The sequence below is a fragment of the Triturus cristatus genome, chromosome 8 (genome assembly GCF_964204655.1).
Source record: "Triturus cristatus chromosome 8, aTriCri1.1, whole genome shotgun sequence".
Lineage (NCBI taxonomy): Eukaryota > Metazoa > Chordata > Amphibia > Caudata > Salamandridae > Triturus > Triturus cristatus.
In genome coordinates, this window is record NC_140591.1 from 445308186 (window position 1) to 445596543 (window position 288358).

Genomic DNA, 288358 nt, shown 5'->3' on the forward strand with positions numbered 1-288358 from the left:
ATCATAGTCCCGATATTTAAAAAGGGCGACCGGGACAGCACCTCATGCTATAGGCCCATCTCCCTCCTGGATTCCGTGGTGAAGGTGGTGGGCCGCATGATTCTCGATAGATTGGCATCTTCGGCAGATGAAAGTAACTTCTTCTCTGAGATGCAATATTGGTTTCACCCCGGTCGTTCCACTGTGGAGCAGTGTCTTAATTTATATCTTGTCTTGAACAAGTATACGGTGGCTCACGCCTGCCCTATTTACCTAGCCTTCATGGACCTGTCCTCAGCTTTTGACTGTGTGAACAGGTCCAAGCTATGGCAGCTGATTGCATATGTTGGCATTGATAATAACATCATATGGCTTTTGAGGGATCTCCATCCAGACTCTAGGGCAGTAGTACGCTATTCAAATGACTTGAAAGTGTCCCGCTAATTCAATATAAAGAGGGGGGTGCGCCAGGGGTGCAGCCTCGCACCCTTCCTTTTTAACTTATCTATTAATTCCTTAGAGAAGGTTCTTTTAGACACTAAAGCAGACACTCCCCAGGTAGGCAAGCGCAGTTTACCGGTCCTATTATATGCGAACGACGCAGTCCTCCTTGCGAGGACTACAAGAGGCTTACAACTTCTCAACTCTTTTGCCTCTTTTATGGAGGAGCTGGATTTATCAGGGAATCATATTAAGCAGACACTCCCCAGGTAGGCAAGCGCAGTTTACCGGTCCTATTATATGCGAACGACGCAGTCCTCCTTGCGAGGACTACAAGAGGCTTACAACTTCTCAACTCTTTTGCCTCTTTTATGGAGGAGCTGGATTTATCAGGGAATCATATTAAGTCATACATCATGCAAGTGGACCCCGGTAAGGCGAAGGCAAAGCAGCCCATTTTTAAATTGGGATGCTCATCAATACCTAAAAACAATGTTTTCTCCTACTTGTGAGTAGTATTTGACGACTACCTGAGCTGGTGCCCCCTGATTAACCGCAAGAAAGGGGACTTAGTGAAAGCATCAGCAGCCGTTTTTAACTTTGCCAACAGAGTGGGAGGGAAGTCAATAGGGGCCCTCATGAAGATTTACCAAGCAAAATGTATCTCTAAGGTTAGGTAAGGGAGTGCGATATGGGGATATATTGAACTTGGGGCAGTGCAGAGCACCGAGAACCAATTTTTGCGAAAAGTTCTCTCTGTTCTGCAATGTACTCCATCTTATGTTGTTCACGAGGAATTGGGGATGTCTTTCCTCGCTGACGATTTAACTTTTGTCTTTGTGGTCCAAAATTTGGTCGAAGCAGGAGAATACTTAGCAAATACATCATACGGGATTGTTTTACAATTGATTACGCCTCACGTATCCGATGGCTCCAGCACATAAGAGTTGGCCTCGCCAGGCTAGGAAGAGCTGCTCTTTACACGAACCCAGTGGGTATTTGTAAAAGGGACCTTGTTTGGGCCAAGGAGGGTTTTTTTAGAAACTGTCACCGTGATAGAGAGGATAAAGAGCTACGACCGTCACCGTGATAGAGAGGATAAAGAGCTACGACCGGTATATATTGACGAGGTTCCGGCTCGACCTCTTCCACTACTTATTGGCATACCCCCAAGGCTCCCACAGAGCTCATTGCCTCATGCCCTGTGGCTGCAACGGTGAGTCTCCTCAGGACATGATGCACTTTTTAATGTTTTGTACTTTTTATGCTGTACCCAGAAAGTTATTTATTATCCCCATTTTAAAAAAAAAGGGTTTTAGGAGGGTGAGACCAGCTTTTATCTTTTTACAACTTCTTTCCAGCTATACTGTTTTGTACACTCTTAGTTTTTTACGGGAAGCCATTAGACTCGGAAAAACCTGCAACTAATATTTGTATTGCATATCATGTATTTTATACTGTGTTTTGAATATTCGGATTTTAGTATATTTGTGATTTCATAACTTGTATGATGGTACCTTGTAGGCTGTTTTGACTTTTATGGTTTTATAACGTTTCTTGATAATGAAGTTATTAAAATTGTTGAAAACCTTGTTTAGAAAAGATGAGCCTATACCCATTAGAGAGGGAATCCCCGCAGATCCTGGGGGTATGCCTGTTTCTTTTAAGTCATTAGAAAGAGGTTATCATACGTGTACATGGTTGGAAAATTGAGTGAAGTATGCAGAGAGTGATGGGATTATGGCATTTCCAGAGTATTGTACTTTCAACACCAGGATTTTAGAGAATTTGAGATATCAGATGAATGAGCTGAAACCAAGCCAGAGACCTATGCAGTACGAAGAGCTTGAAGAGTGTGAACATGAGGCATACAAAAGAGGTAAGGATATAACTGAGAATAGATATAGAAACACTGTGAGTAGATACTCAGAGGCAAAATGGGATGCAAAGATGAAAAAATGGAGGAGAGATGTGGTGGCAATGGGCGAAGATATGTATCCAGTTGCAAAAACTAGAACACCATCTGATGAAGTGATAAAAAAGTATAATCAGGTCATAATGTGTTCGTAGGGGAAGAGTTTGCCAAAAGAGGCAGATTGGGTTAAAATAAACAGAACTACACAAGAAACAAAAGAGACAGTGCATGCTTACTACAAAAGGCTTCTTCAAGTGTTTAAACAGTATAGTGGCATTGAGAATATCACTGACAAGGATATGGGTCATTTTGTATATAGGTTTGTGTTTGGGGTGAGACCAGAAATAAGCATGATGATTCAACAACATTTAATCTGTTGGCAAAACAAGTCGATTCATGAGATATTGCGTTACACGAAATATTGTAGTGATGATATTGAAACGAGACATAAAAAGTTGAAAGAGAAACTAAGGTGGGCTCAGATGAAGCAGCACAGAAAGATGGATTTGTTGATTTTTCTCAATCAGGTTTTCAGGGCAAAGATCAGGTTGTTCAAGATACTCAGAATGCTACTGCTACAAAAAGTGGTCGAAAAGGTAGAAATAATTAAGAGGATATGAAGAAGAAATATCTGTGTCATGCTTGTGGTAAATTTGGACATTGGAGACGCGAGTGTAGGAGTTTGTTGATAAATACAGGTGGTGGTACAGGTGTTAATGATATGAATCAGTTAAATCAGATGAAAAACCCAAATGTAAAACTACCAGATGAGAGAGGACAAGATTCGCAAATACCTCAAGCTCCTATGCCAAATCAGAATATGAATGGTCAAATACAGTGCGAATATGGGTTTTTACACGGATGAATCAGCAAAACAAAATGTGCAAGTGGCTTCTCAATATTGGTTACAGTCCCAGGGGAGTGATTCAGAGACATCACAATGACGGTGCCTGACGGGAAGGAGGAGTGGGTGCTTGGTGCATCCCCAGAGGTAGATTAGTGTGGTCATTTTGTGGATGGAGAAGTAGAAGGTAATGTGATTACATTCCTTGTAGACACTGGCACTACCCGTTCCACTGTGAGAACTGTGGAAATTCCTAACCTACCCATCTCGGGAGATAATATCTAAGTTGTAGGCGTTTTAAATCAATTGATTAAAACTCCAGTAACAAAACCAATGAAAGTGCAAATTTGAGATTTCAGAGATTTGCATCATTTTGTGGTGTGTGATACAAGTCCAGTTAACCTTTTGAGTAGAGACTTGTTGTGCAAGATGAATTGTATCATTTACTGTAAACCAGATGGAATAGAATTCCATACAAAGGACGAGGACATTTTATTCAAAATAGCAAGGCAAGGGACAGAGGTAAATGATTTGTATCCTTTATTTGCAGTGAAGGATTTGCCTGTTAAATTGAGAAAAACTGTGTTGACTGATGTGTGGGATTTTTCAGGGAAAGACGTTGGCTAGATGGATCCTATTCAAATTTCAGTAGAAGGTACAGAATTTCCAAAACCCCTACGCTACAAAATAAGTCCTGAAACAATTGCAGGAGTAACACCTGTGATTGAAATGATGATTGAACAAGGTATTTTAAAGAAATACTAAGTAGAAACCAAGTGGGAAATATAGAATTGCCCAAGATTTAAGGTAAATAAATTAAATAGTAGTACCCTTTTGTCCAATAGTGCCAAACCTGCAGTAATTCTTTATCAAATTCCATGCGATGCATGTGAATGGAGATGAAGAACACTCTTTTGAGTGGATATTGGTAGTGCACCTGAAGTCTATGACTATTGTCCTAGTTTTCTCACTTTTGAATAAGGGGGGTGGGCTGTGCCTCCTCTTTGGGTGCACAACGAATTGTATATTGTTGTTACAATTGATGATTTGGTTGTTTCATTTGTTTCTTTGAGTGCAAACCAGCTGTTACTGTATTTTGTTACTTCACATTTTTCAGCCAGACACAGTTAACATTGCACCACACAATGTCTTTTGAGGAAATGTTACATTTGACAGATAATAAGGCTTCCACCAAGGTGTACACTTCCTCGGAAGCACAAGACATCTATGGTCTTATCCGTGAGGTACGGACATTTGACATTGCCCATGGGCCAGTCACAAAACAACTGCGACAGCTTGAATACCTCAGGCGAAGGGAGATCATTCAAAGGTTGCATGCCACCACATTGATTCATTATCACAAAGCCAGTAGGATGCACAGGGGACTTTGTCTAGCCATTAAACATATGATGTTCAAAATGAACAAAAGATTTATTGACAATTGGTATGCTATATTAAATAAGTGCTCCCTCAATTTGATACTACTCATCGTTGAAGAGCTGTCTTCGGTACTCGTGGGTCTAGAACAGGAGATTCAAGAACTTCAAGAAACTCTCATTCAGTGCATGGAAATAGACAACTGGAAGTATACCTTGAAGGAGATTAATACCAAATTGAACACACAAGCAAAGGAAATTCATGAACGGAAAGTGCGCAAATTTAGGAGGGACACCATCAATTATAAACTTGATGAAGTATACACCTGGGCGGAAGTGTACGGGCAGAAACGCAGCTTCAAAAAACCCAGAACAACATCCTCGGAAGAGATTCTAGTATCTATTAGTGACACTCAACTCACCCGGGAACCTGTTCCCTCCACTTCTGCTTCTCCAACAAGTGATGTGGCATCATGCATCACCTCTACTCCCAAGGTTTCTTTTTTAGACACCAGCCCTGCTGCCAACAACCCACCAATAGGTCCAACAATGGGACAGACAGACGGAGCAAAACCCGTAGAGGCCACGGATTTAGAAAAACCAGTCAGGACAGACAGGAAACAAAAGAAACAGCCGTAATTAACATCTCCTCTTCTTAACTAACTCAAGCTCAGGTGACTGTGTTGGATAAGGGAATCTCGTTTGTGCCAACTTTTCACACTAAACCTTTTGAGACCGAAATTGCTCTCCATAAATTTACTAGAAAACTGCATTTAGGTTACTTTTTTTCCAATCTTGAAAGCAGTTATGGAGAACAGGAAGTTCCGAATTATCGAGAATTTAATCCAAAAAGCACTTCCATTTCACCTGTATCCCACAAGGTCATTGATTCATTCGAGACCCTTGTCAAAAAGGATATATTGAAACTTCCTACACCTTCTGTCAAGCACCAAAACATGTCCAAAACTGACAAACTGGCCCTCAAATTGCATAAGAGGAATAAATCATTGACTTTTTCTCCAGCAGACAAAGGAGGAGCTCTGGTTGGTATGGATCGTTGCTTTTATGAAACTAAGGTGGAAACCATGCTTCTTGATGAATCTACTTATTTACCTTTGCAACAAGACCCTACAGAGGAGTTTCAAAGTATTCTTATGAAGATTTTGACACAAGCAAAAGAGATGGCTTGGATCACTGATAAAATATTGGAATTTCTATATACTCGACATCCACGACGTCCTTCAATTTACATGATTCCTAAAATACACAAGTGCTTGAGAGACCCGCCACTGAGGTCCATTGTATCAGGTTGTGGATCATTACGGATCATTACATGAACCTTTGGGACACTACTTAGATACATTTCTACAAACTATTGTACAAGCTGGCACAACCTATTTACAGGATACCACTCATCTTTCACAGCTTTAAAAGGAGGTTGTACTACCCGAAATGACAGAGGTTTTGTTATGTACAGTAGACGTAACAGCCCTATATGTGTCAATTCCACACTCAGAGGGAATTGAAGCGGTTGAGTGGGTACTCCTGCAACAAGATGAATTGCAAGCTAACAAAGTGCTTTTATTGGAGCTGTTGCAATTTTCGTTGTATCACAGTTACTTCAAATGGAAACACGGATATTTCCTTCAGACTAATGGGACCTCAATGGGTTTTTCTGGAGCGCCCAGCTACGCTGACATCTTCATGATGAAGTTCGAACTAGAGTACATTTTATCGGACATGAAGTGGACCGATCATCTGATCCTTTACAGAAGATATATGGTTGGCATACTTATTGTATGGCAGGTACAGAGAGTGATCTTGAAGAGAATTTGAAGCTATTGACACCAGGCATCCAAGGATACAGTTCACCTATAACATGGACCGCGAGCGCATTTCTTATTTGGATGTTAATATTGATGTCGAAGGAATTAAGATCAAGGCATCATTGTTTAAGAATCAGACTGACCGTAATAACTCATTGTTATACTCCAGCTTTCACCCTCCATACCTTAAACAGCATCTTCCTTACTCACAGTTTCTCCGGGTTAAACGAATCACTTCGGACATGACAAAATGTTATATTACCATGAGTGAATCAAGACAGGAATTCCTGGATTGAGTTTAACCTCTTGGAGTAATCGATGAAGCCGCAAGACGTGTCCAAGGCTTACAAAGAGAGTCTTTGTTGAAGAAACAGAACAAGGAGTCATCCCGCATAGACATTTTTGTGTCTACCTACTCCACTTCATCACCAGCCATCAAACGTGTGATCTTGAAACAATGGGAATTACTACAATCTGAACAAGATTTCCATGATATCTTTTCGGATCCCCCAATTTTTGCCTATAAGAGGTCACATAACTTGAGAGAACTTCTTTCAGACCATAAATCTGACACGCCAGTGGTACACAAGGGCATGCGTAAATGTTTTAATTATTCCCATGACTACAATGTGTTGGTTGGAGATTGTATATCTCATCCTTGGTCCGGCAAGAATATCAGATTGAATTTGACGGCAGATTGCAATAGTAATTTTGTCATTTATGCGATTCGATGCCTTTGTGGCATGTATTATGTGGGCAAAACTGAGAGAAATCTACGTACATGCATCACTGAGCACAAAAGTTGCATCAGAACTAAAACCACCGGCTCAACACTTGCGGTTCACTGGCATGAACACCACCACACTATAGCTCAACTTAGGTTCACCATTTTAGAAGTGGTGATGATACAGGTTGACAGGGATATGTTTAAACATTTGTCTCAACGTGAAACATACTGGATACGATTTGTGGACACCTTTAGACCAAAAGGTCTGAATGATAAACGTGAATTCTCCTTTTTTCTTTAAAAAAAATTATTTGTGATATTATGCTGTTAACTCTAGCCAATAACTTGTTTTCATTTATTGCAAATACAACATTTTGTGTCATTTGGTCCTAATTTTTGCTAACCACAGTATGTTTCATCCTGTATGAGAGCTACCATTTGTTCTCATGATCATGTTGTTTTCCTAACTTTAAGATTTTCGGTATTCACAGAAGGCATTTAGGAGTCCTAAAGTTAGGAGTCCTAACTTTATTACTCCTAAACTGAGAAAAATCCTAACTTTAAGACTTTCGGTATTCACAGAAGGCATTCAGGAGTCCTAAAGTTAGGACTCCTAACTTCTGTGAATACCGAAATGAGTAAGTGCCTTCTGTGAATACCAAAATGAGTAAGTGCCTTCTGTGAATACCAAAATGGTAGTACGTTTAGGATTTTGTCTTAAGTTTGTTCTGTGAATCGAGCCCTATGTATTTCTTATCATTGTCATAAATTCGTTTTTAGAATGTTTCTAAGGATTCCCAATCCATCCTAAAAAATGCCTTCCACGTATCAAGCAAGAGAAGGATAATTTTGTATCTTCTTTACTTAAAATTGCATATTATTCATTGCTTGCATATTTTATATACACATGTTGAATGCGTCAAATGTAGTTTTGAGAGCCATATAGTTTCGAAACATGCTGTAAAAGGTTTTGTAAATAATGTAACATCTATGTTCAAAATTCCTAAGGGTGGGTATGATTGACACTGTGAAAAATTGGGTTCCTGGTTGAAGAGGGGGTGACACCTGTGCAAGCAATCGCCAAAATCCCTGTCATGGTGAACCACATAAGTCACGTAATTAACTTGTGAGTGACCCGCTGGTAGCTTGGCACAAAAGCATTCAGGCTTAATTTAAAGGCGATGTTTAAAGTATTTATGTAGCACACAAACAGTAATGAAGTGTATGCACAAAACAAATAAAAGCCAATACCAATTTAGAAAAATGGAGTTAATTTTAATGAATTATTTGACACCGAAATGACAAAAGCACAATCAACAAAATCTGAGTTATGAATTTTTAAAGTTTTTAGTAAAAACTAGTGCCTAAAAGATCAAAGAGCCTACTGCGGACATCTAGTCGAGCAAGACCGGGTCAAAGTCGAAAAATATGGGAGGCTAAAATGGACCACAGGTCGGATACAAGAATGGGATTGGGCCCGGGTGGCGTTTGTCTTCAGATTTACAAGGAATTTTGAAGAAAAAGTTCTGAGAAGGAAAAGTTCAGCGGGGCAAGGCTGTAGGCGGTGTCTGAGGAGGAGGAGTCGTTGTCAGGGAGCCGCTGGATGAAGTCAGGGTGAAGATTTCTACGTCCGGACTTAGTCACTTTTTTGGAAGTCAAAAATATGCAGCCGATGAGAGTTTCAGCCAGACGAATACTTCTTTGAAGACGTACCACTGAACAGGATTTGCTTCTGCAGATAAGAACATGAAGTCAGGCTAACCCCAATGCACCTTGGGCGGATAGATGAGTTGGCTGGTCCTGGTCTTCTCTCAGCTCACACAGAAGTTTTTAGGCAAAAAAGTCCAGAGTTTGGGGTTTTGGCTATATGGGAACCTTAATCACCACCAAAAAGGGTCCAAAACTGGACGGGCACCGCTTGGGCCATAGGACTCACTCTGACTGGGTCCAGGTGCAGGTCTAAAATGGTGGAAGCCTGTTATGTCCCTGTGGCTCTGACCATGAGGACAGCAAAGTAGTAGGGGTGGGCGGAATTTGCGTGATCGCGTTACGCAAATCTCCGCGAAACGGTAAAAAATCTCCGCGAACATGCAGAAATTCCGCGAACACGCGGAATTGCTTGTTCGCGAAATTCTTTTTTCCTGTTCACAGTTGCTGTTTGCGTGCTCGGGGAGAAATATCTCGCGAACACGCATTTCGAGAACGCGAACAAGAAAAAATTTCGTGAAGTCGCGGAAAGCAGATTTTTGGGCAATTTCGCGTTCTCCGCGGAACGCGAAATTACCGAAATTCCGCAAATTCCGCGAGCGGAGCGGAATTTACCGCCCAGGCCTACAAAGTAGCCCTTGGAGTCACTCTGGCAGTCCTGGGATCAAATGATGAAGCATGGCTCAAGCAGCAACACAGCGCTTTGAGGGTTAAAGGCAGGCACCAGGTAGCAAAGCAGTCCTTTCAGGGGCAGCAAAGCAGTATTGTGGAGTGCACAGCAGGCAACAGCAGCAGGCAGTCCTCTGAGAGTACTTCTGCAGGTCCATTAAGTGAAGTGAAGAGTGTTTAGTGAGTAGTAGTAGAAGTTTATTGTATTAATCAAAAGATTACAATAAAAGATATAAAACATCACAATCAGCACAAGTATCAGGTGATCAGGAATAGGTTCTAGAATCATAATATTTTTAATTAATGTATAAAAACTATTTGTTTAAATCTAAGCACAGATGAGTTCAGATCACAGTATAAAAGCAGTTCACTTAAGTCACAAAGTTAATGCTCTACAAGCCTGGTTTAAGAATTTCATTCGCATTATGACTGCACTATGGTCCCTGACACTATCACTCTATCTAACAGCCTCCGCAGTAGATCTTATTTTAGCTTTAAAAAATCGATTGCAAATACTTATTCTTAAATACAAGAGTTTGGGCAAATGTATACATTGTATAGAAACATGATTTAAAATCAATGTGTAAAAGTAATTTGATTAAATCTAGATACAAATTAGTTCAAATCAGAGTATAAAAGCAATTTGCTTAAATCCAGTGGCCGATGGTATTTAACTGCGGTGGGGGCGGGTCACGGGGAGGGAGTGAAAATAAAAATACATTTACCTGTCTGCCACTGCTGCTGCCGCCGCCTTCTCCTCTCAGTCATCTTCTTCACCCGCTTCCTGGGCAGGAAGCACCCAACTCCCAGCCTCCTGATAGCCAATCACAAAGCTGCAATACAGAGTTGTTATTGGTCTGAGCACCGTGGATCCGCACTCAGCTAGAGAATGCAAGGCTGGGCATGTCCTCCATGCAGGCTGTGATGCAGCCCACATGGAGAACATTCAAAGTGCGCATGACGGTTTGTCTGGCCCGGGAGGGCTGGCCAAAGCGTCATGAGCACTAGGAGTGAGCAAACCACTCCTCCCCTGCCCTGCTCTGTGAGCAGAGCAGCCCCGCCCCGCACCAGCTGAGCAAGGACGTAAATAATAATATGATAATAGCAATGATTTATTATCATTTTATTTTTACCTTTTTGACCTTCTCAGTGGGGTGAAGCTCCTCGGCCTGAGCGGAGGAGCCGACACTGCTTAAATCACGAAGTTAATGCTTTATAAGCCTGGTTTATGAATTTCATTAGCATTAATATTGCGCTATTGTCTCTGACTCTAACACACTATCCAACAGCCTCCACAGTTGATCTTAATTATGCCTTATTTAAAAACGGTTCTTAGATACAAGAGTTTGGGGCAAATACATAAAACGTGCAGAAGGGATTCTGTTGTGAGCCCACAGAGTCAACAAACAGTTTCCACTTTAAATGCTGGGATTCATTTCCCCTCAAATTCATAAATCGGGATACAAAATAGTCTCAACCTTAGAAATTTCATTTTAACATAGCGTGGCAGATTTGACCCTAGATACACTTGGCTCTGCAAGGTAAAAGTGTAAAAGACTAAGGGCCACATGCATCAAAGTCAGGATTTGCGAATCCTAAATAGCGAATTTCAAGAAATTGCTATTTAGGATTTGCAAATCCCTATGCATGTAGGAATCGCAAAAAATCACGATTCTCCAAATTCCTTAATTGCGGCTCGCAAATTACGAATCGCAATTAAGGATTTCCTTCCCATTCATTCCTATGGGCCTATAGGCCCTTAGGATGGAATGGGAATTGCATGCGCAATTTGCGAATACCAAATAGGTACTTGCAAATTGCGCATGCAATTTTAAGGGTGCAAGGGTACCAAAAGGACACCCTGTTGCACCCCTGAAATACAATTTGGAATTGCATCATGCATTGCATTTAGGGAATCGCAATTTGCGAGTCCCTAAATGCATTCGCAATTTAAGTAATCTCACATTTTGCGATTACTTAAATTGCAAATTCGCATTTGGGTTGATGCATCCCTAATGCAAAACTACTGGTTGCAAGGGGGCAGATTCTGCGAATCTGCCCGTTTGCGATCGGTATTTTCGTTGATGCATGTGCCCTAAATCCATGTGATTGTATTGTTTAACCTGTGCCAAGTCAGAATCCCTCCGTCTAAGAGGAAAAGTCCCAGAGAGTAGATTTTTCTGGGCTGGTCGATTTGAATTTGCCAGTGACTCTATGTCGGGTAACAATGGTTATGTTCGGTCACACACCATGGAGAGTAGAGTTAGATGGTGCTTATTTTAACATATCCTTACACAGAAGCGACTCCTGTCAAGACTAATTAGTGAGCAAGCCATGCAATGTGATTGTAAAAATCATTAAAGCATCTGGTTTAAAAGACAGCAGCTACATCTAATTGACACTGGGCGGCTAATAAACTAATCTTTGGCTCTGGCACCTTTGCCATGAAACAGGCGGCCCTAAGCAGTACCTTAGCTGTTCTAGGTTCCATGTCTGCCTCCCCTCTCCAGATAAATGTGAGGTGGCGGAGCCTTTGGATGGGAGAATGGGTCTTCTCCTCTCTTCTTAAACGCTGTTGCAAGCATGGTAGCCGGGCGGCTGGAACAACCAGAACAACACATATAGAAGCTAAAAATGGCAGGTAATAAAGGCGGTGTTAATCCCACCTAATCGAAGCTGCCCTGTTCACTGTGGCAGCTGCAGCTGACAAAGAAGCCAGAATTGGCGTTTTCCCCCACTAAATAAGCATCTGGGCTGGAGCACACACTCAGAGCCTCTCATGGCCTCTGTAACAAAATCTGAATGAAAGAAATGCTTCTTTTTTTTAATCCCCTAAATTTGGACTTCAGGTACAGTTACATTTGGCTTAACACTTCCCTACCACGATTTTACACAGGATGCTTGTAGTATGCTGCCCATAAACCAAGGCAACCTGGACCATTAGTAAATGAGCAACTGGCATGGACAGGCAAAGGTCGACCTGGAAGTGGGGGCGCGTTGGACGGGTGCTGCTTCCTGTGTCGCTCTCACGCTGCAGTTTCAATTACTTTACCACGGAGGTGATACCCACAAGCTTAGGTTTTTTTTTCCAAAAATCATGATTTTCGTTTTTGAAAGATTAGCAATTAATCCGTTCCCCAAGTTAAATTTATTCAAGTGATTTAATAGATGTTGTAAGCGTTTTGGCGTTTGGGACAGTATCACCATATCATCGGCGCAGGCCAGATATGGTCTTCTTGCACCTCCCGACTTAAGTGGAATGCCCACATTGAATCCAGTGACTCAGATAAATCAGCGAGATACATGGAAAATAATAAGGGGGCCAGAATACACCCCTATTTGAGGCCATTCCCAGTGCGAAATTTAGCGGTCATGGCATTGTCTGTGGGTAACATGTACCTGCAGCCATGTGTCAGTGTGTAATTTGACAAGGAAATGCAATAAACAAGGATCGATTTTCCACTTCTTTAGCTCAGCCCATAGCTTTTGCTGTCTCACTTTGTCGAATGCAGTGGAATAGTCCACAAAGCAGGCATACACTGTGGTTTTCTTTGTTAATGTTTGTTTTTTGCAAGCAGAGTCAGGGCCATAATGTTGTCGATAGTTGATCAATCAGAGCGGAATCCAGTTTGTGTTGATGGTATTAAAAGTTGTTCTTCTGCCTGGTTCTTCAGTCTGTCCCTTCAAAGTCTTGGGCTATTAGTCTGTAGCTAGCCGGATCTTGCTTTGGGCCCCTCTCGTAAATAGGATGAGCTACTGCACCTTTCCATGAGGATGAAACTTACCCAGACTTGTTTACGTAAAAGAATAGCTGTTCTAGATGTGTACTCAAGAAGGGGACATCTAATGTACCCAGGTCTATGGGTATGCCGTTTAGACCAGCGCTTTAGAAGAACGATATTCGAATGAGCCCTTAATAGCCGATTTATATAGGGACTTTATCTGTGTTTCACACTAGTCATTTGATTTAAACAGGTCGTCTGGCCAATGACACGATCCAGAGCCTTCACCAACCAAAGTATAAAAGGCTGTTTCATTTCATGGTGAGATGGCGTACAGCAATTTAGCCCAGGTGTTTTCTTGTCTGTCCTGCTTTATGTGTATATTTTTCTTCTTAAATGGGATCTTCATAATTCTTGCATCATAATCCTTAGAAGGAGCAGTTTTAGGGTGTGTCGTAGTGTCTTACTGTAGACCCTTTTTGCCTCGCTTAGCGGATGATTGTACGAGTGAGGATAATGTCTCCGTACAGTTGGTAACTTGTCAACAGGACAGACTGTAAGGAGTCTAAAGAATATTGCCAGGTATTAATCCAGTCATCGCTAATCCCGGGATTGGAATATTTCTTTTTAAAAGATGGGCGTAATGGCTGCAGCGCTACCCACAAGTTAGAAGCTTTATTAGCAATCAATGTTGCATGAGTGGGACTTGAATTTGCTAATCCTGATATATCAGAGTGCTTAGCTTCTCATGATTTAGCTATGCTTGCTACACCATTCATGATGAGTTTGAGCAGCTCTGAGTCATTAGTTTGACTTGCAGGTAACACTGCATTAGTGTGTATGGGTATCTGATTACTTTTGGGACATGTGGAATGCATCCTTCACTGCAAGGCTTCGCTGTATGATGGTCGTGTTATTGTAATTGAAGTCCTGGAGGTAGACGGCAATGCTATCGTATTCAGTGCAGGGGTAATAGTTAGTGGGTTCTCATCTGCCCTGGGTGTCGTTATTGCCATGTGGGAAGTAGTAGTGAGCCCCCTTACTGCTATTGTAGCATTTTTAGCTTGCACATCAAATTGCAGATGGTCTACTTGAGGCTTGTTTGTCATGATGGCTATTTCAGAAGCCTCTGCAGTTATGGTAATTTGGGGCGCACTTGATTATAGGTGGCAATTTTCGTTAATGGCTTGTTAAATATGGGAACGTTTTCCCTTGGCTCCTGTGTGATTTGACCTGGGTTTGCTTGATCGGGACCTAAATTCCTCATGAGTTTTTTAAATTTCTTGAGGCTTCTCTTGCTTAAGTAAGGCGCAAAGCCATCCTGGAGTTCTTCCTGCATTGACGACGCAGCAGATTTTACCAGTCTAGGGGTATTGTGGGAATAATACTATTGCCCGAATGTTTGTCAAACTCAGACCCCCGTAGTAGCGTTGTTGGGCTCGAGTAATTTCTTCCAACCAAGACACCAATTCCATCAGTTATAGATGGTGATAGCTGATTCTTTGTGTGGTCTTCTATAAGGTTTTTTACCTTTACTGGTAGAGGTTGTAGAGGGTCTACAATATAGTCCAGCCACTTGAGATTGTTTGAGGCAGTTGTCAATTCACTTAGGTTCTGTTTGATCAAGGAGAGTACTTTAGAATTCTCTTTCATCAGCACCAGTTCCCCAGTGATCTGTTTAAGAAGTGTCACCTGCTCAGATAGTAGTGAGGATTGATTGGTTAAAATATCTGACATTTTTGACGATGTCTTACTGATTGCTCCAGTTGCGGTCAACACTGAAAAAGTTGAGGGTGTCTTTCTCTCCTGAGATTTTAAGATAATGATTTCCCCCTTTTATAAGTTAGTTGTTTTGGCCTAACCCTAGATCTGGATTATTGGGTTTTAGAGGCTGTCCATGTGAGATGATATAGTCCGAATTGCCTAAAAGTTGCAACTCTTGCAACTCATTGAGTGGTGTTGAGTTTTTAAAAGAGTCGACTTGATCAAACTCAAGATCGGTATCCATGTCTGTTTCCCCTTTGGCACTTGATTCCTTGCAGCCATAGATCGAAATAATTTCCAAGTTGAGTTCCGTATCAGCATTGTTAAATAATTCTGCAGTTTGTTGATTTACTGCAAAGGGGATCTCCAAGGGCAGAGTGGTAATATCAGAAGCCATAGTAGCAGAGGGGTGCCGGTTTCCTGAATTTCCCACGGTCGGGACAGTGCAGAGAGGTAGATAGAGGAAGGCAATGCTCTGCAGGAACATGCTGTGGCACACCCACTTGCCTGCACACCTCAAAGCACTCCACTCTCTTGTTCTCCAACTCGATTCTGCTCAACGCCACCTCAGTCATGTGTGCAGTCAGAAGTATGGATAGATAACTGAAGAGTGGGTCTGAGGGGCCCATTTTTATATACTGTGCCTTCTTTGATGTAGGAGAAGTAGGAGAAGTTCCTAGAGGTTTCTCTTTGAAGTGGTTGGCATTTCCTGACTCCCCTGTCCTGGTTCAGAGCTGGCTGCAGAGACAATGCAGTGTTGACAAACCCTTTGTGTGAAGGCAGAGCACAGTCTACTCAGCTGCAGGTGGGGTTTTGCCTAGCTCCACCCCCACCCTGCCAGTAAATGGCCCATTCAGACACACCTAATCCCTTCAATGTGTGCCTGTCTGGGAGAAATTCACAAAGTCCTAAATGTCAACTATACTCCATCATGTGATCCAGGGGAGGTTGAAGGCACTAAATGGAAATGGGCAGGAAAATGCCAACTTTCTAAAAGTTGTATTTTCAGAATTGTAAATTTAAAATCCAACTTTTCCTTTAAAGAGGATTTTGCATTACAATTTCATAGATGCCAAACAAGAAATGCTTTTCTGTCCTAATCAAAAGTTATCACTTTTGAAATGTAATAAGACAATCCAATGTTCTTCTAATGTTGCAGGTGGGGCTGTGCCCAGCTCTACTCACATCCTGCCAGCTGTGGCCCATTCAGGCACACCTAATCCCCCAACTCTGTGACTGTCTGGAAGGAATTCACCAAGTCCGAACTGCCAACTACATTCCATCATGTGACCCAGTGAAGGCTGCATGCCCTAAATGGAGAAGGGCAGCAAAATGCCAGCTTTCTAAAAGTTGCATTTTCAACACTGTGATTTAAAATCAGACTTTTCCATAAAAAAGAATTTTAAATTACAATTTCATAGATGCCAAATTTGAAAAGCTTACCTGTCCCCAACGAAAAGTTAGCATTTATTAAATGTAATAAGGCAATCCAATGTTATGCTATAAGACAGGTAGGCCTCACAGTAGTGAAGAACAGATTTAGGAGTTTTTCACTACCAGGACATGTAAAACTAAAAGTACATGTCAACATTTTAATTACAATGCACCCTGCCCTATGGGCTACCTAAAACCTACCTTAGTGATGACTGATATGTAATATAAGGGGAGTGTAAGGCTTGGAAAGTTTAAAACTGCATTCAGGCTGAAATAGCAGACCTGGGACATGTTTGAAGGGGCTACTTAAGAGGGCGGTGCAATCAGTGCTGCAGGCCCGCTAGTAGCATTGAATTTACAAGCCCTGGGTATATGGTATACCACTCTATAAGGGACTTATTAGTAAATTAAATATACCAATCAGGTTTAAGCCAATGTTAAGTGAGTGAGCGCAAGCACTTTTGCCCTGGCTAGCACTGGCAATTGCACAGATCCCTAAGGCCAACCAAAACTAATTTTAGGAAAAAAAGGAGTCAAAACAGGAAAGGTTTGGGGGTGACCCTGCAGAAAGGGCCAAGTCTAATACACACCATGTAAGTCTTTGGGTCTATTCAGTATTGGTATTGCTTCACTTTCTATCATTCTCTTTGTGACCTTGCCAGGATTCAGAAAAAAAATTAAATAGTTGGGTAGCTGTCTAAAAGTAAAGTATAAAGCCATATCGATCCGGAGCCTTAATATTTGGGACTTTTATGATCACATTTAAAACTTCTGTGAGGTCATGGGATCTTCTACGGCTACTATGTTATTGGAAGTGTACCTGAGAAGCTAATACAGATACATCTTCAGTTTAAGTTGTTTAGTGGTGATTTTCTGAGGTATATAGAGAGATATAAAGGTCATGAAACTGGTACTCTGTTTCTGGGGATAAAGTTGTCAATGTTCTGCCTATCATATAAATGCAACACTATTACGGTTCTATGATAATTTGAGTTTATAAGGAAATGATCTGTTAGTTTTCTTACCGCTCTCATAATAAAACTTTTTAGACTTCAACATTTTCTTGCATTTTCACCTAAAAGGATTTGTTCTAATTTCAACCCACATTTTGTAATTTACTGTATATCCTACTATAATAAGTTTGCTCGTGTTCAGCTTTGAGATAAGTTACTTGCTTTTCTAATTCAGTTTTTCAGGCTTTATTTAGTTGAAAAAGGTAGTGGTATAAAGTATCAACTCATCATATTTTGTGTTTCCCACCTGCTTGACCAATTAATTTCTTCAGCTTATTTTTCTCAAAAATGATTTTAAAGATCCTTCTTGATTGCTTGTATCACAAATGGGTCCCAAAACTCTATCTCTTTCATATGCCAAAATTTCTCTTGCTCTAATTCGTAGGTAATTATCCAAGGTGCATAATCCAATATTATTTGCTTGCATATGAAACAGGTTAGCATTACATTACATGCTTATTGTTGTACACACAAATCTGTTCTGGAGTAAATCCGAAGGGCTTTAGATTAAATATATAATCCATCTCTCCCTGCTGGTGAAGCCTCCAATTTTCAACTAAGTGTAAATCTGGCATCCCATTTATAAATGAGGGGGGTGTAGATCTGATCCTGCCGCTCAGGCCCGTTTGGTCCACAGCCGATCAAATGCCCCATAACATGCACTACTCTTAATGACATTCATAACTCACTGACAGATCAAGCAACACTACAGTGCCAGAAGGCACATTCTTCAAAGTTACACCAGATACATTAACATCAGATGTGATGTGCAGCTCAAGGTTCCAGAGTCATGGCTACTGAAACACAAGGAGATTATGGACGGAGCGCTGAAACTTTCCAGACACTCACCCTCAGTCACAGATCTGGTTTGAATCCATCATCAATCTTTAGCTCACTTCACCACCTCAGTTCAGACCCGTCCATTATCTCCTTGTGTTTCGTTGTTCGCCCTACGTTGACAGGGTATGCCCAGATGTGGGTCCCTTGCTCACTTTGCCACTGGATTCAAGCTAGCCTGGCTGATGAGAGCTGTAAGCCCGAAACCAGTCCCAGGATGCTTGTTTCTGGTCCAAGGAAGACATGGCTTGGCAGTTAGGGCTGGACTGTTCCCATGAGGCACAGGGTCAAGACTGATTTGCATATAGCTGGGTCTGAACTGGGGTGGCGAAGTGATCTAAAGAACGATGATAGATTCACCCAGATCTGTGACTGGGGGTGAGTGTCTGGAAAGTTTCAGCGCTCCGACCATCATCTCCTTGTGTTTGCTTTGTTTGCCCTTAGTTGGCAGGGTATGCCCAGACGTGGGTCCCTTGCTCACTTTGCCACTGGATTCAAGCTAGCCTGGCTGATGAAAGTTGTAAGCCCAAAACCAGTCCCAGGATGCTTGTTTCCGGTCCAGGGAAGACATGGCTTGGCAGGTCGGGCTGGACTGCTCCCATGAGGCACAGGGTCAAGACTGATTTGCATACCGCTGTGTCTGAACTGGGGTGGCGAAGTTAGCTAAAGAAGATTGATGGATTCAACCCAGATCTGTGACTGGGGGTGAGTGTCTAAAAAGTTTCAGCGTGCAGTCCATCATCTCCTTGTGTTTGCTAAGTAGTATTGAGTAGGCAGGGCTACTCTAACTGTAGTGTGTTTGTGTGTCTGTGTGTATGTGTGTGTGTTTCTGTGTGTGTGTGTGTGTGTGTATACATATTGTTTTGGGAGAGAAAACCCCTCAAACCCCTTTTATGGGGAGTTACCCCCAAACCTCCCTTTTTTATAATGCTTTTTGAGGGGGTTGATCCCAGCAAGCCCCTCTTTTTTAAACCCCCTTCCCTCCCTTTCCTTCTACTCACCCCTGAATCATAACACACCTTTTCTCCTTTACCTCTACCCACCCCTTAACCTTAACCCCTTCCATGCCCATGACGGAACGGTTCCGTCATGAGCATCGGTTGCGCTGTGCTCATGACGGAACCGTTCCGTCACGGCCCCGCCCGCGCTCGAACCCTTCAGCACCGCGGGGGAATTCCCGCCACGCTGAAGGGGTTAAATTCACCCTTCATCCCCGTCTACCACTACACACACCTTAACCATAAAATAGCCCTTACCCCTTTAGCTCCAACCCTAAACCCTAAAAGAACGCTTATCTACAGAGTACATTTTGAAGAGTAAAGGTATGTGGACAAAAGGTATGAAGGGTAAAAAAATATGCAAAGTAAAGGCTTCAGAGTAAAGACTATGCAAGCTAAGAACTGAGAAGTAAAGGTTATATACCTCCTCAGGTTCTGAAATATGGTGGCCCAACAGTGAGCATCAATTGGGGGGAAAAATAGCACTGAGTATAGTTTAGAAGTAACATTCTCCAAGGATATCACAGCCCTCTTAAAGTTTGTAAGACATCTTTTGGATCTTGGCCAGATACTTTATTATTTTTTATAATTTTTTTTAAGCAATTGCATTTGTATTTTTTGGAACAATGAAATGAAGTACTACTTTTCATACAAGTACTTTGTCAAAGGAAGTACAATAGGCGATGTGTCTGGTTGGTAGCCTCCCATCACCAGTCATATATATGACAACAATGCCCTTTGCAAAATCAATGAAAGACCACTAGGACAATGTCGTGTTGGGGCACAGGTCTGGAGGTGGTACAGTAGCCACCAGTAGAGTGTTTGTCATCAATCGGCATTTGAAAATGTCCTCATGGGCCCTATGATCCGTTCAGACCAGTTTCATTCATATTTCCTCTACTTGCAGCCACTCCTTAGGATCTTTGTACCATAGCCGTAATGAGGGACCGTGGGGTGAAGTCCAGTGGATCATAATCCAATGCTTGCCAGTACTATCCCCAGTGATGAGAACCTATATTGCATTTTAATCTTTCGTGGTATAGGTTGCAAGCCCAATATGCAGTGTTGCAATGAGTTTTCCTTTCTTAGCGTCGGTATTCTGCCCAGGGTCTCAAGCACCAAATTCCAGTATTTATTCATCACTGCATGTCGAGATCGTGTGCAGAAAATCTTCCATAGCGTGAGTGCATCATAGACAGTCAGTCCCCTCTGTGTGTAGGATAAATGCTTCTTAGAACATGCACGATGTAAGAGTTTAAATTGCAAGAGGCGAATTCAACGTTACTACCTTATGACATCCTATCATTAGGTCCTAGTCTTGACCAACAAGCAGGCCTCTGACGTTGCGTTCTCATTTGGTATGTTAGTTAGGGAGGTCACTTTCCTGTCATTCAGTAATGTTCTATATAATATAGAGACATGTTTCCACCCCGCTGCAATTCTATCATAGCAAAAGGTGCATCTGATTCGGGGGGAGTTACCCGAATCTGGACCAGAATCCCTGTATCACTGCAGATATTTTAGAAAATGTCAGCAAATTACCAGGGCCCACCTGAAACCTGTCTCGAGCCTCCTTAAAAGTGATGAGGTGGTCATTCTCGCACAGATCTCCCAATGTGCCACACCCTCCATCAACCCATTCTGCTGTCTCTGCAGTTCTTGCCAGGGTGCACAATTTTGGAAGAGTCCATATCTCCTGATCAGGACAGAAGGGAATGCCTCTGTTTGCATATTTACAGTACCACTCCCAGACCCGGGTACATCAACCGTATCAGGTGCGGGATCATCTGAGAGTCCTGTTGTGTGGTCAAGTATGCTGCAGGAAGGGCCCCTGGTGGGTAACACCCAGCCAGGAGTGCCCTCTCACTATTGAGGGAATCCATCCATCACAGTGGGAGGAGTTGGGAGACTATGTAATCAACTTCAAAATCTGGAAGTGACAATCTACCCTCCTCATGTGGGAGTTTAAGTGCATTAAGCTTGATCCTGGGGTGTCCGCCATCCCATAGCAATTTTGTGTGCATCATGTCCATTCTCTGAAATATGGAATGAGTTAGGAGGCACATTGTGCCCTGGAAGCCATAGAAACACCTCAGGAGTATAATAATTTTACCCGGTGCAACTCTGCCATAAGGGACAATGGTAGTCTTTGCCAAAAGGCCAGTGAATGCTCTATGTCCACTACTATACCCTCTATAATTAGTTGTATATTCTCCTGTATGGTGTAGGAGAAGTGTATACACAGTTTTCTAAGGAATGTGGGTTGCCATACTATTCCCAACTCTCAAAGACATTCCGTCACTACATGGGCTATGGCACCCACACAAATCAGCTTCAATTTGATCTGGCTAGTCGTTAACCATGATACTTGTCTGAAGTCCTCAAGGACAGGCAGATGGGGGGATCAATTCCACCGGGTCAGACATATACACCAGGAAATCATCAGCGTACATTGAAATTACATGTGCTGTGTGACGTATCCGGATACCCCTATCCACCATCTGTTTGCGTACTGTATTCACAAATAGCTCAATAGCCAAAGCAAACAAAAGGGATGAAAGGTGACACACTTGGTGTGTGCCTCACTAAAACACCCCACTTGGATGACACCAGTTTGCCCGTTCGGATCCTGGTCTCTGGACAGGTGTATACCAGGAGTATGCAGGGGCAAAATTCACCTCCTGCAGAAGCTCCAACATATATTTCCACCCAACAGTGTCAAAGGCTTTTACAATGTCTAGGGATAGGCCACCAACAGTTGTCCACCCTCAGATGCAAGCATTGTCCCATGTGGGCCAGGCTTCGCACATTTTCTACCATTTTAACGAGGTTCCTTTCACATTTACTTGTGCCCTCAATTGCTCCAAAAAGTGTTTGCGAATTTGTGATGCAATCATTTGTTTTAATTTTCCGATATTTTCTGATATTTTAATGTTGAAACACTGATGTTGAGCTGTGTATTTGTAGTTTACTCTTGCCTCCAATGTAGAACATGAGATTGACGAAGTTAGTCCGATATCCAGGTTTGTGTTCAACTAACTCATTATTTGTAGCGTTTCTGTTTTATATTTTAGGAAGCCCATTAAAGATCACCTGCATACCAAAGCAGATAATGTGTATTTCTTCATTGCAGCAGAGTTGAAGTTGTAATGGTGACATGGATAATGAAAAAATAATTGAGTATAGGAAAATCCTTCTCTGGTGCTTCCTCTGATGGCTATCTGCACTGTCTTTTGCTGATTCAGTATCTACATTGTCCTCAAAGTTTTATCATGGTTGGTACCCCTGGCACTGGGATTAAGAATCTTTGCTTGATGAGTACTGGCAGGTTCACGACCCAACAAGGAGTAAGATTTGTAGGGGCTTATTTACAAGCCCCTTGCGCTGCTAGTGCATCACTTTTTGTGAGGCATAGGCGGCTCATTTTTCTGCCCCATATTTACAAGGACAGGAAAAGCCACCCTGCGTGGCTTTTCCTGTCCTTGTAAATACAGTCCCTTTACACGCAGCACTTTGCGTGAAAGGGGCATTCCATAGGTGTTGCTGTGGGTGTTCCAGCAACACCCATGGAACCTGACACATTTCCAGATTTACAAGAAATCGTAAATCTGTAAATGTGTCTGAATGCGCTATGCTTCCCCTGTGGAGGCATAGGGAGGCGCAACGAGGAGAAATGCATTAATTTCTCATCATTCATTTCCTCCTTCTATGCGTGCTGCATTCTGCAGCACATATAGAACGAGGAAATCACCTCTTATGATTGTTGATGTGCAGAAAGGTGTCCCTTCCTGCACATAAACAATAATTTAAAAAAATGATGTTTTGTAACTTCTATGTGCTAATGCAGCACACATAGAAGCTGATAAAAGCCATTTCAGATTGTTTATGTGCAGGAAGGAACACCTTCCTGCTCATAAACATTCATCCCCATGATGCAGGCATCCTTGCACCATGGTGTAAGGGTGCCTGCCTCGGCGCATGGCAGCTAATTGTAAACCAGCACAGGGGAAAGCACAGGGATGCAACATATTATTGTAAATATGTTGCATCCCTCTGCTTGCAGTGCCGCATTGTGGCACTTTCTTGTAAATAAGTCCCCAAATGGGGCTAGAGGAGTCGAACTCATTCATCCTGCCAGTAGGCATTGAGCTCAGGTCCTTAATCCCAGTGCTAAGATTATCAACCAGGATGGATCCTTTCTAACTACAGGGACCATTGATTGTAATACTTTAATTATTTATTATATAAGTGTGTAGAGTGGCTAGCAATGTGTGGTCCTGACAAAAGCCTCGGCCACCCAATATAGGAAGAATAGTGGCTGAAACGTTCACCTATAACACAGATTGATACAACAGTCATATTAGGGTTGAAGACGTTTCTCCTTGACTTTTAATCCTATCCCTCGGGGACATCAATAGATATAAGCATTTCCAACAAGTGGTAGATTTAATTTTTATTCACTTGCTTATTTTTGCACTATGCCCTTCACCCGCACCACTGAACGTATAGGGTTACCATTCTAAAGAGCTCCGCTCCTGCAGGAAGTTGTAGCGCACACCATATTAAACAATATATGGTGTTAGGAGGAACCTTATAATGAACCGTGGGTAAGGGTTCTCGCCCTTACAATAATGATATAATTATGTATCAGCTAGGTCTTTCTTAAGACCACAAACATTTTTGGGTGTATGTTGCAAATGTGCAATGTGTACATTTATGCACGTGTAACTGATTACGAATGCGTGTATTCCTTAAAAATGTGCATTTCTACATTGACTAAGGAGTAAACACGATTTTGCTAAACCTGCTGCTTTCTGTCCAAATAATCCTCTAGGTACGCAGATAGCTTTGTGAATCTGGCATTAAATGTCTACAAACAGGAATTTCCTCAAGGAAATGTTAAAATCTGTTCTTGAAGAAATGTAGATGACTCTAGTAAAAGCATTGAACGTTTTTTATTTAACATATAATTTTGCAATTCCAACAGTACGTTCAGTTGTAACATGAATAGTGGAAATAAATAAATTAAATGTTCTATTTATTATGCATTACTTGAGCACATGCATAGAAAACGACAGATGAAAGTGAAATCACAAGAAACATATTGCATTATATGTAATTCTGCTTGCAAAATATTGAAAATGTCACAATATGTATGCATGCCTCATACAAGGGGAGAGATTTTTAGATAATCTGTCTTGGCTATTCTTGCCCTATTTATCATTTCTTCAAGATGGTGCAATTGCTGCAGGCAAACACAAACCTTGCATCTGTGTCACAGGGGGAAATCCTATCATGGCAGCACACTGTGACTGACTGAAGGGGGGAAATGAATCATGGTGATAGATGACGCTGACCCAATTACAAACATTTATCACAAACAGGATTGTCATGCATTGACATTTATCTTAAGCAGGATTGTCACATATAGTATAAGGGGCATTGAAAATGAATAATCCGTGTTTATACTAAATTGCATATCGAAATATGTAGCTCAGATTGTGCAGCAATACACAGAGATTTCATCTTTCCTGCAATGACCAATAGCATGGAAACATTTCCATGTTGATATAAATATATACTCTCAGCTGATTACTTTTTCTTTTCAGAAAGAGATGTCAGGAGAAGAAAAAGCCAGATCCCATTTACCTTGTTTAAAGTGTCTGTATATTTATGCTCAGTGACCTGCCTTTCACCCTGGCTTCTGGTTCTAGAAGCAGGCATTTGTGGCATCAGAAGACACTCAAGTTGGTTGTGGCTAATAGAGGAAAAATTCTGATTTAATAAACAATTTGTGTATGGGAATACATATATTCAACTAAATGCAGCAGGTAAATAAAAGGATGGAAACGTTGTAAATTTTGAGTTACTGCTTTAGCTGGGTTATGTCCAATGGGGAGACACACAGGCATATTTACACTGTGTGCTAATTCTCAAATGTATATGCTCCATTACCTTGTTGAGTATTTGGTGTACTACAGGAAAGATGGATATTTTTGTAAGCTAGATAACCCAGTTATCCATAAATCTAGTAGATTGAAATATTTGTGCAAATGCTGTCTTCAGCTTCCAGATTAATGAACATCCGACTGAATATAGGGGAGTTGTAGTATCTCTCGGTATGATATCTTAGAGCATTGCTGGACTCACACAAAGGCCTAATGATTTGGATTGGCCATAATACTATTATACTGAAGACATCTGGACTTATGTAGAGTTTGACAGACAAGAGTCTCCTTCATAATATTTTAGAAAGCCTGCATGTGTTCTTTGTTGTGTCCATGCCTTTATGCTTGTAGTTGTGGTTTGACCATGTTGCTGGCGAACATTTTGTGTAGCCAGCCAGTGTGCTTTTGACATAGGCATGCATGTGTTCTTCATAGTCCATGCCTTCTTGCTTGTTATTCCGACGACCTTTTGGTGCAACCAGACAGTGTATTAAATCCCTATTGATAGAAGAGGGCTATGCCTTTTTATTTCTTGTTCGTTTTTCCTCCAGATATCAGTTTAATGTGCTTAAGGATCATTGTGGTCTCTTTGCATATGAACAGTGTTTATGTAATATTATATGCATTTAAAACATTTTTCCCCTGTACCCTCCTTGCCTCCCAATGGATTTCTCAAAGTCCCTAGTACATTAGCATTCACTTTTTTTTTACATTTTCCCTTCACCCCCTGCCTGCCATAGGCGTCTGGTGCAGCCGCACACCAGCATTTATTTTGTATGAGGATTATGTAATTGATTTCCCCCTGCACCTCCTGCCTGCCATAGCCACCGGGTGCACACCAGAATTCATTTTTTAAGGACTGTCATTACTAATTTTCCCCTGGACCCCATGCCTGCCATAGGAGCACACCAGCATTCATTTTATAATGATTATTCAATTTTCCCCTGCATCCCTGCCTGCCATAGGTGAACACCAGTATTCCTTTTTTAAGGACTAATCCATTTCTCTCTGTACCCCCTTGCCTGCCACAGGTATCTCCCCCTTAGATGTAGATAAAGCAAACAGTTACATCTGTGTGTGGTTATCCTGATTGAAATATTATGTTATGGTGTGGTTTGAAATGGATACACTATTGTTGTTAATTATTTGGGATAACCTCACTAAATTACATTGTCTGTACTATGGTCAATTAAAACTGCAAAAATGCCACATTTTACAAAGGTCCTTATTACGACTTCACCGTAGTCGTAGTGGCGGTCCATGGACCATCAGAATGGCGGTTCACCAGCCATATTTCGACTATGGGGGTCGGACAGCCACAGAACCACTGCTAGCCCCAGGGATACATGATCCCGGGTGGTCTTGCAGCAGTGTGAGGCTGGTAATAGGCTGGCACCGCCAAGCATATTACTAGTTTGTTAATCGCAACAGTTTTCATGGCGGTGCAACGGCCATGAAAAGTGTGGCGTTGAGGAAATAAAGGGGGGGCCTACAGGGCCCCCTGTTGCCTCCTCACCAGGAGAAGCATTCAGGGGGGCACATAGTGTTCCCCTGTCTGCATGCACCCCCAGTTCCTGCAGTGCATGGTACCCCTTCAATAGAGATAATACCAGATGTATTGAAACAAATATAGAATGAGTCTGGAGAAGAACCTGCCCCGGATTTAGGCAAAAACGTAATAGGCAATTTTGCTCAAGTTTCTGCAATTATGTTAAGCAACTTTAAAGGGGAGGCAGCCGCAATGGCTATACGCCATCGCCTAAGGGAACTCTCTCCTACACAACAGGAGAGGGAGTTACCTTAAATTATCGCAGAAAAATACGCTTCCTTGGGAAAGGATATTCTGGGAGCCAAACATGGAAACCCAGTTGTTAAGGGTAATTCTGAAAAGGATAACTCTTAGCAAGCCCCTGATTCTTCTAAAAAGCAATGGGATAATAAACAAAAACATAATAAACAAAATAAACAACAATCATGGAGTGGGTCTCCTCAACAGGAGCACACTGAAAAGAGATATAATCTCAGAAACCGTGATAACATTAGAAAGCCTGATAGATATCAGGATAATGAGACACGTTCCTCTCGTTCCTTTCAGGATCAATCTGAGAAAAGCTTGGAGAGAGGAGGACGGTCAGATCAAAGATCAGAAGCGCGAACAAACCTGAAAAGGGAGATACATCGCACTTCAGACAACATCATCAAACAAGAAGATAAAAAGAAATCTATGAAACCTCAATTTAAAAATAGATAAGTAGCAGGAATTAAGTTAAGATATGCCCTGGCTACTGAGGACTCTGCTTCTGAACAGGAAATGGTCAGTGATGATGCCGGACAGCACAGCAGAAGTCACAATAGCATGCCAGAATATGATGGACTTTCTGGAAGTAGTAGCACTGAGTGAGTACATCACAGTGGAAACACCTGATACGAGAGTGAGTGTCCCACATCATTTACACAGAATAATGCTTCAGGATATACAAAGAGAAGTGAAGGGTCTCTTTTGGGAGGACCTGACACATGGTTCTGACGTTCTTTTAACTGAAAAAGATTGGCCACCTGAATTCGTAATAGATTGTCCAATGGGGAAAAGAAGAATTTTTACCTGCTTTCTCCGACCTCTTAGCAGAATCATTTAAAAATGTATATGAACTGGGGTGGAGCTTGCCTGACTCTAAAATGGCCATGTTAGAGTAAAGCTCCCATAGTCCAATTTTTATATCCTCCATAATCCTGCAGTACCAGCCATCAAATATTAAGCGCTTACCTTCCATGAGGGTGCAGAAGCGTTCCTGGCTGTGGTACTCCTGTTTCCTCGACTCCTGAGTCCCTGCGGACAGCGATATCACCCCCTGGTTGACTGCTGAGGTGGGGCCTGCGCCACGCTGCTGTGAGTGGAGCGACCGGGTGAGGATCAGCCCCGGGTCTGCTGATTGTCAGGGGTATAGTCTGCATGGCCTGGTGCGGAGGGGCGAGTACATTGATACGCCTGGCCTCATAGCTGTCTATTGAGCCGGCAGAGTCCGTTTCCCCTGAGTGACGCGTATGACAGAGCAGCAACCGGGTTGGCGTTACGGCTGCGGTAGTAATTAAAGACTCTTATGACTCCCCCCCTTCCTGATGTGGGTGCGGACTGCACCTTCCCCACGCTGAGATACTGAATAATCGGCGGGCCTGCTGTGGATGCCCCAGGGAGCCTCACGCACTGGGGAGCGCGGCTGCTGCGAGCGGTGGTGGGCGTGGCATCTGTGGTGGCGAGCTCTATCTGTGGGTATCTTTCTCCCCACGGTGCTGCGGCCTTCTCAATGGTAGCAGCTGACTGGCTCTGTGAGGCGATGGGGGAGAACTATACGAGGAGAGTGCCTCACTGCAGCCCAGTTAGCCTGCTCTGAATTGATATGGTAGGGATCAGCCCATGGATGAAATGGTGACACAGTAGTGGGAGAAGGTAGCAGGCTTAGACTTAGATAGAGAGAGCCCCTTGCTAAATACAAAAATGTGACTGCACGGCTCTGCCCAGTTGTGAAGGCGGGCTATAGATACAGCACTTTGGGTGACCGATCGTGTGTGCCTCGGCTTCTGGAGGTGGGGAGGCAGGACAGAGTACCTGTGCAATGGGGAGAACAGACAAATCTCAATCTAAACTGCAGTTTGAGCCTCGAAAGACGGCCAGGCAGCAGGACATGGACAAAGCTGCGCCTGAATCTGGCTCTGAGGCTGGAGAGACGTCAGAGGATCAAGATTTAACACAAATCCTAGCGGCAATGCAACAAAGTCTGACCAAAATAGATGGTAAGATAGACGCTCTATCTTTCCTTATGGACAGGATGTCGGAACGCTTAGACAAGCACACTGAGTGGTTAGATTTGGTGGAAAAGCAAATGTTGGACACCGAAGATGCCTTAAACACTAGCTCCCAGGCATACAATAAAATGGATAACCTGCTGCATGTGGTACAGGCCAAAGCAGAAGATTTGGAAGTAAGATCTCCGGCTGGTGGGCATTGTGGAAACTACCAACATTCCAAACACCAATTGCTGGTGACACTTCTGGGATACATTCTTGAGTGCGTTCATTGTTGAACGCGCCCATCACACTCGTGTGCCCAGACCGTTAGCGGGAGCACCCCCTAGGACTTTAATTGCCAAGTTGCTCAACTATAGAGATCGGCACACTGCTCTGTGAAAGGCCAGAGAGCTACGTACACTTTAATTGCCAAGTTGCTCAACTATAGAGATCGGGACACTGCTCTGTGAAAGGCCAGAGAACTACGTACACTGCGACTTGAGGGCATAGACATTTCTTTGTTTCCTGAATTCACACAACAGGTGCAGGATGCAAGACGTCTATTTCTCCCGGTTAAGCGGCAGCTTCGCGACCTAAACCTAGAATACCATATGATGTATCCTGCAAAACTGCGTATACAGGCAAGAGGTGAGTCGTTTATTTTCTCTGACCCGAAGCAGGCACTACAGTTTATAAAGAGGCGTGAGAGCGGAGAGCGTTGCAGGGATCCCGCCAGTTCACCAGCTGCCTTGAGAGAGGAGGAGCGAGATCTTGACGAACAGTGATCCTGGATAGTTACTAATTGGCACTCATTGAATAGAACTTTCAACAGCACGATTCACTCTGGGGGTTGCTACCCGAATGTTTGTTGTGCAAGCAACTGTGCCTGAGAGTGCAATACGGTTTTGAAAACTAGATTTAAAGAAGACTTAATGGTTTGATTAGATCTCGCATGTCAATCATTATCACTGTCTGAGCCCTGCTCACAGTTATGTATACCCTTAGGGAGTCTAGCTTGCCATAATTAGCCTAGCATCGACGGGCGGAGGACAACTGATGTGCCCAACCATGTAGTCCGATTAACAAACTGTACTGCTCATCTCACAGGTAGGTAGGTAGTTTAGAAGTACTATGGTGTATGCTTAACGCTGGTAACATCTGCCCCTGCGTGTTACTCACTGTTTATTGATGATTCTGTTTAGTGTAGGGGAGGGTATGCTTTGAAATTTCTCCTTTTGTTGGGAGGTGGGCAACTTATCGACTATGATGGTTGGGGATTGCATAGCATGGGTGGGGGAATGGCTTGATATTTACGTACAGATACAATGAGACTAGTTTTGGTACCACTGGGCCGGCTGGCAGTACCAGGAATGAGGAAGCTGAATGTATTACTGTGATGACTAGTCCTAATTCGAATGATGTAACACTTCAACTGTCAAACAGAATCAGATTTTTTACTTGGAATGTGGAGATTGAATGATTTTAGGAAGTTACGCAAAGTGATAGCATATCTTAAACGTCACCAAGTAGACGTTGCACTAATCCAAGAAACGCATTTAACTCCTAACAGTAATATGCTCACACGCAGACGATTGCAGGGCAGCTTCCATGCGGGAGGGTTCACCTCACACACCAGGCGAGTCCTTACGTGGGTGAATTTGCTCTACAAACTCTGGAGATAGACTCTAATGGTAAATTTGTCATCACCAGATGCTATAAAGAAGGATTGAATGTCAAATTTGTCAATGTTTATTGCCCTAACTACGATGACCTGCTCTTTTATCAAACAATGGTCTCACGTGTCCTTAGAGGGCCAGACCTCCAGGTGGTGTGGTGACTTTAATTGTGTTCTCGATCGTGCCGGTATCGCTCTAGAGGCCTTCTTTGTCAGCCTTTGGCTGCTGCCAGGATGATAATCAACATCATACTTCAGTTTAGCTCGCTAGGCATGGGACACTGGTGAAACCCTGAATTCACGGGTTTCTCTCATTATTCCGCTGCACATGATATTCATACTAGAATAGACCTTTGGCTTGTTTCTAAGTCACTTTGCTCCAATGTTACTACCTGTAATCCACTTCCCCACCTGTATTCGGACCACTGACCTATACTCTTAGATATCAAACTTCCTCCCAAAGGTAGTGTACCCTTCACTTGGAGGTTCCCCCATACTCTCTGCGTGACCCGGAGTTTAAGGCGGACTTAGCTTCATCGACCAAAGAGTTTTTTGAGAATAACATGGGCTCTGTCTCCAACTTTTCTACAGTCTGAGAAACGTGTGAGGTATTTATTAGAGGGGTGGCAATAGCTAAGCATGCTGGATTTCTTTGCTTGCTTAGATCTAGACTTACTGCTTTGGATAAGAACCCGGCTGCTTCAGTGCATGTCCAACAGCTAAAGGGAGAGCCACAAACACTTGAGGATCTTACAATTATGCTAGAAGAATACCAGGAAGTTGCTGACAGTGAGGTGAAACATCTGGGCAAATATGCCATAGCTAGATTGTATGGCAAGGGAGAATGTCCTGGTGTAGTATTGGCCTCCATGCAGTGATGTAAAAGGGAGTCCAGCACAATAGTCGAGATTTTAGGGGAAGATGGTTGTCAGATACATGAGACAGTGTGCACTGCGGAGAGGTTTAGCAGGTAGTATACCGAATTGTATAGCTACAGATCGGCTCCGAGCGAGGAGAGTATGAGAGACTACTTGGAGCATATAAAAATGCCATGGCTCACTAATTCCCATAGAGAACAGCTCATGTCACCTCTGGACTCTGGCGAGATTTGCCGTGTACTGCAGTCTATGAGAGATGGTAGTGCTCCGGGCTCAGATGGCATGAGTGTGGCTTTTTATAAGGTATTTGCAGACATATTAATACTACACTTAGTCACCATCTATGAAGAGATGGTGGAGGATGAGAAGATGCCACCGACCATGAGAGAAGCCCTGATAATTACTATCCTTAAACCTGGGAAATGACCGAATAAATGCTCCTCCTATAGGCCCTTATCGCTCCTGAATGTGGACACTAAATTTTTTGCTAATCTTTTGGCTAATGGCCTTTCCCCGCTGATACCGTTCCTGGTCAGCCCTGAGCAGGCTAGCTTTGTGCCAGGGCGATGCTTCACATATACTCTCAGAACGGTATTCTTACCTATTCACAACATTATCACTGAGATCAAAGCCGCTGCAGTGTGTTTAGACGAGGAAAAGGCATTTGACTCTGTGGAGTGGGTGTTTTTTAACGGTTTGGGGTGAGAGACATTTTCCTGCATCTAGTGGCGGTCTTGTATAATGCTTCTGTAGCTAGGGTACAAATTGGAAATGAGGTCTCCCCTCTCATTGCTATATCTAGGAGTACTAGACAGGGATGCCCGCTATCACCCCTACTCTATGCCCTTGTTGCTAAGCCACTGACCTGCATCTTAAGGGAATATCATGGGTATAGGGGGTTGCAATTTCCCAGACATTGGCTCATTATCTCCGCTTATGCGGATGATATGCTCTTATATATCAGAGAACCTGGAAGAAATCTTACACCGGTGCTTAAGGAGGTCGTGAACTTTGGGGACATATCAGGCATGAAGGTCAACTTGTCTAAGTCAATTATCTTCCCGCTTACTCCTGCTATGACTCCGGTGGAGCTTGACTTCCCTTTACAATGGACTATGGATCCTGTGCGATATTTGGGTATACAGGTGCACACTGACCTTGACATGGTATTTGAGGGCAATTTCCAAACTGAAGGAGGATGTTGCGCGGTGGATTCGCCTGCCTATCTCATTGTTCGGGCGTATCTCTCCAATGAAAATGGTTGTCCTTCCTAGATTCTTATTTCTGTTCCAGAATGTCCCGATGCTCCTCCCAAGACGGTCACTTGCGATCCTTCATTCCTTACTTATAAGACTTGCTTGGGCAGGTACACAGTCATGGGTTACGTAGGATACCCATACTTTGCCCTACTTGATGGGTGGTCTTAACGCCCCTGTGTTGAATCTGTACTATAGAGCAGCACAATGCTCGCATGGTCGCTATTGGATTCACGGTCCGCAGAACTTGCCACACGTTCATATTGAGAAAGTTGCCGCCAACCCCTTCAGTCTCCCCCAGATGTTGTTCCGCTCACCCAACAGAAAGTCAGTTGTGCTGCTTGGCATAACCTTTTAAACAGACAGGAGGTTGCCTTGTAGTACTCCCCTATGATACCGATTGGCTGGTGCCACTGGTTTGTGGCGAGACATGAAAGCCCCTGGTCTGAAACAATTAGTCATCACGCAGACAGGAGATATTTTTCAATGTGGGGATGCATGCAGGTGGGAGGATGTGGTACCGGAGAGTGGGGCTCCCACTCTGTTAGTGCAGTATCAGTTCCATAGAGATAGGCATGCACTGCGGGATCTCCTCAGTGAGGATATGTAGTAACCTATGAAGATTCCATTGCTCACCTACATACTGTGCTCCACTACTCCTGCTAATATGGTTAGTGTTGTTTATAACCAAACACAAGATGCTAGGAGACCAACGCAGATTAAGTCCAGGCAGGATTGGCAGAGTGATTTGGAAAGAATTATTGATGTCAGAACCTGGCGATATTGCTGCAAACTGACTAAGCATATCTCACTTAATGTCAAACACTGTCTATTCCACTCAAATATCTCAATAGAGTTTACTATATTCCTGAGAGGCTGAGACGCTATGGATTGAGTGATTCTGCTGCATGCCTTCATTGTGGGGAGGGAGAGGCGGAGTTTCTGCATGTGGCCTGGCTCTGTCTTGGGATTGCTGCCTTTTGGGATAAGGTTTTCCATATGATAAATAAATTCACAGGCTTCTCACTGACACCAGACCCATAACTTGCCTTCTTGGGATATAGCAGGCACATATAGAAAGAGGGCAGACACCTGGTGGACATGGGCCTGCTTCTTGCTAAGCATAGGATTGCCATGCGCTGGGCCCCTGGACCTATTCTGACCACAGATGAGTGGGAGAAAGAAATGCTTTATTGTAAAACGGAGTCGGACACTTACAGTGAACTCCTTCCCCCACAGAGTAGACCCAAAGGTTTTTAGGGACTATACCAACAATATCTGGTGGGGAAGGAAACTGGTTAGACAGAAGGTAGCTAGGTAGGTTAAGAAATGTAAGATAGCAGGCCTTACGGTGATCGTACTGATAATCCTATGAAATATTGGGGTTGAATCCAAAAGCTCATCATTATTGTATATATCTGTAATATATATTATGTTTATCTAGTATTGTCCTTATCCTCTGCAACTATTATTTGCTCTGTTTGGCATATACAAATGTTCTCTATGAAACCGCCACTGACTTGCTCTGCCACTGACCAAAGTGTCTTCTACTATATTGGGTGACTGTTATGCCTATAAAAGCTTTAAATAAAATAATAATAAAAAAATGTATGTATACGGACAGGAGTGAGCTTCTCCTTTAGCGCCTGCTCTAGACCGCAATCATGTTGGGTGGGATGATGATTCTCATCATCACAAGATCCCATTAAAAAAGATCCCTCCACTGCAGAGAAAAAAAACCAATTAAATATGAAGCAAAGAAACAAGTCAGAGAGATCTTAGATCAACTTGAGTGCCAGGGTGTAATAGAGACTTGCACCTTATCTATAAATAATCCTTTGTTTACCATAATGAAATCTGGCAATTCATATAGTTTAGTCTTCTGTTACAGTTATTTGAATGCATCCACACGCACATTTGCAGTACAGAAAGCACATAGGGGCATATTCTCAAGGATCTATCGCTGAGTTATCGGCACTTTAGCGCAGCCAAAGTCGCGTTCAATCTATCGCCCCATTCCAAAGCCGGTGCAAACAGCCGACATCACCAGTATTCCGGCGATAGCATCCTCAAAAAACATCGCCACGGATGACCCCGGCAACTATCGCTAATGAGATGCAGAGTAGGCATTCCCGAGCAAAAAGCCACGACATTCTCAACGACCACACAGATCGGCGATAAGATCACAAAACATGTGATAAGGCACGTTAGCAGCTGGAAATTAACACCTGCTCTGACCTGGTGCAAAGTCGGTCGACAACCGGCACCAGAAAATTGAGCCCAGCACAGAGCCACACCTGAAGAACAACAGATGCCATGGAGCTACTCATCATGCACCTCGGAGCCCCAACAGGGCCACAGCACCCACCGCCACCACCCCCAGGACCGCCACCCCCGGACCCTCACCGCCCCCGGACCACCACAGAGGCAGCGCAGACAATGCGCGGACCTTCAGGAAATGCACCAGCCTCACTGACTTAACACCAGAGCATGTCATTGCTCACTACAGACTCAAAATGACAACCATCCTCCACATCCTGAACATCATTACCCACAGGCTGACGGCACCAACACAGCGGACAACCAACATCCCTCCGCAGACAAAGCTGCTGGCTGTGCTGCACCTGTTGGCCTCTGGGACATTCCAACCAACAACCAGCAAAGTCAGGGGAGACTCACAGCCAGCCCGATCCAAGTTCCTCAAACCTGTCCTGGATGCCATCCTCAGCTTGGTACCCCAGTACCTATACTTCCCCACACTGCGCAGGAACATCTGGAGACCAAGCAAGGTTTCTACTCCATATCTGCATTCCTGTACGTGTTGAGGGCAATTGACTGCACACATGTCCTACTTGTGCCCCCTGCCGACACTGCACACAATTACCGCAACAGAAAGCACACGCATTCCATCAATGTGCAGGCAATAGTGGACCACCTGGGACTCTTTACCAATGTCGTCGCCAACTACCCAGGTAGTGTGCATGACTCATACATCTTCTGACAGTTCATCATCAACCGGCACTTCCAGGATGGGACCTACGGAAAAGCAGTGCTCGTTGGTAAGTATCAAATGAACACACCACACACCTCCAATCCACAATTATGCAACTCACACCTCTGGCAATACACACATTACAAACCCACATACAACATGCCAAGCATCATGCCCACCCCCAGACAAAACAGCACAACTTACTGTGGCAACCTGGCCTAGCCATGTACATGAGCCATCAACGGCATGGCACCTTAGCCACACTATAGCAGAATGTGGGGAGAGGTGGGAACCAGGCATTTGCGAAGGAAGCAAGTGACCCATGAATGAGAATGCACACAATGCCAAGTGTGGCGTGGATGTGCTGGACAGACTGCAGTATGCAGACCACAGACATATCCATGTCGACAGATACTGCTGGTGTTTGGAGTGCAGTGGACAGTGGATGCAACCGTTTCACCCCAGCCACTGGGGAAGCTCACGGAAATGTAGCGGAAATGTAGCTTGGTACGTCCCCCCTGTAAGCGTGTGCAGAGTGGGCTGGCCCGGCATACGCTCTGGGCGTGGTTCTTTTCCGGAATGCCCAACATGTCTGCCAGGGCAGCGCCTCTCACTCCTCCATGAGGCCGACTCCGTGTGTGGCCGTGCTTGCGATCCTGGGCGCCTGCCGCAGCCCGGGCCGCTGCTCCTAGGACCAGTCTCCTCTGCCCCTACGCATTCCAGGCCTCACTGCTCACCTGCCGACACCAGCGTGTCTCCAAGAGTGCCCACCATATGCCGGTTCAAGCTCCAAGCCCAAAGCCCGTGACCTTGGCAGCCTCCTCAGACCATCACTGCCTCCACGAGCAAGGCCCACAGTACTCCTTTTTCGTTGACGTACTCCACCGGCATACACAGCTGATAAGTAGGTCACACATTTGGAACTGAGTCTTGTTCACACAATGGCAGAGTACATATTTAAGGCATCGTTTAAATCCCTATACTCCTTTCGATGTGGTGCCACCAACTCTGTGCATAGCATTCCGACAACACTTTTCTGTGAGCCTGTGAGGACTTCTGCCTTAGGCCTGCACACCAGTCCAGCAGACCTCAGGCAAATACGATCCAGTCCGTCCCAGGCAGGGCATGGCATCGTTGCAGGGTGCACACCCGCTCAGCTCTGGTGCCCCCACCTACGTCAACCAGGAATCTTCTCCACTTGCCATTCCAATGCCATCTGTTAGAGATCCAGGAGGAGCTGGCTGCACAGCGGTTGCCCCACGCTGACCGCTGCCTCCGGCATACACTGTGGTCGAGTAGGACACACAATTGGAACTGAGTCTTGATTTGTTCAATGCAGAGTTAATATCATTGTACAGGCCTCTTCGCAGACTGCATCCCCTCACAGCTCTGGTGCCTCTGACTCGACAGGAGTCATGGGCACTCTCCCGTTGAACTTTGTTGGCATCTGAGTCTATAGCCCTGGGGGTTGTCTTCAGCATGTACCTGATACTGGCATGGTGGGAAAAAGGAGACTGTATCATTCGACTCCTCCATATTGCCTGTTTCTGCTTGCTTCTGCCATCTGCATCATGCCCTGGATGGACACCTTCCACTGTCCCCCGTAACACTCTGCGACATTCTCCTTGGACATCAATGAGGACCCACTTAGCACTCGTGGCCCTATCTCAGTGCACCACAAGTCACCGTCCCTTGCGAGTGTACCTGTGCTGGCTGCAGGGCATCTGGGACCACTAACTCTGTGCAGCTCACGTCATGGACCCTTGCTGTTTGTACTTTGAACCTCTGATTTTCTGATCACTGTTGTAGTTGTTGCAGCACCAACCAACCCCTGAGGGGTTGCTTACACTACCCAACACCCATCCAGCACAGGTGTCACTGGACGTGTAACCCTGGCAATAAAAGTGGCCGTGCGCACGTGCCCGTTGCTAGTTCCACAAATTCTCTCAGTGTGTCCGTGTGGTGATTATGTATGCATGAGGGCCCCCGGCCATACCACATCACATTGTCCTGTGTACAGCATGCTCAACCATGTCACCTTAGGCAGTGGGGTAGACCTGGGACATGTAGCTGTGCTGGACCCCCCCCCTGTGAGCGTAAGAGAGTGGACCCTTCATATGGCAATACGGCGTAAGGGTGTGGTCATTCGACACGTCGCTCTGGGTGTGGTTGAGTTTAGGCCTTGACAAGGGGTAACTGATGCATGTGTCTCTGGTGTAGTGTCTACGCCAGCTGTCACACAATGTGCAATGTTGCCATTTAGCATGCCCATGGATTGCGGCCTCGGCCGAGGGGTACATGAGGGTGAGCAAGCCCGTCCAGGGTCCGGGATCATACATGCCAACTTCTGTGTGTGTCGCTATTTCCTCAGCATAAGCCAAAGGTCTACCCTCAACCGCAGTGCGAGTTCAGCCAGGCATGAACTCTACATCTGTGTCCGCCCTGTCCTTACCATAGGCCTACACACACGTGGCCGCTCACCTTCAGCACACAACATCACTGTGTCGTTGTCAGGCTTGCGGACATGCGCAGACGGGCATGACAATGGTGTGCTGTAGGGGTGCAAGTGATGCAACCCCGCTGCGCACACTAGTGAATAGGCTCGGGGGAGGGAGGAGCAGCAGTGAGGCTACGTAATACACATTGATGCCGCTCATTTGCAACAAGCAGTACATGTCATACAGGAATCACAAGGTCACGCATATCACACACCAATGAACCAGTGCGCCTGCCAACACATCATGCAGAACCAACAATTGACTCATGTCTCTCTGCACTGTCACAGGTGACCAAGGATATGCACACTGCACTTGGATGATAACGCCCCTCCTAGCCCGGAACACACAGGCCCAGAGGCAGTACAATGTAGCCCACAAACGCACCAGGGGCATCCTGGAAAGCACATTTGGCATATTGAAGTCACGTTTCAGGTGCCTGGACGTCACAGGTGGAAGGCTTCTGTACAGCCCTGACATTGTGTGCAAGATGATCATTGCATGTTGTGTGTTGCACAACCTATGTGTATGCAGCAAGGCACTATGGATACCAGTTCCAGAGGCACCGGATGATGATGATGTAGATGAGGCAGGTGGACCACACCCCTCTGCAGCAGGAATAGCCCGCAGGAACACCATCATTGTAAATTTCTTCTGATGAACACGTCACATTGTGGCAGTCCTTGGCAATCATGGGACAGCACAGGATAACCACAGGCACAGCATGTGCAAATAAATGCATTCCATGTTCGGGCACATCACTCAGACAGGTGTGAGTGCCACATGTGTTGATGACGATATTATGATGTTTTCATGGATGGTGGGTGTGTCACCTCTGTGTAGAGAGGCTGTTTGGGGTGTCACGTATTTGAAATGCCAGTTCTGTGTGTCACAGTTAGTAGGGTATCCCACTCTTCGACGTTTCACGTGTGTCCAGGATCATTCCATTTTGGCTGCCATTTGTGACCTACAGTGGACAACAGGGTTCCTTTTTGTGGTGAGTTATGTACTACCATGATGCAGGAATGCCTCCTGTGACTCAAGTCCCACGACATGGGCAACATGTATGTATGCAGGAGTCACTGCCCCTACATTCGTCCACACTGTCATTATTGATTGATCATGGCAATGACATGTCTGTGTGCAGGGGGGGTTGCTTGTCCTTCTGCAATGTGAAGGGGAGATGTGGTTTCACTGTGTGTTCCATGCATGTGTCTGCATTGGTGCAGTCCACATGCAGACTGCATGTCAATGTACATTGTGACTGTGAGGAGATGCCTATGTGATGCGGGACAATGTTCATTTGTTCTATGTCACAGATGTGGGGTTGTGCTCGTACATTGTCATCTCACCCTTTTTGTATTCTGCCTTTATGGTGCCTTTTCCCGCATGACGCGTGGGAATAGTGCGGGTTATCGCTGAGCCAGGGCTGATTTTTGTATCGCGATTGGCCTCATTGCAGCTTTTTTCACGGTTGTGTTTCGCATTTTTGCAGCGTCGCGTTGGTTTTAACGCGGTCATTTGACGTGTTGTGGTGGGTCTATCGCATGGCGCAGCCATGTTGAGAATACCACGTTAACACAGTGTTATTTTTCTGCGATAGACTGCAATATGAAGAGTTACGTTAAGCTACGTTTGCGGTAGTTATCACACGTTCTTGAGAATATCCTCCATAGTGCCTTACTGATGAATAGCTTTGTGCGGAAGAAATACAAAACAACACTAGACATCTCAAATGTTTTTTTTCTGCCAGAATATAGCACTTGGAAGGAGATATTTGACTGATTTTTCAGCACTAGATTCTCAGCGTCAATTTTGTCGTTTGAACAAGGGTATAAGAATAGCCCTGGGCTGTTTTCAGCTACAGTAACAGAGTTACTTCAAATTATTGATGAGGAGGCAGTGTACTATGTAGATGATATTGATCTAACAGACAATTAATTAATGGAACATTGGCTAGAGTAAACAACATAATAGTGGGGTTTGCTTACCTGGACCACAAATTCAATTTGAAAAAATCTAAAATAGCCCACTTCAGTGTGCTGTTTCTAGGATACGAGCTATCAAGTGAAGCCAACATTTTGACAGAACTTGCATTTTGAATTACGCAGAAAGGGTAAAACCAGTGTATGACTTAATTAGGCCTGATTTTTCAGTGCAACACTGGACACAGGAACATACTGATATTTTACGTTCCGTACAAGGTGACATGCTAGCTTCAAGGCATTTATGGGCACGCGTCAACACAACTAACCTGGTGATCCACGTAGTCGCTTGCCTTACTGGGCATACCAACATCACTTTCAATGAAGGTGATACCGTACCTATAGCATACAAATCACATCTATACACTGAAATGTGTTTTGCATCCAGTGAGAAAATACTTACAGCCGTACAGACTGCTGTAATGAGAGAGAGAGCCCTGGCTCAGGGAAACCGCATAATTGTCATTAGGAGCTCGTTATAGGGCACGTTTCCGGAATTTCAGGAACTCCGTGTTTACAGTTATTATACAGTTGGAGCCGCGATGCAATATACGTGGTTTTATTCATAGTCAGCACTCTTTGGATTTACGCTATGAAGACCAGATAGTTCTGCCAATGATACTCGCCCGATTCTGAGCTGTGTGTTTTTTTTGTTATCGACAAACTGAATGGTTAAGCATGTCAGACCTTTGGAGGTTTTGGGCAGTGTTACAGATTTTGGCCATATTGAACTGCATTTGATCGTCATATTTTGGTGCGGACACTTTTTTCCAATTCTGAAGTGACTTGGGTCCTCGTACTTTAAAGCAGCTTAGGCCTGATTTCAGATTCTGTCTGATTGCAGACTTGGGTTCCAGCTCTGACATTTGTTTCTGTAACGTCTTCCCAATTTGGATGGATCTAAGTGCCGTTCACAGGATCAATTGGGAGCACGTCACTTTTCTACGAAGAACGGAGATCGGCGTGTGTGTTTTTTATGACCAAAGAGTTATCGCACATTCGGCAGACCTTTTGTGTGTTTGGTACATCACCTTATGATACTGGTTTCGCCTTGTGGAAGTTCCCTATGTGGGAGCAAAACGCATTGGCTGTATTGTCTAAAATCAATGTGTTTTTAGAAAAAAATATTTTTCAAATAAAGAAGTTACTTTCCCACCTACACTGGCCTGTTGGACTTTGTGACCTGCGCACCCCCACTTGTTACAATTGTCTTTTGATCTGGAGGACAGTGACACCACTCAACGGCTGGCATAGGGGTTGGTTGCACAGCGCCTCCACATATAGGAACTGGTACGGCATAGGAGGTCTGCCGTTGCTGTCTTTTTGGTCTTTACAACTAACCTGGTGATCCGCGTAGTCGCTGGCCTTACTGGGCATACCAACATCACTTTCAATGAAGGTGATACCGTGCCTATAGCATACAAATTACATCTATACACTGAAATGTGTTTTGCATCCAGTGAGAAAATACTTACAGCCGTACAGACTGCTGTAATGAGAGAGAGAGCCCTGGCTCAGGGAAACCACATAATTGTCATCAGCCCTGTACCGACCTTAGAGACGGTTACTAAAGCGAGCATTTCGAATACCAAGGCTCTACATCCAAGATGGATCCAATGGGCTAACTCTCTCACTGCAACAGATGTAGATTACAGATTTGACGCAACATTGCAAACACAAGCATTCCTGCAGAACGAACAAGAATATCCTCTGCTGAATTAAATTATGCCTCTAGATCGATATGAATATATCATTTATACCGATGGATCTGTTCAACCTGCCGTGGGATCGAAACCACAATATTCCATGGCATGGGCATTGGTAAAAGGGCGCATGCGAGACAAAAAGTTTCTTCCCGGAATAACACACACACACAGTCCCTAGGCGACTGCACAGCGTAGTTGGCAAAACTAAAAGGCCTGATACTGGCACTACAAAAATACGGATCGCGAATTCCCCATACTTATAGTGTGTGATTCATTTGACTGTGTCCAGTCTTATAATGCATATCTTCACTATTGGGGCCAAAATGGGTTTTGAGATTCGAAGGGTTGTGCAATCAAGCACAAGATGCTTTAGGAGCAAGTGGCAAAGCTGAAATACGGCCTACCACGAGCTCCTGCGCCAGGATACCCGTGGGGTGATAGTGCGCTCTATAATTTTTTTACATTACATTACATTACATACATTGAGTCATCAGCGTGTTGCCATTCATGTTGAAGGCAATTGTTATGTTATGTTAATATGTTTTGTATAGCGCACAGCTGCGCCAGCAAAGAGGCGTCACAGCGCTGAAGCAGAAAGATAAAGGCTGGAAGTCAGAGAAAGCATTAGATTATGGGGAATAGATGGGTTTTAATTGCTCTGCGAAAGACCAAGTAATTTTCCATGGCACGAATGGAGTATGGGAGAGCATTCCAAGGTTTGGCAGCCAAAAGACGGAAAGAGCGTCCGCCCGACCGTACCTTCCACGTACGAGGCACAATAGCCAGGTGTTGTCCAGTAGAGCGAAGCTGGCGCGTAGGGTGGTAAGGTGACAACAGATTGGTCAGGATGGCAGGAGAGGAGAGTGTCAGGATTTTAAACGTAGTCCAGAGGACCTTAAATTCCACTCGGTTGACGATAGGAAGCCAGTGCAACCGACGGATACCCATAGAGGTGGGACTGGTTCTGGGGAGGCCCAACAGGGTTCTAGCCGCCGCGTTTTGGACTCGCTGTAGTCTCATGGTTTCGATCTTATTCACCCCTAGGTACAGTGAATTGGCATAGTCCAGTCTAGATAGAATGGAGGCATGGATGATCATTGGCCTGACTGGTGGGTCAAAGAACCCAAGCAACGGTTTAACCCCCTAAATATGCCAAAGCAGGTCCCCGCAACTTTTTTGGTTTAGAGCTGAAAACTGAGACCTGAATCTACCCAGACTCCAAGATCTTTCACCACATGCTTAGGAGTAGGTGCGCATCCCAGTATGGCTGGACACCACCAGTTCCCCCATAGCTCATGATGGTTACCCACCAGCAGAACCTCTGACTTGCTGGAGTTCAATTGGAGACAATTATCAGTCATCCACTCGGCAACAGCCGTGAGATCTTCCCGAAACTTAGATGCTGCATTCCCAGTGTAGTCGGAGAGGGCTACCACTAGCTGTGTATCATCAGCATATGATATGATGGTAAGCCCTCTGCTCCTTGACAAGGCTGCCAGGGGTTGAACGTAGATATTGAAAAGCAGATGGCTCAAAACGGAGCCTTGCGGGACCCCTTGCTTATTGGCATGGTACGTAGAGGCGAAAGGGGGGGCTATAACCTGGAAGGTCCTGTTTGAGAGAAAGGACGCACACCAGGTCAAAGCTGGGCCCACAACACCTGCTTCTTTTAACCTGCGTAACAAGATCTGATGAGAGACTGTGCCGAATGCTGCGCTGAGGTCTAACAGAATCAGCGCCGATGTATGTCCCGCATCCAAAGCGAGCCTAAGATGTTTTGTGACAGCCAGGAGAGCAGAGATGTCCAAACAGTTTTCTTCCAGAAATCTGGCAATAATGGAATGGACATAGGCCTCAGTGATCTTAGCAATCCATGGGAGGAGAGAGATCGGGCAATAGTTTTCCAGTTTGGCTGCGTCCAGGGTAGACTTCTTAAGCAAAGGAATCACCTTTGCTTGCTTCCAAGAATTGGGGACTGTCACACTGGAAAGAGAGTTGTTAATCACCTGCCTTAGAGGTGACAATAGCAAAGGTAACGATCTCATAAACTGGTCAGGTTTGAGAGGATCGGAAGGGGAGCCTGATTTGATCTTGGAACACACTAGCCGTCGCTCCTCCAAGGAAACCTGTGGGAATGAATCTAAAGTATGAGCAGGGGGCGGACCCAAAACAGGGTCTGAGCTCATAGCAGTGTGAGTGAAGGATAGATAAATGTTCTCCACTTTTTCGACAAAGAAAGTAGCCAGAGCCTCACACTGCTCATTAGAGGAAATATGAGGCACAGCCGGGACCCCGTGCTGCTTTAGACTTTTCAATATGGAAAAGATAGTTTTAGAGGGGTTGCCACTACTCCCAATTTCCCCAGAAAAATAAGCTGCACACGCAGTGTGAATGGCCCTATGGTAGCTTTTCAGTGCTACTTGATAACACTTTTTCTGTGGAGGGTCATATTCCCGTCTCCAAGACCATTCCAGCCTTTTACAGGTTTTACGCAAAATGACCAGTTCATCATTATACCATGGGTTGGATTTGGAAGTACGACTAACTGACCACTTTGCCAGGATAAGAGCAACAAGAGAGCTACAGATCCAATCTGAAAGTGCTTTATCAGCAGCGTTAGGGTCATCAGGCAAGCTGATAGCAAACCTGGAGAGACGGTCATGGAAGTGGACGAGGGCAAGTTTATGCCAGGGGCATTTGAAAGCAACATTCTGACACTGCTTCCTGAGAGAGACATAGTAATCAGATAGTGATCTGACCAGCAGACAGGAGTAGTAGTGTGAACTAACAGAGAGGGGAGGTTTGAGAACACCGGGTCCAGCAGATGTCCTGCAGAGTGAATGGGGCCCTGGACCAACTGCATCAGCTGACAGGCACCCAGGTCAGCCGGGAATTTGCCAAGCTCCATTTCCTGGGGATTTTCTAAGTACAGGTTCAGGTCTCCGATGACACTGAAATTGGCTGCCCTTGGGGCCAAAATATTGACAGTGTCCACAAGCAACGACCTGAACTCTTTGGAGGGGCCGGGTGGCCGATAAATAAGTAAACCCGACATAGTGTAGCAGGCGTTCAGAGCAAGCCCGAAATGTGCGCACTCACCGCCAGCAATAGTCTCTTTAACAAAAGAGCAGGTGCAGCAAGATTTAAAAATCATAGCTATGCCTCCATCTCTAGACTCTCTATTGAGGTTAGCAATGTTAAAACCCTGAGGGAGGGCCAATCTGAGCACAGACTCAGAATCAGCAGATAGCCAGGTCTCAGTTAGAAAAAGGACACCTGGGGATTCCTCAGTTAGAGGCTCGTAGATATCAGCGTGGGGTTTCACTAACGATCGACAGTTAAGGCTGAGCAGTTTGATGACATTTTTGGGGCCTTGGGTAGGTGAAGGTAGTAGGGGGGAGCAATGACCAAGTGTTAAAACCACAATACAGGCAACAAAAATGGCCCTCTGGGAGAAAGGATAAGGGATGGTTACAGCTACTGACAACTTTCCTGATGTCCATAAGATAGGTTGAGGAATAGGTGAGCCTGTTTTTTGTGAAACCGGCAGAGTGCCTGGTGCCTGGCGACATCCTGGCGCAGACGGGCTTGCCTTCGGCGCGCCCGCTGCACGGTCGTGATCTCCTCATCTGAAATAGAGGAGATCGCAAGCTAGTCCCGCCCTCCTGGAGCCCGACCGGAAGTGTGCCTCAATTGGTGTAAGCGCCGCAAGGAGGAGGAAAGAGCCTGCCCTCCACACAAACGGCAAAGCCGATGTGGACCGGGGCAAGGCTCTCAGGAAAGGAGGTAAAAGAACTAGCACTGGGGGTCACACCAAATATTAAAAGTTATTTAAAATGCTAAAAACACACGTCATCAACACACTGAAAAGCACCCCAAAGAGCAATATTTAAAAAGATCAAAGGCTAAAGTGCTGCGTGCAGAGGAGATACGCACAGCCTCTTCTGTATCCAATGGTGGATTAAGCCACCAAGGCAACAGTGCAAACTGCTGCCGCTGCAGCAGTCACTCGCTCTAGCACGAAAATAGACGGAACAACTATGATAGCTGTCAATGCCAGGCCCGACAGCTCAGCACAACCAAAAGGCTTTCCACTCAAGTACTACTACAAGTTAGATGCACAAAATATTCCATATGCTCAAAATCCAGGTGTGGGGGATTGAGTAATACCAAACACTGATCGCAGATTGGGACTGATACTAGTAACACATGAGGGTCTGGGTTCTGCACATGCAGGGATTCCTGCTACAGCTTCATTACTAAAGCAGCGCTACTGGTGGCCAGGTCTCAGTAAACAGACCAAGGTCTTTGTCCTTAAATGCAACATCTGCCAGCAGATGAAAGGATCCACCATAGCACGTCCACCGCAAACACCTTTATTGATCTCAGGCAAAACTCTCGCTTGTGTCTATTTGGATCACTGTGGCCCCTTACACTCAGATGGAGATTACAAGTACATCTTGGTGGAAGTTGAGTCATGCTCCATATTCCTATGGGTCTGGCCCCAGTGCTCGGCTGACGCCCAAACTTTTATAAAGGATTTGGGAGTCTTTATCGGGTCATACGCAATTGGCACATTACATTCTGATAAGGGCCCGGCGTTTAGCTCTCAGCTTACAAAGAAGCCATGGAAAGTTTGGGTGTGGCCTTGCAGCACTCCTCTCCCTACCTTCCTGAGGGTAATTCGGTCATTGAGAGGAAGAACCGGGACTTAAAGCAATCCTTAACAGCTAGGGTATTTGGCTCGGGTGGCAGTTGGGTCAATCACCTATACGGGGTCCAGAGGGCACTTATCAACATGCCAAGAAAATCCCAAGGGAGTCGTACACCCTATGAGATGCTATTTGGGGAGAGAATGTGGGTCTCAGACATTGATAGTGTCAGTGCAGCTGAAACTCCATTTGACATCAATGATCGTTTGGCCTGGGCGGAGTTCGCTGATTTTCGCTACGCCGGACTCCATGAAGTGCAAAAAAAAACCTCCAGAGCACTACGCAGAGCTCCACAAGCAGCAGAGTGTGTTAGATAAATGCAGTTCGCTGTGATTTCCAGTGCCAGGTGCTTGCCCGCGCTGTACAATCATCGCAAATGGCACCATGCACAGCGCAATCAGGTGCTGCTTACTTTCTGCCACTAGAGTAGATATGAACTCGAGCGGCAGCTTTCTCAACGCGAACAGCCGGTTTCTTAATGCGAGAGGTCGTGAGCATACGCGACCGCTTGCAATGGAAATCTGACCGCCCGTGTTGAGAAATCTCACCGGGAGGTTGATTTTCCACGCTCTGGCTCGCCAACTTGATGTTGAGGATCGTGAACGAGGAAAAATCTCACCGGGAGGTGGATTTTCCTCGCCCGCGCTCTCCAACTTGACGTTGATGAATGAGAGCAAGGAAAAAAACTCAGAGTTCGGGGAGTTTTTCAGAACTCTGCGAGCTCCGCGTAACGTGGAGTGAGGAAAACTCTGCAAACTCCGTGAGCGGAGCAGAGTTTACTGCCTAGACTTAATGTTTTACAGGACCTAAAAGAATACACAGCTTTAGAAAGCAATGTCCAAGTGAAATGTACCACCTCTGGAGAAGTGAAAGCAGTATCGGCAACACCTGCCTGGGTCCCGAAGATTGGTGACCTGTTCAGAGAAAAAATACAGGACAAGAAAGAATTTGGGCAATCTTACAGAACGCCTGTACCTGTCCTGGCAGTTGAGGGTGCCAGAATTGTACTTCTTCCACTTCTTGCTGGTTGCCGAGACAAAAGGTTTATCTCCATTGATCTGGTCAAACCATACTATGCAGGCTGATACTCAACAGTAGGCCACATGGGCTCCTGGGTAGCCGACGATCTCCTCTTGCTACCATACAGGAGGTTCAGATGGAAACTTTAATAATGACTGAAGACTCCACTTTCCAAAGATAGGCTGTCAACAACTACAATGATACAGTCATCTAGTATAGAAATTGCAATTAAAAAAAAGACGACGTCTATGAGAACATGCCACATCCCGAGTCAACTCCCAGTTCTAAAAAACCTGCTGAGCTGCCAAAAATAGACTGGACAGCGTCTGGCTACATTATGATGAATTTTTATCCTATCCCAGTGAACCTGAATCGTCAACACTGCCACTCCCTTTCAAGCTACAAGTTTATTTCCTCTATCTTTGGCTCAAAAAGACATACCTTGTTGCCCCCTGGATACATCTCGGGGTTACGATTGGATCACTTTTCCTGATAATATTGGTGGGGGATTATATTGGTGGGGGATTTTAACGTACATAGTGAGTCCGAGACATGTACAGAGGCAAAAACTCTCCTAATGGATCTAGACTCTCTGGGACTTAAAAAGATTAACCATGGGCCCACTCATGAGGCAGGTCACACTTTGGACTTAGTTCTGTCGAACTCATCCTCCATTAAATGCATGACACCTACACAGGTAGAGTGGACAGATCATTTTATTTTAAAATGTCATACTGCTTCCATGTATAAGCCACGAACACAGATCGCCTTGGCTAGTAAGAGGAGACCTTGGCATAAACTCACCATGGAAGCCTTTAGAGAGAAGTATAAAACATCCCTGTCTGAGAATTCCACAGAGGACGTAGTAACTGCCCTTGACAGATTTGAGGAGACGGTCAGAGTAGTAATCAATGCCATTATCCCGCAGAAAGTATAAAAACCGCGCCTGGCAAATAAGCAAGAAGTCTGGTTCTCTGAGGATTTAAGATCTTTGAAACAAAAAACCAGAAAACTGGAAAAGTTATGGAGGCAGTCCCAAAGACTTGATGTTAAAGAACAGCATAGAACTTCTCTCAAGATATATCACAAGGCCATTAGAACGGCCCGTAAAAATCATATTGGAGCACAACTAACAGCAGCTGGGAAAGACTCTAGAGTTTTGTATAATATTTTACAAACGTTTACCAAGCCAGTGGCCTGTGAGACTGCAGAGGTTACATCCCAGGATCTCTGTGATGAGATCTCTCTATTTTTCATGAAGAAGATAGATGGGATCTATGACAGGATTATGGTTTCAAATACAATTGCTGCAGGAGGAAACAATATCTCTCAGAATATTATACGACAAGTACAACCTACTCAGTGCCTTACAAGTTTTCCCCCTATTTCCTTAAAAGAGGTAGTCTCATTGATTACTCAAATTAAGAGTGGCAGCCCCTTAGACTCCATTCCTGCACGTATTATGCCTATGCTGGCAGATGTTTTAGGACCGGAAATTCAGAATCTGGTCAACATTTCCCTTAGTACAGGGAAGGTTCCCTTAGATTGGAAAAGGGCTTTGGTAAGACCACTGAGGAAAAACACTGCAATCCCCTGGACGGAACTGTCTAATCTAAGACCTATTTCGCTTCTCCCCTTTTTGGGTAAAATAATAGAGAAATTTGTAAATCGACACCTGTCAAATTATATCGAAATAACAGGTGGGCTAGACTCCTCCCAGTCAGGTTTTAGGCCAAGACACAGTACTGAGACCACCTTGTTGTCAGTCGCGGACGATCTACACATGTTCCAGGATAAAGGCTACTCTGTTATCCTGGTTCTGTTGGATCTGTCCGCGGCGTTTGACACAGTGTCACATAACATCATGGCCACCAGGCTAGTCAACATCGGCTTGGAAGACAAGGCTTTAGCCTGGTTATGGAGTTTCCTAACAGACCGCACCCAAAGGGTCACTTTGGGGATATATCGGTCAGAGGAGAGGGAGATCTCTAAGGGGGTACCACAGGGCTCCTGTCTGAGCCCTACTCTTTTTAACATCTACGTGGCCCCCCTAGCTGACATCATGAGATCCCATGGTTTCATCCCAGTGTCATACGTGGATGACACCCAACTCCTCTTTCCTTTTAAAACCCTTACTGCCGAGGTTAGGAATGACTTTGCCCAGGGGATGAAAGCAGTGGCTCACTGGATGGCATCTAACTTCCTGCAATGCAATGTTGCAAAGACGGAAGTGATGCTGTTCGGGGAGGCCAAACTCCTGTGGACTCCTGACTGGTGGCCTCAAGACCTTGGCCCAGTCCCTGAGCCTAGGCAGGTAGTGAAAAATCTAGGGGTCCGACTGGACCAGGAGCTTTCCCTAAAACATCACGGCAACCAAGTGGTGGGCTCTTGTTTCCACATTATTGGTTTGCTGCGGAAAGTGTTCCATTTGCTGCCAGATTCTACCAGAAAAACTTTGATACAGGCTTTAGTACTAAGTAGGTTAGACTATTGTAATGGACTATTGTTGGCAGCAAATGAAGGAGTAACTTCTAGACTCCAGGTAGTCCAGAACACCGCTGCTCGCCTTGTCCTAAATCGGCCCCCTCGTACTCCCTCCAAACCTCTACTTAACAAGCTTCATTGGCTATCTATCAAACAGAGTGTGAAGTTTAAAATCTGCTGTGTCATACATAAATGCTTGCATGGGAGAAGCCCTGTATATCTGTCCAACAAATGTTGCCCCTATGTACCCATGCGCTCTCTGAGATCCAGTGAGCAGGCTCTGTTATGTGTACCCAGAGTAAAAAAAGCAAGACAGGGAGACAGAGCCCTATCAGTTGCTGGTCCAACTCTATGGAATAGCCTCCCAATATCTTTGAGGCTCTGTGATGATCCCCTCCCTTTCAGGAAACAATTAAAAACTTTCCTATTTCAAAACTAATATGATATACTGCTTGGACTTTCTTTTCCTTTTGCATTATGGTCGTCCTAAGGCGCGGAGATACTCCTTTGGGAGTCGATTCCAGCACGGTACAAACCCATAAATAAATAAAATAAATAAATAAATAAATAAATAAATCTCCCAGAATGCTCTGCAGTCCAACATTTGAACTTGGCTCTAAAACCACAATACCTCATTGCAACTGTGAACTAAGGTACCTGTCCCTGATGAGCATTACTGCAGTTCCAGATGGAATAGTATGGGATAGGGTATCGTATGATGTATATGGTCCTACTGAACTTTTGCTAATTCTATATTTGTTTAAGATTTTTTTAATGACATGATCACCTCTAGTACATTATCTGATGATTGAAACATTGAAACTGTGCATAATTTGCTTTCAGATCTAGAACAAATAGTAGCTTTTTCTAATGATGAATTTTATGATGGCACAAACAATTTTGAAGACAGGTTCTGTTATCAACATCATGGTCACCATTTTTTACACAAAGCTAGTATCCCACGTGCTGTTTACAACTACACCCAATGGGAACATTGCCCAAACTCGCCGAAAGGTAGTTCTAAAACATTTGCACAGAGGTGTGCATATTTTTCTGGTCTTGACTCAGACTCAGACTCCCATTACTATAGGCTTACCCCACACCTGCAAAAAAGAATATGCTCACAAACACCAAGCTTATTTACTCTGCTTCCTTTATTTCCCAGCTGTCTATACAGGGTTTTGACTTTTGGAAAGACACAATAGACACAAGATCAGTCTGGTGAACAAAAGATTGGCAGGTTCAGGGAAAAGAGGCATCCTTTAGAGCACGCCTCATTCCACATAAAATGATTTTCCTAAATAAAACAGTTCAACAAACTTTCTGTCTTGGTTTAGCTAGGGCAAAAGATTTGAACACATCTCTCATTCCCACATTTACAGCTTTGAACGTTGGCAACAATAGACAAAGTATAGTGGGGATACATTAGATGCCATACTCCGCAATGGATCATAAAATATATCAGACCACTATCATCAGGGTTGGTTGGTTTGGCCTCTAGACAGAGACAAATGTCAGTTTAGAGTCCAGGGTAACACTGAAGGATTTAAGATCAATATGCCCTACCTACACTATGTTCAAACAGAACACGCAGGGGTGGTAACGTCATGTAGTGTTAGGAAGTTATTCCTAGATTTCCCAGGGGAAAGAACACTTGTCCCTTCTGCCTGATGACCTAGATCTCGGGCATTTTACTAGGTCCCAGAAACCCGCTTAAAAGCACTTCTTGTATGGAATATACAACGAGCTATGAAAGATTTCTCAGCAGGAAGCTGCAGAGAGATTGCGTGAGATCGACAGGGTAAATATAGAAAAGGCTTTGGCTGTGGTTGACAATGGTATGACCACTTTATCATGCAGAATGTATTCACTGGGCAGTAATGTGTCTTCTGTAATTTACATAATACAGCACTACATGTCTATTTTACAACATGGGTAGTCACAATTACATTCTATCATAATGCTGAACTGGATGTTGCAAATGCCACCCACTGGCCACATGCAGTGGCGTTACATCATCACTACCAGTCTGTTTTCTGAATCTGATGTGACGGAATGACAGTTAACTATAGCATGCAGAGATGCGAAATACACCATGCTGCACATTGAAAAATTAGACCAATTACCTTTTACCAAGGCAGAGACACCATCCACCCACTGAAATATCCATGGTTTTATCACCTTACCGGTCACGACTTTCCAATTCCAATATTGTCTCCATTGCCAACATGTAGGCCGATACGAAGCGCTAGGGGAAGGTTATGTGCACGAGTATTGGCAATTGGCTTTCAGGTTTAAGTGCAGGAAAGGGGACACAGACGTTTTTCTTAGTGGTTCTGACTTCGAGGATGCCCTAAGCTGTTCCTTAGTTTACAAGGGCATTTTTCTTCCTGGGGCATGTACTGCTTCTACTGTGTACTTGTCTGTTATGAGAAGGGTTCTCCAGTTGCCATGATACGTCTGGTTTTCAAATCGCTCTCGAATGGGAGCTACTTGATGCTGAGTGATCAAGGTTGATGTGGAATAGAACCGGGTATCGCTCATCTGGTGATGGTTAATTCCTTAGTCACTTGTTGTACACAAGTACTCTTTCCAACTGCCAGCAAAATTAGGGAGGCATACGCTTTGATTCCCTTAGCAGATTGAAAGCAATGCTTTTCCAACAATATGTGGCCTTAACTTCAGCCAGAGAGACTTTTGTTCTCCAGGTTGCAAGGTCCTCATCAGAGATACAGATACTACTTCACACTAACTTCCTGCTGCATTTTGGGGAGCTAGTCCATCGTATATTTAACATGTCATCGTCATCATCATAAGACTTTATTTTGATCGTGGAGAGCTTAAAAAGTACATAGCACCTCATGAAAATAGTACAGTAAAAGACATAAGAATCATAAAATACAATATATACAATAAGAGTAGTTCATACAATGTATTTGGCGTGCTTAATCCAAAGAGCATACCAATATTTGGCCAGGGAAAAAACAATTAAGCTGCTTGTATCAGTGGACAACATTCTTAACATCACCAAATAGTGACCAGGACCAACCAGTCTGCACAGTGGAATAATCCACTTGGCACTCAGATTTTGATAATGGGAACAAAAAAAAGGGCAAGTGGACTATAGATTCTGCACTTAATTTGCAAGATGGGCAGAGGTTATCTGAGGAAACATTACAACTCCATTTACTGCAAAACAGTTTGGTTGCCAGAGTCTTACATTGAAATTGTACAAATAGTTTGTGAGCCAGTGTAGGCATGATTTCATCAATACCAGAACATGAGTAATTTATAATCAAACTTGTTCTCTGGGCAAAGTCCAGGTATAAAGGAGTCAAAGGGGTACTGGGGGGTAAGTTTAAAAGAGATCGTAAAAAGCTATTTTCTACAGCAATGAGACAGCGTGTGTCCCCACAATCCCATAATTCAGCCCACTATAGATCTCCCCCCAGAGTTCTGATATTTTAAATCTCAAGTGCGGGAGACACTTTTCATGACACTATTTGTTTCTGAATTTCAGAAATATGGGCAGTCTGCTGGATTAGCATTAGCTTTACTTCGTCAATATGGGGTGCCCAGTTTAGGCTAGGTGTGAGGCAGATACCCAGGTAGTCAAAAGCTGATACTTGCACCAAGGGAGCGCTTCCTACAAACAGAACTTTTTAATTAGGTTTTGCGTTTCGTTTGGTAGAAACCATATGTTTGGTTTTGGCCTCATTTAACACCAAACCCCACTCATTACAGAATCTTAAAAAAATCATTTAACAATAATTGGAGGCCTTTTGGGGATTTGGAAATAAATAAAGTATCATCTGCAAAAAGGAGCGCTGGAACTCTTTTCTCTGCTATTTTGGGGGCATCACACCTGTCTCTATCAAGAAAATCAACCACCCCATTAATAAAAAGTGAGAAAAGGGTCGGCGCAAGAAAACACCCTTGCCTCACTCTGCGTTTAATTGGGAATTTCTTCGTTATTTGCCTGTTCGTACCACATCTCACTTGGGCTGCATTTGATGTATGAAATCTACTTAGGATATCCAGGAGGTTGTGTGGTAAGCCCATTTCTTTCCACACTCTCCAAAGAGTTGCTCGGGGAACTAGGTCGAAAGCTGCCGTAGGTCAACAAAGGCCACATATAATTTCCCACCTTTAATAATCACTTCCTTCCAATGTATACAAAGGAAGTGAAAAGCCTGGACCACCGTGCTAATATTAGCACAGAACCCAGCTTGGAAATCGCTTCAGAAACTGGACTCTGTGATCCAATTCTAGATTTTCGCTAGGACATGCTTGCAAAAAACATTCTGGGGAGAGTCAATGAGAGTTTTGGGTTTATAGCTAGCAGGGTCGGCTCTATCGCCCTTCTTGTTAATTGGCACCATTTTGGCTAGTTTCCACGATGGTGGGATATCCATGCCCAATGTAATGGCATTTGTTAACATGTTGATGTACAAGCCCCAGACAGTAGGGTCCACCCTGTACAGATTGTTTGGAATTTTATCAGGGCAGGGACACATGAGTGAATTGCGGCTAATGTTTCTTCCAGAAAGAAGACTAGAGCATCATCCACTCCTGATGGGCCTAGCCAGTCCCTTTCTGTAAGATCTTCTGACTCTAAATTGTCCACTGCATAGAGACATTCAAAATGGGACACCCACTCGTCAGGCTGTACAGTGAACTCCAATACAGTACTTGTACCATTGAGCCATTGGGATGCCTTTTTCCAAAAGGTCTTGGCATCTCTATCTGTTAGTGCCTTGTGCAATGAGGACCATAGGGAGTCTTCCCAATTTCTCTTGGCTAGCTATATAGCTTGTCTATATCTGGCTCTGCAAGCAACTATCTCAGGGCACATATTAGATTTTACAGCCCATAGCAGGTCCCCCTTGGATTTCCTGCTTTCCCGGTTATACCACGTCGCATGTGGGTCACTTTTTGGCTGATGCTTTTTTTAATCCAAATTATTGTCTGTGCACGATTTGCCCACAAATCTCTAATCTCGCTGTACAGAAGTCCGTGGCAAGTGCCCAGTTACCTCGAGACTACGTCATTTGGTTTTTTGGCCAGCTCTTCCACCACCAAACAAACCTTGCCTTTAGCTGTTTCCAGGGCCCTAGGATTGGCCTCTACCCAGTTCCATCTGATTGTCTTCTAGTTGTTAGAGAGGGATAGGTAACCCAGATTTGCCCTACACTTGACACCAGGTTCATGATCTCCCTGAATTTTGAGTGAAAGAATAAGGGCATTGTGGTCACTGTCCATTGTTTTAGCTACCAACATATCATGGACATTTCTGACATGAGAGGAATAGTGCATTTTTAAAAATGTATCAGCTATGGACTGGTTGGCACCTTTCAGACAGTCTTCGGAGTTATTCTGTCATAAATACACTCCCTGCTGGGAAGCGTTTTTGGAGGGCTCCTGCTTGTCCTGCTACTTTTGGTGAGAATCCTGATTTTATTTTTACTGATCGGCAATGGACGACCCAGTTCCATTCGGATTGGAGACAGCACTACTCGTGATACGATGCCATGAGCACATGGTTCACACGTTTGGCATACTTTGAGAACTGGTTCTTGTCCTTCCAACCTGTTTGGCTTAACTGCATACAACCTGTGTTCTACTGCTTGCTTTGCGGCCACATATGCGTATTAGATATATGCCTAGGATCACAACTGGTTATGTCATAGGACACTGATACTGGACCCGTTAATGGCCCATGGGTATTATTGTCCCCCCTTCTTCCGTTGCAGATGAATGCATTTCTTGAGCCACCCTGGGGCGCTTCGGCTCCTAGTGACTTGGACAACGACTCCACAATACTCATACAGGATGCAGTCTCTCCCTCAGTGGGTGCATTGGGAATTGATGGAATCACCTTTGCGCCAGTAATCTGCTTTGAGGTGTGCCTCTGGAATTGTCATCTGCGGTTATGGACAACAACATTGTTGTGTCTGCCCCCCGGAACACATGAAATATTTGGCCTTTTCCATGAAGGAACAATTTGGCTTGTTTTATAAACTAAATTTGACCAAATCATTTTTGTTTTATTTTTCTTCTCTAGGGACCATGGCTTTTGGAGTGCTTAGGATTTCAAACAGTATAATGACTCTAAGACTTTTTAGAATATTTTAAAGGGGAAGCTTGCTTTTAGACTATGTTAAGAGTAGTTTCTACCTTTTTATTCCATTTTAGACTGGCTTTTTAGATGGCTCCTTCCCTCTCTCCCATCAGGTAATAGGGTTGGATAGTCCCTAGGGGGGATTCTTGGCTCTACACTTCACACACTCTAGGTACTCTTAGACTAGAGCTTAGATCGTAGGAGTATGTTAGATTACCATATTTGCATAGATGCCTTCTTATATTCATTGGTTCCGCATCATGGTAGAAATGTATCTATTGTTCACTCCTTTGGTGCTTGTAATCTCTTTTATTTGCTTCTGTCTCCTAATCATTGCAGCACACGTATTTTATGTAAGAATAACGTTGTTTCCATAAATATTATTGAAAAAGTCCTACTGCGTATTCTCTGTATATTTCTCTGAGAACAAATGAGCACGATACTGAGCAAAAGGTTCTGTACTGTTTCTACGATTCCTGAGAAATCAGGGGTGTCATGTTCAGTGGTTGCCAGAAACTGTTCACTCCTGTTGCAGGGATTCTGCTTATGCACAGAACTATGCGCAGGAGACCAGGACCTCAGAGAATTGTGGTGTACCAGAAACTCCCCTCAGAACCAAGAACCCCTTATCCGAATAGCTTAGTATCCCATTTGTTAGCCTAGATCTCGCTAGGCGGTCCCAATGTATAGACAAACCAGAACAAGCAACTTAGATATTTCTCAGGAGTGGTGGCAATCCGAAATACCTGTTCGTATCTATTTGTCAGTCCACAACAGAATAATACAGACACGGTAAAGTTAAAAGAGTTTATTTTATAAACCTCGCGTCCTAAGATGCAGTACTTTGGCTAACACTAGCAGACAAATGATACAGATCAGAACCATAAGCATTGTTACAATACCATACAAAATGAAAGGAGCAATCATACTAATAATGACAGTGGTATACAGCCACACTCCTTTCTCTAGAATCTAATACAATATTATTAGACTAATAGAAGGTCTCTTAGGCTAACAGGGGGGACCCCATACCGTATAGATCAGCCTAGTAGAATCACATCAAAGGATCAGCTAGCTCTCTCATGCATCAGCTCTTCTGTTCGAATGAATGTAAAACCAAACTGTTCTGCAATATTAAAGGCACTTGTCCTTCAGATATTGGCAGCTGCATGTATGATATGTCTAAAAAGTGGTACGATCAATCTAATCACAACACTCTGTACCTTCTAGTGACCCAGACTCGTTCTTTACATGATGTACAGACCAAGGGCACATTTCACTGTTAAGAGTGTGAAACAACAGTTTGTTATCCTGTAAGGCAAAGTCGAGTCAGCATTTCTAAAATGAATAACACATAACAACAGTGTTGTGTGCAGCGCAGCAGAAACGACAAGCTGGCTTGCTAACAATTAGCTCGGTTATGCTAACTTAGTGTTGTAAATAGGGCGTGGCTTAATCCATCGTACACCCCCCCATGATCGGAGCACTAACCAATAGGGGTACACTTATCAAGAACGCAGAGTTCAAGTGATATAGAACGGAACCAAGGGCATGAACAATAAGTCCAGTGTAAAGTCCGAGAATGAACAAAAGAAAAAAATCTTTAAAAAAGAAAAAACGATGTTAAAATATTCAGTAAAAACTTTTGATGAAAAATTAACAGCCCTGGATGCACCCTGGCTTGACAATGTCATTCAGTCAATCCATAAAGGTATATGCACCGTAAGTTGCAACAGCTTCCAAGAAGAAATCATTTGAGCGTTCCGCAAAAGTATCTGCCATCCAATTCAGCAAGGGAAAAGAACACACGTGTTCATCAATTATTGGAGCATCCAGCACCACAATAGGACAACTGTCAGCATCCTCGATATAACTCCTTTCAAGGAATTCAATAGCGGCCTCTCCGATATCCCAGTTACCAAGGACTCCTTGTGTAGCACCCAAAGCCATAAACCCAACACCAGAACAATCAAAATCATGAGCCACTAAGGGACACATTAGTTCATCAAAATCCGGGTCAGGTGACGCCAAGTTTGACAGGCACAAGTCCAGAGCCCACTGGAACGGACAGTCTAGGCAATGAAAGACAGGTTGCACACAAGTAAAAAAGGGAAACCGGAAGGACAATCCATACTTGACGCTTAAGATCGCCAGAGGTAAAGTGCCGTAGTATTCAAGCATCCGGCAACGAAGATGGAGCAGGCGGAGCATGCTGTCTTGCAACTCCTGGTGTGCAGCCATAACGAAGTGCGCAGATCAACAAGAGGATCCCAGCCACCAGAGCGAGGAGCAAGGGAAACCCTCCGAAGACACTCGAAAAAATAGAATGTAAAAATGCGGGGATCACACCAAAAACCGCTTGGAAAGATGTCACGAGGCCCGAGCCCACAATTTAAAAAAAATGAACAAGGCCACTCGTAGACGAAGCATTAAAGATAGTTTGAATCAAAGTTCCAAAATGGAGGGGGAGGTCAGTATTTAAAAGAGCTTGTACCTCAGTGCGTGTGTTCGCCACATTAAGAAGAAATGTTTCACGGGACGAAGTCAACGCAACTTCCTTCTTAGACAAAAGAGCCCTTATTCTGCTCATCCTATTGAACTCTGCGTTCAAGGTTGGAATCGCCGGCCACATAGATATATCGAGTCTGCCTTGCGGGGGTGGGAAAATTACGTTATTACAGCAAACCACTTTTTGCGAAACAGTGACTATGTAAGGAATACCCACTAGCATCCCACAGCAAGCTTCACTATTTAAAAGCAAATAACTACCGTTGGCAAGCAGCTTAAAAGAAGACGTTATAACTGGCATTGGAATCCCTTTTAGGACACAAGCCAAATTAGGAGCATGTATATTGCAAGCGCCATGTAATTGTATATGTCTACAAACCACAGAGTGATCAGGAGCGGAAGTGCATTCTTCACCTTTTAAGTAAACCTCCTTGCCATCCCTTACGCATCTGTAAGTGAACGGAAGTGACCAAACTTCGTGCAGGAATGCATCACCAAGTTGTTCATATCTGCGAATGGCATAATGCTTCATGCACAAACTAAATTTAAACAGACTAAAAGGTAACGTGACCAATCCGTGTATAAGCCACACGGCTGAATTTAACTCAGCAACAGAGAAAGGTAAAGGTTCTAATTTTTCAATGTGCAGCAATGCGTAAGTTGCGTCTTTCATGGACATGAACTGCTGTTTTGCTGTCAAATTAAAAGGAAGGAACAACGATGAAATATTCATGTAATCCCAAGGGACTTTCCCTGCCTTTAACGTTTGCAATGTCCATGCAAACTGCATAATTGAACGCAACTGATTTTGGCCATGATACAACACAGATACATCATCTTGCACAATGTCTACGACAGAAGAAACAATATTATCTAATGTATAAATTCTAGAAGACAAAGTATTAATACTATTATCTATCACAGCCAATACTTTTTCCATATTTGCCTGGTCAATAGCACGTAATCTAGAAGCAGCTTCAATTTGCGACAATTTTCAAATTTCATTGTAAATAGCATAAACCCATCTTTTGGACCTGCCACTTGCAGGACCCTTAATAAAATCATTCAAATCTATTTTGTCATTTAATCGTGATAAATGAAGCTTAACTGAAGCTAACGTGGAATGTTGCAGCCACGACTGACATAACTTACCTACAGAGTAGGTAGTCACTGTGTGTGAAGATGTAAAACGAGGGTCAACCCTAAGTTGTGTATACCCTGGAGCCAAATCCAGAAACCGACGTTGACAGGAATCTGAGCTTGTTTGCCAAACCAACCAACCTTCAGGATTCAATTTTGAAATATTGAAGGTGCCGTTGGAAACAAGGGACTGCAACATAGTAAGGGACAGATCTGAGTGATTCTCCCAACCAGGATAAGCACCCAGATCCGGGATCGAGGGGGAAATTAATTTTTTAGATATAGCCAATCCAAAACAGGTGGTCTGGAAAATAGACGAATTCAAAAATAAAATATGGTTTGGGATAAGACAGGCACGATGCAAAGCTTCTGTTCCTTATACCTGCCACGGTTTAGTTCCCCACACCGATTTGAGATCGATAGAAGCTTTCCATAGGTCGTAACCTCCAATAGCCAATTCATCCATAAAGGATTTGGATTATAATAATTTGGTGTGTGTCAATCTAACCTTAGAAGCGGGCTCTACCGCCACCTTAAGGAAGCAGGGTTCGACACACTAAAATCCAAAAAGTATGTGAATTTTTTCAATAAAGTGGTAGAGCTGCCAATCATAGGGACAGGACAATGTTCCCATTGAGTGAAATTAACAAAATTTCGAAAAGTATTTGCTCTGTGTAGGAAATGTGTGCCATAATGTTGAAAACAAAATTGTTAATCGTAGTTTGCAGTATTTAAATAAAGATCTTCAGCATCAAATGCAGCATAATATTTTAAATCAGAAAACAGTGCTTCTATTGCTTGTACATCCCAATCATCTGATCAGATGTTTTGTTTAACTACATCACCCATAGAAACACGAAAAACAGTTGGCACATTAATAACTTCGGTGGGACCATGAATTTGAAAGTTCACTGCATCCCAAGCAATCCCATCACGTACAGGCCAGGCGGTGATGTTCACAAAAGTCTGGTCTCTTTTCATGATGTGTGATGAGGAATGGGGGGCCAAAGTTCCATCAATTAATCGAATTGTAGAACGTTCATTCAGGTAGTGTCCATTGATAAGTCTAAAAAACACTACCACAAAGCCAATTGCCATGAATAAAAAAATACAAATCAGCACCAGCCAGATGTAAGTCCAAGGTGCAACCAAAAAATGTCTCTTGAACCAGGCAAAAAATATAGAAATTTTGGAAGGGGCAGTGGAAGTCAATGATTCAGTTTCAAAGGAAGAATGGGACTGGGTAAGTGTTGTTGTATGTAATAGGGGCAAAGGGACTTCTGCAGGATAAGCATACTCAGGATCATCAAGCAAACCACCAGCAGTAGGTGGCACAGGCGGATCAGTAACTGTGAGCATCTCAATGGAAACCTCAGGCACGATGATAGCGGGTGGCACCACAACAGAGTTTCTCAGCATCGAAGGGCAGGAAACCGAAGGTGTCATACTATGGAGAATCGGCCAACCTGTGTAGCTTGACATTCTCAATTGAAATGTACCTGTTATCCTTGCGACCAGAAATGGGGGTAAAACAACTGGTCGTGTACCCAGTACTCCAAGCACCGGGACTGGTGCACGATAAGAGGGGCCAAACTCCTTCTTGTTCTCCACCTTCTCACGGACCAGGTCACCAACTCGAGGCAGCCAGCCGACTACCGGAATCTGGAGCGCTTCTTCGGATGTAGAGGGCACGTGTTCCTTTGCTAGAGTGTCTCTGGCTTCTTGTAGATTCTGCAATACAGCACAGTGGTCATCTAGGTCAAAAGGCGCGGCAGCCGCCGCCATGTCTAGACCATCAAGGTCTGGAACAAACATTCTCACTCCAAAGAGCATCATGTACGGGGTCCTCCCACCCAGAGACCTAGGGAGGTTATTAAGTGCACGTTGGACGTCATACAAGTGGGCAAGCCAGTTCTGGCCTGTACCTAATACCTTGGCTGTCAACGATTGCTTTAGGTCACGGTTCATTCGTTCCACAACACTATTGCCCTCAGGCCGGTATGGAGACGAAAATTTGACTTGGACCCCCAAACTTCTCATTGCTTCTTTGTACGCCTTAGAGGCGAACGCCGGGCCCTGATCAGAGTGAAGGGTACTACATGCAAAACTCCCTATAAAGACACGCAATACTTTGATGACAGTCCTGGCATCAGCACTCCTTTGTGGCCACACCCACAGAAAACGTGTGCACGAATCCACTGCAACCAAGATGTACTTGTACGCAGTATCAGAGGTAAAAGGACCGCAGTGATCTAAAAAACACACGCAAGTGGTTGATTAGATATATGCAGCTGCGTCGGAGGTGGACGCGCAACAGAAGAAGGTTTAATCTGTTGGCAAATGTCACAACGAAGTACATAAGCCCGCGCTTGTTTATACAAACCGTACCACTAGTAACGTTGCTGCAAAAGAGACACAGTCGCCGACACTCCAGCATGCGCAGACGCAACACCTTCGTGGGCTGCCGTTATCAAAGCTGGTCTGCAGTCCGCGTTGGGAATCAATCTATCACCAACGTCGTTAAACCTCACCAACGGGACGTTATCAGGACTTAAGTGATAATGGTATCGAGAAGGGAAACCTCTAGGGAAGTTCGTCCCAGTCTCAGAAGCAGCAATAGCTGCCAAGATGTCAGCATCAATCTTAGATTTTGATCTTGTAACTGCTGCTACTAAATATGTCGCCACTGCGGTTTTTGCTGCCTCATCAGCCAAACTGTTACCGACAGCATGGACACCAACTCGTTGGTGACCAAGAGTGTGAATTACATTCACAAGTGGCAGACTCCCTTTAAGTTCTGCCTTCCGAGCCCAAAGCGTTTTATGCTTCACTGTGCCACCTTTGGAATCACGAAAACCATTCACAATCCAAAAAAGCAAATTGTCGTTTTAAGATTGAACACAATAGTAAGAATCACTCACTATAAGAGTAGTGACCCAGTGATCAGCAAACTCGAGTGCAAGCACTAGAGCATGAAGCTCCGCCAACTGCGCGGTACAATCACCCAATGACTGCGTATGCACTGCATCAGATTGGAACTCTCCATTTACGAAAGTACCGACTACAATTGCGCAAGCCGCTGAATAAGCGTGCTTTGATCCAGTTGCGGGTTGCGCCGACCCGTCGTGTATATGACACAATGGTATTCCTCGATGGGGCGCAGTGACAGAGGAGCAGGATGAACGAATTCATACTCCAAACTCTCCTGAGTCTGCAACGCTGCGTCAAAGATGTATTCGACGTTAGGCGAAGCTAAGGAGGTCGCCCATTGTATCCACCTTGGATGCAAAGCCTTAGAATTCGGTACACTAGCTTTAGTGACTGCTTCGAGAGCAGGAAACGGTGTTACCACTAGCATGCGCTTTCCTTGTGATAGCGCTCGTTCTTTCAGGATCGCCATCTGAACTGCTGTCAAGACTTTTTCAACAGTGGAAAATCGCAGCTCAGCCGAAGTGTACAGATGAGACTTGTAAGCAATGGGGACTGTGTCGCCCTCATTGAACTTTAAGTACGTGAAACCCTCCGCGCCTGGAACAATTCTAATGACCAGGTTGGTGTGGTTATCACGAGTTTTTAAATATTTAGCAGTAAGAAGATCAGTCTGCAAAGAATACAATGCAGATGAATGCTCAGGCAGCCAGCCAGATTTGGTAAAAGTTGGTTGTACCAAGGCGTAAAGCGTCTTGATACGCTGGGCATAATCAGGAATGTAGGAACGACCGAAATTCAGAAAGCCCAGCAATGATTGTAGTTTTTTCAGTGTCGTAGGGATACGAAGGCGTGCGCATTTCTCAAGGAAGTGCGGTGCCAAGCCTCGACCCTCATTATTGAGTTCGTACCCCAAGAATAACACAGTGAACTCAGCAATGTGGGACTTCTTAAAGTTAAACTTCTAACCGAAGTCTGCAAACATAGTCACTATGTTATCCACACGAGCAAGGTGTGGAAGCAACTCGTCGTCAGTCAGATAGATGTCATCAACATACGAGTATGCCTCCGGGTCTACCATCTCCAAGAGAAAGACCACGCGAGCGGAAAAAACTCCAGGGCTGTTTTTATAGCCCATCGGGAGCTTCTTGAACAATTTTTGTTTTCCACCCGATGTAAATGCCGTCCACTCATAACTATGAGGGGCCAGGTTATGGCAATAAAAGCCATTTGACAAGTCGAGCGTAGTTTTGAAACGTTTTCTCACAAGACTATCGACGAGAGCCGAACTATGAGTATTTTGTACCGCACACGTCCGGCAGTGCGAGTTTAAGTGCCGGTAATCCAAAACTAGGCGGTACGACCCGTCAGGCTTCGTCACACTGAATAAAGGATTATTCATGGGTGACACACATGTCTCAATCACTCCTTGATATTCCAATTGTTCAAGTATGGACGCGACGTGAGATCTTGCCTCGCGACGCATGGGGTATTGGGGTTGAGGCTGGGGATCGGACCGCAATGGAATCTCATGATTGGGAGAACATTTATCCCAGCCAACCTGATTACGATACAACGCAGGTGCAAGCACCTGTGCCCACTCCCCGGCTAACCTATTAGACTCATCCGTGGGCACTGCGTGCCCAAAGGAAGGAAGAATGACTTCCTCTCCCCTTGGAGCGATGCCGGCCGGAGGCCAATCTTTCTCCGCCAAAAGAATATCATAGGTGGTCGTAAGATTGTCCCAAAAACCCACTTTAATTTTGCGTTGTATGTCACCCTCAATATTAAGGACTATGTCAAATAATCGTTCTGGGGGAGCTACTCGAGTATCAGCAATTTCAACTGTCACATAAATGTCAGTTGCTGTCGCCTCCAGAAATGGACGCAATGCTTGCCGCACTACTGTAACTTCCGCCGCGCTGTCTAGCAGCGTTAGTGCCCATGTCAGGTTCCGAAGCTGTGTCCGTACCATCTGAGGCATACCTCGCTGAGATAGCAGCAACTTTCTTTTTCTGAAACGGTGGACGTTGTCTGGCAGTGTCTTCCTGCTTGCCTTTACCGTCAGTCTGGCGGGGCTGGTCTCGACCTTAAGTTCCCCGTCCTCTCCCACGCTCTCCACCACCAGTATGAGAAGTTGATGAGTCCTGTGAAGAACGAGGAGAGCGTTGTTCAGAAACCTATCAGGTGACTTAATATGAGTACGATCGCACAAATCATAAGTGCGTTCACTATACGACTGTACGGGTGAGGCAGAACGAGAAACCTGTTTCTGTTGCTGTTTTTCTTGTTTTTTGGCTCGCCAACTTTGTTTCGGAAAGTTGGGCTTTTCGTCCTTCGTAGACAAACTCACCTTAGTTTGCTGTACTACATCAGGAATTTTGATGGTGGGTTTCACGCCTAAGGCACTACGTCCAACCATCCTATAGGCTTTTGCAATAATTTTTGCGAACTCCCTGGGTCTGTCGGCTGCATCCACAAGTTCCAGCAAATTACCAACTTGGAACTGCATGGCATCTCCTTTGAGGTTGCCCATTACCATGGAACAAACCACATCGAAACTGTCGACAAGCCTCATTCCTAACTCAATAGCTGCCTCCGCACCATGATTGTCTTGGACTTTCTTGATGACGGAGGGTAGTACAGACATGAACGGAGTGCCGTAGCACTTCGAATAGGTCGCAGCAAAGACTTTGCCCCAATTGTCACAATCAATAATATCAGGGACCAGGTCCTTTGGCAAAGTAATGGTGAGTATCCTGTGTTTATCCACAGGAGTAGTGTTTGGAAACACGGCTTCCAATTGATCAAATTTTTCTGCAAGCCAGTAAGGAAATTCATCCTTACTTAGGGGGTGCTTGCCGACAACCGCATTAACCATAACAGGGCTTATCACCACCGCGTGATGATGGTCAGCCCCGTGCCCAGCAACCGCAGGTGCTCCCACCTGTACTGTGTGTGACACATACTGCACTAAAGCCTTATGGACCGTAATCAGGGCTGTGTGTAGCGTTCGTAATTCACCCACTCCCACCGTTAGGTAGCGGGGGTGTGGTGTATATCCGGCCAGTACCGGCCAAGTGGCCCCTGCAATGGACAACGGGCCCATTGCAGGGTATTTCTAGCGTCCTATATGGGGCATAAACCGCAGGCACAGGCGTGGCTGTATATTCGTGGAACAATTTATCGTTCGCATCCACCTCCTCAAAGGTCACCCAAGAGTAAAACAACTCATAAGGGTAGGTGGCATTAGCACTTACCACAAAGACCACGGCCATCCCGTCATCAGGTACCCCATAAGCCCTCAAATGAGTGCGCAGAGGAACCCTACTATGAGCGGGAATATTGACCGCCATAAGGACACACTAAAGAGCAACAACGATATTTAAAGTAGCACTTGGGCTCAAAAGTTTGTAACCTTTTTAATTATCAAGCATGAAAGAACCTTTAGTCAAAACCCTAGGTAGGCTAAACCGTCACTCCCGTTCTCCGGAAACGAGAGTGAGGGTGGTTGTGGACTAACACAAGTACTACTAAGGCGTCTCAGATCATAAGACCAAACGTTAGGTGCACCATGTTGCAGGGATTCTGCTTATGCACAGAACTATGCGCAGGAGACCAGGACCTCAGAGAATTGTGGTGTACCAGAAACTCCCCTCAGAACCAAGAACCCCTTATCCGACTAGCTTAGTATCCCATTCGTTAGCCTAGATCTAGCTAGGCGGTCCCAAGCGACTTAGATATTTCTCAGGAGTGGTGGGAATCCGAAATACCTTTTCGTATATATTTGTCAGTCCACAACAGAATAATACAGACACGGTAAAGTTAAAAGAGTTTATTTTATAAACCTCGCATCCTAAGATGCAGTACTTTGGCTAACACTAGCAGACAAATGATACAGATCAGAACTATAAGCATTGTTACAATACCATACAAAATGAAAGGAGCAATCATACTAATAATGACAGTGGTATACAGCCACACTCCTTTCTCTAGAATCTAATACATTATTATTAGACTAATAGAAGGTCTTTTGGGCTAACAGGGGGGACCCCATACCGTATAGATCAGCTTAGTAGAATCACATCAAAGGATCAGCTAGCTCTCTCATGCATCAGCTCTTCTGTTCGAATGAATGTAAAACCAAACTGTTCTGCAATATTAAAGGCACTTGTCCTTCAGATATTGGCAGCTGCATGTATGATATGTCTAAAAAGTGGTACGATCAATCTAATCACAACACTCTGTACCTTCTAGTGACCCAGACTCGTTCTTTACATGATGTACAGACCAAGGGCACATTTCACTGTTAAGAATGTGAAATAACAGTTTGTTATCCTGTAAGGCAAAGTCGAGTCAGCATTTCTAAAATGAATAACACATAACAACAGTGTCGTGTGCAGCGCAGCATAAACGACAAGCTGGCTTGCTAACAATTAGCTCGGTTATGCTAACTTAGTGTTGGAAATAGGGCGTGGCTTAATCCATCCTACACTACTTGGTAACTTAAGGGGGCTTGCAGTGGCTAGCCGGTCTCTAGGCCAACATATTCTGCAGGGGTGTCCGGAACCAGTCTAGACACCAAGCCTTTACTTTATGTTATCCAAACAATGCGCAGATCCTATGGATTAGTAGGAACTACACGACAACCCAGAATAGGATGCAGGCACAAAATAGCTAGGGCAGGAACCTGACAATTTTCTAAAAGTACCATTTTCAAAATTGTGTTTTTAAATCTAACTTTTCCATTAAAGAGGATATTAAATTGCATTTTCTCATGCACCAAACAGAATTTTCCTACCTCCTCCCAATCAAAGGTTAGCACTTATTAAATGTAATAGGGCAACTGTAGGAAATTGGGTTACTGGATGAGTGGGTGAAACCCTACTCAAGCAACAACAACAATGTCTGTCAAGGTGAAACTCAAGTAAAACCCTAATTAACCTGTGCTGAACCCTCTGGTAGATTGGCACAAAGCAGTAAGGCTGAACTCAGAGGTAATGTGTAAAGTAATTATGCAGGATATCAAACAGTAATAACGTGAAAACAATATACAAGAAAAATCCAACAACAATTTGGGAAAATAGAGTAATATTTAATAAATTATTTGAAACCAAAATGACAAAACTCTAATTAGTAGAACCAGAGATATGCCATTTTACAGAAATATAAGTGAAAACTGACTTTAGAAGCACAATTCGCCAACTGTGGTTATCTGCTTGTGCCAGACCAGGACAAACTCACAAATTTAGGCCACCCATGATGGAGTGCAGGCCGGGCACAAGGGCCAAGTTAGATCAGCTGAACAAAGTACCTTAAATCCTAGTTTGTGGAGCATTGCGAGATCCTGCACAGAGGATGTGTCGTGCAGCAGCGGTTCCGAGGATGCTATGGTGCTACGATGTGGAGTTCTGCATGGTCGTTGAGGATGCCGCCAATGAGGGGTTTGTGATGTGTAAACCTGCATAGAGGATAGGTTGCTGCAGTGGTTTTGAGGAAACTTAGTGATGCTGTGTGAGTCCCTGCATCAGGGATGTGTAATGCTGCAGCAGTTGTGATGCAGCTGCTAGGTGGTGCGTCATGCTGTGTCAGTTCAGCTCAAAGGACCACAGCTGGGGTGGAAGTGCATTCAGACCCTGTAGAACTTGGCCCTTTGTGGCTAAAGTTCCCTAAACCTTTTTTCTGACATGGTGTTGCCAACGTATATGCTTTGTGCCCTTTGCCACTGCTGATCAATGTCAAAGTGCAAGTGCTCCCTGTATTAAAGTAAAATGGTAATTGGTTTTCCATAATTGGTATGTTTGCCTTACTAGTAAAGTCCCTAGTAAAGTGCACTATGTGTGCCAGGGCTGGAAATGCAAATTCTACTAGTGGGCCTGCAGCACTACTTGTACCACCCACACCAGTAGCCTTAAAGAGGGAACTCAGGCCTGCCATTGCAGTGCCTGCGCGCAGTTTGTTAAACTGCGATGTTGTTCTGACAAGTGCACCCACTTGCCAGACTTTACCCTTCCCTCTCTATGCACATCAGACACCCCTATGGTAGGTCCAGGGTACCCCCTGGGCAGGGTGCAGTGCATGTGAAAGGTAGGATATGTACTAAGGTGTGTATCATGTCCTGACAGTGAAATAATCTCCATTTCGTTTTTCACTGTTGAAAGGCCATCTTGCCCATAGGACTGAATGGGGAGGCTGTGTAATATGTTTTCCAGCCTATCTTCCTAAAGGCGTAAGATGGAGAGGTGAAGTTTAGTATGCCTGACCTCACAATGTAATAACACATCTTTCTATGAAGGTGGTTTTTGCCTTGTGTGTTTATAAGCCACTCTTTTAGAAGTGGCTGGGTTTTTGTGCTCCAACATTTCTGTGTGTCTCTGCCTGGTTGTGGATTGACTGTCTGGATTTCAAAGCGATAAAATCTGGGGAATGTCTTGACCCAGGGGAGGATGTGAGACAGCACCAGGCTGACCTGCATCTGGAGTGTAGGGGGATGAGTAGCCCCTAGTGGTGAAGAGGCCTGGGTGGCTGCCATAACACAATTGTCTCATCTCCTGCTGAGTGATTGAGAATCCAGACCCCCACTGATCAAAGGAAGAAGGGGTCACTGCAAGGGAGGCACCCAGAACTGGTTTGAACAGGGGTCAGTGCCCCCCTGAACACAAAGACGTCAAAGCTATTGAGGGGTATAACTATGAGAGCTGAAGCCCCTGAACTTTGGAGTGATGGCTTGATCAAGCGTGAACAAGACTCAAGCTATTTCGTGGTCAAGAGGAACCTTTGCCAAGGAACAAACAACTGAAGAGACTGAAGGAAAGCACTGACCCTTGCTGTGTGTTCTGAGGCTGGCCTGCAGTTTGCTGTTTTAACCAAGGAAAGGCTAAAGGGACTTTGCTGTTTGCTGTGTCCCCCTGCTTGAAAGGACTTTGCTGTGCTGTGTCCTGAAGTAACTTATTCCAAAGGGCCTGAGGTGAGCTGACTCCCTGTTGTGGAAACTCCGGAACACAAAAGTTTCCAGGAGAGTCTCAGCGACGCTGTGTGCGTGTGCTTTTTGCAGCCTGAGACCCTTGTAAGGAGTGCCCTGTGATCGTGGGCACCTGCAGTCCAAGCGAGGCTCGGCGACGCTGTGTGCGTGTGCTTTTTGCAGCCTGAACTCTTTGTGAGGATCGTCCTGTTATTGTGAGCACCAGAATCCAAGTGAGTCTCAGTGACGTTGTGTGCGTGTGCTTTGTGCAGCCTGAGACCTTCGTGAGGAATGCGTTGTTAACGTGCGCACCCGGAATCCAAGTGAGTCTCAGTGACGCTGTGTGTGTGTGCTTGGTGCAGCCTGAGACCTTCATGAGGATTGTCTTGTTATCGTGCAGCCGGAGTCCAAGTGAGTCTCAGCGACGCTTTGTGCGTGTGCTTAATGCAGCCTGAGACCTTCCTGAGGATAGCCTTGTTATCGTGTACCCGGAGTTAAAGTGAGTCTCAGCGACGCTGTGTGCGTGCTCTTCGTGCAGCCTGAGACCTTCGTAAGGAGTGCCCGGCTTTCGTGCACCCGAAGCTCAAGGGAGTTTCAGGGATGCTGTGTGCGTGTGCCCTGTGGCAGCCTGAGATCTTTGTAGCAGTAGTGGCCTGGCCTGGCATCGCCGGAGGAGCTGATCCACTGGCCTGAGCACGCCGTTGCCAATTCACAAAGATTGCATCGGAGGCCCAAGTCGCTGGAAGAGGAGAGTGAGGTCGCACCCCCCTGGTGACGTGTGTTGATGCCAGGGACGGGGTGCGGGCTCGGAGGGAGACACTCTTGGCCTCTCTCTCATTCAAGCAGCGCGAGCCTCTGCTTTGGCTCGTATCGTGGCCCGTACTGGCCAAGGGAGTGGCAGTACCGGGGCCGGAGTGTGGAGCTGCACTTTTTGTTATACTATACCCGTGCTGGGGGCAACTGTTGACAGAGGCTAACTGCGAGTCAGCACGAGTGGCGGAGAGACCACCTAAGGCACCGTGATCGGTGCTGGAGTGTATTACGCATTACTTTATTTCTGCATAACAAACTACCTGATTAGTGTATTACGCATTGCATTATTCCTGCATAACAAACTATCTGATTAGCGTATTACGCATTGCATTTGTTCTGCATAACGAACAACCGGATTAGTGTATTACACATTGCATTATTTCTGCATAACAAAGTACCTGGTTGTTGCGTTACGCATTGCATTATTTCTACATTGCAAAGTGCCTGATTGTTGCGTTGCGCATTGCACTCTTTTTACATTGCACAGTGCTTGATTGTTGCGTCAAGCATTGCATTACTTTACCATTGCAAAGTGCCTGATTCTAGCATTACGAACTGCGTAACATTGTATTAGGACTACAGTCGAATGTTTAGAAATGCTCATTAATATCACCGGAACTTACAAGGGCTGGCTGGCCTAACAACCAACCAGGAGGATTATTACACGTACTCATATGTTGGATTTATATTGTGTAGTCTTATAGTATATCTTTTTATATAAAATATATACCCGTTTTTATATAGCTCGTGTGGAGTCCATTTGTGGTGTCATCATTGGGTTGCTGTGAGCGTGGTTGCAAATACTTTATACATTTGCCTTGAAGATAAGCCTGGTTGCTCGTGCCAATCTACCAAGGGGGTGAGCGGGGGCTATCTCAGAAGGTGTCCTTCCTTTCCCTGAAGTGTAAACTTGGGTCCCTATTTAGTATAAGGTACCTACCTCAGCCAACCAGGGATCCCGGGCCTAACATTTGGTGATCAGCGGTTGGGATTTGAATGTGTATTTGCAAACTCACTCATAGTGATTGGTGTACATCACAAGTGTAGCGCAGACCACGACGCAACTGCAAATTGTGTTCTTGATTTGTTGGTTCTATTTTTGAGCGACCTTTAAGCCACACATCATGTCTCAGAGGAGTCAAGTAGCCAGTGAGGCTGCAGAATTAGAGTTCGACATTGAGGCATTGCTTACCTACAAAGTTGATCAATTGAGGCAATTCTGCAGAGCTTTGGGATGCCCTATGAAAAGTAGCACCAAGAAGGAGGAGCTGCAAATGGCCTTGAGGGCCTGGTGGGAAGCCAAAGGGGCTAAGGAGGTGGGTGATGCTGAGATGGATGAAGATGACCCAGGGAATGGATTTGGTCCACAGGATTTGCCAGTGGAGGGACCAGCCTCAGGCTGGTAGTAGCCATTCAGGGAGGAGTTTTCACCAGAGGAGTTGGAGGTAAACCAAAGGGTCAGAGAGCATGAGCTAGAGGTTTTAAAACTTAAAACTCAAGCAGAAGAGAAGAAGCTCCTCATTGAAAGTGAAAAGCAAACAGAGGAGAGCAGGAACGTTCTCGCCTTGAAAGAGAAAAAAATTCTCTTAGCTCATGAGTTGAACATGAGGGAACTGGAAATGAAGGTTAAACAGGCTGAGTCCAGTTTGAATGGTGGCAGTGTACAGCCAGTGCCAAGTGTGGATGAGTACAAGCGTGCACTGGATGACTGGGTGTTGGTGAGCATGGCAAATGATTTGAAGGAGTTGCTCAACTTTACCCCTAGGGAGCCTAGGCTCAGGAATTGTTTTCTAGAATTGCGCCAACCCGTGTTAGGGTACAAGCTCTTTGATTCCCAGGAGCTGGCACAAGAGCCGGACCCCTGGTCATGGGTCCAAGGGCCCAAAAATGCCCTAGAGAGGGAAGAGAGGTGAAGTAGAACCGTTAGGTCCCAGAGTAGTGGGGGGGGCATGCAGGCTAGCGCCCTGTCTCAAGGGAGAGGTAGGGAGTGTGAGCAGCGTCCCCAAGGGTTCACCACCCCACCTCAGAGGCTGGAGGGTTCCTTAGAGGAGCACCAGGGTGGAGGCCTAGCGCCTACTTGCCAGCTGTGCGAGGAAAAACACCTAGCATATGGAGGGCATGGGGAGTCTGTCACCAGAGCTCCTGCGGTCCTGAAGTTTGTGGGTGCTATTCCTAAATGGCAGGCACAGAAATCTAAATGGAAGGTTAAGAGAGGGAGGTGTCCCCCAGTGGGAAAACCCGTGGGACTGTGTCCAGCCAGTAGGGCTAGGTCCCCAGGTGTGACCAGGGTAAACCCACTTCTAACCTGGAGGACAGGATAACTGGCAACAGTATCCTGACTGATGGCTCTTCCAGGGATACCACTCTAGGTGGGGGTTGGCAAGGGCACAGCACCCCTAGAGAGGCCCCAACTGCCTGGAAGTACCCATGGAGCAGCATAGTTAGCCCAGGGAGTAGTGACCAAAAGAATCCCCTGGGGTCAGGAAGGCACAGAACAGGAGGGTGTTCCTGCTGTAGCGGGCCTGCGTCCGTGTTCTATCGCCCCAAGCAGGGAAGTCCATCAAGGTAGTTGATGGGTCTACCCTGTCTTTTGGCTGGGAGGGGGTTGTGTAGGACTTGGCCCTTTTTGGCTAAAGTTCCCTAATCTTTTTTGCTTCCCACGTAGACCTTTTTTCTGACATGGCGTTGCCAACTTAGATGCTTTGTGCCCTTTGCCACTGCTGATCAGTGTCAAAGTGCAAGTGCTCCCTGTATAAAGTATAATGGTAATTGGTTATCCATGATTGGTATGTTTGCCTTACTAGCGAAGTCCCTAGTAAAGTGCACTATGTGTGCCAGGGCTGGTAATGCAAATACTACTAGTGGGCCTGCAGCACTACTTGTGCCACCCACACCAGTAGCCTTAAAGATGGAACTCAGGCCTGCCACTGCAGTGCCTGCGCGCAGTTTGTTAAACTGCCATGTTGTTCTGACAAGTGCACCCACTTTCCATACCTTACCCTTCCCTCTCTATGCACATCAGACACCCCTATGGTAGGTCAAGGGTACCCCCTGGGCAGGGCGCAGTGCATGAGAAAGGTAGGACATGTACTAAGGTGTGTACCATGTATTGACAGTGAAATAATCTCCAATTCATTTTTCACTGTTGAAAGACCATCTCGCCCATAGGACAGAATGGTGAGGCTGTGTAATATGTTTTCTAGCCTATCTTCCCAAAGGCTTAAGATGGAGAGGTGAAGTTTAGTATGCATGAACTCACAATGTAATAACACATATTTCTATGAAGGTGGTTTTTGCCTTATGTGGTTATAAGCCACTCTTTTGGAAGTGGCTGGATTTTTGTACTCTAACATTTCTGTGTGTCTCTGCCTGGTTGTGGTTTGACTGTCTGGATTTGGAAGCGATAGGATCTGGGGAATGTCTTGACCCAGGGGACGAGGTGAGACAGCAACAGGCTGACCTACATCTGGAGTGTAGGGGGAGGAGTAGCACCTAGAGGTGAAGAGGCCTGTGTTGCTGTCATAAAACAATTGTCCCATCTCCTGCTGAGTGATTAAGAATCCAGACCCCCACTAATCAAAGGAAGAAGGTGTCACTGGCAGGGAGGCACCCAGAACTGGTTTGAACATGGGTCAGTGCCCCCTTGAACACAAATACTTCAAAGCCATTGAGGGGTATAACTATGAGAGCTCAAGCCCCTGAACTTTGGAGAGATGGCTTGATTGAGAGTGAACAAGACTCAAGCTAATTCGTGGTCAAGAGGAACTTTTGCCAAGGAAGAAACAACTGAAGAGACTGAAGGAAAGGACTGACCCTAGCTGTGTGTTCTGGGGCTGACCTGCAGTTTGCTGGTTTAACCAAGGAAAGGCTAAAGGGACTTTGCTGTGTGCTGTATCCCCCTGCTTGAAAGGACTTTGCTGTGCTGTGTCCTGAAGTAACTTATCCACAAGGGCCCGAGGTGAGCTGGCTCCCTTTTGCGGAAACTCAGAACACAAAAGTTTCCAGAAGAGTCTCAGAGACGCTGTGTGCGTGTGCTATTTGCAGCCTGAACCCTTTGTGAGGATCATCCTGTTATCGTGTGCACCGGAATCCAAGTGAGTCTCAGCGACGCTGTGTGCGTGTGCTTTGTGCAGCCTGAGACCTTTGTGAGGATTGCCTTGTTAACGTGCACACCCAGAATCCAAGTGAGTCTCAGCGACGCTGTTGCGTGTGCTTGGTGCAGCCTGAGTCCTACGTGAGGATTGCCTTGTTATCGTGCACCCGGAGTCCAAGTGAGACTCAGCGACGCTGTTTGCATGTGCTTTGTGCAGTATCGGGGCCGGAGTGTGGAGCTGCATTTTTTGTTATACCATACCCGTGTTATGGGCAACTCTTGACAGAGGCTAACTGCGAGTCAGCACGAGTGGCGGAGAGACCGCCTAAGGCACCATGATCGGTGCTGGAGTGTACTACGCATTACCTAATTTCTGTATAACGAACTACCTGGTTAGTGTATTACGCATTGCGTTATTCCTGCAAAACAAACTACCTGATTAGCGTATTACGGATTGCATTGTTTCTGCATAACGAACTACCTAATTACTGTATTATGCATTGCATTATTTCTGCATAACGAAGTACCTGGGTGGTGCGTTACGCATTGCATTATTTCTACATTGCAAAGTGCCTGATTGTTGCGTTACGCATTGCAATCTTTTTACATTGCACAGTGCTTGATTGTTGCGTTACACATTGCATTACTTTACCATTGCAAAGTGCCTGATTCTAGCATTTATGAACTGCATAACATTGTATTAGGACTACAGTGGAATGTTTAGAAGTGCTCATTAATATCACCAGAACTTACAAGGGCTGGCTGGCCTAAGAACCAGCCAGGAGGAATATTAAACATACTGATATGTTGGATTTATATCGTGTGTTCTTATCGTATATCTTTTTATATAAAATATATACTCATTTTTATTAAACTTGTGTGGAGTCCATTTATGGTGTCATCATTGGGTTTCTGTGTGCGTGGTTGCAAATACTTTACACATTTGCCTTGAAGATAAGCCTGGCTGCTCGTGCCAAGCTACCAAGGGGGTGAGTGGGGGCTTTCTCGGAAGGTGTCCTTCCTTTCTCTGATGTGGAAACGCGGGTCCCTATTTGACCTAAGGTACCTACCTCAGCCAACCAGGGATACCGGGTCTAACAGGCCCTCTTCCATGGGTCAGGACTGGGTTGACCCACTTTTGGGGGATAGGACTCACAGCAGACAGAGTGCAGGTGCTGGGTTCAAGGTGGTTGGAGCCTTTCTGGCCCTGAGACTCTGCTCAGGAGGCCAGAGAACTAGTCCTTGGAGTCACTCTGGTGGTCCTGTGTTCAAGATGCAGGCTCAATCCTTCTCGCTCTAGCAGAAGGGCAGCAGGGCAGCAGAATAGCAGTCCTTGCACAGTACTGCAGTCCATTTGAGTGTTTCACAGGTCTAAAGGTTTAATAAAGAGTTGGGTCTGAGGGTCCAATATTTATGCCTGGTGCCCACTGAAGAAGTTTCTAAAGGCTTCCACCCCCAGCGGTGCTTGGAATTTCTTGCCTCCCTGCCCTGGCCCCAGCTTGTCTGAGGTCACAAAACATTAATGTCAAACCCTTTGTCAGTGTGCTTAGGATGAGCCTTCAGGATGTGTAAGTGTGTAAGGTGACAGCTCCATCCCTCATCAAGTCAGAGATGGCCCATCCTGCCACCAGGATAGGTTTGGGAAGTTTAGAACAAAGCCTGAATTTACAATAGTTAACATACAAACACACAGCTGCAAAAGGCAGTGCTCTACAGCCTACCTTTCCTTTATAGACCTCGCTTGCGCATCCAATGGTTCTGGGCCCTTTTGGAATCTATGGGTTTGGAAGGGGATTTGGTGACCTTCCCATGTGCCTTTCATTTTTGTCTTGAGTGACCTTCTGGGGAGGCCCTAGGATATGGAATGACTATCTTTTAGCTCCAATCCTCCTTTTGGTGTACATCAGAAGTCTACAAGGTGATTTCATTAAGAATGGGAGGGATATGACAGTCATTGACAGTAGGCCAGGACCTGTTTTTTTGTAGCTAGGACACCGAATGATCCGAAAAATATATTCAACACCTTTGTAGAATTTTTGGAGAAATTAAACTTAGAAACCAACCTCTCCAAAGCATTCATTAAGGCTTGCAGGCCCAAAAAAACCTTAAATACACTGTTTTACCATCTAGGGCACGGGTACTCATAGTACGGCCCATGGGCCGCAAGCGTCCCGGCAAGCCTTCCTTGGCGGCCTGTGGACCTTGCAAACATCATACGTGTGTTTTTTGTTTTTTTACAGAGTGTCCGCAAACACCGCCAGTTGCAGCAGCGCGGACTCCGAGAGACTCTGCTCTATGGGGGCCAGGCGATTCCAGCGATAGTCAGAGTGAAGATGCAGGGGCGCTAAGAAGAGGTGAAATACAACAAAGCCTCATTAACAAGTAAATGGTCTTTTAAAGACCTGTGAAGTACTTGGGTGTGGCTGTGTGTGTTCCCGGGAAGCTGTCTCAGCCCGGGCTGCCACACACGTGGGTTGAGGTGACAGAGGGTGACAGAGGACAGCAGGGTGTGAGAGCCGGGTGAGGTGACGGAGGGCAGCAGGGAGTGAGAGCCGGGTGAGGTGACGGAGGACAGCAGGGAGTGAGACTCAGGTGAGATGGCAGAGGGCAGCAGGGAGTGAGAGCCGAGTGAGGTGACAGAGGGCAGCAGGGACTGAGAGCCGGGTGAAGTGACAGAGGGAGCCGGAGGGAGAGAAAGAGGGAGACAGGGAGAGGGAGACAGAGGTCAACAGACAGAGGGAGACAGATAGAGGGAGGGAGACAGATAGAGGGAGACAGAAGGAGACAGACAGAGGGAGGAGGGCAACAAACAGAGGGAGGGAGACGGATAGAGGGAGGCAGAGGGAGGGAGACAGACATAGGGAGACAGACAGAGGGAGACAGAGAGAGGGAGACAGAGAGAGGGAGACAGAGAGAGAGAGAGAGAGAGAGGGAGACAGAGGGAGGGATACAGAGGGTGACAGATAGTGGGAGACGACCAATGGAGGGAGACAGACAGAGGGAGACAGAGGGAGAGACAGAGGGAGGAGGGCGAAAGACAGAGGGAGACAGATGCAGGGAGACAGATAGAGGGAGACAGGGAGGGAGACAGAGAGAGAGGGAGGGAGACAGAGAGAGGGAGACAGAGAGAGAGGGAGGAAGACAGAGAGAGAGAGAGAGATGTGTGTATGCCGGGTCTGGTGGCTCAGTGGACGAAGGTGTCAGCTGCAGGGGCATGTGTTCAACCTCATGGTCACAGGTTTTTTTTGTTGCTCTAGCCCCGCACCGCTCCCCACTGACCCCGCCCCCACCGGTGCGGCCCTCGGCCACAAACCACACTGTAAATTTGGCCCTCGAGAGAAAGTTTGTGAGTACCATGATCTATAGCAACCCCATAGGAAAAGTTCATTATTTCTCCTACCAGGAGCTCACTTTTGACTTATTGGGTTCATGGGCGCTGTTCTTCCAGGCTAAAAGTCACCATTTTACTCAATTTGTTGGGTTCCTTTTTAATCTGGCTTCGAGTGTAGGTTAACTTAGAATCCAACCTCCCCAAAGCATTCATTAAGGCTTGCAGGCCCCAAAAAACCTTAAATCCACTGTTTTACCATCTAGGGCACGAGTACTCATAGTACGGCCCACGGGCCGCCAGCGGCCTGGCAAGCCTTCCTTGGTGGCCCGCGAACCTTGCAGACATCGTACCGGTGTTTTTTTGTTTTTTTAAAGAGTGTCAGCAAACACCGCCGGTTGCAGCAGCGCGGACTCCGAGAGATTCTTCTCCATGAGGGCCGGGCGATTCCAGCGATAGTCAGATTGGAGATGCAGGGGCGCTAAGAAGAGGTGAAATACCACAAAGCCTCATTAACAAGTAAATAGTCTTTTAAAGACCTGTGAAGTACTCGGTGCGGCTGTGTGTGTACCCGGGAAGCTGCCTCAGCCCGGGCTGCCACACACGCGGGGTGAGGTGACAGAGGGTGACAGAGGACAGCAGGGTGTGAGAGCCGGGTGAGGTGACGGAGGGCAGCAGGGAGTGAGATCTGGGTGAGATGGCAGAGGGTAACAGAGGGCAGCAGGGAGTGAGAGCCAGGTGAGGTGGCAGAGGGCAGCAGGGAGTGAGAGCCGGGTGAGGTGACAGAGGGCAACAGGGACTGAGAGCCGGGTGAGGTGACAGAGGGCAGCAGGGACTGAGAGCCGGGTGAAGTGACAGAGGGAGACAGAGGGAGAGAGAGAGGGAGACAGAGGGAGGGAGACAGAGAGAGGGAGACAGAGAGAAGGAGACAGGGGGTGACAGACACAGAGGGAGATGGAGAGAGGGAGGGAGACAGACAGAGGGAGACAGAGGAAGACTGACAGAGGGAGGAGGGCGACAGAGAGAGGGAGGGAGATAGAGGGAGACAGAGGGAGTGAGACAGACAGAGGGAGACAGACAAAGAAAGACAGAGGGAGACAAAGAGAGGGAGAGAGAGGGATACAGAGGGAGGGAGACAGTGGGAGGGAGACAGAGATAGGGAGACAGAAAGATGAAGACAGAGAGAGGGAGACAGAGGGTGAAAGACAGAGGGAGACAGGAAGAGGGAGGAGGACGACAGACAGAGGGAGACAGATAGAGGGAGGGAGAGGGAGGGAGACAGAGGGAGAGAGGGGGAAGGAGACAGAGAGAGGGAGACAGAGAGAGGGAAACAGAGAGAAAGGGAGGGAGACAGAGAGAGAGAGAGGGAGGGAGACAGAGAGAGAGATAGAGAGAGAGAGAGAGAGAGAGAGAGAGAGAGAGAGAGAGAGAGAGAGAGAGAGAGGGAGGGAGACTGACAGAGTAAGTGAGACTGACGAAGACAGAGAGAGAGAGAGAGGGAGAGAGGGAGGGAGAGAGAGAGAGACAGAGAGAGATACAGAGAGAGAGAGAGAGAGAGAGAGATGTGTGTATGCCGGGTCTGGTGGCTCAGTGGATGAAGGCGTCCGCTGCAGGGGCGTGTGTTCAACCTCATGGTCAAAGTTATTTTTTTGCTCTAGCCCCACCCCTCCCCCACTGACCCCCCCACCGGTGCAGCCCTCGGCCACAAATCACACTGTAAATTTGGCCCCCGAGAGAAAGTTTCTGAGTACCCATGATCTAGGGCAACCCCATAGGAAAAGGTCATTATTTCTCCTACCAGGAGCTCACTTTTGACTCACTGGGTTCATGGGTGTTGTTCTTCCAGGCTAGAAGGCACCATTTTACTCAATTTGTTGGGTTCCTTTTTAATCTGGTTCCGAGTGTAGGTTAAGAAGCCAATAGTTCCAGTTTTGGAAATTTACAAAAGGAAATGTATCCCCATATTGACTTACAGGGCTGGTAAATGGGTGTTTCCAGGACACAATTAGCTCATAGATAGAGAAAAATAGGGTATGCAGTTACCTTCTGGGTATTATGAAAATTAAAGTTGTGCTGTTCCTGAAAGATCAAAAATTCAGCAATGTACAAAGGACAGTAGGCTACAGAGTCAAAGAGATGGGAATCCATTTCTTTGGAATGTAATGCCCTCACACACCCAGTTGGGTGTCATGCTTCATCATCGTGCTGCTCCTCGTCTGGCCGGCGCTGCAATGCCTGATGGACTCCCGATGAGGGACACTTTGACGGAGACCTTTTTCCAAATAGCCGTTTGGAGCCGTGGGGGTGAGAGATTTAGTGAGTGCAGATGAATAAGTGGTGTGTGATGTTTATGTGAGTTAAAACAGGGTTGGGAGTACCAGCAAAAATAAATTTAACCCCTTCGCCGCGGCAGGAATTCCGCCGCGGCGCTGGGGGGGGGTTTGGGGGCACAGCGGCGGCGCCGTGCTCATAACGGAACCACTCCGTCATGAGTCACGGGCAAGCTGTGCTCATGACGGAGTGGTTCCGTCATGACTCCGCCCACGGCGCTAATCGCCCGCACAGGCGGGGAATTAGCGCCGCGTGGGCGGAGCAGCCGCCAACGACCGCAGCATGACGGAACCACTCCGTCATGAGCACACGGCGCCCGTGGCTCATGACGGAGTGGTTCCGTCATGAGCACGGAACGGGTTCATTGTGGGGTCTCCTACCTTGTTTAAAATAAAGAGGAAAGGCGCAATGCTAAGTTAATGTCTTAGGTGTGGCGCTCTTCCATGTGGTTGGTCAACATGTTTCTTCGCAATTCTACAAATCTAGAGGCGATTCGTCAGGACCTAAAGTTAAAAAACTATCTACACTAAGGTGGAATGGAAAACAATAATGAATTAATGTTTAGGATTTAAGCCACCATGACTTACTCTGTCTAATGGCTGGTAGTACTGGTTCTACCTATTATGGAGAGAAACTCACATATTAATATATGATGTCAAACAAATATCACAAGTATGCAACACTGCTGTCCTATTCCCTGTGTGTCTAAATCACAGCTCACAGTGGTGAGGTTTTACAGGCATATAAACACCAGGTGCCTTCTGGGTATTCCCATGGGCAGCCCATATTTTACAGCTCACCAAGAATTGGGGCTGAATTATGTAGAGGACCAAATAAAACTCACTCCATTTCTACTGTGGTCCTCTATTTGGATTAATGACCATGCGTCACTAAACAGAAGTATATTTGAAGATTTCTTATACATAGATTAGAGAGCTCACAGTTCTTCGCTCCGATATAATGTGACTACTACACTTGGGGCCCTATTACAAGTACGGAAGTCCATAGAACCACAGTACTCATGGTGGTGGTCCAACCACCGCCATACTGCGGGCCCACCCACAGTATTATGAGTGTGGTGATCGGGCCACCACTGGACCGATGCTTCCGCTGGGGATCCAGGATCCCACTGTGGTCGCCCAGTGATTAGGAGCAACAGTGCCCCTGCGACCCCGCTGAACGCATTATGAGCTGGATTTCCACCACTCCTTTCATGGCGGTGAGCCTGCCAATGAAAACGGTGGTAGAGAGGCAACTAAGGGGGCCCCCTGCCACTGCAGGTCCTGGGGGTGCACATGTGCCCCCTGGATTTGCACTCTCAGTTCCTGAACGGTGTGGCATGCATTCCACACCATGCAAGAGCATGCAGTCAATGAACCTAACAGATCACCGCATCAGACCGATTCTGCACCACTGATCTGCCATGGATTACAAGCGTAATCTGGCGGGAGGGTGCACCACAGCCTTGGCAGTCCTCCAGCGGATTGCATGGTGGCAGCACCCCTGGAGTACCGCCGAAGCTGCAAGAAGGCTCTACAACTGGGTAGATCATCTATCTTTTCTAAGCCAATAGAATTGAGGAAAGCAAATAGAGTTTGACTCACAAAAAGCAATCTGGATGGGAGATGTAATGATACTGAAAGGGCTGAGTTGTTAAAACTCTCAAATTGAGACTATATCACACCTCCCCTGTGTTGCAGCCATAACTTGAGCTGGTGCCACACCTGTGGGAATGGGTACTTCTGTCCAGATTTAGAGTGGTGTCAATTAGCATCTTTGCTTTCCATTGGGAAAGTGCAATACAACAGGAATTTGAACCTGTTCCTGTGAAGAATGCTCACCTCAGATACTGTAACCCTTTATATTTTCTGTCAGTATTGTCACTAGTTTTCACTTCATTTCTTAATTCCAGTACAGAGGAAATTAAAATTCAAGATGTTTAAACCTACATCACTCTTCATCCAAATGCTTACGTAGCCTGATGTATGCCTGAGAGTAAGATCCTTTTTAAAGTAAGCTGTTAGATACAGGTAAAATCTACTTTTTCGATAATAGCAGGGGTATGGTTTTACTAATTCTTTGGAAGTAGAACATGATGCTTTAACAATATTCTATGGTTCTTCTGACACTTCTTTTGTTTTAATTCTCTTTTTCAAACGAATTTAAATGTTTGTAATACTTTAGTAAAACATTATCCCTGCATCTTGTTTATACATATTATACATTAATTTTATGTTGATTGTTGTGTGCTTTATGAATATTTATAAATGAACTTATAAAGAACTTTTGAGTTCAAGAATTAGTTTTAGTAATGATTGATACAGCACTGTAAACAGTAGTTTCCCAAAACCAAGTGTGTCACCCTTTCCAAAATCTATTTAGCTAATGTACAAAATGTCCTTACCTGTGCCTAATTGACTCCCACACTTGAACGTGGATCACATTACCAAATGCACAATGCGAAACACTGTAGGGCACATTTACTAAATTTCATGCAGCACAGGGTAGCAAGCATAGTTGCTGCGCTGCATTACGTGAAAGAGAGAGGGCAAAACTGATCCATATTTACAAAGATATAGAGCATTTCTGCTCTCTCCTTGCGCTGGCATACTGTGTGCGGCCTAAAGTCAATGCAGGCACCATTGCACCACAGTGAAAGGAAGCCTGCATTACAGGCAGAATTGTTTTTGGGAAGGAAGGGACACCTTCCTGCACAAAAACAATCCTTAGAGACATTTTCCTCTTGCCACGCGTGCTACAGATTGCAGCACACGTGGAAAGAGGAAACAATGAGGAGAAATAACCAAATTTCTATTCGTTAAGCCTCACGTGAGAAGGAGTAGCATTTTGACCCATTCCCAGGTTTACAAGTGATTGTAAATCTGTGAATTTGCCAAAATCCATAGGTGGATGCATGGGAATCCCCATGCTCTAACCATGGAATGCCTCCCAAGTTTAAATGTGATGTAATGCAGGACAAGCAGCTGCCTTATGTTACATTTCCTTACAAAATCATTCAAGGCTATGCAAATCATGCCTTGAGTAGCTTTGTAAATACTACTGGTGTTTGTGTTGTCCTTGTGTAGCCTTGCCTGACACAAGGACTAAGCAAAGGCTTCATAAATATGAGCCCCAGTGTCTGACAGTTATTTAGTTCCTCCAGATCCTCAAATTCGAGCAACTGATAGTTGATCCCAATTTCTAATATTTGTCCATTGTTATGTGACACAGTGAGCTATGTCTTGTCTGATGCCTGTTGTTTAGTGCATAATGCACAATTCTTTGAATGTATTGGAACTAATTACAGGGGTAGCTTTGTTTCTTTGGGTGCCTTGATTGTTTTAAGTATGGCTAGAGATCTTCTTAAATGGCACAGACAAGCTATAAATGAAAGACTGGAAGTCCACTTAGTGGAATTCCCTGTGTATAGGAACATTCATTGTCTCTCCCTTTATAGTGTATAACTGAAAAAATGCATACCTGAAGCAATGCCCCAATATAAGTGGCGTTCAGAGGAGGTACAGGAGATGATTGTGTGACCCTGCTGGCAGATGATGGTGCTTGACCACGGAAAACAGCAGCTAAACTAGACACTGCTGCAGACAGTGCGCGAAAGCCATCTGGCACCATCCCAGAATGCAAATTGTGGACCCTCATGTGATGCTCTAGAACATAATTTTGGGTGCTCTGAGTCTCAGACAGGGCCATTTTCATATCTTTCTGGGCCCTTAGAAGTTCACTATTCTGTCCTCGCAGTTCACCTGCTGTTGCACCCATCAGGTTTGGGCCCCAGGTGGTTACATTGGTGGCCACACTCTGAGCCTCCCATCCCACAGCAACCATGCCACAGCCCTTTCAAATCTAGGCTGTGACCATAAAAATATAGCAGTCAGGACAGCGGTTGCATCACTTGTTGGAGGTGTGAAGACATTGGGAACATGTGAGGGCACTGATGTATGTAATGGGGAGAAGACTATGCTTGAATTAGTTGGTATGGTATCCTTAGGGAGAGGTAGATGAGTAGTGTGTTGGCCACACATACCTGAAGAACCAGGCTGCTCTTTAAGATGTTGCTCATTGGCAGTAATTCTGCTCCCACCAAAGGCTTCTGATCTTCTTTCCTCAGGCAGAGGGGCTAACGTAGTTGATGACTGAGATCTTGCTGCTTGACCTTGGAAACCAGAACAATAACATTATTTACACAATGAGGCTTGATTTAGAGTTGGGTATATACTGATGAGTCTATCACAAACGTGATATATATCCTGTTCCCCTTAGTACAAGAGAAGAAGGTACTATGTTACTTGTAAAAAGAGGCAGACGAGGTATCTGTCACGTTTGTGACAGAGTAATCTGTACACCAAACTGTAAACCTGGCCCTTGGCCTTTATTCATGTTTATATAGTTAAACTGCTCTACAGGGTATTTTTAACCACTATTGATCCAATTGAGGGTCTTTACAGATTTTATCCTTCATATTATTTCATAAACCTTTGAAAAATATTGATACTGGGTGAAGTGAGGATAGTTGTGGTTTCACAGTTAGAGCTGTGTTAGTGTGTGTGAGCTGTGAAACCTAGGATTGGCTGACTCTCCTGTCCAAAGGTCCATTGTACAATGCCTTACCAACAGTCTGTGAAGTTGAGTCCCGAAAAAGGTTTTATGTTAATATTAGAAAGTTAGAATTATCCTAGCCTTATTATAGATTTTTGTTTGAAGACATACACCATAATATGACTGAAACACTCTAGACGCAATCTATTTAAAATGCATTCACAATAGGGTTTTGGAATTCAAGGACAAATAGTAGTGTTGTATTATAAAGATTAAAATCATGATTTTAAAATAATACAGCGGAGGCAAGATGCAGTTGGATTCAAAGACATTTCACTCCACCAATCCCTTTTTGTAGAGTTGTTTCTATTACTGGTTACACAGTAGTTTTGCAGCACAACTCCTATTGTGTGAAAAATGTGCATAATTTGCATTCATGTAGTAGTGGGGATTTGCAGTTAAAATCTGTGTAGTTACATGAAATATGAATCTGCCATTTACTGTTATATTTTGGCACTTAATGCATCCTAACATCAATTTTCGGCATGAGAGCACATTCAAATAAAAGTACAGCAAACAACAACTACTTGCATTCTGTCGCCCACGTACGTTCATGGTAAATGCTTACTGCGAATTGCTTATTAGTAGTTAATTTTGTGCCGTAAATAGTGCAGAATTGGGCAAAATGGCATCATTTTGAGAATTTCTTGTAGCAAGGGTGATGCAAAATTACGCGAATTACTTCTGCATAATTTAAATTCACCTAGGGATTATTTTATAACATATTATTTATAATATTATTTTTCAAAAGGATTGTGAGACTTGAGCGAGATAGCTGAAACACTTTGGTCAGCAGACACAGGCCACTTTGCATTGCTTTTGAGAGATTTATAAATTCAACACTCTAGTTCATATTCTATGTAGATGAGGTCACGTATGCATATTTGTTATTTTCATCAAAATAAGTAGTCCCTGAAATTTCGAAGGAATGAGTGAATCTTAATAAATATATGCTTGATCTATACCAGTGCCGGCTGCCTTTAATAAAAAATGGTGGGGGGCAAGACACTACTCACCTTCAACTCAGAGCTGGAGCACGACCACTGCAGTACTGCTCCCTTCCACGAGTAGAAAAAGGACTTCTGTGAAGTTCCAGGGAAATGAAGACAGGATGCTGTGAGTTTCTCGATAGGTTTATTGTTTAACAGGAGCTGCAGCCATAAGCTACATACACAAGCCTGGGCCAACCGTCCTCTGCTGGAATCTGGACCACGCATACCGTGATCCAAATTCCAACAAGAACGGCAGGACACCACACATTCCCCTTCGTTAACAACAATCCGAAAATAAATAAAAAGAAATTACACCATACAAATGTAACAATATTCATCAACAAATTAACACAACTTTGCTGAGTACGAAAGTACTTAAAAATGTACCGATCCATGTAGTAATCATTGCACCATGTCGGTCTCTGGCTTTTTCTCACTACACTGTGCCTTTGCACATTTCTTGCAGGAAACTGTGACGAACTGCGCCAATTTCTTTTTATCACGACTGAACATGGAATCTGGACAGCAATTGTCCGGGGACAACCACCGAGGTACTTTCACACCCATGAACAGACTCCAGACATTACCATCCGTGAGCTCCACTACCTGTTTGCCAATTCTGACCACTTTCATAGGAGCTGAAAACTTTGACTCTCCAGATCTCACCAATTTCCCTTTCCTCACACGCACCCAATCATTAACTTTCACAGGAAAGAATGGAGACTTGGACTCACTCCGATAATCACTAACATAGGATTTATCTCCCACATCAGGTTCGTTCTTTTCCTCTCCCTTAGCAGCTAAATCTCTCATCCATGCTCAACTCATATTGCACACACTCTTCCTACCCCATATTTTTTAAAATTAGGAGAGATCACCATCATTTCTGGGGGTGTTTCTATCACACCAAAGTAACTCCTTAATGGCTTGTTGACAATTATTACCATTACTAATCGCTAGTTGTAAACCATCTTTTAACACTCAAATCCACCTTTCCACAATACCATTGCTCTGGGGGTAATAGACTGAAGAGCGTTTATGTGCAAGGCCATGACATCCTAGATAATCCTTCATCTCAACAGAAGTCAACTGCACACCATTGTCAGTAAGTATTCATTCAGGAAAACCTTCCCTTTCAAAAACTTCTTTTAAAAATTGAATGACAACTTTTGGAGTGATTTGAGAAACTAACTTCACATCAGGCTACTGTGATAACTGATCAATGAGAACAATAGCATACAAGGGATTGTGTCCGAAACACATGGGACCCGCAATACCGAGAGACACACACTCTCAGACATGAGATGGTCTTGAAACAGGCAGACGTTCATAAGAAATAGTTTTCTGCGATTTGTCACTGACACAACACTCGACACAATCTCTCACCTTGCGCTCAATACACCTATCCATAGCAGGCCACCAGAATTCACTCCTGATTTTTCTCTTAATAGCGGTCATGCCAGGATAGCCTTCATGACCCATTTCCAACGCAGTTTGTACCAAATCAATCGGCACAACGAGTTGCAGACCCCTCATTAAAATACCATCCTTAAGGGACAACTCGGGAGCTACTTGAAAAAATGGTTGTAGATCCTGTGAAACACTAGATTTTCTGGGCTATGAAGATTTGACAAACTCCACCACCTCTTTGAGGTTAATATCGTTATCACAAGCTAACCTCCAATGGTCCTCCTTGATACACCCTTTAGATACTTCACAGATGGAAAAAAATCTTTCTGGATCAACATCTTCCTCAATCACCTTGTCATCACTCACAGGTAATCTTGATAAACAGCCGGCAAGAATGTTCTTTACACCCGGAATGTATTCAACTTTAAAGTGAAAATCCTGTAACTTGTATTGCCATCTGGCAATCCTGGGAGTTGCTTTACCACAACCCTTTATTGTAAATAAGTCCAGTAAAGGACGGTGATCTGTCCTTACTTTAAAAACAGTTCCGAAAATATTCAATGCCCCACCAACATGCAAGAGTTTCTTTTTCCAAGGTAGAATATTTGTATTCGGCATCTCTTAGCGGCCTTGATGCAAAAGCAACTGTGACTAAGTGCCCTTTTTGGTTCTGCATCAAGACAGCACCAGTACCAACGTTGCTGGCATTGGAAATGATTACCGAATTACAGGCGGTGTTGAAAGTGGCTAATGCAGGGGCAGATGATATACATATTTTTTCATCCACCAAAAACGACTGATTTTTCTTCATCAAGTTCCACATGTGAACAGTTTTGTCAGGAATAAATTTAGAGTAGTACTCCTCTGGACCTAAAAAAGATCTAAGTTAGTCTTTGTTTTGAGGCTCAGGGGCATTCTCAATGGCCTTGATCAAATTTTGTTTTCGTGAGATACCTTTTTTACTAATGGAGTGACCTAAATAGTCCACCGATGAAATACCAAACTTACATTTTTCTTTGGTTAAAGTCAAACCATTATTTTGAAGTGTACATAGAACTTTCTGCAAGGTTTCATGTTCTTAACAATTAGACCCAAAGACAAGAATATCATCCTGAATGTACAATACATTCTTTACATCTTTAAATAATTTGTGCATAATTCTCTGAAAAACAGAAGATGCAGAAATTAAAACAAAAGGAATCCTTTTGGATCTGAAAGCACCTTCCGATGTAATGAAAGTAAATTGTTTGCTATCTTCATGCAAAGCAATTTGATGATATGCATTTGACAGGTCTAAGGTCGAAAATATTGAAGCACCATTAAGTTTGGCAAACATCTCTCCAATATTTGGCAATGGATGTCTGTCCATCCACACATTATCATTTAGATCTCTTAAATCAAACCATAATCTGGCTTGACCGTTGAGCTTATGTGCGACAACAACAGGCGTTAACCATTCGGAGGACTCAATCTCCTCAATAACATCAAGTTGACACAACCTCTCTAGTTCTTTTTTAACAGCATCCCTAAGAAGTAAAGGAACATTCCTGACTTTGTGTACCTTGGGTATGGTATTGCTTTTTAGGATAATCTTTTGTACAAGATTTTTTAGCAAACCCAATTTCGGAGAAAACACACTGGGACATTTATTTTCTCATTCAGTTGCGGGATCATCACCTACTTGAAAAATGAGATCTGAGTAGCCTACAACTTGATCAGGATGGTTTGGATCAAGAGTGATCATTACATCCCTTTGCTGAGGCCACCCCAAAAGACAAGAACCATCTTTTGCAACATACACTTTTGCCGAAATGGACTTGCCTTTAAAACTAAGATTAGTGGTAAAGAAGCCTAAAACATCAATGGGTTTCCTTCCATATCCCACAAGTTTGATGTCCGGAGGAGATAAGTGTACGTTTGGAAATTCTTTTAACCACTCATCACCTATGAGTGTGTACCTGGCGCCAGAATCCGCCATTACCTTAACTTCTTTATCACCAATTAATATTGTACAAAAAGGAGCATCTTTCCCTTTACCATTGACTTTACATATGGTTAATGCAAATTCTTCCTCATCAAGATCATTATTAACCTCCTTAATTTGACCAGAGCTTTGTTTTCTGGCATCGTAAGTTTTGTTCCTGAATCTTTTTTTGTTCCTGCACATTCTGGCATATTGTTCCTTTGCTTTACAGTATCTACACACTTGAACAATTGCAGGACATCTTTTGTCATTGTCTATATTACCAGGAATGCCACAGATAGTTCTTTCATGCCTAATTTCATGTGTTCAAAACGATGAGCAATGTCAATTGCTTTGATGAGTGTCAAATCCTCAGCGGAAAACAATTTTTCCTGTAACTTGGCATCAGCTACCTTATGTACCATTTGATCACGTACCATTTGATCATGAAATGCAGAATAATTACACTTGGCAGCTAGTCTTCTCAAATCATTGACAAAAACTTCAATGGATTCAAATTTTATTTACTAATTGCCCTCTGCTTAAACATTTGTGACGTGCAACCATTTCATTGACTTTTTTTACATACAGTTTGTCCAATTGTTTGATGACATTGTCAAATACATCAATGTCATCATCATCACTTGAAATATTAGTAGAAATGGATGGTAAATGACTTAAAATGCGTCTGCCTTCAGCTCCTAAGCAATGCTTCAAAATAGTAAATTTCCGCTTGTCCGTGTAATCATCGCCGTCTATACCTTCCTTCCATTGTTTCCATTCTAAAATAGGATCTCCTAGTGTGGCAAGGAATGGAGGCGGAGCACCTATACCTTCCATATTAAAATTTGAAATAAAGCATTTAAGAGAAACAGCGTAATATAACATCAATAACAACATTGCATAAATAGATGTGTATCCACAGAAATAACACAAAATAACTGTTGTTAATTAATGAAAAGTTTGCACATTCAAATAATGTCTGGAATGTGTTACAATAAATTAGTGTGCAAATCACTGAAGAAAAGCAAAGTGTGTTGCTTGCACAAGGAGGAAAAGTGTGCGAATCACTGATGTGACTTCCCAAATTTTAATGCAGATGTGCAGTTCACCGAGAAGAAATACCAAAATGAAATATCAAACTAGCATGTTAGAAGAGCTGATGGTGTGCAGATCACCGAGAAAATGACCCAAGAAACAATATGTGATGCGTGTTCACATTAAATAATGGAAATACGTTTTATATTCTAAGAATTTTGCGTATGAAGGAGCACCAAAAATGGTTGAGATCATGCACGTTCACTTTGATTAATAGGAATGCGTCCCAGTCTCCTGGATGACAAACTGTTTTCCCATAGGCAACTGAAATCATCTCACATCCTTCATCAAGTTGGCAGCTGCACAATCCTGTGCAAGACTTTTGGACTGGCCCAATATTTTAAGCATGAGTTTAGAGACAATTAAAGACATCCCACTATATAAACTTGTTTTCAATCCTCAAATTGTCTCCATTTGATCTAATATCGTCACCGCTGATCATGAGTAACCTAATGTAAACACCTTTTGATATCTGTTACTATGTAACAGTGGTTTGTGTAAGCCTTCCGCAAGAAGAACCCGTAAATGTTTGAAATTTTCAGCTTATGTTAATAAATAAACATTGTGCGCATGCGTCATGTACCAGCTGAGAGCCACTGAGAGTTCCTTAGTCAGCGCTCTAGATACGAACATAGTGCACACGCACGCACAAGGCAGAGAATGATGTCAGCGGAGCGCTCGAGCCACTCCATCTTCAGGAAGAGACACAACCTCGAGAAAATCCCTAAAAATAGCAGAAAGTCTCACCACAATCTTACGAAAAGTGGGGTTTTTACCACGGAGGTCAGGATTTCGTGAGGAATGCTCCAGAAACACACTTTGAAGCACATCTCTTCACACAGACATCGGACGCTTGATCTGCCTACCGCAGGGCTCCAGGCTTGTCAGTTTGTTTCCCGATCGTCGCCAATGTGAAGTTTCAGGGAAAAAAAGATGGGATGCCGTGAGTTTCTCAATAGGTTTATTGTTTAACCGGAGCTGCAGCCATAAGCTACATACACAAGCCTGGGCCAACCGTCCTCTGCTGGAATCCGGACCACGCGTACCATGTTCCAGATTCCAACAAGAATGGCAGGACACTACAACTTCCTTCCTGCTTGTGGAATGGAACTCCAAACAATCCTGGAGCTGCTTTCATGCTGTCAAAGCAGCTTCAGGATTGATGGGAGCAGGCTCCCCCAGCACTGATTTTTAGGCTGAGGGCCTGTGCCAGCAATCTCTAAGCTGTTTCACTGCCTTTGGATTACTGGGTCTCCTTCATGTACACTGTAGACCAGTGCTGTAATCCTGCATTTGCAGGATTCAGCCCAACCCCCACCCTTGCGCTGTACACAGCACGAACCACTGCGGTGGCAAATATATAAAATGGCATTGAAATCCCATGTTATTTATTTGTGTTTGCCTGCAGCGATGCTCCTCCACTCCTGAGGAGGCCACTCCTGATCTATATGCTAAAAAAATTATAATAATTATTTCCCACTAGGCAGTTACATGCAATTTTCAAAACCAGAACTTGCAAATTTCTAGAATTGCCACATATGTTCAAACTTCTACTGCTAAAAATTACTTGTTTTATGTTGTATGAGATTAAGAAAGATAGTATATGGTATGCGAGTTATGAGATCATAGTGCGTAGAGCTTATATTTTTATGAGTAAATTGTTAGACGTTGGTGTTACATAGGAAGAGTGTGCTTTATGCTCAAAATGTGATGTTACACTCGTGAAATGGTAGATTATGATGAGGTAGAGGATGTAGTGAGCTGTGACAGACATCATTTGGCATACTTGTGTGAGCAGGTTGTCTTTAGTGGAGAGATTTGAGTTATGGAATGGGGTGCCAGAGTACGGAGAGAGTGAATTTGTTAGTGAAAGTGAGCTAGTGCTTATACTTACCAGTCTCTAGCTCACCAGAAATTCCCTTGATGCCTTGAGAATGGACTGTAGACAACACCTTCTCCTCCCAGGGCATGAGGTTAAGGGGCCTGGGAGAACCACCACCAGCTGTTAGTGGCTTATGGTGGGCCCTGGAAGTGAGGGTATAGACTCTTCCCTACAGGTTATTCGGCTGCATGTGAATCGCCTCCTGTGAGCGTATGGTGCTGGTGTTAGCATTCGTCTTATTCACTATTCTGGTCCACAATTCCCTATGATGGCTAATGGTTGTTGTTTGGACCAGAGTTCCAAGCAACTGTTACTCAACGGTACTGACGATGAACAACTCTAAATATGGCAGACATATGTCAAACACACCAATGGTTACAGAGTTGTGTCTGTCAATGGTGGACAGGGGACCGATGAAGGAGTACTGAAGATCAGCCAATGGACGGTCTTCCATTACGACAGATTTTAGTATGTCAGGCCAAACCTCAAATATGTCTGACTTAAATTAATCAGCCTGATGAATGGATCAGTCCCCCTGTGACTGAGGTACGATGGTCCATCAGCCAAACTCTGAGGGCCTGATAAGGAGTTTGGCGATGCAGGAGCAGGGCAGCATTCCACTGCCCATCTCCCGCACTGCCAAACTCGACCACCGGCCACCCGCCAGATTACGAGTTTCCTCGTTGTCTGGCAGGTGGTCCACTGGCATTCCAACTGCAGTGCCTTTGAAAAAGGCACTGTAATGGGAACCAAAAGCATGTTCCTGCACAGTACTGACGGTTAAGTTGATGCCATGCAGGAACTGGGCATGCATGCAGGCAGGGAGGCACACCATGTGCCGCCCTGCATGCATCACCATGCGCTGAGGCATCATGTGTCCCCGTAAGGCCCCCTTATTTTCGCCACCGCCAGCAGTTTCATGGCGTGAACACCGCCATTAGACCATTGGCAGTGAAGAAACTCGTAAATAGGCTTGGCAAGTTCGGAGCGACCCTGTCAAGCTTATTGTGTCCTCACACCACCGCGCCATCGCCAGACATGGATCCCTGGTGGCGGTGCCATAGAGGTCCGACCGCCATAGTTGTAATACGGCGGTTGGACCACTGGTGCAGGGGTCTCTGACCACAACTGCACCTCTACCACGGGTTCGGCGGTCGGAACTCGTAATCAAGACCTAAATCAGGCCCTGAATCATTTGTAAAGACTAAACTAATTTGATTACTGTGACAAAAACTGAAAATCAATTATGACAGATTGTCCCGAAAACCAAAAGTGTTGCTGCAGACTGCCCGTTGTAGCTCCACAAGCACCTGAGCCATGTCAGAGTTGCATCATAACCAAACAAGATACATTTGAGTACAATGAATTTCAAAATGGGAGTTATTTACTTAGTAAATGGGTATTTGATAAATGCACTTTGGTTGGACAATCCTGCACTACAGTGATTCCTAGCAAACACAAAACACAGAAGACCATAGAATAGCCCTCTCAGTTAATCTCCTGCTTCTGCCATCTATGTGTAATATGCAGGTCATGGGTTTTAGCTCCATCGTGATCAAATTAGCCCCTTATTCTCTATAGGTCATGTAACTGCATAGCTTTTAATGAAATGGCAAGGAACGCCTCAGCTGGCAGAGGGTGCATTATAAATGGACACTCTTTATGCATTGTAGCCCACTGACAAGAGCAATATTTCTTGCTAAATGCCCAAACCCGAGTTGTAGACTGGAGCTGTAGGCGAGGGTATATAACTGTTGAGGGACTTTAACTGTTATAGGCTAAAGCAGAAGAGTTATCAGACTATTAGAACAGTGCATTTCATGCCCTAGGGGTAGAATTTTATAAATTAAAAAGGTTAAAACTGAAAGACAAACATTGAAATGTTGGAGGAGTAGATCTGCACTGGCCATGAGCCCTCTATTGTCTTCAATGGAGTTTTCAACATTCCAGTGTTCCAATATAGCCTTATAGCCTGCTCCCGAGGGCTATTCCAGTTGTTAAAGGCCTTGAACCTATAACGAGGGAGAGGGCCTTTAACCCCTTCGCTGCGGCGCGAATTCCGCCGCGGCGCTGGGGGGGTGCGGGGTGAGCGCGGCGCCGCCATGCTCGTGACGGAACCACGCCGTCATGAGTCACGGGCGAGCTGTGCTCATGACGGCGTGGTTCCGTCACGACTCCGCCCACTCTCTATTTCGCCCGCACAGGCGGGGAATAAGTGCCGCGTTGGAGGAGCGGCCGCAGCATGACGGAACCACGCCGTCATGAGCACACGCTGCCCGTGGCTCATGACGGCGCGGATCCGTCATGAGCACGCAAGGGGTTAACAACCGATTTAGCACAACGCAGAACGGCTATAAGTGTATCAGAACATTCCACCCACTAAGAGTAGAAAGTTCTAAATTAAAAAATTTGAAACAGAAAGACAAACATTGGAATGTTGGAGTAGAAGGCTTGTACCAGCTATTATAAACTCTGAGATTTTATTAAAACTTCCATGGATCTCTCAAAATTCCAATGTAACAGAAAGCAGAGCTTTAGCCAGACCAGCAAGACTTCTACTTCTGTCACACATTATGTACTTTATTGATACGTTTCACTATGTTCGAAATGATGTCACTTATCAGAGTTTGCATTATTTAAAACAATAATAGGTTTTATACATCTGCGTTTGCAGCATCTCCTTATCTTATGAATGCCAGACCCAGGAGCAAATGTCTTTAAAAACCATCCAAGAAAGTTTTACACTGCTTTTTTCGTCAAAATGTACATACTTATCTTTAAGCAATTTTTGCTGATTAGAGTCTTTGAAGTCCATAGCACAGTTATTCTTTCAATTTCCACTAAAATGTAATGGTACGATTGTCCTCTTTGATCATTTGTGAGAAAATATTGTCAGTTAATTGGTTTTTGATTTTCAAAGTTGTTGCAAGCTTTCCCAGATATGGCTTCCCTGCAAATCTCAAAAACCGCAGTAGAAAGTGTCACGTTCCTCGCCGACTTCAACAAGTGTTACTTTATCTAAATGCAGCATACTTCATGGAGAAAATTGCCATTACCGAAGACTGAGTATGTTGACATACATCAAAACCATGTAAATGTTAATAGGTGAAAAAGGTTACTGTGAGAAATTTCCTGCAGCCAGTAGTATCTTTAAAGTGAGAGCTGCCTTCAAAATCAGCACCCGCATATTAAACATTGCAAACGAATATGGTGTTGTTTGATAAAGAGTAAGATCAAAAGAAAAGGCAGGCTGTGGAGAAGGTGAATGAAGAGAGGAGTAAGCCAATATACACTACACATACACACTGAGGGCCTCATTTATGAAAAGTGACGCATCGCTGCATGAAAACAGCGATGCGTCACTTTTCATTTCGCCCTCCTTGCGACATGCGTCATATTTACAGCATGACGCATCATGTCGCAAGGAGTTACAGATACGTCAGTATTTCTGACGTATCTGTTGGCGCAAAAATGATGCATTGCTAGAGTGTGTCACAAAAGTGATGCAACTTCAGCAATGGGTCATTTTACATGGGCATGTCCCATTTCAAATGTGCCTGCGTCAGTCTTGCGCCTGCTGTGAGGCAGGTGTAAGATATTGACGCATTTGCGTCCTAGAAGTGGCGCAGTGCAATTTCATAGATTTCACTGCATCACTTCTACGAGGCTTACTTGCGTCGGAACGCCCACCCTGCATACATTATACCTCGTGCAGGTATAATGTGGCGCAGGGGTTTACAACGTGACGCATCTACCTAGATGCGTCACTTTGTAAATATGATGCAACTTGGTGAATTTTGAACGCCGCTGGTGCATCACAAAAAGTGACGCACCAGCAGCGCAAAAGTGACGCAAGCGCATATAAATAAGCCCCTGAATGTCCCATGGAGGATTAACTATAAGGGAGCGCTAGTGACCTATACGTTGCATAGATGCCATATTTACACTGTTCACAATATTAAAGTGCATTTAAATAATGAAAAGGTTGCAGATTTCTTTTACTGTTGGTGTCACTTCAGATCATTAGGGATGCTGTCTCCAGGCCTGAAAGTTTGACCTACAAATTATGACTTTAGTGTTTTTTAGTCTAATTAACTCAATGGAAGAAAAAACAGACTACAATACCCAGAATGCATGACGCTTTTTCACGAAACTTCTGGACTGTAAGTGGAAGCAGTGTCTGTAATGACCTTGAGGAAGCTGTCCCCCGATTAATAACTTGTTGATCTCAGGATGCACCAACAGTGGTGGACTGGGAGCTAATATTAGCTTGGAATGAAAACTGTTCATACCAGCGCCTAGTTTACCGACTGAGTGTAGTGAGTGAGTCTGAGCACATCCAGCAGGACTAGGAGCAGTGGCGAGTCGCATAGGGTGTGCTGCGGGGTGGTGGGGCGGGGGAGGGGCAGAGTAGGGGGTAGTAAACTCGTACATACGACGGAACAGAGGAACGTAATAATTACTTTCTTCCATTCCGTCGTATGTCCGAGTTTACTACCGCCCCACCCTGCCCCTCCCCCGCTTCACCTCCCTGCAGCATGCCCTATGTGAGCCGCCACTGACTAGGAGACATATTATATAAGCATCTGCACGAAAAATGGGTGCTTTCCCACTGGGCTATTTTCAGACTGGATAGCTGAGTATTCCTCCTTCCATCCAAATCTGCTCCTTAGCCTACTGGGGTTTTTCCTAGGCCTCGAAGAAATTTTTATTACTCCAGAGTAATGGGACTAACTTCAGTAATTATGCATATGCATTACTCTTGTGTTGGGATATTACTGAAATTATGCAACTATGCCAGCTTGAGTAATTAAACTTAATATAGGGCATACATTCTACCACAGGAGCACAGGAACAAGAAACTAAGATAGCGAGAGGCTGCTGGCTACTACTTTTCTTAACCTGTAGCATTTAGTGCTATTTTCTTTGCGCAAAATGCATCTTCTGGCCATTTTGGGTGAAAGGGAGTATTTTGCACTAAGAAAATAGGGCTAAATGCTGGATTATGCTTCTCACGTAATTACGCATAACTATGAGTATTTTTGTTGTGATTACGCTAGAGAGAATTACGTAAATTACCCCGCTCCCCTAGTTTTCCCCTGTGTTCCATATGGAATGGAATGAACCTAAAGGGTTGTAAAGGGATAGTTCATACTTGGAAACACTGACTAAAAGAAAGAAAGAAACTCATGGGAGAGAAAAGAGCTAGTTTTTAAAATGCTTGAGGAACAGGGGGAAAGACTCCAGAACAGTAATTTGAGCAGGCATAGTATTCCAGAAATTAGCTGAGAGGGAGCAGGCCCTCCATCTGGTTTTACAAAACCTGGGAACAATGACCCTCCTACTAAAGGATGATCTGAGAAGTCTGTTAGGAGTATACCACTGGAAGGATGCTCTAAAATGCACTGGACCTTGGTGATGGAGAGCAAGAAAGACCATGCAAAGGGCTTTGTAAACTACTCACTTTCTAACTGGCAACCAATGAAGGGAGCGATTGCCATCCCTCACCGAAACATGTTTAGGCATTTTTAAAATGAGGTGGGCTGTCGCATTCTGAATCACCTGAAGCTTATTCAGGGCGAAGTTGTTGATATTAAGATATATAGAGCATTACAGTAGTCTAAGCGGGATGTCATCAGGACAAGGACTACTGATACTCGAAGTTCTGGAGGGATTAAAAAAGGTTTTCTTCAAAGTCCAGGGGATAAAAAAAAAAGTGCTGGTGGTACAACTGACCTGTGAGTCAAAATTGAGCAAGCTGTCAAAGATGACCCCCAGGCTTTTCATGAATCAACTGTGGTGTGTAAACGCTCACAGGTCTCCTCCACCATAGCTTGGACCAGACCGAGTGCTGAGCCCTGAATACAAGGACTTCAGTTTTCTCAGCATTCAGTTTTAGACAGTTATTTTTCATCCAGAGGCTGTTGTCGTTCATACACTGTTTGAATTTATCTGCTACCAGCGGCACATTGTCTCAGATAGAGACAATATTTGTGTGTCTTCCCCATAGGGTAGTACTTGGATACCGAATGAACACACCAGCTCAGTAAGGGGGGATACATACAGATTAAAAAGAGTGGGGCTGAGGGAAGACCCCTGCGGCACCCCACAGGGGAACCTAAAGGCCTTTGCTCTGAAATCTCCACAACTTACTTTTTGGACCCTATCTATCAGGAATAAGCGAAGGAGGTCCAAGGCAGTGACCCTCGACAGGGCTTAAAAAATCCACTCGCCCACTCACATTTGCTAACCAGATTTAATTAGGGTGAGCTACTTTTAGGTCCTACTCACCCTTTCTGGCTGAGTAGGAAAATAAACTGACTTTTGACCTCTGTCTGTGAAAGCAGAGGAAATGTGACAAGATAGCAAGATTTAAAGGCATCTTTATTGCTCACAAAGTAAATGAGCAATAAAAATGCCTTTAAATCTTGTTAACTTGTCACATTTTCTCAGCTTTCAAAGACAGAGGTCAAGTGCATTTCAGTTAGGTCGAGTAGATTTTGTAAGTTACTAGACCTGCAGGTCTAGAAAAAAATGTATGATTTTTCGAGCACTGCTCACCCTAACTTGCTGGAGGCATTGGACTAGGCAAACGGGTGATATAGTGTTGAATGCCACTGACAAATCAAGCATCATCAGATGGCAGCACCACCCTGGTTGACCTGGCCCTGGATGGAATCGGCTGTGGTAGCAAACGCATTTTCCATACTGTGTCCACTCTTAAAATCATTCCGGAAGGGATCCAGGAGCTCATGAGTGTTGATAAATTTAACCAGCTCTTGGATGATGTACTTTTCTAGCATTTTTGCCTGGGTAGGCAACAACTAAATGGAAAAAAGTTTTTTTAGGTACTTTGGGTCCCCATTAGGTTTCTTCTTCAGGGTAATGACAATGGCTTCCTTCCGTAGACTGGTATACACTCCTGTTTTCAGTTGCATGGTTGAAGACTTTTTGCAGTAATGTCGTAATACGATCTGGAGCAAGTTGTAAAATTCTGGGGGGACAAGGATCAGCGGAAGATTCCGTTTTTATGTTCATGACATAGTCTTTGACTTGCAAAGCAGAGATATGGGGAAACACAGAGAGTGCAGTGGGATGAGTAGTGTCAGACAAGGCTTCTGAAGGGACACACCCTGCTTCATGAGCATTGAATTCTGACTATATCTGAGGGATTTTATCACTAAAATATAAGACTACTTTATCACAAAAACTTTGCAAATTCTCTAGAAGTTGATGGAAAGGAGGGTTGGAGAGTTCCTGCACCACCTTCAAGAGTTCATTCAAGGAATTACTAGCTGATCTGATTTTTATTAGCATAGAAAGAGGATTTTGCTGCACCAATAAAGCACTTATAAATGAGAAATAGCTCTTTACACTTCTATTCATGGTCAGGGGCCAAATTAGACCTCCATATGTGTGTGTGCCTACGAAATTTCTGTTTAAGGTCTTTAAGTTCATTTGAAAACCATGGGGCAGATGCTTTAGCCCTAGTGCAAATCTTTGTTTTCAACGGATCCACTTTGTCTACCGCTAACTTGACCTAGCCGACAAAAACTTCCGCAGTATGATGCTGTGGGTGGTAATTCCCCCCAATTTTTTTTTTTTTTTTTTTTGAAATTTTTATTTCGAAACCGTTAGCACACAATAAAATACAAACAAGGGCCTACAATCACCAGGGCCGGCCGCTATAGAGCCCGAGGGCCCGCAATGTAACGCCACACAGTCCGTCGAACCATAGGCAAGGCGCCCGGCAGTTCGTAAGCACATATAACAGGCCGTGGCCGCAGGCCAGGAGCAATTGAAAACAACAGTTTAATTTTGTATTAAATATAAAACACACTCAAGGCAATGAGAGTCCGAAGTAGCAGCGTGCTCTTCCCGGGACGGGGAATAACATATAGTGTCCAAAGCAGTTCCTGTCCGGAAGCTGTAGAGGGGGGCAATGGGAAAACAAAGCATGAAGCACACCTCAAGCCCTCCCGCGGAACGCGCGGCTAGGGGGTCAGAGCAATATCGACCTCTAATGGCAGAGGCGGGGTGCAGATACGTCCCCGATATAGATTCCACGGACCCCATACCCTAGTCCATTTCCCTGGCTTACCTCTCGCCACATATGCCGTCTTTTCCCTAAACATACACCAGTCCATATTTTCCTTCCATACGTCAATCGTGGGCGGCCTCGGGGAGCCCCATAGCTGTGCAATGTTACGCTTCGCCACCATGTACCCCAAGGTCACCCACTGCGTCTGTGCCGCATTACAATCATTCGGTTCCCAGACATTCAACAAACACCTCCTAGCCTCTGGCAACAGGGCCACATGCGTGACCCCCTCCATTACGGTGTGGATACCGTTCCAGAATCGCACAACCTCCGAACATTCCCACAAGATATGAAGAAACGTGCCCGGCAGGCCACATCCACGCTTACACAATCCATCCATCGAATAACCCATACGCAGCAAACCGGGCCCTGTGACATACACTCTATGGAGGATCTTCAGCTGTACAAACCGTAGGCGGGCCGGGATCGCCACCTCTTTCGGGGAGGCCACCGCCGATACCCAGTCCTCATCATCCAATTCCAAGCCATCGCCCGTCCACGCCTCCCTCAAACGGAGCAGCAAGTCCGCACGATCGTTAACGAGTTTCTTATAAATCAGGGAAATAGTGCTGTCGGGCACATAGCCATCCAACACTCTATCCTCCAGTGGGGAATACTCGGGGATAGCAGTAGCATCCGGAAAGACCGAACAAAGTGCATGGTAGACTTGAGCATACCGGAAGTACTCTCTATCGTTTAATTTATATTCAATTTTAAGCATTTCGAATGTTTTGAAAGCTCCCTTCGCCCACAGATCACCCACCTTACATATACCAATCATATCCCATTTCTCAAAGCCTTTCGATCTCCACAAACAGCCCAACCGCCCAGAAGCATACAACGGCGTCGCCCGAGTCAAGCGATCCCTCCACCCCATCGCAGCATTCGCCGCGTGCCACACGTGCACCGCCACCCGCGTGGGTCCCGTCAACCGCATGTCCTGGGTCACCGAGTACAGCGCCCGATTATAGTCTCCACCCGGAAGCAGGAGTTTATCCATCTCAAAGGCCGGATTTAAGGCAGGACCATATATCCCGTGGTTCACCGCCGCCAACTGAGACGCCCAATAGTATCGTTTAATATCGGGGAGGGCGACCCCCCCATCATACCAAGGGAGCGTCAACTTAGCGAGAGCAATCCGCGGCCGCCCGTCCCAAAACAGTTGGCGCTGAAGACCCTCCACCTCCCGGAAATAACGGGCCGGCACGACATCAAGAGTATTTTGCAAGGCATACAAGAAACGAGGCAGCGACATCATTTTAAACAATGCCGCCCGTCCGAGCGGCGAGAGCGGAAGTCGTCGCCATCTCGCTACGTCGGCCTTCAATCGCTGGAGGGGAGGTAGAAGGTTTCGCTCATAGAGAACCGCGGGGTCCAGTGAGATAAAGATTCCCAAATATTAGAACCCCAGGGTAACAATCTGAGCTGGGCAACCCCGCGGCAGCAGGGGGGCATCCTCCGAGAGGACGTAGACGCACGACTTGGCCCAGTTGATGACCAGGCCAGAGTTGCGGCCAAAAGAATTCAGCACGTCCACCAATACAATTAGCGACTGCCGGGGAGACGTGAGATACAGAAGGATTTCATCCGCGTAAAGGGAGACACGGTCTTCGAATTCCGGCGTCCATCTAATGCCTCGCAACGACGGCTCCCAACGCAACCAGGCGGCAAGAGGCTCCAAAGAAAGTGCAAAGAGAAGGGGTGATAGCGGACACCCCTGCCGCGTACCTCTCCCCAGTGCGAAGGGAGCCGACACCCTACCATTCACTACCACCTGAGCCAGTGGGTCAGCGTATAGTAATTTTACCCAACCAATAAACTCCGGGCCGAACCCAAATTTCGCCAACACGGCCCAAATATATGGCCACTCCAAAGTGTCGAATGCCATAGTAGCATCCAAAGATGCCAAGATGGCCGGCTCACGTATGAATTCCGCTCTAGCAAGCACGCCGTGTAACCGCCTGTTAGAAAAGGTAGACGGACCGGGAGGGCCGGCCGGGGTCAGGGGGAGAGGTCTCCGGGGAGAGCCGTCTCCAGCGATCGTACAGACAAGTAACTTCCCCCCCCCACAGACAGAGATCACACACGGATAAGGTTCAGTGTTCTTTATAGGTACTTAGTTATGATACGGTAGAATGGTACAAGGAGGTCTGGATGCAGGGGTCCCCTCGATTAGAGTCTCGTAAGGTAGGGAAGGGGGTAGCGGGTCAGTCTATTTACCAATCAGGTAGTTCGGATGAGATGATGACGAGCTCACAATCCTCGAGCTTGGTGTTTAGGCAGTACGGTCCGCGGCAGCGCCAGCAGGTCCCGGTAAGGATGGTTGATACAACGGGCCGCGGCAGCGCCAGCAGGTCCCCGGAAGATGTACGGTCCGCGGCAGCGCCAGCAGGTCCCGGTGAGGATGGTCGTTACAACGGGCCGCGGCAGCGCCAGCAGGTCCCAGGAAGATGACGGTCCGCGGCAGCGCCAGCAGGTCCCGGTGAGGATGGTCGTTACAACGGGCCGCGGCAGCGCCAGCAGGTCCCAGGAAGATGAAGGTTGCAGAAGGCCGCGGCAGCGCCAGCAGGCAGGACGATGGTTCACAAGAGCGGGCTACGGCAGCGCCAGTAGACCGTCAGGGTTGAGTTCACTCGGTGTCTCTCGACTCCAGGATACAACTGCCTTCCTGCTCCGGAGCTGCCTTAGTTATAGGGCTGGTGCCCTTTGATGTCCGGACCCTCGCACTTGGAGGTCGGAGGGTCCGGGATGAAGGTGTCCAGACACCCAGCAGGGGGTGGAGCCAGCGCCTGGGGGCTGCTGGAGGCGATCGGCACCTGGCGGGGGAAGAGCTCTTGACGCTTCGTTCTCCCATTGACCTGCCAAGTGGTCCGCTCACCTCCTGGGTGGATGGTGGTGCCGGGATGTCGGGCCGGCCAGGCCCGGGGTTAGGGTCGAGGTGAGGCCACGCGGCCGCGTGGTGCAGGGCCCAAGATGGCGGCTTGACCCGGCCGGGGAAGCCGGTGGGGCTGGGCCCCGTGATGAGTAGGGGTCCGAGGGCAGAGGGTCCGTCGGGAGACGGAGTACAGGGGCTTGTCACGGGGGTATGCCTGGTGGGCCGGAGCTCGGGCCCTGTCGTGCGGGGGGGGGAGCAAGCCCTCTGTGTGGCCTGTCCAACATGCGTCCCCCCCAGCTGAAGGCGGGGAGAGTCACCCATCTCCTTGGGGACTCTCTTCGTCGAGGCGGAAAAAGCGGGACAGGCCATCCGCGTTGGCGTGGTCTTGGCCTGGCCGGTGCTCCACAGTGAAGTCCATTCCCTGCAGGGAAATGGACCAGCGCAAGAGTTTTGGGTTCTCCCCCCGCATCTGCATCAGCCATTGCAGGGGTCGATGGTCGGTTTGTACCCGGAAGTGGGTACCGAAGAGATAGGGTCGGAGCTTTTTGAGGGCCCACACTACTGCAAATGCCTCCCTCTCGATTGTGCTCCAACGCTGTTCTCGGGCCAGGAGACGTCGACTGATGAAGGCCACCGGCTGGTCATGACCTTCGGAGTTCAGCTGAGAGAGGACGGCCCCGATGCCGTGGTCGGAGGCGTCGGTCTGCACCACAAATTCCCGACTGTAATCGGGGGCCTGGAGCACCGGGGCGGTGCACAGGGCGGCCTTCAGCTCCTCGAAGGCCGCTTGACAATCAGGAGTCCAGTGGACCCGCTTCGGTTGATTCTTGGATGTGAGTCCCGTGAGGGGCCCCACGATGCTGCCGTAGTCCTTTACGAACCGCCGGTAGTATCCGGTGAGCCCCAAGAAGGCTCGGACCTCGGTCTGGGTGACGGGGGGCTGCCAGGACTGGATGGCAGCAATCTTAAGTTGTAGTGGGGCCACCAGCCCGCTTCCCACTTGGTGCCCAAGGTAGGTCACAGACCCTTGGCCAATTTGGCACTTGCCGGCTTTAATGGTGAGGCCGGCCCGCTGGAGGGCTTGGAGGACCTCTTGGAGGTGACGGAGGTGGTCGGACCAGTGGCGGCTGTATACAGCGATATCGTCCAGGTAGGCAGCGCTGAATTCTTCGAGCCCTGCCAAGACCTGGTTCACAAGACGTTGGAATGTGGCGGGGGCATTCTTCATGCCAAAGGGCATGACCTTAAATTGATAGTGGCCATCGGGGGTGGAGAAGGCTGACCGTTCCTGAGCCCTGGGTGTGAGGCCGATCTGCCAGTAGCCCGCCGTTAGGTCGAAGATACTAAGGTAGCGGGCGGCCCCCAGCCGGTCGATCAGCTCGTCTGCTCGGGGGATGGGATGAGCGTCGGTCCGGGTGACAGCGTTCAAGCCCCGGTAGTCGACGCAGAATCTCAGTTCAGGGGCGGTGCCGGGGGCAGCGGCCTTGGGAACTACTACAACCGGACTGGCCCAGGGACTGTCCGAGGGCTCGATGACCCCGATCGTGAGCATCTTGGCCACTTCCTCCTGTATGCAGGCCCGTACCCGATCTGGTACGCGGTAGGCCCGGTGCCGGACCGGGGGACTGTCCCCGGTGTCTACGTCGTGCAAACACCAAGGGGTGACCCCGGGGGTGAGGGAGAACAGGGCAGCGAACTGCAGCAGGAGGTCCCGGCAGTCCTGGCGTTGCTCCGAAGTGAGGGCGTCGGAGAGCCGGACCCCATCCACGGAGCCGTCCTTCTCCTGAGTCTTCAAGAGATCCGGGAGGGGCTCGGAGTCTTCTTCTGTACCACTGTCGGTCGCCATCAGGAGGCTTAGTTCGGAGCGCACAAAGTGTGGTTTGAGCCGGTTGGTGTGGAGGACCCGCAGGGGGTTCCGGGTGGACCCCATGTCGATGAGGTAAGTGACGGGGCTTTTACGCTCGACCACTTTGAAGGGCCCCGTCCACTTGTCTTGCAGGGCACATGGTTCGGTGGGGGACATCACCCATACTTGCTGCCCAGGCTCGAATTCAACGGAGGAGGCATTGTGATCATACCACCTCTTCATGTCCTCCTGACTGGCCTCGAGGTTCGCCTTGGCCATCTCCCTGAAGCGCCGGGTCTGGTTTCGTAGGGCCAGGATGTATTTGAAGACGTCGGGAGGGGTCGTTAAGGGGGCCATCTGCCAACCTTCCTTGACTAGGCTGAGGGGCCCTCGCACAGGGTGCCCGTACAGGAGTTCGAAAGGGCTAAAGCCGAGGGACTTCTGGGGGACTTCTCGGTAGGCGAAGAGGAGGCACGGGAGCAGCACATCCCACTGGCGACGGAGAGGCTCTTCCAATCCCCCAATCATCCCCTTGAGAGTGCGGTTAAAACGCTCCACTAGTCCGTTCCCTTGGGGGTGATAGGGGGTCGTGAATCTGTAGGTGACCCCGCATTGTTGCCAGAGGGACTTCATGTATTTAGATATGAAATTCGTACCTCGGTCGCTGACGACTTCTCGGGGGAAGCCTACCCTGGAGAAGATCCCCATCAGGGCCCGGCCAACCACCGGAGCTGTCACTGTCCGTAGGGGCACCGCCTCGGGGTAGCGGGTGGCATGGTCCACTAGTACCAAGATGAACCTGTGTCCTTGTGCCGTGCGGGGGTCCAGAGGCCCCACAATGTCTATCCCCACCCTCTCGAACGGGGTGGTGACCACAGGGAAGGGTTGCAGAGGGGCCTTCAGCTTCCGGCCACTCTTTCCGCTGGCTTGGCACGTGGGGCAAGATCGGCAGTGGTTCAGGACGTCATTCCTCATTTTTGGCCAGAAAAAGTGGGTCACCAGGCGACTGTATGTTTTGTCCTGGCCCAGGTGTCCAGCCAGGGGGACATCGTGGGCCAGGTTGAGCAGAAAGTCTCGGAAGCGGAGCGGTACCACCAGAACTCGACCGGCCCCCAGCTCGGCGATTCTTTGCTCGCTGTAGAGCAGGTCGTTGTCCCAGTAGACCCAGTGGGTTCCGGGGGTGTCCCCTGCGTTTTGGGTATCGGCTTGTTGGCGGAGTCCCTCGAGGGAGGGACAGGTCTTTTGTTCCTGGCGGAACTGTTCTTGGGTGGGCCCCCCCTCTTGACGCCACTGAGCCAGATCCGGAAGGTCCTGGTGTTGTGCGTCTGCTTCGATAGTCGGGTCCGGGAGATCGGGCTCGCCGTTGCCCTCGACGGGGGCAACCGGGGGCGGAGGTGCTGGCCATTCGGTTTCTTCTGATCGGGGGGTGGCCCGGGCGGCCATGGATCGGGTGGTTATGCAGGCCCAGTCCGGGAGGCCCAGCATCCCCAAGTGCTCTCTTCTCTCGACGGTGGCCCACGGGGAACTCTCGAGGTCATTCCCCAGGAGGCAGTCCACGGGGGCATCGTCCCGGACCGTCACCTTCAGTAGGCCGGAGACCCCTCCCCATTCAAACGGGACGCAGGCCATCTTACACATACTCTCAGAGTTATCTGCCGAGCGGACGGGGCAGAGAATGTTCGGCAGGATCTGCTCGGGCTTCACCAGATGACAGCGGACGGCCGTCACGCTGGCGCCGGTGTCACGCAAGGCCTCGGCTCTCTGTCCATTAATGGTCACCCACTGACCGTATTTTCTGGTGTTGGCGGGTAGGGGAGCCCGCGGAACCATGTCTCTTCCCCCTAGGCATGCCAGGACCATGGCGGCCGGTTCCCACCCTTGCTGGGCCGGCTCGTACTCTTCGGGTCCCTCCGATGATTGCTCTTCCCCTAGGGCAGCGGCCGCTACCTGGCGGGGCTTGGGTGTTTGATTTAGCGGGCAGTTCGGGTCATTGGCGTAGTGGCCTAGTCGCTGGCACCGGTGGCACGTGACGTTGGCTCGGTACCCAGGCCGCAACGGGGGGTTGCCCCGGCCGGCCGGAGGCGGGGTGCTGGCCACGGGTGTTGTTGGTAAGGCGTCTCTCCCTCGCCCCTGGCCCCCTCCTCCTCCCCGAGGACGGTGCTGGCCTTGGTTGCCTCTGTTCTGGTCGTGGGGCCCTCTCCGGCCCACTCGGGTGCTTTCCCACCGGTCAGCTTCGGCGGCGAGCTGCCGGGGGTCGGTCAGCTTACTGTCGAGTAGGTGCTGCCGGAGCTCGACGAAACAGTTGTTTGACAGGTGCTCCCACACCATAAGGTTGAAGAGTTGTTCGTAAGTGGCGACCTGACTTCCCTTGATCCACCCTTCGAATGCCCGGCTGAAATAGTTCACGTATTCTACCCAAGTTGTACCTGTGATCCTGGTGCAATCTCTGAACCTCTGGCGGTACATCTCGGGCGTGAGGCCGTAGCGGGTGAGGAGGGCAGCCTTCATGTGGTCGTAGGACGACATCTGGTGATCGGGGAGCTGCAGTAGGGCATCGCGACCCTCGTTGATAAACCTCCCCCAAAGTCCGGCTCCCCAATCACTCCGGTCGATTCGGTGGGAGGTCATTGCGATCTCATAGGCTTTAAACCACTGTTGTATGTCGTCTTCTCGGACATATTCGCGGACAACATCCTTGGGGATGTGAACTTTTTTCTCACTTGGCCCCGGGGTGTGTGGTCGCTCAGGCACCCCCAGTTCCTTATTCTGTTTGCGCAGTTCTATTTCCGCTAGTCGGCGCTCGTGCTCGAGCGTTATTTTTTTCTCTTCCAGCTCTCTCTGTCTCTGCTTTTCTTCTCGTTCCTCTCGAAGCCGCATATGCTCGAGGTTAAGTTTCTGTTCAGCCAACTTGAGTTCCCCATCCATCTTGAGTCGTGCCATCTCCAACTCGTGTAATCTGACTCTGTCTCTTTCTCGGATCTCCTCTTGCGGGAGGCCCGTTCCCCGCTCCTCGGGAGCCGTGGCGTTCCCCTCTGGTGTGATGCTGGTTTGGTCTGGTGTGACGCTGCTTTGGTCGGAGGGTCCTGTGACCCCCGTTTCTGTCCATGACTCCAGAGCGCGCTTTAGATCATCCTTGGTACTCAGGCCGGTGGTAGCAATGCCAAGTTCTATGCAAAATTGTCTCAGTTCGCGGTGGTTGTATTCTTCTAATTTCTCCATTTGGAATTTCTCGGTGGAGCTGCTCTCTTTGGTCGACATCGTGTTTTTGTCGTGGGGTGAGCTACTCTCTGTACGATTACGCGTTGATTCGGATCGCGCCGCTGGCCACCAATGTTAGAAAAGGTAGACGGACCGGGAGGGCCGGCCGGGGTCAGGGGGAGAGGTCTCCGGGGAGAGCCGTCTCCAGCGATCGTACAGACAAGTAACTTCCCCCCCCCACAGACAGAGATCACACACGGATAAGGTTCAGTGTTCTTTATAGGTACTTAGTTATGATACGGTAGAATGGTACAAGGAGGTCTGGACGCAGGGGTCCCCTCGATTAGAGTCTCGTAAGGTAGGGAAGGGGGTAGCGGGTCAGTCTATTTACCAATCAGGTAGTTCGGATGAGATGATGACGAGCTCACAATCCTCGAGCTTGGTGTTTAGGCAGTACGGTCCGCGGCAGCGCCAGCAGGTCCCGGTAAGGATGGTTGATACAACGGGCCGCGGCAGCGCCAGCAGGTCCCCGGAAGATGTACGGTCCGCGGCAGCGCCAGCAGGTCCCGGTGAGGATGGTCGTTACAACGGGCCGCGGCAGCGCCAGCAGGTCCCAGGAAGATGACGGTCCGCGGCAGCGCCAGCAGGTCCCGGTGAGGATGGTCGTTACAACGGGCCGCGGCAGCGCCAGCAGGTCCCAGGAAGATGAAGGTTGCAGAAGGCCGCGGCAGCGCCAGCAGGCAGGACGATGGTTCACAAGAGCGGGCTACGGCAGCGCCAGTAGACCGTCAGGGTTGAGTTCACTCGGTGTCTCTCGACTCCAGGATACAACTGCCTTCCTGCTCCGGAGCTGCCTTAGTTATAGGGCTGGTGCCCTTTGATGTCCGGACCCTCGCACTTGGAGGTCGGAGGGTCCGGGATGAAGGTGTCCAGACACCCAGCAGGGGGTGGAGCCAGCGCCTGGGGGCTGCTGGAGGCGATCGGCACCTGGCGGGGGAAGAGCTCTTGACGCTTCGTTCTCCCATTGACCTGCCAAGTGGTCCGCTCACCTCCTGGGTGGATGGTGGTGCCGGGATGTCGGGCCGGCCAGGCCCGGGGTTAGGGTCGAGGTGAGGCCACGCGGCCGCGTGGTGCAGGGCCCAAGATGGCGGCTTGACCCGGCCGGGGAAGCCGGTGGGGCTGGGCCCCGTGATGAGTAGGGGTCCGAGGGCAGAGGGTCCGTCGGGAGACGGAGTACAGGGGCTTGTCACGGGGGTATGCCTGGTGGGCCGGAGCTCGGGCCCTGTCGTGCGGGGGGGGAGCAAGCCCTCTGTGTGGCCTGTCCAACACCGCCTCAGATTTAGAGCGGTATTCCGATGGGGTATAAAACCAGACTGATCCTGATGAATCAAGTCGCCCACGACCCGAACCAGTCGGTTAGCCAACACTTTAGCCAGAATTTTGGGTTCTGCGTTCAACAGAGAAATGGGCCTATAGGAGGCGCAGCTATCTCGCGGCTTCCCCTCTTTGTGTATCACAACTATGCTGGCGAGGCGTTGGTCAGGGGGGAGGAAGCCCGCCGCACGGGCCGCCAAAAACATGTCTCGAAGATATGGTGCTATCTTATCGGGACGCAACTTGTAGAGTTCGATGGGAAGACCATTGGGACCCACCGCTTTACCCGAAGCAATCGAACGAATGGCCAAAGCGATCTCATCTGACGACAACTTTGCCTCCATCAACACCGCGTCTGCCTCCGATAGGGCTGGCAATGTGATGTCTCTAAGCAGGCTATGGGAATACTCCTCCGATCGCAACGAGACCGGAGAGTATACTCCGCGGAAATGAACCGCGAAGCAGTCAACGATCTCAACCGGGTCAGTCACACGCACTCCATCACTCCTCTCCACAACGGGCACCACCCTGCTAGCTCTCTCCTTCCTATCCAACCAAGCGATCAGTTTGCCGGCCTTATCCCCCACATCATACAACCGCCCTTGCTGCTCTCTACTCATCTCTTTAGCCGCTTCCGTGACTAACGCTTTGTAATCTGACTGTTTGAGGCTGAGAACATGCAATTTCTCCTCAGTAACCCCACTCTCCAAGTCCTCCTCCATTACAGCTATTTCCGCTTCCAGGCGGACCACCTCCGCTCTCTCGCACTTCTTAGTATGGGAGATAAGGGACAAGGCCTGCCCCCTGACCACTACCTTATAAGCCTCCCATAGGGAGACGGCCGACGACACCGACCCCACGTTATCAGTGAAGTAGTGATCAGTGGACTTGACCAACTCCGCGCGGATCTTAGGGTTACGAAGATACCAGGTGTTAATGGGTGCCACTCTCCCCTCTGCCCCAGAGACTACCCTCAGCTGCAACCATAGAGGGGAATGGTCAGAGATACCTCGGGCTAAATGACGCACCTCCCCAATCATTCCAGCTTGGGTCGCCGGCATAAGCATATAGTCAAGTCTCGAGAGACTCCCATGGCCCCCCGAGTGAAAGGTGTACTGCGCCTGTCCCGGATGCATCAATCTCCAGCAATCTACAAGTCCCAAAGTGTCCAAAAAACCACCCAACCAGGCCTGAGCCCTAGGGAGATCCCTGGGAGGGTGGCGGTCCTCCAATCCGGAGACAACGGCATTAAAATCACCACCCAACACCAAAACCCCCCCAGGGAGTCCCAGGACCAAACGCCCCAAATCAGCAAATGTAGCCGTTTGTAACCCCGGAGGTACATATACAGCCACGAGCGACACAGTCCTGCCCTCCCATCTCCCTACCAGCGCCACATATCGCCCCCTATCATCATGAAGCACCTCGTCCACTTCCAATGGGAGAGAGGCCCTAACCAGAATGCCAACTCCCCTAGAGCCAGAAGTAAAACCAGAGTGAGTGGCAAGGCGATAGCCCCTCCTATTTAGGGCCTGGAAGGAGTTCCCAATCAAATGTGTCTCCTGCAGGAAAACAATGTCGGGCGAGGCTCGTTTCAAGAACTGCAACACCACCCCACGCTTGATCCTGTCCCCCAGACCGTTCACATTCCACGAAAGGATTCTCAATCCCCTACCCCCCATCCCACTCCCGCACATGATACCCACATCCCGGAGAGCACAACCCAGAGAGTTCAGCAGAAAACTTCACATTGCCTTGCAAAACAAGAAAACAACCATCCCCAACAACCCCCCTCCCCCACAATCCCCGAACAACAACTCCCCCCTCCCTGCACCCCTGCTTGAGCCCAGACAGCCCCCCCAACTTGCAGTGTGCCTGTCGCCCTAACCTATACCACAAACAGAACCCCAGAAGGAGGAAAGGACCCCAATAAGCTCCCCACAACCCCCAGGCACTTGAAGGGCATGATGTACCAGATTAAAGTACAATTGAGCCAAGGTACAAAACCTCGCCAGTCTAGTCAATCGCCAGGAACCAAGTTCTAGTCCCGCTCCACCACATCCCGTTCGTTTTCCGCCGTCCGACTGTCTCGGTCCTGTCCCCGCGGCAGAGCATCCAACCAGTCTCCAGCTGCCTCCGGCCGGTCAAAAAAGTGGGAACGACCCTGGAACTCAACCCGCAACCTCGCCGGGAACAACATCGCGTATTTCAACTCCATGTCTCTCAAGCGCCGTTTCACACCCAAAAATCCCAGCCGCTGTTTCTGGACCGCTTGCGTGAAGTCCGGATAGAAGCTGACATTGGAGTTCTCAAACTTCAGTGGCCCTGCCACCCTCGACGCCTGAAGGATAGCATCTCTATCTCGAAAGTTGAAAAGTCGGGCAATTATAGGCCTCGGGGGAGCACCCACTTTGGGCGCACCACCCGGAATCCTATGGGCCCGCTCCTCCGCAAAAAACTTGCTCAATCCCTTGGGCGCGAGATGATTGATCACCAGATCCTCCACAAATAGATCCGCGGCAGATTCCTCCGATCTTTCCGGCACTCCAATGATACGAACGTTATTCCGTCTAGCCCTGCTTTCAGAGTCCTCAAGTCGACGATCCGTCTGGTCACTGGCCAGCCGCAGCCGGCGGACCTCCGTCTGCAGGGCTGCCACATCCACAGTTAGGCTCGATGCCGCTTGAGACAAAGAGTCGACCCGATCGTTGGTTTTGGACAGGTCTGCCCTGACCAAATTCACATCAATAAGGACCGCGTCCAATTTATGCGTCAGGGTATCAAACCGCTGACCCACCGCAGCCTTCATCTCCTCAATGGCGCCCATAACGTCTTGCAGGGTCAATTCTGACGATGGGCCCGAAACCTCTTTAGCCCTCTCAGGCGATTTATGCAAGCCACTGGGGGACCCCTTCAGCTGCGCATACCGATCCATATTGTTGGCCTGTGCATAGGATCCCCTCCGGGTTGACTTGGGTTTCGACTTGTCACCGTCTAGTCTAGTCGCCATCGTCCGGAGGCCACCAAAGTTGGCACTCGTCGAAGCCGGGGATAGGAACCAGTTGGCCAAGTCAGTCGAACACTGCAGTCGCGGGCAGGAAGTCCATGTGTAGCCCGAAAGTCAGGCCAGACACTCCGCCGTCCGCTCTCCTCTGAAACACCGAGGTCTCTCAGCCGATCTCAAAAGGACAGACTCGAAAACGAAAGTGAAAGTGCGGGGTACGCGGCAAGTCAGGCTCAGCATGCCGCTGTTGTTCACTTCGTACCCGGGCACCCCACCAACTCGAGATCGGGACCTAGGCAACAGCAGGCCGCAATCTTCGGAGGGCGACCATTAGGGCTCCCGGCGTCCGATCTGAATTTGGAAAACGGGTGGCATCTCAGCGCGGATGCATCAGCAAAAGCCCATCAAGTTTACCAGGATTTAGTCAGGATAGACGTGGGAGGTTGCGGAGGCCCTCGAGAGCCGTAAGCCTACGCGGCCATCTTGGTTGCGCGCTACGCTCCTCCCCCCAAAATTTTATTTTTGAGGGCCATATCCATATCTGCCATCGTAATTCTCCTCCGATTTCTGTACGCCACCAATTTCCCCTGCGCCTGTGCAGTATTAGCAAAAGAGGAGGGCACTGAGATTCTGAAAGTCACTGCCCGATGATCAACCCAACTCAGGGGGAGGATGTCCCCAAAAACTAAGCCTGTATAGTTAATAAAGACAGCATCCAGGGGGACGCTAGGTGGCGCGCTAGCGAATGAACGCCTTCCTGAAGGGCTCCCGCAGTTCAGCGATATTAATCCGATAATTTATCCTTTTGCGAGCACACCTGGGAGCCGTCCTCGCAGTCTCCGGTCCAGATAGATGTCGAGAGTGAGCGGACAGGAGTAGAGGGCCCTAGCTGCTGGGAGATCGTCGCGAGACCGCTTGAAAGTTGTGGCGGAAGAAACGCTGGAGGCTGCCGTGCTGAAGTCCCGGATCGAGCCAGAAGGCGAGGCCGAGGTTGGCGACGAGGTGCAAGGCCGCGGACGGCGGAGACGATCTTGGAGGTCCCTCTGGGCTTGTGGTGACCTGGCTGGCCGAGGGGAGCGGATCGGACGGACACAGTGACGGGTGAGAGTGCGTGGGGGCGGATCCTCCCCCCCCCCGTCCCCCGAAGTGATTGCAGGGCCTACGCACCCGAGACTGGTCTTGCGCCGGCTGGTGCTGGGACAGGGTCCTCGAGGCAAGACCATTGTTGTACGCAGGGGCAGCGGGGGCGTCGATCTCTTCCCTCCCCCCCCCCGGTGTACCGAACGCAGCAGAGGCAGTGCTGGCTTCGCAGTGGGCCTGGTGGGGTGTGGCTGGATGTTGGAACGGACCGCGCCGGGAGGGACATCCTCGGAGCTGGCGTACTGCCCCCCCAGGACTGAAGATCGCAGCTTGTGCCCCCTTGCCCACATGGTAGTGAAGTTTGAACGCACATGGCCTGAGCAGCAGCAGTGACCCTGGTGCAGTAGAGAAGGCGCCTCACTCGTGGCCTGGGTGTGATAGTGATTGCCAGCATAGAGTGACGTGCACGGTGATCCCTAGGACATTCGGAGTGGCGAATTGAATAGCCGCAAAGGATCGGAGGGGGAAGTTGCGGTGCCCGTGCTGGTGGTGTTGGAGAACTTTGCCCTGGGACAGCGATGGGCAAGACGGACACTAAACAGCCCAAGCTCTCGTTTGCGGCTAGTAAGAAAGTTATAGCGCCTGGGGAGAAGTTGAGCCCCCCGGATGAGACGGCTGAAGCGTCGGGGGGCGCTGCGGATGCGGCAACGAGTATACAGGCAGTACTATGCGAGGTGCGCCAAGGGTTCGCGACAATCGCGGACAAGGTGGACCGCCTGTCGTCGCGTATGGATGCGGTAGTGCACAAGTTGGATGCGCACGAGGGTCGCTTGAAAGAGGCGGAGTAGCGCATATCGGACTCCGAGGATGTGGTGACCCAACACTCGTCGCAGTTATCCAGAATGGACAATCTCCTACGTGTCATCGCAGCTAAGAATGAGGATTTGGAAGCGAGGAGTAGGCGGAACAACGTATGCATCGTAGGTATTCCGGAAACAACAAATGTGGGCAAAATGGAGGAGTATGTTGAGAAGATGTTGGTGGCGGCGATGGGCTCGGAGATTTTCTCTACACACTTTATAGTGGAGCGGGCGCATCGGGCACTGGGACCCAGACCAAAGCCGGGGGCGACGCCTAGGCCGATAATAGCTCGGATGCTGAATTACCGGGATCGTGATGCGGCCCTCCGAGCGGCACGCACTACGAGGTCGCTGTCGTATGAGGGCAACTCCTTTACGTTGTATCCGGACTTCACCCCGCTTGTCCAAGAGGAGCGTCGGAAATTCCTCGCAGTTAAGACTAAATTGCGCAACCTGCAAATAGACTATGCACTACTCTACCCGGCTCGCCTGCGGGTCACGTACCAGGGGAGGCAGAAATTCTTCACCAACCCACAGCAGGTGGAGGATTTTCTCAAGCAGCATAAACGGAATCGGGGGCTGGGAGCGGGAGTGGACGACGATCTGGCCCCTCGTCACGAGCCGCTGGAAGATGGGGAACCGTGAGTGACCAGTACTGTATCTGCATATAGACTCATTGGTGAGGTCGGAGGGGGGTTTAAAAGCTGCGATTGGAACTTATTTTTGATGGACATTGCACTGACCTCCGGGTGGGTGAGTTTGAAGTGGGGGATAGGGGGGTATCCTGTTGGACGTTTGTTGCCGGGGTCCCTCTGGCATGGGATTCCTCCTAGCCTGCGCTGCAGGACTGTATTGATGCAATAGGTTTATGGATATCATTGGAGGCGGACGGTACTCCCCAGGTTGCCGCTGATTATAGCGCCGGACACCCCCTCCTGGTTGCCGGGCTGGGCTACACGTGTTGTGGTTCGGGCGGGCTTTCATGGGGGGGGGTCATAGTGGTGCCGCCTAGAGATGTTACCCGATGGGAATTACCCTAGCATATGTTTGTGGGGTTGAGGGCTGTTTTAGTCCTAGTTGTTGGGATGTGTGTGGGAGGGACGGGGAGGGAACGCTGCTGGCAGGTTGGGGATTGCTTCAGTGGGAGGGGGGTGGGTACAAGGGTAGTTGTGGACGTATGTATGCTTGGAGATCGCAGACTGAGAGGAATGCAACTAAAAAGTACGGAGTTGGTTGGCTATGGAGTAGAAGTGAGCTTGCATTGTACAGAGCTGATGCTGCGTGGGTTCCTGTGGCTGCAGTGGACAGATGTCGCCGGGGTGACGGCTGGTATGGCTGCTCCCGTGGGTGGTCGACGTGGTTGGGAGGGGGCTGCGGGCTGATTCATGGGTGGCTGACTGGGGATGGCTGAACAGGGTCGTATCTCTAGACTAACGGTTTTGTCCTGGAATGTCCGCGGGCTGAATGATGCGAGAAAATGTCGGAGGGTGGTGGCCTATTTGGACCAGCCTCAGGTGCAGATCGCTCTGCTGCAGGAAACACATCTTCGCCCTCGGGCCAATTATACCTTTGCGAGTAGATGGGCGGCGGTGCGTTGTTTCTCCTCATACTCTGGGTATGCCAGAGGCACGGCGATTCTGATTAAAAAAACGGTGCCGTTTGTACGGTTGGGTGAACGCATGGATGGTGAGGGTAGATTTGTATTAGTGTGGGGCAGACTGGGTACTGATACTGTCACTATTGTCAACTGCTATGGGCCTAATGTGGATACACCTGAGTTTTACACCAAATTGTGGGGCGAGATACTGAATATTGGGTCCATGCATTTAATATGGGGTGGAGATTTCAATATCACATTGACGCCTGGGCTAGATAGACCGGATGGTAGCCCCCAATATAACAGAAAAGCGGGAGACGCGGTGGAGGGTATAATGAAGGAAGGCGATCTAATAGACAGTTGGAGGTTTGCGCATGCTGGGGTCTGTGAGGGGACGCATTTCACGGTGTATGCCAACACTTGGGCTAGACTTGACTACTGCCTACTGTCCCGTGGACTAGCGGTTGATCTGGGCAGGGTGACCCATTTGCCACGGTCCTACTCGGACCATTGTCCGGTGTTGGTGCAGGTGGCCATCCCGGGATACGGCGGTGCAACGTCGCGGTGGCGCTTGCAACCCACGGCACTGTTGGATCCACTATTCCAGGCAGAGTTGGGGGAGGAGATTGCGGAATTTTTTCCACGCAACAAAGGGTCGGTGGCCAGTGTTGAGACCATCTGGGAGGCGTTTAAGGTTACGGTCCGTGGTTTCTGCATCTCTAAGAGCTTTGGAGTATTACGTGCTATACGAGGCACACTCATCAGGCTAGAGGCTGAACTTAAGGAGCTGGAGATTGCCATGGCCAGAGAGCCGATGGGTCCACTCCACAAGGAATTCAGAGAGAAGCTGTCGCAATATGAGCGAGAGGCGGAGAGAAAGGCCCACCTCAGGGGGAAACATTGGCAGGCCCGGCGTTATTGTGAAGGGGAGAGACCTGGGCGGGCATTAGCGGGCATCACTAGGCAGTCACGGGGCGCCTCGCACATATTAGAGATACGCACGCAGGGCGGAACTCTACGTCATGACACACAGGGGATATTACGACAATTTATTAAGCATTACGAGGGATTATACACGGCCCGCGACGTGGGCGATATCCAGTTTGGGAGCTTCTTAGACGACGTAGCTTTATGCTGGTTGAGTGACGAACACAGGCAATTTCTGGGGGCCCCGTTTGAGCTGGATGAGATACGGGAAGCGATTATGTCTTTGAGTAACGGCAAGGCGCCTGGGTTGGACGGCTTGCCGGCGGAATTTTATAAAAGCTACATTGATATAATGGCTCCGGTGTTGCGGGAAGTGTATGAGGACTCTCTAGAGGCAGGCGTTATGCCGGGATCGATGAGAGAGGTGGTGATTACCTCCCTGTTGAAACCAAATAAGGCTGCGGAGGACTGTGATTCCTATAGACCACTCTCCCTTATAAATTGTGATGCCAAGATTTTGGCGAAGGTGTTGGCCATGCGACTCTCACTATTGATGACTAAAATTGCCCTCCCTGACCAGGCAGGGTTTGTCCCAGGTAGATCTACCGCTAGTAATCTGCGTACGCTTTTCTCCCTGATTCAAACGATCGCGCCGGAACTGCCTGTCGCGGCTATATTCCTGGACGCCACTAAGGCGTTCGACTCAGTTGAGTGGAATTACTTGTTCACTATCCTGTACCGGATGGGTTTTCCCAAAATCTTTGTCGCTTGGATAAAATTACTTTATACTGACCCCACGGCTAGAGTATTGATCAATGGGGAGCTATCGAATCCGATTTCGGTAACTAGGGGTACCAGACAAGAGTGCCCGCTGTCCCCGCTGTTGTTCGCCATAGCAATTGAACCTCTGGCATGTCGTATCCGACAACTCCACAAGCAAAGTGCCTTCCAGTGTTGTCAACGGCAGATTGATGTGTCCTTATATGCGGATGACATAACGCTCTATGTGGTGGATCCGCAGAATAACCTGAATTCGCTGCTCCGCGAATTTGTGGTGTTTGGGAGATTGTCTGGGATCCACATCAACTGAAGGAAATCGCAATTTTTCCCCCTGACAGCTGCTGTCGGGCGATATGCACTAGATTACCCGTTGGAGTGGTGTGCCTCAGATCTCCGATACCTGGGGGTTCGAGTCTCGACGAACCGGGAAGAGACTTTACGCCTGAATTATGGCACGGCCATAAGCAAGCTAACGGACGATGTGTCGCGCTGGATCTCGTTGCCGTTGACCATTGCCGGTAGGGCCTCCTTGATTAAAATGGTAGTGCTGCCTCGCTTTTTATACTTCTTCCAGAACATTCCGTATTACCCAGGTACCTTCTTCTTCCGGACGCTGCGCTCTGAGTTTCTGCGATTGTTCTGGGCTGGTAAGCAGCCCAGACTAGCCTGGTCGACTATTATCCTGCCATACAGCCAAGGGGGATTTGACGTTCCCGACTTTCAGGCGTACTATATGAGCGCGCAGGCACACTTTGCTTATCATTGGCTTGTCCCTACGCCCTACATGCCGCAACTGGCGGTTGAGGACTGGCTGGCACGACCTTTGCCGTTACAGGGACTCATCCATGGTCCCGTCACTGCGATCGAAACACCGCTCACCACCGTGACATGCACGATTGATGCTTGGCAGCGCTTGAAGCGCAGGCTGACGGCCAGTCTACTATATGCCCCGCGGCTGCCGTTGGCTTATCATCCGGGCCTCTCTCTGTTGCAGGAGGGCGGGTTCCGTGTGTTGTGTGCTAAGATACAGGTCCGATACTGGGGAGATCTTTTTGAGAATGGTCAGTTCAAGACGAAGGAACAATTTTTCGCGGGATATCAGCCTAATCCACTGGATGTTTTTTATTATCTCCGGTTGCGGCAAGGGATGCGACTGGTGATACCGCATTATCCGGAGGAGCCCGAGGTGGTGACTCCGTTGCAGGTCTTGCTCGCGTCTACGGACGGTCGGCACTTGGTCTCTCAGTTATATTGCAGTATTCGAGAGTGTGCTGGGAATGTAGGCGGTAAAGCGCTTCATGGCTGGACTGTTGAGTTGGGTAGGGACATTACGGAGGCGCAGTGGGCGTATTGCTGTGGGCTCACCTCCCAGATCTCCTCCAGCTGCAGATTGCGTATTATCCATTATAAGTTTCTACAGCGCTGGTACTACACTCCTGTTAGGAAGTTTCGCTTTCGGTTGTCGGACTCTGATCGATGTGAGAGGTGCCGTTCGGAGGGAGCTGACTTTCTCCATCTGGCTTGGCTGTGTACGGGGGTAGCTGACTATTGGTTGCAGGTCCATGCTGCGCTTACGTCCATGGTGGGAGCTGTGGTTAAGCTTGATCCGCTCGTGATGTTGCTGGGTTATACAGCGTCGGTGCCTAAGGAGCACCGTAAATTTGTTAATATCGTGTTGTTGCTCGCGAAACGGCGTGTTGCCTGTAGATGGGGAAGGGGTCGTGCACCAAAGTTCAAGGAGTGGTTGGAGGATGTTCTGTACTGCCAGGACCAGAATGCGATATATGCCGAAACGCAACCTTTGAAGAGCAGGGCCAAAGACATATGGGATCCGTTTAAAGCATATCTACCAGCACAGACTAGCTCCACTGAGGGGGACGGTTAGGTGCCGGGGAGTGTAGGGCGGACAGGTGTGGCATCCGCCTCGGTGGGGCTTACTGTAGCTTGGACGTGTTGGAGAAGAGGAGAGTGGGGACATAAGTGACGGGGAAATCTTCTTGCTTGCCCAGAGCGATTGATGCTTGGATGACCCTAGACGGGCTGCGTGGACATGTTGTGCCCCCTGCTTGGGATATGTGGATGGTATATGGTCCGGGAGGTCCTCCTAGACGCTCCCTCATGCTGTCCCTCGATGCTGATCTATCTTCCGCGCCATTTCTGCTCAGAGGGGTATTTATAAATGTGCCGCCGGACCCCCGGGTTGTCGGCAGATTGGCTGTGTACACGAAGTTTGAACTTTCAATACAGTGTCTACTGGAGCCGGCCGGAAAGGTTGTAGGCGAGTGGTTGTATGGTTGCTGAAAGTTGCAATAAAGGTTTTTGAAACTAAAAAAATAAATAAAAAAAAATAAAGACAGCATCCAAAGTGTGACCAGCAATATGAGTGAGAGATTTAGCCACCTGAGTGAATCTGAGGTTAGCCAAAAACTCAAGATAGGTTTTCGATTCATTACAAGAGCTATCTTCAAAATAAAAATTCAAATCACCCTGTTTCGTAAAACTAGTGTTAGCAAGAAAAGGTTCCAAACTTGACCCCAGGCCTCATGAAAATAGGTTTGAGGGCCTGGAGGACAATAGACCAGAAGCCTAGAAAAACGCTTTTCGTGATAGTTTTTAATCTGAACCGCCTCACCTTGCAGGAGTCTTGCAGGCTAAAGCTCATTGGTTCTAAAGTACAGTTTATCGAATTCCTTGATATTGTCGCTAACCCGCCACACCTTCTAACGGGTCGGTCTAGACTAGAAATACCATAACCTGGAGGGACCATTGTCTCCAAACCAACCTGGCCCGGAGTCCGCTTCAGCCCAGGTTTCTGTAATGAATACGCAATCTAAACACAAAGATTGAAACAAATCCCAGACTTCTGATTATAATCTACCTCTGTATGTCAGATCCCTTAACAGTGGCCTCCACCCCTTCATTCACAATAAAAGCAGGCGGCGGCAATTCATCAGACAAATTAGTGTGCCAAGTACAATTAGAAGACTGACTTACTATTTTGTTGTCTAAGTTGAGGGTGATACACCCCTCACTCTTTCCTTTAGGACGAAACTCTAGTATTTCTGACCGAGAGTACGGTGCATGAGTAACAGCTTTTAGGGTTATTTACAAACAGGCAGCATTCCTGTCCCCTGGCGCCATCCAGGCCCCTGGCTAACCTTAGGCATGCCAGCAGCGCTTCTGCCCATTGGCCACCTTTTTATTGCAACCAGGTTGCAGCAACTAGAGTGCTGGCCTGCTCTCTCTCAGTGGGCGAAGCAAAATGGCTGCTGAAGAGAGAAACAAGCCTGAGGAAAGTGCTGTGTGCAAACGTGATCCCAAAGTTAATACATCCTTCCCCAACATTCAAATTAATTTTTAGCAAGTAATAAGAGCAAATTCAAGTTCAGTTAGAAGTAATAAGTATATTTAAAAGAGCGTGAAATTAAGTAAAACGTGCAAGTAAAAAATCAATTAGCATCAATGAGTATTTTTTTAAACTTAATGTCATCGGAGTACCCTAGAATCTGGCCAATCCAGACCTGTGAACTGCGCTTAAACCCCTCCACTAGGATTCCAGGATAAGTACATTTTTGCCCTTGGATTACTCAAGATTGAATTGAATCAATCGAGCCACCGAACATGTTGAACTGTCAAGGTGCAATCTTCAGATGGTTCATGGAAAACAAAGGTCAGGAGCGTCACAGCTACGTATAGGTAATGCTGAGAATAAATACTTTGGGATGCTAGGAAGAAGAGTTTCTATATTACTTCAAGCTGTGCTTTCCTGTTTAGAAGGCACAAAGCACATTTTGCATCCTTCATATTCATATGTCTGGGAGCCTCACAGCAGGCAAATCTCCACATGTTTTTTGCCATTGTTTTGTATTTATTGTGTAGTTGTAGAGAATCTGCCTAGCAAGGCGTGAATTATCTCCCAAACTTCCTAAACAGAAAGATCTACAAAGGATGACACATTACTCTAAATGTAAAGTAGCTCACATTTTTAGGTCTGGTGCTAGCCAAGACCTTTTGATTTTACTAAAATTATATGCATAAAATTCATACTGAAAGTCAGTGGCGGCTTCTCGAGGGAGTGCTACAGGGCAGTGGGGTGAGGCGGGGAAGGATCAGGGCGGGGGTAGTAAACTCCGGCATACGTCGAACAGAGTTAAGTAAATAAATATATAAAACAAATTACATTGCCCGCGCTGCATCACCATTTGGCATTGCAGCGCATGCAATGTAATTCGTTTTTATATATTTATCTATTTACTTAACTCCGTTTGGCCGTATGCTGGAGTTTACTACCCCCCGCCCTGCCCCTCCCTCGCCCCGCAGCGCTCCCTCGAGGAGCCGGCCCTGCTGAAAGAGGCCTTCAGCCACCTCTCTTCATCCATTGGTCTGTTGTTGTGTCATTCACATTTTGATTCCACACACTACAGCATACAGCACGGGGTAATGGGTCAGCCTACTGAGGCTACTGGTTAACTTCACTTTGAGTGACTGCATTTTGCTCTCTCTCACTGAGCCCATTGAGTACATCTGCAGACAAGGCAGTCCCTCCAGTGCCAGTGTTTTTGTTTTTACTTTATGACTACTTTAGGGCTGCTTTGTGTTTAGAACCTGATGTGATAGCAGGATGGTTTCAAGCACATGGCACGTTTCAGCTTTATCAGTTCCTGTTTCTTGCCAATGGTGCTGTAAATTCTTTTAAGAGTGTCTTTGTTTATCGGCCTAATTGTGTCCATTTAAAACTGCTCTTTGTTAAGTTATCCTCTTTGTACTATGGGGTCCATTAGGATGTAGGGCGGTGGGACCACCGCTGCGCCGGCGGTGGGGAAAAATGCCTTTTTCCGCCCGCTAGCGGCGGACATCACGCCCGCCAAATTAGTATGGTCAAACATAGCCAATTTCCGACCGCCGCGGTGCGATGCGCACCACCATCACAGTGAGCCCGCCACCGCAGCGGTGGGAGCCAATGGAGACCCTCCGCCATGAGCAATGACGTCCGCCCCGCTCTATAAATTAGGATGACTCAAACAAGCAGACGCACCGCAGCGGAGACACCGCCCAACCAGAGATGGCGGAAACTCGACATCGGAGCGCGAAACCAGAGTCCCTGTCCACACCACCCGGACACGACCGCAATGGACCCAGCTCTACACGTCTTTCCGGTGCTGTACCTGCTACATCACTAGGAATTCATGGACCGCCGTGGACAACGCCGCAGGTATGCAATAACACAACACACAACCCACGGCCTGACACAGGGTCCAAATCCACATCAGACACCCTAGGGGGGACAGGGACACATCCACAAGGACACCCACACATCACCCACCTGCCACAAAGTTAGCCCGATGCCTCCTGAACACACAGCTACCGCCACCATGCAGCAATGTCCCAGTCACATCATTGCAGCGGCGAACACAAGCAAATAAATGCGCACAATGCAGAAGGCAGGGCCAGTGCCTGGCATGAGCAGGGCACAAAGACCACCGGGACACACTCACTCCCACCACACACTAGCACACCCCATGAAGGCACATGCCATGTTCCCCCCTGTGCACCCCATGCACAACAACAAGCCAGGGCAATACATACCCTGCACCACACAACAAACAATCATGGAGACACACAATGCAGGAGTGGCTGCACAGGAACACACAACACACAGCACACAGCACAGTAGCACAGGGCCAGGGAAACACACACTCAGGGAAAAAGCTATGAGGACAAGCAACAAATGAACACACATAAGGAATCAACATCCAAATGGACACATAGCCTGCACAGTCACACATACATATCACAGACTGACACACACACACATACACACCCCACATGCTAACAGCAATGAAGCACAACAAATAGGGAAACCAAAGTGGGTTGCACACAAATGGAAGGACATGGAGACACACAACAAGCATGTGTACATCACATCAACAAAAGGAACAGAGCTAAACCAGATTGGTCGCACACTGCTACACCTACCAGGCGTGTTCCCCCAATGAAAATGGTCCCTGAAGGTCAGCGTCGGCGGATACACCTATGCTCGAGTGTGAATGCAAGTATGCGTGGCGTGTGCCATCCCTGGACACGTGTTTCGAGGTAGTTGCCTCTCGTCAGCAGGGAGTAGGAAAATGTGTGGGGTTGCTGTGTAAGCTGCTAAAATCGTATCAGGTCTAGTACCTCTCGTAGCGCGCAGGTGTGTAACCATGAGTCCGTCGACTCCACCGGCTCAAGGGAGCCTGAATATAAAGCTAAACCAGATTGGTCGCACACTGCTACACCTACCAGGCGTGTTCCCCCAATGAAAATGGTCCCTGAAGGTCAGCGTCGGCGGATACACCTATGCTCGAGTGTGAATGCAAGTATGCGTGGCGTGTGCCATCCCTGGACACGTGTTTCGAGGTAGTTGCCTCTCGTCAGCAGGGAGTAGGAAAATGTGTGGGGTTGCTGTGTAAGCTGCTAAAATCGTATCAGGTCTAGTACCTCTCGTAGCGCGCAGGTGCGTAACCATGAGTCCGTCGACTCCACCGGCTCAAGGGAGCCTGAATATAAAGCTAAACCAGATTGGTCGCACACTGCTACACCTCCATCAGAGATCATCAGTTCAACAAGTACTTACTTGCACCCACTGGGGTGAACCACTCAAGAACTTCATGTACCAGCTTCCCTTGGGGCGACCCGGAGGAGGAGCTAGCGGAGTGCGGTCCATTGCGGTTGTTTATAAAAATGGCTCCCTCGAGCTTTGAGCTGACGAGCTCCTGGACGACGCACCTGCGTGCCTGTGCGGGCACTGAGGCCCTTGACGGTTGCTTGGCGGCCCTCTCTTCCACCCCTAACTATTTTCTCTACTGAGGAGGGAAGTTATCCCGAAACCCGAGCCATGTCTCGGGCGATATTTTAAAACCCGGGACATGTATCGGGTCTAGAGATCATCAGTTCAACAAGTACTTACTTGCACCCACTGGGGTGAACCACTCAAGAACTCCATCAGAGATCATCAGTTCAACAAGTACTTACTTGCACCCACTGGGGTGAACCACTCAAGAACTTCATGTACCAGCTTCCCTTGGGGCGACCCGGAGGAGGAGCTAGCGGAGTGCGGTCCATTGCGGTTGTTTATAAAAATGGCTCCCTCGAGCTTTGAGCTGACGAGCTCCTGGACGACGCACCTGCGTGCCTGTGCGGGCACTGAGGCCCTTGACGGTTGCTTGGCGGCCCTCTCTTCCACCCCTAACTATTTTCTCTACTGAGGAGGGAAGTTATCCCGAAACCCGAGCCATGTCTCGGGCGATATTTTAAAACCCGGGACATGTATCGGGTCTAGAGATCATCAGTTCAACAAGTACTTACTTGCACCCACTGGGGTGAACCACTCAAGAACTCCATCAGAGATCATCAGTTCAACAAGTACTTACTTGCACCCACTGGGGTGAACCACTCAAGAACTTCATGTACCAGCTTCCCTTGGGGCGACCCGGAGGAGGAGCTAGCGGAGTGCGGTCCATTGCGGTTGTTTATAAAAATGGCTCCCTCGAGCTTTGAGCTGATGAGCTCCTGGACGACGCACCTGCGTGCCTGTGCGGGCACTGAGGCCCTTGACGGTTGCTTGGCGGCCCTCTCTTCCACCCCTAACTATTTTCTCTACTGAGGAGGGAAGTTATCCCGAAACCCGAGCCATGTCTCGGGCGATATTTTAAAACCCGGGACATGTATCGGGTCTAGAGATCATCAGTTCAACAAGTACTTACTTGCACCCACTGGGGTGAACCACTCAAGAACTCCATCAGAGATCATCAGTTCAACAAGTACTTACTTGCACCCACTGGGGTGAACCACTCAAGAACTTCATGTACCAGCTTCCCTTGGGGCGACCCGGAGGAGGAGCTAGCGGAGTGCGGTCCATTGCGGTTGTTTATAAAAATGGCTCCCTCGAGCTTTGAGCTGACGAGCTCCTGGACGACGCACCTGCGTGCCTGTGCGGGCACTGAGGCCCTTGACGGTTGCTTGGTGGCCCTCTCTTCCACCCCTAACTATTTTCTCTACTGAGGAGGGAAGTTATCCCGAAACCCGAGCCATGTCTCGGGCGATATTTTAAAACCCGGGACATGTATCGGGTCTAGAGATCATCAGTTCAACAAGTACTTACTTGCACCCACTGGGGTGAACCACTCAAGAACTCCATCAGAGATCATCAGTTCAACAAGTACTTACTTGCACCCACTGGGGTGAACCACTCAAGAACTTCATGTACCAGCTTCCCTTGGGGCGACCCGGAGGAGGAGCTAGCGGAGTGCGGTCCATTGCGGTTGTTTATAAAAATGGCTCCCTCGAGCTTTGAGCTGACGAGCTCCTGGACGACGCACCTGCGTGCCTGTGCGGGCACTGAGGCCCTTGACGGTTGCTTGGCGGCCCTCTCTTCCACCCCTAACTATTTTCTCTACTGAGGAGGGAAGTTATCCCGAAACCCGAGCCATGTCTCGGGCGATATTTTAAAACCCGGGACATGTATCGGGTCTAGAGATCATCAGTTCAACAAGTACTTACTTGCACCCACTGGGGTGAACCACTCAAGAACTCCATCAGAGATCATCAGTTCAACAAGTACTTACTTGCACCCACTGGGGTGAACCACTCAAGAACTTCATGTACCAGCTTCCCTTGGGGCGACCCGGAGGAGGAGCTAGCGGAGTGCGGTCCATTGCGGTTGTTTATAAAAATGGCTCCCTCGAGCTTTGAGCTGACGAGCTCCTGGACGACGCACCTGCGTGCCTGTGCGGGCACTGAGGCCCTTGACGGTTGCTTGGCGGCCCTCTCTTCCACCCCTAACTATTTTCTCTACTGAGGAGGGAAGTTATCCCGAAACCCGAGCCATGTCTCGGGCGATATTTTAAAACCCGGGACATGTATCGGGTCTAGAGATCATCAGTTCAACAAGTACTTACTTGCACCCACTGGGGTGAACCACTCAAGAACTCCATCAGAGATCATCAGTTCAACAAGTACTTACTTGCACCCACTGGGGTGAACCACTCAAGAACTTCATGTACCAGCTTCCCTTGGGGCGACCCGGAGGAGGAGCTAGCGGAGTGCGGTCCATTGCGGTTGTTTATAAAAAAGGAACAGAGCACAACACCCTCACACCATCAAAGCACACATGACTGGCACAGTCAGTGAAATCAAACCACAGACAGCTTAGTGCAACAACACAGGGAGACAGCAAGGCAAACCATGTATAGGCACAAGGAGGAAAGGATGAAAGGAAGGCCCTGAAGTCAAACTGGGAACAGCCACACATCCATACAACTACTTCACAGGAGTACACCAGCAGCACTACACACAGGGACCATCTACACACCTCAGGACTGACAAACACCAGTAAGAATCTACGCACATACCCCCCTCATACCAGCAGCACACAACACCAGTGCCAAACACACTGAAGGCTGCCATTACTTGACAGGCAATACACACACAAACAACCACACACCCTGGACTCAGCCACAAACATCACACACACACACAGGGATGCCACCACAAATGTGGAAACAAATACAACAGACAAACACATAACCCAACAGAAACACACACAGAGCCACAACAACAACAGGCATGCCCTGTGCAGCTAAACTGTGGAAAGTCAGTGGGAGCACAGACACAACAGGAGTGCACAACCTCATCTCTCAGGAACAATGCACAGACAACATACCACAACACACACAAGAAGTGCACCATCACAGAACAACACAGCCACAGCAAACAAACAACAGATGCACAGGCAGAACAATCACATAGCAAACATAGCACAACATCAGGGGATGCACACCAGGCAATCACAAGGTAACATACACACACAGCACTGCATGCACAACAAGCTGTGTGTGCACACCAAGCATACCAGTCACACACAGACATCAGTGACAGAACAGCAACCCACACAACACCATACAGCACAGCACAAAGACAACAGCTCACCCAGGAAGTGAAGCAATAACACACACAACACACATACATCCAACACAACACCCAATAGATGCACAAGTCTGGGACACCAAGGTGGAAACAACTTGACCACAGGACTGGGCAGCACACACAGTTGAACTGCATAGCAGCACCCATGACTGACAAACAGCACCAAAACATCACACATGACCCATTGGGGAAAGGCACTGAGTGACATATTGACCCTGGGCAAAGAACTGCTCCACAAAGCACAGTGGCACAAATGAAGTAATGGGGAGGCACACACACATACAAACCAAGGGGACAGCTCACACCAAAGTGAAGTGTACTACATGTCAGTAGGGGACATGGCAAGAGTGTAACATACACAAAGAGAGGGAGTGCAGACCCACCATGGGTAGGCAGCTGAAGCACGGGCAGGGGATGGCATGACAACACACACAACATGCCACACTGGAGGCAAGAAGGCACCATGGGACAGCAAGGCATGAGAAAACACAACCACAATGGCAGTGTGGAGCAGCAGGTCTGCACAGACCCCACAAACAGCCACCAGACACATGGATGTGCAACAAAACACAACACTGAATTGCCAGTAACACCCTCTGCATAGTCACAAGTGACAAAAACAACAAGTAGGAGTCAGACAGAACTGCAAGGACACACCAACACACTGCACAGTGCACAACATACAACTCACACATGGGCATACAACCACATCTACAGGGATGAACAATCAAAACAACAGGCACACAACTCCTGGGTGATATGTGTGTAGTTGACATTGCATAGGCATGCTCACATCAACACTCCCCACAAACTCACCCCCTTCACACTGCACACTACCTGGCCATCCAAGAGCACACATGGAAAATAGGCCATGGGACTAGGGTGACTGGCCATCACAAGATGACCACACACATACAACACTGGGCACACATATAGGAAGAACACACACATGATGACACTGGACAGCCTGCCTGCAATACTGTGTGCAGAAACCCACCCTGTGCTGACAGTGCCCCCCAACCTGACATGTGTACAATAGAGCCAACATGAACTAATCAAGTAAATGACAACTGCAAACCATTCGAAATTGACACCGTTGCCACCACAAGCATATGTGCCAAGAAGAACTGAAGACCCTGTCACCCCTGAAAAAAGAGAGCAAGTGAGCCCAAACATTGACCATGTTGAAGTGCCACACAGAGCATGTGGCACAGTAAACCATTTACACACAGCAAAATAACTTTATTCAGTAAGGACACTGACAAAATAGACAACTGGAGCAACTGTCTTTATTCACAAATTGCACAGATAGTCACCATGAGAAGAGAAGAGGAAGGCACAAAATGCAGAGCATGTCCATGAGAAGCTGCACAGGCAAGGGCAAAACAGCAGTGAACAACAAGGCCAGTGGCCAGGACAGAGTGCAGAGCATGTCCATGAGAAGCTGCACAGGCAAGGACAAAACAGCAGTAAACAACAAGGGCAGTGGCCAGGGCAGAGTGCAGAGCATGTCCATGAGAAGCTGCACAGGCAAGGGCAAAACAGCAGTGAACAACAAGGCCAGTGGCCAGGGCAGAGTGCAGAGCATGTCCATAAGAAGCTGCACAGACAAGGGCAAAACAGCAGTGAACAACAAGGCCAGTGGCCAGGGCAGAGTGCAGAGCATGTCCATGAGAACCTGCACAGGCAAGGGCAAAACAGCAGTAAACAACAAGGCCAGTGGCCAGGGCAGAGTACAGAGCATGTCCATGAGAAGCTGCACAGGCAATGGCAAAACAGCAGTGAACAACAAGGCCAGTTGCCAGGGCAGAGTGCAGAGCATATCCATGATGAGCTGCACAGGCAAGGGGGCAAAACAGCAGTGAGCAACAAGGCCAGCTGCCAGGGCAGAGTGCAGAGCATGTCCATGAGAAGCTGCACAGGCAAGGGGGCAGAACAGCAGTGAACAACAAAGCCAGCGGCCAGGGTAGAGTGCAGAGCATGTCCATGAGAAGCTGCACCGGCAAGGGGGCAAAACAGCAGTGAACAAGGCCAATGGCCAGGGCAGAGTGCAGAGCATGTCCATGAGAAGCTGCACAGGCAAGGGGGCAAAACAGCTGTGAACACCAAAACCAGCAGCCAGGGCAGAGTGCAGAAAATGTCCATGAGAAGCTGCACAGGCAAGGGCAAAACAGCAGTGAACAACAAGGCCAGCGGCCAGGGCAGAGTGCAGAGCATTTCCATGAGAAGCTGCACAGGCAAGGGCAAAACAGCAGTGAACAACAAGGCAAGCGGCCAGGGCAGAGTCCAGAGCATGTCCATGAGAAGCTGCACAGGGAAGGGTCCAACACAGCAGGGAATGGCAAGGCCAGTGGGCATGACAAACTGCAGACTGAGTCCATGAGAAGCTGCACAGGGAATGGGTGCGACTGTACCTTTCCATGGCCAGCAACACAGTCAGGGGGCAACAATGTGCAGTACAGGCCCACCTGTGTGAGACACAGGTGTGTGAGGGTGACTAACACTCAGACTTGGCTGTCAGGCGGACTGGGAGCTGGCTGTGTCTCGGGGACTGTTGGGGAACTTAAAGGGGAGAGAGCGGAACAGCTAAGGTAGAGCTATCAGTGGCTTGGCAAACTGGAGGGCTATTTGGACCAGGTGGTGTAGTGGCACATGGAGGTGGAGTCATGCATACGGGAGACACGGTGTGGCTGGAAGATTTTGGAGGGGTGCCCTTCCACTTCTTGGGGATCCTAAATGGCTTGCCTGACTTGGGATCAATGGGAAGTGGTGTGGGCACAAAAGGCACACACACCACCACTGCTGCAGCAGGTGCAGAGGCTGGAAGCCCCTCTGGTGATGTGCAGGACCCAGCCGAACGCTTTGCCTTGCTTTGCCTCTGCCCCCCCTTCCCCTGTTTACTAGGTGTTACCCCTCCCGCCCCTGCTTCACTGGGCTTGGAATTGGAGTCAAGGTGGTTGGTGATACTGCCTTTGAGCCCTTCCTAGGTGTACCCTTGGCATGCACCACCTCCTTGGTGGGCACAGACACTGTACGATTATCTTTTCGCGATGCTTTAGGGGCAGGAGAGTCCTTGGATGGGGATGCCACTGAGGGATGTGTGCCTGAGGTCTGCTGCTTTGCTAATTGTCCACTGGTGTCGCCTGACGGGCTTTTCTCCCTGCGCTCTGGGGTTCCTTTGGTCTTCTGTGGGGATGGTGTCTGGGCACGGGACTGCTTGGGTTGCTGATGCTGTGTACTCCGTGTACTGTATCATGACTTTGATGTATGTGGACCGTGGTCACTATCGTCAGACGTGGCCACTGCCCGGGGGGGACAAAGGGACTGGAGCTGGACTGTGAGAATGTGCCTGTTGCAGGGCAGACGTCACTGTTGATGACAAAGCCTGGACTGTCCGGTGCAGCCCACTCACGTCAGAATTTATGCCCTCCATGAAAGCAACCACCTGGGCCAATTTCTTGTTGTGGTCAATGAAGGCATTGAGGAGAGCTGTCTGGCCTACACACAGCTGGCGCAAAAGGTCCACAGACTCAGCACTGATGGCAGCAGGGGGGACAGGGGCAGGGGCAGCGATGCCAGGGGTGAAGGACACTCTTCCCCTCTTACTGAGGCGGACACGGGCAGCACCAGAGGAAGTGGCTGGGAGGGTGGACAATGGCCACTGTGTGGTGGAAGTCGATGCAGAGTTCCCGTTCCCTGTGCCCTCCAACATGGACGCATCCCTGCTGGCATCGGATGATGTGGTGCTTTGCGTCTCAGGCTGGGACTCCTCCAGCAGACTCCTGTCCCCCTCTGATGCACTGGTGACATCTGTGTCACTGGGCTCCTGGGCAGCTGTGGTGCTAGTTTCACCCCCACTGGTGTCCGTCTCCTGTCCCTCCGCAACCACAGGTGATGCTGCATGGGAGAGAGAGATGTAGGGTCAGGTCAGTCGCAAAAACAGAAAAAACATATGCAAGCAATGCATGACAAAAGTAGAGCAAATCTACATGTTGCACACCACTCTGTGCAATCACATCGTGCCAACTCACTACACAGACTCAAGCAGTGCGTGGAAACTGGAAACTCAGGCATGAGTGAGCCATGTGATGACCACACAGCTCAACACCCTGCTTGTGGCTCTGTTCAAACAGACAAACAACTAGTTCTGAGCACATCTAGGGACATGATGGGGGCACAGTACTTGTTGTCAATGACAGAACTGGATGGAACAGGAGGGGACAACACAGACCCAGACTACAACATGACAGTCCACAATGGACATTAGCCCATGCCACCCACCATATCGTACCTTGGGGACAATAGAATGCTGCACATTGCTGTAAGATGTCTAGCCCTCCCCAATATGGGTGCATGCAATGGACGCATTATGTACGCACAGTCAGATTGGGCACACTGCCGTTCCCTCCCATGGGATTCCCAAAACTACACCAATGCAGAAGAAACCTGAAGAGCACAACTCAGAATGTGATGTGAAGGCACAGCATCCAAATCTACTTTGCAAGTACAGGTAGGGCAAATGCATGCCACAGGCATCCAGGCCAGCAGCCACTTACATGCCACAGCATCACACTACCAACATCACAGAGGCCAGCGCTGGCACAGGCTCTGTACACATGCAGTCAATCACACCCAAAGTCAGACTCCCCAAATGCTCACCCCTGGCTTGCTGCTGATGCTCCTTCAAACGTGCATACAGCTCAGGCTGTGTCACTGCCAAGATGCGCCCCATTAGTGGTGTCAGGCTGCGCCGTGCCAGACGCCCATTGCGAGGAAGCAGCCCCAGTGTCATCTCTGCCACATTCTTTGCCAGCCGGCTGATGTCGTCCCATCTCTTGTGGCAGTGGGTGCGCTGTTGGTTTGAGACCCCCAGGGCTCGCACCTTTGCTGCAATGGCCCTCCACACGGCCTTACGCTGGTGTGCCTTGAGCTGCAAGCATGGGGGACAAGAGGGAGAAATGATCAGAGACACAGTGCCATGTACCGACATCTATCAGTATGGCAGCAAGATACAACATCAGCACATATCCAACGATAGGTCAATCAGAGACTGTAGTACAGCCCACATGGGACCCCTGCATGGGAAAAGCTGATGTTAAAGCATGCAGGTGTGAGAGGGAACACAGTCCCTGCACATCTCACAACCATATAGCCTGCCCACATCTCCAGTCCATTGTTTGCTTGAGCAACACATACATCACATGTCAACCTGTGTTTGTGGGTGGACTCACTGTGTCCAAGACTGCGCAGCCATCAATGTCCCTGTCTTGTGAATATTTGAATGTGTCATGGTGGTCACATATATGGACATGAGATCACAAATCCAATATGTCAATCACAAGGGCAATTGTGTGCAAACCACAGTGCTGAGATGGACCATAGCGGGAGTGATATGTGACAAGACTGATGTCATACTCTGTAAGATGAGCGAGTTGTCCTTGTCTTTGTAGGCGGGAACTGTGCAGGTCAGCTGGGCTCACACTGAGATGGACTAAAGGGGCACACACAGCCATCCAGCCAAGCAATCACTGTCCTGACTACAGCATGAACAACCTTCTGTGTCACTCTATGGCTGACAACACAACACAGGTCACTCATACATACATGTGCAGAGAGGGAAATCTGTGGCATTGGGTACACACACCCTCCCACTGGAGACAGCATGTCAATCAGTGCATGACACTACCAACACTCCCAGGCACATACTGCATCAGTCCACTACATGTGTGGCCCCCTGCCCTACCACACCACTGTTGAAGACTTACCACGACATTTGGGGCACCATATAGCCTTGGGTACTGTGTGAGCACCTCGCCCACCAGGACCTCCAGCTCCTCGCTCGTGAATGGACTGGCACAAAACTTCTCTGTCCTTGCCATCACTGTGGACTTGAGACAACAGCAGGGGATTTTCGTGGGTTCCCAGGCAGCAATCCCTGGAGGCAGCAGCAGGTGAGGGGTCTCAGGCAGCAGTCCCTGGAGGCAGCAGCAGGTTAGGGGGCTCAGGCAGCAGTCCCTGGAGGTAGCAGCAGGCGAGGGATCTCAGGCAGCAGTCCCTGGAGGCAGCAGCAGGTGAGGGGTCTCAGGCAGTCCCTGGAGGCAGCAGCAGGTAAGGGGTCTCAGACAGCAGGTTCTGTGAGCACTGGCAATGTGAGGCTCACTCCCACATATATAGCCCCCTGGGGTCTTTTCAAAAGTGCCAAGCTGCACCAATTGGTGGTCCAGGTCTGCCTCTTTCAAATGCATCCAATGACCGCCTCAAAATTGCATTATGTCACCACAATCATGGCTCCCATTGGCTGTAAGGGCATGCTCCATGGCGGTGATACAACGCTGGGGCCCTGGGTGCGCTACCGCGATGGTGCATCTTTCAAATGCATCCAATGACCGCCTCCGCGGTGGCGGAACACGCCTGCCGCGATCTTCAAAATTACATCATGCCACCGCAATCGAGCTTCGCATTGGCTCTAGGGTGAGCTCCATGGCGGTGCAACACCACAGAGGTCCGGTGTGCGCTACTGCGATTTTAGTGGTGGGGCATGCCAACCGCCATTTCCACATGTGTCCATGCCTATGACTACCGCACTTGTGTGAATGGGGGTGCTGGTGACACACCGCCGGTGCCAGGCGGTAGCTACCGCGATATGGATGCCATGCATTGACACGATCTTGTATTAAACGACAGGAGCAAAAACCCATAAACCACGTTGAGATTTGGGTAAGTACGTGAAACAAGCAACAATTTCTCAACTGGTATCATTAGAAAGGACAGTTAGGCAGGTATGTGCAGGATTTGCACCGCCATTTCCACATGTCTCCATGCCTATGACTACCGCACTTGTGTGAATGGGGGTGCTGGTGACACACTGCCCATGCCAGGCAGTAGCTACCGCGATATGAGTGCCATGCATTGACATGAGGCACCGCCATTCTGGCAGCAGAGCATGCCAACCGCCATTTCCACATGTCTCCATGCCAATGTCTACCGCATTTGTGTGAATGGGGGTGTTGGTGACACATCGCCAGTGGCAGGCGGTAGCTACCGCGATATGGGTACTATACAATGGCCATCTGTCAAACATCAACCGTGGACAATGCCAACATGTTCAATGGCACATCATTGTGCACACGATGCCAATGTTCAATTTACTCCACTGATGGATACAGATGCCATGTTTGTGTGTGTGTAACATAGGTTTGTCAGTACCGACTCACATGTCACTTAAGGATTTGATGTTGGTGTATGCAGGACAGTGTAGTCCTGGACTGTACAATGTGTACACATGTCAATGTGTTGAGGTCCAGTGACAATCACAGCAATGCTCGTCCCGATGAATTTTGATCTATTTAGCATTGTCTCTCATGTCTGCTCATGAACACATTCATCATTCCAGCGCCGACTGTGGTCATTCTGTGGTGGATGTGTGCCAGGTTGTAAAGACGCATTAAGGTGTGACCGGTACGGCAGCTAGGTATGAGACAGTGGTTTTGATTAGTTACACATATGCTGGATGCTAGACTCCCAGGCATGCACATGTGTACTGTGGCCATATCCCTATGTGCAGTCACATAGCCAAAGCTGGTGTTAGAGGTACTTGTCTTGTGTAAGTTGACACGTGTGCCCTTTGTGTAGCTGAAGGTGTCCCTCCATGTAAGCTGGTCTGTTAGTCACTATAGATGTCAGTCATTGTTGTCGTTGTGTCATCCAGAACGTGATATGCTGTGCACATCTCATGATGTATTGTATTGACATGTGTCCACTATCATCTCCAGTAGGAGGAGGCCAAATTTGACTCGTCACTTGACGGTGCTGGAGGACATGGAGGATGTTGCGATCATACGCAAATGCCGCCTGGACAGAGCCACCCTGATAACCCTTTGTGATCTGTTGGAGCCCCACCTGCAGCCACGCTGGTGGGATGTCACAACCGATATTCAGCATGGTGCTGCGTGATGTACTGTCCGCCATGATGCTATACAAGGACAGATACATCCATTTCCCCAGGGGTGCTCAATTGCCAGCTGAGAAGGGAGACTTCTATCCCCTTGGACACATCCCCAATGTTGTTGGGGCCATTGATTGCACCCATGTCGCTCTTGTGCCACCACAGGCAAGTGAGCACATTTACCGCAATCACAAGCATTACCACTCCATCAATGTGCAGGTGGTGTGCCTGGCAGATATGACCATCTCGCAGGTGTGTGCCAAATTCCCAGGCTCGGCCCACAACTCCTACATCCTGTGGAACAGCATAGTGCCCCAGCTGATGGCTAATCTTCTTCCGGAGCATGCATGGATTGTGGGTGAGTATGCCTAGTCGTGTGGCGTGCTGTGTGTGTGACGTATGTGTGACCTGCTCCCCTGAGACTCTGCGACGTTGCAATGTCTATTTGTGTTTGTCATACCTAGGTGACTCTGCATATCCCAACCGTCCCTGGTTGCTGAGCCCACTGCGGAATCCCAGGTCCCTGGCTGAAGTCCGCTACAATGAGGCCCATGGGAGGAAACGTCGTGTGGTGGAGCGTACTTTTGGCCTGCTCAAGTCACGTTTCCGGTGCCTGTACAAGACCGGAGGTGCACTGGCATACTCGCCCGGGAAGGTGTGTCAGATTGTTGTGGCATGCTGCATGCTCCACAACCTAGCCATTCGCAAGGAGATTCCCCTGCTCCTGGATGATGGTGAGGACCCAAGGCCACAGCCTGTAAACCAAGCCGTGTCCAGTGATTAGGACAGTGGAGAGGAGGAAGGTGTTGACCTGCGTGAACAGCTCATCACCCGCTACTTCACTTGACGGTGGGTGTCAATGTGCAACATACCCATTGTCTGATGATATTGCTGATGTCGTGAAGGCAGCACTGGTGGTGGTGGTGGTGGCGCTGGCCGCACAGGCTGTGACAGCAGGGGTCTGCTGTGGAGTTGGTGTTGCCGCAGATGTGGTGGGGGGGACGCTGGGGTCTGGGGACCTGGTGCTCCCTTGCACACCAGATGGGCCAGCCTCGAGCTCATCGTCAACGGAATCCTGGGAGTTAACATCCGAGAGTCCTTGTACCGGGGTGGAGACTGGCTCTGCAGGTTGCTGGTGTTGTCCTCAGCAGTGAGTTCTTGGTCATCTGTGGGTCAGATGTGAAATGGTCATTGTAGTGCACCCGGCAATCTTTGTGTTAGCTGTGTGTCATTCACCTTTTGTACACTGCACAGTTGACTGTGTGCAGTACTGTGCTTCCTGACATGATGCAGTGGTACAAGCATTACTTGTCCATGGTGCGAGGTGTCAAGGCATACCATGCGAACCGTGTACAATTGAGGTTTACTGGAACTTGTTACCATCTAGGGCCTGGCACAACATGTGTTTAATTGTGGACTCATGGTTTATTTGTCTGAGCTAGCAGACGTCACATCTGGCCATGGGCTGGCCATTGTCATCTCCTGCATCCCTTTGTCCTGTCATGTGCATATCTTGATTTGTGCCACCACACATGCTTTCATATTTTTAGGATGGTCCTTGTTGCACTTGCCCCATGGTGATGCACATGTAACTAGTTGCTTTGCATGAATGTGCCCAGGCTTTCTTCTACTTGTGCATTTGTGTGTCACACTTTGGTGGTTGTGACAGTTTCCTTAGCTTCCCTGTGTGCACACTGTGCTTGGCAATGGGGTAGGTATGCCTCTGAGAGGGCTGGTGTTGCCATATGGCACCATTTCATTTGGGGAAAATGGGTGGGTACACGTACTGGCTACCTACCTGTAAGTTTGTTTGGTGTACTGCAATGGCTTCCAACTGCTCCTGGGTGGGGTGGTGGGAGGGCTCCATCCTGCTGAAGTGTGGGACAGGGGCATGGTGGGAGTAGTGGTGCAGGCCCCCCACCCACAGACACCCTCATTTTGAGGATGGCTACCTACCTGTGAGTTTGTTTGGTGTACTGCAATGGCTTCCAACTTCTCCTGGGTGGGTTGGGGTGGGGGCTCCATCCTGCTGAGGTGTGGGACAGAGGGAATGTTGGGATTAGTAGTACATCCCTCCCAGACACAAAAACCCTCCCAGGGAAGATGGCTACCTACCTGTAAGTTTGATGCGGGTTGTGTAATGGCTGACACATCCTTCTGGGTGGGGTGGTGGGAGGGCTCCATCCTGCTGAGGTGTGGAACAGGGAGCATGGTGGTTGTTGTAGTGCTGTCTGCCTGTACACATGCCCCCATGGTTATGTTGTTAGCTATGTTTGGGGTGAATGGGAGTGGGTGAATGTTGGATCTGTGAGCCATTTTTTTGTGAGTGTGTGGTGCAGATGGATGGTATGTGTCCTAGGTGGTGTAGCTTTGTAGTTGTGCAAGGCAGTACATTGCAGAGTGGCGGTAGTCATGTGTTTGTACTTACTAGCCTCCACTCCTCCCATTGTGTGAATGGTTTTGGTGGAATGGGAGGGCCACCGCCAGTCCTCTGAGCCAGCTCATGGTTCTTGCTGCTCCTCTCCTTGACCACCCTCTTCAGATCATGCCAACGCTTCATGATCTTTTTTGATCTTGCGGTGGTCCCTACTGCATTGACCCTTTGGACTATCCTAGCCCACACTTGTGTCCTTGTAGCTAATGGTGTCTGTTGGACCAGGGTACCAAAAAGCTGTGGTTCCACTCTGACTATCTCATCTACCATGACCTTCAACTCACTCTCAGTGAATTTGGGCATTTTCTGTGTGGCCATGGTGTGTGGTGTGCAAAGTCATTGTGGGTGCAGGAGTGTGAGTGGTGGCTGTGGTTGTGCTGTGTATGGTGTGTGTTGTGCAGGGGGGTTAGTTGTACTGGTTTGGCGGTGGTGGTGGTGCTGTGTGTGGTGTGGCTGGTGATGTTGTGTCCTTTGCCTCTCCTGTCAGCTGGGGTATGTGTCCCTTCTCGCCTGGAGTTTTGCAAGGGATTGTGGTCAGGGAAGGGGCTGGTTTTATACTCAGCTATGTGGGCTGTCCAATTGGGGTGTTGCTGACAGGTGTGTTGTCCTGGGATTTGATTTTTTCGTTTTGCCATGTGGTTGTGTCATTGGGGTGTGTTTTGTGTATTTGGGAGGCATGTCTAGTTTTCTGTGTGCACTTTTTGGCCTTCTTGTGGGGTTTTGGTTTCGTCAGCCATATTTGTGACGGTTCGTCCGCCGCGGTGGCTGTGCTTCAGCTCTTCCACTGGCTCTCCCATTCATCCCATTGAGCGACCGCGGCGGTCGGAGACGGCGGTAGGTACCGTGGGACCGTCAGGGATATACTAATTTCCAGGGCGGTGTCTTTGCTATACTTGCGGTGGGTTGTTGTTTTTCCACCGCGATTCCGACCGCCGCGGATGGATTTTGGCCATCTCCGCCCGCTACGGGCGGTTATTCTCAGCCTCGTACCGAGGCAGTCGGATTTGTTTGGCGGTTAATGCTAATTTGGCCACCGATTTTCCCACGGGGCCGACAGGCGGTTGTTTTCCGCTTCCATGGCGATCGGGGTATTTTTCCACCCTACATCCTAATGGACCTCTATGTATGCAGTACACAAGACGAAAGCTTCAAAATTATGATGTGAATTCAATTAGCGCACAGTTCTACAGAACATGGTTATTCTGGACTCAGTTTCACCAATTGTTCTTTAATAAACTTTGCCCAGGAAGAAAACTAGTCTTTATTGTGTTTAATTTGCAGCACTTATAACACTTTTATCTTTCCTTCCTTCTTTCTTTGTTTCTGTACTTTTCTGCTTTCTTCCTCCCCTTCCTTTCCTTCCATTTCCTTTTCTGTCTTTCTTTTCTTCTTCCTTCTTTTTTCTTTCTTGCTTACTCCATTCTTTCATTATTTTTCTTTTTTCTTTCCTGCCTACATTCTTTCTTTCTTTTTTCTTTCTTTCTTTCTTTCTTTCTTTCTTTCTTTCTTTCTTTCTTTCTTTCTTTCTTTCTTTCTTTCTTTCTTTCTTTCTTTCCTTCTTTCTCTCTTTCTTTCTTTCTTGTTTTTAATTTCTTGCTTTCTCTCTTTTCTTCAAACAAAGAGAAATTCCTTGTTACTCTTGAAATATATTTTTGTTTTGGATAGAAATCTTCAGAAAAGAGCCTCTTGTGTTTCCCACTCTGTAGCTATAGATAGGATTCCCAGGCATAGCAATTTCTCTGATGTTTGCTCGCTTATAACTTTTCCCCCATTTGACGAATCTCCACGAAACCTTCCAGACCTTTCGCTTTTTTTACATCTGCAGAGGATGGAAAGTTTTGCGGTATTTAGTTGAGGGGGTGAAAAGATAAAAGGGGGGGTCCCAATTTTTTTTTTCCATCAATATGTTTTCCATAGACTTTTGTATTCTACGTAGCATGGAAACAGCTGAACGGATTTCCATCAAATTTGATTGGATTACACATTAGGGGGTGCAGGTGATCTTTTTGGGTACCACAGGTAAGTAGCGAAAGTATTTTTTTAAACTTATAAGGATATTTAACTTAGTGATATCTTATCGCAGGAATTTCATGAAAGTTTATAGAATTTTGCCAAAGTGCTGTGGCACATAATGACAATGAGGCATTATGCGATTAGCTAATAACTGCCTTTACAACAGTTAAAAGTAGCCATGCTTTTTTAGGTACACTTTCGCTGTGTTCTGTGTTACGCACTTAGATATAGGTAAGTATACGGTTTTGTATTTTTCCCTACCCATTACCACTTTATTAAAATGATAATAAATAGGGAAATCTATATATTACAGAAATGTATGAAATTCCATAGTACTTAGATATATATTTTTAAAACAAATGTTAAAAACTTAACAATACACACAGGAACATTATATTTTAGAAATATAGTGTACTACAGTGCAATTTCAATTTTTTACATATTTAAATCCTTATGAAAAACTCTACAGAGTACTGCTGTAATACCTGGAAAGTACCTCCTTATTTAAACAAATGTAGAAAAATGTGGTTCTCTGTAAAGTGATGTAAAAATACATAGAAAAATATACAAACATTTCTGTTGAAAATTTGCCTTTTTGCTGGGTTCCCCCAAACATTTTGCCTTCCTCCTCCTTTGAGCACTTTACCACTACTTACCAGTGCTAAAGTGCATGCACTCTTCTCTAAAATGTGATGACAATTGGTTTATCCATAATTTGGGATATTTGGTACACTTTGGTTCGTAGTAAAGTGGTATACCGTATACCCAAACCCTGAAACCAAATTCTACTAGTGGGCCTGCAGCCCTGACTGTGCCACACATAGAAGTAGCCTTTCAAACCTGACTCAGGCCTGTCACTGCAGGGCCTGTGGGTGCGGTTTACTGCCACCTCGACTTAGCATTTCCAACTACTTGGCAAGCCTTAAATTCCCCTTTTATTACTTGTGAGTCACCCCTAAGGTAGGTGCTAGGTAACTCTAAGGCAAGGGTGCTGCATAATTAAAAGTGAGGACATGTACCTTTTTGTTTTACACGTCCTTGTAGTGACAACCACCCAAGTTCATTTTCACTACTGTGAGGCCAGCTTCTCGTATAGGTTAACATTGGAAATTCCTTTAATACCCTTTTTATGTGTAATTACTGATTGTAGAGTAGTCGCTGCTTTAAATTGTATATCATTGTACTGGTAATGACAAATCCTCTTTAGTGGTAAAGTTGAATCTGGTATTACTAGTCTAGAATTTCCACTTTTACAATGTGGACATTTCGCTGCTCTTAGCTCTCTTGTGTGCCTTACAGCCTGTCTCCAATGCACTTCTGGGGTGGGGTGACAGCTAAATCTTGTGCCATCCCTCTAGACAGCCACAAGTACGGGACACTTAGTTAGATCTGCATTAATTTGCAGACTGAAAGGCCTTCCTGGGCAAGAGGGAGAGGAGGAACTGACAAGTACTTCTGTATAGGTAGTGGCCTGACCTCTCACAAAAAAATGATTAACCCCCACACATAGGCTGGCAGACAGAGCTGGGCTGAAAGGAGACTTGTGCATCATAAAGGCTTTGCTTTGTAATCACCTCCACTTCAAGGCCAAGTTTGGGTATAAGTAATGGGTCTATGACCCCATCTTACTAGTTCACTTTGGGGTCCTAAGGAGACTCTGCCAAGAAGAGGAGCGGTCCTGCAGGAGGGACTGACACTTGCTAACTGATATGCTGTGTTGACTTGCTACCTGCTGATTGCTGGGCTACAGGAGGGACTTCCATTTTGCTACCTGCTCTGCTGTGTTGGCCTGCTGCCTGCTGCCTCAGAACTTGGCAGTGAGTACTGGACCTGTTCTCTACAACCATTTGCAACCTCCAAGGACTTGTTGGCTTGCCCCCTGTTCAGGAAATCTCAGGGCCATCAAAGACTTCATTTGCACAAACAACCACTGCTAATCTGGAGTCTGACTCGTCCTCACTTGTCCTCAACCAATTCTGGGCCTTTGCAGAGTGTTGGCAGCCACTTTTGGGCATCCACATGCATCACCGCGGCGCACTGATCTAGAACCCCATGTCTGCCTGCTCGAACACATACCATCGTGTTTGTCGACTTGCTGAAGCCGAAGCACCTGAAGGCAGTCCTGCGTGACACAGGCACACTCTGCATGCATCAAGGAATGATGCACATCTGGCTTCGGTGACTCCAGTGACAGCATTGTATCCCCCAAGGGGATACTCCAGCAACACAGCGAAAGAGTGCTAGAAACAACAGTGCTGCCTTTTATGTTTTGTAAAGACAGCTATTAAGCAATTAGATACTGTCTTCTCATTGGCATGTATCACAGTATACCACAAGGTTGCCGTGTATACCATGGCACAATATATGACTGAGTATTTCAACACTTGCAACTTGAACACTGCTTACACTATTTACACTTACTACCAAAAATTACCATTTACACCTCATAATCAATATTCCTGCCTCATTACATCTACAACCGTGTACCCACTTTCACATTATGTCTGTTTCAAGACCCGCATTCCACTTCATACCACTTCACTCTATGCTAATCCACTATATGCCACTCACCTGTACCCCATTTCATTCTTCACCACTCCACTGTATGCTATTACATTGTATGCCACTCCTTTCTATAACACTCCACTCTATGCTATTCCACTGTACGTAACCCCATTCTATGGCACTAAACACCTCCTATTCCACTCTTTGTCACTTTACTCTATGTCTCTAAATTCTACACCACTCCACTCTATGCTATTCCACTGTTTTCCACTACACTCTATGCCACGGCACTGTGCACCACTCCACTGTACTCCACTCCACTACATGCCACTCCACTGTACGATACTCCATGTATTTTATTACTCTATACACCACTCAACGTTATTCCACTACACTCTCCCCACTCCAAGGTATGCCTCTCCACTCTACGGTACTACACTGTACTTTATTGCAATGTATGACACTCCACTTTACGCCACTCCACACTATGCTTTTCCACTATATGGCACTGCACTCCACTGTATGCCACTACACTCAATGTTATTCCACTTTATACTACTCGGCTGTGCACTAATACACTATATGCTAGTCCAATCTAGGGCACTCCACAGTACGCCACTACACTGTACGCTATTTCACTGTATGCCACTCCATTCTATGCCACTTCACTCCACTGTACGCTATTACACTACCCCACTACACTCTACCCATCTCCACTCTACAACTCTCCACTCTATGGTATTCCACTCTACACTACTCCAACAATGCCACTCTAGTATATTCGACTCCACTGTATGCTATTCCCTGTTCACCACTCCACTATACACTTCCCCACTGTACACACCTACACTCTACATCACTCAAATCCACACTATTCAACTCTACACTACTCCACTTTACCCACTCCATTGTACGTCACTCCATTGTATGCTATCCCACTGTATGTCACTCCACTGTACACCATTCCACTCCGCAATGCTCCACTATACGCTATTCCAATTTACGCCACTTCACTGCACATCATTACACTGTACACTACTCCACCTTATGCCACTCCACTGTACGCCACTCCACGCTATTCCACTGTATGCCTCTCTATGACACTCCACTCTATGCTGTTCCACTCTATGTCACCCCTCTTTACACCGCTCAAGTGCATGCCATTCCACTCTACGCCACTCTATCTCACACTACTCCATGTTATGCCACTCCAGTCTATGTCACTCCATTGCATGCTATTCCACTCTAACCCACTACACTGTATGCCACTTCAGTCTATGCCACTCCTCTGTATGCCACTGTACTGTACAATACTCCACTGTACACTTTTCCACTGTACGCCACTCCACTGTATGCCACTCCACTGTACGCTATTCCACTGTATGCAACTCTACTGTATGCTAGTGCACTCTATGTGACTCCAGTGTATGGCATTCCACTCTAGGCCACTCCATTCTATGCTGTTACTTTGGATGATACTCTACTCTACCCCAATTGTTGTATGCTTGTCTACTCTAGCACACTCCACCATAGGCCATTGTAGTGTATGCCACTCCACTGTATGCCACTGCCCTCCACACTATACCACTGTATGCCACTCCTCTTTTCACCACTCTACTCTATGCTATTCCACTGTAAGCCACTCAACTGTACGTTACTCCACTCTATGCCACTCCAGTGTATGCTACTCCACTCTGCACCACTCAACTCTACAACACTTTCCTTCACTCTAAATAACTCCACTCTATAAAACTCTACTATACTGTATGCCACTGTACGACACCCTGCTCCACATTATCTCTATATACTCCACTGTCCAACTCTGTACTTCTCTGCAGGCCCATAGACTCCATTGACAGCACTCTACTCCACTGTACAAGACTTTCCAACAACCTATCACACAGTGCTCCACTCTACTGTATGAGATGCCACCGCCAAATTTTGAGAATCTCCTCTACTCTACGCTACGCCATTTCACTCCACTCTACTCCACTCCACTCCATTCTACTCTATGACATGCCAATGCACTCTATTATACTTTACTCTGCACTAGGTTATGCAACTCTACTTGACGCTACTCTACTCTACTCAACTCAACTAAATGAGAAATTACCTCACTCTAAGCCACTGTATCAACAAGTCAGTCTATGCAGCTGCACTGTACGAAACTCTTCTCTATACAACTCCACTCTACAACACTCTACTGCACTGTATGCCACTCTCCTGCACTCTATTCTACTCTATAGTGTTCTACAATACTGTACTCCACTGTACGGCACTGCAGTCAACTCTTTGTTAGGGGTGGGCAATAAATTCCACTCCTCCGGTGGAGTTTGTCGAGTTTAGCCGAGTTCAGGCAACACTTCGCCAACTCGGAGGAAGTCCGCGCAGTAAAACTCTGTAAGTTCCTCCCACCCCTACTCTTTGTCTGCCACTCTACTCTATGACACAGTACTCCACTATACCTCATTCTACTCCACTGTAGGCCACTCCACTCTACACCACTTTATGGCATTCAACACCATAACACGGTATGCCAATCTGCTCAATCACACTCAATGACACTGTACATTACTGTACGCCAGTCCACCTTACAATACTGCACTATAGTGCATGCTACTCTACTCTACTGCAGTCCACAACACTTTCCAACACTGTATGATGTGCCACTGGACTGTCCTGAATAACAGAGTACTCTGTACTCTGATTTATGACACTTTACTGTATGCTACGCCACTCCACTCTACCGCTCTCCACACCACTATACTCTATGAAACGCCACTATACTATATGACTCTTTATTCCACGCTAGGCTACCCTACTCCAGTCTACTCCACTTAACGACACTTTATCTCACTGTACGCCACTGTACCATGCTCTAAGCTGCTCCACTGCTCCACACTGTACTTTGCTGTATGAAACTCCCCTCTATAACACTGTACTACACTTTTTGCCACTCTATGCCACTCTATGCCACTCTATGGCACTCTATGCCCATCCACTCTCTGCCACTATACTACAGTCTGTGACACTAAATGACATGCCACTCCACTCCTCTCTATGACACGCCACTCCAGAATATGACGCTGCAGTCCACTCTACAACACTCTCCTCCACTGTCCTCTAAGACATGCCACTCGACAACACTCCACTCTACGACACTCTACTTCACTATATGCCACTCCACTATACAACACAGTACTCCACTCTTTTACTTTCTCTGGCATTATACCTGCAAACACTCCACTCAAGCATATTCCACTGAATGACAGCACTGTACGACACTACACTGTACAACACTCCACTCTACGACATTCAACAGCGCTCTATGACACTCCACTGTAGTCTATGACATGGCACTTGAAAGTATGCCACTCCACTCTTGAAAACTTTACTCCACTGTATTCCCCTCCACTCTTCGCCACTCTACTCCACTGTTTTACTCCACTGTATGATACTGTACTGTACTGTACAACACCCCACTTTACCGTACAACACTCCATGCTAGAAGACTATACACCACTGTATGCCCCACCTCTCTATGCCACTCTACTCCACTATATAATAATGTATCACAGTTCATTTTACAACACACCACTCTACAACACTACACTATGACACTACAGTGTATAAGACTCGCTGCCACTCTACTGTACAACACACCAGTCAACAATACTCAACTATACAACCCTCTAGTCCTCTGATCTCCACTCTATGCCACTACAGTCTACTCCACAGTATGTCACTCTACAACATGCTACTCAACAACACTCCACTCCACGACACCCCACTTGACAAGACTCAAATATACAACACTCAAATCTACTGCATGATATGCCACTCCACTGTACACCACACCGCTCCACTCTACGATATTCCATTCCACTATATGACACAGCATGCCTCTCTACTGTATGACACTTTACTCCACTGTACGCTACATCACTCCACTCTACTCCACTCCATTCTATTCCTCTCTACAATACTCCACTCTACGACACTAGACTTTACAACACTCTCCTCCACTATACTGCATGATACTCCACTTAACGACCGACACTCTACTTAATAACACTTGACACTAAAATTTCAAACACATTTTCATTGCAAAATTAAAACCATTGAAATTCAATGAAAAAAACAAATATTAAGGGTAAGTTATAGTAAGGAAAACCTTATTTATCTTTCCATACAAAGCCAACCTAGACTATACAAACATTAGAAATTCGAAAGTCATAACTTAAACTTCTAATTTACAAGCCACCTTCAAATTACTATAAAATGCAGAGCTCCTTACACAGTGTTGTCAACTTATTTTGCTATGCTACAAATAGTAATAAGGTAAAAACACAACACAAGAAAAATCCCAAACCAATTAGGAAAAATACAAAATAGTTTAATGACACATAATCAACAAAAAATCAATAAGTAGAACCAGAGTCACAAATTCTTAAAGTTTGTAATGAAAAAATAACACCAAAAAGCACTGGGCACCGACCACGGACAGGGATAGGATTTAAGGTTGACTGCAATGGATCTCCGGTCAGATACAAGAACCAGGTTTATCCCGGTCACAAAGTTACCTTTTCACATAGAAACTTCTATGGAGGTAGCAAGTCTTCAGCGGGTCCAAAGAGCTGACTGGATCCGAGGAAGTGTTAATCGATAACAGGGTTCTGTTGTGCAAGGTCTCAAAGTCGATCGGAGGCTACTCGACATCTGGCCGGGTGAAGCTGTCAAAAAAAGCTACTCTTATGTGGTTAGACTATAAACTGTCCCATGCTGCCCATCCCTACGTAAATACAAAATAACAGGACTTTTTCCCATTAGTTAGTGCTACCTGGGCACACCCAGAGGAGTGGCTATGAGGATGGGCAATCCCTCCCTTTTGTTGACTGCTAACCTTGCCACAGTGAGAAGGGCTTTTGTGGTATTTTCACTGTCAGGACGTGTTTAACATTAATTTCTACATGACCTACTTTTAAATAACATGCACCCTGCCTTATTGGGCAGTGAAACCTACCTTATTAGTTAGTGACACATATTTAACAGGAAGGTTTAGGCCTGTCAAAAGTGTGATTTGACAGGTCAATTTTGCAGTTTAAAAACAACGCAGCCGGCTCCTGTGTGCTTCTGTAGTGGATGGCACAATGCATACAGCAGCCTACTAGTATCATTAAATTTACAGGCCCCGTGTCCATGTAAAAACACATACTAGGGACCTATAAGTAAATTAAATGTGCAAATCAGGTGTATGCCGATTTCATGGAGAGCACAGCACTTTACTTCTGATTAGCAGGAGTAAAGTGAGCAGAGTCCCAAAGCCAACAAAAATAGTTACATTTCAAAATCTTGGGGAACATGATTCAAATGATGGTCATTTCCAATACTGATTTACTATTGATCTGGAGCCTGAAGTTGTAGTTCGATTGGACTAATGTACACCTTGTACTAAGTAGAGAAAGAATTATTAAGACATTTATGCAGGAACATTAACATGATGGTCGTATTGCTCCATCCTATTGCCTGAATGTGTTTTGATGTATGTTTTTTGTCTCTAAAATATGTTAGATTTTTATCCTTGTTTGATTTTATAGACATAAGGTGTCCAAACTAGACTCAGGAGGGCTGGGCTCATGCCGAATTGTTTGTGATTACTGACCAAATAAATTATTTTCATTTAGACTGATTACATGTATCTTAATCGTATTTGCAAAATCAAAAAACTGAAATAGATCTGCCCTTCCCTGAAGTATGCTAGACAGCCCCGTAAAAAGAGTGGCTGCCAAGAATAGCTATTTATTGACTTTTTTAGTACTATCCTTGGATTTAATAAAATATTCCCTGATATTTACAATATGGATCACTGTGAAGCATATGGTTTACAGCAAATTAATGAAGGTGTTAAGTGGAGCACAGCCTGAGAACACCAGTTGGTCGATATGTACATAGGGTAGAACTCTTTGGACTGTCGCATTTCAATATTTTAATGAATTAATAATTGATCACTTATTAAGCAAGCCTCCTTATATACACCTGGGCCATATATTCATATTATCTTCATGTTTTGAGTTCTCCAGCACTTGCTTGATAATCAGATGTCCCATCGATGAAGAAGTGATTGAGGGCTCAGCATCCTTTTAAATAACAAATTAGCGTTTCTCTTCATAGTCACTAATCATATGAGGGGCTCTGATACCAATGGGTAAACAACATAAGTGGTAACAACAGTGCCTTTGGATTAATAGTTATATTTAGAATGACCTGGCAGTAGCCCCATCCTTCTCCTGGGGGTTGACATTGATTTTCCTCTTTCCGCGCACCAACGTGATGGGCTGAGGGCATTCTCTTGGATTCTCAGAGTCTTGTAAAGGGGACTATAGCTCTTTCATCTCACACCCCAAGACACCATACTAGTCCTTAGGATTGCCTTCCTTGGGAAAGATTGGACAAAAATCTCTTTCAATACCCTGCAAATCGCTGACAACGACCCTGTAGCATTCACTGCCATCACTGGGATGGTGGTCTGCTGGGGTCAGCAGACCACCATATCTGAGATTCCCTTTAAAATGAAGCAATCCTTTTTTCTTTTAATGCAGGCCTTTTTCCTTAAAGGAAAACAGAATGCATTTAAAAAGAAAAAAATGAAACATTTAAGTGGTATGTGTGTCCACTGCCTGCTCTTAAAAAATATGTGTTCAACCATTGCCAAAGGAGAAGGGGGCCCTTGGGGATCCCTTCTGATTTGCAAATATTCATATACAATTAGTACAAGTGGACACGACTTTCACCTCTTTGCACTTTTAATATTGGACAGTTTGACAGTTCAGGGCCAACCCTCAAAGTCATGTAACAGTTTATAAAAGACTACACCTGTAGTGGTACTTCCTGTACTGATACCTTCTTTGGGAATCTCCCCCTAACCAGTGCAGATTTAATATTCTTCACTCCATACGTACTTACCTTAACAATACACTGGTAGCTGATATACTGGGTACATTATTTTTCTTATGCAATATATGACATGCACCTCTACTCCCTTATCCTCTATATTTTCATTGAAACACAAATCCCACAGTGACTTTTAGAAAAGGACTTTAAGAAATTAGATTACTAGTTAAGGGGGTGAGCCCTACTCAAACAGCAATCTCAATCCTTGTCAGGGTGAAGTCACAAGCAAACCCTACATTAACCTGTGCTCAACCCTTGGGTAGCTTGGCACAGAGCAATCAGGTTTAACTCAGAGGCAATGTGTAAAGTATATGTACAGCACTTCAAACAGTAATAAAATGAAACACAACACATGGATAATCCCACACCAAATAAGAAAATAGAGTAGATTTTAGTACATAAAGCAAGACCAAAACAAATTTCCAATCAGTAGAACCGGAAATACGTAAGTTGACATTTTTCAGGGAAAATACAGCCAAAAAGTGCAAGACCCCAACTGTGGATATCTGGTAGTGGCAGACAGGGACAGAGCTACTAGTTCATGGAGACCGAGGAGGAGCATACACCGGGGACCCATGTTCCTGCCTTAGCCAAAATACACCGGGGACCCAATTAGGCCTACTGAACAAGAGTACCTTAAATTCTGGTTGCAGAGGGCTGCGAAACGCTGCATTGAGGATACATTGTGCAGCATTGCCGGGAGCTGAGAAGCTACAATGTGAGGTCCTGCATCATCTTCAAAGGAGACATCAATGAGGGAAGCTTGCGATCCAAAGTCCTGCGTCAAGGTTGCTTTGCGCACTGGCTGGTTCCAAAGAGACTGCAGCGCTTGGGATCGGACGTCATGCATTATTGCCGAGGCTGCCTTCGATGATGGGTTTGCAATGTGAGGGCCTGCTTCAGGGATGCGCTGCACAGCAGCAGTTCTAATGGGGGTTTTGGCTGTGAGGTCAATGTGGAGTCCTTGCACTGAAAGAATGCTAGCAACAGAGTCGATGCATCATTCCTGCTCAGAGTTGCTCCATGCTGCAGAGTAAGTGTGTCGGTTCTGCTAGGTCCACGGATAGGCTGGCTGAGCAACTTCAGACCCACTTCTAATAGTCCAGGACTGGAGTGGCACCACTTGACAGGGTAGAAGTCACATTTGCAGAGACAAGGTGCTGGTTATTGGAAACTAACTCTTGGAGTCATGGTGATGGTCCTGGGTACACATTGCAGGTCCAGTTCTTCTCACCCAGGCAAGAGGGCAGCAGGCCAGCACACAGGCAGGTGTCCTTCAAGGTAAAAGTCTAGCAGAGTTGCAGTACTTTCAGCAGCATAGCAGTCCTTCTTCCTGGCAGAGTATCAACAGTTCCAGAAGTGTACTGAAGAGTTGGTGTCTGAGGTCCAATATTTATACCTGGTGTCTCCCTTGAAGTGGGAGAAGCTTCTATAGGTTTCCCTTTCAAGTGAACATGTTTCTTGCCTCCCCTGCCCTGGCTTCAGACTAACAACAGGGCGTATGCAGCCTTTTGTGTGAAGGCAGGACACAGGCTAGTCAGGTGTAAGTAGGGCTGTGCCTAACTCCCCCCTCCTGGCCTTCCAGTGATCGCCTGTCTAGGCACACCTAAGATCTCTATTGTGTGTGACTGTCTAGAAGGAATACACAATACCAACTGTTAGCTACACCCAGTCATGTGACTCAAAGACAATCTGCTAGCACTAATTGGCTAAGGCAGGAACATTAATCAAAGGGGAGTGAGTAATGCTACTACACCAAAACTACTACAAAAAATCAAAGTAGAGGGGTTACCTCAAAGTTGCCTATTGGGGCTCTATTAGGCCTGTATAGAAGGTGCCAGGCTAGTTAGACCCATGAATGGTGTAAGTCAGTGACTTGCATGAATTATGAGGTCCACTGTGCACACTTATACTGACATTTTGATCCCACAACACAAGATAGTGCCCTCTTATATATATACACACAGGGATCTGTCACAGTTAGGTCCTTAGGAAAGCTACGAGACCAGGACTGGGCCCAGGTGGCTGAAACATGTAGACCACACTTTCCTAGTTGATGTTAGGGATCATAGTTACCCCCAAGTACATCTCTGTTTTTTTACTTTTACCCAATTCCCAGTTACATAATAAAACCAAAAAAGATTATTTTAATAGACATTTCACAGATCCCACTAGTAATTCAGTTTATAAGTGCTCCCACCATGAGGAGGTTGAGCCCACTTAGCCACATTAGGTGTGTGAGTGTCGCCCGATGATGAAGTATGCCAGCGAAGTACCACGGAGGTTCAGGGTCCCTTAAAAAACCTTAAGGGATTCCAAGATAGATTAGATTTCTTTGAAGTAACCCACTCTCCTTGGATTCTTTGGAGTAGTTTTTTGTGTAGTTGGGATACCCACTCCCATTTGATTCATTTTTGGTTATGATTGGAAGTTGAGTGGAGGTATCTTTTACACTTCTATATCCCCTCTATTTTTGAATCTTTTAGGGCAGGAAGATGTCAGCTTTCTAATAGTGGCATTTTGGAAATTGTAATTCAAAATCCAGTTTTGCCATAAAAGACAATTGTTCATTACAATACTAAAGACACCAAACATGAACAGCTCACCTGTTCCCATTTGGAAGTTACAGTTTATCAAATTAAATAAGGTAACTCTAGTATTATCCTATGGACCTTGCAGTAGTGAAAAAACAATGTAAGTGTTTTTCACTATCAGGACCTGTAAAACTTAAAATTACATGTCCTACTTTGTAAATACATTGCACCCTGCCCTGTGGGCTATTTAGGGCCTACCCTGGGGGTGACATATGTATTAAAAAGGCAGGTTAGAACCTGGTAACAGGTTTATGTTGCCAGGTGGAAATGGCAGCTTACAACTGCACATACAGTCTGCATTGGCAGGCCTGCAACAGGTTTGTAAGTCTACTTAAGTGGGTGACACAATAGCTGCTGCAAGCCCACTAGTAGCATTTAGTTTATAGGCCCTATCTACATATAGTACAACTTTATTAGGAACTTATAAGTAAATTAAATATGCAAATTTGGGACAAGCCAAAGTTACCATGTTTTAAGGAGTGAGCACACCCATTTTATCACTGGTTAGCAGCGGCAAAGTGCACAGAGTACTAAGGTCAGCAAAAACAAGATCAGAAAAATATGGATGAGTAAGGCTACAAACATTTGGGGGAAGATCATCCTAAGGCTGGCAGGTCTAACAATGAGCATTCTAATGGCATGCATAAAATAAGGGAAACATTACACAGAACACACACTGAGGGCCTGAACTTCACTTTGTAATACTTTTTGTAGTACTACCAAACATATTACAAATTGCAAACTTTGTGCAGAGTTTTACCCATATGCATTGCCTATTCTTATGTTTGCAGAGTTCACTGTCCTGACTGCGGAGTCTCTGCAAACTTAAGTATAAGTTTAGTAGTAAATTTGAGACTGGAGGGAGTGGGAAAAGGTGCAAATGTACTCCAAAAGGGAATAGGATGAGAGAAGAGTAAAAAGGTTACAGATAGCATCAAGGAGGGATTTAGATAGGAACGTCACCCTCCCACACAAGAGTAAGCATTACTCTGTGGGGCGGAGACATGGAACTTATACTTTTCTAGTCATGATACACTTGGAGTTTGTGAATATCGAAAGCAGTAAACTTACTACAAAGTGTAAACTTACTCAAAAGTGTAAATTGCCTTTGTGAATCAGGCTCAGAATGTTCTTGCTGTCTCATTGCTCTATCCAAACATAAAAGGAGGCCAACATTACCAAACGTCGGGGCGTGGCTTGAGCGCCGAAACAAGATGGTGGTGCCTCCTTGAGCTCTGTCTTCCACGGAGCTACGCACGTCTCTTCTGGCCGCATTTAGATCTCCTCTAGAACCTACAAGGCGGGTCCCTGCTGCCTAATGACCATGTTGTCCTACTGAGTGAAATTGGGACCCGTAGAGCTCTTTTTTCATCTTTTTACACCGCAATATCGGATCTCCTCACTCGCTGGTGGCCACCATTTTGAGTGGCACTTCGTGCAAGTTTCCACTCCGCGTTATTCATGTGGCAAATAACATTTGGGTGAGCTGTCTTCCTAACTTTGTTTTAATTCATCATGTTTTCAGCACCTTTGCCTTAAGCTATGGTTTTCCTCCAAACCTGTGCTTTGGTGCTTGTTTTACTTGATTTGTTTACTGTATATGCACCAGTTGGCCCTTAATATATTTTTTATATTATTAAGGTGAAAGGAGTTTGCTACATCTTGAAATTTATGTTCATGTGGTGCATTCAGTTTTTGTGACTTAGAGCATGTTTTTGGTTTGGTTGACTGTCGCTGAGTCAGTTCTATTTGCTCCTCCTTTGATGGTTTTTGAGCAGTGGTGTACCTGATGCCTGTGTTGTGAAGTGCTCCTTACAGGTTTCTCAGTAAGCGGATTCCCTTCCATGCCTCCTCACTTGTTAGTGGTGCTTGCTCTACTATTGCTATTCACACAGTCATATCACTCTTTGTATGGGCAGGCTTGTTACCATTACAAGGATCTCTCAACATCAGTCACGTTCTATCAAAATTGTCTCACGACTCGCTTAACCCTCCTAAGGCTTCTGCTTCTGGCACCAAACCTAAACGGGCTAAAATTGATCCTCTGTGTCCAGTCCACTCATCTTGAAACCCTGTCCTGGATGCAATTTTGGATGAAATACGTGCTCTCAAACCTTTCATGAATGCCACCAACGAAAAACTTCAATTAATTGAGGATAGATGGATTAATATGGAAAGCAAAATAACTGAAATAGGACTTCGTGTGTGCCAAATTCAGGACATAGCAACCAAAATTCCTCTGTTGGAACAAGAAATTCAAAAGCTTAAACTCCACACAGAGGACCTTGAAAATGGCAACAGGAGGAATAACCAATGTCTTTATGGTTTACCAGAGAATATTGAAGGCCCTGATTTACTCTCTTTTTTAAAGAAATTTTTGCCTGACCTTCTGAGTCTTCCATCCTCTACAGCTTTAAACATTCAATGAGCACATCTTCTTGGTCGTCCTCAACTTCATTCTACCAGACCATGTGGTATCGTAATGCTCTTTTTAGAATTCACAGATCTGATGCTTGCTCTGTAGTGCGCCAGAGAGAAACGTTGTCTTGTTTGGTGTGGTCACAATATCGTTATATCCCAGGACCTCTCAAATGCAACCAATGCTAGACGTAAGAAATTTCTGTCACTTCGTCCTCAAATGAGATCCCTGAATATTCGTTATGGCATTCTTCATCCTTGTCTACGTAAGATTACTTATGAAGGTGTCTCCCGCTCATTTGTTGATCCGACTAAGTTATGACTGCTCCTGCAATACATCACTAGAACACCTAAGGACCCAAATGCTCATTTTTCTTAAAGCTGTAGTATTACTGTTTCTGTTACATGGCTTGTTGTGTCTAAAGTTTTATTTCCCAGTTTTGCTTTCCAAACATGGGCTATGTGGCCGAATTTACTATTATTTTCTAATTGTTCCTCTTTTCTCCGCTGTTATTCTTTTTCTAGGTACAGACATGCCCGTTTCTCATCTTATTCTCTTTTTGCTTCAGATCTGGCTTTTTGTTCTTGATCTGTCTCTTTTTTCCTCTACTTGTCCCATTTTTCTCATATTCCTTTTTTTGTTACCCTTTTCTTTCCTTTTCCTTTTATCACTTTCTTCCCCTTCTTTTCCTTTTTACAACTTTATATGGGTTTATTTTCTTCATCCTCTCATGTTTTTCATAATTCTTTTGTGTTACCTTGTTATTGACAAATGGTGTCTTTTTATTTCCATTGTTGTTTCTGCAGTGTTGTATAATCAATGGAGGGAAGAAGAAGCTTTGACCCATTCAGCTTCCCGTCAAAGGTCAGTAATCAAAAAGTAGAATGGATCAATTGTACCTGTAATACCAGGGTCAGGTGTGGTTACCAAAATAAAAACCCGCAATCACATGTAGGTGCATAAAGCGGTATATCTTTATTCTCCTCCTTTAGGAACCTGAAAGCATCATCATTGGGTTTTCTTTATGAAATCTTTTCCTCCACCTGGAGGTTGGACCACTGGTTTTAACAGTAGTGACCAGGAATAGGGTAGAGAACGTAAAGTGGAAAAAGGTAAAGCGAGTTAAAATTGCTTCGCTCTTCTTCCTAAACAAACTTTGTCCGGAATAAGTGTCGGCCAGGTTAAAAACGAGTTGGTGCTTCTATAGAAATGTTACTGTTCTATAGCACCGTGCAGTTCTAGTGAAAGTCAAATGGTCGACATGTTTCAGCCCCGTATTTTTGCCCAGGAGGGGTCGGAGGCTGAATACGATAAGGATGGATGGTGGGCAATACTTCATGCTAAGGTTCATAATAAAACAATACATTTTCAATATTTATGGACCAGTTAAACCTGACCATGATTTTTGGAATATGATCAAATTAAAATTATCCTCCATTACCTATCCCAACATTATTGTTGCTGGAGACTTTAACAATTGGCTAGATCCTTTTTCGGACAGAAAATCTAAATGCAAATTCATACCTGATAAGTCGCATAAAGTATTTCAGTCTGCTATTGCCTCTCGTTCCCTTTTTGATGTATGGAGGACCTGCAATCCTGATAAATATGAATTTACATTTTTCTCAAATGTTCACCATACTATGTCGCGCATTGATTATGTTTCGGTTTCAAAATCCCTACTACCCTCTGTTCAATCCTCAGAAATTGGATCCATTTTTATTTCTGACCATGCCCCTGTTTCTTCGTCATTTGATCTATCCCTTGCCAACTCCAAACATGTCTGGTGGAGATTTAACAAATCACTATTGTCTGACCAATCCTATATATCTGAGGCTACTTCTTTCATAAATTTGCTTTTTCTGTTTAATAAATCTAGCGATACTTCCCTCCACAAAACTGGGATGCCTTTAAGGCATCCTTTAGGGCCTTCACCATTGCCTACACTGCCAAAAAGAAGAAAATATTGAATTCCCAGTATCTCTCTACCCTCAAACATATTAAATCTCTCAAACACTCTTTCTTTACATCTAATTGTCCCACACACCTTCGAGACCTTATTAAGGCGAAATCAGATTTAAATAAATTGGCTACAATTGATGCTTGCAATATCCTACTTAACATAAAATCCAAATATCATGGGGGTCAAAATAAAGCGGATAAAATGTTGGCCAGCTATTTAAAAATCAAAACAGAAAAGAAATACATTGGTCCTATTCGTTACACTAGTACTAATAACGTACTTCATTCTGATTCAGATATTGTTAATGCTTTCCAATCCTATTATCACTCTCTATATATGGATGATACACATCCCTCTGATTGTGATACTCAGTCTTTCCTCGATGATCTTCCCTCTCCCCGCTCTGTGCCGAATGCTATGACTCTCCTTGAAAAAGATATATCTCTTCAAGAGATCCTTGATGCCATTAAATCTTTGAGGAGGGCCAGGGCTCCCGGTCCAGACGGTTTTTCTATTGAACTAATTTCTTCTTTCTCCTCTATTCTTGAACTTTTTAATTACTTTATATCTAAATCAAAACCTGAAGGATCTTTTTTATATGCTCTTATTGTAATCATCCCTAAGCCAGACAAAGATCATACTCTATGCCAAAATTATCGTCCAATCTCACTAATTAATTACGATTGTAAAATGTTTGCGTAAATTCTTTCCTCTAAATTAGATGATGGTATACCCCTACTAATCAATCCTGACCAATCCAGATTTATTACAGGTACTAACGCTAAGATGTTTTCTAATATTCTTGCATTGGGAAAGGAGTATCCTGATCCTCTAGCTGCATTATCCCTTCATGCAGAAAAAGCATTTGATCGTATAAATTGGCCATTCATGTTCAAAACTCTTCATTGGTTTGGTCTATCTCTCTAAACCTCTTTCCTCTCTGCCACCTTTCTTACAGGAAATTGATTTATACTCTAAAGTATCTGGCTATAAATTACATTTCTCCAAAACTGAGGTATTACCTTTAAACTCAATATGCTATCAATACATGTTTTCCGACACCAATGTCCCTCTAAAATTAAATATCTGGGTGTATGGTTTTCCCCTACTATCCCTCACACTCTTCTACACAATTTTAATGCATAAAACTTAAGATTCAAAATTCATTTAATTCTTGGTCCCCTCTTATTCTATCTTGGTGGGGTGGATTGGACACTATTAAAATGATGATTGTTCCTCTCATTCTATTTTTGCTTTCTATGTTGCCCTTTAAAATTCTGAATTACTATTCTAAACAACTTGACTCTCTCTGTATTAAATTCCTGTGCAATAATAAACCATCCCGTATTGCCTTATCTAAATTAATTTAGCCCAAAACTGATGGGGTGTGCGATTCCCTAATTTTAAATTATATCATAATGCTTTTTTAGTTAGACAATTTTATGCTCTAAATAAGCGGTATCAAGACTCACCAATACCTAGTTGGATTACTTTTGAACGTTCTTTATTACATGAATTCTCCTTTACCAACATTTGCTCTATGTCCAATTGTACCTTTATTTCTAAATACCCAATTTTTCTTTTTACAGATGGTGCTAACTCTCAGCAAGCATTTCTCGCCTCTTCCATTTGGTACAAAAATTATTTAAGTTTCGATACAATCATTCTACTTCAAACATTGGAAAGAAAAGGGTATTTTTTATGTCCATCAATTAATATCCCATAACTCTGTTATACCCTTCGCTGCATTACAAGAATGTTATAATTTACCTCTATCCTATTTTCCCCAATACTGACAAATATCTAATGCTCTACAGTCATTCTTGTTATCCAAAAGTTTCCCTGATGATTCCACTCCATTCATACCCCTAACCCCATTGACCACGATCCTCCTTGACTCTATACCCAATGCTTCTGTTATATAAAAACGTCTGTCTACTCCTATATCTGATAGACCCAAATCCTCCAAAGAAATAGCATAGGAACAAGACCTCTCAATATCCCTTTCCTTTCACAGATGGAATAAACTATGGCATAAACGTTTTACTACCTCAAGAGCCGCTAACATTACTCAATCATTATTTTTCCTCTACAACAGAGCGGTTTGCACTCCGGTTCGTATTCATAAGATTAATCCCTCTTCCTCTCCTCTTTGTTGGTCTTGTCTTTCCTCAGATGGCACATTGTTACTCTTAATATATTATTGGCCCAATGTTTTTAAATTCTGGAAGTCCATTTGATCCACGTCCTGTAAGATTTTCATATTCTTTTCATATTCATATCCCATTATCAATTCAAAATGTATTTCTTGGATCTTTGTCGGATGATGTTTCCAACACCTCACCAAAGTTGAAACTGTTTGATCTTTTTATTTCTCTTGCATTTAAAGCTATTTTAACTTGTTGGAAAGATAACTCTAAATTATGTACCTGAATGTAGTGGAACCTTATCTGCAATGAACATAGAATCTCTACTGTCTCATCATCAACGTTAGCTCAGAAAATCAAATCTGACTTATTCTGGATTCCCTTTACTACTTTCCTATCCTCACACACCTCTTTACCTTATCCACTAAAATATTTATTCTACTGTCACCTGATTTGATATGTACCCTTAGCTCCTCCTACCTATTTTTTTCCATAAGATGGTTTCATTACCTCTTTTTATTATTATTATTGCAACAGATTGTTTCTTACTATAATATTTTTTAATAATATATGTTTTATTATTCTACTGTTTCATCTTATGCTTCATTGTAACTTTGGTACTTTATTGTAATATCAATAAAAAAAAATTTTTTTAAAAACAAACTTTAACAAACGTTAGCACAAGAAATGGTTTGTGCAAATCCCCAATGTTTCCAAGCAGCAAAGCATATTTCTACATGCCAATTTTCATATCTTTGAGGTACAAAGGCCATGTCTTGAGGAGTACAAGCACATTCTGCTTTCACTTGCTTGGTCTAATTTCATGTGGTACAAGTGAAAGTTCCAAGTAAAAATAGAGGTGAATCATAATCCTAGTTTGCTGTCACTCCCAATTAAAGAGTATAATTCATGAGCACTGACCTGCGCATTATAGGAAATTAATAACAAATATATTCCAACTACATGTGTGCAGACGTGAATTTACTGGGGATGTGTAAATTACTTGTGCCTAATCTTGTTGCTCTGTGGCAAATTCCTCCTCATCACAGTCATTAAATAGTCAGGCTTTGCCTCATTGAATAGACATTGAATACTTTCCCTAAATAAAAACAAAAAAACATGATTCATCAAAAATCTCAATGGAAACTCTTACCCCTTCATTCAACATAAATCACAGACTCAAAGTATATGACTACCTGTAATAATCAAACTGAAGATAAAATAGTGATATGTTTACTCGATAACAGGAGAGTCAGAAGTATGACTGTGATATATTTACTCCATAACAGGAGAGTCAGAAGTATGACTGTGAAGAGGAAGATTATGACTCAGAGTAATGAAGATTACCAGCAAATAATCCAAGCATTACATCCTCCATATTCCTCGTTGCAGTTTTAAAATAGGAAGGATTTATCCAAGATCCTCATTGTACATATGACTATAGTTTGTTAACTTGACAATATACTAATAAATATTAGTGTTCTGTTTATAAAGCACACCTTGTTTTTCATTTGACAGGCAATAAAGAAAATATACATTTTGCCATATATTTTCAACCAAAAATCATTAATCTTAAGCCTGTTCTGCCAACAAAGGTCCGGTTCAAAAAGATGTAAAAAGGACATCTCAACTGCTATTTGCAACAAGATACAAAGGTAGTGGGGGTAACCTACATAGCAGCATTGTAGATATCTTTCAGGAAAACTCCCTTAAACGCTGCCCAGGAAGCTACTTTCCTAAATCAAACTAGAAAGAGGACAACTTAATAATTCTTATGCCAAATAAACTGCCTTGTCATCCACTTAAATTAGATGTATATGGCTGTAACGCTTTCCCAGATGACCTAAAAGGCGCAAAAAGATGTTGAACCTTTCCAAAGAAGACGGTTCTATTTAAATAACTTGTCATTGCTCTGTAAACATCTAAGCAGTCTAACTGTTCTTTTTCTGGGTAAATAAACAGTTTCCTGCTCTAAATGAAAAGCAGTAGCAACTTTCGATAAGAAGGTTGGATCCGCCCTTAGAACCACCTTGTCAGGTAAGAACTTAATATATGAATCCTGACACAAAGCTGGCCCAATATATCCTAGTATATGTGCCAAAGTTATGACTATGACGAAAAATACATTGGAACATAAAACCTTTAATGAAAAACATTTTCAAGGTTTAAAGTATGTCTCCTTGTAAATATTTTACGAGTAGTTATAAATCCCAAGGTAGAACTGGGTAATGAGCCAATTGTTGGTGACTTGCAGAACTCTTTAAAAGTCTAGAAGCTAACATTTCTTAGGGAGAGATGTCCTCCCTCTAAAGCCTTTAATGGACACCCACTGGCTATGAAGGGTTGATACAGCCAGACCTATTTTCAAAACTATCTCTAAAATATTATAAAAACACAGTAGGGACACAAGAAACAGGACGTAGCCAATTAGACGTACACCATATTTGGAAATGTTTCCGAAGCATGACACCTTTAAAGTAACCAGCATCATTGATTTCTGAATTACTAAAACTACTTTACTAAGGCAACCTTAGTCAATGAGCCTCACCGTCTCAACCTCCAGACCCCTAAGTAAAGTCTCCTCAGAGCTTCTTCTTACAATTCCAGCTCTCCCAACAAAGAGGGCTGAGTCAGAAAGATGAAATGCCTGTACACTGATGGATTCAGGCACAAGGGATACAAGGATCTCCTTGGCCGACAAGGATCAATCAATATTATCTTAACCTTCTCCTCTTTCACTTTCCTGATCACCCTGGGCAGAAGAGGAATTCGAGGAAATGCTTACAGCAGGTCTCTGTGCCATTTTAAAGGCAGAGCATCCTGGCCCCAGGCCGTGTGAAAATGGGTCAAGGAGCAACACTGTGTAAGCAACAATTGTCTTCTGCAACAACAACAAAAATTATCCAGCTAAGGGTGACTGTACTTTTCTCCTATTTTTGGAAGCAATTCAGACATTGGCATAGGATCATCAAATAGGTAGATATCCTGTAAGCCAGAGAATTAGGACCCCTCCAGTCTGAAGAAATCCAACATTTCTCCACACAAACCAAGATCCTCTGTCACCACCTACTCCTTGGGCTGGTACCATCAACTTTTTGTCCTCAGTGGAATTGTATAAGGTCTTCCAGCTTGGTTCCAAACAGCTTTGATCCTGTAAATGCAAATTCTTTTGACCGCATTTGCTCTCAATGAGCACATCCACAAAAGGTGCCTATTTGATATTGTGGAACCTGCAGTTGAAGTGAATGCACGTAAAAAGTCATAAGAAATATCAGATAAATATCTGCCAAGCTGTTCCATGGCCGACAACCTTCTTGAGAAATCCACCTCTTCCTGTATCTCAATAAGGACTGAATTACACACATAGCTATCGAAGAATTGAAAGCGACATCCGCCCTTTCCATCAATTTCTTATCCACAGGTCAGTTGGTGATGAGTCCTCTGAAACAAAAGACCCCTGGGAGGAAAAATGTGCCATCATGAAAATGCTCAATTGATATCTTTTTGGAAAAAGTCATGGAAACACATCTTTTAATTTCTCTCCATTCTGTGGCCCTCTCTGATAGCATTCTGATGGCAAGAACACAGGTTAATTCCTCTGATACTGTCCAAAAAAATCTTCCTTTTCTTGTAGAACAGTTCAAGTGCATTCAGATGTTCTCTTATGTGAATTAACCCTTCTTTTAATTTGGTCCTTGAACATAGCTGCCTCTTTTTCACCATCATCATCTGAAGGCTCAATATACTGTTGGTGATGATGATGAGCAGGGGAGGAAACCTATAGTCTGAAAGGAGCAACCTCAGCCGTATTTCTTGCAATGTCTCCATAGATATAAGGGTCAAGGAGCTGCCCTGGGATTCATACTCCTGGTCAGCAATCTCCTTAAAATGCTTAGGCTCTGAAGTGATTTTCTTGTTGGATTCAGTGTTTTCCATTATTTTCAGCGTCCAATACAGACTTGTTTGCTTGTGTTTAGATGCATGACAGCTGCTTCTCTGTTTCTATAGCAACATCCTCTTGCACCTTGAAGAAATCTCATGAGACTTCACACCAAAACACTGTGTCAGCACAGCCCACAACACACCAGAAGCTGAACCCATCATGCCACAGCTCTACAGGGAGTTGACAGATCGATTGCCAATATAAGAGTAGAAAACAAAAGACAGACTTACAAAGCGAGTCCACGGGGTGATCAAATTAAGAGATGTGATGCGCTGACTAGAGCACAGCCACGTGGAACATGGGTGTGGGGGCAGATTTAAACAGATAAGTTGACTCAGCTACCCCACAGCCATGTGCAACATGGAGATTAAATTAAACAGATGCATCGACTAGGGAATGGCGGCATGTAACAAAAACCTACCCGTACTTGAAAGTATAGAATAACTCAGTCACACATGCTGTTTTCAGCAAGCCTCTATCAATGGGCAGGACAAACAATAAATATGTAGGAGCAAGCACCAGGTTTGGTCTTAATCTTTCACATGGACAACTGGGTGTACAGTGTAAAATGGCCTGCCATCCCTCTCCAACGCTTGGGTGAATCAGTTCATCTTTTGAATTCTGTGCGTCCTTGGCTGCTTTTCTCAAGCACGCTAGTAGCCTCTGAGTTCATGATACATAGAAATACAACGAAGCCTGCATTTGACATCCAGATGGAAAAGCTCATATGCATTCATTAAATTAAAGTAAAAACTATTATGGTGGGAGAACGAACAAGAGAAAAGTTACAAAAACCTCCAAGCTCAGGCATTTTCCTTCTGACAAAAATAAAAACACAATGGTCAAGTCACAAGCAGTAAGCACCTATGCTCACATGTACATATGAAGAGCTGCAACAGTTCCAGTCAAGGTACTGTAGTCAACGATGTTTTGGTCCCTTAACCAGATGTAGTGATCATTATCAGGACATATGGAGGTATGCCTGAGACAAAATGCCTGCTAGGGAGGAAGAGAAACAAAAGAGAAAAGATGGGAAAAAGAAGAGAAAAGAAGAAAAACAGAAAGAAAGAGAGACAAGAAAACTCCAATAATTACCATAAGTATAAAAATAGTGGGAGTATGATCAACCATCAAACCAAGCAATCCATGCACAAGGTCTCATGGTATAGTCATGATTCTGTAGACCATGATGGTGTGCAACTAATAGAGACTTGCACAAACCGTATTGCCGTACTTTTGGAAATTGGCAGGCACATGCATCAACCAATTTTGCGAGTGCAAACGGTGCGATTCGCAAAAATCGGACGTTTGCGACGGCAAAAAGGGGTTCTGCGATGCATCAACCTGTCAGCCTCTCGCAATTTAAGAAATCGCAAATTATTGAGATTTCTTAAATTGCAATTGCATTTAAGGAATCGCAAATTGTGATTCCTTAAATGTAATGCATGATGGAATCGCAAATTGCGATTTTGCTAATAGGGGGCTCAAATTACCATCAATTTGTACTTGATGGTACTTTGCAAAAACTTTGAAAAATGCACTAAAGTGCATTTTTCAAAGTTGTAGGTTACATACACACATGTCCTTGGGGCATATGAGTGCACAGATCATTTTCAGGGGTGCAACAGTGTGTCCTTTTGACAATTTGCGAGTTGCAATTAAGGAATGTTTGGGAATCGCTAATTTTATAGAGATTCCTACATGCATTGACTTTTGCAGGTCCTTAATTGCGATTCCTTAATAATCGCAATTAAGGAATCGCAAAAGCCTACATTGATGCATGTACCTGTTTATTCCTTGATTCCTTCTGCAGCACTTACTCGTCATATGGACGCAGCACCATTAACTGTGGCCATTGTGCCCTGCTCAGGTTGGTGTACTTTACCATATAAGTCCTGTCAGCTATACTGACTTATTATATTCCTTACTGACTTAATACTGCTTTTCTTATCTCCCCGCTCCCAATTTAGGACATTCTTAGTGAAGTACCTTGTCAACCTTCCCTGGCTCACATGTTTCCTCTGTCTTACAAGGCCATACAGTGCTTCTTTTTTGGTCAGTTGATAATTGCATGCCACACCATGCACTTTCACCTATGCTGTGTGCAAATTACTCATTCACTTATTTGTATTCTCACCAGTACGTTGTTACACCGCCGTCACCTTTGTGCACTCCTCTGTATGCCACTGTACTGTACAATACTCCACTGTACACTTTTCCACTGTACGCCACTCCACTGTATGCCACTCCACTGTACGCTATTCCACTGTATGCAACTCTACTGTATGCTAGTGCACTCTATGTGACTCCAGTGTATGGCATTCCACTCTAGGCCACTCCATTCTATGCTGTTACTTTGGATGATACTCTACTCTACCCCAATTGTTGTATGCTTGTCTACTCTAGCACACTCCACCATAGGCCATTGTAGTGTATGCCACTCCACTGTATGCCACTGCCCTCCACACTATACCACTGTATGCCACTCCTCTTTTCACCACTCTACTCTATGCTATTCCACTGTAAGCCACTCAACTGTACGTTACTCCACTCTATGCCACTCCAGTGTATGCTACTCCACTCTGCACCACTCAACTCTACAACACTTTCCTTCACTCTAAATAACTCCACTCTATAAAACTCTACTATACTGTATGCCACTGTACGACACCCTGCTCCACATTATCTCTATATACTCCACTGTCCAACTCTGTACTTCTCTGCAGGCCCATAGACTCCATTGACAGCACTCTACTCCACTGTACAAGACTTTCCAACAACCTATCACACAGTGCTCCACTCTACTGTATGAGATGCCACCGCCAAATTTTGAGAATCTCCTCTACTCTACGCTACGCCATTTCACTCCACTCTACTCCACTCCACTCCATTCTACTCTATGACATGCCAATGCACTCTATTATACTTTACTCTGCACTAGGTTATGCAACTCTACTTGACGCTACTCTACTCTACTCAACTCAACTAAATGAGAAATTACCTCACTCTAAGCCACTGTATCAACAAGTCAGTCTATGCAGCTGCACTGTACGAAACTCTTCTCTATACAACTCCACTCTACAACACTCTACTGCACTGTATGCCACTCTCCTGCACTCTATTCTACTCTATAGTGTTCTACAATACTGTACTTCACTGTACGGCACTGCAGTCAACTCTTTGTTAGGGGTGGGCAATAAATTCCACTCCTCCGGTGGAGTTTGTCGAGTTTAGCCGAGTTCAGGCAACACTTCGCCAACTCGGAGGAAGTCCGCGCAGTAAAACTCTGTAAGTTCCTCCCACCCCTACTCTTTGTCTGCCACTCTACTCTATGACACAGTACTCCACTATACCTCATTCTACTCCACTGTAGGCCACTCCACTCTACACCACTTTATGGCATTCAACACCATAACACGGTATGCCAATCTGCTCAATCACACTCAATGACACTGTACATTACTGTACGCCAGTCCACCTTACAATACTGCACTATAGTGCATGCTACTCTACTCTACTGCAGTCCACAACACTTTCCAACACTGTATGATGTGCCACTGGACTGTCCTGAATAACAGAGTACTCTGTACTCTGATTTATGACACTTTACTGTATGCTACGCCACTCCACTCTACCGCTCTCCACACCACTATACTCTATGAAACGCCACTATACTATATGACTCTTTATTCCACGCTAGGCTACCCTACTCCAGTCTACTCCACTTAACGACACTTTATCTCACTGTACGCCACTGTACCATGCTCTAAGCTGCTCCACTGCTCCACACTGTACTTTGCTGTATGAAACTCCCCTCTATAACACTGTACTACACTTTTTGCCACTCTATGCCACTCTATGCCACTCTATGGCACTCTATGCCCATCCACTCTCTGCCACTATACTACAGTCTGTGACACTAAATGACATGCCACTCCACTCCTCTCTATGACACGCCACTCCAGAATATGACGCTGCAGTCCACTCTACAACACTCTCCTCCACTGTCCTCTAAGACATGCCACTCGACAACACTCCACTCTACGACACTCTACTTCACTATATGCCACTCCACTATACAACACAGTACTCCACTCTTTTACTTTCTCTGGCATTATACCTGCAAACACTCCACTCAAGCATATTCCACTGAATGACAGCACTGTACGACACTACACTGTACAACACTCCACTCTACGACATTCAACAGCGCTCTATGACACTCCACTGTAGTCTATGACATGGCACTTGAAAGTATGCCACTCCACTCTTGAAAACTTTACTCCACTGTATTCCCCTCCACTCTTCGCCACTCTACTCCACTGTTTTACTCCACTGTATGATACTGTACTGTACTGTACAACACCCCACTTTACCGTACAACACTCCATGCTAGAAGACTATACACCACTGTATGCCCCACCTCTCTATGCCACTCTACTCCACTATATAATAATGTATCACAGTTCATTTTACAACACACCACTCTACAACACTACACTATGACACTACAGTGTATAAGACTCGCTGCCACTCTACTGTACAACACACCAGTCAACAATACTCAACTATACAACCCTCTAGTCCTCTGATCTCCACTCTATGCCACTACAGTCTACTCCACAGTATGTCACTCTACAACATGCTACTCAACAACACTCCACTCCACGACACCCCACTTGACAAGACTCAAATATACAACACTCAAATCTACTGCATGATATGCCACTCCACTGTACACCACACCGCTCCACTCTACGATATTCCATTCCACTATATGACACAGCATGCCTCTCTACTGTATGACACTTTACTCCACTGTACGCTACATCACTCCACTCTACTCCACTCCATTCTATTCCTCTCTACAATACTCCACTCTACGACACTAGACTTTACAACACTCTCCTCCACTATACTGCATGATACTCCACTTAACGACCGACACTCTACTTAATAACACTTGACACTAAAATTTCAAACACATTTTCATTGCAAAATTAAAACCATTGAAATTCAATGAAAAAAACAAATATTAAGGGTAAGTTATAGTAAGGAAAACCTTATTTATCTTTCCATACAAAGCCAACCTAGACTATACAAACATTAGAAATTCGAAAGTCATAACTTAAACTTCTAATTTACAAGCCACCTTCAAATTACTATAAAATGCAGAGCTCCTTACACAGTGTTGTCAACTTATTTTGCTATGCTACAAATAGTAATAAGGTAAAAACACAACACAAGAAAAATCCCAAACCAATTAGGAAAAATACAAAATAGTTTAATGACACATAATCAACAAAAAATCAATAAGTAGAACCAGAGTCACAAATTCTTAAAGTTTGTAATGAAAAAATAACACCAAAAAGCACTGGGCACCGACCACGGACAGGGATAGGATTTAAGGTTGACTGCAATGGATCTCCGGTCAGATACAAGAACCAGGTTTATCCCGGTCACAAAGTTACCTTTTCACATAGAAACTTCTATGGAGGTAGCAAGTCTTCAGCGGGTCCAAAGAGCTGACTGGATCCGAGGAAGTGTTAATCGATAACAGGGTTCTGTTGTGCAAGGTCTCAAAGTCGATCGGAGGCTACTCGACATCTGGCCGGGTGAAGCTGTCAAAAAAAGCTACTCTTATGTGGTTAGACTATAAACTGTCCCATGCTGCCCATCCCTACGTAAATACAAAATAACAGGACTTTTTCCCATTAGTTAGTGCTACCTGGGCACACCCAGAGGAGTGGCTATGAGGATGGGCAATCCCTCCCTTTTGTTGACTGCTAACCTTGCCACAGTGAGAAGGGCTTTTGTGGTATTTTCACTGTCAGGACGTGTTTAACATTAATTTCTACATGACCTACTTTTAAATAACATGCACCCTGCCTTATTGGGCAGTGAAACCTACCTTATTAGTTAGTGACACATATTTAACAGGAAGGTTTAGGCCTGTCAAAAGTGTGATTTGACAGGTCAATTTTGCAGTTTAAAAACAACGCAGCCGGCTCCTGTGTGCTTCTGTAGTGGATGGCACAATGCATACAGCAGCCTACTAGTATCATTAAATTTACAGGCCCCGTGTCCATGTAAAAACACATACTAGGGACCTATAAGTAAATTAAATGTGCAAATCAGGTGTATGCCGATTTCATGGAGAGCACAGCACTTTACTTCTGATTAGCAGGAGTAAAGTGAGCAGAGTCCCAAAGCCAACAAAAATAGTTACATTTCAAAATCTTGGGGAACATGATTCAAATGATGGTCATTTCCAATACTGATTTACTATTGATCTGGAGCCTGAAGTTGTAGTTCGATTGGACTAATGTACACCTTGTACTAAGTAGAGAAAGAATTATTAAGACATTTATGCAGGAACATTAACATGATGGTCGTATTGCTCCATCCTATTGCCTGAATGTGTTTTGATGTATGTTTTTTGTCTCTAAAATATGTTAGATTTTTATCCTTGTTTGATTTTATAGACATAAGGTGTCCAAACTAGACTCAGGAGGGCTGGGCTCATGCCGAATTGTTTGTGATTACTGACCAAATAAATTATTTTCATTTAGACTGATTACATGTATCTTAATCGTATTTGCAAAATCAAAAAACTGAAATAGATCTGCCCTTCCCTGAAGTATGCTAGACAGCCCCGTAAAAAGAGTGGCTGCCAAGAATAGCTATTTATTGACTTTTTTAGTACTATCCTTGGATTTAATAAAATATTCCCTGATATTTACAATATGGATCACTGTGAAGCATATGGTTTACAGCAAATTAATGAAGGTGTTAAGTGGAGCACAGCCTGAGAACACCAGTTGGTCGATATGTACATAGGGTAGAACTCTTTGGACTGTCGCATTTCAATATTTTAATGAATTAATAATTGATCACTTATTAAGCAAGCCTCCTTATATACACCTGGGCCATATATTCATATTATCTTCATGTTTTGAGTTCTCCAGCACTTGCTTGATAATCAGATGTCCCATCGATGAAGAAGTGATTGAGGGCTCAGCATCCTTTTAAATAACAAATTAGCGTTTCTCTTCATAGTCACTAATCATATGAGGGGCTCTGATACCAATGGGTAAACAACATAAGTGGTAACAACAGTGCCTTTGGATTAATAGTTATATTTAGAATGACCTGGCAGTAGCCCCATCCTTCTCCTGGGGGTTGACATTGATTTTCCTCTTTCCGCGCACCAACGTGATGGGCTGAGGGCATTCTCTTGGATTCTCAGAGTCTTGTAAAGGGGACTATAGCTCTTTCATCTCACACCCCAAGACACCATACTAGTCCTTAGGATTGCCTTCCTTGGGAAAGATTGGACAAAAATCTCTTTCAATACCCTGCAAATCGCTGACAACGACCCTGTAGCATTCACTGCCATCACTGGGATGGTGGTCTGCTGGGGTCAGCAGACCACCATATCTGAGATTCCCTTTAAAATGAAGCAATCCTTTTTTCTTTTAATGCAGGCCTTTTTCCTTAAAGGAAAACAGAATGCATTTAAAAAGAAAAAAATGAAACATTTAAGTGGTATGTGTGTCCACTGCCTGCTCTTAAAAAATATGTGTTCAACCATTGCCAAAGGAGAAGGGGGCCCTTGGGGATCCCTTCTGATTTGCAAATATTCATATACAATTAGTACAAGTGGACACGACTTTCACCTCTTTGCACTTTTAATATTGGACAGTTTGACAGTTCAGGGCCAACCCTCAAAGTCATGTAACAGTTTATAAAAGACTACACCTGTAGTGGTACTTCCTGTACTGATACCTTCTTTGGGAATCTCCCCCTAACCAGTGCAGATTTAATATTCTTCACTCCATACGTACTTACCTTAACAATACACTGGTAGCTGATATACTGGGTACATTATTTTTCTTATGCAATATATGACATGCACCTCTACTCCCTTATCCTCTATATTTTCATTGAAACACAAATCCCACAGTGACTTTTAGAAAAGGACTTTAAGAAATTAGATTACTAGTTAAGGGGGTGAGCCCTACTCAAACAGCAATCTCAATCCTTGTCAGGGTGAAGTCACAAGCAAACCCTACATTAACCTGTGCTCAACCCTTGGGTAGCTTGGCACAGAGCAATCAGGTTTAACTCAGAGGCAATGTGTAAAGTATATGTACAGCACTTCAAACAGTAATAAAATGAAACACAACACATGGATAATCCCACACCAAATAAGAAAATAGAGTAGATTTTAGTACATAAAGCAAGACCAAAACAAATTTCCAATCAGTAGAACCGGAAATACGTAAGTTGACATTTTTCAGGGAAAATACAGCCAAAAAGTGCAAGACCCCAACTGTGGATATCTGGTAGTGGCAGACAGGGACAGAGCTACTAGTTCATGGAGACCGAGGAGGAGCATACACCGGGGACCCATGTTCCTGCCTTAGCCAAAATACACCGGGGACCCAATTAGGCCTACTGAACAAGAGTACCTTAAATTCTGGTTGCAGAGGGCTGCGAAACGCTGCATTGAGGATACATTGTGCAGCATTGCCGGGAGCTGAGAAGCTACAATGTGAGGTCCTGCATCATCTTCAAAGGAGACATCAATGAGGGAAGCTTGCGATCCAAAGTCCTGCGTCAAGGTTGCTTTGCGCACTGGCTGGTTCCAAAGAGACTGCAGCGCTTGGGATCGGACGTCATGCATTATTGCCGAGGCTGCCTTCGATGATGGGTTTGCAATGTGAGGGCCTGCTTCAGGGATGCGCTGCACAGCAGCAGTTCTAATGGGGGTTTTGGCTGTGAGGTCAATGTGGAGTCCTTGCACTGAAAGAATGCTAGCAACAGAGTCGATGCATCATTCCTGCTCAGAGTTGCTCCATGCTGCAGAGTAAGTGTGTCGGTTCTGCTAGGTCCACGGATAGGCTGGCTGAGCAACTTCAGACCCACTTCTAATAGTCCAGGACTGGAGTGGCACCACTTGACAGGGTAGAAGTCACATTTGCAGAGACAAGGTGCTGGTTATTGGAAACTAACTCTTGGAGTCATGGTGATGGTCCTGGGTACACATTGCAGGTCCAGTTCTTCTCACCCAGGCAAGAGGGCAGCAGGCCAGCACACAGGCAGGTGTCCTTCAAGGTAAAAGTCTAGCAGAGTTGCAGTACTTTCAGCAGCATAGCAGTCCTTCTTCCTGGCAGAGTATCAACAGTTCCAGAAGTGTACTGAAGAGTTGGTGTCTGAGGTCCAATATTTATACCTGGTGTCTCCCTTGAAGTGGGAGAAGCTTCTATAGGTTTCCCTTTCAAGTGAACATGTTTCTTGCCTCCCCTGCCCTGGCTTCAGACTAACAACAGGGCGTATGCAGCCTTTTGTGTGAAGGCAGGACACAGGCTAGTCAGGTGTAAGTAGGGCTGTGCCTAACTCCCCCCTCCTGGCCTTCCAGTGATCGCCTGTCTAGGCACACCTAAGATCTCTATTGTGTGTGACTGTCTAGAAGGAATACACAATACCAACTGTTAGCTACACCCAGTCATGTGACTCAAAGACAATCTGCTAGCACTAATTGGCTAAGGCAGGAACATTAATCAAAGGGGAGTGAGTAATGCTACTACACCAAAACTACTACAAAAAATCAAAGTAGAGGGGTTACCTCAAAGTTGCCTATTGGGGCTCTATTAGGCCTGTATAGAAGGTGCCAGGCTAGTTAGACCCATGAATGGTGTAAGTCAGTGACTTGCATGAATTATGAGGTCCACTGTGCACACTTATACTGACATTTTGATCCCACAACACAAGATAGTGCCCTCTTATATATATACACACAGGGATCTGTCACAGTTAGGTCCTTAGGAAAGCTACGAGACCAGGACTGGGCCCAGGTGGCTGAAACATGTAGACCACACTTTCCTAGTTGATGTTAGGGATCATAGTTACCCCCAAGTACATCTCTGTTTTTTTACTTTTACCCAATTCCCAGTTACATAATAAAACCAAAAAAGATTATTTTAATAGACATTTCACAGATCCCACTAGTAATTCAGTTTATAAGTGCTCCCACCATGAGGAGGTTGAGCCCACTTAGCCACATTAGGTGTGTGAGTGTCGCCCGATGATGAAGTATGCCAGCGAAGTACCACGGAGGTTCAGGGTCCCTTAAAAAACCTTAAGGGATTCCAAGATAGATTAGATTTCTTTGAAGTAACCCACTCTCCTTGGATTCTTTGGAGTAGTTTTTTGTGTAGTTGGGATACCCACTCCCATTTGATTCATTTTTGGTTATGATTGGAAGTTGAGTGGAGGTATCTTTTACACTTCTATATCCCCTCTATTTTTGAATCTTTTAGGGCAGGAAGATGTCAGCTTTCTAATAGTGGCATTTTGGAAATTGTAATTCAAAATCCAGTTTTGCCATAAAAGACAATTGTTCATTACAATACTAAAGACACCAAACATGAACAGCTCACCTGTTCCCATTTGGAAGTTACAGTTTATCAAATTAAATAAGGTAACTCTAGTATTATCCTATGGACCTTGCAGTAGTGAAAAAACAATGTAAGTGTTTTTCACTATCAGGACCTGTAAAACTTAAAATTACATGTCCTACTTTGTAAATACATTGCACCCTGCCCTGTGGGCTATTTAGGGCCTACCCTGGGGGTGACATATGTATTAAAAAGGCAGGTTAGAACCTGGTAACAGGTTTATGTTGCCAGGTGGAAATGGCAGCTTACAACTGCACATACAGTCTGCATTGGCAGGCCTGCAACAGGTTTGTAAGTCTACTTAAGTGGGTGACACAATAGCTGCTGCAAGCCCACTAGTAGCATTTAGTTTATAGGCCCTATCTACATATAGTACAACTTTATTAGGAACTTATAAGTAAATTAAATATGCAAATTTGGGACAAGCCAAAGTTACCATGTTTTAAGGAGTGAGCACACCCATTTTATCACTGGTTAGCAGCGGCAAAGTGCACAGAGTACTAAGGTCAGCAAAAACAAGATCAGAAAAATATGGATGAGTAAGGCTACAAACATTTGGGGGAAGATCATCCTAAGGCTGGCAGGTCTAACAATGAGCATTCTAATGGCATGCATAAAATAAGGGAAACATTACACAGAACACACACTGAGGGCCTGAACTTCACTTTGTAATACTTTTTGTAGTACTACCAAACATATTACAAATTGCAAACTTTGTGCAGAGTTTTACCCATATGCATTGCCTATTCTTATGTTTGCAGAGTTCACTGTCCTGACTGCGGAGTCTCTGCAAACTTAAGTATAAGTTTAGTAGTAAATTTGAGACTGGAGGGAGTGGGAAAAGGTGCAAATGTACTCCAAAAGGGAATAGGATGAGAGAAGAGTAAAAAGGTTACAGATAGCATCAAGGAGGGATTTAGATAGGAACGTCACCCTCCCACACAAGAGTAAGCATTACTCTGTGGGGCGGAGACATGGAACTTATACTTTTCTAGTCATGATACACTTGGAGTTTGTGAATATCGAAAGCAGTAAACTTACTACAAAGTGTAAACTTACTCAAAAGTGTAAATTGCCTTTGTGAATCAGGCTCAGAATGTTCTTGCTGTCTCATTGCTCTATCCAAACATAAAAGGAGGCCAACATTACCAAACGTCGGGGCGTGGCTTGAGCGCCGAAACAAGATGGTGGTGCCTCCTTGAGCTCTGTCTTCCACGGAGCTACGCACGTCTCTTCTGGCCGCATTTAGATCTCCTCTAGAACCTACAAGGCGGGTCCCTGCTGCCTAATGACCATGTTGTCCTACTGAGTGAAATTGGGACCCGTAGAGCTCTTTTTTCATCTTTTTACACCGCAATATCGGATCTCCTCACTCGCTGGTGGCCACCATTTTGAGTGGCACTTCGTGCAAGTTTCCACTCCGCGTTATTCATGTGGCAAATAACATTTGGGTGAGCTGTCTTCCTAACTTTGTTTTAATTCATCATGTTTTCAGCACCTTTGCCTTAAGCTATGGTTTTCCTCCAAACCTGTGCTTTGGTGCTTGTTTTACTTGATTTGTTTACTGTATATGCACCAGTTGGCCCTTAATATATTTTTTATATTATTAAGGTGAAAGGAGTTTGCTACATCTTGAAATTTATGTTCATGTGGTGCATTCAGTTTTTGTGACTTAGAGCATGTTTTTGGTTTGGTTGACTGTCGCTGAGTCAGTTCTATTTGCTCCTCCTTTGATGGTTTTTGAGCAGTGGTGTACCTGATGCCTGTGTTGTGAAGTGCTCCTTACAGGTTTCTCAGTAAGCGGATTCCCTTCCATGCCTCCTCACTTGTTAGTGGTGCTTGCTCTACTATTGCTATTCACACAGTCATATCACTCTTTGTATGGGCAGGCTTGTTACCATTACAAGGATCTCTCAACATCAGTCACGTTCTATCAAAATTGTCTCACGACTCGCTTAACCCTCCTAAGGCTTCTGCTTCTGGCACCAAACCTAAACGGGCTAAAATTGATCCTCTGTGTCCAGTCCACTCATCTTGAAACCCTGTCCTGGATGCAATTTTGGATGAAATACGTGCTCTCAAACCTTTCATGAATGCCACCAACGAAAAACTTCAATTAATTGAGGATAGATGGATTAATATGGAAAGCAAAATAACTGAAATAGGACTTCGTGTGTGCCAAATTCAGGACATAGCAACCAAAATTCCTCTGTTGGAACAAGAAATTCAAAAGCTTAAACTCCACACAGAGGACCTTGAAAATGGCAACAGGAGGAATAACCAATGTCTTTATGGTTTACCAGAGAATATTGAAGGCCCTGATTTACTCTCTTTTTTAAAGAAATTTTTGCCTGACCTTCTGAGTCTTCCATCCTCTACAGCTTTAAACATTCAATGAGCACATCTTCTTGGTCGTCCTCAACTTCATTCTACCAGACCATGTGGTATCGTAATGCTCTTTTTAGAATTCACAGATCTGATGCTTGCTCTGTAGTGCGCCAGAGAGAAACGTTGTCTTGTTTGGTGTGGTCACAATATCGTTATATCCCAGGACCTCTCAAATGCAACCAATGCTAGACGTAAGAAATTTCTGTCACTTCGTCCTCAAATGAGATCCCTGAATATTCGTTATGGCATTCTTCATCCTTGTCTACGTAAGATTACTTATGAAGGTGTCTCCCGCTCATTTGTTGATCCGACTAAGTTATGACTGCTCCTGCAATACATCACTAGAACACCTAAGGACCCAAATGCTCATTTTTCTTAAAGCTGTAGTATTACTGTTTCTGTTACATGGCTTGTTGTGTCTAAAGTTTTATTTCCCAGTTTTGCTTTCCAAACATGGGCTATGTGGCCGAATTTACTATTATTTTCTAATTGTTCCTCTTTTCTCCGCTGTTATTCTTTTTCTAGGTACAGACATGCCCGTTTCTCATCTTATTCTCTTTTTGCTTCAGATCTGGCTTTTTGTTCTTGATCTGTCTCTTTTTTCCTCTACTTGTCCCATTTTTCTCATATTCCTTTTTTTGTTACCCTTTTCTTTCCTTTTCCTTTTATCACTTTCTTCCCCTTCTTTTCCTTTTTACAACTTTATATGGGTTTATTTTCTTCATCCTCTCATGTTTTTCATAATTCTTTTGTGTTACCTTGTTATTGACAAATGGTGTCTTTTTATTTCCATTGTTGTTTCTGCAGTGTTGTATAATCAATGGAGGGAAGAAGAAGCTTTGACCCATTCAGCTTCCCGTCAAAGGTCAGTAATCAAAAAGTAGAATGGATCAATTGTACCTGTAATACCAGGGTCAGGTGTGGTTACCAAAATAAAAACCCGCAATCACATGTAGGTGCATAAAGCGGTATATCTTTATTCTCCTCCTTTAGGAACCTGAAAGCATCATCATTGGGTTTTCTTTATGAAATCTTTTCCTCCACCTGGAGGTTGGACCACTGGTTTTAACAGTAGTGACCAGGAATAGGGTAGAGAACGTAAAGTGGAAAAAGGTAAAGCGAGTTAAAATTGCTTCGCTCTTCTTCCTAAACAAACTTTGTCCGGAATAAGTGTCGGCCAGGTTAAAAACGAGTTGGTGCTTCTATAGAAATGTTACTGTTCTATAGCACCGTGCAGTTCTAGTGAAAGTCAAATGGTCGACATGTTTCAGCCCCGTATTTTTGCCCAGGAGGGGTCGGAGGCTGAATACGATAAGGATGGATGGTGGGCAATACTTCATGCTAAGGTTCATAATAAAACAATACATTTTCAATATTTATGGACCAGTTAAACCTGACCATGATTTTTGGAATATGATCAAATTAAAATTATCCTCCATTACCTATCCCAACATTATTGTTGCTGGAGACTTTAACAATTGGCTAGATCCTTTTTCGGACAGAAAATCTAAATGCAAATTCATACCTGATAAGTCGCATAAAGTATTTCAGTCTGCTATTGCCTCTCGTTCCCTTTTTGATGTATGGAGGACCTGCAATCCTGATAAATATGAATTTACATTTTTCTCAAATGTTCACCATACTATGTCGCGCATTGATTATGTTTCGGTTTCAAAATCCCTACTACCCTCTGTTCAATCCTCAGAAATTGGATCCATTTTTATTTCTGACCATGCCCCTGTTTCTTCGTCATTTGATCTATCCCTTGCCAACTCCAAACATGTCTGGTGGAGATTTAACAAATCACTATTGTCTGACCAATCCTATATATCTGAGGCTACTTCTTTCATAAATTTGCTTTTTCTGTTTAATAAATCTAGCGATACTTCCCTCCACAAAACTGGGATGCCTTTAAGGCATCCTTTAGGGCCTTCACCATTGCCTACACTGCCAAAAAGAAGAAAATATTGAATTCCCAGTATCTCTCTACCCTCAAACATATTAAATCTCTCAAACACTCTTTCTTTACATCTAATTGTCCCACACACCTTCGAGACCTTATTAAGGCGAAATCAGATTTAAATAAATTGGCTACAATTGATGCTTGCAATATCCTACTTAACATAAAATCCAAATATCATGGGGGTCAAAATAAAGCGGATAAAATGTTGGCCAGCTATTTAAAAATCAAAACAGAAAAGAAATACATTGGTCCTATTCGTTACACTAGTACTAATAACGTACTTCATTCTGATTCAGATATTGTTAATGCTTTCCAATCCTATTATCACTCTCTATATATGGATGATACACATCCCTCTGATTGTGATACTCAGTCTTTCCTCGATGATCTTCCCTCTCCCCGCTCTGTGCCGAATGCTATGACTCTCCTTGAAAAAGATATATCTCTTCAAGAGATCCTTGATGCCATTAAATCTTTGAGGAGGGCCAGGGCTCCCGGTCCAGACGGTTTTTCTATTGAACTAATTTCTTCTTTCTCCTCTATTCTTGAACTTTTTAATTACTTTATATCTAAATCAAAACCTGAAGGATCTTTTTTATATGCTCTTATTGTAATCATCCCTAAGCCAGACAAAGATCATACTCTATGCCAAAATTATCGTCCAATCTCACTAATTAATTACGATTGTAAAATGTTTGCGTAAATTCTTTCCTCTAAATTAGATGATGGTATACCCCTACTAATCAATCCTGACCAATCCAGATTTATTACAGGTACTAACGCTAAGATGTTTTCTAATATTCTTGCATTGGGAAAGGAGTATCCTGATCCTCTAGCTGCATTATCCCTTCATGCAGAAAAAGCATTTGATCGTATAAATTGGCCATTCATGTTCAAAACTCTTCATTGGTTTGGTCTATCTCTCTAAACCTCTTTCCTCTCTGCCACCTTTCTTACAGGAAATTGATTTATACTCTAAAGTATCTGGCTATAAATTACATTTCTCCAAAACTGAGGTATTACCTTTAAACTCAATATGCTATCAATACATGTTTTCCGACACCAATGTCCCTCTAAAATTAAATATCTGGGTGTATGGTTTTCCCCTACTATCCCTCACACTCTTCTACACAATTTTAATGCATAAAACTTAAGATTCAAAATTCATTTAATTCTTGGTCCCCTCTTATTCTATCTTGGTGGGGTGGATTGGACACTATTAAAATGATGATTGTTCCTCTCATTCTATTTTTGCTTTCTATGTTGCCCTTTAAAATTCTGAATTACTATTCTAAACAACTTGACTCTCTCTGTATTAAATTCCTGTGCAATAATAAACCATCCCGTATTGCCTTATCTAAATTAATTTAGCCCAAAACTGATGGGGTGTGCGATTCCCTAATTTTAAATTATATCATAATGCTTTTTTAGTTAGACAATTTTATGCTCTAAATAAGCGGTATCAAGACTCACCAATACCTAGTTGGATTACTTTTGAACGTTCTTTATTACATGAATTCTCCTTTACCAACATTTGCTCTATGTCCAATTGTACCTTTATTTCTAAATACCCAATTTTTCTTTTTACAGATGGTGCTAACTCTCAGCAAGCATTTCTCGCCTCTTCCATTTGGTACAAAAATTATTTAAGTTTCGATACAATCATTCTACTTCAAACATTGGAAAGAAAAGGGTATTTTTTATGTCCATCAATTAATATCCCATAACTCTGTTATACCCTTCGCTGCATTACAAGAATGTTATAATTTACCTCTATCCTATTTTCCCCAATACTGACAAATATCTAATGCTCTACAGTCATTCTTGTTATCCAAAAGTTTCCCTGATGATTCCACTCCATTCATACCCCTAACCCCATTGACCACGATCCTCCTTGACTCTATACCCAATGCTTCTGTTATATAAAAACGTCTGTCTACTCCTATATCTGATAGACCCAAATCCTCCAAAGAAATAGCATAGGAACAAGACCTCTCAATATCCCTTTCCTTTCACAGATGGAATAAACTATGGCATAAACGTTTTACTACCTCAAGAGCCGCTAACATTACTCAATCATTATTTTTCCTCTACAACAGAGCGGTTTGCACTCCGGTTCGTATTCATAAGATTAATCCCTCTTCCTCTCCTCTTTGTTGGTCTTGTCTTTCCTCAGATGGCACATTGTTACTCTTAATATATTATTGGCCCAATGTTTTTAAATTCTGGAAGTCCATTTGATCCACGTCCTGTAAGATTTTCATATTCTTTTCATATTCATATCCCATTATCAATTCAAAATGTATTTCTTGGATCTTTGTCGGATGATGTTTCCAACACCTCACCAAAGTTGAAACTGTTTGATCTTTTTATTTCTCTTGCATTTAAAGCTATTTTAACTTGTTGGAAAGATAACTCTAAATTATGTACCTGAATGTAGTGGAACCTTATCTGCAATGAACATAGAATCTCTACTGTCTCATCATCAACGTTAGCTCAGAAAATCAAATCTGACTTATTCTGGATTCCCTTTACTACTTTCCTATCCTCACACACCTCTTTACCTTATCCACTAAAATATTTATTCTACTGTCACCTGATTTGATATGTACCCTTAGCTCCTCCTACCTATTTTTTTCCATAAGATGGTTTCATTACCTCTTTTTATTATTATTATTGCAACAGATTGTTTCTTACTATAATATTTTTTAATAATATATGTTTTATTATTCTACTGTTTCATCTTATGCTTCATTGTAACTTTGGTACTTTATTGTAATATCAATAAAAAAAATTTTTTTTAAAAACAAACTTTAACAAACGTTAGCACAAGAAATGGTTTGTGCAAATCCCCAATGTTTCCAAGCAGCAAAGCATATTTCTACATGCCAATTTTCATATCTTTGAGGTACAAAGGCCATGTCTTGAGGAGTACAAGCACATTCTGCTTTCACTTGCTTGGTCTAATTTCATGTGGTACAAGTGAAAGTTCCAAGTAAAAATAGAGGTGAATCATAATCCTAGTTTGCTGTCACTCCCAATTAAAGAGTATAATTCATGAGCACTGACCTGCGCATTATAGGAAATTAATAACAAATATATTCCAACTACATGTGTGCAGACGTGAATTTACTGGGGATGTGTAAATTACTTGTGCCTAATCTTGTTGCTCTGTGGCAAATTCCTCCTCATCACAGTCATTAAATAGTCAGGCTTTGCCTCATTGAATAGACATTGAATACTTTCCCTAAATAAAAACAAAAAAACATGATTCATCAAAAATCTCAATGGAAACTCTTACCCCTTCATTCAACATAAATCACAGACTCAAAGTATATGACTACCTGTAATAATCAAACTGAAGATAAAATAGTGATATGTTTACTCGATAACAGGAGAGTCAGAAGTATGACTGTGATATATTTACTCCATAACAGGAGAGTCAGAAGTATGACTGTGAAGAGGAAGATTATGACTCAGAGTAATGAAGATTACCAGCAAATAATCCAAGCATTACATCCTCCATATTCCTCGTTGCAGTTTTAAAATAGGAAGGATTTATCCAAGATCCTCATTGTACATATGACTATAGTTTGTTAACTTGACAATATACTAATAAATATTAGTGTTCTGTTTATAAAGCACACCTTGTTTTTCATTTGACAGGCAATAAAGAAAATATACATTTTGCCATATATTTTCAACCAAAAATCATTAATCTTAAGCCTGTTCTGCCAACAAAGGTCCGGTTCAAAAAGATGTAAAAAGGACATCTCAACTGCTATTTGCAACAAGATACAAAGGTAGTGGGGGTAACCTACATAGCAGCATTGTAGATATCTTTCAGGAAAACTCCCTTAAACGCTGCCCAGGAAGCTACTTTCCTAAATCAAACTAGAAAGAGGACAACTTAATAATTCTTATGCCAAATAAACTGCCTTGTCATCCACTTAAATTAGATGTATATGGCTGTAACGCTTTCCCAGATGACCTAAAAGGCGCAAAAAGATGTTGAACCTTTCCAAAGAAGACGGTTCTATTTAAATAACTTGTCATTGCTCTGTAAACATCTAAGCAGTCTAACTGTTCTTTTTCTGGGTAAATAAACAGTTTCCTGCTCTAAATGAAAAGCAGTAGCAACTTTCGATAAGAAGGTTGGATCCGCCCTTAGAACCACCTTGTCAGGTAAGAACTTAATATATGAATCCTGACACAAAGCTGGCCCAATATATCCTAGTATATGTGCCAAAGTTATGACTATGACGAAAAATACATTGGAACATAAAACCTTTAATGAAAAACATTTTCAAGGTTTAAAGTATGTCTCCTTGTAAATATTTTACGAGTAGTTATAAATCCCAAGGTAGAACTGGGTAATGAGCCAATTGTTGGTGACTTGCAGAACTCTTTAAAAGTCTAGAAGCTAACATTTCTTAGGGAGAGATGTCCTCCCTCTAAAGCCTTTAATGGACACCCACTGGCTATGAAGGGTTGATACAGCCAGACCTATTTTCAAAACTATCTCTAAAATATTATAAAAACACAGTAGGGACACAAGAAACAGGACGTAGCCAATTAGACGTACACCATATTTGGAAATGTTTCCGAAGCATGACACCTTTAAAGTAACCAGCATCATTGATTTCTGAATTACTAAAACTACTTTACTAAGGCAACCTTAGTCAATGAGCCTCACCGTCTCAACCTCCAGACCCCTAAGTAAAGTCTCCTCAGAGCTTCTTCTTACAATTCCAGCTCTCCCAACAAAGAGGGCTGAGTCAGAAAGATGAAATGCCTGTACACTGATGGATTCAGGCACAAGGGATACAAGGATCTCCTTGGCCGACAAGGATCAATCAATATTATCTTAACCTTCTCCTCTTTCACTTTCCTGATCACCCTGGGCAGAAGAGGAATTCGAGGAAATGCTTACAGCAGGTCTCTGTGCCATTTTAAAGGCAGAGCATCCTGGCCCCAGGCCGTGTGAAAATGGGTCAAGGAGCAACACTGTGTAAGCAACAATTGTCTTCTGCAACAACAACAAAAATTATCCAGCTAAGGGTGACTGTACTTTTCTCCTATTTTTGGAAGCAATTCAGACATTGGCATAGGATCATCAAATAGGTAGATATCCTGTAAGCCAGAGAATTAGGACCCCTCCAGTCTGAAGAAATCCAACATTTCTCCACACAAACCAAGATCCTCTGTCACCACCTACTCCTTGGGCTGGTACCATCAACTTTTTGTCCTCAGTGGAATTGTATAAGGTCTTCCAGCTTGGTTCCAAACAGCTTTGATCCTGTAAATGCAAATTCTTTTGACCGCATTTGCTCTCAATGAGCACATCCACAAAAGGTGCCTATTTGATATTGTGGAACCTGCAGTTGAAGTGAATGCACGTAAAAAGTCATAAGAAATATCAGATAAATATCTGCCAAGCTGTTCCATGGCCGACAACCTTCTTGAGAAATCCACCTCTTCCTGTATCTCAATAAGGACTGAATTACACACATAGCTATCGAAGAATTGAAAGCGACATCCGCCCTTTCCATCAATTTCTTATCCACAGGTCAGTTGGTGATGAGTCCTCTGAAACAAAAGACCCCTGGGAGGAAAAATGTGCCATCATGAAAATGCTCAATTGATATCTTTTTGGAAAAAGTCATGGAAACACATCTTTTAATTTCTCTCCATTCTGTGGCCCTCTCTGATAGCATTCTGATGGCAAGAACACAGGTTAATTCCTCTGATACTGTCCAAAAAAATCTTCCTTTTCTTGTAGAACAGTTCAAGTGCATTCAGATGTTCTCTTATGTGAATTAACCCTTCTTTTAATTTGGTCCTTGAACATAGCTGCCTCTTTTTCACCATCATCATCTGAAGGCTCAATATACTGTTGGTGATGATGATGAGCAGGGGAGGAAACCTATAGTCTGAAAGGAGCAACCTCAGCCGTATTTCTTGCAATGTCTCCATAGATATAAGGGTCAAGGAGCTGCCCTGGGATTCATACTCCTGGTCAGCAATCTCCTTAAAATGCTTAGGCTCTGAAGTGATTTTCTTGTTGGATTCAGTGTTTTCCATTATTTTCAGCGTCCAATACAGACTTGTTTGCTTGTGTTTAGATGCATGACAGCTGCTTCTCTGTTTCTATAGCAACATCCTCTTGCACCTTGAAGAAATCTCATGAGACTTCACACCAAAACACTGTGTCAGCACAGCCCACAACACACCAGAAGCTGAACCCATCATGCCACAGCTCTACAGGGAGTTGACAGATCGATTGCCAATATAAGAGTAGAAAACAAAAGACAGACTTACAAAGCGAGTCCACGGGGTGATCAAATTAAGAGATGTGATGCGCTGACTAGAGCACAGCCACGTGGAACATGGGTGTGGGGGCAGATTTAAACAGATAAGTTGACTCAGCTACCCCACAGCCATGTGCAACATGGAGATTAAATTAAACAGATGCATCGACTAGGGAATGGCGGCATGTAACAAAAACCTACCCGTACTTGAAAGTATAGAATAACTCAGTCACACATGCTGTTTTCAGCAAGCCTCTATCAATGGGCAGGACAAACAATAAATATGTAGGAGCAAGCACCAGGTTTGGTCTTAATCTTTCACATGGACAACTGGGTGTACAGTGTAAAATGGCCTGCCATCCCTCTCCAACGCTTGGGTGAATCAGTTCATCTTTTGAATTCTGTGCGTCCTTGGCTGCTTTTCTCAAGCACGCTAGTAGCCTCTGAGTTCATGATACATAGAAATACAACGAAGCCTGCATTTGACATCCAGATGGAAAAGCTCATATGCATTCATTAAATTAAAGTAAAAACTATTATGGTGGGAGAACGAACAAGAGAAAAGTTACAAAAACCTCCAAGCTCAGGCATTTTCCTTCTGACAAAAATAAAAACACAATGGTCAAGTCACAAGCAGTAAGCACCTATGCTCACATGTACATATGAAGAGCTGCAACAGTTCCAGTCAAGGTACTGTAGTCAACGATGTTTTGGTCCCTTAACCAGATGTAGTGATCATTATCAGGACATATGGAGGTATGCCTGAGACAAAATGCCTGCTAGGGAGGAAGAGAAACAAAAGAGAAAAGATGGGAAAAAGAAGAGAAAAGAAGAAAAACAGAAAGAAAGAGAGACAAGAAAACTCCAATAATTACCATAAGTATAAAAATAGTGGGAGTATGATCAACCATCAAACCAAGCAATCCATGCACAAGGTCTCATGGTATAGTCATGATTCTGTAGACCATGATGGTGTGCAACTAATAGAGACTTGCACAAACCGTATTGCCGTACTTTTGGAAATTGGCAGGCACATGCATCAACCAATTTTGCGAGTGCAAACGGTGCGATTCGCAAAAATCGGACGTTTGCGACGGCAAAAAGGGGTTCTGCGATGCATCAACCTGTCAGCCTCTCGCAATTTAAGAAATCGCAAATTATTGAGATTTCTTAAATTGCAATTGCATTTAAGGAATCGCAAATTGTGATTCCTTAAATGTAATGCATGATGGAATCGCAAATTGCGATTTTGCTAATAGGGGGCTCAAATTACCATCAATTTGTACTTGATGGTACTTTGCAAAAACTTTGAAAAATGCACTAAAGTGCATTTTTCAAAGTTGTAGGTTACATACACACATGTCCTTGGGGCATATGAGTGCACAGATCATTTTCAGGGGTGCAACAGTGTGTCCTTTTGACAATTTGCGAGTTGCAATTAAGGAATGTTTGGGAATCGCTAATTTTATAGAGATTCCTACATGCATTGACTTTTGCAGGTCCTTAATTGCGATTCCTTAATAATCGCAATTAAGGAATCGCAAAAGCCTACATTGATGCATGTACCTGTTTATTCCTTGATTCCTTCTGCAGCACTTACTCGTCATATGGACGCAGCACCATTAACTGTGGCCATTGTGCCCTGCTCAGGTTGGTGTACTTTACCATATAAGTCCTGTCAGCTATACTGACTTATTATATTCCTTACTGACTTAATACTGCTTTTCTTATCTCCCCGCTCCCAATTTAGGACATTCTTAGTGAAGTACCTTGTCAACCTTCCCTGGCTCACATGTTTCCTCTGTCTTACAAGGCCATACAGTGCTTCTTTTTTGGTCAGTTGATAATTGCATGCCACACCATGCACTTTCACCTATGCTGTGTGCAAATTACTCATTCACTTATTTGTATTCTCACCAGTACGTTGTTACACCGCCGTCACCTTTGTGCATGTCTCTATTTGTTGCACGCCATCACAGTCTACAGAATCTGGCTACACCCATTGCTATCCCATGACACCTTGTGCATGGATTGCTTGGTTGATCATGCATCTCCTCTTTTTATTCTCATGGCAATTAATGGAGTTTTCTTTTCTCTCTTTCTTTCTGTATCTTTTTTTTCCTCTTCTTTTCCACCTTGTCACTTTTATTTCTCTCCCTCCCTAGCAGGCATTTTGTCTCAGGCATAACTCCTTATGTCCCGATGATGATCCCTACATCTAGTTAAGGGATCGAAATGTCGTTGACTACAGTACCTTGACTCAAACTGTTGTAACTGTTAATTTTTGCATGTGAGCATAGGTACTTCCTGCTTGTGACTTGACTATTGTGTTTTCATTTTTTTCACATGGAAAATGCCTGAGCTTAGATGTTTTTGTATCTTCTCTCTTGTTCGTTCTCCGACTACAATGGTTTTTAGTTTAATTGAATAAATGCTTATGAGTTTTTCAATCTGGATGTCAAACAGACTTCATTGTATTTCTGTGTATTAATGTTTTTGTTATTTTGAATGTGAGGGACCTTTGTCCTTTCAGAAAGACTTATACCGAAAGACTTATACCGTTCGTCCCTTAGTTCCCTTGGGTTTCCCTTGTTCCAAAAAATAAAGTAACTTTTATGTCATTTCTATTAAGCTACACATGCCAAATACATTACTGGTCAGGCAACAACTTTTTTCATGTGTTGCTCGTGGTTTGCTATTGCTTGTATGGGCTTGTCATCAATGTCATGACATTATTCCATTTACATTATCCCATTTGAGATTCCCTTAGATCTTGTTGATGGGGCAACAAGTAACCTTATTGTGGTCTGTAGTTGTGACATAGTTTGTATCTGAAAGCTTGTGTTAATTAATGTATTGACTTTGTTGTCACAATAACAAAAGGTATTGCTGAATTATGGTTTTTTTTGTTTAGGAAGTGGATGTTCTGTGGATGCCTTAGCAGTTCATAAAGACCAAGTGCTATTCACTAACTTTACAGTGCTGTCATTTTGTTGGATTTGTGGCATTTTTGTTCAGAAAGAAAGACATGCATGCACACAGGCTTTCTTAAAGATGCAATGAAAATACCGGCCCTTTGTCAAAAGTATCGGATATGTGATTTGTTTGTCTGTGCCTTTAAAGCTCACCTCTTACAACACAATCTTTATCTTCTGACTCCTTTTCATAAAACTCTTCTTTGAGGAGGCAGTTTAACTGTCCTAATAGAGCATGTTCAGCAAAGGGGACCTACTAACAGAGTGGATATAGTTTAAGATCAAAATGGTGCCTCATTTTGGGAGTTTCTTTGTAGAGCAGCTGAGGGCAACACACACAAGTTCACCCAACATTTACTAAACACTTTCGAAAGTAAAAGGCCAAACCTACTGACGTCGCTAACGCTTATTAACTCTCCATTGGTATTACAGGTTTAGTGATAAACGTATGGTGGCTGAATGTGTTATCTATTAAGTAACTTTTGCCTCCAGATGGCAACATAAATTAAATGTAAAAATATCTCCTTGTGAATAGCTTTGTATTCGGGGATCAAACATTGCAATTGCTTTTCAAAGTTCTTGATAACATTTCCTATGGTTCCTCATTAAATACACAGCTATATTAACGTACTAATATTTTCATATTATAACATGTACAGCAAATTGCCTATCCTTGGGTGGCTGCTAATTATACGTGCCGCAAAATTATGTTTTCTCACTTTATAAAGTGTGTATTATTTGTACCTTGTTTTTTCTTATTCAGCTGAGATTGTTGAAATAATTCAATAAACAAGCATTAGTAAACCAACTACTATAATTGCTCAATTAAAATAAGTAGAGTGCGCCAGATAACTCCTTAATGAAAAAGCATTAACTCTGCAGTTTGAGTGCTAATATTAATTAAGTGTTGCAGCAAACAACGAAAGAGCCCAATTCTTCTTATCTTGAAAATATCAGTCACTGTGCAAAAAACATTCTGTGAAGAATCAGTCAAAAACATGCATGAGGAAGCTACAAGCAATATCCATGTAGAACAAGACAAGTCTCTAACATACTATAGACACTGAAATAGGGTCACACATAAATACTGAGCAGAAGCAGTCGATGTTGTGGTGTGCACTTCTGCTCCCAATCTCCAGTATGCATTTCCCTTATTTCCATCTACCTCCTGAGTGAGAGAAAAGATCCCCACTTTAAAAAAAGGCCGGAAGTACCTTGTCTAGCAAAACAATTTAAATGTTTGCTGTAGAACTTTCTAGCTGCATTGCTTCTAACAAAAGGTTCTTGGGAAAAATAACAGCTAAATTTCGTAGGCCACCCACATAGTAAGTTTACAACATGAAAGAAAACCATGTTATCTTTGAAGGCGCTCCGTTTAGTCCCAATGTTTCTTATAAGGTGGCAGATTTTCAGCTGGCCACCGGATAAATAGTGAATGTTCTCTGCTATTAAAATGCCCGCTATTAGAAAATGGGTTACTGGTTGACTGGGGTGCAAGCCCTGGTCAGGTAGCAAGGACAATACAAGTCACGGTAAGGCATAAACAAACCATGAATTAACCTGTGCTAAACCCCCTGGAAGCTTGGCACAGAGGAGTCAAGCTTAACTTAGAGGCAATGTGTAAAGTATTTGTGCAAAACTTCAAACAGTAAAACAGTGAAAACACCACACAAAAAGGAGCCTATGCCAAGTTAGAAAGGTAGAGCTTAATTTAATGAACAAAACAAGACCAAAAACAAAAGTCCAATCAGTAGAACTGGAGTCATGGACTTTTAAAGAAAAAACTGCAATATAGCGTTTATAAGTATGATGAGCTAGCCGCGGCTATCTGGTCACGTTGACCCGGGTCAAAGTCAAAACCTGAAGATGACCACAATGGTCGAATACAGTCTCAGATTAGTCTCGCTGAAGGTTTCCTTTTCAAGTTTTGAGCCAAGACTCCATTTCGTGTTGAAGAAAATTCCCAGGAGCAAGGAGAGCATCACTGGTGGTGGTCAGTGTGGCGCAAGCAGCAGACTGGGCCTCGAGAACAGGGTGTTTGGTACTTCGCTTTAGCAGTCTTCCATGGGTGATCGATGCTTGCTAGGTAGAAGAGCAAGGCTTGCTGCGACTCATGCTGATTTTCTGTGCGAGCGGCCCTGTTCTGGAACGAATGGGCCCGTTTGCAGTCGTAAAGAGCCCAAAAGCTTGAATTTAAGAGCTCAGAAGCCACTCCAAGGGTCCAGGACCTGAGGGGCACCACTTTGGGATCAGGAACTCGCTGAAGATGGATCCATCTGTTGAGTAGCTCCCCTCCAGCCTGAACTGCCAAGCCAGGTCCTACCTGGGAGTGAATGTTTGATTTGTTCAGCATTCCATCTTTCATTTGTTCTTTCTACTTTTGTTGCCCTAAGTAAGAAGGGTAGGCCACGATGTGGGTCTCTTGCTCTCTGTGCCACTGGATTCAAGCTAGCCTGCCTGATGAGGAATGTTACCTCAAAACCAGTCCCAGGATGCTTGTTTCCAGTCCAGAGAGGACCCGGCTTGGCAGTTTGTGCTGGAATGTTCCCATGAGGAGCAGGGTCAAGACTGATTTGCATACAGCTGGGTCCAAACTTGGGTGACGTAGTGAGCAAACGAACAATGGATGTAACCCACATCTCTTGACTGGGGGTAAATGCATGATTCATTCAGCATTCCATCCATCATTTGCTGTTGCAGCACCTTTTGCCCTAAGTGAGATGGGTATGCTCAGATGTGGGTTCCTTGCTCGTTGTGCCACTGGATTCAAGCTAGCCTAGCTGATGTGGGGTAATACCCCGAAACCTGTCCCTGGATGCTTGTTTCCAGTCTAGGGAGGACCCGGCATGGCAGTTCGGGCTGGAATGTTCCCATGAGGAGCAGAGTCAAGACAGAGTTGCATATGGCTGGGTCCAAACTGGGGTGGTATAGTGAGCAAAAGAATGATGGATTTAACCCAGATCTCTTGACCAGGGGTGAATGTTTGATTAATTCAGCATTCTGTCCATCATTTGTTGCTGCAACATCTTTTGCCCTAAGTGGGATGGGTATGTCCAAATGTGGGTCCCTTGCTCGCTGTGCCACTGGATTCACGCTAGCCTGGCTGTTGAGGGGTGTTACCCCGGAACCAGTCCCAGAATACTTGTTTCCTATCCAGGGAGGATCTGGCTGACAGTTCAGGCTGGACTATTCCCATCAGGAGTCGAGTCAAGACTGATTTGCATATGGCTGGGTCCAAACTTGGGTGGCGTATTGAGCAAAAGAACAATGGATTTGACCCATATTTCTTGACTTGGGGTGAATCTTTGATTCATTCAGCATTCCATCCATCATTTGTTGCTGCAGCAACTTTCTAAAAGTAACTTTCTAAAAGTTTTCAGAATTGCAATTCAAAATTTTACTTCACCATAAGTTAGAATTTTAAATTGTGATTACAGTGACACCAAACTTTAAGGGGTCATCTCTTCCCATTTGGGAAATTAAACTTATAAAATGCAATAAGGTAACTCCAATGCTATCCTATAAGAGAGATAGGTCTTGCAGAAGTGAAAAATGAATTTAGGTGTTTTTCATTACAAGGACATGTAAAACTTAAAAGTACATGACCACCCTTTTAAATACATTGCACCCTGTTCTCTAGGCTTTCTAGGGCCTACCCTAAGGGTGACTTCTATGTATTAAAAACAAGGTTTGGGCATGGCAATATATTTCTTTTGCCAGGTCAACGTGGCAGTTTAAACTGCACATGCAGGCTTTGCAATGGCAGGCCTGGGACATATTTAAAGGGATACTTAAGTGGGTGGCACAACCAGTGCTGCAGGTAGCCTTTAATGTACAGGCCCTGGGCACATGCAGTGCACTTTACTAGGGTGGACAAATTGGGTGTAAGCCAATGTTTCCATGTTTTATGGAGAGAGCACAAGCACTTTAGCACTTGTTAGCAGTGGCAAAATACACAGAACCCTAAAGCTAATAAAAACAAATTCAGCAAAAAGTAGTAGGAGGAGGGAAACCTTTTGGGGATGATCTTGCAGAAAGGGCCATTTCCAACACAACCCCCCTCCAGCCTAAAGCTAGGGTAGACCAATCAATACATGGGTGAGCTTCCCTGCTTAGGTGATAGAACGTGTACAATGGCCCTCTATTGCAGGGACACTTGTCAGTTCTACGTCTCTCTGAATTCAGTTGGACCCCTGTCTACACTCTCCTGAGCCACTGAACTGACCCATGGGGAACACTTCTCCTTATCTGTTTACTCCATCTGTGTGGCATCTTAACCTTAATTTGCTCACAGATGCATCCCAGTAGGCAGATAGTACCACCATGGCCAACAAAGTGATGTGACCCATTCCACCAGGTGGATCAGACATCTGTCTCCAACCAAGGAAAATTCTGTCCACAAGGACAACAACCAACAGAGACTATTGACAGCTGTCAGTGTCCAGAACCATGCCCCAGGCGATCCAGGTTCTTGGACCTCCTTGGTTTCTCAGAGTAGAGGTCAGTAGCCCCAGGTGTCTTGCACCCTTTTTCCACTCTACCTCCCTCCAAATTAGGGGTGAGGACCTGAGACTGGCCACACAGCCCAGGGTATGTTCATCTTAGGATGAGCATGTGCCAGGCAAGCCTGGACTTTCAAGGGGGAAAACTACTCCCTTCAAGGGTAACACACTCTGTCTGTGTCATGCAAGAGTCAGCCTAGCATAGGTCCCAACCTTCTGTCCCTGTGACAGCTCATTTTGCAACCCCTGGTCATAAGTGGCCTCGCCACTGGACCACCAGGAATGAGGCGCAGACAGGAGCCTGCAGGTAGAGGAGAGCCTTGAACACCCGACCCAGAAGGGTCAGAGCACATGCCTTGGGGCAAGCTGCATAGTGGTGGAGCTGCACGGGGGAGAGCAGTGACACTGACCAGGTCAGTGGTCTTGACTTCACCCTCTAATCTGCCCTACAAGTGATCACATTTGTGGGAACAGCAAGGGTAATACTAACTGTAGCTACACTGTGTATTAGTTCAGATGCCTGTAATGCAGTCATAAAAGAGAGAACCTTCAACAGCAGGAAGTGATACTATTTGACCAACAATACCCTCCCCATAATTTGTGTGAAATATAGACATACAAAGAATGTGATAGGTGTGAAAGTAGCCTGGTCCTAAACAAAATACATTGCTTGCATATCTCACAGTGACTGACCAGCTGCTCTACTAGTTTCCAATTGCATTTCCATTATTATGGCAGTCAATATTACGTAATACAAACCACTAAAAATACATTCTAACGAAAGGTTGAAACTACGATGACGGTTCTGCAGTTACTAACCTATGTGCATGTATGTGGTATGTCTATTGCACAAACCCAGCCAATAGGCAATGAAGCACTGTACAGGACAAGCATGATGTCCACACAAAATAGGAGAAGTAGCTGGTTTGTGGACTGTTTCTTTGAAGAGGTGCATCTTCAACTCTTTCTAATTTGGAGCAGCGATGGGAGGTGTCCAAATGGATTCGGAGATGTTGTTCCAGATCCTGAGTGCAAAAAGTCAGCTTCCTTGTTTTTCCTTTTGTACACTTCTTAGCTTGCAGTTTGATGGTGTACTGGCTGCGAGTGCGCTGAAATCAGCAGACATGTTGAGCTTGTCTGCAGGAAAAGCAGGGTGCTGGTTGTGATGGTTTTGTAAATGTGTGCAGCATATTCAATTTGAATTCTTGGGGAAGAAGTTTGGAAATTTCTAAATAGGTGATGTGTCATTTATTTAACCACCCATTTCATCACCATTTCTCGCATAGATAATATTCAAAAGTAGAAATCAGTTCAGTTCAGTTCATGAAGCATTATTCGGTACATATAAAATGACCATAAAAGCACAGCAAAAAACATACATTTGGGTATCAGGTACAACAAGTTTGCAGACAAAACCAAAATATTACAAATATAATAGGTTAAAACACATACTTTTCCTGGCCTTAATAGATTGGGTTAAAAACATAGCAGTAAAAAAACAGATATCGACATGTTGTAAGTTAAAAATTAAGCTCATAGCCTGATTAACTGTACGTACACCATATTTAAAAAACATAGGTTTTAAATAGGCAATATGGAAATTCATATACAGTTTAAAGATTAAGTAGAAATCAAAGTTTTTTACAATGCACATGGGCCATACTATAAGATTGTAATGAAAACGTTTCTTCATGTAAATGTAAGACCTTATTTTAATACGATAGTTCTGAGTGAAGACTCTCAGAGAACAAGAGCTCAGAACTCATCAGTCAAACAACAGACACAATAATGTACTGTTGAGCGCTGTACTTACCTTAGTAAAAAGAAGTATTTTAATAGCAAAGCAAAACAAAATAATGTAAAGCCCAAACAGAAATCTATTTATCAGTTTGTAATCTCATCTACAAATCTCAGTGAAGCACTACACCCCCTAATGCACCCTGTCCCATCTCTAGGAATTCTCCTTAATGTGTATGGCCCCTCATGCGAAGTATGGTCATAGTCAGTGATTGACTGGCTAATAAATAGATCAGCAGTACATGCCACTACAGGTTAATGCAGGCAAAGTGTTTTGTTCTTAACAGAAGATTTGCCTCTACATATTCAGTAACTTATTTTTTTCATTGCTAGTCCCAGTTTTACCAGCTCGGTGAAGATATGGCTCGTGTTGTGTTGGCAGGGCATTCGCCAAACATGCTCTTGCAGTAGCAACTTCGATGATTTGTGACCACTGAGGCGGCTTAACATGGCACACAGACTGTTGGGTGAGGATTAGCCCTGTAGGCCTGTATAGTGTGTGCTTGTCTTCAGCAGATGCAGTGGATGCAGATGGGTGCCTGGTCTCAGTAGTAGCAGCCCAGACTAAATCTCCAGCAGATGGCTGTCTTCAGCAGTTGTAGCTTCCCAGGATGGATATGGGCTTCTGCCTTGGTGGTGACAATGGTTCCATTTGCAAGATAGCTTCGCTGTCACACAGCAGCATGTCAGGCTCTTAGCACGACATGGATGCTGGAGGGAAACTGAATGATCTCTCATGACACAAATCGACTCCTGGCTGCTCCTTTAGGCAGTGACCTTCTTCTGGGTATTTCTTATACTGAAAATATGCTGGGGTGGGCAGTCTCTCCTCCTGCAGGGCCTGACACTCTCCATCCCCATCTAAGCAGGCAGGCTTCTAGGTACTTGGCTGACCATTAGCCCCTCCGGTAAAAATTGGAGACTTTCGGTGCTGTCCCCTCCCCTCTGGGAGACTGTCTGTATCCTCCAGCAGCACTCCCTTCCATGGTCATGAACAACTTGAACATTGCACCAAGTGGGGTAGTTTGGGTGCCCCTGCCAGGTCCTAGAGTCTTACCTGGTAAAGGCAACACAGTGGCACGGTAAAACAGGTAACCAACAGTGTTTCAGTAGAACAAAGAGCTGACGCCACTTTGGTGAAACAATCCAGAACTGTATTGTTCCTGTTGACTCCTGTGGGCAGGATGGAAGTGTCTAAAGGTTGGAGATGGAGGAGATTCCAGCCCCGGCTACACAAGGCATGCCATAGGGGGTCATAGTACTCTGCCAGCAAACCACCTTTCCATGAGCCCTTCGCCGACGCTGAGACTACTGAAGATAAAGAGGAGATAGATTTTAAAGGGGTTGGTGTTAGGACCACCTCTTACAGACAATTGCCCAATCAGAATCATTAGGATGTTAAGTTCATTCCCTCTAACTGGAACTCCACTAGTAGGGAATCAGAAGCTTTGGGCCTCCCTGATCCTTTTTGAACTCCACTCTTTATAAAGAAAATAGAATAAGACAACAGATTGGGAGATTCAGGTTACACGTCAGAGATAACCACGACCTCTTATTTGTCTCAGATAGAAAATTCCAAGGGAATAAAAGGAGATCATTCTCACATGGGAGAGACTACACACCAGAGATATCCACTGCCACTTTTTTCAGTCAGGGCAAGGAAGATTTTTCAAATAAATATTACCCCTTCTGTGCCGAGAACGTAATGGTTACGTCCTCTGCAACGGTGGAGCTGAGCCGAGGATGTAACCATTACGTCCTGGCACTGGCCGGTGGGGGAAGCGCTAGCGCTCCCCCGTGGGCTGCCCCCCTACATGCCCCCACTGGGGATGGCAGTGGAAGCACTTCCGCTGCCTCCCCATCCCCTCCCTCCGCAATTGGATGACGTCAGCTCGCTCACGTGGCGCCAACATCATCATAGGCCATGCTGGAAGCATTTGCTTCGAGCACATCCAGAGAGAGGACGTCCATTGAGTAAGTCCTTCTCTCGAGGGGGTGTATTTTGGGGGAAACAGACACAGGGGGAAAGGAAAGAGTTTTTCCTTTCCCCATGTGCCTGTTTCTAATGGATTCCTGCTCCACGATCGCGGCTGAAGCCCGCGATCGTGGAGCAGGAATCCATCCACTGGGCCACGGTCGCTCCCCTGGGGGCATTTGCATCCATGTTTTGGCCCTCCCTGGGGGCTGATTCAGCCGATTTTAGGACAATCAGCCTCCCCGGGGGGCCACTAGGAACCAGGGAATTTTTATTTGCGCATTTTGAGAGCAACCCCTTGGGCAAGGCTCGCTCCCATGTGGGTGAATGTATTGTCCGTGTTTCAGCCCCTTCTGGGGGCTGATTTGGCTTTTGTTAGGCCGTTCAGCCCCCACCGGGGGGGGGGGCGGCAAAACACACTAGGCACCAGGGAGCATTTTGAGAGTGACACCTTGGGAAGGAGTTGCTCCCATGGGGATGTTAATTTTTTCTCTGTGTTTTGGCTCCCTGGGGGCTGATTCAGCAATTTTTAGGACGATCAGACCCCCCCCCCCGAGGGCCAAGTCCCAGTAGGCACGAGGGATTTTATTTGTGTGCATTTTGGGAGTGACCCCTTGGGGAAGGGTCGCTCACATGGGAGTGATTATTGTTTCCTCCATGTTTCGGCCCCCCCTGGGGCTAGATCAGCCATTTTCCTAATGATCTAGCCCCCGGGGAGGTTGAAAACCACTACATGCCAGGGATTATTTTTTTAATAATTACGGGGAGCGATTCCTTGGCAAGGATTGCTCCCCTTTTAGGGATGAATGTTTTGGCCGTTTCTACCCTTTGGCTTTATAGTTTTAGGTCTATCTGCCCCCAAGGGGGATACAAGCCTCTAGACCACCATGGGTTTTTTATGTATGCATATAGAAATGTTTTGGGGAGTGGCCCCTTGGGCAAGGGTCACCCCCTTTTGGGGATGAATGTTTTGGCTATTTCTGCAGTTCAGCCGTATATTTTTAGGCCCATCTGCCCCAAAGGGAGGGGGGGGGCAGAAGCTGCTAGACCACCAGGGATTTTATTGTTTATGGCCCAAAATGTTTTGGGGAGTGCCCCCTTGGGCAAGGGTCTCTCCCCTTTTCGGGGTGAATATTCTGGCTGGTTATTCCCCCATAGGTCTTGTATTTCTAAGCCCATGTGCCCCCAGGGAAAGTTTGTGTGTTAAATGTAGTGTGACTGACGGTTTGCATGTTTTGCCATTATTTGTGATCGTAAAGTTTACTTTTCTTCTTTTCATTGTAGTCCAAAGCTTTTGTTTTACTTTGTTGTAACGTGTGCTTGCGGTTTCAGCACTGGTAGAGCTGTAGTTTCTTTAGTTGCAAGTGTTTGGTAAGCAGATTTTTTTTATATTGTTTACTACAAATGTGTATCAATGTCGTGCAGGAATGTGTTTTTTGGAAATGTTGTAATAATAGGAGCCTATTTAGCTTCTGTTTGAATGTGTTTGACATTTTCCTTGTATTGGTGCACAATGTGTATTGTTTTGCTTTGTGTGTAATTTTCTTTTGTTTTATTTTTTAGTGGTATATTGGTGCTTGCTGTGTCTGTGCAGAGTAGGTGTTGGTGAGTCTAGCTGCCGCTGGCAAGTGAGTGGTATTGTTTTACAGTATATAGGTCCGCGGCCGAACGGGGCCTGGGGCCACAGATCGTGGTTCATCCACACCAACCACTATAAGGTATGGCAGACATGCTTTGCTTGATCTCCAACCTGACATGCCTGCAGCTTGTAAGCATGCCATGACCGCCCAGTCGTTAAGTAAATGTACAGGGTGTAGCTTTGAACCCATGATCCACATTCCAACAACAAGCATGGGTCACTCCCTGAAAGCAGCTCTACTCAATTGTAGATCTCTCCGCAAGCACGCCCTCGAAATATTTCATCTACTCGAGGATCAAAATCTTAACATTCTATTCTTGACGGAGACCTGGTTAGATGAATATTCAGACCCTGACATTATCCAGGCCATGCCCCATGGCTACTCCCTCTCTAGATTGGACTGGAAAGACGGAAGGGGGGGAGGCATAGCCATAGCCACGAAAGCCCCTCTAGTCTGCTCCTTAGCTCCTATACAGATCGATCACAGTGAAGCTGGATCCTTCACAATTAATACCGGCCCCAACCACTCTGTATCGGGCATCCTGATTTATCGCCCACCTAATAAAAGGGATCTTGTCATGCGCAAACATAGCCCAATGGGCGTCAAGGCGCCTAATTCCAAATCCAGCTCATAGCAAAGCTCCTGCAGCTCAACCTGTGTAAGCTCTAGAGAAGCACCAGGTTTTTAGGGCCTTTTTAAACAGAGCTAAAGAAGGCAGAGTCTTCAGCTCTATCGGCAGGCTGTTCCAAAGTTGTGGAGCAACAACTGAGAAAGCCCTGGCTCCCCATCTGGCGAGCTTAAAACGAGGGACAACAAGTTGAAGCAGCCCTGAAGAACGCAGACTTCTTGAAGGGCAGTAACGAGTAAGCAAGGAGCTGATGGCGCCTTTAGATTCATCCTCCATTGCTCTGTATGTCAGACACAGAATTTTAAAGTTAATTCTGTGCTGAATAGGCAGCCAATGAAGGTCTCTCCTCGCAGCAGTAGCAGAAGAAGACCTGGAGAGATCCAGGACAAAACGTGCAGCAGCATTCTGCACGATTTGCAGTCGATGTATAAGGCCCTTGTTGGCTTCCATGTAAAGAGAGTTGCAATAATCCAACCTGGAGCCAACAAGGGCGACTGCAATCTGCTTGCGAGCTTGAAGTGACAAATAGCTGCAAATTCTATTGAGTGTCCTGATCACGCCCCAGCAGGTCGAAACAGTCCGATTCACCTGTAGGGACATTGAGAGTGAGGTGTCGAACATTACACCCAGATTTCTGGCAGATTGAGATGGAGTCGGGCAGATACCCAGAGAGGAAGGCCACCACTCACTTGACCAAACCTCTTGGTTCTTCCCGAAAATCAAAACCTCAGTCTTATCGCCATTTAGCTTCAGGGAGTTTGCAACCATCCAGTCTGCAACATGTTGCATGCAAGACCGGAAGCCAAAGGCAGATGTTATGACAGAGGATTGAGTCAGCGAAACCATGATCTGGGTGTCGTCGGCATATGATACCACCTCCATCCCCTGCGATCTTACTAGTCTAGCAAGGGGGGCCACGTAGATATTAAACAGGGTGGGACTTAATGCCGACCCCTGTGGCACTCCACATTGCAAAGACTTTGCAGGGGAGAGGTGGTTGCCGAGCATTACTCTTTGTTCCCTATCAAGGAGAAAGGAATTAAGGAGACTCAATGCCGAACCAGTGACACCTGCCTCTCTAAGCCGAGATGTTAAAATGGCAGGGGACAGAGTGTCAAAAGCGGCTGTGAGGTCCAGTAGCACAAGAACAGTTGTTTGTCCAGCGTCCACCTTGCGTCGGATGCTATCGACTACAAAGGTGAGAGCGGATTCTGTGCTGTGGTGTTTTCGAAAACCATGCTGGGTAATGTCAAGACCCTCAGAGACTTCAAGAAAAGAGGATAAGTGGCGATTCAGGTGGGCTTCCAAAATTTTTGCGGGTGCGGGGAGCAGAGAGATCGGCCTGAAATTTTTCAGGAGGCCTGGATCGAGTGAAGGCTTCTTTAGGAGCGGCTTCACAATAGCCTTCTTCCATATTGATGGAAAGATGCCTTGAACAATTGCCTTATTCATCACCTCAAGTAAGGGAGGGAGAAGACTGTTCCTACACTCTTTTAATTTTTTGAGCGGCAGTGGATCAAGAGGAGAGGAGGATTTGATCCTGGCAGAATGTATGACTTTACTTCCACTTTAATGGAAGCCATTACTCACTTAGCACTTAGAAAGTCCGGACTTCTAGTGCTAGGTGATCTCAATGCTCATTTTGAAGATCCACTAGACAATGCTGCCTCTGAGATTCAAACAGAGCTTCTTTCGGTTCAACTTGAAATGAAAAACAAGGAACCGTCTCATCAATTAGGTCACCTATTGGATCCTATCTTTGGGAACTGGCAGGGAGTTCACACCTTAGAGTCTATACCCATACCTTGGTCGGATCACTACATTATCCCGATCACGATTCAACTGGACAGAACTGAGCATTTCCAACACCAATCTCTGCGGTATAAACGCAGAAAATGGAAGAGCTTTTCTATAGAATCTTTTATTAAAATTACTCAGGAGGAGGGCCCTCCTAAAGGGGAAGATTGTGAAGCAGCTAACAATAATCTAAATAATATCGTAATCAAGGCCCTCGATATCACTGCCCCCAGTCGTATCATGACTAATGCCAGGAGACTAAAAAAAGCTGCTCCCTGGTTTAGCCAAGAACTGCAGACCATGAAAACAACCTGTAAAAAACTTGAGAGAGCTTGGCGCCAGAATTTCTGCGCAGAAACTAAAATAAAGTATAAAAACTCTCAAAGAGTGTACTACAAATCTGTACGTTTGGCTAAGGCAGAGCACTATCATTCCCGTATCATGGAAGCAGGCAATTCCTCGAAGGAATTATTTCAGATTTACAAAGAAATATCTGTAGTAGATATTAACTCCTCCATTCAAAATGATTCTGTGGAATCATGTAATGAAGTTGCACAGTACTTCTCAGGTAAAATCATCAAAATATATACAAGCTTCGCCAATCATGTAGAGTCGGCTTCTGACTTCACAGAAAATGACAGTCTTATTAAGACTCTAAAGTGCCTCAAATCTTTTGAAGTTCCCTCGTACGAAGTCCTGTCTAAACTGTGTAACAAAATCAAATCGGGCTCTCCTCGAGACCCGGCGCCTCCGAAAATTTTAGCTGAAGCCTTCCCTGCTCTCGAACCTCATTATAGACATCTACTTCAGATCTCATTCTCCACAGCTTGCCTGCCGGCGGACTGGAAACAGGCAGTTGTACTACCAATCAAGAAAAAGCCGAATGTCAGCCAAGACATTATGGACAACCTTCGGTCAATTTTCCTGCTACCTTACTTAGCTAAGCTAGCCGAGAAAATTGCCAACATCCAACTCATGGAACATCTTGAAGAACACGATGTTTTCCATAAATCCCAGTCGGGTTTCAGATCCAACTTCTCAACGGAAACGGCTCTCCTCAGGGCCACTGAAACCCTACGCAAGGGAGCAGACGAGGGCAAGACCATGGCCCTCATCATGCTCGACCTCAGTGCCGCGTTTGACACTGTAGCACACTCCATCTTGCTACAGTGTCTAAACAAAGCTGGAGTAACCAACAGGGCATTGGGATGGCTGAAAGCCTTTCTGATCGCTAGAAGCTTCCAAGTCCAAAGAGGGACTTCCCTCTCAGACAGTGTGCGGCTTGAACAGGGGGTGCCTCAGGGCTCGGCCCTGAGTCCCACCCTGTTTAATCTATACATGGCCCCCCTGGCAGAGGTGGTGCAATCGTTCGGCGTGGAGCTTGTCTCTTACGCCGACGATACGCAACTTCTAATATCTTTGACGCAAGCCCCATCCACGGAAGCCGTTAACTTTAACAACTGTATGAGCAGGCTGGCATCTTGGATGACAGAGCACTGTCTAAAACTGAACGGAACCAAAACAGAGGTCATCATCATTGGAGGTAATGAGACCAATTGGACTAAAGAATGGTGGCCCACCTGTTTGGGTCCTTTGCCCCCTCCCAGCCGGGAGGCGAAGAGTTTAGGAGTCTGGGTTGACAATAAGCTATCTTTTGATAGCCATATAAAGAGAACTGTAGGCAAGTGCTTCGGAGTGATGAAGACTCTCAACCGTACCCTTGACTTGCTGCCTCTCAACTCCAGACGGACTATGACGCAGGCACTAATAACTTCCCGGATTGATTACGGGAATGTTTTACTCTTAGGCACTTCAGAGAAAAATATAAGGAAATTACAGGTCATACAAAATTCGGCAGCACGCCTAGTATTAAGACTGCCCCGCAGAGCCCCTTCACGACCCTCTCTGGCAACTCTCCATTGGCTGCCTGTCAAGAAGAGGATCATTTTTAAAGCTCTGCTATGGTGTCACAAGATCCTCCATAACAAGGCACCTGCCTATATGTCGGATCTGGCTTCGCCATATGAACCCAACAGAACCCTTAGATCCAAAGGTACAGGTCTGCTCAGAATTGCCCGTCCTAAAAAGGCCAGAATGGGAGGCAGATCCTTCCGCACAGTAGCAGCGAAGCACTGGAACCTCCTGCCCATGGACATCAGGTTAGAGGTGAATGAGACCTCTTTTAGGAAGAAATTGAAAACTTGCCTCTTTAATCCGTGATAGGTTCTCTTTTTCCACATAATTCACTCTCTCCACAGCGCGGGGACACGCCGGGAGGCGTCACCAGGCGCTTTACAAGCTCCTTTAAACTAAACTAAACTAAACTTTGTGTGCTTTGTATTGATTGACTTTACCTTGCAACTGCTATATGCCTGTAGTTTTTCTTTTTGTTTTATAAATCCACACTTTGTTTATTATTTTTTTCACACAGTGTTGGGTACTGTTGACTTATTTGTCAAGTTATTTGTATAACTAAGGATTATGGCTAGCCGCAGGATGACTGCTCAGCAGGATGTTGAAATGCCAGTCAGTCATATACTTTATTCGATAAAAAGTTTTCATCATAAAAGTGAGTATACAATAAACATGACCTTTGTAAACACACACTACGAAAATACAATGTAAATCATTAAAATTTGTTCAGACATAAGCATCATAAAAGATCACAATATAAGGGGTACAATTAAAATTCATCAAGTTTACTCTACATTAACAGCGTAACTACACGGTTCCCCTACTATATAAATATCTGTGGCCACTATCCTGTCCCTAGGGCCATTCCTCCAGCCTACATAGTAAGTTGGAGCTTAAGTTTCCTCATACGGATCACCCAAGCACTTCCAATAAATTTGGCAACACCACACACCAATGAGGGGGAGGATGTATCGGTACAAAGAACTCTCAGGGCCATTACGTGGCAACGAAGGCCCAAACCCTTGCACAAGGGTTTTAGCCATATCCTCCTGGGCACCTTGTAAGCCGGGCAAGCAAACATAAGGTGCGCCACAGACTCAATAGGAGCTACACAACACGGACACGCCTTTGATGGGCTACCTTGAGGGTTCCACCCAGAGGTAAAAGCATTTACAGGAAGGATTCCAAACCTGACTTTTAAATATAGTGATCTATCTAGGGGTTTCTCGATGTAATCAAGAAGTGGTTCAAATAACCTAGACCCCTTAATTTCTAGGAAGCGCTCAGTAAGAGAACCCCCAACACCTCTATGGGAAGTCTCCTGCTGGATTCGCTCCCAATACAGCTTCTTAATAACTAGTTTAGGTGGGGGGGATTGGCTCTTCCAAAGATCACTTAGGCCTAAATATCCAACCAGCTGCCTCAGATTATTCAGCCATTTAATCCTGTTACCTTTATCTAACGAGATGAGTTCGTCCAGTACAGCTGAGTAGTTCTTGAGCTCCTCGGTCCTTCTCAGTCGGACCCAAAAGAGTAGAGGTCGAAGGCGCACTGTGTCTTTGAGCGGGCGCCTGCCCATGTCTAGACGTAGTGGTATCAATGGGGTAGAAACTGGTAAGGCAACCAGGTCTCTCAAGAACTTATTTTCTGAGGTAATTAAATCCGGGAAGTTCTCGAACCCCCAGAGTTCAGAACCATACAGGGCAGAGGGCAATATTTGGCCTTCATAGATTGTTAAGGCCGGGGCCACAGGTTTACTCACCGACACCCTATGCTCACGCATTACCGCCCCTGCTACTCTTTTAAAATTTAATAACATTTTAGCCAGATAGTCATTCCAGCGCATCCGGTTGTTCACCCTAACACCCAAGTAGTCAAAGGACTCCACCATCTCCAAAGACTCCCCATTGAGCGAGAAATTGTTATGAAATCTTTTGGAAGGGGAAAGGGCCATAAGTTTGGTTTTCGAGGTGTTAATTGTAAGACCCCTGTCATTACAAAATTCACTAAAGCGGTGCAAAAGTTTTTGGAGGCCTACTGGGGTTTTCAAAATCAGAATGGTATCGTCCGCGAAGAGGAGAGTTGGTGTTTTTTCCCCTGCCAGGGATGGCGCATCCGCCGACTCATCCCTCAGGTGATCCACCACACCGTTCACGAATAGGGAAAAAAGAGTCGGCGCCATAACACATCCCTGGCGGACTCCCCTTCTCACGGGCACCCTCTCGGTCAATTGGCCTTGGGTACCCCATCTGATTCTTGCATAATTACCTTCATGTAGCCTAACTATAAAGTCCAGAAGGTAACTCGGCAAGCCCATCTCCTCCAAAATTTCCCACAGCCTAGCTCGGGGGACCAGGTCGAACGCCATCCTGAGATCTATAAACGCCAGGTAGAGGCTACCATGCTTGATTAACACAGTTTTCCAGTAGATCGCAAAGAAGCGGAAGACCTGGTCCATCGTACCCACTTTTTCTCGAAACCCGGCCTGGAAATGGGAGAGGACCTGCTCCTCCTCCATCCAAGCACCGACTCGCAAGATGATGACCCTGCCAACCACTTTCTGGATCACGTCTATCAGGCTGATTGGTCTGTAGTTGGCAGGGTCATCCCTGTCGCCCTTTTTATATACCGTGATCACCTCAGCCCCCTTCCACGAGTCTGGGATAGGATGTCCCTTGGAAATTAAATTCATTATTAATGCAATAAGTGTGGCCCAGGCTGTGGGTTCTTTCATAAGGTGTCTAATGGCCACTAATACCTCCGAAGGCGCAAATGGATTCTCGAGCGTTGGTAAAAGTGGGCCCGAATGACTGGATCATAAAAAACGGATTCAGTTGCATCTTGTCCACCGTATATTATTGAGAAATGGGAATACCATTGTTGGCTGGTAATGTGATTAGCCAACAAAGAAATATTATAGTTTCTGACCTTATTGATCAAATCCCAAAACAGTGAAGCATTTTTCATTTTAGATGCATATTTAAGGTCCTGCCAATGCTGTTCCTCCCACTCTTTTTTTGCCCGCACTTGTTCCTTCGCGTACGCCCTCCTGGCTACTCTAACTAAAGGTTGGTTCTTTTTACGGAGGGCAACAGTTAACTCTCGTCTTTTAGCCCGGCACTTCGCAGAATACCATGGATTACTGGGTTTAGGGGGTTTTGTGTTGGAGCTCGGGGTTAAAAATTGTTTACCAACTTCCTCGATGGCATTTTTATATAACTGGGGAAAAAGCGATTCCTGAGTAGCCCCTATTCCCATGGTTAGGTGCTCCAACTCTCTAGTCAGCACATCAATGTGCAACTTAATCTTTGCCAATTTATCTGGGTGAGAGCTAACCATGTCCCATTTCAATCTTCGATTGCCATCATAAGGGATCACCTCCTTTGTTAGCTTCAATGGGGCTGAGTTTAGACCACCTTTTGAATTTCTCCACCCTAACGTCAAACATAAGGGGTTGTGGTCACTGTCCTGCGAGGGGACCACCTCCATATCAACTAAATCACGCCACATAGTAACGTCCAGTAAGATGTAATCAATTCGGGACGGGCTACTGAGTCTATTAAACGTCATGGCCCCGTCTCGATCAGAAGGTGATCTACCGTTTACTGCTCTTAGATTATAATCCACAGTAAGAGCGTTTATCTGTAATGCTTTATCGGACCATTTTTTTATCGGGGGTAATAACAATGCGGGAATGGACCAACTAGCATCGTCCTCCTCTATACCCAGGGGGTCATTCTCACTTAGGGGTTCGAATGTGCAGTTGAAATCCCCCCCCCCACGAGTATTTTAGAATTTGAGGGGCAATTAGCTAATGCCTGTTCTAGAATCGTGAAAGTGCAAGGCGTTTTATCTCCCCGGGTCCCTCTAGCATAAATATTAAATAACTCGATCTTGCTTCCCATCACCTGACCTGGGAATGAAAGGTGTTGAATGTCCCTACAATTCGAATCATGAGCTGAGATATTCCAATTTAGGTCAATTTTTATCCATATATGTAAGCCCCCAGAGGGTCTACCCTTACCACTACTATAAGCAGGTACACAAAAGGTTACATATCCAGTTTTGTATACTGGTGCTAGACTCCAAGTTTCTTGGAACATACATATATCAAATTTTCCAATAAAGTTGTTCCAATCAGGGAGAATCAGTTTTTTTTCCAACCCAGCTATATTCCAGGATAGCAGTCGAATAACATCTTTACCGCTACTGGGCGGAGCTGGATTTACTCCATTTTCACCAATTGATACCCCTGGGTTGGGTGTTTCAGAATGCTCTACCCGATTTAAAAGCTGATTGACGTCATTATTACCTCCCACAAATAGTGAGTGGGCAGTAGCAAAGGTTCTAGTAGCAACCCTACTATTCGGATACAAAAAAACCCTATCACCATTAAGGGGTTCGTCAGCCTCATCGGTTAACTCAGTTACATTCCCCTCTAATCTGGCAGCACTTTGGCTGTCCCCCATGCCCTTCCTGTACTGTAATCTTCAATCACAGTCATCCATGCCCGAAAAAACATCAAACCTATTCCCTAGCTCCAAGGGCGTAGAAGGCCTCAGGTGCTCCGTTCTCCTGTTATTATACCTAGGACCTCTAGGGGGTATCATATTCCAACCTTGTGGATCGGGTCGCAAATTTTTACCGTATAGTGCTGTGGGAATAGCTGGATAAGCTCTAGCAATATTCCTAGCTTGGGTTAAAGGGAACACCAGGGACCTGGGGTAAAAATAAGTCAGGGCTCGGGGGCTAATTTGGCTATTACCATTACCTAGAGGCCAATTCAGTATAAAATCAACCGCTTCTGGATCTCTAAAATTAATCAGAACTATATCACCCTCGATGTCTTTACTTCTGCCACCAAGCCAAGGGAGTCGTCTGACATGTAATATCTCGCCATTGATGTTCTTGCCTATAGGTCTATGTATTCTTAGCCAATGTATAGTTTTATTTTTCAGCTGATAAAACTCTTCTCTCTTATTATCAGCCAACGCAGGAACCCCTGTCAAAACCACCACCAAGGGCACAGCTTCTGGAGGTAAATCAACCTGTGGCCCATGGGCCCTTGAGCCCCCATCCCAACTGGAACTTCCCTGCTCCTGACATGTAATCCCGTGTGGTGCGATGGTAAGCCCTCCCACGGGGTCAATGACGGGCTTGCTAGTTGAATGCTCCAGAGCCGTTGGAGGGCCCTTTATAGCACGATCGGGTGCTAAGTGATCAGAGACCTGTGGAACCTTTTTGCCAGAATCGGGAATGTCCTGGAGAATATTGATAGTAGGTATTGGGACCTGAAAACTAGTCCCCTTTGTTAGAGCCTTATCTGCGGTGATCATATTTCTCAATGTAGATTCAATATTCTCTAACCTGTGCTCCAACCTCTTTAAATTATCAGTAATAGGCAATATAAGAGTGCTAAGCAAATCTCCCAGTTTGGTTAGGAGAGCAGTAGGAATAACAGGCGTCTGCGGGGGGTTATCAGCAGGCAAAACGGGCTCAGGGTTAATCCTAACTAAATCGGAGCCTACAGAGAGGGTACGAGTGGCCGAAACTTGCCTGCTTTCTAGCCCAATTGCCTGTCCAGAAGCATTTTCCTTTAGAGTCTTTTTGTGTTGACCAAAGTCAGAATGATTAGTCCTAGGGTTAGTTAAGGCCGCCCCCTCCTTACGTCTTATTTTCCTCGGTGGAGGACCATGAATTTTCCCCATAACCAGTTTCTTGGCCTTTTTCCCGTTCTGTTTCCCACGGCCAAAAAGCCGTGTGTGGAGGATTTTAGGACTTCTTTTATCATTTAAAGGGAAAGAATCATCAATAACATGAACACTGGGAACACAGTTTATAGGGGAACAATCACGTAATAATAGCGGGACACTATCTTGAGACAAAAGGGCATCACTGGAACCACAACTGTCACAATCATCTGGAGGGGCCTGAGGGGTAGGGGCCTCAGGGGCCCTACGTTTCATATTCTCAATTGAGCGTCTGGGCTCAGTTCTGCGCTCGGCCATGGACATACCCCTCTCATCGTCCGTACAGATCTTCTTAAAATAGCTATCTAAAGGGCCATTCGCCACACCCCCCAATTTATCCCCTGGAGTTTTATTCTCTATCAAGGCCATTACAATGGTGATATACCACGATACCTTCAAGTGTCAATGACCAGGCCCAGCCCAGCCTCGTTCGGCCTCGGAGGGCCTTCGAGGGCCCGCTCTTTGCCCGGTCTTCGCCCCGGACTGCGTCCCGCGCGCATCCCGCTAGCGCGTGAGGAGAGGGGAATATTAATTGGTGGTAAGGGAAAGTGAAGGCGGGGCCTGGAGGAGGAAACAGGTGTGCTAGATGGATTCTGTAGGGAGCACCCTGGTCCTCGCAGTCCCGGCAGGCACAAACCCCCACAGCTTCCCTTCAGGGCACAACACAGGCGTCCACACGGGTCCAGCAGGGCAGATGGAGCGCGATCCCAGCTCCGGTTCAGAGGTGAGTCAGTGTCCACGAGCGGCACCCGCAAAGCGGGGGCCGCGAGGCTTTGAATGATTTGAGGAGGCGGGGCCGGGAAGAGGAAACAGGTGTGCTAGATGGATTCTGTAGGGAGCACCCTGGTCCTCGCAGTCCCGGCAGGCACAAACCCCCACAGCTTCCCTTCAGGGCACAACACAGGCGTCCACACGGGTCCAGCAGGGCAGATGGAGCGCGATCCCAGCTCCGGTTCAGAGGTGAGTCAGTGTCCACGAGTGAAATGCTTTTTAATTCTTCTTCTGACCATGATTATGACACTGACTCTGCATCTGAGGCAGAGGAGGAAGGGCAGGATTCTGGCAGTGAATTTTCTGTCAGAGAGGAATCATCTGATGATGAAACTACTCTCAGTGCGGATGAATCTGCTCTCAGTGCGGATAAAGTGCCTGTTTTAGAGGAGGACACTGATGTGCCGATAGTGCAGCAAGAGGCGTCTGGATTGCTGCTTGGGGCTGCAAGGCTTCCCATTGGAAGTGCTGGTGCTGCCTGTTTTTAGTGGTGTTGAAGGGTGTAGAGTGAATTGTGAATTTTTTTTGCCTTTACATTTTACATTTTATTCAGTTGTTTGTGGACGATGTATTTTTGGCTGAGATTGGTGAGCAGACTAATTTGTATGCTGAACAGTATTTGAGGGACAACAGTGCCAGACTTAGGCCCCACTCTAGAGCTACCCAGTGGACTCCCACAAATCTGGATGAGCTGGAGAAGTTCTTGGGTTTATATTTGTTGATGGGCCTGATTAGGAAGCCATCTCTGTCTTCATATTGGTCTACTAATCCCTTGATGGCAACAGCTATATTTCCTGCAACCATGAGTCATAATCGGTATTTCCTTCTTCTTCGGATGTTGCATTTTGTTGATAATGCTTTTGCATTGCCCCGAGATCACCCTGATTGAGGCCGTCTTTTTAATGTTCGGCCTGTCCTTGATCACTTTGTTGATCGATTTTCAGAGATCTATGTGCCCTGGAGAAAAATAGCTGTGGATGAGTCTTTGGTCCTGTTCAAGGGCCGATTGATTTTTAGGCAGTACATTCCTAGCAAGAGGGCATGTTATGGAATTAAGATGTATATGCTGTCTGAGAGTAGTACTGGATATGTCTATAATTTTAGGGTCTACGTTGGTAGGGATTCCAGTATTGACCTCCCTGGTTGTCCGTCCACTTTCTACAGAGAAAATTGTGTGGGAACTGGGTAGAGGACTTTTTAACATAGGTCACCATATATATGTAGATAACTTTTATACTGTTGTGCCATTGTTCAAGGAATTGTTTAAAGTGGACACTGTTGCTTGTGGCACAATCCAACAAGTTTTCCTACCCAAAGGGCCCTGCAAACCTCTAAATGTGACTTCATTCACACATTTTCATTGCATTACTGTCCCATATTCTTCCAGAATCAGAAAGAATCCGCAAATGTCCTACCGCCCAGCATTCCCCCAGGTCTCCCGATAAAAATGGCACCTCACTTGTGTGGGTGGGCCAAGTGTCCACCACCGGGAAGGGCCCAAAACCTATTGTGGCGGCATAAAAAATGAGCAATCCCAAAACGACCTGGTTTTGCAAGGGGGTCACCTGCGTTTTTGGCCCCGGGGTCGGCAGCCATAAAGGGAAACCAACCAAACCCAGAAATTTCTGAAAACTAGACACTCGGAGGAGTCTAAAGATGTGTGGCTTGCATGGATTCCCCAATGTTTTCCTACCCAGAATCCCCAGCAAACCTCACATTTGGCTACAACATAAAACATTTCTCACATTTGTGTGTGGGAGAGTTGTGGAATCATCGGGCCCGCAAAAATTCCCTACCTCCCAGTGTTCCCCCAAGTCTCCCGATACAAACGGTACCTCAGTTGTGTGGGTAGACCTTGTGCCAATAACAGGAAAAGGCCCAAAACGTATTGTGGAGGCATCAAAAATGATCAATCACAAAACGACCAGGTTTTGCAATGCTGTCACCTGCGTTTTTGGCCCCGGGCTCGGCAGCCATAAAGGGAAACCTACCAAACCCAGACATTTCTGAAAACTAGACACCCGGAGGAGTCCATGGATGGGTGGCTTGCATGGATTCCCCAACGTTTTTCTACCCCCAAATCCCCAGCAAACCTCAAAATTGACAAATAAAATCCAATTTTCTCAGATTTGTGTGTTTGAGACATGTGGAATCATCAGGTCAACACAAATTTCCTACCACCCAGCATTCCCCCAAGTCTCCCGATAAAAATGGTACCTCATTTGTGTGGGTAGGCCTTGTGCCTGTGACAGAAAAAGGCCCAAAACATATTGTCCCTGAAGATTCCAAAATATTCTATCAAAGAAATGTGAGGAAAATTAGTTTTTTTTTACAAAGTTTGAGGTTTGTAAGGGATTCTGAGTAACAGAACCTGGTGAGCCACTCAAGTTACCCCATTCTGGATTTCCCGGGGTGTCTAGTTTAATTTTTTTTTTAGGTTTGCTAAGTTTCCCTAGGTGCCGGCTGAATTAGGGTTAGAAATCCACAGCTAGGCACATTGCAAAAAAAGGGTCAGTGTTCACAAGAAAAATGTGATGTGTCCACATTCCGTGTGTGGCCATTTCCTGTCGCAGGCACTAGGCCCACCCACACAAGTGAGGCAGCATTTTTATCGGGAGACTTAGGGAAATACAGAATAGTAGAACAAGTGTTATTACCAATTGACTTTCTATGTATTTCTGCCTTCCAAATGGAAGACAATTTGTAAATAAATGAAGTCATTTTGAAAAATGTCCTTGATTTCACATTCTTGTATGTGTACCCAACATTTTGGAGATATGCAAATAACCACTGCTTCTAAACTCTATATTTTGTTCCCATTTCAGAAATATATAGGTTTCCTTTTTACCTATTTTTCACTCTTTACATTTTACTAAATGAATTGCTATATACCCGGTACATAATGAAAAACCATAGTAGGACAAAGCTCAGTTATTGGCTCTGGGTTCCTCGGGTTCTTGGTGAACCTACAAGTCCTATATATCCCCACAACCAGAAGGGTCAATCAGATGTAACGGCATATTGCTTTAAAAAATCAGTCATACTTAGAAGTTACAGGTGAAAACTTTGGCACAAATTACAGTTTTTTTCAAATCAATTTCAATATTTTTTATTTTCAACTGTTAGTTTCAATAAAAATAAACCTTGAAGAATCTACACAAGTGACCCCTTGCTGAATTCAGAATGTTGTCTACTGTTCAGAAATGTATAGCTTTCCAGGATCCATTATTGGTTTCATACCCATTTCTACCACTAACTGGAAGGCGGTTGAAAGCACAAAAAAATAGAAAAAATAGGCTATGTCCCAGTAAAATAACAAAACTGTGTAGAAAATGTTGGTTTCCTTACAAATGTTTTGCTGTTCCTGAAAGCTGGGAAGATGGTGATTTTAGCACCACAAACCCTTTGTTGATACCATTTGCAGGGAAAAAAAACAGGTGCTGTCTTCTGCAGCTCATTTTTCCCCAAAAAACGAAATTTTGCTGTATTTTGCCTAATTTCTCGGTGCCCTCCAGGGTAATCCACAAACCCTAGGTACCTTTAGAATCCTAAAGATGTTGGAAGAAAAGGACACAAATTTGGTGTGGATACCTTATGTGGACAAAATGTTATGAGGGCCTAAGCACGAACTACCCAAATAGCCAAAAAATACGTGGCACGGGGGGAAGACTTGGCAGCGAGGGGGTTAGGTAGGGAAAGAGATGGAGGTGTCATCTAATCCCTACAATACAGTCCACACATGGATTATGCCATGGATAATGCTTTCTTTACTAGAGACAGAATGGGACCAATTTTCCCTTTAGGTATTTTCCTCCCTGTCTCACAGTGAAGGTACATTAGAGCCAATGCTATGTGCGCTGATGTGTAATGAAAATTCACTAATCAAGTGAGCACGGTGTGTGAACTCCTACAATTAGTGGTGTTTCCTCCAATTAAGGTGTAAGTGTAAAATAGTTAATTTTTATTCAGTTTATCAACATGTATAAGTCACTTTTAAGGCAACTGATTTAAAGTTATTGCATAGTACACCAAAAGTGTCACATCAGCACTGTGCACGGTGTGCCTGATGAAATGTCTCACACTAACCAAGAGAAAATGCATACGATCAGCTCATTTTTTTAGGACAGTGTTGTCTTGCATAGCTCCCAAACATCCGCCTTGATGGCACCTTTTCAAATGAAGTAAATTAATGTTTACTGATGCTAAATGAAAATAATGCACCTTGTCAGTGCTTGTCTGGAAACTCTGACATGGTACTGTTTTTTCCTGACCTATGTTGAGCCACAACTGAACATTACTTTACAATCTTCTAGCCACTGATTCGATTGAAGCTCACATTAATAGCCTCAAACAAAGCCAAACAACATCTGCTGTTAAGATCAACTCTCTCCTTCAGCAGTCTTCTGGTCTGAAGACTTGAAGGTGACAGCCAAGCGAGTGTTCAAGTTCAGCATGCTTGACACTATGGGGTTAAAAACCGTACTGGCTGAATGTCACACTCCTGACATAGGTTATTTGAAAGACATGCATGAGTTTTTATCACAAATGTTTTCCCATCTCACCTGCAAAAAAGACACTGAGGCAATGTCACTTTACAATCTCTACACCGGGACACAGGGACAAATGCTCAAAATGGAAAATGTGTTGAACAAACACTGAACATGTAGAACCTCCGTATTTGGTCATTTGACCTCGGATCTCACCTTCTGCCTTTCCATTCACAGGCTGCATGCATCAATTACTTTAAGCAGGGTGTGTCTTTTATCATTCACCAACTCCTTAGCCGAACTAATCACGGGTATAAGGCTCAGAGCATGAACTAAAACCAACTCCAGTGGCCCATTGTTAACAAATTCACCTCTCACATCCACCCACCACTAGCATGTCAGCCGGTCAACTGGATGTCAACCCTTCCAGCATTGTTTCTGTTTCCCAGAAAAGTATCACTATTGTCAAACATGGTAAATTTACTGAAATCAAGCAAGCAACAGCACATCCTTCTTTCTCTCCACCCTAACTACTAGATACTACTTCTCGTGCACTGCAGCTTGGCGCTATTATACACATTATAGGTTTTAGGAGGCAACTCATCCAGCAGACAAAAGGCCTCACTGATGTGGTGGGTACACAGGGGTGTGTGCGCTATTCAAGAGAAAACTGATTTTGCCAGAGCAAGATCACAGTCAACAACCAATGAGACCGCAGAGACTCATAGTTTCCTCAAGCAAAACAATATTACCAAAAACTCGCTATCTGATGCCCCTGCACCTTCATTCCCTCACCCATCCCAACAATGTACAAACTAGCTAACAGGCTAAACCTCAGCATTAAGCAAAGTATTTAAGTTTTTCTAGTCATTTGATGCTAAGAGCTGCATGCCTGCATTGCACGAAACATGGTTTAAGCGGTATTGAACACATATTTTGAAAAATAGTGAAATTCAAAAAGCAGACATTTTCATTTTTTCATTAACTTAACTGGGGGAGCAGGGCCCAAATCCAGTTGTGCGAAGTTTCCCTATTTACCAGTGCTTTAATTTGAATGAACAAAGGTGGGTGGTTAATGGACAAAGAAGAGTGTCTGAGAATCCTTTCCAAGAGGTGTGGCCTATTTAATTAATAAAGTGACTTAAAATATGAAGTATAAAATCCTGTGCTTCATTCAATGTGCCCCGTCACCATTATTGATGCGTCTGTGTGTGAATTTGTTGTTATTGATTCCAGTCATTTAACGGACATAGCCCTAAAACAAGCCAGACCTATTGGCTTTGCCGATGTTTGTTAGCAGTATCAATTGAATGAGTAACTATGATTTTGTTGTTTATAATCAGATTTGAAAATGTGAAACTGTGAGTCTTTGGGACTGTGATTTAAACATTACTTGAGGTCTATAGAAGGTGTAGTGGTTTTTGGAGTGTTTCAATCACTGCTGTTCTCTTCACACCAATTTCCTCTCCAGGCTCTCACTCTTACACACTATATCCCCTGTTCTCCCCAGCATCTTTCTGAAATCTCCAGTCACCAAATTTCACAGAGACATTTCTTTCCTCTCAAGTACTATATTATCTTTCCTTCTACACATACGTCTGGTCATGTCCTAGACTTCACCCCCTGCACAAAAGCCACACACTCACCTGTAAACACTGCATTTTCTTGTTGTTTGTCACTGGCAGGTTATTGATAGGTGTGCACCGCCTTCATGGACTTTCCCACTGAATCACAGTTACAATTAGCACATATGTGACCATCGTGCTGTGCACTCTGCAGAGAGGCCAGTCGCTGGATGTGCATGAAGTTTGACCACTTTTATAACCCCCTGACAGACTGTACTAAACTTGCCCTGCATCCAACATCAGTCCCGCTGCACTCCCTCTTGCCCCGTCATGAATACCAACCCACAACCTGAACTCGTCCGCACACCTGGAGGTCAATCAGTTGACAAAATGCACTATACAACCATCACACATTGCATGGAAATAGATACAGAAATATACCATCTAAAAAAAGAAATACTTTTAGGGAATGTAGGAGGAAGTAAAACGTGAAATGTAAACAGGGACTGCATCATTTAAAACTTTAGTTAAAGAAAGGGCTGCGAAGTTTCTTAGATAACGCCCATTAGGTCAAAGTTTGTGTCTTAGCATGTTCAGTCTTCTGTTAAACCGAGCATAGAAAAAAATAATTTTGACAGAATTTTAAAACAGTTCAATTAACAGGCTGCACGCAAAGAAGAAAGCCTCTTGTCTTTTCAAAGTAGCTGGTGAATAGATCTGTTTCCTGTTGCAAGTTTGTGTACGTGCTTCTGGAGAGACACTAAGCGCTAGTGGAAGGTAAGTTGTGTGTACATGTGTGTGCACCCTAGAGTGAACATAGAATGGGAATGTAATTAATTGAACTGAATGGCATTGTAATATGAAGAAATATTCCCTGTAAATCAGAGAAACACATCTAGGGATTAAAGACACTTGTCAAGATTTCTTTTGAGGCAAGATGGCAGCAGCGTGAGTTCCTGGAGCGGCGGCTCTCCCCTACTTCTCCTGACTTCCGACACTGACACGGACATCAATAGCCCACAGGAGCCCGGTCTTAACTAAGCCCGTGAGTCTCGCTAGAGAGAGAAGCGAATGACTGCGGGAAACTCAATGCTTGTTAGCCGGCTGGAAATCCAGGAGTCTGCCGGTCTGCGGGGACAGTGCAAGGAGGAACTGGTGCTGCTCACCTGGGGAGGGCGCTCTGATCGTGATCGACGTACAGAGAGTGCTGCTGAATCCTCCTACAGTGGCGGAGGTGGAGTGGCTGTGTAGGCGTGGTGCTGCACTCCTGCTCTATGGCACCCAAGGCGGCACCCAAGGCGGCACGGGGCGTCAAAGCCCATGTAGCAGAAGCTCCCCCCAAGGAGAAGGCCACTGCAAGACAGATCGGCACGGGAGGGAGAGAGACTGGGGTGAGCACCTCAGTGAACCTAGCAAGCCATGAAACAGCGATGTTAAAGAAGAAACCAGTACCACCTGACATATTTTTCTTAATGGAAAAAACAGCAATTACGGTGCAGGCGGAGCATAACCTGCCTACAAATGGAAACCCGTAGGGGGAAAACACCACAACAAGCGGCCAAGGAGCCACTGGGGGTTTCTAATGCACTAAGGGCCCAAGAAGGAAACACAGATTTATTTCATCTTGATCAATCTGGAGCAGCTGAGGACACCCCTGCCACTGTGAGTACAAAGGGAATTGGAAATTCTCTGGTGCTATGAGCCCAGCCTGATTAGTCATCAGGCTGGGCTCATAGCACCAGAGAAAGTTGAGGAGAGCATGTTTAAAGGGGCCACAACTGCTTGGGCACAGCTGGACCTCTCTAAGGTCTTATATGCGGGTCTTCACTAAAGCGCAGAAATCTGTCAACCAGGAATGCAGCAACAATACTGGGGGACGCTCTGATGCTGATACTGGAGACTTGTTTTTTTCACTGTCCGATCACTCTGATGGAAAATAAGAAGATATTGATCTGCTGGATCATTCAAGTAGAAGAGGCTCTCATGAAAGTACCCTTAGTGATAAAAGTGCACCCCCATGAAAATAGTAAAACTCAAACCTGACCGTAAGAAGGAAAATACCCCAGGAGCTTCAATGGGATTATTCAGGCACTCCAGGCCTAAAAGGGACTAATTCCTCAGACAGGGTTTCGGGAGAACCAGGATGGTCGGACACTACCTCCCTGGATATAATATACCAAAAGATCATGACACTTCGGAATTAGATGCGCGCAGAAAAAAGAGCACCCACCTTGCAATTAGAAAGATACAGACAGCGATCGTGAGTTGCCAAATTATGTACGGAATTCACAGACCGCATAATGATAGTGGAATCAAGATTAAGCACCCAAGAGGATGAAGTGCAGAAGGACAAGAAAATGGTGGGATTTCTGGAAGCTCAGATGACGGAAAACCGGTGGAAGAAGGAAGATTTAGAGAACAGGCTTAGAAGGAACAATCTGAGAGTACTGGGTATACCTGAGGGAGCCGAGTGAGGGGATCAATGGAGATTCATCATTGACCTATTCAAGGGGGCCTTTCCTGAACTATCTACCTGGTCTTGGGAAACCGAAATACGAAGAGCCCATAGGTTTACCTTTAAGCAAAAAACATGGCATACTAAAGAAGGTGGCAAGCTGAGGGCGATGCTGGTTTTCTTTGGAAAGTTCCTGCTCTGCCAACTGATATTCGAGAAGGCAAGGTCTGACCAGAAGCGTATATTTAATAATTGCACATACTTTGTACGTCCGGATTATTGTCACACTACGGTAGAACGAAGATGGCGACTGAGGCAGATGATTCAACCCTTCCAAAAGAAGGGAGCTCAAGTCTTCTTACTGAGCCCGGCTACACTGAAGGTGACAATACAAGACCAAACTTATTTCTTCACGTCAGAGATCAAGGCCAAATAATGTATAGACTCCTTGGAAGGAAGGGGGGGAGGAAAAAGAGTAGGGGGAAGAGGCACAACTGGATCTTGAAAAAGGAGGCAAAAATAAACAATGGTGACAAAAAGGGAAATAAATATATACATATAAGGGGGAAGAAAACACCCAGGGAAACTAGTGGGGTATAATTCTCATTAATTTTGTCACTTTAAAATTTTTCTCTTGTGTCTTAGGAATAGAGGGTGGGCACTGATATTGCTGTTCATGCTGGGGGTGTTGGGAGATTGGGTGGAGGCTTGGGGAGGGCCGACACCTTTCATCAACAATGGACCAGGATGGTCCATCTGCCTAATCTTAGGTTGTGGGGTTGGGGCGGGGGCCGGGGGGGCATGGGGAAAGAGGGCTGTGGTGGGGGAATAAGAGGGAGTGTGATTCAGAATCCAACAGGAAGGGAACCACACTGCTGAAAGATCTGCTATAAGCTATCAGTGATCAGATTTAAAAGGGGAAGAGTTCTGGCAAAGAGAGAAAGGTCAAGGGCAAGCCCAGAAGGGTACGGGTCCGAGGAAAAGGAGGATGTAAGTAAAAATAATTTCAGCAGGAGTATAGCATTACCAAATGGCGGATGATAGAGCATCTATAGTTACACTCAATGTGTGTGGGCTAAACGACGGAGCCAAAAGGCAGAGCATGTCATTAGTGCTGAAATTGTGGAAGAATGAGATATGCCTCCAGGAGACCCACATGCCCTGGTTAAAAGAAAGCTGCTGTTATATCTTAGCTCCAATCTTTTAGGATATACACAACAAGGCCTTACCTCTGCCGGGTAACTATATTAGGCAAGCTGTACTGTTCTCTGAGAATTATCAGATAAAATGGGGAGCTGGGTAATATTAGCTTTAAGCTGTGTTCAATATACGGGGCTAATGTTGACGAGGCCAATACGCTGGATTTTTTAAATATTGAGCTGTCAAAGTGGGCGACCCCATTGGTAATATGTGGGGATCTTAATATGCACCTGGAGGTGGGAAAAAGTATACCAACCCTGGGATTGACAGGAAGGAAACCCATGTTGTTTAAGGCACCCATCTAGTGCAGACCCATGGGCTCGATGATGTGTGGGAGAAGCTTATGGCCCCATATCTGGGATACACTTTTTTTTCACATCCTCACAATAAATTATTCAGGCTGGATTATTTTCTTGCATCTAGGGTAGTGATCAAGCAAGCTAGGATCCGGAGACACCCCAGGGTAATATATGATCATAACCCCCTGAGTATCGAGTTTTCTTTGGACAGGGTGTGTAAACCATGATCCAAGTGGACCTTCGACAAGAAACTCCTATGTAATGAGGAATATTTAGATCATATGCGAAGATGGGCCACCCAGTTTTTAGAGGTTAACAAGGGCACCACTAAAGAGGCGACAGTGTGGGATGCATTAAAGGTAGGGATCCGGGGCGAGACGTTAAGTTTTGCCCTTCACCAGGAAAAGGAAAAAAGCAAGGAAATTTGTGATGACTTGAAGGAGCTATCCCTCCTTGAGAAAATATTAATGCAGGAGATATCCCAGGACATTAGTGTTGGACTTGGCCCTTTTTGCAGTATCATCCCTGAACTTTTTGTCTTCCTCCTAGCCTTTTTTCTGACCTGGTGTTGGTGGTTTTAGGACTCTGGGCGCTTTAGCACTGCTGTCCATTCTAAAGTGTGTGTGCTCTCTGTGGTAAACATGGTAAGATTGGTCTACACCTTTTTGGCATATTTAATTTACCTGTCAGTCCCTTGCAAAGTGGTATCTCAGATACCCATGGCCAGTAAATTAAATGCTACTGGTGGGCTTGCAGCGCTGATTGTCCCACCCACCAAAGTAGCCTTTCAAACCTATCTCAGGCCTCTGCCATTGTAGGGCCTGTGCGCACAGTGTTACTGCTGCTGTGACTTGATACCTAAAGTGTGTGCCACGTCTGTGACCCCCCCTTTTACTGCATGTAAGCCACTCCTAAGGTAGGGCCTAGCTAGCTCTATGGGCAGGGTGCATTGTAGGTAAAAGGTAGGACATGTACATTAAGTGCGTGACATGTCCTGGTAGTGACAAACAGCCATTTTGGTTTCTCACTGCTGTGAGGCTGCCCTCTCATAGGTATGCATTGGGGATTCCCTGATAAGTGTTTCAGTGGTAATTCCTGATATGAGAGGAGCAGCGTGGTCAAGTTTGGTATATTTGGAATAGTGATAATAAATGCTGCGTAATGGTGTGTGCAGATTTATTATAACTATTTTAGAAATGCCACTTTTTGAAATTGTCATTTCTGTGTGCTATATGTCTTTGCCTGCCTTATGTGTTTTGCATGTCTGGCTCTGGAGTGACAGGGGCTGGTGAGGTGTGTGGCTCCAGAGGGGCAGGGTGAGTCAACGCTAGGCTGAATGTGCAGATCTGCATTTGGAGTAGTGGGAGGAGTAGTCCCTGACACTGAATAGGTCTGTGCCTGCCTGGGTGAATGCTGGCTCCGCCCCCCTGTGGTGTGTCTGATGACAGAACACAACCTGACAAAGGAGGGTGGGAGCACTGTATGCAAAGTGCTTCAGTATCCCCCCGAACCAGTTGGGACAGGTTCCCCAAGCCCTGTGACAGGGCAGGACATAACCAGAACCCTGCATAAATATTGGGGCTGTGACCCCATGTAAAGGGTGTTGTGTGGGTGCTTACTCGTACCTGTTGGGCCCCAGGAGGAACCGCCACAAGGGACTGCCCCTCTGATGGACTGCCCTGTGAGCTGGCCTGCCTGGGCACAGCTCTGCCTTTTTGGGTTTTGGTCTTAGCGCCTCGTGTCGGGAAGAAGAAGCCTCTCGGGTTCCTGGAGCAGTCCAGAGGAGGGCCTGCTCACCTGCGGGAGACCGGAGAAGTCCACAAAGAGCCCTGGTGAGTGGGCCTCAAATTATGCATTGTGGTGCCAGGGCTGCTTTCCCACCTGCACCACAAGAGCGCGTGCAGCTTCAACAAGATGGCACATTTTCTTTTCAAGAGTCACGGACTGGGGCACTCCAGGCACCGTAGTGCTGAGTCCGCTAGTCAAGATATCACATATTATTAACATTGAGAATGCTATTAAGTATCATCTAAGGAAACAGGAATGCTATGAATATGGGGAAAATGTGGGTCGGACTATGCAGAGGGAGGTAGCTGGGGGATTGAGGAAATCAAGGATGATAGGCAACTCACAGCAGGAGGGGATCTGGAGATATCACAATTGATTGAAGAGGGGATCCTTGACTCATATTAACAATTGATTTCTCCAGAAGAATTGAGGGTAGCAATAGGATCTCTTGCCACTGGCAAGGCCACTGGACCGGATAGTATTCCTTTAGAATTTTACAAGGCACTGCTGAAGGAATTAATGAGGAGATATGGATGATCCTTCAGAAAGCTCAGGGAGGGGAAACACCAGCGTCATGGGGAGAAACCCATATAGTCATATTAAAAAAAAAATCAAGCCCCCTTTAAAGCTCATATCTTATAGAACGATATCACTAATATCGGGGCTCATCCTCATTTAAACGCGCATGGCGCGTGCGCGCATTGCTGTTTGCTCCTGAGGCTAGAGCCGGGAGAAACGCTGGTTGCACGCTCATTGCGGTACCCGTTTTTATGAATTTTATTATTTTACTATTTTTTCGCTACTACTGTTGCTGCTATAATATCAGGGTCAGAATATTTGTTTTAAAACTGTGTTTTACCTTATTTTACTCGTCACGCTGCTCCTTTGCTCTTTTGCACAGACTTCTCTTGTAACGAGGACCGATGGGGGCCGCCATTTTGGGTGGAGAGGTGGTTAGTGTTGTAGTCTTTTAGGGCTCATCCTCATTTAAACGCGCATGGCGTGTGCGCACAGCAGACGCGCGCAGCGGGCGCACCGCTGGCGCGCCGAAGGCACGCCTAAGGCATGCCCGTCTGCCCCCGTCCGCGCTCGTACCGCGCCATGCGCCAAAAACCCTGGCCAATTTCCTCCTGACAACTTTATTTAATGTAGCTATTCTAGTGAGCAATTACGAGCCTTCAATAATGTTCCTAGGCAGCCTGCTTGTGTTTGTATTTCACCTGCCTCGGGCTCGGGGACTACACCTCAGCTATGCCCGGCCTGTCACACGCCTTTGCCAGAGCTTGGCTTCATCAAAACACTTAGAGAAGTCCGCGATTTTGACTCAAAGTTATTTAAGGGCAGGTCTACGGATGTGCTTCAATGCCTATTAATTAACTCACGCTCATTGGCTAAACATAGTGTTGAGTGTGCAACATTACTGGAGGATAAAAACATTAAAATAGCTTTCATTACCGAGACTTGGTTGGATGAAGCTTCTGGGCCAGATCTTGTGAAAGCCATACCTCCTGGTTTCTCTTGCTACACTGCAAATAGACCTTCTAAAAAAGGTGGAGGGTTGGCTGTGATTTACGATAGCTCTATTAAAGCCACTTTTGTCATTAGCACTTATTCTAGTTTTGAAGCCCTCTCTTTCGTTCTCACCTTTTATCATGGTTACATTTTTAGGGGTATTTTAATCTATAGGCCGCCGGGATTTAGGAGTCCGTTTTTAGCAGAGGTGAGATCTGTCCTTGAGGAGGGTTTGTCATGGGACTCATTTACCATCCTGGGCGATTTCAACTTCCATCTAGAGATAGATGGGGGTTAGAGATACTGGAAAACTGATTGATCTTATGGGTAGTCTTGAACTAAAACAACTGGTTCAGGCCCCCACCCATCAGGCCGGGCATACCCTGGACGGGATTTTCTCTAACTCTTCACAGCTCTTGGTTTCTGACATCTTGCCTCTTGCCTGGTCTGATCATTATGTATCAGGTTTGATGTTATTGGACTGGAAGATCAGGGTAAAGCCCCGGGGGTGTTGAAGCCCAAGGAAATTAGATCCTGGAACAGGGTGGAAGGAAATGACCTAAGGGATCTTCTTTTCTCTTCACAAAGACCCCTCCCTGCAAAGGTTGATGAAGCTGCCTCTATATATACAGCGTGGATTGAGGAGGCTTGCCTCACTCTTGCTCCCAAAAAAATGATAGTCCCCAAGAGGCTACAACCCTCAGCACCATAGGATTCACTAGAGCTGAAATCTCAAAATATAAAATGCAAACAATTGGAACGGGCATGGAGGAAGAGCTACTCCCCTTCTGCTAAAGATATTTATAAACAAAGCATTCTGTGTTACAAACACTTACTGACGGAAACTAAGAGAGAGTTTTTTTCACATCAGATTAAACTTGCAAGTAATTCCACAAAGGAGCTTTATAAAACCGTAACTAGGCTAGCGCACCCATTGCCTACTCCCCTTACACCTACGAGGGATTTCTGCGAAGAAATTGCTATTTTCTTTCAGTCTAAAGTGGCAGCAATCTTTAATACTTTTAAAGACCCGGTTAGTGTTAACTCAGGCCCTACTGTTTGTTTAGATCCAAAACCCTCTTTGGATATTTTTCCTCCCATAACATATCCAGAGACCCTCAATTTCTTGTTAACTGCAAAATCTGGATCACCTGTTGATCCTTGCCCTGTGGCAGTAGCAAAATTGGCACCTGAACCCATAGCTTCGACACTGACGGTGCTTTATAATGCTATGTTCTCTCTTGGGCAGTTCCCAAAATGTTGGAAGGTAGCTTCGGTACTCCCTTTGTTGAAAAAACCTAACTTGGATATGAATGATCCCAATAATTTCCGTCCTATTTCGCGCCTTCCCCTACCGGCAAAACTGGTGGAAAGATATTTGAACACTAAGTTAAGTATCTTCTTGCGTGATACCAACGCCCCGGATCGCACCCAGTTTGGTTTCAGAGAAGGACACAGTACCAAGGCCGCTCTCCTCAAATCTACGGATGAGATTAGGAGAGGGCTGGACCAAGGTGGTAAGGCAGTGTTGATCCTGCTGGACCTCTCCACGGCCTTCGACACGGTCCATCATGGTGTTCTAATGGACCGGTTATCGGCTTGTGGCATACGGAATAAAGCCTGGTCTCTTCTAAAGTCCTTCCTTTCTGACAGACGAGTCAGTGGCTTTGTGTGACTTCATCTCAAACTCATTCTCTCTTCCCTGTGGGGTCCCACAAGGCTCTTCCCTCAGCCCCACGTTCTTTAACATGTATGTTTCCCCTCTGCCCCCGTTGATTGAATCGTTTGGCTTCTGTCTTACATCTTATGCCGACGATACTCAGATAGTAATATCTATGTTACCAGGTCAGGAGAGGGCGTCAGGGGAGAGACTACATGATTGCATTGGGGCAGTTGAAGATTGGATGTCTCAAAACTGCCTTAAATTTAATGCAAGTAAAACTGAGGTAATGTTATTTGGCAATAATGCCAATATGTGGACTCCTAGTTGGTGGCCATAGGCCATGGGCACTCTCCCAGTCCCCTCCCAGAAAGTAAAAAATCTGGGCGTAGTGATGATTGCCTCTCCATGCAAGCTCAGGTGAATGCGGTTGTCTCTACCACCTCTTACATTCTCAGGAGCTTGAGGAAAGTGCTCCCGCTCCTGCCTGCGGATTGTAAATTTACAGTGGTTACAGCTCTGATTATGTCTCGTCTGGACTACTGCAATGGTCTTTATTTGAACATGCAGGAGGGTAATCTTTATAAACTCCAGATGCTTCAGAACTCAGCAGCCAGGTTGCTTACGGGCACATCGAGATCTACCCCGATTTCCGGCGCAATAAGAAAATTCCACTGGCTGCCGGTAAAAAAGCGAATCCTTTTCAAGGCCTTGTGTTTAGTGTTCCGCGCTTTGCAGAACACAGGCTCTCTCTATATGAGACAAAAATTTCGCTGGTACATTCCGGCAAGAACTCTGTGCTCCTTGGGAGCAAAACTCATCATCCTCCCTAGTATAAGGAAAGCCAAATGGGGTGGGAGAAGTTTTGTTGCGGGTGCAGCTAGGGCCTGGAAGGAATTGCCTTTTGTCTTGAGGAACTCAAAGGATCTTCTTTCCTTTAGGAAAGCGCTCAAAACTTGGTTGTTTTGATTCTCCTGTTGCTGAGTGTTGGGAGAGCTACAGCAAGCGCCGGGACACCCTAGGGTAGCTGCGCGCTATATAAGGTCGACTAACATAACATAACATAACATAATTAATTGAGATGTTAAGATCTATTCCAAAATTTAAGCGACTCGTTTGGCAAGAGTGATTACGAAATTAGTGTCTCCAAGAGAGCATGGTTTTATCCCTGGTCGGGGGACTACAGACCATATTAAAAAAGAGATCACGCTGTTTGACATTATAAATAACACCTGGGGGGAAAAGGGCCTGATTTTATTAGATGCCGAGAAGGCATTTGACCAAGTGTCTTGGTCATTCCTTTGGGCAGCACTAGGGAAATATGGCTTCTGTCCAGGCTTTATTAGCGCTATTAAATCATTATACTCAAATCCCAGGGCTAAGCTGCGAATCATGGGAAGAGAATCTGAAGAGATCTATATTGCTAGGGGCACGAGGCAAGAGTGTCCATGTTCGCCATTACTCTTTGCTTTATATAATAACCCACTGATTCTAAAACTCGAATCCAGCCCACTGATCACCCCGGGAGTCGCTAGACAGTCAGTGTATAAAGTATTCACATATGCGGATGACATAGCAGTAGTGGCTATAAACCCACAACAAGCTCTGAAAGATATCGAGGGGATAGCTAAATTATTTGGATCCTCATCAGGGTATAAGCTAAATCAGGAAAAGACACAAATAGTATGCACTAGCAATATCAGGCAGTTTGATTCCTGGGTAGAGAACGAGGCAATATATCTGGAAGTACATATCACCTCAGCGCTGGACGATTTAGTCGATTTAGATCTCATCCCCCTGGTATGTTATGTTATGTTATTCGGATTTCTATAGCGCACAGCTGCCCCAGCAAAGGGGCGTCCCGGCGCTGCCAGCATCAGAACGATATAGAAGATAGATCAAGATTTGAGAAGATTAAACCATTTGTATTTCTCCCTGTTGGGAAGAGGAAATGTGATTAAAATGACGGTTCTACCTAAAGTATTTTGAGTGTTTTGTATAGCGCGAACAAGACCCTTGCAGGTATCAGAGCGCTTTACATGGCAGATATAGGTGGTAGACATCAGCATAAAAATACTGTGAGTTAGATAACTTCAGAACTGGTAGCTAATGTAGATAAGCACATATATACATGAATGGAAAAATAGTTCAGGTGAATTTGGCCAAAAAGATTGCTTTCACTTCTTTATTGGAAAAAAGTCGTGGAGGGGTTCAGTCTCGTGTCAGGAGGCAAGGCGTTCAAAATCCTGGGGGCCATTACTGAGAAGGTACGGTTGTATGTTTTCTTCTTGGAAAATCGTTGTGGTTTCAGTAGAAGGTTATCGGAATTCCTGGTAGTTCTAATACCACCCAATGCTGCCAATTTCTCCGCTAGATATCTTGGGGTTTTGTGGTGCAGTGCCTTGTGTGTCATGCAGGCAATTTTCAATTGGATTCTGGCTTGGAGAGATAGCCAGTTGAGGGCACGAAGGTCCAGGGAGAAGTGAGAATTTCTTTTGGAGCCTGTGATCAGTCTTGCGGCTGAGTTGATTGAGGCTCTAAGGGGGCTGTCGCAGATCTGGCAAGGCTGCAGAGAGCGACACTCCCATAGTCCACTCTGGGAATTACAAGAGTTTGAACTGCCTGTTTAAAGTCATTTGCGGGTATGAAGTGTTTCAATCTTCTCAGAGTATTCATCTGAAAATGTGCTCCTTTCATTGCTGCGCTGATGTGATTCTGCATATTAAGCTTATTATCCAAAGTTATTCCTAGTGATTTCACAGAGTCTATAATTCGAGGTTGGCCATGGAGTGCAGTTAGGTACTTCTTCCACTCGCGGATGGTGGTTGTTTGGCTGGGGGGGCGATTAGGAGGAATTCTGTTTTGAGGGTGTTTAGCTATAAGTGGTTTTTGACGAGCCAAGTCAGTGTGTTCTGTAGCTTCGAGTTAAGGGACTTGATGTCTTCAAGTGAGAGGACCTTATTGTAGAGTTGTGTGTCGTCTGCGTACATGTGATATTGGACATTTAAGGAGTTGAGACGCACAGTGAGTGGTTCCATAAACAGATTGAAGAGTGTCGGAGAGAGGGAAGAACCCTGGGGTACTCCTAGAGTGACAGGGGTGGGCTTGGATAAAGATTGATTGATCTTGACTCTTTGTGTTTTGTTTTGGAGGTCGCAAGTGAACCGATTTAGAACTCTTCCAGATAGTCCCATTCTATGTTTCAGGAGGTCTAGTAGGTGTTCATGTTTGACGGTATCAAAGGCTGAGGATGGGTCGAGCAGGATTAGCAAAAAAGTGTTGTTTTCGTCCAATATTTGTAATGCGTCATCTATAATGTGGGTCATGGCTGATTCGGTGCTGTGCCCGGTCCGAAAACCAGATTGGAATTGATCGAGCAAGTTGAAGTGGTCTATGTGGTTGCTAAGCTGATTGTGGACACATTTTTCTAATAGTTTGGCCAGGGTAGGGATGTTGAATATAGGGCGATAGTTATTCAGGTCAGACGGGTCGGCCGAAGGTTTCTTCAGGATGGGGGAAACCTGTCCAGCTTTGAGGATATCTGGGTTAGCTCCTTGGAAAAGGGTAGTGTTTATGATCCTGGTCCATAGAGGCACTAACATTGGAATGAAGTCTTTTAGGTGGGTTGCTGGTAGAGGGTCAATAAAGTTATTGGAGGGATTCAGAGTCATGAGTGTTTTTAGGATATTTTCTTCACTGTAGAGGTTGAAGGCGACCCACGAGGCATTGTTTTTGAGGTCATGCTTTGCGGGATAAGTAAGCGAGGTCATCAGCGAGGTCAATGAGGTGAGCATGTGTGGGTCAGTATGGGATAGTGGATCGTTAAGAAGCTCAATCTTTATGCTGTCGTTCTTGTTTGTGAAAATGGAGGCAAATTCCTCGCAATTGGGGAGTGTTTTTCTGAATCGATTTGGGGGGAGGGGCCCACGCCCTTAGATTGAGATTTAATTATTTTGAATAATCTTTTGGGACGATTCTTGGCCTGGTCTAATTGTTTGCTAATGAAGTCAGCTTTAGATCGTCTAATCTTTCTGTAATAGGAGTTTCTCGTGCTTTTTAGTAGTTTGAGGTGGTCGGAGGATGGTGCAGCTCTCTCCATTGTCGTTCAATTGCTCTAAGTGATCTTCTGTCTTCATTTAGCCTACCATCATACCTGGGGTTAGATACTTTAGAGGTGACTCTTTTCAATTGTAGGGGAGCTAGATTGTCTAATTCCAAGTTTATAGCGTGGAAGAAGTGATTAGTCAGATCATGAACATCCTGTAATCCATCAGGTGGGGACAAGAGGGTCGGATAAGCTGCTGCGAGTGAGACAGGATTTACATTATTTAGATTTCTCTTCCAGATTCTCGATCTCGTGGATAGGACAGAGAGTAGTTTAATAGCTTCATTGATATGGAAAGTGATGATGTGATGGTCAGACCAGTCACAGGGGAAGATCGATTCTAGCTAGGTGGGGTCCGTTTTGGAAATTACTAGATCCAAGGTTGAACCTTTTTCATGGGAGGATCTATTCCAGCTGGGTGGAGTCCGTTTTGGAATTTACTAGATCCAAGGTTGAACCTTTTTCATGGGTGGGACTATCACAGATTTGGGACAGGTTAAGGTCGGATAGAAATGCTTTGAGGCTATTGACCTCTGGGTCATCAAGTTCATTCCAATGGAAGTTGAAGTCCCCCAGGAAAATCTGAGAGTTCTGTTGTCCATCATTAGTAGCTCTGATATCCATTATGTGTTCAATGAAGGTCAGTTTATTGCCTGGTGGATGGTAAAATGCATGTAGTGAACATATTGTCTTGTTATGGTTAGCGATGTCTAAGCATAGGTATTTGCAGGACAAGAGAACAGGTGAGTTGGAGCGGGTCACAAAGAGGTAGTTTCGATGCATGCAGGCGATGCCCCCGCCTAGCCTATCAATTCTATCTAATCTTGTGATGTGATAGTTTGGGGGAACTAGAATGTCTAGGATAGGTGTGAATGAAACATTAAGCCAAGTTTCCGTTAAACTTATGAGGTAAGGTTCATTGGTAAGTATGAGGTCAGCTATTTCTGCGGCATGGCGTGCGGCCTACCTACAGTTTAGTAGGACACATTTAAGCCGGGTCTTGGTAGGAGTAGTTTTGTGGTCGTCTAAGATGAGTACTCTCTTGAGATTACTTTCCATAATACCTCTGGGAATATGTCTTGTAACTCTATAGGCATTGGGAGGGATGGGTTGAATTAGGGACGATCTCTGTGTGTTATCAGTGTGCTCAAAATTAGGGTGGGGTGGGGTTGGGGTTTTGTAAAAATGTAGTAGGAAAGTTAGATCCTTCGTTGAGAGTGGATTATTACTTCTCATTGGGCGGGATGAGGCATTGAGGAAAGGTAGTGTTTTCCATCTGTCGAGTTTCTGTGACGGGGGGTTAGCTCGAGGCTGATGAGTGAGTTTCGCTTGTGTCTTGGGTTGTTGCTGGATCAGGCCATGCAGTGCTTGAATATCATGTTTGATTTGCTGTAGGGATAGTAATATTTTGTCTAATCTAGGGTCAGTGTAGTGCTATTACTCGCAGGTATAGGTATGGTCGGTGTGTTCATGTCTTTGATCTTGGCTAACCCAAGGCAAGACGTCTGTTGGACAGTGTCATTCCAAAACATAATTTGCTCAGGGATGATACAGGCTCTAAACAAAGCTTCTACCCCCTGTTCTTGCCAATCTTTTGTACCCCAGACAGATTTTGTCTCAATGTTGTCTTCCCAAAAGTCGAAATCCTGTCTAGACAGTTGGGCAATAAAGGCTGCAAAATAAATCTATTTCGTATTGGTTAACACATTTTTCATTCCTGTCTTGTTCACATTTTTAAAGTAAAACGATTCTGGATTAGAGAAATTGTAGCCTGAAAAATATGGAAATATCATTTCAAAAGTTTTTGAACTACCCTTTGGAGGTATATGTTCCCATTGGTTATACATAAATACATTTCTAGGTTTTGCAGATTTATGCAAGAAATGATGACCATAGTGGTTATAACAATACATTTGTTCATAGTCTGATGAACCCTCTAAATATTCATAATTCGTGAATACTGTAGACATCTCTAGATCAGACATCATGTTATTAACAGTCTCGAAGTCCCAATCATCAGAAAAGGTACTAGCAGTAATAAAGTCACTCAATGAAATCTTAAATAAATGTGGAATCTTCAAAAGCTCAGACGGGCCAAAAATGTCATATTGAGTTTGGTCCCAAACTATACCATCATGTATAGGAACGGCTGTGATGTTCACTGCTGACAAGTCTCTTGCTTCACGATGGGATGATTTGTGTGGCTGGAGAAGTAAGTTCACTCTTTTACTTGCTGTGTCCATTTGAATATATCTTCCATTTATCAGCATACCCAGAGTTAATACCAGAGCTAACCAAAGTAGAAAGAAGAATATTCCCAAAACAATCCATAGTTCAATCCATGGTGAAACCAGATAAGTCTTTTTTAGGAGATGAAAAAAGTCTGTTGCTTGTTCTGGGATCCTCAGAAAACGTATCAAAGTTCATGAAATAGCCAGAGGCAGTTCTGTTAATGGTTGGAATTGCATCAGGATTTGTTGAATTCGCTGGAACCAGTTGATCACTTGTTACTTTGTTGTAGACATGTGTATCAGGACGAACTGTTATTTGGGTGTCAAGAGGTATAAGTTCTATAGTTTTGTTGCTTAGTCCTTTATTTCTCACTGCAAAATCTTCAAAGGTGACGAGTCTCTCAGTTTGAACCTCTTGGATTGTAGCCGGCGGAGTGCGTCTGCTACAGAGTCCACTTGTCCTACTGCTTAGTATCGGCCACATAGTGTGGTTTGATCAGGTCGATGGACACAAATCTTTTCTCCTTTTTACCAGCGCGGGGAGGCAGTAGTATTGTTCTCGATCCGTGGATTGCTAGAACAGGTACTGGTTGTCTGTAAGAAGGCCCAAATTCCTTCTTGTCCGTGATCTTTTCTCTGACTAGATCACCAAGCTTTGGGATCCAGACAGACCTTGCTGGGACAGTCGGTTTTTCCCCAGTGATGGTTGGCTTCAGGGGCACATTGCTTTGTTTTGTTCTTAGTTCATTTAGGTCCTGTAAAACAGCCAAACGATCTTTGATATAAAAATTTCTTAATTTCCATCACTGTGCCTTGCATATCAAGGTCCGGTACCAACATTATAGTTCCGAATAGAACTTCATATGGAGTGACACCCCCTAGAAAACTTCTTGGCAAGTTATTAAGTGCGCGCTTGACCCCATAAAGGTGTTTGACCCACCCATCACCCAAACCTAATACCCTACCTGTTATAGACTGCTTTATGTCCCGGTTTTTTCTTTCCACAACAGAATTTCCCTCAGGATGGAATGGAGAAGAATACCGCAATGCTACGCCCAAACCGGCCATGGCTTCTTTGTAAGCTCGAGAGCTAAAGGCAGAACCCTGGTCAGAATGTAGTGTGCCAATTGCGCATGTGCCGATAAAGATTCGCAAATCTTTTATAACAGTTCATGCGTCAGCCGAGCGCTGAGGCCACATCCATAGGAACCTAGATTTAGTGTTTGTGGGATTGCATTTGACCAAGAGAACGCCTGCATGTAGATAGTCTAATGCTGTCTAATAATGGTGTCTGAACTTGGCTGGCTATATTATAGTCACGCATCTGGTAGTGTTCTGTACTGCGATCTCTATTGCAGTCTATGCAGTTATTGATGAAGATATGAATCAATGTATTCATTCCTGGCCTCCAATACAGCTCTTTTATTTCTAAAATTGTTTTAGAGATCCCCTGATGTGTCAGACTCTCTTCCAGATGTGCTTCGTAAATCAAAGCTGCTCTTCGTTCCATGTTTGATATTGCCCTATCCCCCACTCCAGGGATTCGAGCAAACGGAACGCTGTTCGCATCAATTATATATGAGTATTTGAGTGGAAATCTTTTAGGTAACGCTGCACCGCTGCCTTTTCTTGAAGCATTGACAGCCAGTATATTTATTTCACTGTCTATTTTCGTTTCTAAACGAGTGATTGCAGCTACAGAAGCCGTTTGCACAGCCCCTTTCGCGGCTTCATCAGCCAATGAATTCCCTTCAATATGAACGCCATCACGTTGATGACTCATGAGTGTTTTGTAGTCCATTTCGTAACTGAACTACTTGTTCCCAAAGCATTTTATGCTTGATTGTGCCACATTTTGCATCTTTGAAACCATTTTGAAGTCAATTCTGTAAATATTCATTGTAATATTGATCACAGTAAAAAGAATCGCACACTATGAGTGTGGGGAATTCGCTATTTCAATTAGTGTTTTCAAGTGCCATTTTAAATGCTTGTAGTTCAGCTCGCTGAGCTGTACAATCTCCTAGAGATTGTGTTTTTGTGACCATTGGTCTGAATTTGCCATCGCGCATACAACCTTTACCGATTGCGCATGCTGCACTGTAAGCTTGTTTACTCCCAGTAGCGGGTTGTGCAGATCCGTCAGTATAAATTATAAATTCATACTGATCAAGAGGGAGAATTTCAGTTGGCAGAGGACATTCGTGTTTGTATTGCAGGAATGCTTGTGTTTTCAAATAAGGATCAAAAACATATTCAACATCAGTTGCAGCAAGAGAATTAACCCTTTGTATCCATCTCAAATGTAAAGTTTTTACGTTCGGAAGGCTAGCTTTAGTAACTGCCTCTAAGGCTGGTACAGGAGTCACGACCATAATGCGTTTCCCCTGTGCTAGGGCTCTTTCTTTTGCTACAGCGGTTTGAACTGCTGTCAGAATCTTTTCTCTAGAAGTGAATTTCATTTCTGCTTGTATATAAAAGTGTGATTTGTATGCAATTGGTGCTTTTTCACCTTTGTTAAAAGTTAAGTAGGTGAGTCCGCATTGACCCGGAATGATTTGGATCACTGAGTTGCGTACGTTTACGCGTGCTTGTAAGTGTTTTGTTGCTAAAATGTCTGTTGAAGTTAACGCAGAATTTCTGTGTGTTCTCGTGTCCAAGTTGTGCCTTTGAAATCAGGTTTGATTAATTCATAGAGAAGTTTAACCATCTCTGCTTAGTTTAGAATGTATGTTCTTCTGAAATTCAGGAAACCTAGAATCGACTGTAAGTTTTTCAGCGTTTTTGGAGGTTGGAGCAGCGCACACTTTTCTAAAAAGTTGGCTTGCCAGGCTTTTGCCTTCACTTGAAAGTTCATATCCTTGGAAAAGGACGTTGAGATGGGCAATTCTGGACTTTTTAAAGTTGAATTTGTAACCCTCAGAGGCGGAGCCCAATATAACGGTGTTCACCCTGTTCAAGTGTCTGTCCAGGTCATCGTCTGTCAGATATATATCATCGACATGTGACAATGCCTCGTCATCATAAATTTGTAGTAACTCTTTTACCCTTGCTGAGAATAACCCCGGGCTGTTTTTGAACCCCTGTGGGAGTCGACAAAATTGACTCTGTGTCCCCATTATTGAGAAAGCGGTCAAATATCTACTTTCAGGTCCAAAATTTTGACAAAAGAAACGATTTGAATTGTCTAATGTCGTTTTTTATTTTTTACGCACAATGTTATTCATTAATGCTGTACTATGTGCATTCTGCACAGCAAATGTTTTACAACAAGAGTTTAAGTGTCTGTAATCCAAAATTAGACGATATGTATTGTCTGGTTTGGAAACAGGAAACTAAGGATTGTTCATTGATGAGGTGCATGTTTCAATCACCCCCTGGTATTCAAGTTGATCTAAGATCTCCCTGACTTGTTTTTTAGCTTCTTGCTTAACTGGGTACTGCCTTTGTGCAGTTGGTTGATTTTGTAACTGGATTTTGTGGTGAGGTGAGTCCTCATTCCATCCTACATGATTCTTGTATAATGCTGGGGCCTGGGCCACTGCCCATTTCCTGGCATAAGTATATATTAAATGTACTGGAACATGGTTAGAGAAGGCTGGCATAATGATGTCTTCGCCATGTGGGCACTCCCTGACAAATTCTGGTGGCCAGTCTCATTGTGCTAGAAGTATATCATAACCCTTAGAAAGTCTCTCCCAAAAGAGTGCTTTCACTTTTCTTGGTATGTCTCCCTCCATCCAGAGTGTTTTTTCATATACCCTATGCGGAGAACTAACCCTGGTGTCTGCAGTTTCAACTTGAATGTCCTCATTCAAGTCCACTGTCTCCAGAAGCCCCTTCAGGTTCTGGCGAGCTACTGTAACTTCTTCTGCACTGTCCAACATTGTCTGAGCCCTTCTCCGTTCTTGAGTTGTGTTCTCAGTATCCTCGGCATGTCGGATCTTCAGACCTGCTACCTTCTTTTTGGAGAATTGAGGTTTTGGTTTGTATTTCTGAATGTGTTGATCGTCTTTGGACTTAATGCGTTCTTCTTTGTTCTCTGACCGTCCTCTTTTTTCGGATGTCTGTGATGATATCTGAAAGGTACGAGAAGAGCATGCATCAGTATTTTGATACCTGTCAGGTTTTCTCAAATGATCCCTATTCCTTAGGTTATACCTCCTTTCAGAGGGCTCCTTTTGAGGAGACCTACCTCGGGATTGAGAGCGCTTCTCTTTGGAATGCTGTTTGCTATTTTCCCACTTCTTTTTAGAAGAGATAGGAGTGTTTTTAGGAAAGACCTTATCAGGACTTTCAGACAGTTGTGGTTTAACTGGTTTCCGTCCCAAACTGTCTCTGCCTAATTCTTCATAGGATTTTTCAAATATTCTGGCTAGTTCTTGTAGTTGTTCTGTTACATCAAATTCCCTTAATTTCTGGCGGATTGCCACTGATGCTGCTTCTCCTTTAATATTAGATAATATTATTGTTGAGACCTGGTCGAAATTTTTAAGTAACTTCATACCTAAATTCAGAGCAGGCTCTGCCCCGTATTCGTTTTGAATCTGTTTCAGGACGTCAGGTATTACCTCCATAGACGGAACACCATGCGTTTTTGTGTAAATTGCAGCAAAGACTGTGCCCCAAGTGGTGCAGTCTTCCAGATGTGGTGTGATCCCCATTGGTAAACAGATTGTTAGAATTCTGTGTTTCTTATAAGGGCTAGTATTAGGAAATACTGCTTCGAGTTGAGTAATTTTTTGAGCTATCCTGAATGGAATTTGTTCACGTTTTGTGGGCATTTTACCCATGACTGCGTCCAAAGTTTGTGGAGTGATTTTTAGTGCATTCCTCTGATGAGGGGCTGGATTTTGAATTGTTAATGGTGGTTGGACCGTGAATGTCCTCATGACATATTGAACCAATTGTCTATAAATTTTGATTAGCTCCTTTAGTTGAGCAAGTAATTCTACATCTGACATTTCTTCAATGTCCGGATGAGGTGTGTAGCCGGCTAAAATCAACCATGTTGCTCCTGTTCTACCTAGTGTACCGATCCTGGTAATGTGATTGTAATGTTTTAGGGCGCCTTTAAACCAGAGATCATGTTCCTGGTATGTGAGTGGAATTTCAATATCCTCGAAAGGAATATATTCCTCAGGTGGTTCATCTTCTTTGTAGAAGTGAAACGTTTTAGTTACTGGATTTCATTCTGGGAATACTATCCATGAATAGAATACCTCAGTCTGGTGAGATTCATGTGCCTCTATCACAAAAACTGCTCTACCACCTCTTGGTGTCATGTTTTATAAGTTTTAGAGTGGGGGCTCTCCTTAAATTTGGAGCGATGATTTTCGCATTTTCATCGGTTTAATTGAAACCTGTATTATCAAAAAGTACCGCGACATCATCGGGTACAGCTCCACCAGTATCGGTGTTTGTGCCGTTTTCGGTCATTGTTTAATGAAAGTTTCAGAGCAAGTTTCAAGGGAACAAAGATAAGGTGCACAATATTTTTGGAACACTGTATCCTTCAACGTTGAACAAATCAAACAGCTAATACATAGGATTTTTGTCCTACTCAGCTATGGCGGATATTATCCCTACCCACTCCAGACGTCTTATGGAGTATTATGAGTAGGGGTCTCTGAGAAAAGCACAACTGAGTTACTTCAGTATCTAGAGTTAAATTAGTGCCTTACCAAACCGTTGGGAGCCATGTAGTGTAGTTCCTATATCCCTGATAGGCTCTGCGCATTGGAATAATATACACTATAGTTTTGACATAGGACTGAGGTCAGTATGTCTCTATCGAGTACATTAAACTTAATTACTTGTGTGTGCCAGCTAACTCAGAGGTCACTAGAAACTTCTTGAATATACAAGAAGGGATTCGTTTCTGACAACCGCATAAACATGACAACTTTGTTTCCCTTGGAGTCGGAACAATCTCAGAACCATGGAAACAATAGATAACAGTTACACTCAGTCAATCGTGCATGCTTAGTTTCTACAGAGTTGCATAGAAATAGAGTGACGGGCGTTTCAATAAAAAGGGTTTATTGAACAGTCTTATTTCTCATGCAAGAGATATGAACTGCTACAATCGTAAGACAGGCTCGGAAGTACAATATGTACAGAGTTAGCAGTAAGATAAAATAATACTGCAATAGCATGGTTTGTAGCTATGACATATATTAATTAAAATACATACATAAATAACACAGGCTAGAATGTGAATACTCATCTGATGCTTCTAAATTGTTCGACCCCAGAGTACCTAACCTATGTGTAGTACGAGGTAAGAAGTAGTTGCTGTTTTCTAAAGTATAGCTAGCTATAGTTTAGTTTTGCCAAGAATTGCCAAAAGTTTCTCTAAGTTCTAGTCAGCTCCATACCTTAGAATGTGCGAGGTTGGATTCTCTTTCCGGGACTCGATATCTAACACCCTGAAAGGGGAGTCAGAAACACTGGAGCTGGATTCTCTGCGAGGAGGATGACAGCGTCTGGTCAGTGCATCAGGCATGAACTCGATCTATTTCCGAACTTGCTGTGGCGAACTGCAATTAGGCAGTCGAACTGGACCGTACCGGAAACGTGGTTTGCCAGGGCAAGTGCAGGTATATTTATACCTTGAAGGTGTTTAGGAATGCCTGTATTGACGTAAAAGTCGGGCATCGCAACTTCATGAATGAACCCCTAAGGAATAGATGCTCATGCATAATAATGAGTTCTTGGAGAAATCAATATCCAAGCAAGGGAAATTCCTAAATGCTTAAGAGTATGGTTTTCCAAGAACTCGTTGTGAAATGAATTGACGGATGTAGGAGACCATGCCTGTATTTGGATAGTATGGACAATGCCTAAATAAGGGCTGGATTTAATATGCCTAAATAAGGGCATTATGAATTGTACCTATATAAGGGCATAAATCGGGAAACCTATATACGGAATCTAAATCTACACACACCATTGTCAGAGATATCATGTTTATATCCTGGCCTGTAGTTAGGTGAGGAGGAGGAGACCCTACACAGGTTATTATTTGTGTGGTGTCCTGTGACGTGGGGTGATCAGGTTAGTTAATTGGTAGTTTTACAGTGGGGTAATCAATAGCAGGGGGGAAGGGGGAGCAGAGAAGGGAAGTGAGGGAGAGATGGTGTTTACTGTAGGTGGAAGGACGGTGAAATTCAGCGTGAGGGGGAGGAGAGGGTAGGGCCACTGACTGGTCGGATGTAGGGTTGGGGGGAGGCTGGTGCGAAATTTATGATGGGATTGCTGGGGATGGATAGGAGGGGAGTGTCAGAGGGAGAGTGTCTAGGTGGGGACTCAGCTAGGGAGTCGGGCCGAGAGATGGGAGAGTGGATCGATGGGGAGGTGGGATAGTGTGTTGCAGCCTTGGTTTTGATGAGTGGAAAAATGCTGTCTAGTAGCTTTAGGTTCTGGTCTGATGCTTGAATGAGGATGATCCCATTATGATAGATGGTAATTGTAGCCGCCGCATTGTAAAACGGGGAGGGAATGATGGATAATGTAAGTCCATGTGCTGTTTTTTTAGAGAATGCAATTGAGAATAGGGCAAGGAACGCTTTCTGCCATTGGGCTCTTCTTTTGGTATAGAGGATGATGTCATTTGTTATATGCCCTTTGTTATTGGAGTAGTAAGGGTCAGAAAGTGGGGTTTCTGGGTGCGATTTTAATAGGCCATGTTTGAAGCTTTTGGCTGCTTTTTTTGTAAGGTTGTGGGGGTATTTAATGGCATAGGTGTGCAGGCCTGTGTTTGTTGTGAGTGACTCCTTGTTGTCCTTCATGAATTCCAGACCAGCTACTAAGCAGATAGACACCACTAGGAATTAAAATAGGATAACATCCCCCAAAATACAGGCATATGTTAATATATATTTATATATAATGCTAATTTTTACTTGTCAGTGTAGTGTTTTGTTATATTTGGATGCTTAACTTGCTAAAACGCAACAGGCAAAGTATGAATGTATGTTTATCAGTTAAGTATATGTGGAAACGGCCACTACAACGCGGCCGTTTCCACGTATAACCATAACCAGGCATGCATTACAACGCATGCGTGGTTACGACGAAAAACCTTTACCACGCATACCTTTACTATGAGATACGTAGTAAAGGCATGTGTGCTAAAGGTGATATTAAAAAAGGGGGCTTGGGGGGGTCTCCACCCGCCCCCCAAAAAAGGCTGCGAAACAAAAAGATGGGTTGGGGGGTCTCCCCCCAAACAAACACACCTGATTCCGTTGCGATGTGGAGGCAATCAGCGTCGTTAGAGGAAACAGAAAGACACTTCCGCTTCCTCTTTACGACGTGTGATGCAGATCGGAAGAGCTTACAGAGAAGAGAGGTCGTAGAGAGGTAAGGGGGAATTTAGTTTAAGAAAATAATAAGGGGGATGTGTAGCGAAGAGGTAACTTTAAGGGTTTGTCAATGGGGTAATTGCACAGGGAAAACACTTTAATGTTAAGGGCAGGGGAATTTATTAGAAGGAATGGGGGCAGGGGGTCACACAGGGGTACAGGGAAGGGGTATTATAAAAAAAATGAACATTTACCACGAAAATGCCTTTACCGATATGCGTGGTAAAGGCATTTTCGTGGTAAATGTTATACGTGGTAATGGCATTCGCGTTGTAACGCATGCGTGGTTAAGGCATGCGTTGCAAAGAAATGCGTTGTAACGACATACAACCAAGTAAATGTAGAAATATTCCATTTTACACAACTCTATTTATTCTCAAAACCTAAAATAAATATGGATAGATAACAATAAATTGGCCCAAAAATAAATATGGATAAATACAGACCGAAATGTTAAAAAAATAAATAGCATAGAACCAAGAGCCCTACTTATATTTAAAAGCCCCCCGAAACAATGTTCTTATCTTTACCAGCATTAATAATTTCAGTGTATCCCAATACTACATAAAATCAGCGTTCTTTTGGAGACGAGATGTGCTCCAAAATTGTGCGTAGAATATCAACTCATGATCCCTGCATTTTTTCTTTGGGCAATAATCTCTCATGTGCCCAGACTGGCCAACTATAATAACTACATGTTTAGTATGTAGCAATGAGAACTCTGAAAAGTATTTTTGGTACATTATAGCTAGACCTTTCTGCATGCATGTCACTCCATGCTGATTTTGAAATTTTGGAGCAATTATACACAGATAACCGTAATTTTATGCCCTTGTCAATGTAGTCCTTTTTGGTGTATTTTCTGTTGAGTCTAACAACGGGGAATGTATGTGTCTATATATACCTTTTAAGCTTTTGCTCTCGCTGACACAGATCTCCTGTTAGAGTATATGTTTTTTTTATATATATATACCCTCTGCGCCATTGCTCTCATCGACATAGTCCTCGGGTTGCATTCTTATCGATAGGACTCACAACATATGACGCCAAGAAGGAAAATTGAATTTAGATCGCTCTCCTTGATCTTGGAAGGACACGCTTCTCCTGGGATTTGGTTCACATTGTGCAGAGCAATACATCTTTCTGTCAGGAAAATCCCTAGCGGTGAGTACAGAACATTCGGGTAAAGGCTTCTATGAATCTTTATGTCTTTATCATATTATATACATACAAAGTGTGATTTACTCTATATTCATGTTATATCTTTAAAGATCAACTATAGATGGAAACGCTGACCTGGACATCGTAACCCCCTATGGTGAGAATACATTTCCCCATCGTTGTGAGGATATCCCTTTACAGAAGAACTATACTCCCATAGTAAGTTACGCATAGATATTATCTTTGATGCCTCTCCATCTTGGGATGTAGGGCAATACTATAGTGCACATATGTTGGTCTATATGGCAATAATTTGTTTTTATACAAAAAGGTTTCAGATTGGTACATGGGAGGATTCATTTGGTGTTGGATTTATTTTTACACAATTATTTCTTATAAACTCTACTTTTATGGGCACACATGTGGTGTATCACCTCTCTCTTCATCGTTGTCGGAATAATCATTATTTTCCTGTGACCGGTTTTGGGGTTTCACCCTTCATCAGCTGTCCTTATCGCAGATATCTCTTATTTATCGCCATGGCAGTAATACCGATTTTTATTGCTACAAGGTGGCTCAATCCGGAGCCCCCCACTTTTAATGAATGGAAATCGAGGTTTCTAGCCATTTATGGGCTAGAAACGAAACTGTACGAATGTAAGGGCTGGAAGGCACAAAAGTGTGGAGCCCGTATATGGAATTCAGTCTCTCATTGGTTGAATCAGGGCAAAACATGAAAATTTACTCGTATAGCACACAAACTCGCTATCTGGTACCCTGTGGTGCTGTGGACCCATAAATTATATGAGCATCCTCTACCATCTTGGTCCTTTTTTCTTGGTCTCACATGTGTCTAGGCGTAGCATTAGCACTTTATATTAATCAACTGTCCAAATGTTTTATCCTTTTATCTGCCTTCTAGTGGCTGCTGTTATCTTGTATTATTTTTAGCTATTTTGTATAACTACTAATGTCTTATGAAATCTCTTATGTAATCTCTTGCAGAATAATTGTTATGATCTTGTTGCTGCTATTGCCCGGTATGGCCTGAAGTGTGATATATTACTCCCTATTAGAACATCATCGATTTTTGTATAATCTTTTAGATCTCATATGGAATGCTATGTCATTAATTTGTTGTTTAAAAAGTAACTACTGCCTGTTGGAGGAGATAAGGAGGGAAAAGTATGACCTTGTTGGATTTCTGATGTATGCTCCAAAAAATCAATACATTGGTTGTTTTTTTTAAAAGACACATATCAAGAGAAACTGAGAGAGAGATTTTTTTCATTGGCTATATTACAACTTGTAGGAAATAAGACACTGTGAATAAACAAACTCTTTTTTGTTCCCTCTATCCCTGCGACCTCTGGATTGATCATTCTATAGTATTACTTTTATACACATTTTTCAGACAGGGGATGTGAATCCACCATCTAAGTTTTCAAAACTGGTTTGAGGGGGTTTTCTTTCAAATGTAATTTTCTGGCTGTAACTTGGACACAGCCTTTAGCAAAAGGTGATGGCACTCCCAGCCAGCAGGTAGTAATGGTCCTGGGCTGGCTTCATGCAAACGCTGCCATCAGTCTTTCTGAGCAAGCCATCAGGCACAGACGAAAGGGCAGGCCTTGCTTACAAACCTCTTGACTTTTAAACGTCTGCCCTTTTCCTTATTCCTACCATCTACCAAATATCATTGCCCAGGAGGAACTCTTCAGCATCTCTTTGCTAATAAGGGTCTCATTGAAGTTCTATTGGATGCCCTTTCTCCATTCTCCATCACTTCACTATCTGTCAATGCACTTCCACTGTGTATGCAAACTGCATTTACTCTCCATCACCCCAAAACCGGTCCCAGATGCTTGTTTCTGGTTCGGAGCAATTCGGGCTTAAGTGTTCCCATGGGGATTAGGGTCAATACTGATTTGCATATGGCTGGGTCCAAACTGGGGTGGCTTTGTGAGAAAAAAACCAATGGATTAAATCCAGATCTGTGAATGGTGGTGAGTGCTTGATTTGTTTAGCATGCCATCCAACATTTGTTCTTTTTGCTTTTGTTATGGAGGTTTGCAGGTCTGCCCAGACCAGTACTGCTTATGTCTGCTCATTCACAGAGTTTAGTAGCCCTGACTGAAGCATAACCTATTGTGACATTAGCAAGTTTGGGGAAACAAAATTACATATATATATATATATATTACCAACTGGCAGTCGCCACTCGGTAGTTATAGGTAGGACCTCGTTTCTATTCAAAAAAGTGTTTTTTCTTTTGCCAATATCTTTGGCGCTGTTTGACGAATCTTCATGAAATTTTCAAAACTAATGGTTAACTCAGGTCAGCTCCTGTCTTGAACGTTTCAGGGTGATTTGTTGAGCGGGGGTCGAGAAAAAAGGGGGTCCCAAAACACATTTTCTCCATTTTCATTTCCATAGGAAACTTTAGACAAAGCTCCAGCCCGAACTGCTGAACAGAATTACACCAAATTTGGCAAAAAGCTAGGTCTTGGTTCGGAAAGCGTGCTTTTTTTTAAATGGTGTAAATCTGTTCAGTAGTTCCTGAGAAATTCAAAAAATACAAATATTGATATCTGGTGGCCGAGGAGGATTCGCGAACCCTCCTGAGCATGAGCTTCATTTTTTTTTCTATAAATTTTATTAGCCATAGTATAATTAAGTACATCACAAACAAGTACGTAAGTATTTACAATTAACACAATCCAACATAAATACGAAAGAGCACATGGGGCAAAAGCTTACAATACACAATCAATCCGAAGTAAACATAAAAATACATTTGTTTGTATAAGCACAAACATCAATCCCACTGAATACAAGACCACACTCGCTTGAATTTTAAATCAAGAGCGTGGGCCTCTAGCTTTGGCAAGCACCATCTCCATTTCATATATATCTCTCAGCAGGACTAAAAAAACCTTAATACTGGGGCTTATTGTTTTGATCCAAACTCGAGCAATACACAAACGAGAACATACAATTATAATTGAAACAGATAATCCAGTAAGAGAACCCCGTTCTTCAATTATCCCCAGTGTTATTTCCCTTTCAGTCATCTGGATATCATGACCTACTAACATAGAAAAAACATGGTTAACACCAAGCCAAAATGTGCTCAGCCTTGGGCAACTAATAAACATGTGTCTTAAGTCGGCAGCAAACTCCTGACATTTCGGGCAATATGATTTAGGTGATAATGACTGGCTCACAGCCCATTTAGAGATATATTCAGGAGTGTAGTATAGCATAAATATAACCCGATGCTGCTGCAATTTCAAGAAGAATGTGCCATAGCAACATCCTTCCATATCCTAACAATGTCCCTAACCACCTTAAAACGAACCCTCTTATAGTAGTTGGGGTCAGCCGTTTTATATAGCAAAACCCTGTGTCAGGGCCACAGGCCACCTAATACAAGAACCAAGTTGTCCCAAAATCGGGTCCTTGAAGCAGGCTTTGAATTCGGCCTGCAAATGCAGACCAAGAGTATAGTTTAAAGTCTGGTAGTTTGAAACCGCCCTGCTTACATCGCAGCTTAATATACTGTAATGCTCCCCTTCCACGCCAATAACTCCAAATAAAGCTTCCTACTGCACTATCTAAACATTTGAAAAATGCCAACACTACCCTCAGCGGAATTGTACGAAATAAATACAAACATTTTGGGAAAATATTAATTTTTACGATATTACACCTGCCAATTATACTAAGAGGGAAGCGATGCCAACTACGCAATTTAGAAACCACCCTCTTAAGCAACGATTCGTAATTTAATTTAATAACTTCCTTTACTCGACTTCTAATCCAGACTCCTAAGTACGTTGCTGTTTGTGTAATACCTAATGCAACTGGAGCCATATCAGTTTGATGATTCAAATTTTTCTGAGTTTTGTTTAAGTTTAGTTTATAACCTGAAAAAAGCTGAAACCGTTGGGCTTCAAGTGTAATCCCGTTACTAGCATCTTCAGGCTTAGAAGTATAAACTGCCACAACTTTTCCACACAAAAATGTGTGAAAAAAGTGATTTTTTCAGCTAAAATTGAGGTTTGCAGGGGATTCTGGGTAAGGAAACGTTGGGGGATCCACGCAAGCCATACCTCCCTGGAAACCCCCGGGTGTCTAGTTTTCAGAAATGTGTGGGTTTGGTAGGTTTCCCTAGATGGCCGCCGAACACGGGGCCAAAAACCCAAGTGACCCCCCTTGCAAAACCAGGTGGTTTTGAGATAGGCAATTTTGATGTCGCCTCACTACGTTTTGGGCCCTTGCCTGTTGCGGGTACTTGAGCCTCGCACACAAGTGAGGCCCCATTTTTATCGGGAGACCTGGGGGAACGCTGGGTGGTGGGAAATTTGTGTGAGCCCGGTGATGCCACAACTTTCCCACACAAAAATGTGTGAAAAAAGTGATTTTTTCAGCTAAAATTGAGGTTTGCTGGGTATTCTGGGAAAGAAAACGTTGGGGGATCCATGCAAGCCATACCTCCTTGGACGCCCCCGGGTGTCTAGTTTTTAGAAATGTGTGGGTTAGGTAGGCTTCCCTAGATGGCTGCCGAGCCCCGGACCAAAAAAACATGGGACCCCCATGCAAAACCAGGTTGGTTTGTGATAGGTAATTTTTATGTCGCCTCAATAGATTTTGGGCCCTTGCCTGTCGCGGGTCCTTGACCCACCCACGCAAGTGAGGTACTATTTTCATCAGGAGACCTGGGGGAATGTTGGGTGGGAGGAAATTTGAGGATCAACGCAGATTCCAGAACTTTCCCACACAGAAATGTGAGAAAAAAGTGGATTTTTCAGCGAAATTTGTGGTTTGCAGGTGATTCTGGGTAGGAGAATGATGGAGGACCCACGCAAGCCATACCTTGCTGGACTCCCCCGAGTGTCTAGTTTCTGGAAATGAGTGGGTTAGGTAGATTTCCCTAGATGGCCGCCGAGCCCCTGACCAAAAACTCATGGGACCCCCCTTGCAAAACCAGGTTGGTTTGTGATAGGTAATTTTGAAGTCACATCAATAGGTTTTGGGCCCTTCCCTGCCACGGGTACTTGGCCTACCCATACAAGTGAGGTACCATTTCTATTGGGATACTTGGAGAAATGCTGGGGGGTTGGAAATTTGGGCACAATAATGCAAGGAAAATGTCACAGTCACATTTTGAGGTTTGCAGGGTAAGATAACTTGTTAGGATCCAAAAGAGAGACATCACCATGCACTCCCATGTGTGTTTAGTTTACGACAAAAACTACAGTTGTTAGGTTATTCGTAAATGAAATGTACAGCTTGGCAGAGAGACAAAACAGACAAATATTACTGCACAGCCATCTATTCCTCAAGCACACACACATACTGGTTGGATTTGGCACGAGGGCGAGTGATGATTCAGTATATAAAATTGTATTAACAAAAGATTTCACAAAAATAAAATGCACTGTCAATAATTGAATGAACAAAAAACTGAACCAGTGACTCGCAGCTCGTGAGCTGTAAAGCCACTTCAGGGCACCAACCGCTTTACAGGCCATTCACACACCTTTCATACATGATACACACAAGACCATTTACACCACCAGGCACAAAACCAAGACATTACAACATTCACACACAAGCATTGGCATAGCCAATAGGTCTCGCCTTTGGGACCTCATAAGTGTTTAGCCATGCAACAGTTGCATAACTAAATACTTATAAGGTCCCAAAAGCGAGACCTATTGGCTATGCAAAGCGGCCGCAAAAGTGAAAGTAATCGCAGTACAGCGCGTCGCGCGCGCCCGCGCACATGCACTGTAGCTCTAGGCTGGCCTGGTAGCACTTTTTGGAGCCCTCTCAATAAGTCTCGCCAGACCAGCGCATGCGCTGGGTCAGGCGAGACCTAAAAAGGACAAGGTAAACCCTGCTTGACAAAAACAGAAAAACAAATTTTTAAGCACAACCACCTATTCCTCAAGCAAACACACATACTGGTTGGATTTGGCACGAGGGCGAGTGATGGTTCAGTACATAAAATTGTATTAACAAGAGATTTCACAAAAATGAAATGCACTGTCAATAATTGAATGGACAAAAAACAGAACCAGTGACTCGCAGCTCGTGAGCTGTAAAGCCACTTCAAGGCACCAACCGCTTTACAGGCCATTCACACACCTTTCATACATGATACACACAAGACCATTTACACCACCAGGCACAAAATCAACAAATTACAACATTCACAAAAAAGGACAAGGTACATCCTGCTTGACAAAAACAGAATAGACACATTTTTATGCACAACCACCAATTCCTCAAAAACACATACATACTGGTTGGATTTGGCACGAGGGTGAGAGATGGTTCAGTATATACAGTTGTATTAACCAGAGATTTCACAAAAATGAAATGCACTGTCAATTGAAAGGACGAGAAAGTGAACCATTGACTCACAGCTCGTGAGCTGTAAAGCCACGACAAGGCACCAACCTCTTTACAGGCCATTCATACACCTTTCATATGTGTGACACATACAAACCCATTCACAATGCCAGCCGCGGGCCCAGCACATTACAACACTCACACCAGCAGACAGCGCCATTCAAGGACCCATCACTTTCACACGCCCACATTCCTGACACAGCAACCACACCAGCTCATGGATTGCATTGAGTGGCGTTTGGCTAGCAGTGTGTGTAGTGACCAGCAGCTAGTCACTACTCACACACCGCCAGCCAAGCGCCAGTCCATGCACACCGCCAGCCAAGCACCAGTCCACGCACACCACACTGCCAGCCAAGCACCAGTCCACGCACACCGCCAGCCAAGCACCAGTACAAACCCACCGCCAGCCAAGCGCAAGTCCATGCACACCGCCAGCCAAGCGCCAGTCCACGCACACCGTCAGCCAAGCCCCAGTCCACACACACCACACCGTCAGCCATGTCCCAGTCCACACACACCGCCAGCCAAGCGCCAGTCCACGCACACCACACCGCCAGCCAAGCGCAAGTCCACACACACCGCCAGCCAAACGCCAGTCCACGTACACCACCAGCCAAGTACCAGTGCAAACACACCGCCAGCCAAGCGCCAGTCCATGCACACCACCAGCCAAGCGCCAGACCATGCACACCACACTGTCAGCCATGCACCAGTCCACGCACAACGCCAGCCAAGCGCCAGTCCACGCACACCACACCGCCAGCCAAGCGCCAGTACAAACACACCTCCAGCCAAGCGCCAGTCCACGCACACCGCCAGCCAAGCGCCAGTCCATGCACACCACCAGCCAAGCGCCAGTCCACGCACACCACACCGTCAGCCATGCGCCAGTCCATGCACACCACACCGCCAGCCAAGCGCCAGTACAAACACACCGCCCAGCCAAGCGCCAATGCAAACACACCGCCAGCCAAGCGCCAGTACAAACACACCGCCAGCCAAGCCCCAATGCAAACACACCGCCAGCCAAGCGCCAGACCACGCACACCGCCAGACAAGCGCCACTCCACGCACACCGCCATCACATTTAGGAATTTGTTTTATATAAATTAGAAAACACAAACAAGTTGCAAATAGATACAAATCTACTAACACAAAAACTGAAACTAAATACACTACACAAATGCCAACCTTGAAACTGAACAAAAAAGATTAAACATTAGAGGCCAGGCAGTTCACTTTACCACTCATGGATGCTCCCAAAAATTATTTTGCGTGTGGTACATTCTAAAACAAGCAGGCACACACAGCCCAGGGTTAGAGGGACACTCGGGGCAGTACATACAAGTCTCCTTCCGCATACCTCTTCGCCAACAGACTTTACATCTCCTACTGGGAAAGTCTTTTGAGGGTGTGGGAGGAATGTGATCAGGAAAGTGGCGATCTTTCAATCTAGCAACATCCTCCACCACTCCAACTCTAGGAACACTTGCCTGTTTCACTTAAACAAGGCTGCCTATTACAGACTCCTGAAACTTAGCAAAAGTCATCTTTGACTCAGGACAAGAGTCCTGGAACATAACAAAAGCATTAAGTGGAAAAGATGGATAGTCAACTTCTTGTACCAAATGTAAGCCTTACGAAGAGCAGCGTAAGGTTCCAACCTCTGATCTATTCTGTCAACACCACCCATGTGCCTATTATAGTCTAAAATGCACACAGGTTTGCGCGCTTCAGCAACCTGATCCCAAACAGTCACAGGTGCAGTGCTTTCATCATGGATGGTAGTCAGCATGTAGACATCTCTCCTGTCTGAAAACTTCACAGCTAGAAGCTCCTCCCCCCACAAGCTTTTGACAAACAAGGTATTTTGGGAAACCTGTACGGTTAGAGCGGATTGTGCCACAAGCAACAGTGTCCACTTTGGCCAATTCCCTGAACAACCGCACACCAGTGTAGAAGTTATCTACATATAAATGGTGTGCTTTGTTAAAAAATTCTCTACCAAGTTCCCACACAATTTTCTCAGTCACTCCAAAAGTGGACGGACAACCAGGGGGGTTAATCCTGGTTTCCTTACCGGTGTACACCATGAAATTAGAGCCATATCCAGTTCTACTGTCACACAGCATATACAGCTTAATTCCATAGCGTACCCTCTTACTAGGAATGTATTGCCTAAAAACCAAGCGGCCCTTGAACAACACCAAAGACTCATTGCAATTTCTTTCCCTGGAGCATAGATCTCAGAAAATCGATCAACAAAGTGATCAATGACAGGCCAAATCTTAAAAAGACGGTCACAATCAGGGTGATCTTGTGGCAAAGCTAAACCATTATCGACAAAATGCTTCATCCGAAGCAGAAGCAAATACCTATCATGACTCATGACTGCCGGAAATATAGCAGTTGCCATCAAGGGACTAGTAGACCAATATGAAGACATTGATGGCTTCCTTAGCAAGCCCATCAAAAAAGTTAAACCCAAGAACTTCTTCATCTCTTCCAGATTTGTGGGAGTCCACCGGGTAGCTCTAGAGTGGGGCTTAAGGCTGGCACTGTTGTCCCTCAGAAACTGTTCGGCATACAAATTAGTCTGCTCAACAATCTCTGCCAAAAACACATCGTCCATGAACAACTGAAAAATATTTATTGGCAAAAAGTTTTCAGTTTTCACCCTACATCCTGGAACACCAGTAAAGTCTGGCAATGCCGGCTGCACCATGCCTGGGGCAACCCAGAGGTCAGCACTTTCAACGAGAAGCCTTGCAGCCCCAGGCCGCAGCCCAGATGCCTCTTGCCGCACTATACCAACAGGAAGCATTGCAGCCCCAGGCTGCAGCCCAGATGCCTCTTGCCTCACTATACCAACGGGAAGTCTTGCAGCCCCAGGCTACAGCCCAGATGCCTCTTGCCGCACTATCGGCACATCAATGTCCTCCTCTAACACAGGCACTTCATCCGCACTAAGAGTAGCTTCATCCGCACTAAGAGGAGCTTCATCATCGGATGATGCCATGTGGAGAGAAAACTCACTGCCTGAATCTTCCCCTCCCACCTCTGCCTCAGAATCAGAGTCAGTCTCTGGGCCATGGTCAGAGGAAGAATCAAAAAGCATACCAACAACCTGCTGAGCAGTAATCCTGTGGCTAGCCATTATCCTTACTAAGAAAGGAGACTGCACAAACAAGTCAACAACCAGCACTGTGCAAAATAAGTAAGTAAAAAAATGTGTGCCTCTATCACAAAGATCTATATACTCAAAAACTATATGATTCACTTACAAGAGACAGCTACACTCACCAGCACCTACTCTGCAAAGACACAGCAAAAATCAACGATATCCCACTAGAAAGAAAAAAAAACAATTACTCAAAAGACAACAAAATACACATCAAGCACAAATGCAAAACGTTTTAGACACTCAAAAAACAGAAGCCAAACATACTGGTATTATTACACAATTTGCAAAAAACACATTCATGCAGAAAAATGAAACTCATTTACATTATACAAAAAAGTCTCTTACCAAACACATGCAACTACACAAACAGCAGAACCATCAGTAACGAAACCGCAACCTGCAACAGTCTAAAAGAGCCAAATCCTTGAACTAGAACAAAAAGGGAGAAATAAAGCATTACAATTACAATTCACAAGAAATAAAAACAATTCACATTATAACACGCTATGTCACTACCCAAATGGGGGCAGAAAGGACAAATAAACGGGCTGATCTGCTCCCGGGGGGGGCAGAATACACATAAACAAATATATGTCCCCTGGAAGCAACCAATTAATTTATTTTTAAATCCCTGGCTCTAGTGGGCTTTTCTGCCCCCCCACCCCTTCCCGGTCCAGAAATGCCAAAAAATATAGGTGATCTGTCCCCGGGGGGGGGGAGAGGGGGGGCAGAAAAGTCTTAAAAATTATTTAGGCTCATAAGGAAGCCACCCTTGCCCAAGGGGTCGCTTCCATTTAAAATTTAAAACACTCCCTGGTGTCTAGTGGGGTGCCAATTAAACAAACCGATCTGCCCCCGGGGGGGCAGAATATACTTTTTTTTAAATATGGCGCCTGGAAGCGACCCTTGCCCAAGGGGTTGCTTCCAGTTTAAAAAAAACAAATTCCCTGGCTCTAGTGGACTTTTCTGCCCCCCCCCCCGGTCCAGATTCGGCCACAAAATGGCCGATCTGTCCCCGGGGGGTAAATTTCCCCCATAGGAAGCAACCCTTGCCCAAGGGGTCGCTTCCTTTGCACAGAATATGACATCTCTGATGTCTAGTGGGGACATTCCTGGTCCACGATCGCGACGCTGTGCACGATTGTGCTCCAGGAATGCCCTGCATTGAGACATCAGGCCCTCTGAGATTCTCTCTGGGTCAGGTAAAAGCGTTTGAGGTAGTTCCAGTGAGAACCACTGCACAGCTCGACCAGTGTGCACCACTTTCCGCAGCAGCGTAATCCGGCACATTAGCAGTACGTTGTCTCTTTTTTTCGTGCCTGAAAGCTCACTTTCTCTAGTGCTGTATTTTATCCGATGCAGACAAAATTCCTATTCTTCCATTAAGCTAAACGTGGGAAGTGCGGGCGAGCACCTGGAAGCGGTCACCTTCAGGCTCATGGCGGCTCACAGGAGAGAGCGTTCTAGAGTGCGGAGTCAATCCGCCATCTTCCTTTCCTCCCAGGAATTTCGAAACCACGAGCTTCATTTTGATTGGCTATCAACACTCCAAACCAAAAAGTGTTGGCAGCCATCTTGTGACTTGGTACCGAGTCAGAAGAAAAAAAGGGCAAAAAAGCAGAAAAAACAAGAAAAGGGGGCAGGGTAGAAACACCCAGACCCCGAGGCCTGCTCAGGGGGTCCCACAAGGCATTTTAAAAAAGATATTTTCAGCCGGATTCGCTCTTTAAGCCCGAGGGTGGGCCAGGTCCCGAAGCAATGTTTTATTAGAGTGCGGGCCCCCCAAGCGGGTGCCTAGTGGGCACTCCCAAGCCCGGGGGACCGCCACCTCCCCGGGGCTTTCTTCATAAATGTGCAGGAGCCATGCGGGCCCCCCCAAGCACCGGAGCCCCCCACCTTTCTGTGGCTTACTTCCTTAATGTGTGGGGGCCTTGTGGACCCCCTAAGCCCTGAAGCCCGCCACATACCCGGGGCTCCTTTACTAAACTGTGTGGGGGGCGTGAACTCCCCAGGGCACTAACTATTGAAGTATGGCGATCTGTTGCAGACCCCCGGCCCCGGGGACCACCACCTCCCCGTGGCTTAAATCATGTTGGCTCCCCCTCCTGGAGCCCAAGATGGCCCTGGGGACCGCCACCCACCAGGTCCGGTTCCAGCAATGTCCCATTGTGCCCACCCCGAGACATTGCAAACTATGCTTCGCAGAGTGGTCGAGAAAGGGGTGTGGCCTGTGTTCACCTGTCAGCAATCTCAATATCTGGGGCATACTGGTGGTATCAGGTAGGCTCGGTGACACCTAAGGACCCCCAGCAGTGAAGGCGACTTTAATTCCCACCCAAGAGCGCACCAGGAAGTGTGTTTGCAGAGTGGTGGGGAAAGGGGGCAAGGGCAGCTATGAGAATTTAGCAATCCTACTGTGTGGGACTTACAAGAGGTAATAGGAGGGGTAGTTGGCCCCCAAGGTTGATCTTGGCGGTCAATTACTCCTCCTGTTACCTCCAGTAAGTCCCACACAGTGGAATTACTAAGAGGTCTTTGGAGGCATGCTCACCTTTCTCCACCACTCTGCAAACGCTCCTCCTGGCACAGTACTGTTTGCGGGATAAAGTCCACTTTACTCCTGAGGGATTTTGGAGGCCAAGTAGCCCTCCTGGTACCTCCTGTAAGTCCTACGCAGTGGAATTCCTGAGCGCTGGTCGGAGGCCCAGCCCCCTTTCTGCACCACTCTGCAAACGTGACTACCAATTAAAGAAGCATTTGCAATGATATAGGTCAAGCATTTGCGAGAGTTAGAGCTATTGGCTTTGTAAATATAAAAGTGTTTTACTAATTTTTTGTGGGATGTATGTTGTGTGTAGTGAAATTATGTGGTATGTTGTGCAGTGAAATTATGTGGATAGAAAGTATGTGGTGTTTAGTGTATAGGAATTATTTAGAGTGGGATTATGTGTTATGGAGAGTAGTTATGTGGTATGGTAGTCTGTATTGTATAGTGGTATCCTCAGGTTCAGTCTTCCTCTTTTCCATAGAAGCTAAACTATTAACTCAATGAGACAAAAAAAGAAGGAACCACTGACAAGCACTTATGGACCTAGTCAGAGGTATGAGCAGGGACACTGGAATTATACAACTGTTTGACTGCATCAACTTTCGCACTATTATACATTTGGCACATTTGCCACATAATCCATCATCCGCTGCATAGTCTGCAGATTTGAACAAAAAAAACCTTGTTTGGAGCTCAAATGGCTCAAACGTTACACAAAATGCAGCAACAAGTGGTATAGCGTGATGGAAGGCCCTTTGCAAACCTAGAATGGTCACCTCTTACTTATTGCTAAATGTGGGTGTTAGATTGGTACTAATGGCGTGCAAACCACTCTTGCTTGTTTCTGCACCTCTCTTGCCATTTTCTGCATTTCTCTTGCTTCTTTCTTTTTCTTTTTCTGCACTTCTCTTGCCTCTTTCTGCACTTCTCTTGCTTTTTCTCTGCACCTCTCATTTCGTTCTGCCTGTTTCTGCACTTCTCTTGCCTGTTTCTGCACCTCTGTTGCCTCTTTCTGCACCCCTCTTGCCTCTTTCTGCATCTCTGTTAGTTCTTTCTCCACTGCTCTTGCTTCTGTCTGCTACATGCTTGCACATTTCTGCACCCCTCTTGCCTTTTTCTGCACCTCGGTCGGTTCTTTCTGCAACTCTCCTGCCTCTGTGTGCACCCCTGTTCCTACTTTATGCACCCCTTTTGCCTCTTTCTGCACCCTTCTTCCCTCTTTCTGCACCTGACTTGCCTCTTTTGGCACCCCTGGTCCCTTTTTCTGCACCTCTCTTACCTGTTTCTGAAACTCACTTGCCTCTTTCTGCAGTTCTCTTGCCTCGATCTTCACCTCTATTGCTTCGTTCTGCACTTCTCTTGCCTCTTTCTGCACTCCTCTTGTCTGTTTCTGTACCCCTGTTGGTTCTTTCTACAATGCTCTTGCTTCTTTCTGCACCTCTCTTGCTTCTTTCTGCACACCTCTTGACTATTTCTGTACCCCTCTTCCCTCTTTCTGTACCTCTTTTACTTCTTTCTGCACTTCTCTTGCTTCTTTCTGTGCTCCTCTTGCTTCTTTCTGGACCCTTCTCCCCACTTTCTGCACCTCTCTTACCTCTTTCTGCACCCCTGTACCCTTTTTCTGCACCTCGCTTTCTTGTTTCTGCAAATCTCTTGCCTCTTTCTGCAGTTCTCTTGTCCTCTTCTGCACCGCAGTTGCTTTTATCTGCACTTCTCTTGCCTCTTACTGCACTCTTCTTGCCTCCTTCTGCACCTCTGTTGGTTCTTTCTGTACTGCTCTTGCTTCTTTCTACACCTTTCTTGCAAATTTCTGCACCCCTCTTACCTCTTTGTCCACCCCTCTTGCCTCTGTCTGCACCCCTGTTCCCTCTTTCTGTATCTCATTTGCCTGTTTCTGCAACTCTCTTGCTTCTGTCTGCACTTCTCTTGCCTCTTTCTGTATCTCTCTTCCCTCGTCTGCATTTCTCTTGCCTCCTTTTGTACCTCTGTTGCTCCTTTCTGTACTTCTCTTGATTTTTCTGCACCTCTTGCTTCTTTCTGCATTCCTCTTGACTCTTTCTGTCCCCCGCTTCCCTCTTTCTGTACCCTTCTTCCCTCTTTCTGTACCACCCCTGCCTCTTTCTGTACCCCTGTTCCCTTATACTGCACATCTCTTGCCTATTTCTGCAACTCTTTGGCTTCTTTCTGCATTTCTCTTGCCTCTTTCTTTATCTCTCTTGTCTCTTCTGCACTTCTCTTGCCTCCTTCTGTACCTCTCTTGATTCTTTCTGTACTTCTCTTGCCTTTTTATGTACCCCTCCTACCTCTTTCAGTACCTCTGTTGCTTCTTTCTGTACTTCTCTTGCCTTTTTCTGTACCCCTCCTACCTCTTTCTGGACCTCTGTTGCTCCTTTCTGTACTTCTCTTGCTTCTATCTGCACCTCTTGCTTCTTTCTGCATCCCTCTTGACTCTTTCTGTCACCCTCTTCCCTCTTTCTGCACCTCTTTTGCCTCTTTCTGTACTTCTCTTGACTCTTTATGCATCCCTCTTGCCTCACACTGCACATCTGTTGCTTCTTTCTGCACTTCTCTTGCTTTTTTTGCACTTCTTTTGCTTCTTCTGCACCCCTCTTGACTCTTTCTGTATCCCTCTTCCCTCTTTCTGTACCTCATTCTGCACTTCTCTTGCCTATTTCTGTATCCCACTGGCCACTTTCTGCACCTGTGTTGCTTCTTTCTGCACTTCTCTTGGTTCTTTCTTCACTTCTGTTGCTTCTATCTGTACCCTTCTTCCCTTTTTCTCCACCTCTCTTGCCTGTTTCTGCAACTCTCTTGCTTCTTATTGCAGTTCTCTTATCTCCTTTTGCACCTCTGTAGCTTCTTTCTGCACCTCTCTTGCTTCTTTCTGCACTCCTTTTGACTCTTTCTGTACCCCTCGTCCCTCTTTCTGCACCTCTTTTGCTTCTTTCTGTACTTCTCTTGCTTCTTTCTGCGTTCCTCTTGCCTTTTTCTGCACCTTTCTCCCCTTTTTATGCACCTCTCTTTCCTCTTTCGGCACCCCTGTTCCCTTTTTCTGCACCTCGCTTGCCTGTTTCTGCAACTCTCTCACCTCTTTCTGCAGTTCTCTTGTCTCCTTCTGCACCTCTGTTGCTTTTTTCTCCACTTCTCCTGCCTCTTACTGCACCCCACTTGCCTCCTTCTGTACCTCTGTTGGTTCTTTCTGCACTCCTCTTGCCTTTTTCTGCACCCTTCTCCCCTCTTTCTGCACCACTCTTGCCTCTTTCTGCACCCCTGTTCCCTCTTTCTGTACCTCGTTTGCCTGTTTCTGCAACTCTCTTGCTTCTGTCTGCACTTCTCTTGCCTCTTTCTGTATCTCTCTTGCCTCACCTGCATTTCTCTTGCCTCCTTCTGTACCTCTGTTGCTTCTTTCTGTATTTCTCTTGCCTTTTTCTGCACCCCTCCTACCTCTTTCATCACCTCTGTTGCTTCTGGTTGCACATCTCTTGCTTCTTTCTGCACCTCTCTTGCTTCTTTCTGCACCTCTCTTGCTTCTTTCTGCACCCCTCTTGACTCTTTCTGTCCCCCGCTTCCCTCTTTCTGCATCCTTCTTCCCTCTTTCTGCACCACTCCTGCCTCTTTCTGTATCCCTGTTCCCTTTTACTACACCTCTCTTGTCTATTTCTACAACTCTTTGGCTTCTTCCTGCATTTCTCTTGCCTCTTTCTTTATCTCTCTTGCCTCTTCTGCACTTCTCTTGCCTCCTTCTGTACCTCTGTTGCTTCTTTCTGAACTTTTCTTTCCTTTTTCTGCACCCCTCCTACCTCTTTCTGTACCTCTGTTGCTCCTTTCTGTACTTCTCTTGCTTCCTTCTGCACCTCTTGCTTCTTTCTGCACCCCTCTTGACTCTTTCTGTACTCCTCTTCCCTTTTTTTGCACCTCATTCTGCACTTTTCTTGCCTCTTTCTGTATCCCACTTGCCTCTTTCTGCACCTGTATTTCTTCTTTCTGCACTTCTCTTGCTTCTTTCTTCACTTCTGTTGCTTCTATCTGCACCCTTCTTCCCTTTTTCTGCACCTCTCTTGCCTGTTTCTGCAACTCTCTTGCCTATATTTGCAGTTCTCTTGTCTCCTTTTGCACCTCTATTGCTTCTTTCTGCACGTCTTCTGCTTTTTTCTGCACTTCTCTTGCCTCTTACTGCACCCCTCTTGCCTCCTTCTGCACCTCTGTTGGTTCTTTCTGTCCTGCTCTTGCTTCTTTCTACACCTCTCGCAAATTTCTCCACCCCTCTTGTCTCTTTGTCCACCCTTCTTGCCTCCGTCCGCACCCCTGTTCCCTCTTTCTGTACCTTGTTTGCCTGTTTCTGCAACTCTCTTGCTTCTGTCTGTACTTCTCTTGCCCCTTTCTGTATCTCTCTTGCCTCGTCTGCAATTCTCTTGCCTCCTTCTGTACCTCTGCTGCTTCTTTCTGTACTTCTCTTGCCTTTTTCTGTACCCCTCCTACCTCTTTCTGTACCTCTGTTGCTCCTTTCTGTACTTCTCTTACTTCTTTCTGCACTTCTTGCTTCTTTCTGCATCCCTCTTGACTCTTTCTGTCCCTGCTCCCCTCTTTCTGTACCCTTCTTCCCTCTTTCTGCACCTCTCCTGCCTCTTTCTCTACCCCTGTTCCCTTTTACTGTACCTCTCTTGCCTATTTCTGTAACTCTTTGGCTTCTTTCTGCATTTCTCTTGTCTCTTTCTTTATCTCTCTTGCCTCTTCTGCACTTCTCTTGACTCCTTCTGTACCTCTGCTGCTTATTTCTGTATTTCTCTTGCCTTTTTCTTTATCTCTCTTGCCTCTTCTGCACTTCTCTTGCCTCCATCTGTACCTCTGTTGCTTCTTTCTGTGCTTCTCTTACCTTTTTCTGTCCCCCACTTCCCTCTTTCTGCACCTCTTTTGCCTCTTTCTGCACTTCTCTTGCCTCTTTCTGCACCCCTCTTGCCTCACACTGCACATCTGTTGCTTCTTTCTGCACTTCTCTGGCTTCTTTTGTCACTTCTGTTGCTTCTATCTGCACCCGTTTTCCCTTTCTCTGCACCTCTTTTGACTGTTTCTGCCACTCTCTTGCCTCTTTTTGCAGTTCTCTTGTCTCCTTTTGTACCTCTGTTGCTTCTTTCTGCACCTCTCTTGCTTTTTTCTGCACTCCTCTTGACTCTTTCTGTACCCCTCTTCCCTCTTTCTGTACCTCTTTTGCTTCTTTCTGCACTTCTCTTGCTTCTTTCTGCTCTCCTCTTGCCTTTTTCTGCACCCATCTCCCCTCTTTCTGCACCTCTCTTGCCTTTTTCTGCACCCCTGTTCCCTTTTTCTGCACCTTGCTTGCCTGTTTCAGCAACTCTCTTGCCTCTTTCTGCAGTTTTCTTGTCTCCTTCTGCACCTCTGTTGGTTCTTTCTGTCCTGCTCTTCCTTCTTTCTACACCTCTCTTGCAAATTTCTACACCCCTCTTCCCTCTTTGTCCACCCCTCTTGCCTTTGTCTGCACCCCTGTTCCCTCTTTCTGTACCTCGTTTGCCTGTTTCTGCAACCCTCTTGCCTTTTTCTGTACCCCTCCTACCTCTTTCTGTACCTCTGTTGCTCCTTTCTGTACTTCTCTTGCTTCTTTCTGCACCTCTTGCTTCTTTCTGGATCCCTCTTGACTCTTTCTGTACCCCGCTTTCTTCTTTCTGCACCTCTTTTGCCTCTTTCTGCACTTCTCTTGCCTCTTTCTGTACCCCTCATGCCTCTTTCTGCACGTCTGTTGCTTCTTTCTGCACTTCACCGGCTTCTTTCTGCAATTCTGTTGCTTCCTTCTGCACCCTTCTTCCCCTTGTCTGCACCTCTCTTGCCTGTTTCTGCAACTCTCTTGCTTCCTTTTACAGTTCTCTTGTCTCCATCTGCATTTCTGTTGCTTCTTTCTGCACCTCTCTTGCAAATGTTTATATCTCTCTTGCTTCTTTCTGTAATCCTCTTGACTCTTTCTGTGCCCTTCTTACCTCTTATTGCACCTCTTTTGCTTCTTTCTGTACTTATCTTGCTTCTTTCTGCACTCCTCTTGCCTCTTTCTGCACCCTTCTCACCTCTTTCTGTACCTCTCTTGCCTCTTCTGCACTTCTCTTGCCTCCTTCTATACCTCTGATGGTTCTTTCTGTACTTCTCTTGCCTTTTTCTGTACCCCTCCCACCTCTTTCATCACCTCTGTTGCTTCTCATTCCACATCTCTTGCTTCTTTCTACACCTCTCTTGCTTCTTTCTGTACCCCTCTTCAATCTTTCCGTACCCCTCTTCCCTCTTTCTGCACCACTTTCTATACTTCTCTTGCCTCTTTATGTACCCCTTATGCCTCTTTCTGCACCTCTGTTGCTTCTTTCTGCACTTCACTTGCTTCTTTCTGCACTTCTGTTGCTTGCTTCTTTCTGCACCCATGTTCCCCTTTTCGGCACCTTGCTTGCCTGTTTCTGCAACTCTCTTGCTTCTTTCTGCAGTTCTCTTATCTCCTTCTGCACCTCTGTCGAATCTTTCTGCACTTCTCTTGCCTCTTTCTGTACCCCTCTTGCCTCCTTCTGCACCTTTGTTGGTTCTTTCTGTACTTCGCTTGCTTCTTTCTGCACCTCTTGCTTCTTTCTGCATCCCTCTTGACTCTTTCTGTCCCCCGGTTCCATCTTTCTGCACCCTTCTTCCCTCTTTCTGCACACTCCTACCTCTTTCTGTACCCCTGTTCCCTTTTACTGCACCTCTCTTGCCTATTCCCGCAATTCTTTGGCTTCTTTTTGCATTTCTCGTGCCTATTTCTTTATCTCTCTTGCCTCTTCTGCACTTCTCTTGCCTCCATCTGTACCTCTGTTGCTTCTTTCTGTGCTTCGTTTACCTTTTTCTGTACTCCTCCTACCTCTTTCTGTACCTCTGTTGCTCCTTTCTGTACTTCTCTTGCTTCTTTCTGTACCTCTTGCTTCTTTCTGCATCCCTCTTGACTCTTTCTGTCCCCCGCTTCCCTCTTTCTCCACCTCTTTTGCCTCTTTCTGCACTTCTCTTGCCTCTTGCTGCACCCCTCTTGCCTCACACTGCACATCTGTTGCTTCTTTCTGCACTTCTCTTGCTTCTTTCATCACTTCTGTTGCTTCTTTCTGCACCCTTTTTCATTTCTCTGCACCTCTCTTTACTGTTTCTGCAACTCTCTTGCCTCTTTTTGCAGTTCTCTTGTCTCCTTGTGCACCTCTGTTGCTTCTTTCTGCACTTCTCTTGCTTCTTTCTTCTCTCCTCTTGCCATTTTCTGCACCCTTCTCCCCTCTTTCTGCACCTCTCTTGCGTCTTTCTGCACCCCTGTTCCCTTTTTCTGCACCTTGCTTGCCTTTTTCAGCACTCTCTTGCCTCTTTCTGCAGTTTCCTTGTCTCCTTCTGCACCTCTGTTGCTTTTTTCTGCACTTCTCTTGCCTCTTACTGCACCCCCTTGCCTCCTTCTGCACCTCTGTTGGTTCTTTCTATCCTGCTCTTGCTTCTTTCTACACCTCTCTTGCAAATTTCTACACCCCTCTTGCCTCTTTGTTCACCCCTCTTGCCTTTGTCTGTACCCCTGTTCCCTCTTTCTGTACCTCGTTTGCCTGTTTCTGCAACTCTCTTGCCTTTTGCACCTCATTCTGCACTTTCCTTGCCTCTTTATGTGTCCCACTTGCCTCTTTCTGCACCTGTGTTGCTTCTTTCTGCACTTCTCTTGCTTCTTTCTTCACTTCTGTTGCTTCTATCTGCACCCTTATTCCCTTTTTCTGCACCTCTCTTGCCTGTTTCTGCAACTCTCTTGCCTCTTTTTGCGGTTCTCTTGTCTCCTTTTGCACCTCTGTTGCTTCTTTCTGCACGTCTTCTGCTTCCTTCTGCACCTCTCTTGCCTCTATCTGCACCCCTGTTCCCTTTTTCTGCACCTCGCTTGCCTGTTTCTGCAACTCTCTTGCCTCTTTCTGCAGTTCTCTTGTCTCCTTCTGCACCTCTGTTGCTTTTTTCTGCACTTCTCTTGCCTCTTACTGCACCCCTCTTGCCTCCTTCTGCACCTCTGTTGGTTCTTTCTGTCCTGCTCTTGCTTCTTTCTACACCTCTCTTGCAAATTTCTCCACCCCTCTTGCCTCTTTGTCCACCCTTCTTGCCTCCGTCTGTACCCCTGTTCCCTCTTTCTGTACCTTGTTTGCATGTTTCTGCAACTCTCTTGCTTCTGTCTGTACTTCTCTTGCCCCTTTCTGTATCTCTCTTGCCTCGTCTGCAATTCTCTTGCCTCCTTCTGTACCTCTGCTGCTTCTTTCTGTACTTCTCTTGCCTTTTTCCTTCCCCCTCCTACCTCTTTCTGTACCTCTGTTGCTCCTTTCTGTACTTCTCTTACTTCTTTCCGCACTTCTTGCTTCTTTCTGCATCCCTCTTGACTCTTTCTGTCCCTGCTCCCCTCTTTCTGCACCCTTCTTCCCTCTTTCTGCACCTCTCCTGCCTCTTTCTCTACCCCTGTTCCCTTTTACTGTACCTCTCTTGCCTATTTCTGTAACTCTTTGGCTTCTTTCTGCATTTCTCTTGCCTCTTTCTTTATCTCTCTTGCCTCTTCTGTACTTCTCTTGCCTCCTTCTGTACCTCTGCTGCTTATTTCTGTACTTCTCTTGCCTTTTTCTTTATCTCTCTTGCCTCGTCTGCATTTCTCTTGCCTCCTTCTGTACCTCTGTTGCTTCTTTCTGTACTTCTCTTGCCTTTTTCTGTATCCCTCCTACCTCTTCCTGTACCTCTGTTGTGCCTTTCTGTACTTCTCTTGCTTCTTTCTGCACCTCTTGCTTCTTTCTGCATCACTCTTGACTCTTTCTGTCCCCCGGTTCCATCTTTCTGCACCCTTCTTCCCTCTTTCTGCACATCTCCTACCTCTTTCTGTACCCCTGTTCCCTTTTACTGCACCTCTCTTGCCTATTCCCGCAACTCTTTGGCTTCTTTTTGCATTTCTCGTGCCTCTTTCTTTATCTCTCTTGCCTCTTCTGCACTTCTCTTGCCTCCATCTGTACCTCTGTTGCTTCTTTCTGTGCTTCTTTTAACTTTTTCTGTACCCCTCCTACCTCTTTCTGTAGCTCTGTTGTTCCTTTCTGTACTTCTCTTGCTTCTTTCTGCATCCCTCTTGACTCTTTCTGTCCCCCGCTTTCCTCTTTCTGCACCTCTTTTGCCTCTTTCTGCACTTCTCTTGCCTCTTTCTGCACTTCTCTTGCCTCTTTCTGCACCCCTCTTGCCTCACACTGCACATCTGTTGCTTCTTTCTGCACTTCTCTTGCTTCTTTCATCCCTTCTGTTGCTTCTATCTGCACCCTTTTTCCTTTCTCTGCACCTCTCTTGACTGTTTCTGCAACTCTCTTGCCTCTTTTTGCAGTTCTCGTGTCTCCTTTTGCACCTCTGTTGCTTCTTTCTGCACCTCTATTGCTTCTTTCTGCACTCCTCTTGACTCTTTCTGTACCCCTCTTCCCTCTTTCTGCACCTCTTTTGCTTCTTTCTGCACTTCTCTTGCTTCTTTCTGCTCTCCTCTTGCCTTTTTCTGCACCCTTCTCCCCTTTTTCTGCACCTCTCTTGCCTGTTTCTGCAACTCTCTTGCCTCTTTTTGCGGTTCTCTTGTCTCCTTTTGCACCTCTGTTGCTTCTTTCTGCACGTCTTCTGCTTCTTTCTGCACCCCTCTTGCCTCTATCTGCACCCCTGTTCCCCTTTTCTGCACCTCGCTTGCCTGTTTCTGCAACTCTCTTGCCTCTTTCTGCAGTTCTCTTGTCTCCTTCTGCACCTCTGTTGCTTTTTTCTGCACTTCTCTTGCCTCTTGCTGCACCCCTCTTGCCTCCTTCTGCACCTCTGTTGGTTCTTTCTGTCCTGCTCTTGCTTCTTTCTACACCTCTCTTGCAAATTTCTCCACCCCTCTTGCCTCTTTGTCCACCCCTCTTGCCTCCATCTGCACCCCTGTTCCCTCTTTCTGTACCTCGTTTGCCTGTTTCTGCAACTCTCTTGCTTCTGTCTGCACTTCTCTTGCCTCTTTCTGTATCTCTCTTGCCTTGTCTGCATTTCTCTTGCCTCCTTCTGTACTTCTCTTGCCTTTTTCTGTACCCCTCCTACCTCTTTCTGTACCTCTGTTGCTCCTTTCTGTACTTCTCTTACTTCTTTCTGCACCTCTTGCTTCTTTCTGCATCCCTCTCGACTCTTTCTGTCCCTGCTTCCCTCTTTCTGCACCCTTCTTCCCTCGTTCTGCACCTCTCCTACCTCTTTCTGTACCCCTGTTCCCTTTTACTGTACCTCTCTTGCCTATTTCGTTAACTCTTTGGCTTCTTTCTGCATTTCTCTTGCCTCTTTCTTTATCTCTCTTGCCTCTTCTGCACTTCTCTTGCCTCCTTCTGTACCTCTGTTGCTTATTTCTGTACTTCTCTTGCATTTTTCTTTATCTCTCTTGCCTCATCTGCATTTCTCTTGCCTCCTTCTGTACCTCTGTTGCTTCTTTCTGTACTTCTCTTTCCTTTTTCTGTACCCCTCCTACCTCTTTCTGTACCTCTGTTGCGCCTTTCTGTACGTCTCTTGCTTCTTTCTGCACCTCTTGCTTCTTTCTGCATCCCTCTTCACTCTTTCTGTCCCACGGTTCCATCTTTCTGCACCCTTCTTCCCTCTTTCTGCACGTCTCCTACCTCTTTCTGTACCCCTGTTCCCTTTTACTGCACCTCTCTTGCCAATTCCCGCAACTCTTTGGCTTCTTTTTGCATTTCGCGTGCCTCTTTCTTTATCTCTCTTGCCTCTTCTGCACTTCTCTTGCCTCCATCTGTACCTCTGTTGCTTCTTGCTGTGCTTCTCTTACCTTTTTCTGTCTCCCGCTTCCCTCTTTCTGCACCTCTTTTGCCTCTTTCTGCACTTCTCTTGCCTCTTTCTGCACCCCTCTTGCCTCACACTGCACATCTGTTGCTTCTTTCTGCACTTCTCTTGCTTCTTTCATCACTTCTCTTGCTTCTATCGCACCATTTTTCCCTTTCTCTGCACCTCTTTTGACTGTTTCTGCAACTCTCTTGCCTCTTTTTGCAGGTCTCTTGTCTCCATTTGCACCTCTGTTGCTTCTTTCTGCACCTCTCTTGCTTCTTTCTGCACTCCTCTTGACTCTTTCTGCACCCTTCTCCCCTCTTTCTGCACCTCTCTTGCCTCTTTCTGCACCCCTGTTCCCTTTTTCTGCACCTTGCTTGCCTGTTTCAGCAACTCTCTTGCCTCTTTCTGCAGTTTTCTTGTCTCCTTCTGCACCTCTGTTGGTTCTTTCTGTCCTGCTCTTGCTTCTTTCTACACCTCTCTTGCAAATTTCTACACCACTCTTGCCTCTTTGTCCACCCCTCTTGCCTTTGTCTGCACCCCTGTTCCCTCTTTCTGTACCTCGTTTGCCTGTTTCTGCAACTCTCTTGCCTTTTTCTGTACCCCTCCTTCCTCTTTCTGTACCTCTGTTGCTTCTTTCTGTACTTCTCTTGCTTCTTTTTGCACCTCTTGCTTCTTTCTGGATCCCTCTTGACTCTTTCTGTACCCCGCTTCCCTCTTTCTGCACGTCTTTTGCCTCTTTCTGCACTTCTCTTGCCTCTTTCTGTACCCCTCATGCCTCTTTCTGCACGTCTGTTGCTTCTTTCTGCACTTCACCGGCTTCTTTCTGCAATTCTGTTGCTTCTTTCTGCACCTTTCTTCCCCTTGTCTGCACCTCTCTTGCCTGTTTCTGCAACTCTCTTGCTTCTTTTTACAGCTCTCTTGGCTCCTTCTGCATTTCTGTTGCTTCTTTCTGCACCTCTCTTGCAAATGTTTATATCTCTCTTGCTTCTTACTGTACTCCTCTTGACTCATTATGTGCCCTTCTTACCTCTTCTTGCACCTCTTTTGCTTCTTTCTGTACTTATCTTGCTTCTTTCTGTACTCCTCTTGCCTCTTTCTGTACCCTTCTCACCTCTTTCTGTACCTCTCTTGCCTCTTCTGCACTTCTCATGCCTCCTTCTATACCTCTGTTGGTTCTTTCTGTACTTCTCTTGCCTTTTTCTGTACCCCTCCTACCTCTTTCATCACCTCTGTTGCTTCTCGTTGCACGTCTCTTGCTTCTTTCTACACCTCTCTTGCTTCTTTCTGTACCCCTCTTCACTCTTTCCGTACCCCTCTTCCCTCTTTCTGCACCACTTTCTATACTTCTCTTGCCTCTTTCTGTACCCCTCATGCCTCTTTCTGCACCTCTGTTGCCTCTTTCTGCACTTCTCTTGCTTCTTTCCTCACTTCTGTTGCTTCTATCGCACCATTGTTCCCTTTCTCTGCACCTCTTTTGACTGTTTCTGCAACTCTCTTGCCTCTTTTTGCAGGTCTCTTGTCTCCATTTGCACCTCTGTTGCTTCTTTCTGCACCTCTCTTGCTTCTTTCTGCACTCCTCTTGACTCTTTCTGCACCCTTCTCCCCTCTTTCTGCACCTCTCTTGCCTCTTTCTGCACCCCTGTTCCCTTTTTCTGCACCTTGCTTGCCTGTTTCAGCAACTCTCTTGCCTCTTTCTGCAGTTTTCTTGTCTCCTTCTGCACCTCTGTTGCTTTTTTCTGCATCTCTCTTTTCTCTTACTGCACCCCCTTGCCTCCTTCTGCACCTCTGTTGGTTCTTTCTGTCCTGCTCTTGCTTCTTTCTACACCTCTCTTGCAAATTTATACACCCCTCTTGCCTCTTTGTCCACCCCTCTTGCCTTTGTCTGCACCCCTGTTCCCTCTTTCCGTACCTCGTATGCCTGTTTCTGCAACTCTCTTGCCTTTTTCTGTACCCCTCCTACCTCTTTCTGTACCTCTATTGCTCCTTTCTGTACTTCTCTTGCTTCTTTCTGCACCTCTTGCTTCTTTCTGGATCCCTCTTGACTCTTTCTGTACCCCGCTTCCCTCTTTCTGCACCTCTTTTGCCTCTTTCTGCACTTCTCTTGCCTCTTTCTGTACCCCTCATGCCTCTTTCTGCATGTCTGTTGCTTCTTTCTGCACTTCACCGGCTTCTTTCTGCAATTCTGTTGCTTCTTTCTGCACCCTTCTTCCCCTTGTCTGCACCTCTCTTGCCTGTTTCTGCAACTCTCTTGCTTCTTTTTACAGTTCTCTTGTCTCCTTCTGCATTTCTGTTGCTTCTTTCTGCACCTCTCTTGCAAATGTTTATATCTCTCTTGCTTCTTACTGTACTCCTCTTGACTCTTTCTGTGCCCTTCTTACCTCTTCTTGCACCTCTTTTGCTTCTTTATGTACTTATCTTGCTTCTTTCTGTACTCCTCTTGCCTCTTTCTGTACCCTTCTCACCTCTTTCTGTACCTCTCTTGCCTCTTCTGCACTTCTCATGCCTCCTTCTATACCTCTGTTGGTTCTTTCTGTACTTCTCTTGCCTTTTTCTGTACCCTCCTACCTCTTTCATCACCTCTGTTGCTTCTCGTTGCACGCCTCTTGCTTCTTTCTACGCCTCTCTTGCTTCTTTCTGTACCCCTCTTCACTCTTTCCGTACCCCTCTTCCCTCTTTCTGCACCACTTTCTATACTTCTCTTGCCTCTTTCTGTACCCCTCATGCCTCTTTCTGCACCTCTGTTGCTTCCTTCTGCACATCACTTGCTTCTTTCTGTACTTCTGTTGCTTGCTTCTTTCTGCACCCATTTTCCCTTTTTCTGCACATTGCTTGCCTGTTTCTGCAACTCTCTTGCTTCTTTCTGCAGTTCTCTTATCTCCTTCTGCACCTCTGTCGCTTCTTTCTGCAGTTCTCTTGCCTCTTTCTGAACACCCCTCTTGCCTCACACTGCACATCTGTTGCTTCTTTCTGCACTTCTCTTGCTTCTTTCATAACTTCTGTTGCTTCTATCGCACCCTTTTTCCCTTTCTCTGCACCTCTTTTGACTGTTTCTGCAACTCTCTTGCCTCTTTTTGCAGGTCTCTTGTCTCCTTTTGCACCTCTGTTGCTTCTTTCTGCACCTCTCTTGCTTCTTTCTGCATTCCTCTTGACTCTTTCTGTACCCCTCTTCCCTCTTGCTGCACCTCTTTTGCTTCTTTCTGCACTTCTCTTGCTTCTTTCTGCTCTCTTCTTGCCATTTTCTGCACCCTTCTCCCCTCTTTCTGCACCTCTCTTGCCTCTTTCTGCACCCCTGTTCCCTTTTTCTGCACCTTGCTTGCCTGTTTCAGCAACTCTCTTGCCTCTTTCTGCAGTTTTCTTGTCTCCTTCTGCACCTCTGTTGCTTTTTTATGCACTTCTCTTGCCTCTTACTGCACCCCCTTGCCTCCTTCTGCACCTCTGTTGGTTCTTTCTGTCCTGCTCTTGCTTCTTTCTACACCTCTCTTGCAAAATTCTACACCCCTCTTGCCTCTTTTTCCACCCCTCTTGCCTTTGTCTGCACCCCTGTTCCCTCTTTCTGTACCTCGTTTGCCTGTTTCTGCAACTCTCTTGCCTTTTTCTGTACCCCTCCTACCTCTTTCTGTACCTCTGTTGCTCCTTTCTGTACTTCTCTTGTTTCTTTCTGCACCTCTTGCTTCTTTCTGGATCCCTCTTGACTCTTTCTGTACCCCGCTTCCCTCTTTCTGCACCTCTTTTGCCTCTTTCTGCACTTCTCTTGCCTCTTTCTGTACCCCTCATGCCTCTTTCTGCATGTCTGTTACTTCTTTCTGCACTTCACCGGCTTCTTTCTGCAATTCTGTTGCTTCTTTCTGCACCCTTCTTCCCCTTGTCTGCACCTCTCTTGCCTGTTTCTGCAACTCTCTTGCTTCTTTTTACAGTTCTCTTGTCTCCTTCTGCATTTCTGTTGCTTCTTTCTGCACCTCTCTTGCAAATGTTTATATCTCTCTTGCTTCTTACTGTACTCCTCTTGACTCTTTCTGTGCCCTTCTTACCTCTTCTTGCACCTCTTTTGCTTCTTTCTGTACTTATCTTGCTTCTTTCTGCACTCCTCTTGCCTCTTTCTGTACCCTTCTCACCTCTTTCTGTACCTCTCTTGCCTCTTCTGCACTTCTCATGCCTCCTTCTATACCTCAGTTGGTTCTTTCTGCACTTCTCTTGCCTTTTTCTGTACCCCTCCTACCTCTTTCATCACCTCTGTTGCTTCTCGTTGCACGTCTCTTGCTTCTTTCTACACCTCTCTTGCTTCTTGCTGTACCCCTCTTCACTGTTTCCGTACCCCTCTTCACTCTTTCTGCACCACTTTCTATACTTCTCTTGCCTCTTTCTGTACCCCTCATGCCTCTTTCTGCACCTCTGTTGCTTTTTTCTGCACTTCACTTGCTTCTTTCTCCACTTCTGTTGCTTGCTTCTTTCTGCACCCATGCTCCCTTTTTCTGCACCTTGCTTGCCTGTTTCTGCAACTCTCTTGCTTCTTTCTGCAGTTCTCTTATCTCCTTCTGCACCTCTGTCGCTTCTTTCTGCACTTCTCTTACCTCTTTCTGCACCCCTCTTGCCTCCTTCTGCACCTTTGTTGGTTCTTTCTGTACTTCTTGAATTGAATTGAATTGGGATTGTATTTATAAAGTGCAACTATCACTCCGTGAGGAGTATCTTGGCGCTGACGTCGTACAATGGTAAGAAGACACCTAATGTAGGCTTGCTAAGGGTGATTAGATCAGAGCAAGACAACAATCATCCAAAATGTCGTAGATCCAGGTTTTAAGGTCTTTCCTGAAAGATAGTTCAGTGTTACAGAGTTTAATCTGGGCTGGCAGCTTATTCCATGCTCTGGCCCCCAAAAAGGCAAGGTTATTTCACCCTTTAGTTTGTATCTGAAGTTGGGCAGTTGAAGAAGATTTGCCGAAGAGGATCTGAGTGGCCTAGCAGTGGTGTATGGCAGAAAACGTGCAGACAAAAACTTGGGACCAACCCTCATCTTTGCCCTAAATGTGACCAGAAGAATCTTAAAGAGGATTCTTTTAGGTACCGGGAGCCAATGGAGTTTATTCAAGGCAGCCGAAGCTGAGGACTTTCTGGGAAGTACCAGACGAGCAGTGGCATGTTGAACTACCTGGAGCTATTTTAAGACTGACTTATTGACTCCAGCCAGTAGCCCATTACAGTAGTCAATACGAGAGAGTATCAGGGCCACTGCCACAGACTTTCTTGCAGATAGAGGAAGAAACCTGAAGAATTTTTTTAGGGTTTTGATTAAACCAAAACACATTCCTGCAATCACCTTAGTATGGGGTAGAAAAGAGAGGGAGTTGTCAAATTGAACTCCCAGGTTCCTGACAACCTTCACAACCTCAGGAGAGGGGCTGCGTCATTGGGCCACCACTTAAACGGATTGAAGGAAGTATCCGTCCCTATAGGGAGAATCTCTGTTTTGTCAGTGTTACACTTCAAATGATTAGTCGACATCCATTGAAGAACCTCAGTCAGACAAAGTTTGAAGTTCATTTCAGCCTGCGTAGAGTCGTTCTCCAAAGAAATAATCCATTGGGTGTCGTCTGCGTACGACAGCACCTCAATCCCGAAGGAATTAATCAGGGTGATGAGGGGGGCCATATAAACATTGAAGAGTAATGGACTTAGGGAAGATCCCTGAGGGACTCCTGCAGTGATAGGTCGTTCAGAAGAGAGGAAAGGGCCCAGAGAGACAGCCTGTCTCCGTGAGGTCAGGAAGGATTTAATCCACCTCAACACCATACCTGAGATGCCGCTGCATTCGAGACCCCTCAGTAGAATGTCATGGGAGATCGTATCGAATGCAGCTGACAAATCCAGCAGAATCAGGACCCCCTTCCTGCCTCTATCTGCAATCATTTTCAAGGAGTCGGAAACTGCAATGAGGGCTGACTCAGTGGAGTGTTTGGGCCTAAATCCAGCTTGGCATGGATGAAGAATATTTTGCTCTTCAAAAAATTTTGTAAGCTCCTTTAAGACAAAGGTTTCCGTAATTTTGCCCAGAATTGGAAGGAGCGAGATGGGACGAAGATTGGAGAGCACTGCCGAGTCAATGTGTTGTTTTTTTTTTTAGAGGTTTGACCAGTGCCAACTTCCAGTCAGCTGGGACAATACCAGTGCTAAGCGATGAATTAACAATCTGGTTGATCATGGGATTTACTACCTCTGACAATTTGTGAAGAACTGATGGAGGGCAGGCATCAGATGGAGACCCTGATTTGCATTTTTCCATGGCCAAAAGAGTCATATCCAGTGAGACAGGTTGAAATGTGGTGATGGAGGCTAGACTATTCGTCAGAGAAGGGTCAGGGATGAGGTTGGGGCAAGGAAAATCTTTTTGGATTTTAAGGATTTTTTCCTCGAAAAACAGGGAGATCTGATCACATAGCGACTGAGAAGCAGGCAGCTCCCTTTGCTCCGCCATCGGTGTGGTAAAGGACTTCACAATTTGAAAAATCAATTTCTGATTGTCTTTGGCTGTATTGATTTTTCTTGTAAAAAAAACCTTTTTTGCCAGTTGGACCTGGGAAAAGTACACTTTTCTACCTTCCCTAAACATTTTTTCTTGTTTCTCCATATATCCCTTTCTCCACTGTCGCTCCAGTTGTCTACAATGCAATCGTGCTTGAGCCAACTGGGGCGTAAACCAGGGAGTATGCTTCTTTCTGCACCTCTTGCTTCTTGCTGCATCCCTCTTGACTCTTTCTGTCCCCCGGTTCCATCTTTCTGCACCCTTCTTCCCTCTTTCTGCACATCTCCTACCTCTTTCTGTACCCCTGTTCCCTTTTACTGCACCTCTCTTGCCTATTCCCACAATTCTTTGGCTTCTATTTGCATTTCTCGTGCCTCTTTCTTTATCTCTCTTGCCTCTTCTGCACTTCTCTTGCCTCCATCTGTACCTCTGTTGCTTCTTTCTGTGCTTCTTTTACCTATTCCTGTACCCCTCCTACCTCTTTCTGTATCTCTGTTGCTCCTTTCTGTAATTATCTTGCTTCTTTCTGTACCTCTTGCTTCTTTCTGCATCTCTCTTGACTCTTTCTATCCCCCGCTTCCCTCTTTCTGTGCCTCTTTTGCCTCTTTCTGCACTTCTCTTGCCTCTTTCTTCACCCCTCTTGCCTCACACTGCACATCTGTTGCTTCTTTCTGCACTTCTCTTGCTTCTTTTATCACTTCTGTTGCTTCTATCTGCACCCTTTTTCCTTTCTGTGCACCTCTATGGACTGTTTCTGCAACTCTCTTGCCTCTTTTTGCAGTTCTCTTGTCTCCTTTTGCACCTCTGTTGCTTCTTTCTGCACCTCTCTTGCTTCTTTCTGCACTCCTCTTGACTCTTTCTGTACCCCTCTTCCCTCTTTCTGCACCTCTTTTGCTTCTTTCTGCACTTCTCTTGCTTCTTTCTGCTCTCGTCTTGCCTTTTTCTGCACCCTTCTCCCCTCTTTAGCACCTCTCTTGCCTCTTTCTGCACCCCTGTTCCCTTTTTCTGCACCTTGCTTGCCTATTTCAGCAACTCTCTTGCCTCTTTCTGCAGTTTTCTTGTCTCCTTCTGCACCTCTGTTGCTTTTTTCTGCACTTCTCTTGCCTCTTACTGCACCCCCTTGCCTCCTTCTGCACCTCTGTTGGTTCTTTCTGTCCTGCTCATGCTTCTTTCTACACCTCTCTTGCAAATTTCTATACCCCTCTTGCCTCTTTGTCCACCCCTCTTGCCTTTGTCTGTACCCCTGTTCCCTCTTTCTGTTCCTCGTTTGCCTGTTTCTGCAACTCTCTTGCCTTTTTCTGTACCCCTCCTACCTCTTTCTGTACCTCTGTTGCTCCTTTCTATACTTCTCTTGCTTCTTTCTGCACCTCTTGCTTCGTTCTGGATCCCACTTGACTCTTTCTGTATATCGCATCCCTCTTTCTGCACCTCTTTTGCCTCTTTCTGCATTTCTCTTGCCTCTTTCTGTACCCCTCATGCCTCTTTCTGTACTTCTGTTGCTTCTTTCTGCACTTCACTGGCTTCTTTCTGCAATTCTGTTGTGTCTTTCTGCACCCTTCTTCCCCTTGTCTGCTCCTCTCTTGCCTGTTTCTGCAACTCTCTTGCCTCTTTTTACAGTTCTCTTGTCTCCTTCTGCATTTCTGTTGCTTCTTTCTGCACCTCTCTTGCAAATGTTTATATCTCTCTTGCTTCTTACTGTACTCCTCTTGACTCTTTCTGTGCCCTTCTTACCTCTTCTTGCACCTCTTTTGCTTCTTTCTGTACTTATCTTGCTTCTTTCTGCACTCCTCTTCCCTCTTTCTGCACCCTTCTTCACTCTTTCTGCACCTCTCTTGCCTCCTTCTATACCTCTGTTGTTTCTTTCTGTACTTCTCTTGCCTTTTTCTGCACCCCTCCTACCTCTTTCATCACCTCTATTGCTTCTCGCTGCACGTCTCTTGCTTCTTTCTGTACCTCTCTTGCTTCTCACTGCATGTCTCTTGCTTCTTTGCGTACCCCTCTTCCCTCTTTCTGCACCTCTTACTGCACTTCTCTTGCCTCTTTCTGTACCTCTCATGCCTCTTTCTGCACGTCTGTTGCTTCTTTCTGCACTTCACTTGCTTCTTTCTGCAATTCTGTTGCTTCTTTCTGCACCCTTCTTCCCTTTCTCTGCATCTCTCTTGCATGTTTCTGCAACTCTCTTGCCTCTTTTTACAGTTCTCTTGTCTCCTTCTGCATCTCTGTTGCTTCTTTCTACACCTCTCTTGCAAATGTTTATACCTCTCTTGCTTCTTTCTGCACTCCTCTTGACTCTTTCTGTGCCCTTCTTACCTCTTTCTGCACCTCTTTTGCTTCTTTCTGTAATTCTCTTGCTTCTTTCTGCACTCCTCTTGCCTCTTTCTGCACCTTCTCCCCCTCTTTCTGTACCGCTTCTATACTTCTCTTGCCTCCTTCTATACCTCTGTTGGTTCTTTCTGTACTTCTCTTACCTTTTTCTGCACCCCTCCTACCTCTTTCATCACCGCTGTTGCTTCTCGTGGCACGTCTCTTGCTTCTTTCTGCACCTCTCTTGCTTCTTTCTGTATTCCTCTTGACTCTTTCCGTATCCCTCTCCCCTGTTTCTGCACCTCTTTCTGCACTTCTCTTGCCTCTTTCTGTACCCCTCATGCCTCTTTCTGCACTTTTGTTGCTTGCTTCTTTCTGCACCCATGTTCCCTTTTTCTGCACCTTGCTTGCCTGTTTCTGCAACTCTCTTACCTCTTTCTGCAGTTCTCTTATCTCCTTCTGCACCTCTGTCGCTTCTTTCTGCACTTCTCTTGCCTCTTTCTGTACCCCTCTTGCCTCTTTCTGCACCATTGTTGGTTCTTTCTGTATTGCTCTTGCCTCTTTCTAGACCTCTCTTGCAAAATTCTGCACCCCTCTTGCCTCTTTGTCCACTCCACTCGTCTCTGTCTGCACTCCTGTTCCCTCTTTCTGTACCTCGTTTGCCTGTTTCTACAACTCTCTTGCTTCTGTCTGCACTTCTCTTGCCTCTTTCTGTATCTTGTTTGCCTTGTCTGCATTTCTCTTGCCTCCTTCTGTACCTCTGTTGTTTCTTTCTCTACTTCTCTTGCCTTTTTCTGTATCCTTCCTACCTCTTTCTGTACCTCTGTTGCTCCTTTCTGTACTTCTCTTGCTTCTTTCTGCACCTCTCTTGACACTTTATGTACCCCACTTCCTTCTATCTGCACCTCTTTTGCCTCTTTCTGCAATTCTCTTGCTTCTTTCTGTACTCCTCTTGCCTCTTTCTGTACCCTTCTTCCCTCTTTCTGCACCTCTCATGCCTTTCTGTACCCCTGTTCCCTTTTTCTGCACCTCTCTTGCCTATTTCCGCATCTCTCTTGACTCTTTCTGCAGTTCTCTTGTCTCCTTCTGCACCCCTGTTGCTTCTTTCTGCACCCCTCTTGCCTCCTTTTGCACCTCTGTTGGTTCTTTCTGTACTGCTCTTGCTTCTTTCTGTACCTCTCTTGCCTCTTTCTGCACCCCTCTTGCCTCTTTCTGCACCCTTCTTCCCTCTTTCTGCTCCTCTCGTGCCTCTTTCTGTACCCCTGTTCCCTTTTACTGCACCTCTCTTGTCTATTTCTGCAACTCATTGGCTTCTTTCTGTACTTTTCTTGCCTCTTTCTGTATCTCTCGTGCCTCTTCTGCACTTCTCTTGCCTCCTTCTATACCTCTGTTATTTCTTTCTGTACTTCTCTTGCCTTTTTCTGCACCCCTCCTACCTCTTTCATCACCTCTGTTGCTTCTCGTTGCATGTCTCTTGCTTCTTTCTGCACCTCTCTTGCTTCTTTCTGCACCTCTCTTGCTTCTTTCTGCACCTCTCTTGACTCTTTACGTACCCCTCTTCCCTCTTTCTGCACCTCTTTCTGCACTTCTCTTGCCTCTTTCTGTAGCCCTCATACCTCTTTCTGCACACCTGTTGCTGCTTTCTGTACTTCACTTGCTTCTTTCTGCAATTTTGTTGCTTCTTTCTGCACCCTTCTTCCCTTTTTGTGCACCTCTCTTGCCTGTTTCTGCAACTCTCTTGCCTCTTTTTACAGTTCTCTTGTCTCCTTCTGCATCTCTGTTGCTCGTTTCTGCACCTCTCTTGCAAATGTTTATACCTCTCTTCCTTCTTTTTGCACTTCTCTTGACTCCTTCTGTGCCCCTCTTACCTCTTTCTGCACCTCTTTTGCTTCTTTCTGTACTTCTCTTGCTTCTTTCTGCACTCTACTTGCCTCTTTCTGTACCCTTCTCCCCTCTTTCTGTACATCCCTTGCCTCTTCTGCACTTCTCTTGCCTTCTTCTATACCTCTGTTGATTCCTTCTGTACTTCTCTTGCCTTTTTCTGCACCCCTCCTACCAATTTCATCACCTCTGTTGCTTCTCATTGCACGTCTCTTGCTTCTTTCTGCACCTCTCTTGCTTCTTTCTGTATCCCTCTTGACACTTTCCGTACCCCTCTTCCCTCTTTCTGCACCTCTTTCTGCACTTCTCTTGCCTCTTTCTGTACCCCTCATGCCTCTTCCTGCACCTCTGTTGCTTCTTTCTGCACTTCACTTGCTTCTTTCTGTACTTCTGTTGCTTGCTTCTTTCTGCACCCATGTTCCCTTTTTCTACACCTTGTTTGCCTGTTTCTGCAACTCTCTTGCCTCTTTCTGCAGTTCTCTTATCTCCTTCTGCACCTCTGTTGCTTCTTTCTGCACTTCTCTTACCTCTTTCTGCACCCCTCTTGCCTCCTTCTGCACCTTTGTTGGTTCTTTCTGTGCTGCTCTTGCTTCTTTCTTCACCTCTCTTGCAAATTTCTGCACCCCTCTTGCCTCTTTGTCCACTCCACTCGTCTCTGTCTGCACTCCTGTTCCCTCTTTCTGTACCTCGTTTGCCTGTTTCTACAACTCTCTTGCTTCTGTCTGCACTTCTCTTGCCTCTTTCTGTATCTTTTTTGCCTTGTTTGCATTTCTCTTGCCTCCTTCTGTCCCTCTGTTGTTTCTTTCTCTACTTCTCTTGCCTTTTTCTGTATCCCTCCTACCTCTTTCTGTACCTCTGTTGCTCCTTTCTGCACTTCTCTTGCTTCTTTCTGCACCTCTTGTTTCTTTCTGCACCTCTCTAGACACTTTCTGTACCCTGCTTCCCTCTTTCTGCACTTCTCTTGCTCTTTCTGTACTCCTCTTGCCTCTTTCTGTACCCTTCTTCCCTCTTTCTGCACCTCTCATGCCTTTCTGTACCCCTGTTCCCTTTTTCTGCACCTCTCTTGCCTATTTCCGCAACTCTCTTGCCTCTTTCTGCAGTTCTCTTGTCTCCTTCTGCACTCACGTTGCTTGTTTCTGCACCCCTCTTGCGTCCTTCTGCACTTCTGTTGGTTCCTTCTACATTCCTCTTGCTTCTTTCTGCACCCTTCTTCCCTCTTTCTGCACCTCTTGTGCCTCTTTCTGTACCCCTGTTCCCTTTTACTGCACCTCTCTTGTCTATTTCTGCATCTCTTTGGCTTCTTTATGCACTTTTCTTGCCTCTTTCTGTATCTCTCTTGCCTCTTCTGCACTTCTCTTGCCTCCTTCTATACCTCTGTTGTTTCTTTCTGTACTTCTCTTGCTTTTTTCTGCACCCCTCCAACCTCTTTCATCACCTCTGTTGCTTCTTGTTGCACGTCTCTTGCTTCTTTCTGCACCTCTCTTGATTCTTTCTGCACGTCTCTTGCTTCTTTGTGCACCTCTCTTGACTCTTTCTTTACCCGTCTTCCCTCTGTCTTCACCTCTTTCTGCACTTCACTTGCCTCTTTCTGTACCCCTCATGCCTCTTTCTGCACGTCTGTTGCTTCTTTCTGTACTTCACTTGCTTCTTTCTGCAATTCTGTTGCTTCTTTCTGCACCCTTCTTCCCTTTTTCTGCACCTCTCTTGCCTGTTTCTGAAACTCTCTTGCCTCTTTTTACAGTTCTCTTGTCTCCTTCTGTATCTCTCTTGCTTCTTTCTGCACCTCTCTTGCAAATGTTTATACCTCTCTTCCTTCTTTCTGCACTCCTCTTGACTCTTTCTGTGCCCCTCTTACCTCTTTCTGCACCTCTTTTGCTTCTTTCTGTACTTCTCTTGTTTCTTTCTGCACTGCTCTCGCCTCTTTCTGCATCCTTCTCCCCTCTTTCTGTACCTCTCTTGCCTCTTCTGCACTTCTCTTACCTCCTTCTATACCTATGTTGGTTCTTTCTGTACTTCTCTTGCCTTTTTCTGCACCCCTCCTACCTCTTTCATCACCTCTGTTGCTTCTCGTTGCACGTCTATTGCTTCTTTCTGCTCCTCTCTTGCTTCTTTCTGTACCCCTCTTCACTCTTTCCGTACCCCTCTTCCCTCTTTCTGCACTTCTCTTGCCTCTTTCTGTAGCCCTCATGCCTCTTTCTGCACCTCTGTTGCTTCTTTCTGCACTTCACTTGCTTCTTTCTGCACTTCTGTTGCTTGCTTCTTTCTGCACCCCTGTTCCATTTTTCTGCACCTTGCTTACCTGTTTCTGCAACTCTCTTGCCTTTTTCTACAGTTCTCTTATCTCCTTCTGCACCTCTGTCGCTTCTTTCTGCACTTCTCTTGCCTCTTTCTTCACCCCTCTTGCCTCCTTCTGCACCTTTTCTGGTTCTTTCTGTGCTGCTCTTGCTTCTTTCTACACCTCTCTTGCAAATTTCTGCACCCCTCTTGCCTCTTTTTCCACCCCTCTCGTCTCTGTCTGCACCCCTGTTCCCTCTTTCTGTACCTCGTTTGCCTTTTTCTACAACTCTCTTGCTTCTGTCTGCACTTCTCTTGCCTCTTTCTGTATCTTTTTTGCCTTGCCTGCATTTATATTGCCTCCTTCTGTACCTCTGTTGTTTCTTTCTCTAATTCTCTTGCCTTTTTCTTTATCCCTCCTACCTCTTTCTGTACTTCTGTTGCTCCTTTCTGCACTTCTCTTGCTTTTTTCTGCACCTCTTGCTTCTTTCTGCACCCGTCTTGACTCTTTCTGTACCCTGTTTCTTTCTTTCTGCACCTCTTTTGCCTCTTTCTGCACTTCTCTTGCTTCTTTCTGTACTCCTCTTGCGTCTTTCTGTACCCTTCTTCCCTCTTTCTGCACCTCTCATGCCTTTCTGTACCCCTGTTCCCTTTTTTGGCATCTCTCTTGCCTATTTTCACAACTCTCTTGCTTCTTTCTGCAGTTCTCTTGTCTCCTTCTGCACCCCTGTTGCTTCTTTCTGCACCCCTCTTTCCTCCTTCTGCACCTCTGTTGGTTCTTTCTGCACTGCTCTTGCTTCTTTCTGCACCTCTCTTGCCTCTTTCTGCACCCCTCTTGCCTCTTTCTACACCCCTCTTCCCTCTTTCTGAACCTCTCTTGCCTCTGTCTGCACCCCTGTTCCTTCTTTCTGTACATATTTTGCCTGTTTCTGCAACTCTCTTGCTTCTTTTTGAACTTCTCTTGCCTGTTTCTGTACTGAAATGGGAAGTGCAAGTTGTTAAGTTAAAGTGTGTGTGCTGTCATGACTAAGATATATGTCTACTTGTAAATGTGTTCTTACATGTGTTATGCATCTGATCAGTACTGCTCTTTCATTCGGTTGCACAGGCAGACATGTCTTATGTATATATGTGTTATAGAGTCCCTCAAATATACTATTGAATACCCATGTTCCCTGTATTGTGAGCAGAAAGAAATGCATACACCTTTTTTTTATACACATTTACAGAGTATGCTGTTTGAAACATAGGTATTCAAGTGTTGGTATGTTTATTTTCATTTAACATGTCACTAGGTGAAAGCATAGACACGCATGCATACCTTCACAAACTTGGTCAGACTTACAACAGTGATATGCTTAGGATTGCTGTTTTATATGTGGCTGGCCTCACATTCTGAGCAGTCGATTAATAGTGAACCTTCAAGAGAAAAGTGAGGTTTAAGACATCTTCGGAGAAGGGTTAGTGATTAGGGTACTTTGAGTCTGTTGTAAGGTACAGTCAAAACAGGCCTCTTTCTGCACATCTGTTGGTTCTTTCTGCATATCTCTTGCTTCTTTATGCACCTTTCTTTCTCTTTCTGGACTTCTGTTGCCTATTACTGTATTTCTCAGGCTTCTTTCTGCACCTTTGTTCCTCTTTCTGCACCTCTCTTGCCCCTTTCTTCACTTCTCTTGCTTCTTTCTGCCCCTTTCTTCCTCTTTCTGCACTTGTCCTACCTATGTAGGCATAGTTAGAAATTAGCATTTAAAACACCTTAGAAATTCAGTGAAAAAAACAGAGGTTTCAGGGACGTTATAGTTAGGGATTAGCATTTGAAAAACCGTAGAAATTCACTGAAAAAACAACAGGTTTCAGGGATGTTATAGTTAGTTGGACATTTGACTCGTACAAAACCAGAGAAATTCAGCGGTTATAGTGAGTTAAGCTAACTATAACTCACGCCACCACAATGCACTGCTGATGACATCACATATTACATCACTTATGACATGGTCCGTGACATCACTGATGACATCTCTAATGACATCACTGATGACATCATCCACTTGATAATCTGATGCAATTCCTCATACCCTAATATAACCTTCGAAACACCCATTCTAAAATATAGACTACCATTTTTGAAACCATAGACATACCAATACCAGTTATTACATACCCACTCACTGATCCCTAGGTCTACACACACATCCATGCATTCACCCATACAGTCACTCATACATGCAGTCACTCAGCAATACAGCACTATCATATGCACTCATACACCTATATAGACACTCACACACCACCACTCACCCATAGTTACTCACACACATAGTCAGTCATTCAAAGAATCACTCACAGTCCCATTTACACACTTACACAGTTATACACATACCACCTCACTTATTCATACAGATACTAATGCATACCTACTCTCTTATACAATTACTGACACAAGCACACACTCATCCATACAGCCACTCTCACACTCACTTTCCCATATAGTCATTTATATAGTCCAACAACTCATATATACTGCCTTTCATGTTTTTTTCGTTGAAAATGAGCAGACTCTGGGGTATGGGGTCCCACATAGCCCTCTTCAAAGAATTAAAAAAAAAAAAGCAGGCATCTCGCTTGAGGCCCCACCCCCTCCCTGCACCACTCTGTAAACGCGCCCCAGCGTGTGCTAAGTTGGGGAATTAAGTCAGTTTGAATACTGAGGGTCCCTGGGGGCCAACTAGCCCACCAGGTGCCTCCAGTAAGCGCCACACAGCTGGATTGCAGAGAGGTGGTCCGAGGCCATGCCCCTTTTTACATCACTCTGAAAATGTGCCTCTTGGCTCACTGCTGGTGGGGTGATGAGGTCCTCTTGTGTCCTGAGGACCTCAGGACACAAGTGGACTTCATCCCCCGAGCAGCAGTGCACCAGGAGCCATGTTTGTGGAGTGGTGTAAAAAGGGGGCGTGGGCTCAGAGCACTCCCAGCAATCCAGCTGTATGGGACTTACGGAGATACCTGGTGGGCTAGTTGGCCCCCAGGGACCCTCATGAGGAAAGGGGACCTTATCCCCCACCCAAGAGCGCACCAGGAGGCACGTCTGCAGAGGGTGGAGAAAGGGGGCCTGGCCTGTGTCCACCTCTCAGCAATCCCACAGTGTGGGGCTTACTGGAAGTAAGAGATAGGCTAGTTGGGCCCTAAGGACCATCAGCAGTGAAGGGGACTTCAATTCCCATTGAAGAGTGCACCAGAGTGCTTGCTTGCAGAGTGGTGGGCAAAGGGGGCGTGGCCTGTTATGAAAACTTAGCAATCCTGCTGTGTGGTACTTACTGGAGGTAATAGAAGGGGTAATTGGCCCCAAAGGATGTCCTTGGGGGCCAAGTACCCCTCTTGCTACCTCAAGTAAGTCCCACACAGTAGGATTGCTAAGATGTCTTCGGAGGCCATGCCCCCTTTCTCCACCACTCTGCAAACGCGCCTCCTGCCAGACTACGGGATGGGGGATGAAGTCCACATTATTCCTGAGGGACTTTGGGGGCCAAGAAGCCCTCCTGGTACCTCCTGTAAGTCCTACGCAGTGGAATTCTTGAGCGCTGGTCGGTGGCCCAGCACCCTTCTCTACCACTCCGCAAACGTGACTACTAGTTAAGGTAGCATGTTTCTGCACCTCTGACTTAGAGGTAGTTTGAATCCCCCTGCCCTATTATACACTCAGGCCTTACAGTGGAGGTCATGCCAATCACAGGGGTACCCCAACCCATAGTGTACCCTAGTGTATTTAGGTGTTTTCACTGTATTCTAAGTGTCTTTTAGCATAGCACTGGAGTCAGTTACCACCAGTGCTCGTCAGCAAAAATTTGGGGGCACAGGATGACTTTGCAACAAGGCATCTTTCTGCACCTCTGTTGGTTACTTCTGTATATCTTTTGGTTCTATCTGCACCTTTCTTTGTCTTTCTGGACTTCTGTTGCCTCTTTCTTCATTTCTCTTGCTTCTTTCTGTGCCTTTCTTTCTCTTTCTGCACATGTCCTACCTCTGTAGGTATAGTTAGAAATTAGCATTTAAAAAACCTTAGAAATTCACTGAATAAAACATAGGTTTCAGGGACGTTATAGTTATAAATTAGCATTTAAAAGACCTTTGAAATTCACTGAAAAAACCATAGGTTTCAGGCACGTTATAGTTAGAAAGTAGCATTTATAAAACCTTTGAAATTCACTGAAAAAACCATAGGCTTCAGGGTCATTATAATTAGCTGGACATTTCACTCGTACAAAACCAGTGAAATTTGGCTGTTATAGTTAGTTCAGCAAACTATAACTTGCGCTCCCGCAATGCACTGCTGATGACATCACATATTTCATCATTCATGACATGGTAAGTGACATCACTGATGACATCTCAAATGACATCACTGATGGCATCATCCACGTGATAATCTGATGCACCTCCTCACACCCTAATATAACCTTTGATACACCCACTCTAAAATACACACTACCATTTTCGAAACCAAAGACACACCAATACCAGTTACCACATACCCACTCATTAATTCCTAGGTCTACACACACATCCATTATTCACCTATGCAGTCACTCATACATGCAGTCACTCATCAATACAGCACTATCATATGCACTTATACACCTATAGAGGCACTCAACCATAGAGTTACTCACACACCTAGTCAGTCATGCAAAGAATCAATCACACTCCCATTTACTCACCTATACAGTTATACACACACCACCTCACTTATTCATACATATAGTAACACACACTTATTCTCTTATACAATAACTGATACAAGCACACACTCATCCATACAGCCACACTCACAATCACTCACTCTCACATATAGTCATTTATATCCTCTAACACTCACATATACTACATTTCACATATGTAGATACTCACACATATACCACTGAGACATCCATTTACTCACCAACACAGCCATACACACACTCACCCACCCATACAGCCTCTCACAGATGTACTCTTGAACCCATACACCTAGTGAATCACCTACTCACACATCCAAGCAGGGAGTCATACACCCCCACCCACCCACACAGACACTCAGGCACCCATACAGATACACAGACAACCAATCAATAACCCCTAAAGACACTTGTGTAGCTACTCACCAACCCACGGAGCCGCTTACACACCAACTGACAGATTGATACAGACATTTACACAGTTTAGTCACTAACCCATGCATTCACTAAGACAAGTTTGATCAATTACTTATACAGACAGTCAAGCACCTACTAAATGATACATTCAGACACTAATACACCCACTCATTCTTCAATACACCTTTGCATCTATATAAAACATATTTAAACTTCATAGAAACACACAGTCACTGGACGATGTAATCAGTGATGTCATCAGTAATGTCATTTGAGATTTCATCAGTGATGTCATCAGTGATGTCACTGACCATGTCATGAATGATGAAATATGTGATGTCATCAGCAGTGCTTTGCGGGGGTACGAGTTATAGTTAGCTGAACTAACTATAACGGCCAAATTTCATTGGTTTTGTATGAGTGAAATGTCCAACGAACTATAATGTCCCTGAAACCTATGGTTTTTCCAGTGTGTGTGTGTGTATATATATATATATACACATATATATATAACACCAAACTTGAGTTGCCCCAGTGAGGATGACCACCTTGGAGAAAACGCCTCCCAAGTGACGGCTGGCTGCACCTTCTTATATTCAGCTTTAAAATCAAATGGCTCTACGCGTTTCGGAAAATCCTTTCCTTTTTCATGAGACCACAGTGCCAAAGAAACAAACCACAACGAAAGTGAAGTTCACCTGCATTTATTAATTGAGAACAGTCCCGCCCCAGTGGACGTGTTCATTCACCTGAAAAGTATTATGGTATTTGCAGTCTCTTCCTTATATCATCCCATGTGGGTGTTGTAGTGCGCCCCAAAATAACAGCAAAATTCCCCAGTGGGCACAACTGGAACATAGTGCTGCCAAGTGTCAAGTCAATCGCTTTAGGCTAACTCTGTCCCTGTAGCGCAACGCCAGGTCCTCCTGACGCTGCAGGTGTGCCTTGCACGGAAAACGCTCCTTATATTCGGCTTTAAAATCGAGATGAAAGTGAAGTTCACCTGCATTTATCACTGGGGCTATGAGATAGTCAGCATATTGCGAATACAATCCCATTCATTCCTAAGGGCCTCTAGGCCCATAGGAATGAATGGTAAGCCACTCCTTAATAGCAAATCGCAATTTGCAATTCTCTATTAAGGAATATGTAGGAATCGCAATTTATTTTGAGAAACCTACATACATAGGTAGTTGCGGCTCCTTAATAGCGATTCCTTAACAATCGCTATTAAGGACTCGCAATTTCTACCTTTGATGCATGTGCCCCTTAGTGCTGTAGTTCTCACACAATTCCATGTTCATGGTGTGCAGAGGCCCTCACACGAAACACTATTAGGCCTATTGACGTCTCCTCCTCAACTCGTGACATTTGCCTTCATGAGAAAAAATTAACATAAGTGACCTGTTTTTAGATTAATATAGAGCCTGTTTCCATGACGATCATTTTAGAAAAGGGAAGTGGGTTACTGAACTAGCATAAGTACTTCAGAAACATTGCAGCTGTTTAAATCTGTCTCTTGGCCATTACATTGCATAAAGGAGGATAATTGATAAGAGCCATCTAATTATATGGACATAAGTGCTTTGATATATTAGCAGCAAAGTATCCCACTGAAGTGTCAAACATAAGAATTGAAATGTCACACATAAGCACACGGAAACATGTAACTGTCACAAACAGGGGTAATTAAAACTCGGCAGCTATTGCAATTTGTTATCATGAGTGAAGAAAACAGTTCAGTGGCATGGCTAAAAAACATAGTCCTTTTTCGAAAATAGCCAAATATTACCTGACTGCAGCACAACATATCTGTGTTCCATATCTAGAAGAACCTGAAACAGAAGTCAGATTTCTACATTTCTCAATTTGATTGTTTATTAACATAAACCTACTTATTTATGGTTGATGTCACTGCTTCTTTATCTGTAAACAACTTAGCTTAATTTCTGTACATTTGTAAATGCATTCACTTTCAAATGTTTTAAATATATTCATGTACCACCTTAAAGTTGGCCACAATCTGGCCTTTGCCTGAAGTCCCTTTGTTCTTCATGTCTGACTAAATAAAAGACCTCTTTCATATTCAAATAGTATAATCTCTGTTAGTTAAACTGCAGCCGCATAAACAGTGGAGTTCACCTATTTTACCGGCCTCTGAATTTTATTATTATACAGATGCAAACGTTCATGGTAAAAAGATTCAATTAGTTCTGTGAGAATGTTAATTTAACATGTATGAGGTGTTGGTAGTTTATACTCCTTATATTTCTTCAGCTACCATTGTTTCATTTACTGATGACTTTTTTCTAGATTACTGCAAAGGTCCGGCTGATATGGTGAAATCTGTTTCTCACTCGGTGAATTTGGTAACAGAAGCAACAAAAGAAGTTCAGTGCCACAATCGAAGCCCTTTTGACAGAGTAGTTATATGAAGACATGTGTGGAAGAGTTGTCTTGATGAGAGATGGAGTGACTCTTATCAAATTATTTTGTGATTAACACTTCAGCAAAGTGTGTTTGGAAACCCACAGTGAATCCATGCTGCTCACATGAAAATTATGAAAATGGTGGATAAAAAAGTGGTGTAACCTACAACCACTGAATCACAAAGTCAAGCTCAAATTCACATCATAGACTCCCTTCAATTGGTTCACCTTTCTCAATGGGTTATTCATCCTACCCATCAAGGGGGTCACATCTTAGACCCCATTTGTTCTAACTTCCATATTCAGGTGGTCAAGCCCGCACCTGTTTCTTGGTCGGATCACTTCCTTATATGTTTTTCCTGGGAAGTCACCCAGCCTGCCAGGCTGGTCGGCTGCCATTGCCCTCCAACTTTTAGTAAAATTGACCCTCTTCAGTTCAGCAGCACTTTGGTTGCCTCTCGACGTTCTCTTCAGCTAGACCTGGAGTGGAATGTGTCCAGGTTTACTGATTGGATCTCTGATTCGGTGTCTGCTCGATCTGCACCTTGCCGGCCTAAGCTGACAAGAGATTCCCCCTCTAAACCGTGGTTTTCTCCAGAGTTGAAAGCCCTGAAACATGAATGTAAGATATTGGAGAGGGCATGGCGCTCTAGTGGTTATTGCCCTATGGCGAAACACTCACTTAGATCCAAATAAAAAAGCTATTACACCACAATAGCGGTCACTAAAAGTCGCTACATCATAGACTCCCTTCAATTGGTTCACCTTTCTCAATGGGTTATTCATCCTACCCATCAAGGGGGTCACATCTTAGACCCCATTAGTTCTAACTTCCATATTCAGGTGGTCAAGCCCGCACCTGTTTCTTGGTCGGATCACTTCCTTATATGTTTTTCCTGGGAAGTCACCCAGCCTGCCAGGTTGGTCGGCTGCCATTGCCCTCCAACTTTTAGTAAAATTGACCCTCTTCAGTTCAGCAGCACTTTGGTTGCCTCTCGACGTTCTCTTCAGCTAGACCTGGAGTGGAATGTGTCCAGGTTTACTGATTGGATCTCTGATTCGGTGTCTGCTCGATCTGCACCTTGCCGGCCTAAGCTGACAAGAGATTCCCCCTCTAAACCGTGGTTTTCTCCAGAGTTGAAAGCCCTGAAACATGAATGTAAGATATTGGAGAGGGCATGGCGCTCTAGTGGTTATTGCCCTATGGCGAAACACTCACTTAGATCCAAATAAAAAAGCTATTACACCACAATAGCGGTCACTAAAAGTCGCTACTTTACTTTACGTATCGACCAGGCCAACAATAATTCAAAATAAATGTTTTCTATTGTGCAAAGTTTTATGTCTCTCAGTGCCCAGGCTCATGTTGCGCCAGTTTCGGAGTCCTGGTGCAATACTCTTGCTAAGTTTTTTTGGACAACATTTGCATTATACAAGCTACTTTCTCCTCCTGCACTATGGCACCTACAGCTTCCCCGTCTGGCCAGCCTGTTGCTGGTCTAGCTAATACGCTGTCAACTTTTGAGCCAATAGATCTGGCCTGCTTTCTTAAAATTCTTAAGGCCTTGAAGTCGGGTTCTCCAACTGATCCCTGTGCTGCAAGACTTCTGGCCGCTGCTGCGGACACCATTAATCACGAAGTTAATCAAATTGTAAACAAGTCCTTGTGGAAAGCTCTTGTCCTGGCATCCTGGAAGCAGGCACAAATTCTCCCTCTCCTCAAGAAGCCGTCCCTTGACCCGCTGATACTGGGAAATTACCGCCCTATCTCACTTCTGCGAAGTCTGGCTTAGGTCTGTGAGAAGGTCGTTATAAATCAACTGACAAATTTCGTAGAGGTCTCGGGTTTGTTACACCCGGCATAATCTGGATTCCGGGCCTCATTTAGCATGGAATCGGCATTGTTAGATGTGTCAGAGGCAATTCGTGAGTGTCTGGATGCCGGCGGGAGAGCCGCATTGGATATGCTAGACCTCCCGGTGGCATTCGATACTGTGCACCACTCCCTGCTTCTTGATCGCCTCTCATAGATTGGCATATCCAGGTCTGTCTGGGGCTGGATCAGGTTCTTCTTGGAAGGCCGCTCGCAACAGATCTGGCTTCCTCCGTGTGCTTCTGTGCCCCAGCGGGTGGCTACTGGTGTCCCGCTGGGGTCATCCCTTAGTCTCCTTCTCTTTAACATATATGTCACTCCGCAGATTTATTTAGCGAAGACATTAGGGGCTAAGGTGATGGCCTACATTGATGAAACCAAGCTTCTATTCTCTTGGGGAAAGGATTCAGTTCTCTCGGCTCAACACTGTTTGTCCTCTGTTGTTCGCTGGCTCGCTCAGGCGCAGTTGAAGTGTAATGAAGAGAAGTCAGAGGTCCTCTTGTATGGCGTTTTTCCTGCCAAATTCAGAGAGAGGTTGGGCCCCCCAGGCTTCCCCTTGCCTAGTGCAATGGGTAATGCTGCTAAAAATCTGGGGTTTTGGTTCAATGAGAACCTGACCTTCTCAACCCAGGTCAAGAAGCTGGCTGGGACCTGTTTCGGAACCCTGAAAGCCCTGAGTAAGTTTCTTCCACTCCTTCCTAGACCTGCTAAAGAAACGGTTGTCCACGCCTTGATCTTGTCCCGCCTGGACTATGCCAATGCACTTTATGTGGGCATTTCTGACTACCTTCTGAATAAATTGCAGGTTGCTGAAAATTCAGCTGCCAGACTCCTGCTGGGGCTATCTAGCAGGTGTAGTGTGCACGTTCATTTGCGCTCTTTGCACTGGCTCCCTGTGGAGTCCCGAATAAAATTCAAAACCTTGGCTATTGCCCACAGGGCTCTTCATGGTTCGGGTCCTACCTACCTACAGAAGAGAATCGCTTTCTACAATCCAGTGAGACAGCTGCATTCTTCTTCCCAACTTCTGGTGCAGACCCCCAGGTTCAAACGCCAAAGGCTTGGTGGGAGCTCCTTTGTGCAGAAAGCTGCTTTGGCATGGAATGCACTACCCCTGGCGCTGCGCGGCATACACGATCTTGCTTTCTTTAAGAAAAAGTTAAAAACTCTTCTCTTCTAGCAGTTGCCCTGGCTTATGTCTCCTTTTCCCAAGTACGCGCCGGGACACTCTGTTGAGTATCCTTACGCGATATAAATATATATAACATAACATAACATAGATGCAGAGGGGGTGAAACATTTGAAAGTGAAACTGGTGAAGACAATGATGTCATAAAAGTTCTGGTCAATGAAAGTGAAGAGCCAGGTGAAGGCACCAATAATGCTGTCCAGTTTCAAGGTGAGGATTAGGGTGAAGAAAGGTTACAATGTCAAGGTCAAAGGCATGAGTGACAGCAAGAAGAAGTAGCCTTTGATACAAATAGTGAAAGACTCCAGCTGATCAGCGTTCAAGTCCATCAGTGAGTTGAGAAGAGTCAGCAGTAGTCACAAAAGAAGATACAGGGACTGAGGCAAATAAGACACTGGAAAGAACCTGTAAAAATGCATTGGCAAAATGAGATACTGAACTCAATCAATTAAGAATCTGAAATAATTGAGCTAGAATCAGAGAACACTGAGAGTGAATCACCAGTTGCTAAAAGTCCAGCAAGGAAGAGAACCCCAAGTATGCATTCTCTGAAAGAGCATATTTATCAATGGTGTCTGGGGAAGAAGAAGAGTCAGAACCAGAGATCTACAGTCCAGTAACTCATTGCCAGTACACTTTTAAAAGTGAGCCAGAGAGTGGATCAGAAAAAGAAGAACCCCCTTGAAAGTGTTGAATGACCGGTTAAAGGCAAAATTAAATTGAGACAAACTTTGCCAAAAATAAGAAGAAGAAGTTATGAGAGCATGACTTGAGATGTACTTCTGAAAAAAAGACTCTGTTTTTGAAGTTTATTTTGTTTTTTAATTATTGTTTTAGAGAAATAGAAGGTAAAGAGGAAGAGTTTATCATTGGTGTGAAGAAGGTTTTTGGTAACGTTTTGGAGGTTCTGAGATGAATTTTGTTTTTAGCCACAATAGGAAATGGCATACAGCAAATGCTGTCAAATTATTAGTGTGATTGTTCAATTAATGACACTAATAGTTAGCCTATTGGTGTGCCTACTTTCTCTGCGAAGATAGGTCTCCACAAAGATTAAATTAACTACAGTACACGATGAAGTGAAACATAAACAATTCGCACATATGCAAAGTTTAGTTAGTAGATTTCATAATAAAATCTACACACAAATATTGAGTGAATACATACAGATAATGATGATAACAACTGCAATGTTTTTACTTTTCTATCCTATTTTGCAGGTGAAGGTGCTACTGATTTTCAACTTCAACTTTCATACAGTCTTTCGTGCAATGTGTATATTAGTATCCTTAACCATATTGAGTTTTTGTCCCCTTATTTGTCTAATTTCAGGGTCTCATTGAAAGATCTATATCTATCTGAAGATAAAGGTGTTAACAAGTGTTTTAAGTATGGTGTCACATGGCCCATGGGGACATTGTTGTTTTCTCTAAGTTAGCATGAGCATGCTTCAGATTGCCCACTGCTTCCTTTTGGACGTCACTACAAGACTTTATTTTTTGCATCTGTCTCTATTGTAATTTCCCCATGAGAACTCATCTCTGTGTTCACTCTCTGCATGTTTCCTGGGATTTAGTTTGAACATTGTGAGCAAGGTTGAACAACAATGCCCCTTGTTCAGTTCAGTGCCACAATCGAAGCCCTTTTGACAGAGTAGTTATATGAAGACATGTGTGGAAGAGTTGTCTTGATGAGAGATGGAGTGACTCTTATCAAATTATTTTGTGATTAACACTTCAGCAAAGTGTGTTTGGAAACCCACAGTGAATCCATGCTGCTCACATGAAAATTATGAAAATGGTGGATAAAAAAGTGGTGTAACCAACAACCACTGAATCACAAAGTCAAGCTCAAATTCACATCATAGACTCCCTTCAATTGGTTCACCTTTCTCAATGGGTTATTCATCCTACCCATCAAGGGGGTCACATCTTAGACCCCATTTGTTCTAACTTCCATATTCAGGTGGTCAAGCCCGCACCTGTTTCTTGGTCGGATCACTTCCTTATATGTTTTTCCTGGGAAGTCACCCAGCCTGCCAGGCTGGTCGGCTGCCATTGCCCTCCAACTTTTAGTAAAATTGACCCTCTTCAGTTCAGCAGCACTTTGGTTGCCTCTCGACGTTCTCTTCAGCTAGACCTGGAGTGGAATGTGTCCAGGTTTACTGATTGGATCTCTGATTCGGTGTCTGCTCGATCTGCACCTTGCCGGCCTAAGCTGACAAGAGATTCCCCCTCTAAACCGTGGTTTTCTCCAGAGTTGAAAGCCCTGAAACATGAATGTAAGATATTGGAGAGGGCATGGCGCTCTAGTGGTTATTGCCCTATGGCGAAACACTCACTTAGATCCAAATAAAAAAGCTATTACACCACAATAGCGGTCACTAAAAGTCGCTACTTTACTTTACGTATCGACCAGGCCAACAATAATTCAAAATAAATGTTTTCTATTGTGCAAAGTTTTATGTCTCTCAGTGCCCAGGCTCATGTTGCGCCAGTTTCGGAGTCCTGGTGCAATACTCTTGCTAAGTTTTTTTGGACAACATTTGCATTATACAAGCTACTTTCTCCTCCTGCACTATGGCACCTACAGCTTCCCCGTCTGGCCAGCCTGTTGCTGGTCTAGCTAATACGCTGTCAACTTTTGAGCCAATAGATCTGGCCTGCTTTCTTAAAATTCTTAAGGCCTTGAAGTCGGGTTCTCCAACTGATCCCTGTGCTGCAAGACTTCTGGCCGCTGCTGCGGACACCATTAATCACGAAGTTAATCAAATTGTAAACAAGTCCTTGTGGAAAGCTCTTGTCCTGGCATCCTGGAAGCAGGCACAAATTCTCCCTCTCCTCAAGAAGCCGTCCCTTGACCCGCTGATACTGGGAAATTACCGCCCTATCTCACTTCTGCGAAGTCTGGCTTAGGTCTGTGAGAAGGTCGTTATAAATCAACTGACAAATTTCGTAGAGGTCTCGGGTTTGTTACACCCGGCATAATCTGGATTCCGGGCCTCATTTAGCATGGAATCGGCATTGTTAGATGTGTCAGAGGCAATTCGTGAGTGTCTGGATGCCGGCGGGAGAGCCGCATTGGATATGCTAGACCTCCCGGTGGCATTCGATACTGTGCACCACTCCCTGCTTCTTGATCGCCTCTCATAGATTGGCATATCCAGGTCTGTCTGGGGCTGGATCAGGTTCTTCTTGGAAGGCCG